Below are 288,358 nucleotides of genomic sequence, written 5' to 3' on the forward strand. Positions count from 1 at the left end.
TGTGAAAGTAGTATTTTTAGTATTTGAGCGTGCACGTATTATCTAAAATCTATTGTTTAGCGTGCGGGTTTTAGATAATGCATTGTTTAGCGATGCAGGTTTATATAATTTGGGCTATGAAGGGTAGTTCGCGAAAATAATGCACGGGAGAAGAATACATAACGATGAATAGAAACGGGCACTAGAAGTATATTTTCAAATAGCTGATCACTGTTTAAAATAGGTTGTATAAAACAGTCTTGGTATCATTTTCATGTTTTATGTATGCTTGTATTTAGTTTGTATGCTTGTATTTAGTTTGATAATGTATTAATTTTAGTGTTTTAATTTCTCTTCTTCTAAATATTATTGTTATTGAACGCACCGTTGGTTAAACAAGTGCCACTGATGTGAAAGTGTATGTTCAAATAAATAAATAAATAAATAAATAAATACAGTCAAAGAAGAATGAACTAATACACACAGCAGTTAGACATTTCATTGAATTACACCTTTATTGCATAAATTGATCATATATTTGTGCGAAACCATTTGTTAATAATCATGTACATCTTGATCTCTTAATAACATACATGATGAACCCCTAAGTGAGAAACGATAATCAAGAATAACCACCCCAATTAAAAATCAATTTTGTTACCTCATTATGTGTGTTACTAGATCCCTTGAACCTGAAAATTTACACCATATGTTGAACAGTTACGTTCATCAATCCCTTTTTAAAAATAATTTGAGAGCATTCTTCTGAAAACTTTGCCAGTAGCGCATGTATAAATTCAGAAAAGTACTGAAACCATTGTTTTAGTGTCATGTCCCTTTGGTCATGTTGCATCATCCAAAACAGCATGGTACCAAAAGCGGTGTTCATACTGAATGATTCAATATCCCTTTTCCAAATTTAGCCTAGGCATTGACAAATTGATAATAAATAAATAATTTTAATAAACCGGTAGGTACATATTTATTTATTACTTCTACTACTAACACTCTGTATTATCAACTTTATGTAATGGTGCTCATTCGATTTCATTACAATAATATTGCTGTGTTTACCAAAATGTTGCTTTTGTTAAATAGTCAATTCAAATGAATCTGTTACAAGTAGATGTGACAATGGTAACATAGATCTAGCTTTGCTCCTTGATTGCAGGTAACACCATGCAATATTGACCATGTTTACTGTTATGGTTCTGAAGTAACTCATCTGAATATTCCATACCAAACAATTACTTATTACATGGGAGATTAAAACCTAATCGGCCAAACTAAGGTGAAAGGGTATTTAACAACATAACAGCCGATGAGGTTTAACTATCTAACCCATCTGAACTGAAACTAGCAAACCTGGTCCAAACAAGGGTTGTCCAAACACATTCTGTCTCAACCAATATATCTCTGCTAAGTACAACTGTAAGTGGTTGACAGAAATGAAATTGTACACCTTTTTGGGATCAACTGAATTACGATTATGTTACTTTCTCATTATGCCATCATATTTTCAACTTCTAAGTGTAACATGGCACGGTAAACTTGCATTTGCATATTTAATTATGTCTCATATTACAATAAAAGTAACCTATGTATCCAATAATCATAATGATGATGTGTTAGTTTCAATCTACATCTAAATGATTACTGGCAACAAGGTGAAGAACAATAATTTAGCAAGTCTGAAATTTTGAACTATAACACATTTGTTATGATGACTTGATCCATATCTTGCCATTTACTGTTCAGCTTCTGATTTGTTATGGTTATTTCTACAACATGGTGCTTGTGCTGTGCAAAATTAACATTCATAATGCATATTTGGTACTCCAGTGTTAAAGAATTGTAATTATAAGCAGTGGAGCTCTAGGGTGTTCAAGTATACATAGCTTGTGCTAATAGTTTGGTTGGTTTTATCATATTTTATTCAATTGTGTCTTGACAAGAAGTCCAATATTTAATTAGTTCCATTTGAGTTGTGTTACATTTTCCCTTGCCTGTCAAACACTATGAACAGTATAACTTGTCACACTGTTGCCAACCAAATTTCACACTTAACAGCTTTTTATCTTTCTGAAACTTACACAGTAATTTCTTATGCCAACAGTACCTGTTAGGAGTTATGCCAGTTAAATCAATTCAAATCACTCTGCAATGACTGGTTTTCACTTAATTTACCTAGCATACACTATAAGCACGCATTGACATAAGAAATCACAACTTGTCTTCCAACTTCAATACTGCACACCTTTCAAAAACATTACTTTGCTGTTATCATGCAATGTCAATAGTGTACATATTCTGACTTTGCATATTACAAAAAATGTACAACTTATTCCTTAATTACAAAACATCAGCATATTACATTATATATCTAAGTGAATCACTTTAATTTAGTACACAAACACATTTTTCACAGATAATAGTCTAAAAATGTAACAAAACAACAAACTTGAAAACTTACTATTAAACACAAGAAGTCACAATTTTGTTCTTTCAGAATAAGGGCCCTGGTATAAATCAATGTTTGCCTGCATTTTGACACAGGTGCATGTAAACATACTACATTGTACTGGACTGTATAATTTACGATGCATTCATGCATTGCACATGCACTGGTAAAAAAATCCAAATAAACATTGAACTATTACACCTGATTATTGGTGTGATGATATGGGCAGTGATACTTACAAAAAATGTACACACAGTACATACATGTAGCAATTTCTAATCTCTTTCAATATTTTGATGCTTAACACAACTTTGAAAAGTATGTAATTCTTGAAGCAACCTAATTTTACATGTGTTAATGAACTGGTTCATGTGTTACATCTTGGGATGGATGGATGGCAATAGCAGGCATTCATTTAATTTTCCTTTTTTGAAAAATTCTGCAAATGCTTACTACAATGGATCCCATATGACTACACAAAACGTTCCATTTAAAACTGTACTAAATTTGATGAAAATTAACTGGTAGCTCACAAGTATTTTATTAACCAAGAAAACTACTGTTTTATTTTAAACAGGTCAAATATTGGGGGGAAATAACATACAGTACTGGGTAGGAACTGAGACCTGTTTTACAAAGACTTAAGACCGATTTGATAGGTTTTTATGTGTTATAAATCATTATAAAATCAAAGATTGATTTTAAATCTTTGTAACATAGCCCCAGATTAAACACGAAGAGTCAAACTGTTATACATGTAGATTCTTTTAACACCAGTTAAAAATTACACAGATTTGCATGCAAAATAGGAAAGTGAAATGTTATGCCTTAAAATTGAAACTTTATTGAATTGCAATCTATCTCTTGCAGTTTAAAATAAACTGAGACAAAAATTTAAAATTGACCATGCAGAATCTCAAGTAACCACCACCAGTACATTTGGAAAATATTATCATACCACATAATTACAAACCATACAAAATTGACAACAAATTCTTAATATACAAACAAAAAACATGAAACACACAAATTAACAATTGATATTATCCCGAAGCAGTCTGGCGTACGCGAGTTTCTCCCATCATCGATGAGGTTTGGATCCAGTCCATACATACAGTCAGGTGCTGTTTTCTGCATAGACCTTCATGAGTACATCCGATATGGGAAGAGAAAATGGCTAACGGCTGACTGGTCCAGGTAGTTAAGGGCACTGTGGAGATGTATTATACCTGAAAAAATGAATGAATAGAAAAATTGGTTGGATACTAGCCTTGTATTGTCTACATTATAAGTGTGATTCATGGAGGAAAAGGATCAACATTAAACACGACTTATCTGCTAGACTAAGAACATAACTAAATGTGGATTTGATCTTTGTTGAGCCATTTTGATCATAGGAAATAAATTGAGGGCTTAAGACCAGAACTAGCTATGTTCACTCAATGCTAGTACAACAACTTACAGCTACAACAAATTAAGTCAACAATTGAAAAAGAGAGTTTCTGTGCAAAAAATATCTACAGTATATCCTAATTTCAAAATTGACTCAAACAGAATTTCAAGAAAAAACATTTTCTCAAATTTCTGATTTTCCACAGAGATGTGCATATTCAGTTCTGGTTCTAAGCCAAAGATATGTATGTACCTGTTTTTATGTGCTCAAACACCATTGTGTTTTGTACAGGGTACAAGGTTCAGCTTTGCTGTAAACATTGAGATTGTAAAAATTAGACATTGAACTTCAGCATTGTATTGATACTGGCATATTTACATTGTAAATCATTTTTGAGACAGCCTGTATTTGATCAAACCTTTGAATTTAAAATTCCATTTCATTTGGTTTGATAAAAATTCTACTTAAAAACAAATATTAAACTTGGAGATGCTGTTAACAAATAATCTATTGTGATTCACTCAGAGAGAAAATCACCAGCATTACACAGCACAAATGAAGTACAAAAATAGGTGATAATCGATGATGTGACATCTTACATTGCCTTTGCATAGGAAGTGCTAATACAAAGGATTGATTGTTCACTGCATTATATTTATTAGTAAGGCATTGTAAGGCTAGTGCCATTCACAGATTTTTGAAATGTCATTGCTTTATATGGTGCTTTATATCAAGAGAAATTTTCAAAAAATTTTTTAAATTCTATTTTTGATCACACACAGATGACACTACAAACTATAGTTTGTAGAAAGATGTTATCAAAACAAAATTTAAATTTAAAAAAAAGAAGTAATTTTGTTGTTGAACATTTCTTTTGATATAAAGCAACATAATCAAATCAATGACATTCATATATTTAGTCAGAATACTCAGTTTTAATTTTGAGAAAAAGTTTCACACATCTATTGCACGAGTCGGCTGTCGCACAATACAAATTTGCATACATTTTTCTATTTTAAAATCATTTTGTCCATTTAACAGACTCAAGCAAATCTTCAATAAAACAATTAAAACTGAGAACAATTGAACAAATTATAGTTTGACTAAGTTGAGAAATAGGCATGTAAAAAATAATTTGAATTTAAATTTATTTGATTCGGTTGACTGGTTGAGAAGAAAAGAGCGATTACATAATGGGTATGTCAATGAAGTTTATTCCTTGTTTGATATACTGGCCCTTTTTTCACACTCGTCCATCCCTTCCTAAAGAGTATATCTCACTAAATTTAGTCCTCATATCCATTTTATAATCCACCGGTGTTTTGTTATTCATGCTGTGAAGGTGAACAACCTGAACAACAATGATCTAGTGCTTATAGCTTATGTGAAATCTTTTGACATTTCACAACATTTTGTCTAAAAGGATTTAAATTTTGCATTACTATTTCTTGGAAATATTCCAAAACATTAATATGTGAGAAAACTTTTCAGCAAGCTTGAATTCTTTATGTTGTGCAATATGTTAACATTTTCTAAATGAAGAAAGACAGACACAAATACTGAGCATCATCTTACATGCAAGCATTCATTTTTAACATAGTATTTTCATATATGAACCATATTTTAAATGTTTGCAAGAAACAAATTGTTTAAGAAGACCAAAAACAAAAACAATTTCAACAAAATATAAAGCCCATATGCAAGTTATGCATAAATGTACACTGTGTTGTGTGATCTTTCTTTCAAGCTTGGATTGAAGTGAATTGAACATCTGTTATGCAATCGCTCATTTCATCGCAACCTGTTAACTGATTCCAGTGAAATTAGCACATAAGATGCAAAATAAGATGGGCTACACGCTGGTTTTTAAATTTTTAGATTCTGATCCCTACATACCCAAAATAATTCACCTAGTAATTATTTCTGGGACACACAGTATATTTCAACAATTAATGTACAAGTACCACACTGAAGCAATTAGCAGCTGCATAAACAGCTACAAAGTATAATATTATACATGATAAAATGAAGCACATGGTAGTCTTTAGAATTGGAATCACACAATAGTTGGCAGGCTGAGATAAAGAACAATAGAATCGCATAGATGTAGTAGAAACTAGAGTCAATAGAATCTGGGTACACAGCGAATAGCTATCTGGCAACCATATTTTGACCTTTTGACCCCAAAGTAAACATTGACCTTTGGGGTCATAAATATTTTTAACATGTTTAGAATGTCGTAAGAATCGTTCCTGTTGAATTTGAGCTCGATTGGGCCAATTTTAAACATTTTTTTGCAAGTTTGACGTTTTGACCTCCTTAATGACCTTTGACCCCAATATAAAAAAAACCTCATATACACCGAGAAAATGCATTGTTACAGTTTAAATTTAAAAAATCTACTATGCTTATTTATGGAGATAAAAATTCTTGAAATTATTTAGCTTAAAACCGGAAATGACGTCTAAATGACATTTGACCAAAAAAATAAAAATACCGTGCATACATCGGGTAACACTAATGCATATATGAATTTTATGTCACTCTACGTTTTGAGATAAAAAAAATAAAAATATTTCATGATTTTTGGTTTTTGACCGGAAGCGACCCCTTAATGACCTTTGACCTCAAAACTGTAGACACCCCAAAGACCCTGGTTGGTAGCAATGCATGTGTGCTAATGACAACACTCTGCTATGTCATTTGTAAATACAGTGATTTTTTGAATATTTTTAGCTTTCAGACCGGAAATGACCCCCTTAATGACCTTTGACCCCTTATCTGTGAACACCCTATAGACACCGATCAAAGTCAAGTCACATGACCTAAGCATGTCACCATCACATGTTATTTGTGGAAGAAGATACATTTTATAGTAAAAATCGCATTTTAGCCATTGTGAGCAGGTCAAAGGTCAAATGGAGTTTAATGTCATGTCACATGTGGGGACATGGTCACTGGTGTTTGTGACCAAGTATGGTCAAAATCGGTCAAAGCAAAACAGAGCTAGGGCGAAACGTGGCAAGTCACGCAAAATGTCACGAGTTGCCAGAAAGAAGAAGAAGAAAGAAAGAATTGGCAAAAGACAGAACACAGCGAATTTGCAAATTCGCTGTGTAATGATAATCATTCACAAGCACAGCATTTTACATCAAGTGTGCATATCAATCAGGTATATGGCTCATTCTTGTATTATGGGGTCCAATGGTGTCCGGTTATGACCGACACATAATTTGCCCTGAATTTTGAAAACTGTAACAGGTATTTGGCCTATTTGTAATTTTTTATACAAAACAAGTGGGTTATTACTAAAAACTTTCAAAAAAGAAATTGTTAACAGCTATTTTTAATTTTTATTACATGTAAGGTATCGAAAATCATGGACACCACTTGTGACAAAAAAGATCATCTCATCTGGTTGCCTGTTAGTTTCATTTATATATGACCATTGCTTATTTTTTTTGGTCTTATTGAGTGAATAGGATGTATACTAAAATTGTATTATGAAAGAAATGTTAGCGACAAAACATCTGTTAACAAAGACAGCGCTTACATAAAGTACATATTTTGGTGTCCGCGTTATGCGCGACGTTATGACCGACATGTCAAAATGCAAAATGTGCTATATTTTTTGAAAATGGGGTAATTTGTAAACAACAAATACTTCAAATGATATATTATGACATGTTTAAATATATGACTGACAAATGGAAATTGCAAAATAAGTTGAATTAAAGTTAAAGCTGGATATTATACGACAAACTGGACACCGAGTTATGACCGACACATGAAAATGAATAATATGTCATAATTTTTAAAAATTGGGTATCTGATAAACAATGAATACTTAAAACAACAGTGTGATATGTTTAGATAAATTTGCAGGTCAAATACACTTTTCAAAGTATGACATAATTACAGATAGCTTGTTATTGTCAGTCATAACTGGACACCAAATATTTTGGTGTCCAGTTATCTTGACACCACTGGGCACCTTAAATTCTCTCATGTGCACAAAATTGATGTTATAGAAAGTCATCCACTTATCTATTATGCCACACTTGTGCTGGCCCCACATAAAAATGGCAACTTTTAATCTAAACTGACAGAAATTGAAGGTTACAGCAACTTCTTATAATGTTATTTTATTTTTACATTATAAAAGCTCCCAAACCACATTTAACTTGCAACTTTTTAGCCATTTTGGCATTTATATTTTTTGTTTAGCAGGGGTTAAAACATGTTTGGTGTCCGGTTATGCGCGACATTTTAGAGTGATTTCTCCACAGTTATGTGCTTCAGCCGTACAGATTTCTGGGCAATCATCGCTGAAAATATTTTGCAGATTTTGAAAGAGTATATAATTCCACTCAATTTAAGCTAACTTTTGACATTAATATTCAATTTTGAAAATTTGACTGTATGTCACACCATTGGACCCCATAATACAAGAATGAGCCATATACATGTACCACTAAATAGATTTGTTAATAATGGCAACTATAAAAACAAAACAAATAGTGATGTGTCATATTTCAATGTACCGGTGCTTAATATAATGAGGTACAATATTAACCCTTTGCACGGTCATCTCAAAATGAGGTTCTACTGCGAAGAGTATTTTGTGTGTTCGTACGCCGGTCAAAGCATGCTTTAATTACCGCGTACGCTTTGCAAAAGCCTTCTGGCACGTTACTAGAAAAGCGCAAGGAATAAAAATGCAATTTTTGCACATGTGTTTGTAGGGAGAACTTTCTTTTGGTAGCAAGATGGCAGATCCGTGCAAAGGGCGAATAGGAAGTTAACTATTTTTGCTATTATATATTTAATTCTCGGACATATGTGCCATGTTATATATTAAATGCGCGTACCTTGCAGAAATTCCTACCTTAGCGACTGGTTACTTGGTAACAACATTGCGTTGCATGATTGGTTTAATATTTTTTGATTCATGCATAGTATAGAATGTCATACATGTGTGGAATGCTTAGTGGATGCATTCGGTGCTTTCATATTGTACATACCAAAAAGGTAGCGGTTGATTCAAGCACTCTCCAAGGGCACATGTATACATTTGTACCGGGATTGAATATTCCTATCTTTGTTTTTTACTGCGCTATGAAATAGCAGATTCACGTACCTGTCTGTTGTTACTATGATGGTTGATAACTCATCTTCATGTTGTTCTCCAGAATTTGAATAAGCTCATTGATTCTTGGTACTTTACCAGATTCCAGCTTGGACCAAATTGGCATGTCTATTATAAAAAAATACAAATTGTAGTTTTGTTACTTTTAGTTTTTGAGTTTCTGGTTTTACATGAATTTTGGTTTGGTAAAATTTCACAACCTTTAACATTCCCCTGGTCCCTATTTGCCTTTCCAAGATTATATGATAATGATATTTCAGTTTTAACAAAATTGACTATGATCCTTTTTAAAACACAATTAATTATCCCTGTTTTTCCTTGAGGCCCAGGATTTTTTTACCCATTTGTCAAGTTTTTGTCCAATTATTATTTTTAAGGACACTTTACTCTTTGTCATCCCCATTTTATCCCTGAAATTTTCTGGGGGGAGGGGGGCAGTTAGCTCCCCAGCCAGCTCACCCCTGGCTATGCCCCTGGTTCTTGGAATAACTGAAAACAATTACAAGCTATTGAAAGTAAAATTTCTTACCATTTAATACTATTTCAAAAGCTCCTGTTGAAAGCAGCTGGGTCTCAATTGCATTACTGATAAAGAACAACATCAGACAGGCGTATACCTATAGAGTGAAAGAAAATGTGGACAAAAGTGAGTTTGATGTATTTAAATCGGTTTATGCCCAATAAAACTCACATAGATCTACTCAACGTTTTCCTGATGCCCAATTGCCCATTTTTGATAAATTTGCGATAAACATCAATCACTATGTAATGTACCCTGGGTTTGACATACGTCACTATGTAATGCACCCGACAAATTTACTAATTTACAAGTAGAAGAATCGTAGAACAATTTGAACATTCTAAAAATATAAATTATAATATGGTTTAAATCATGATACTATAAGATATATGTTTTATCTATTATCTGAGGTGGAAGGTATTGTGGAAGATGTACAAAATGTATATGACCTTGTCTGCTACTCATGGTTCTATGCTCCATGAACTTTCTGATAATGTGATGCAAATCCATATTACCCAATCCTATTGTCATATTCCTCTTCAGTGCACATCATTACCATAATGAGATTTCTTTACACACATGTTCAGAGATGTTTTAATACTATTATCTGGTCATTTCAGTGACATCTCATGCATAATTTTTATTGTCCTTTGTATGATTAGGCAGGCCTATATACTCACTGGAGGGGCATGAAACAACTGGCAACAGCTCTGTTTATATTGATTTTTCAAGTAAAATGCTAATACCCTTTTCAATACTAAAGGTCTGATCACAGGAGCTGGAATAGACAACAGCTAGATGGATTCAGTCAGGGAACCTCTATATTATCGGGAATTGCCTGTTACACATGATCGCACACAAGGTCGTAGGCAATTGGTCGGACCTCATCTGCCCAGAACATATTGACCCAGGTCAGCATACCGCCATATCCTTCCGACATGCTTAGTAGCCAAGTCCGTGAGAAGAGTGGATCCACACACTATGTACACAAATATACATTTGGCCACATTTTATTATACGATTAATACTGAATTTATTAAACATGGTAACAAATATTCTCTAGCAAATCGGTTATAGATGGAACTGGTAGGCATATTATAAATTTGGGATATTAAATATCTTCCTGACCAGCCAGATCTGCGCATGGTCAAAGGCGAGTATCAGACCGGCGCAAACTGGCTTAGTCTCCACATCAGCCAGTTTGGTTCCGCCCCTCCACAGGAGCGTAACCTGTGTAGGAGACTTCGGTCGGACCTGGTCGGACCTCATCTCTCCCCATCGATTGTGTCCTATAATCCCCGACATTGCCCTTATGAAGTCGCATCGCCCTGATTCAGTGTGGCATTTACAGGCTCTGTATGATGATCTAAAAAATATCCCAAGAATATTCAAGGGTCGTTACGGTTTGTGAACAGGGCTAGTTCTAGCATAAATTTACCTTTCTCCAAGGCCAAGTAACACCCAATAGAAATGATTAAATATTATATTCTGTGTTTTATAATATTGTTCTTCATTTACTGACAAGCAAACATATGTGTAATAATCTGCTCTCAATCGTTGAACCTGGGTTCGGGGAACCGATAGAAGGTTACCTGGTGAATGATGAAACTTACTGAATCCTGACACACACACACGAAGAGTATAATATTTATATTCGGTGATAATTCAGATCATTTATTAATACCAATACGGCCGGTCAGCCACCGTCCATCTTGCACATGGTCAAGCAGTCTTTGTACTCAGTTGTTCTAGAAAAAAGCCTTAGCATAAAAATGTACTAAATATGAATGAAAGATCTGGTTTTGTATCAATAATGCTATCTGAAAGGTAATCATCTAATTAGTAAATCAATCTAGCTAATATTTTGTATATCTAAGTATTTATGATTATATGATCAAACTGATTAGTAATTAGTATAAAATAAAAACACTCACAAACACACAAACACATGGACATTGGTCAGAGCCTCAGAGGTTGGTGAGTGATGGCGCTATAACACTACTGGGTGGCTCAGGAGGTAGTGGACGTGAGATCTCCATCAATTAGCCATTTATCACATATGTATTAAACTTAATTTTATCGTTTCTTTTGAGAGAAATTTAGTGATTCAAAGTCAATATACAATTACAATGTAGTACAGTATATATACACAACACAAACTTTACACATTCACACAAAGTGTGGATTCATCACTGTTTAACAACAGTTGGTTGCTGTAGAAAGATACATGTATACATGTTAACATGTAGGAGGAGTGGTTGAATTACAGTTCAATCACTTACCTTATTTTCAGTAGCCCATGACCAAATATTTGGTGTGTCCATGTTGAGTGCTATAAATGGATTGGTGCCTGTGACAATCATTCCTATTAAAACTAATTTAATAACCCCCAGAGCACTGGCAATGTAACTGTTTATTTGAGGAGGGGGGAAGTTTTCACCCGTGATTTGAAGATTCGGATAGCGGTGTCGAAGCCGGGTAGAATACTCTTCGAACACATTCCGGTAACCTCAGGAAATACTGCAATACAAGAAATCACAAATGGAAATAACATTTTGTTTGCCTTTAGTTTATGAATAAATACATTTTCAGACTGCACTGTGCTCAACTTCTTGCTTTATTCAGAGATCCATCAATCGCAAACAACACAATAAGGGGGTCAAATTCACAATCAATTGCGGGAATCTGTTTAGGTTCTCGCAAAGGGCTTTTGCCAGAACCTTCAATTCTAATCAAAACCAGGCTTTTAATTCCTGCAAAATATTGAGAAAAACAGGTGAAATCATAAGACTGTCACCACCTTCCTCTCATGTATTGGCCTTAATTTTTTGCAGTTTTTCCGATGTGACAATGCATGTCGCTTTCACTACCCGTTCACAACAATGTTCAAACTTAAAACTAGTTCTAAGTTCATCTGTAGGGCATTTTCTGAATTGATAATACATGTATACAATGTATGCAACCATTCAAGGTATCTACATGAATAATTTTAATCAAATGAAATATTTACCAACTCTAATGATGTAGTCACCTGATTAATTAAATTCATCAAAGGGTGATCTTTGCTTTTAGACCACACGATTTATAGAAGGTTAAAATTATGAATTTATCACATTAAACTTGCGCATGATCAAGGTATAAACATGTTTTTAGCTAAAACAAATATGTCGTCAAACAAGCTTTATTTTGTTCCAAAATCCATGTTTTTATCGCAATTTTTGACGTAAGAGCTGAATGCAAAACCGTTAAACCGGTGACGCAAACTCCAAAACTTTCGCTCAGCACAAGGGCTTGATGTACATATGGAGTCCAGGGGTTGATTTAGCCACTGGCCCTGGCCAGTTAGTTTTCTCTTTGGGCCAGGAGATTTTCTGTCTAGAAGGCCCAGTGGGCCAGTTGGGATTTTGGCATAAATATGATTATATGAATTTATGACATGTTAGAATATCTGGGCCATTGGATTTGCCAGTACACCCATCGAATGAGTGTAATCGGCCCTCAGACACACACATACAGGCATTCTGCAACAGCATGTTTTTTTGACATTTTTTTACTGTTTACTTCCATGACAGAAGTAATACTATAATTTGACAACTGAAATACAAAGGATATCAGTTGGCAATCTTAATGTTATGCAATCAAGTTTACAACACTAGTTTACCGTATTCAGTCTTACAATGAGCAGAAAGTCACTGAGTCATGCCATTCAAGTACCAGTATTGATTACCGGTACCTCAAGTGGCCTACCATGCATCTGCTATCATGCTATGACCAGATATGACATGTGTGATTTCCATGTTATTTTGCAATTTAACAAAACCATGTTTTCCTTGATTTTGGTATGAAATTGATATAATTCAATGTCATGTTAATTTGGAGTTATTAAGGGCTGGGGTATGAGCGTTTGGACAGTATTTATTGTGGGACATTGAGCACGTCAGACATATCGTATTGCATTCTGAATACGAAGAATGGCCTTCTGATATCAAATAATTTTCATTTTTTGAAATTCGCAATTTAATACACATTTTATGGCATATCATTAAAATTGATATTTTTGATATTTAACAGTACTTGAAGTAAACTTTATAAATCTGATGATTTATACTTAAAGTGCATGTAGGTGGGATGAAAAGCCTACGATCAATTGAAAATTTTGACCTTTTCGTATTGAAGATATGGATTTTTTTTCCCAAAACACCAAAAAAATTAGGTTTTTTGGAAAAAAAATCCATATCTTCAATATGAAAGGTCAAAATTTTCAATTGACCGTCGGCTTTAAATCCCTGCTACATACACTTTAAGAATATATCATTACATTTATATAATTTACTTGAGGACAGTTATATATCAAAAATTTGAAAAATATCAAATTTTTATAATTTGTCATAAAATTTGTATTATATTGTGATTTTCAAAAATGAAAATTATTTGATATCAGAAAGACATGCTTCAGTATTCAGAATGCAATTGATAGGTCTGAGGTGCTCTCATGTCCCACAAAAAATACTGTCGAAACGCAATAAACGCTCATTTTAGATCCCTTAAGGGCAACTAAAACTGATGAGGTAAGTTTTATCTGTTTGGAATCTGTATTGACTATTCTGAGGGAATTTAATGCAATGTGGCCATATGGACATGGTGTACCGGTACTGGTTTTCAGTACGGTCCCCTGTTTTCCATGGGTGACTGTAGGAACCCATGGATTCGATCCATGTAGGGTGACTACACTGGTACACTCATTTTGATGGCGATTTACACTCGTGTATCAAGCACTTTCAAGTGGTTTTGACAGTTGCGTTTTTGCTGCGCGATGCAATTGTAGTCCTGCCAGCAAGACTTCAGTCTTTATAATAATGACATCTATGGACCTGGTATGCCGAGTTACAGTTACTGGAACTAGATGCAATTGTGCATTTATTCATGATGACGAATTTCTTGAAAAAAGTGATGTATTTTTCTTTAAGGTGGAAACCCCCCCGGTTTGGGTGATCTGGAATCTAAAGCTTGTATGGGTAAACTTAGTGAATGAAACTTCCCAAAACTAGGTGGCATGTATACCTTAAGGATGCACACAGGAACACTGAAGTGGTACATACCCAAAATTGAGTTTTCATCACTAATGTCATCTTCAAACTATATTTTATCATGTCTTAATAGATTTTGAAGAAATCTTAAGATTTAAACCACAAGAAAAGCTATTATCAAGACCCTTTTTCATTAAAAAATCGTCAAAAATAGAAAAGCCAGTTAATCATTGTTTTCCCGCAATTTTCATTCAAATCCAATACTCTGATTGTTGGTCATATCACCCGTTGCCATGGTAACGGCCGCCATATTGGATTTGGTGAATTTCAAAGGTAGCTAGACCTTTGGAACATGATATCTCAAAAAGTATTTTAAATTTTGAAAATGTGTTCTTCATAGGCAGGACTCGAATCTGAACTAGAATTATGATAATCATGTGATGTCTTGAGGGTCTACCGGGATGTCAAAGGTCAAATTCAAAATTTAATAATTATTGCTGTATGCTATTTTGATGCTGCCATAGCAACATAGTTCCCAAGTTTGGAATTAAAAACTTCTAGTCTAATTTATACATTGTAGCCCTGCATATCAGCAACACTCAGTTAAAATTTGAAGTCCATACCTCAAATACTTTTTCAGATATTGCGCACCGTGTGGACATACGTTTGCGAAAAAAGTTTTCGAGATATCAGCAATTTAGTGAATTTTAGTCTAGAAACACTGTTTTTAGGATTTCTTATATTTTAGAAACACTTTTTTTACTTTTATTTTGATTTAGAAAAGACACAATTGAATTATCACAAATGATAGTGAAGATTAGAGGTCAAAATCTTGATTATTTTTTGAGATATGAATTTTTAAATGGAAAAACGTTAAATATCGCAGCTTGAGAAAACAATAAAATACATAAGAATTAATTTAAAAAATTTGCCTCACAAAGTTACATTTTTGAATATAACTTTTGAATGGAGGCTCCGATTATTGTCAAACAAAAAGCAAAAGAAAGGTATTTTTTTCCTTAATTCCAATTTGTAAAGTTAATTTTTTTGACCACAACCGGGGGGATTCCACCTTAAAAAATTCCCTCATTTCGAAATTTTTTTGCCACTTTCTGCTCATCTTTTTATGTAGACTACTCCGTAGTCCACTTGTCCATTGTGCATACTTGCATAAAACTAAGTTAAAACTCTGATTTAATTAATTTGTGCACTCGAACTGTACCGGCGCTATGTGCTTGTGTGTTTAATTATCGCGTGTAGACACACATGTACATGTACTATGTAGTAGGTATGCCAGGTGAATTTAAATTTGCCATCAAACTGCATCATTTTACATATCAAATTAAAGCCCTTGAGTAAACAAAGCCAAAACTGAAAACCTTTTTTGTCATAGCACTTTCCGTGGCAAAGTTACATCTTTTCAAAGATCGACATAAATCAAAAAGATTCTGCTAGCAAAATTCCCCAAAACAGCATTTAATAAGGGGGGTGTTTCTATCTTAGTCTCATGATGATACATGTAGCAGCTTTTTTTTAATGGAAATGCTATCAAAATCCCTCTAAAATTCCATGTGTGAGTGTCTCATCACCATAAAAAATCATATATTTGGGTCAAGTGAAGTGTAGAAAACATATTTATGTAGGTTTCCTTGACTAACCTCTTCTTGAAAAAAATTGAAATTTCTATGTAAATATGTATTGTGTTTGGTCCCGGGTCTAGGCGAATTTCGCTGACTAGCAAATGTGTTTTATGGCCTCTGGCTAAGGTTTGCCTGGCATACCTATATGTAGCCACTAGCATCATGAGCATTCTGTGTTCGAGGGACTTGAGCTTGGCCAAGAATGACCTAATTTACCTGTAGGGCCATGATGTTTCAGGCTACCCTCATTTATTTGCATTGTAGCCTATGCCACACAATATGACTCCACTAGCTTCAATCACCAGAGGCCATGGTTCCCGCTTTCAATATCCAGCGGTGTAGTTCGACAGCTTACTTAAACTCATACTTTCCACGCACCATGCGTGACTGGAACAACCTGTCAACTGACCGAGCTGCATCCTGTTCCCTCAACGCCTTCAAGACTGCGTTGAGGGCCTGCTAACAGTAATCATCTTGCTACCAGTTTTACTCGCACCTGTTTTAATAGTGTTTATTTTGCGCACAATTTGTTTTGTTTATGTCATGCTTGTACTACGCATGACCACCCTCGCAGTGCGTTTGATACTCATCTATATGAGGACTGCACAACCATGGAAGAGAAGAAGAAGAAGAAGACCACACACTTATCATGCTTAGTTATGACGCAACACTGCACAGGCTCAGGTGCCTGGTGAGCAAATTTGAAGCGCAACTTCTCGAGCAAAGTTTAAAACCAGAATTAACACATGTAAAATGATGTATGTTGTATTGTTTACTAGGTGGCACGGTATTTTAAAGGAATAGTGAGAGCCTTACCAGTAGAAAAATTTGAGTGTAGGACCTGCAAAATGGTGTGATGTCATTTTTCTTGCTGGTCTTTCATCCAGATTTGATGCTTCCGTCGGCCTGTAGTCATTGAAAGTTAAATAACCAAGACACAAGAATACGAGTCCATACACGGCAAACTGTAAGTTCGCCATTCTGAGTCTTTATATTGCTGCAATACGCAGCGTTTGTTTATATTAAAACGTTCTCTTTTATCCCACTTTCCGTCTTCATTCAACACAAAATGACGACTTTACGCCCGTAAAATTCAGGCAGTAGATCACGAGAAAATCACCGGCACAATATATTTTTTGTTATTTAATTTTCATCACATCCAAAATCACCGGGTAGTTGATGTAGCTCTTCTGTAAAGAAATAAAAGTATTATATTTTATAAATGACAGAAATATGTCAATAAAAACAAAAATTTTCTTTCATTTCTTGTTTTATTATTAACAGGGTAAGTAACATCAATAAACAGTCTCTTTATCAAATTTAAAAGCAAAATAGGAATATTTAACCTAGCTAAGTTTATTTTATCGCACATTGACAGATTGTTATATTTATACAATACAAGGCTGGTATCCTGAATGTTCCGTCGAGTCATCAGCAACTGGCCAAATAAGAAATATATCTTGTATGTCATGATGTACGAAACCAAATGTTGTCAAAAATTGATATTTTAAAACTTGTAAGGGGTGGTGCAATAATTATGTGTACCTGGGGGTGAATTATAGGGGGGCAAAGATTTTTGGCAGGCCAAAAGGGGGGGCAAGCATTTTTGGCAGGTCGAAAGGGGGGGGTCAAGCGATTTTGGCAGGTCGAAAGGGGGGGCAAGCAATTTTTGGCACAGATATTTTGGGCACCGTTTCTATATTATGCCCTAAAAAGGTGTAGGAAAACGCTACGAACACGTTCAAATATGCAAAATTTCCTGCTCGCTCCGCTCGCATTATATGTTAAGACACTTGGAGGCTTTAAACTCGGGCTCCCCAAAATCTTGCATGTGTAAGGGGGGGCAAAGATTTTTGGCACGTCAAAGGGGGGGCAAAGGTTTTTGGCACGTCGAAAGGGGGGGCAAAGATTTTTAGCACGACCAAAGGGGGGCAAGCGATTTTTGGCAGACCATTTTGAGAATTCACCCCCCCCGGGGGGACACAATAATTATTGCACCACCCCTAACACATGATGCAGTCATGTCTACAGTAGAATTCATCTAGCTTCATCTCGACCTTTGCAGGACTTAAACCCCATTAAAAGCTATTAAACCAAGATAACACTCATTGAAACAGCTCAACTGATTAAATCGGATCTTCTCTGGTTGTGCACATGTGTCTGTTTTTGCATGTGCGATATCGCAATAAAGCTAAAAAAAAAAAAAAAAAAAAAGCGCAGTGATTTATAGTGCGCTACGCACAGGCACAACGCCTAGACGTTGATCCACAAGCCTCAGCACACTTTACAGGTTGTCGCTGACCACTATGGCCCCACATCATTCCATAAACCATTAAACAACAATTCAGGGGCTTTGCTGCTTCAAGAGCGCACACCCTAGACATTCCACAAATAACCATCGCAACCAGGATCAGCTCCCCGATTTTCGTACGGGTTACAACGAGACAAATTAGCAGTGAGTTCCTTGTCCAAGGGAATTTCAAGCTAACTCAATTTTTCCACGAGAGCATACTAGGCACCACCAGGGTTCGAACTCGCAACCTCTCGCACCATAGTCGAACGCCTTATCGATTGAGCTAACTTGACTGCTAGGTATTATAGCTTCAGTTGGGTAACCGATTATAAAGGAAACGGAAGGACACAATGGTATGTGGACCTTTGTTCACGAAATGAGGCAATGACCTGCTTTTTGTTAACCAGCATTCTTGAAAATGAGCAACATAATGATTGTTGACTTGGAAATAATTTCTTCATATTTTTGGTGTTATTTATCGTTTTATACATATCCTTCCTAAAACACAAAAGTGCGACCCTCTCCAAACACCTAAATTAGCTACATGTTACAAAACTATATTTTCTAGAATTTCATAGAATAATTTAAATGTAGCTTGTACCGTTTTTTTGTGGCATCCTTCAGAACGGAGCGGTCCGTTACCAATATAGCTCAATATTTTCGGTCAAATCTCCATTCAATTAACACGGGGAGTTGGCTAGCTATGAGCTAGCTATGCTTTACCCTCACTCATATTCTACGAAAGTGCGACCCCTTCTGAACATCTAACCTAGCTGTAATTTTAGGTCATGTTAGAGAAATATATTTGCTAGAAGTTTGGAGAATAAATTAAATATTGGCTGGTTATTTTTCACACAGTGATGTAATGATGTTAACTAGTCAAGTGCCCATTCTTCCAACATAGGCCTACATCATTTGTAGAGGTCACGCGTCAATGGTGAGAGCACTGCAGGGTCGGATCCAGGAATTTTTGATAAAGGGGGCGCCTTTTGGTCGACGACGAAAGAAATGTGTTAAAGGGGGGTTACCCCCTCGAAAACTCAACGGTTTTGGCCCATTGTTTGCTGTTCATGGCCGAATTTGTTCCTTTTTTTTAAATTTCTTACAATTTTTGTATTTTTAAGTTACCGGCGCCCTTTGCTAGTCAAAAAATAGAGGGGGCGCGCGCCGGCTGCGCCCCCTAAATCCGCCCCTGCACTGTGTATTGTGTATAAAAAAACGGACAGTAACTGCAGTAGGCCTATGAATAAAAATTCCTTTAAAAGGAATAGGGCGAGCAAATGAAAAATTAACAAGAGAAATGAAAGAATGAGAGCTAATGAGTAAACCCTTCACAATTAAAAACGGGGAAAATATGACACAACATCGATTTCTAATGGGGGAATCGTGAACACAAAACGTAGGCCCTATAATCAACATGTTTACTCCAAGATAAATGTGGATCAAAGTAACACCCCGTATTTGAATTCATCTACTCTTTCAATAACGTTGTTTTTGTAAGTAAGAGAAGCTAAGAGAGATGGGTGGGCGTATCGTGTTTAAAATTAGAAAAAAGGTTAGCAAAATTGCAATTGCTAATACGCGGAAATGAAATTTAGGGTATGAAATTTGATGCAAGGCAAAATCCCTGTTTAGGGTGTGAAAACAGACACGTTTTTAGGGTATCGTTTTAGCCAAGGGTTAAATCCTTGTTTTAGTATGCTTTTCAAAAGTTGTTTATCGCGGATGGTGTACCGGCCATGGGAGTGACCCCAGGATAGTCACCCCAAAGTCACGTCCATCCCCCGGCCGGGCACACTGTCAGCACGAATATTAAATCAATTTCTGTTAGGGGTTGTGCAATAAACTTGCTCGTGTGCTCTTATCTGCTGATATCAGAACCCCAATTTGTGATTTAATGAATGCCCTCAACTGGAATAAACTGAATAAAAGGTGGACAAACCATCTCCTTCTCATGGTTTTTAAATGCCTCAAGCATGATGGACCATCATATCTGCATTCTCAGTTTTTTTTTTTTTTTTTTTTTATCTTTGGACAGCCATAGTGTCACTGTCTATGATCATATTTACCCATGATGTTCACTCTCAGAGAACTCGCAGTCAATCATGCAATACTCTTGCTATTCTTTGATTTTTGGAGTACCGGTATAAATCCTGGGAAGCGTAGGCCTACATTCCATTAATATAGAGGCGCTACAGTATGGAACAAGCTTTCATCTGATATACGCATTAGCCTATAGTTTGCCATAAGTTTATTATGAAATAGCAACGTGAATCATAATGTACAGTATTAAATATAATACTAGATTGCTTTGTAGCTCTTTGTAGTTACAGTAAAAATAATAATGTAAAAATAAAAAATCATATTTGTAAAATGTTATTTGTTAAATTTGTTTTGTATCAGGGTCTCATGCTTGCCCACACCCCTTTCGGCTCGCCAAAATTTCTTGCCCCCCATTTTACCCTCCCCAGGACTCATAATTATTGCACAGCCCCTAATAGAGGGCATATATGAATATTTTATATCTGTTAACAAATATGGCAAAACTCAGTGCCAAAAACGACCATTTTATGTTGACCTTCGATTTTCAAGAGGTCACAGGTCAAAAACGTTTGGTTTCAGGCATTTGTCATAATTATTTCAATATCTTAATTTTTTAATTCCATGTTTTTTACCATGTAGGCCTATAATAATTTACTTTTTTGGGTCAAAATTAAGCAAAATCATTAAAATAATGCATTTCCCCAAAAAATATTGCATCAAGATATAAAGATAAATTTGTGGGTTAACGAATATTGAAAATATATGTGACATGTATTTTCAACAGCAAATATAAAGAATGAAGTTCATACTTTATTTACTTTCAAAGTTATAGCTGTTTTTATATTGACATTTTTGGTAAAAAAGGTAAGCATAGGGGCCTAAGCAAAAGCAGGCCCATAAAAGTCTATGCACTGTCAGCCATCAGATCATTTCCTTTTTATTATCTTACTACAATAATTACTTGAGGGGGCGCAACACTAAATCACTACGCATTTTATGTAACAACGAAATTCGGCTAATATAGTGCATAGTGAATATGAGATTGTAGCGACCATATCTACCGACATGTTCACTTTAAATCACTCAAAATCAGCTCATATGAATTCGACAAGTGTCTTCAATGATAAGATGCAGTAAAAACCGGACATTTAATCTCAAAAGCAATTCTCTGTAGCGGATGAAGACAACTTCCGATTTTGAAATGTGAGTGGTGAATTTAGTAAATTTTTAGGCCATATTTTTGCACCGCGAAATAGCGAAAAAGTCAACGGTCATCGATATATGCCGACAAAAGTTTTGGAATCTACAGAAACAGAGCTTTAATTTGATACCAAATTTATTTTGCCAAGTATTGCAGGGACGCCAGGAATGGCGCTCGAAGTAGGCCGAAATCACACGTTATCCTATGGGACGCTTATTTACAGCCTGTCTCAAAAAAAATTGTGCAAGTGAAAAGCGCCCTCTCTGGCAATTTGAAAATACCGTTGTGACATAATGCTTACATCAACGTCAAGGGCGTCGTCTTAGCTCTCAAGTGCCGTTTGTTCTGTTCAATTTGCTTGTTTTAATCTCGAGATATGTTTAGTTAAAGACGAAAGGATAAAATCACAATTGTGCCACTTTTACTAGGGAAGAGGGCTTTACATGTAACAGTGATAGCATCAAGTTTATCAAGAGTTCCTTCGTGAAATCAAAAGAATGCATCAATTACACAAAACAAAATGTTTTTGACTACTGTTTTTACTGTTTTATCATGATGCAGGAATGATGATTCTCTTTTTCCACCGTTAAAAGAGATTAAGAGATAAATAAATATTTCACATTCTGCTGTAAAAATTAAATACATGTGCCTGTCAATGATTTTATTATGGTAAATACTGTTCTTTTTAGTCACTTATACATGTTATAAGACACATATTGCGCACTTATGCATGTTGTATGTTAATGAACGCGTATTACTTGTTGGGAGATATATTAGACAAAATAATGCACGCGTGCTGATGTTGATGCGTCTAATGCATGCGCCCCAAATGGGGGAGTGCATTAGACGCATCAACATCAGTTATCATTGATTTACATGTACAGCTCTCTTCCCTAGTAAAAGTGGCACAATTGTGATTTTACCCTTTCGTTGTTAAATAAACATATCTCGAAATTGAAACAAGCAAATTGAACAGAACAAACGGCATTTGAGAGCTAAGACTGCGCCCGTGACGTTGATGAATGCATTATGCCACAACGGTATTTTCTAATTGACAAAGAGGGCGCTTTTCACTTGCACAATTTTTTTTGAGACAGGCTGTAGTGTTGCGCCCCCTTGAAAAAAACACCCAATCAGTTAGAATCAATCAATTGTAATATGGCGTCGGGAATTTTACATATTGGTACGTACAAATACATAAAAATATATGTATAAGTAGGCCTATAAAGTAAAAGCAGGCACATAAAAGTTTAGCGCACTGTCGATTGCTTTTTGGGGCGCCCGCTACGGCGGGCCCCTATATTAGCCAGATTTTTTGCAAAATCTTTCAAATTTCGGTCTTGCCAGAATTACTTTTCATCTATTTTGTTAAAAGGTGCGTGCTTAGAATAAATAACACAACTAACTTGGTTTTGATTTTATTACTGTTAACTAACATGCATTGAATGCAAGTAAAGTAGTTCTATATACGGCGGGAAATAACGCTTGAAATACGAAATTAACGAAAATGCCTTTTAAGTATTCTAAACACGCGAGACGCAGATTCACGTTCCAGGTGAAGTGCGACAGTGCTGGAATTAATAGAGACGGCAAAGTCGTATGACACGTATTTTGGCTAATAAAAATATTTTAGGTGTTCCAATAAAAATATTTTAGGTGTATTTCCGTATGGAGAAATGTTATATTATCGGTGTATTTCCGCATGAGGAAATGCAATATTTTGGGGTGATGACCTATATAACACATTTGGACGTCGTGCATTCTGTAGGGTGGCTACTGAGACAAAAAATAATTTGCCAAACTACCTGAATAAAGGTGATGGAAGCCCTGCAGAGCTAGAGAGGGAGAGGCTTGAACAAAATCGATATTGTATGACTACTTTTGGCATTTAGTTCTGTTGTTTAGCACAAAACATTCTGGCTTAATAGCAATGATTATTAGCAATGATTATAATTTATGCATGCATACTATCACGTAAGTAAAACCCTGAACATGGTCCAGTATGTATTCAGTATTGAATATTGTGTGAAAAATAACTTAAATATTTATAAATCACCTTTGTAACAATTTATAGTTCTTATGATCTATTGCTATAACACGTTAAGTGATCTTATCTAGATAAGACCACTTAACATGTTATAGTCCTGGGACTAGTATGTCTCGTATAAAGCATTGTTATCTAAATAGTAATATTCATATCTCTTTCAGTGTTGATTTTTTTTTAAATCTCTTAATAGCACTTCTTCAGATTTTTTGTTCTTGTCTTGCCAAACTAATGCTCACTGGGTAATTTTTGCTTTTCTTATTTCATTTTACTTTATTTTTCAAACTTTGCAGCGATTGCTGGTTTTAATGCGGGTTCACAAAATCTGTAGACTAGAGCGGTGTATGTGTTCATATAAATTTAGAATAGACGCATGTCATTATTTTTTATGTCGTTTCAATCCTGAGTTTAAATCGGTTTTTTTTATAAATACCTGTCATAAAATTAATTTGCATATTGTTTTAAATGGCGATGTATATATATAGGCACCAGTTTTTATGCATTTAAAGCAAGCTTATAATTTATTCATAATGCCTTGCATATTCTGGGCTAATAGTTTGATCAGCTCGCAATAGGCGGGAAATGTTAGGCTTTTACCACTACACCAAAAAGTAGACCCACGTTAAGAGTGCTATTACTTGACCTGTCTGGTCTTTATTTTGTGTTAAAGAAAGTAGACACAGTGTATTACATGGATTACTACTTCGTGATGCTTCTGGCGAGATGTCACAAGAAAATTCTCAAAATTAAATATTTTGATATTAATCCGCGATATTATAAGGCCCGCCGATTACGAGCTAATCAAAGTATACCCTGGTGAAATATATAAGGGTGATCTATCTCATCGCGCTTCATCATTTCATCATACATTCATCATGGAGACCAGTCGTTATCTGTTGGTCCTTGTGTTTATGCTTGGCACTGTAAACTTCAGTGATGCAACTGCTGATATTGTCATGGGTAAGTCTTGAGATTGTTAATTAATTCAAATTCGTGCCCGTTCAGTAATTGTGCGCGTGACTAATTAAGGTTAGCAATTATTTTAAACTGTTGCGATTTGGTAGTTCACAGCATCTTTATAGAAAAAATTACATTGATCATTTCATAGCGTGTAGAAGAATTCAAATATCACATATCCTTTTTTTATAGGTCCTGTGGTTCTTGAGTTATGTTGCAAAGAGGGCTGAAACAACACTTTTGTAAAACGCAGGCCCCTACATAACTCATTAACAACAATAAATCAAGCAAGTTTTCAAAGTATGAACTTTTGCAAAACATCAAAGTGTTATTTTTCAACAATATAGTGATTTAGATAGCAGTGGCGTTATAGCCAGCACTTTTTTTTTCAGAGGGAGGGGGGGGCAAGACAAATTTAAAGGGGCACTTTTTGGCGACAATACCAGTTTATGGTACAAATGCGCGCGAAAAATTTTGCCATATTGAAGCTAAACTGGTGAAATATGGTAAAAAAAAGTGGAATAAATTCGCGCGAAGCGCGCAAAAATTGGCAATTTTTAGGTAAAAATGACAAAATATGAGGTTAATTTGTTCAGAAACACGAAAAGAATCTTACATATCGGGGCGGCCACCATCCCACGAGGGGGGGAGACTTTTCCACAGGGGGGAGCTGCCCCACTGGCTACACCACTGGGTGATACAATTTTGATCTACAGGGTGTCCCAGAATGATTTATACCGTGTTTGAACAAAATATCAAAAAAATATAGTCAACAGTGTATCTAATTTTAATAAGTGCAATACAATGCCAAACATGTCTCCTACTTATTCTGTGACTTTCATGGAAATAGCTTGATTCGTTTTGGCGTGACATTGCTATTACTGAAAATTGACGAAAACTGCATGTGTGTAATTTACAGTACAAAGGCATCATAACACATGGATCCTTTATCACCATCGTCCAGCCGCACTGTGCAATATTTTGGAGAAATCCTACATTCTTTGATAGGAAATACACCAAATTTGGCAAAGATGTAGAGCTTACATAATTCTAAATAATTCTTGATATGGGATTAAGTGAAACATTTCAATATGACATCAGATATTTAGGTTCAGGGCCATAACCCGGGGGGGGGGGGCACTTCAATATGAAATGGATATATAATAAAAGCTAACATTTTATGGCAAAGAAATACTTATCTATTTTGTGTCCTCTGCCTTTGCATTTTATGCTTGTAGTATCATGTTAAATCATGTAAATTGTGCTAATGTGTGATGTGGGGTTCTTCTCTCCCCTGTATGCATGAGAATGATCAACCATGAAAAAACCTGAAATGTTTGAAAAAACCTTAAAAAGTGCCTGAAATTAAACCTGCAAATTCTCATGTCTGCTGTATACACTCAAACGCTATAAAAAGGGCTTTGTTATTACACTATTTTGCACCTGATCAGCATGATCAGGGTGAATTTTTGAGGGAAGCGGGCTCCTTTCCCGATTTTCTCTTTCATACGCTACTGAGAGATAGGCCTACTTAGGATTTTTTTCGAATTCATTGCTGTGTTTCATACACGCCTTCATGAGCTTTTTGAATATGCTTCTTGCGTGGAGTGTGAATAAACAAGTTAGGTGTGAAGCATGCACGAAAGGATAACATCGATTCACGTCTGCGTCTCTTCATGCCCATAGGTGCTATAGTATGAACTTTCATTGGATATTCTACCATTCTGAACCAAGCATATGTACCTCAAATCCAACCTTTTCATTCTATCTCTTGTCAGACAAACATAGCTAAACATAGGCTTAGTCCAAGTGTCCCTTGAACGCAGGCCCTATATTATAATTACAATTAGTCTCACATCTCATTATGAGAAAATTGTCAGCTTTTATTTATCTCAAACGTTCAGCTTCTTCCCGCCCGCCATATTGGAATGGAATTTATTACCCTCATCATTACTCGAGGAATCATTTAGCCTACACCTGGTCTTAAAAGCAAAATTATTAATAAGTAGTGTAGTTATTTTTGTACGTTTAAGTAGATTGAACAAGTGTAATTATATTAGTTGTAAGGTTTTGATCCGTGTCTGATGACCGGCGTCAGTATTGTATTCTCAGTCAGATATTGCCTTTTGCCAACATCTTGGTAGATGTAGATACCAAAATCTGCATTTTCTGAGTATCTTGGTAGATGTAGATACCAAAATCTGCATTTTCTGAGTATCTTGGTAGATGTAGATACCAAAATCTGCATTTAGGCTGAACAAATAGGGAGAGGGCTTGGATTTCTGCTGAACTTTGCTAAATAACTAATACATGTCAATGTCGTTTTCTACACAGATTCTAAAGAGCTCGAAGGAAGATACGTGACCTTCTTTCTACCTTTTCGAGGCTTTTAGAACAGGAAGACACAGAACGGCTGAAAGACCTCTTTACTAAGGATGCGGTTCATATCAAGATAGGATCACAACCTTCTTTCGGCAAAGATGGTATGTATAAACTTGAAATGTCAATCGTGCTACATCATGTAGGCCTAGAAGCAAAAGCTAGCAAATTAGCATTGAGTATTAAGGTATTAGCCACTTCAGCTTCTCCTCAAAGTTTTCTGATAATTTCTTAAAAAGAAAACATCACAACTTAACAAAATAATAAGGTTTATAATTGGAGATTATTATCGTATCGTTATCGTCTAAATATTGTCAATTGCTTAAACTCAAAATATGATGGCGGTCATTGCAAAGTAACCAGTGGTTAAGCAAATGTCAAAATCTGTTATTATATGGTTTGTTGTGAAAATGTTTAGGAAAAGACACTTTTGTCCGAAAGTCATTTTAAGGTTAGCAACTATTTTAAACAGTTGCGATTTGGTAGTTCACAGCATCTTGCGAATGGTAATGAGCTTTGGCAAAAAATGCCAATCATTTGGTCATTTCATAGCGAGCAATTCACATATCACAGACATACTTTTGTAGGTCCTGTGGTTCTTGAGTTATGTTGTAAAGAGGGCTGAAACAACAACACTTTTGAAAAACGTAAAGAACTCATTAACAATAAATCAAGCACTTTTTTAAAGTATGTGATTTGTACTTGTAGACATTCATTCGTGCCTGATGCCCTGATGATATACATTTAAATAATGAAATAATAATTAAATAATGAAATCTTTTTTGCTGCTTCGACCAACAATACGTCGTGTAGCCTTAAGGTCAGATCAGAGGTCACGCCTGGACCGTAGCATATCTAGTTCGTTCTTTCTTTCTTTTGTATTTCTTTTGTTTTTATTGTAAGAACCTTTTTAAAACTTTTCTGACAGGCGTGAAGGCGAATTGCGACAAGCTTTTGGGGATCTTTGCAGAGAAGAATTTTGCTCGTCATAGCAATACGATCGATCAATTTGGCATTGTGGGTGACTTTGTGTATGTTTGGGGAATGGAGAAGCATTCGACTCTGATGGCGTCACAATATCCAAGGTTGCGTAAGTAGCAGACACTTAAATTAAATGGTCAGAAGTACCGGTATATAGGCAAATATTTCTTCTTCATCCACTACCACCAATTAATATTTATTATTTAGTTCCTTTATCAATTTTCTTTGTAGTCGAGTTGCATGATGAAGACTTTTGTCGAAATGTAGCCATTATCAACATCAATAAAGTTACTGCTACGTCTGATGATATCAAATTTCTCACTAGCCGCAGTCTGTGGCCCTCACGGACTAAGCGAGCTCGTAGCGCGAGACGTTCAATCGAGCGCGTTAGCGCGAGGTTGCTGATGCAACCTCTCTGGATAGTATACTAATACAGAGCCCGCGAAAGTAGTGCTAATTTCTCACGTGTACTACCAATTTTAATTGGAAAAATGTACTTAATAATTATTGTTCTTTTTCTGTCTTACTTTGTTCACAAAGTAGTGCTAATTTCTCACGTGCACTACCACCAATTTTAATTGGAAAAATGTACTTAATAATTATTGTTCTTTTTCTGTCTTACTTTGTTCACAGCGTCGAGCGAGTGCTGAAGTTCGATCAAGATGACAACTTGCTTATCTACATTCAAACGCTCTACAAACTCTTTTAATCAAATATATACCATCAAATAAACAAGTTAATAAATAAGTATATGAAATCGAACTCAATTCCAAAAGTGCCTATGTCCACTGTTTACAGTTATGAGATAAGGTTTTGTTAATTGTAATGTAAAACTTTTAAACAATTTGAATTTTTCTTATATTATATGGTAAAGGGCTGGCATAATACTTTATTGTTAACAAATAACCTTTTTCAGCGTGAAATTTTCGGTCACAAATTTGAGCTTCAACATAAATTGAGTGATAAAGAGTTCTTCACACCCCTGTCAAAGTATCTTGCGTCCTGGCCAAGGATTTGTGTCCAAATCAACTCGGTAGCCGGGGGATTCAATGTGGATGTGATGGGAGACTTTCAAGACGAGGTTTTAAATGATATTTCAGTGTCACCAATATCAGATTCCGAACACTGACATGGGGATGTAATAAAATACTTTTGGGTGAGACAAGTAGCTACCTCAGAGTTTGAGTGGGTTTGAAACAAAGTCTGATTACGTAACTGCTGTAAAAATTCTTTGTGGGGCTTTGGAGGTTAAGACAGAACTACAGTCCTTTTGTCTCAGAACTACTTGTCCTTTTGTCTCAACGTTTACGTTTATATTGTTCTTGTTGCTGTTTTTGGATTTAGCGTCCTTGGTTCTCGTAGCTTTGTCAAAATTCTTGAGTAATTTAGACAACTTGTTTTGTTGTTGTGTTAATGACGGTGAAACAACTCGTTAAAATGTATTTTTTTAAATAAATTTTAAGTCTGATTATGTACAATTAATTCAACTCGACTCCAAACAGAATTGGACTTAAATCCTCATGGAATTAAGCTCTTCGTAAGATATCTCTTTGGTAATGGCAATGATTCTATATAATAATGCTTGAGTAGCAATATTAATAAACAAGGTAGGCATTATATTGAATAAAAGAAGGAAAAACATCAGTAAGACCTAAAGTACGTGTGTTATTCAGCCGTATACAAGCATTTTAATGTTATATAAAGTCGTCCTAGTGCCCTGATGATTGTGGCATATTAAAGTATTGATATATAATATAACCTAGTAAATCAAGTGTGGTATATTCAGTGAGTGGGCACTCATTACGAAGTAACTTTATGCAGTTATAAAGTGTTCACAAGCTTAAGGTTTTCCCCTAAGACTTTCAAAATAAATCGAAAAGGACGAAAAATATAACAATAGTAGCCCATTTTGTTTTACGCACCTAGTATAGTCTAATTTTACGATGTCAATCAACGCGTTCGGTCACGATGGCTCATTTTTATGTAAAGATAGTTTTGAAAGTTGCGCCTTCAACTATCACAAAGCATGCAGAAACAACTGAACATTTGAACACGCCAGGCCTACTACATTTGAGAGTTGACTAGAACGCAGTGCAACTTTTAAATCTTCATGATAACCCAGCAAACACAAAACATTTTTTTTCCAGAAAATCGGGTTATGTAAAGGGTATAAAACGTTTTAATAACATTCAAAAACATTTTTGTCAACTTGACGCACATTAATATTTAAGTGTTGACAGAATATTTTGCAAAAAATGTTTGCCCAATATATTTTACAATACGCTTTAAATTTTTTTTATGACCCTTATATATATAACCCGATATTATGTTAATCCGAAATTTATTTTTGTTATTTCAAAGGGTAGGTTTTCATATGAATCAATTTATTTGCTTTGTAATTATATTTACTGCAGCTCAAAAGTACATTGTTATGTGCCCCCAAAATATTCCATAATATTTATTTAAAGTTATATAGTTTGTCATTTGTTCACTTGTTTTGATATTCATCTCCATTGGTTTATACATGGAATGTTCTGGAAATTCTAGAAAATGCTAGTAAAATGTCCTCTGCCTTTGCATTTTACGCTTGTAGTACTAGTATCATGTTAAATTGTGCTAGTGTGTGATGCGCTCACTGATGCGGGGTTCTTCTCTCCCCTATATGCATGATGAGAATGATGAGGCTTAAAAAACCGAATTCAGGTTTAAACCTGTAAATTCTCATGCCTGCTGTATACACTCAAAATGCTATAAAAAGGGCTTTGTTATTACACTATTTTGCACCTGATCAGGGTGAATTTTGGAGGGAAGCGGGCTCCTTCCCCCTTTCCTTTTCCTTCCCGATTTTCTCTTTCATGCGATACTGAGATAGGCCTCTTAAGGATTTTTTTCGAATTCGTTGCTGTGTTTCATACACGCATTCATGAGCCTTTCGAATATGCTTCTTGCGTGGAGTGTGAATAAACGAGGTAGGTGTGAAGCATGCACGAAAGGCAAACATCGATTCACGTCTGCGTCTCTTCGTGCTATAGTATGAATTTTAATTGGATATTCTAAATACCATTCTGAACCAAGCATATGTACCTCAAATCCAACCATCTACCTCTTGTCAGACAAACATAGCTAAACATAGTCCAAAGGTCCCTTGAACGACACACAGAGGACTTTTGAACTGAAATCCAACCTTCTACCTCTTGTCAGACAAACATAGCTAAACATAGTCCAAAGGTCCCTTGAACGACACACAGAGGACTTTTGAACTGAACTCCAACCTTCTACCTCTTGTCAGACAAACATAGCTAAACATAGTCCAAAGGTCCTTTGAACGACACACAGAGGACTTTTGAACTGAAATCCAACCTTCTACCTCTTGTCAGACAAACGTAGCTAAACATAGTCCGAAGGTCCCCTTGAACGACACACAGAGGACTTTTGAACTGAAATCCAACCTTCTACCTCTTGTCAGACAAACATAGCTAAACATAGTCCAAAGGTCCTTTGAATGACACACAGAGGACTTTTGAACTGAAATCCAACCTTCTACCTCTTGTCAGACAAACGTAGCTAAACATAGTCCAAAGGTCCTTTGAATGACACACAGAGGACTTTTGAACTGAAATCCAACCTTCTACCTCTTGTCAGACAAACATAGCTAAACATAGTCCAAAGGTCCCTTGAACGACAACCAGAGGACTTTTGAACTGAAATCCAACCTTCTACCTCTTGTCAGACAAACGTAGCTAAACATAGTCCGAAGGTCCCTTGAACGACACACAGAGGACTTTTGAACTGAAATCCAACCTTCTACCTCTTGTCAGACAAACATAGCTAAACATAGTCCAAAGGTCCCTTGAACGACACACAGAGGACTTTTGAACTGAAATCCAACCTTCTACCTCTTGTCAGACAAACATAGCTAAACATAGTCCAAAGGTCCCTTGAACGACACACAGAGGACTTTTGAACTGAAATCCAACCTTCTACCTCTTGTCAGACTAACATAGCTAAACATAGTCCAAAGGTCCCTTGAACGACACACAGAGGACTTTTGAACTGAAATCCAACCTTCTACCTCTTGTCAGACAAACGTAGCTAAACATAGTCCAAAGGTCCCTTGAACGACACACAGAGGACTTTTGAACTGAACTCCAACCTTCTACCTCTTGTCAGACAAACATAGCTAAACATAGTCCAAAGGTCCTTTGAATGACACACAGAGGACTTTTGAACTGAAATCCAACCTTCTACCTCTTGTCAGACAAACGTAGCTAAACATAGTCCGAAGGTCCCTTGAACGACACACAGAGGACTTTTGAACTGAAATCCAACCTTCTACCTCTTGTCAGACAAACGTAGCTAAACATAGTCCAAAGGTCCCTTGAACGACACACAGAGGACTTTTGAACTGAAATCCAACCTTCTACCTCTTGTCAGACAAACGTAGCTAAACATAGTTCAAAGGTCCTTTGAATGACACACAGAGGACTTTTGAACTGAAATCCAACCTTCTACCTCTTGTCAGACAAACATAGCTAAACATAGTCCAAAGGTCCTTTGAACGACAACCAGAGGACTTTTGAACTGAAATCCAACCTTCTACCTCTTGTCAGACAAACATAGCTAAACATAGTCCAAAGGCCCTTTGAACGACACACAGAGGACTTTTGAACTGAAATCCAACCTTCTACCTCTTGTCAGACAAACATAGCTAAACATAGTCCGAAGGTCCCTTGAACGACACACAGAGGACTTTTGAACTGAAATCCAACCTTCTACCTCTTGTCAGACAAACGTAGCTAAACATAGTCCAAAGGTCCTTTGAATGACACACAGAGGACTTTTGAACTGAAATCCAACCTTCTACCTCTTGTCAGACAAACATAGCTAAACATAGTCCAAAGGTCCTTTGAACGACACACAGAGGACTTTTGAACTGAACTGTTAACAGGTAACCAGACAAACGTAGCTAAACATAGTCCAAAGGTCCTTTGAATGACACACAGAGGACTTTTGAACTGAAATCCAACCTTCTACCTCTTGTCAGACAAACATAGCTAAACATAGTCCAAAGGTCCCTTGAACGACACACAGAGGACTTTTGAACTGAAATCCAACCTTCTACCTCTTGTCAGACAAACGTAGCTAAACATAGTCCAAAGGTCCTTTGAATGACACACAGAGGACTTTTGAACTGAAATCCAACCTTCTACCTCTTGTCAGACAAACGTAGCTAAACATAGTCCAAAGGTCCCTTGAACGACACACAGAGGACTTTTGAACTGAAATCCAACCTTCTACCTCTTGTCAGACAAACGTAGCTAAACATAGTCCAAAGGTCCTTTGAATGACACACAGAGGACTTTTGAACTGAAATCCAACCTTCTACCTCTTGTCAGACAAACATAGCTAAACATAGTCCAAAGGTCCTTTGAACGACAACCAGAGGACTTTTGAACTGAAATCCAACCTTCTACCTCTTGTCAGACAAACGTAGCTAAACATAGTCCAAAGGTCCCTTGAACGACAACCAGAGGACTTTTGAACTGAAATCCAACCTTCTACCTCTTGTCAGACAAACATAGCTAAACATAGTCCAAAGGTCCTTTGAATGACACACAGAGGACTTTTGAACTGAAATCCAACCTTCTACCTCTTGTCAGACAAACATAGCTAAACATAGTCCAAAGGTCCCTTGAACGACACACAGAGGACTTTTGAACTGAAATCCAACCTTCTACCTCTTGTCAGACAAACGTAGCTAAACATAGTCCAAAGGTCCCTTGAACGACACACAGAGGACTTTTGAACTGAAATCCAACCTTCTACCTCTTGTCAGACAAACATAGCTAAACATAGTCCAAAGGTCCCTTGAACGACACACAGAGGACTTTTGAACTGAACTCCAACCTTCTACCTCTTGTCAGACAAACATAGCTAAACATAGTCCAAAGGTCCTTTGAACGACACACAGAGGACTTTTGAACTGAAATCCAACCTTCTACCTCTTGTCAGACAAACGTAGCTAAACATAGTCCGAAGGTCCCTTGAACGACACACAGAGGACTTTTGAACTGAAATCCAACCTTCTACCTCTTGTCAGACAAACATAGCTAAACATAGTCCAAAGGTCCTTTGAATGACACACAGAGGACTTTTGAACTGAAATCCAACCTTCTACCTCTTGTCAGACAAACGTAGCTAAACATAGTCCAAAGGTCCTTTGAATGACACACAGAGGACTTTTGAACTGAAATCCAACCTTCTACCTCTTGTCAGACAAACATAGCTAAACATAGTCCAAAGGTCCCTTGAACGACAACCAGAGGACTTTTGAACTGAAATCCAACCTTCTACCTCTTGTCAGACAAACGTAGCTAAACATAGTCCGAAGGTCCCTTGAACGACACACAGAGGACTTTTGAACTGAAATCCAACCTTCTACCTCTTGTCAGACAAACATAGCTAAACATAGTCCAAAGGTCCCTTGAACGACACACAGAGGACTTTTGAACTGAAATCCAACCTTCTACCTCTTGTCAGACAAACATAGCTAAACATAGTCCAAAGGTCCCTTGAACGACACACAGAGGACTTTTGAACTGAAATCCAACCTTCTACCTCTTGTCAGACTAACATAGCTAAACATAGTCCAAAGGTCCCTTGAACGACACACAGAGGACTTTTGAACTGAAATCCAACCTTCTACCTCTTGTCAGACAAACGTAGCTAAACATAGTCCAAAGGTCCCTTGAACGACACACAGAGGACTTTTGAACTGAACTCCAACCTTCTACCTCTTGTCAGACAAACATAGCTAAACATAGTCCAAAGGTCCTTTGAATGACACACAGAGGACTTTTGAACTGAAATCCAACCTTCTACCTCTTGTCAGACAAACGTAGCTAAACATAGTCCGAAGGTCCCTTGAACGACACACAGAGGACTTTTGAACTGAAATCCAACCTTCTACCTCTTGTCAGACAAACGTAGCTAAACATAGTCCAAAGGTCCCTTGAACGACACACAGAGGACTTTTGAACTGAAATCCAACCTTCTACCTCTTGTCAGACAAACGTAGCTAAACATAGTTCAAAGGTCCTTTGAATGACACACAGAGGACTTTTGAACTGAAATCCAACCTTCTACCTCTTGTCAGACAAACATAGCTAAACATAGTCCAAAGGTCCTTTGAACGACAACCAGAGGACTTTTGAACTGAAATCCAACCTTCTACCTCTTGTCAGACAAACATAGCTAAACATAGTCCAAAGGTCCCTTGAACGACACACAGAGGACTTTTGAACTGAAATCCAACCTTCTACCTCTTGTCAGACAAACATAGCTAAACATAGTCCGAAGGTCCCTTGAACGACACACAGAGGACTTTTGAACTGAAATCCAACCTTCTACCTCTTGTCAGACAAACGTAGCTAAACATAGTCCAAAGGTCCTTTGAATGACACACAGAGGACTTTTGAACTGAAATCCAACCTTCTACCTCTTGTCAGACAAACATAGCTAAACATAGTCCAAAGGTCCTTTGAACGACACACAGAGGACTTTTGAACTGAACTGTTAACAGGTAACCAGACAAACGTAGCTAAACATAGTCCAAAGGTCCTTTGAATGACACACAGAGGACTTTTGAACTGAAATCCAACCTTCTACCTCTTGTCAGACAAACATAGCTAAACATAGTCCAAAGGTCCCTTGAACGACACACAGAGGACTTTTGAACTGAAATCCAACCTTCTACCTCTTGTCAGACAAACGTAGCTAAACATAGTCCAAAGGTCCTTTGAATGACACACAGAGGACTTTTGAACTGAAATCCAACCTTCTACCTCTTGTCAGACAAACGTAGCTAAACATAGTCCAAAGGTCCCTTGAACGACACACAGAGGACTTTTGAACTGAAATCCAACCTTCTACCTCTTGTCAGACAAACGTAGCTAAACATAGTCCAAAGGTCCTTTGAATGACACACAGAGGACTTTTGAACTGAAATCCAACCTTCTACCTCTTGTCAGACAAACATAGCTAAACATAGTCCAAAGGTCCTTTGAACGACAACCAGAGGACTTTTGAACTGAAATCCAACCTTCTACCTCTTGTCAGACAAACGTAGCTAAACATAGTCCAAAGGTCCCTTGAACGACAACCAGAGGACTTTTGAACTGAAATCCAACCTTCTACCTCTTGTCAGACAAACATAGCTAAACATAGTCCAAAGGTCCTTTGAATGACACACAGAGGACTTTTGAACTGAAATCCAACCTTCTACCTCTTGTCAGACAAACATAGCTAAACATAGTCCAAAGGTCCCTTGAACGACACACAGAGGACTTTTGAACTGAAATCCAACCTTCTACCTCTTGTCAGACAAACGTAGCTAAACATAGTCCAAAGGTCCCTTGAACGACACACAGAGGACTTTTGAACTGAAATCCAACCTTCTACCTCTTGTCAGACAAACATAGCTAAACATAGTCCAAAGGTCCTTTGAACGACACACAGAGGACTTTTGAACTGAAATCCAACCTTCTACCTCTTGTCAGACTAACATAGCTAAACATAGTCCAAAGGTCCCTTGAACGACACACAGAGGACTTTTGAACTGAAATCCAACCTTCTACCTCTTGTCAGACAAACGTAGCTAAACATAGTCCAAAGGTCCCTTGAACGACACACAGAGGACTTTTGAACTGAAATCCAACCTTCTACCTCTTGTCAGACAAACATAGCTAAACATAGTCCAAAGGTCCCTTGAACGACACACAGAGGACTTTTGAACTGAAATCCAACCTTCTACCTCTTGTCAGACTAACATAGCTAAACATAGTCCAAAGGTCCCTTGAACGACACACAGAGGACTTTTGAACTGAAATCCAACCTTCTACCTCTTGTCAGACAAACGTAGCTAAACATAGTCCAAAGGTCCCTTGAACGACACACAGAGGACTTTTGAACTGAAATCCAACCTTCTACCTCTTGTCAGACAAACATAGCTAAACATAGTCCAAAGGTCCCTTGAACGACACACAGAGGACTTTTGAACTGAAATCCAACCTTCTACCTCTTGTCAGACTAACATAGCTAAACATAGTCCAAAGGTCCCTTGAATGACACACAGAGGACTTTTGAACTGAAATCCAACCTTCTACCTCTTGTCAGACAAACGTAGCTAAACATAGTCCAAAGGTCCCTTGAACGACACACAGAGGACTTTTGAACTGAAATCCAACCTTCTACCTCTTGTCAGACAAACATAGCTAAACATAGTCCAAAGGTCCCTTGAACGACAACCAGAGGACTTTTGAACTGAAATCCAACCTTCTACCTCTTGTCAGACAAACATAGCTAAACATAGTCCGAAGGTCCTTTGAAGGAACACAGAGGACTTTTGAACTGAAATCCAACCTTCTACCTCTTGTCAGACAAACATAGCTAAACATAGTCCAAAGGTCCCTTGAACGACACACAGAGGACTTTTGAACTGAAATCCAACCTTCTACCTCTTGTCAGACAAACATAGCTAAACATAGTCCAAAGGTCCCTTGAGCGACACACAGAGGACTTTTGAACTGAACTCCAACCTTCTACCTCTTGTCAGACAAACATAGCTAAACATAGTCCAAAGGTCCCTTGAACGACACACAGAGGACTTTTGAACTGAAATCCAACCTTCTACCTCTTGTCAGACAAACATAGCTAAACATAGTCCAAAGGTCCCTTGAACGACACACAGAGGACTTTTGAACTGAACTGTTAACAGGTTATCAATTTGGTTCCCATCAAAGGAGGACTTAAATTGAATATAAAATGGAAATGTGGCTTGCCCATGCCTAATAACACATCCACTTTTGCATGCTTTTAAATGTAGTGTCCTTGTTTGACAAGTGCACCCCCACACCCCCATTTACATACAGAGATGTCTATTATATATTTCAAGTTTTCTGATGACTCTACTTTTATTTTTCTCATAAGGTCAATAACAAATACAAAACAGCACACATTTGACATAGATATATAAAATTTATGAATATTATTTTTTGCATTTAATGAAAAAATAAATTCATAGAAAATTGCTATACTTTACACAAGAAATTACATTAAATGCATTTCACAGATCATAATTACTTGTTTAAGGTTGGTGTCAACCCTAGAAACATAATGGAACCCTTTGGGCCTTATTACTGGTACATTGTTGGTCTGATGTATATAAAAGAAGTTAACATTATTTAGAATGGCAAATATTTGATGAATCCATCTGCGATATCAGATTTACATGAAAAAATGCTTAATTTTTGAGAAAATCATAACTAGATGAGCACGATATTAACCCAAAAATGTTTTGGACAACAAAAACAGTAAACAATCAATTTTCTTATTAGTTTTCAAAAACTTGATAAAAGATACAGGATTTTTTGTTGTTGAGATTTTTACCAAATTTGAGATAACCACCAAAAATGGTTGAAAAAAGCTCAATTTCTGAGCAAATCATAAAGGAAACATTTTCACCCAAATTTCAACCATTTTTTGGTGAAGTTGGTCCAATAAAAAAACAATCATTTCTAAATATCTGTGTTACTTTTTTATTAGGGTCAAAAAAACCCATTATTCTTGGGTTTATCCCAACCTTAATTTGCATACACTTAATATCAATAATCTCTATATAATTAGAATTCTAACTTTTCTATGTACAATCTTTAAAAGCACTTTGTGACTTTGTAGAACAGTATAAACATGTCAATTTTGCAAGGTAGAAGACAAAAGGCTTGTATTGAGGTTTTGCCAAGTTCCTTTTACAAATTAAGTGTACTCATAATGCTTTTGTCACATTTAAATTGAATGAGTTGTGACAAGTATGCAGGCCTTGCCGTTTGAGGTGAGCGATCGCTCTCGCTCGCCACCGCTCGCCCAAACTCGATTTATAGCGAGCGTTTTTTCACTCACCATGTACACTAAATATCACTCCCTGCGAATCTCCCAAAATCAGCCATCGAATCAGCCAATTCAGCATTTAATCGATTGTGTGCCCCTCAAAGCGGAGAAAGTCACAAATTCCGTTTTAAGACCGAAGCTCTACTTGGTATACCCAAATTAGTGGTGAAAATTCGACCACTCGCCTAGCATCATGCTAGCGAGTGATTTACCACTCGCCTTTAAAATCTAGACGGCAAGGCCTGAGTATGGGTCATTAAAGGTGGGTGATCAGATTTTTGTATTGTGTCTTGTACTTCAAATTGAGGCCTGTACCAAAATAATCTGATTCCCAACATTTGAGGGAAATTGCGCAAGCCATTTTGATATTAGAAGTAAAAACATGTTTACAAACGGCCCATAAAACAGTATGTGTTGTATACCACAATTGGGGATGAGACTATCACTTTTTCTTTCAAAACATCTAAATGGAATATATTTTAGGCCCAAAATTTCACCGGGATTATGAGAAAAATATGAGCTTTCTTCCGTTGTCAAAATCTCCATTTTGATAGGAAAAAGTGGGGGAATTATGCTGTCAATCAGGCCACCCATCTTTAAGTGTTTACTCTAGTAATGGTACAATCAAAATAAACCAATGCAAAATTTGGCACAACCATCCACCCACCCACCCACCCCCCAAAGCACCATATAATCTGATATAATCAGAACAGAATATCATAAACTATCCTGTTGTACAAATACATCATCTTCATGCGTGTGTCTTTGTAATGTCTCAGTAGTTCTCTGCTCTAGATCGTTCAAACGACTGTCAAGTAACTGCTCCAGTTGCTGACGTCTACGCTTGTCTTCTGCCACAAAGTTGGCAGTGATGGATGCTCTGGAATTAGGTCTCTGTGTACGAAACAAACAAGATATAAGTAGATTGCTTTAAAAAAGTTGCTCTCATACAGGGACTTTCATTCAAAGAAATTGGATCAGGCAGCATATACTATGATCAGCTCGTAAAGGTGAGAATTATTCATTTTTATTACTGCATGAGTCAATTACTGCATCAAGCAATACGCAAAGCGCGGCAGTTCGCATAGGTGGTGCGTCAAGCTATTTGTACGCTATTCAATATCAATCCACAATGTTATGAGTCCAGCCTATTACGAGCTGATCAGAACATAGTTATAATCATACCAATTTGTATGCAAATGAAATACAACACTACGAAAAAACTGCTGACCTCTATGGGTATATCTGATGGGAGATTGTGGACCAGTAAGACAAGCAACACAGCTGGTCATTGGATAATACATTCTTATGCTGCTTTGGATCATGAAACACACAAGTTCCTGTGCTTCAGCAGTTACACAGAGATCTAAATCATGGATAAGGTATGCATTTCATATATGCTTTAAAATGCAATTTTGGGTTATTTGCAATCATGCACCTAATTTTGGCCTGAAGGCGGCCCCTCGTACAACACACGTCTATTTGGTATGTCAGGTTTCATGTGTGTCCCCCAGTTGACATCAAACACATATTCGCACACATACATGTACATGTTACTATCAAAAATCTTGTGGTGTAATAATATGATCATTTTGGGTGTTAAAAATGCACATTCACCTCATTTTCAGATAGCATTGACTGTGCCGGTGACAGAAAAAGCTCAGGAAAACTGTGGCTTTGCCTGACTGCCGGATGCCCATTAACGGATGAGTTGAAGAGTTGCCTAGATGCTGGTGACCTTATGTTACCAAGAGACCTGCTGCTACTGAATGATGAGTTGACAGACTTTGAAGGTGGTGACTTGGCAATAGATTCAGCGCTGCTAACAAAACCACCCATTGCATCATTTTCAGCCTGTAATCCTAGATAAAACGGAAGCAAAAATTGTGCATGCAAATTCATGTCATCACCATTGTGCTTGGAATAGCATATTTAAAGATTTAGGAAAGTTATGATATATATACTACAGGGTATTCAAATCTCAAGGTTCTGACCAAATTGTCAAATTATCGTGGCATGACTTTACAGCTTCTTAAATTATTGCAGAGTTTAAAGTGTGGTTAGTGCTCAACACAGTGTCCATAGTGGGCAATTTATCAATGGCTGAAAACAATATAAAAAAAAGAACTTGAACACTGTTTTTGCCAATATCTCAAAAACAATATAAGTGACATCCGACTCATTCCCCTTGATCATGTCACAAATGCTCTTAATGCTAACCCAATAAGAAACCTAATATCTTGTGTAGGTGTCTAGTGTTTAAAGTCTGTCATAATGTAAATAATGTATTTGGATGTAAGTTTCGAAATTATAATTTTACAACCAAATAAGGATGTAAAAAGTTCAACAAAAGTATATGCTTGATAACTCAATTTGCAACATTGATACCTCTGGCCCAGGTAGATCAGATTATCTCAAAAGATACAATCCACTGACTTACTTTTGATTGCATGATATTTGTCCCTCAGATTTGTCCTTAGTCTGTCCTGTTCATCTATCAGTCGTCCTATTTCATTTTCATAACGCTTCACAGTTGAGTCCAGCCTCTCCTGTAATCTATCCATCTCTTTCCTGTGTGCGCTTTCCATCTCCTCAAATTTTCTAATGTGGTAAATTTAAAAGAAATTTATTACAATCTTTAAAGATTTGGATGTGATCAACAAAAATTAGTCATAACATTGATTTTTAATTATAACAAAAATATGATAAAATTCCTTTGCATTAATTGTTTTCAATTTTGTTGGTTTTCTGAGATGTTTTCAACCATCTGGTTCAATAAATGTGATCATTCATTGTGGATGGGTGAATAAAATACAGGAGTCCTGGGGGGGGTGAAATTCTTGAAAATAGATCTTGAAAAATTGCCTGGGTTTTTGCTATTTCCTTTCAACGCCATGTCTTTGTTAAATTTACATGTTGAAACATTTACATGTTCAAAGAAAAACAATCCTTCTAAACATGATCTTTTCACATCCCTAATAGATTTTTACACCAATTTTCAGAGTTTACTCATGTTCCTGGTGATTACACAAATTGCTAATGTTTTTTAATTTAAATTAAAAACAAAATCAAATCTTTTCTCAATCTGTGGCAAAAATGTCTGTAAGATGATATAAGCATTGAGCCCTGTTTTGTCATGACTGTACATCAACAATATAGGTAATGAAATACAATTAAATAATGAATGAAACAGTCACCTCATCAACAAAAAATGTGATGGGGAAACTTATCATCAACTTTCATTTGGCATTTCTCCAGCAATAAAAAGAAACAAAAGAAACATTCAAAATTTACTTTGGCTTATTTGATATCAAAGGGAGACTAAGTTTTGACTTGTTTGAATCTAATACCTGTCTCTAGCTGAGGATTGGCTGAGGATGCTATCCATGCTATGGTGTCCTTCCAATGATGCCCTGGGACTGGCCACCCTGGGACTCGCTGAGTGTTTAGTGGAACGCATCTGTTGTTGAATACCTGATAGATCACGCCGTAAATTCTCGTTTTCAGCCTAAGGGTAAAGAACAAAACCAAACAACATTTTCCATGTACGTAGTAGTCATAAAAAAGTTATGCAACATCACCAATATAATACACAAAAACTGAAAGACATCATGAAACTCAATCTGAATGTGCATTCTTATACTACCTGCTTTGGTGCAAACTAAAATATTGTCCATCATCAAAGATATTTTTGACCAAGGATTCATACAAAATTGTGTACATTTTGCATTACATGGAGTGGGATACATGATACCACAAAGACTGATAAAAGATGCAAAATGTGTGCATAACACTTTCTTTTATACTCTGTGTGTCAATTAACTTTTGAACACATAACCCATTCCTATAAATCCAGCAAAAATTGTAATTTTCTTTTTATTTTTCATATTTTGATTTTGTAGAAAAATGCTGAAAATGCTCAAAAGAAGCTGAAATATCGCATGGAATCATGAAAAGTAGCTTGAATTGGGCTGAAAATAAGCAAATTTGAGCAACAAAAAGAGAATCAGCTAAAAATTTTCAGGTCTGAAAGATAAGAAGAAAAAACAACTTGAAAATAGCATTAAATTTGCTTGTAAATTAAATTGACCCCAAAGATCGAATCAGCTCCTAAATTTATGCAAATGCCTCGGTTTTTAGGGCCTTTCTTATCTCAGAGGAAGGTATGCTGACATGTTTTGGATTGTGAAGGAACTGGTCACATACACATATACCAAGCAATTTCCATTACATGTATGTGTGCATAGTTTGCTTACCTCTAGCGTTTTAGATGATTGCACATGTTGCTTATGTAACTGATGTAATTCTTGGAGCTGAATCTCTGCCTGTTGTAAGTCCCTTGATGTAGATGACACATCTAAGGCCCTCATCTCACGAAGGTTTTGATGCTCTAGCTGAAGGGCTTCTAATTGTGCATTGGTTAACTACAAGAAGAAATCACATCATGTTACTTACTACAACAGCAATGACTTAACTGCTTACAAGCCCTGAGTAACTGGTTAACTAGGTAACTGGTTCACTAGGTGAATGGTTAATTAGGTAACTGGTTAACTAGGTAACCAGTTACAATGCGCAGAACAATGAATAAGAAAATTTGTTCTGTACATTTTGGTACCTTATTCATTTGATTTAAGCCCAAAATGAAATATTAAAAAATTGACAAATTGAGCTATTTGCTATTCCGGAGAGCACTTTCCCTGACCTGTTTGAAATGGACTCGGTGCAGCATGATGGTTGAAGAGGCTTTGACCCATGTTCAGCATTAATGTTTGGAGTTCTTCCTTTTGTCAATTAAATGGTACAAATTGAAGCAATTAAGGTGCATTGCAACAAGCAACAGGATATCAAATGTGCGGAACAAATTAAATTTATCTATCCACTGAACTCTTCAATTGTTTTATTGAGTGTTAGTTTCTTTAAATATTGCCTCTTATTTAAGTGTAACAATACTTTTTGAGAGCAATATACCCAAACGACAAAATCAATGTCTCACACTTTATCCTGTGCATATTAACACTAATCCTTAATCCTCACTTAACACTAACCCTTTCCCTTAATCATCCCTCTAACATTAAACCCTATCCCTAATCCTAACCCATTAACAGATTGGCAAGAATCTCCCATCACCATACATCTTTCAATCTCAGCTGAAAGATGACCGTTTCAAAATATTTTCTCACAGAATTGAAATCAGAGATTAAATTTTTATTACTTTTTTTTAACATTTAGAACTGATTTTATGATAAATGGTTGGTATTTGAAGGACATTTTGCCAAAACTCCTTGCACAAAAATACAATATACATGTAAAACACTTCCCACATCTTGGGTTTTGGAGCTCTCATATAAAAGTACAGGAAATTAACATGTGGAGTATCAGTTTTAGCCTTCTTCTCATACCTTGAGCTCATCTTCTTGTCTTTCCTTGTGTTTATTGACAAGATCCAACTCCCTCTCAACTGCTGACAACTCTTCGCTTAAAGATGCAATGGTACCATCTCGTTCATGTAGATCCGTTGTCAAAGCCGCTATTTCCTTCTTCATTCCTATCATCTCTGCTTGGTGGCGCTCTTCTACTTCCTGCTGTTGACCTCTGGCCTATGTATTATGAATTATTCAAAATGAATATTGAACATCATCAAGATTGGTTGTGGCATCAGTGCTTTTATGCAGTTGCAACCAAAAAGATATGCACCTATGTCACTACTAAACTCGACAAAACAGTTCATAGATGCACTACTCTTCTGAAGCTGAACGGAACAGAAGTATTCAAATCACCATGGGTTTGAGCATTTTTAAGATACGTGGAAGGCTCTAGTTGTAATCCACGAGTAATTTCAACACTTTTCATTTGGTTGAAAGGCCAGGCATGCTACACAGAAGTTTTGTTGTGAAATGTATTTTAAATCTTGTTTGTTGATATGATTTAACATCACTAAAATGTTCATATCAAAATCACTTAATTTCTGGGACAACTCTATGGAATCACTCACTTTGATCAGGTTTTCAGCCAGTTGTTGAAGCTCTGTGCCTTCCATATGTCTGAGTTCACTAATCTTATGAGCCAATTCAGTGTTCAAGCTAGCACACTCTATATGGGAATCATCCAATCTACAAAAGAAAACAATAGGTGAAATAACATTCAACAACTCTTCATATACTTTTGTACAGGAGCCAAGCGTTGTTAATCGGTGATGAATCCACATCTCCAGTAGCGTATAAGCGAACGCAAGGTTACGCGTACATGTTACGTGTGAGCCCGTAAAATTCGTCATGCCTGGAACGTAAACACTCTCTTATGTTGGAGGTAGCAGCTAAACATTACCCCTTTATTCTTTAGTTTTATTGCTGATATCAACAGAGAAATCACCTATCTTCTTGTAAGGTTGAGTGGCAATGACAAATGGACATTTCGAATGAAAGAATCATGTGAATTAGACGACCTTTAGCTTGTGTTCGTTGTTGAAAGGGATTCAATCATGTTTCACCATTATTCATCACCGATTAACAACTCATGTCCGGCATCGTTGTTAATTGGTGATGAACAACGGTGAAACATGATTGAATCCCTAAAGAACTGTCAATTTGAGCATTTTGACCACTCTAAATTACATATAGTATTTTCACTCTTGTCAGGTCAGTGACATCAATGTGCAGCTAGTCGTGGTAGCTCAAAGTGCTGTTATACATACCCATGCATTTGCAAAGATATGTGTGTGAAATGCATTGACCCAACTGACTCTCCAAAAAGTATAAAAAAAACTACAGCAAAAAACTTCTAAGACATTATTTTAGAAGCTAGCAGTATACTCAGTGTAATAGTTTAACAACGATCCCTGAGACTGCTTAAAATATGTTATAACATTTTGATACACCATCCATGTATCAGATAGGCCTCAGTGAGAAGCAGATATGGGCACAAAAAGTCATTTCCCAAGGGCCAAATGTCCATAATGTGCCCAAGACAAAATTGCTAAACAAACTCTGTGTGTGTCTGTCACTGCATATTTTATAACAGTGATATCTGTCCCATACAGGCAAACGGTGCAAAAAACACTGTGCATGAATGGTTAAATAGAGGTAATAGAATAAACAGAGAGGAGTATATGAAAAACATCAGCCCACTAGCTACAAACCATGTTTGCACCTGATCTGATTCACCTGTGCAAGCAACTAGCCAATTACCTTCTTTGCAATCTATCTACTTCGTCTTTCCAATGTAATTCATTCTGACGTAGCTGTAAAGCTTCTGATTGCAGATCCACAAGTTGCTGCTTCATTTGTGCTATCATCACTGCTTCACCTCCTCTATTAGATTCCTCAAGATTCCTACACAAACAGTGAAAAATATTCAACTAGTGGTTGTCCATTTCATACTAAAGACACAGCATGAAAGTACTATCACATCTTTAATTTAGTTCATTTATATATTTGTCTATCTATCTATCACTGGTTGCTGTTTACAGCAAGGAAGTCACCGCTGTAATGACAAAACCTCGTATCTATCTCACTTTTCTGTGAAATTGAGATTTTGTACTGATTCTGTAGCTAGCATGCCAGGCTTTATACTGGCAAAACATTGCTTGTCTATCTGCAACAATAAACCTAAAGCCACCTTATTTTCAAAATTGAAATGACAAACCTTGTATCTAATATAAAGGATAAGATAAGATAATAGATAAAAGACGTAGTTATGAGGTTTTGTCACTACACATTTTAGCCATTAGCAAAAGGGATGTTGTTAAAAGTATTGTGCAAAAACCTTGTATCTCCAAAACTTGAAACCATGAAACTCTATTTTTGTGTCTTTCTTTGTGTTTGGAGTTATTATAGTCATGACTGTGGCAAAGCACATACATTGATGCTAAAATTTCAACACAGCAATGTTTTTTTGCCCTCTTGAACATTGCCCTTTTTTGAGATACGAGGTTTTGTCATTACATCGACGATATCTGTTATTATTCTATATCAACCAAGGAGGTTAGACAGAAAGAGTCTAGACTTGTCCATACATGAGTGTCACTCTTGGAGGGGACAATAGAGGCGTCAGCCTTTCGCCATCTTGTGGGTACAAATGATACTGGCGTGTGCATGCGTGCCGGACACTACGCGCAGGGCTTAGCTTGCCACGCAGCTGTTATCGCGCAAGATCGACACGGTGATTTTGCTGTTCACGCATGGAGATCGAACGACCATCGCAGCGTGTACCCACAAGATGGCGGCATATGACGTCACACTGACGGCCTCTATACTATATACAGTGCCCTGGCTAGCCGCTCTCCTTGTATAACCTCTTTGGTCTGAATATAGAAATGTAATAAACAGACAGAACCCTCTATACCATGGTGAAATAATTGTAACAACTTATTTAAAAATTTTTAAAACATTTTTAAACTTGTTTGACGGGGACCCGCTGAAAACTTAAAAAACAAGAAATTTTAATCAATTAAGGTTCCAAAGTTGTTTACCTGATGATATTGTCTTTCATTGCCAGACTGTCCTCTAGATCAGAGATGGCCTGATTGTTCCTTCTAATATCTTGTTCAGTTGCAGCCACTAAATCATCACGAGATTGCAATTCAACCTGTAACTGTGATAACCGATCCTCTAAATCCTGCAAAGAACACAAACCAATAGAGTAATCCATTCCAATTGCTGGTGATGAGGGATTAGTTTTTTGACTAAAGATAATGATCTTTCAATAAACAATATACAACACAGCTTGTTGGCCAGTTATCAGTCCCATATTTCTAAGGATTGAAGTGTGACTCAAACACTGATGCATAATTTTACAAAACAAAGTGATATCAGATGATAATATCCATAAACAATCATTAATTAGTTTCACTGCAACACTTGTGCCACACTTAATAGCTTGTCACCAACAGAGATTCCACTTCTCAGGAAATTTCCTGATTTTAGGAAATTAAAAAAATTACCAATTTCAGGAAATTTTTGCTCTACCCTTCCTGTGCAACAAATTTCGACAACACCATGTGGCATCTCTGCACCATAAGATCCCAACTTTTAAAGCGCCTGAGTGAGGCACTTGTCACTGTCACTTGCAATGTAAGTCCCTATGACAGCTATAATGCAATTTCTTAATTGTTTAACTCACAATGAACAAAACACCAACATTTATATAGGTGTACTATCTCGAGGAGGGGGTTAAAAAGATATGTACGATTTGTACATGTACGCATATGATAACATTTAGAAAATATTGAACCCTTTACCTTCACAGTTTAAACTAACATTGGCAAAAACTACACCTAAAGCATTATTCAAAATGAAGTCAAGACAACATGTCCTTACTCTATTGGTCCTTTCCAAGATTTGCAATTGCTTGTCCTGTCGACTATACTCCTCTTCTGCTCTCATTTTTCCACTACTTGAATTCTGCAGTCTTTCCTCCAGATCTTGTATGGTGGCATTCTTCCCATTCAGTGTATCTTGCGCTCGGGCAAGTTGTCCCTCCACATGTGTCAGTCTGGACTTGTAGTTCAGCTCGCACTGCTCCAACATCTGGCGCCTTTTACTCAATTGTTCCTGATAACCAAGGGATTGTTGCTATGGTAACAAGGAATGCATACATTTAATTATTAGTAATGAATGTATTCTTTACGAAAACAGTAGCTACTTTAATTAGTAAAATATCCTTCCTTTGTCTCATGGATCAGATTGAATTAGTTTTGAAAAACTGTTTTTACGATTGAAATTTGATAGTTTCCTTGTTTCAAGCTATGAGTTATAAAATTCAAGTTCAAATCTGTTTGAAATTGGTCTGAGACTGTCATTTTGCCTCTTAACCCCACAGGAATGAAAAAAGAAAAAAGCGGAGAACGAAAAACATGATCTTCACCCTTCTTGACATTGCAACAGCGTGAACAGGTTCAGGTGCAAGTTATTACACTAGACAGCATATCAGCCACAGTAAAAAGCTCTGTAAAAGAAGCTGTGAGTCAAGGAATATTTAGGTATGTGTTTGTGTCATAGGACATGATTGTATTTGTATGCTCATGTTGTTGATCATAATGCTTGGTATAATGCTTGGAACTCCAATAATATTTTTATTTCTGTGTTTTATAGATGAGGCACTCACTGCTCAGAAAGAGCAGGTAATAGATGCTAGTAACGATTACAACATTGAACAAAGAGATAAGATTACTAAGGCGATAGGTAAATTCTGTAAAGGAAATGCCCGAGGGGGTTTAGCAGATCTGGAAGAAATGGTAGCCGAAATAATGATGGTTGGAAAGTCATCGATGAGTATCTGGCCGATGAGTTGGCATCAAACAGCGACGACGAGAAGAGAATTAGAGCAGCGCAAAGGTCAGCAGCTACAAAGCGTAAGAAGACCAGGTCATCCCGTAGGTCAGCTCCGTATCGCCGGGATCGGGGTCAAGCAGGACAAGGACATGTGGAGACGTTTCCTAACCCAGATTATTTTGGGAGTTCTTTTCGTGGCTATTATCAACAAAATAGACGAGCGGGTGGAGCATTTGGTAACTACTCCGTCAGGGACAGGTCTGCAGACTTCTGTTTTGCCTGTGGCAAGACTGGACACTGGAGACGCAACTGCACAGGTGTCAGTGGCTCATCATTCTCATTCAAACCAGTCAAAGAGAGTACCATGGATCAGTAAAGCAGTTAAGGCAAATGGAGGTATAGCGCAGGTACGCATGTAGACAATTCTGTGTTGAGCTGATATTAAGATAAATGATTGAAAGTTACAACTTTTTGATTACGAACAAGGCAGTTCATAACCAATTGTGCGAGGAAGAATGAAAGCTAACATTGATTTTTGGAAGGAGATTGGGGCTAATCAAGAAGTTCTGCAGGTTATACAAAAGGGATACAGAATACCTTTTGTGGGAACACCCCCATTCCATAACAACAAATCAGCAGTAAAACATTAAAAATTTGTGCTAGAAGCTATTATGGATCTTCTTGCAAAAGATCTTATTGTGGAAGTATCAAGTCCTCCTGACATTGTGAATCCCCTGTCTGTGTCGGTTCAAAGTTTGGGGAAATTGCGTTTAATTTTAGATTTGCGTTATGTAAATCAGTATTTATGGAAGGAAGGAGTTAAGTTCGAAGATTGGAGGGTAGCGTTGGAGTATTTTCATGATGGGGATTTTATGTTTTCCTTTGACCTTAAATCAGTGTACCATCACATCGATATATTTCCAGACCACCGGAAATTTCTAAGTTTTGCTTGGGAGATTAAAGGTGTAGTAAGATACTTTTCATTTCAAGTTTTAGCGTTTGGTTTATCAACCGCTTCTTATCTATTTACTAAATGCATAAGACCATTAGTGAAGTTCTGGAGAAACAAGGGTTGGTTTGTAGTAGTGTTTTTAGACGATGGGTGGTGTCGAGCATCATCATGGCAGGAGTGCTATAGTAATAGTATATCAGAATCAGTTAAAGCAGATTTATTACAGGCAGGCCTAGTACCGAATATACAGAAGTCTGTATGGACGCCGGTCCAAAATATTGAATGGCTGGGCCTAGGATGGAATGCAATACAAGGTACGTTACAGGTAGTAGACAGAAGAGTTCAGGACATTTTATGTTGTATTGAGAAATTGATAGCAACTTTGCCATAGATAACAGCCAGGCGGTTAGCAGCCTGGCTGTTAAGATTTTTAGTCTCCCTGTTCAGGGCTGAAATGCAAGAGAGAGACAATAAATAGGAGAGGCATGTGTCAGGTCACATGCAAGTCTACTAGTCTACTGCCAATCAGAATATAGCTGTCCTATGTTGAGACTACATTTAGAATAGGGGGAAGTGCATAAAGATAATTGACAACTCGCTTCCCCATCCATGGTAGCTATAGCTGACTGACTTAAACTTTTTGTGACCTATACTTTACATTCATACACTTATGATCTATCACAGGTGTGATATCTCTGTACAGCAGTGTTATCTTACAGTACAGTCAATACCATTCCTAGTTGGGCATATTATCTTTTATATACCTCATATATAGATTCCTGTCATCTGATTGGTTGAAGTGCAGTCATTGAATTAACTATGCCCGCAAAATGAACTGTGGACCGGTCATGGAAATGAACTATGGACCGGTCACGCGTGCGTCCCGATCAAACTGCTAATCGCAACATCCACGTATCCATTCGGTATATAAAACAAATATTGACTGCTTTATATTCGGGACATGGTTAAGATTATAGGCCCGCCGTGATCTCAAAACCATAGCATGGTTTTGAGATCATCTTGGGCCTATAATCTTAACCATGCCCCTCATAGCAGTCAATATTTGTATACTGGCACACTGAATTCATACAGTGCATGCATTTCATTCAAGATTGTTGCTGTTCACAAAGATCTAAATGCACCAGCCACCATACTAACAACAAGCAATGGAATACTCCGGTATTCTTCATCTTCAGCACCTTCAGCAGCCTAGATATAATTAATTACCCACCTGCATGAGTTCATATTTTTCAGCCATTGTGGTTCTCTGAGACTCCACTGCTTCAACCTGTTGCCTGTGCGCTCGACGCTGAACCTCCCAGTCTCGAACTTTACCTTCATATTCCTGAAAACAGAAACAACATACAATACAGTAATATCAAAAAGGTGTGAAAAGTTGGTATTCATGTATCCTGTTTTAATGCTCGGGCACGAAATCTGTTGATCATATGGAGTGACAGTAGTCAATACAATCATGACAATGCGCTATTCATACATCCCCTATATGAAGGCAAGACCTATATTTTCCACACAGGCAGTGCGAATTTCAAATGGGGTTACCTGAATGCATTTTCTTTAATTTACCTCATTAATTCGGCTCGAAATTAAAAGGGGACAATGTGATCAGTGATTGGAATCTATTCTTAAAATGCAAATCATACATTATTGCTTTAAGAACCTAGAATAGATAGGGCAAAAGGTTATCATTTAGAACTTCCTTGAGATGTCAACCACATCATTATAACTTCCTTGATACATTTTGCCTATCATTTCCTTAATACATTTCCTGTATGATCCACATACTATCTGTTGTGTTTTTATTCAGATTTTATGTCACAAAAGCAACAGCAGCATACCAAGATCCAACTGCTCTTTGCATGTCTGTGCATGGAGCCATTTTGTTACTCAAAGAATGCAACAGCTTGGTCCATGAAATAAATACTTGACAAATTCCTCATAGAGGTGAGTGCAAGAACTTTGTCTAACAAGCAAATATTTATAAGATGCTGCCAAAAAACTTAATTTCAATTCACATAGCGGGCCCAATATTGCATATATTCTATTACCCCCACGACCCATTATTCAAAATCGCGCACTGTGATTTGTTGAAACGCGTCACGTGAAAGACCATTAATTAGCAATAAAGTGGCCAGGGCAACAAACTTTATGTTCTTCTCGCATCACAGCGCACAGCAAAGCGCGATGCAGTATATTAGCGTCGTTACACATTGTACGCAAAGCATTACGCTTGGTTACACGTTCTGCAATAATCGCTATCACTTACGGCTTCACGTAGGCGCTCCACCTTGAGGTAAACAACTTTAAATATTTGGGCAAATATGTGATATTTTCTCTTTAAATGGCACTATTTTGTGGTAGTAGAATAGAAATAAAGGGGGCAGCAGTAGGCTTTACACGCAAATAGTGTGTCCTGGGCAGTAAAAGCGTTTAAATAATGGGTTCGCGCCGCCACCCATTATTATATTTTTACTGCCTCGACACATTATTTTCGATGTAAAGGATAATGCATTACCCTTTATTTCTTAATTTTATAGTATTGCATTTTGTACGTGAAAACAGCTTGCCATAATTTTATCGTTTGTTTAATATTATTATATTAATATTAAAGGGGCATTTCGTGATCCACAGTCTCATCCCCCACTTTTCTCAAAAAAAGTTGAGATTTTTATATCACTGGAAACCTCTGGCTACATAATGTTTATGTACAAAATATTTCTTGCAGATTAATTCGTTTAGCAAAGATATCGTGAAATTTGAATTTCGTTCTGGTGCACCAGAACGAAATTACAACGCATTGTCTATGGAGCAGTGTAATTACACATAATCATGCATAACTCGCGAACGCAAAATCGGAAGCAACTGAAATTTTGGGAATAGGTTTTTTCGTGGATATCTAATGAAAAATGACATAAATAGAGGATGCTAGAATCACGAAATACTCCTTTAATATCAATATTATATTTATATTAATATATTACAATCTATAAATACCATAAGTTGATTCCTTGCCATCTTCAGCTGTAACTGTGTTTCTTGTAGTTCCACCACTGTTTGGTCTCTTGCCTTCTCAGCATTGGATGCTTGTTTACTGTGCCGTTTCTGGACTCTCTCATAGTCTTTTTGAAGATTGCTCAGCTGTTATTAAATAAGACAAACATCCACAAGATGATGCACAAAAACACCTACATGGAGACCCACCCACACCCACCTCTTTCATCAATCCTCTAGCACACATACATTGTACATGTACACACCCCAACACACCCTGTAACACAAACAAAACTAAACAATGTGTGTTGCTAAAACATTTGGCAAGCAAAAATGCTATGTGCTATGCTTGTGTTTTAGAAAAACAAGCTAAGACTAGTAAGAGATACGCAGGATTTTTTGTGTGTTTTAGCCCATATTTTAAAATTAAAAAAAAAGCCTGTAGAAAGAGTCACGGTACATACATAGGGTTAGCGCTAGGATGGCTGTCACATTTATGTGTGCAGGTTTGAGAAACAAACCTTCTTATTTGGCATATTATGTATAATGATTTTTTTTTGTTTAACTCAATGGATACAAATTACTTTGCACCAGGGCAACCCAGTTAAAATGTATGTGAAAAAATATGCAATGATGAGGAAATTATAAAAAGACACCAAACTTGTGCGGAAACTTGACATGCCTGAATATAGTGTGAACATTGATACCTGTCATACCTGATTTCTGAGTTGAGACAGCTGTTGCTCATAATCAGTTACAAGTTGTCTCTGTGCTTTACTCGTTCCACCTATCTGATCATTTAGTTCAGCTACCTACAGGGAGAACAATGGAAAACAACATTGTAATTTTTCAAAAGTGATCTTCACTGATATTAGGGATATTGCAGTCAAGTTATCTCAATTGATAAGGTGTTCGACTATGGTGCAAGAGGTTGCTGGTTCGAACCCTGGCTATGGTTTAGTACGCTCTTGTGGAAAAATTGAGTTAGCTTGAAATTACCCTGGACAAGAAACTTACTGCTAATTGTCTTCTTGTAACCCGTTAAAAACTCGGGAGCTGATCCTGGTTGCAATGGTCATTTGTGGAATGTCAAGGGTGGACGCTTTGGAAGCTGTAAAGTCCCTATGTTTATGGTTTATGGAATGATGTGGGGCCATAGTGGTCAGCGACAACCTGTAAAGTGTGCTGAAGCTTGTGAATCAACGTTTAGGTGTTGTGCCTGTGAATAATGCACCATAAATCACTGTGCTTTTTTTTCCATTTTTTAACAAGTGATCTTCACTGATATTAGGAATATAAGCAAAATTTAAAAATCGAAAGGTCATCCATGTGAGGTCATTTACTCTGTTACTTGAACTGTAAAATTTGCATCACATCCAGATCACTGGTTTGAAGGCAATCATTATTATGTTTATCATAATCATTATCTAACCTGTTCCAAGCTCCTTCACAACACCTTCATTCCCGAGGAAAAACATACTTTCGTACTCAGTTAGAAAATGTGATGAAAAATAGAGTGATTAACATTTTGGTATAATATCAGATTCATCCTGGTTTGATTAAATTAACATGAGTAACATTTTAAGAATTAAGAACATTTTGCAACATTCATCAACGATGCCATGAGTGTAATGGCAAACTTGGAATGGGACAAATAGCACTTAGTGTTACATCATGGATTTGTTTTCAAAACCAGTGAACTAAATCCAATGAAATGTCAAGCAAATTTCATATTTTCTTCATATTTTGGTACTTTATCTCTCAGAGGGAAATTTTTATAGTACTTTTGAAGTGTTTGCATCGGTTTTTAGCGATCAAGTTGGTAACTAACATGTACATCATGAATGATGACATAGTGACAACTTTAACAAATTAAACAAATACAACATACTTGTCTTTGAGAAGCCTCTAATTTTGTCCTTTGAGACACCACTTGATGCTCTCTAGCCTGGCATTGTAGTTTCAATGTCTCCGTCTCTGTCTCCCACTCCTTATGCTTATTACTCATCATGATATCAATCTGATGAAGAAGTTCTTGTAGCTCTGTCTCACAACTAGACAATGGACCATCAAAGAGGCTGCAATTAAATGAGATAAATAATCGAGAGAAAAAGTTAAAAGTTCATGCAACATTACATGCTCTCATGTTAAAGTGCTGATCTCTCTCTCCCCTTGGCATTTGGCCAGTGGCTTCTTCATATAACTTCCAAAAAGAGGTTTCTCGCAATTTGAAGTAAGAATTTTGGAGACTAGTGTACTGTGCCATTGGATATTAGACCATTTTGTTTTTGGAAATATTGACTGTAATAAAAAAAATGCCTGTTTAAACTTTTTTTTAAAGAGTGTCCTGGTCCCGACTAAATTAAAGTTAATTTTCATGAGTAATACATGTGTTCAAAGGTCCTTGCTGAAGACACTGTTTTGTTTCAATAACAACTGAAACCCCAACCTTAATCATGATTTGAAGCCCTACCCTTGCATCACAAATGCCACCCTTCTGACAGAAACCTGGAGTCATTAATTCTATAGATCTTTTATGCCTTTTATAACTTGTGAATTTATCAAGTACGGATCAACTTTTGATGCAGGAAAGTATTTTAACTCTTTTTTTCATTAAAATCAATATTACACTAACTCAAGGAACCAGTACTCACCCTGCCTCTCGTGCTTCTTGCAATAGGTCCCCATTATCACTGCATTGGAAATCTGTTGGTCTGCAAAAAAATACATATCAGGTACAAATTTAATAATGGCCAATATAATATAACATGATTTTGCTTTTATGTGCCGGTACGTGTGTCTCAATGCAGAAGTTCTATTTTTAAAAAGGAACTGGCTCAATGTATTGAGCATGCTTGAAGTAAATGCAAGTAAGAGGCGGCCATCCTGACTTTTAGACCACCAGAGCTATTGCTAATATTATATCAAATTAAACTTTCTCAATAAGGTTAAACTTGTTTTCAACTGAACATACCTTTTATTACGTCGGACAAGCTTGATTTTGTTAAAAAATTTATGTTTTTGTAGCTATTTATTGACGTAAAAGAGCTTGATGCAAAACCGGTGATCCCAGCTCCGAAGCTTTCGCGTAGCATAGCACATGATGTACCGTACGTGCATTTTGACAGTAATTTACGCTAGCGATTCATGCATTTTCAAGTGCGATTGACATCTTTTTACTGCATGACGCAATTCTGCATTTATTCAAGATGGCGAATTTCTCAAAAAGTTGGTTAAAAAGTTGCCAAACACTTTGGAGTCAAGGTTTTTATTGGAAGGAGGGCAGGGCTTTGATAAATGAGGGAAATTTTTAGTACGGTAGGGGCCTACTGTACAAGGAACTTTAAAATACGCTGTCTCTGGACAACCTTTGAAATTGTGAAATTTTGAGTCATTGTCAGACTTTTGGACCCCTTATTTATGTAAGACCGTTACTGTACACTAGTACAGAATGTGCAGGGAATCGTTGAAGGAAATTATTTAGTATAAATATTTGTCTCAGATGGGGATGGAGTAAAAAATGAGCTCGAGATACTCTATCTATATTACAGGTTTACATTTTACTGTCTTCCATTATCTTGCTGTCAGAGTCTTAGCCAGAAATCAGAAACCACCCGTCCAAGCAGATATACCAAAATTTGACCCTCAAATATAAAACAACTTGTCTATACCCATGGAAGGGTCACTGGGGTCAAATATGTCCTGATTTGGCCTTTACATGTCACTCTGAATTAGTCTCAAGTTCATATAACCTTAAAATCATCTGTTTTAGAGCTATCACATCTGGAAAATCCATTAAATCCACCCGTCCAAAATTAGATTAGCCTGTCTTAAAGACGGGTGGACGCATGGCTGGCTAAGACCTTGCTTGCTGTAAATTTCAGCTAGAGCGCTAAACCCGGGGGTTTTCTGAGAATAATACAAACACATAATCTAGTGAGAAACATCGATCCCACCGTCATGTCATATATGGGTGTCATTCTCGCTATGGTGGGAATTTTTTGTGTACATTTCCCCGATCTAGTAAGTACCACCACACAAATCCAATTACTTCGGGTAAAAACCTTCCCGCAGATCGTCATGTCATGAGAATTTCCATAACCTGACCACCTTTTTCTGACCACCTTTTCTGACCAGCTTTCACAGTGAGCCCTGTGAATTACATGCCACCATAATAAGTGCTGGGTGATAATTTGCAAGCTTTTCTCTGGGACTTGTTAATACTTATAGATTTGACATGTGTTTTAACCTCGCAGACTTTTCGTCACACACTGATTTTTTAAATTTGCAACACTCTCTCACCTTCAAATGCCATATATTTATCATTAAACAAAACAAATGTACCCCCAGCATGATAAAAGTATACATTTTCTGAAAGGAAATTGAACAAGGAATTGAACAAGAGATTCAGAAACACTGTCAGATGTAAGGTTCTAATGCCACATTTATGTGAATGAGACAAACATCAACTGACAGTGGTACAGGGTATAATGTCACCAACATTTCTGTGTTACCCCTGCATCTTATTTTTGGCATGCAGGGGTGGTGGAGGTAGCAGGGGGCACTATGCACAAACTTGTAAGTTTTAAAGTTTTCATTTTAGGAGTCTCGTACAAAATGTGCCAATACAATGTATGTTGCTATTTTCCTTAACTAGAATTACGCGGTTCGTAATTAAGGTGGCCCCCCACACAAAGGTGTGCAAATATGCAAATAAGCTCATTAATATTCATAAATATGCAAATAACATGGCACAAAACTACACAGCATATCAGGCCACCATACATGTATACTATCACCATACCAAGTTTGATGTTGATCGGTTATTGTGTTTGAGCTGGACAGTGGATTAATGAATTTGCTTCCGCCCGGACAACCAGCCAAACAAACAACCAGGCAGAGAACCATTTGGATGATAACATATATATTTTGTACAAAGTTAAAATATAATTAAAGACACAGATAAAAAGAATTTATCGTGTCTGACGTCATCTGTCAATCAAATTCGAGCACGGTTTGTTTACAAGTGTTGTGATATTAGCATGAAAGTGTTGTGATGATGACTTGCTGAACGCGGATTTATAACCGGGCGCCTTATTGTTGATTTTGCACCTTTTCGACATGCAAACCATCTCAAAAGTTAGGTCTTTATAGTAGGAAACTTTCTTAACCGAAGGCACCATGTCCACAATGCCTAGAAAAGCTGCTTTTTGCCTTGCAAAACTACGGAATTTTTCGCCATTTGCTGCTATTCCTTTTCTCCGATCAGCACCAGATAGAGATCGGTGGTCCTTTTACGCCCTGATTAACCTGTGTTAACCAATCAAAGATCGTAATTGACAGTGACATCAGACGCGATAAATTCTTTTTATCCCTGTCTTTAATTATACAATGTAGTATAGATGCTTTAGGGCATATAATACTATTGATAGGCCAAATGTTCTCCAAGACAATGAGAAAAATTAATTCTATTTTAGTCACTTTTTGAAGGGTTGTATCATTTTACGAAAGTGATAACCCCCATCAATCAATCAAATCTTTATTTCATTCAAAATACAACAATACAATAACAGCAAAACAACACATTTGAATGAGGAGATGCTCAGAAGGCCAAAAAGGCCTGAACAAGCACCCCCTTAACCTTAGCCTAAGTTTCTTAATTTGTCTAATAAAATACAATTACATACATACAAACACCCCCACCCCCCACCCTCTTCCATACATTCATGTAGAACGAACTAAGCAGGAAAAAAAATGATGAATAAAGAACATGCAGAATATAAGTTTAAGACAAGATTTCATAACATATGCTCACGTATATCGCAAAAGAAAGCTGACATTTTGTGAATATAGTATAAATGCTAAGAGATCAGTTAATTTTAATCGATTTTTGTTTTAAAAGGTAGAAAAATAAAAATAAGTAAATCAAAACTAAGAGGTATTAAGTGTACATTTCCATAAGGTTTGTTTTAATTTGGGATCTAAAGAGTTTTACTGATGTAGCCGTTTTGGCGCATCTGTCGATCGAATGCCATTTTCTTGGTCCGGCGGTTCTTATTGTTTTGTTAGCAAACTCTGTTTTTGTAAGACAGATCTTGTAATCTTCAGCGTTTCTTGTGTGATACCTGAGGTGATTCCTCTGCTCAACTAAATAACTATTGAAGGCCTTTGGTAACAGATTGGTATTATACTTGTACATGAAAGTGCTTAGTTCGAGATCATAACTATCATAAACATTAAGCAAATTGTAATTCTTGAAAATAGGGGCTGAGTGACTTAAAAAGTGACTATTCGATATCATTCTAAGGGCTTTTTTTTGAAGTTTGAAAATCTTTTCCAAATATTTGTGACAAGTATTTCCCCATGCTAAGATACCGTAGTTTATGTAAGGAAGTATTAAAGTACAATATAGTGAATACATTATTCGTTCGGAAACAAAATGTTTCAGTTGGTTTATTACACCAACACCTCTAGATATATTCTTTGAGATGTTGGTAATATGAAATTTCCAAGTTAGATTCTCATCAATTGTCACTCCAAGAAATTTGGTCTTATTCAACCTTTCCAGGATTACATTATCTAATATAATATTATTAGTAACATTGTACAATACGCGTGATGTTTTGTGATTTGTACCAAGCACCATATAATTAGTCTTGCTTGCATTCACTGATAGCTTATTAGCCTTAAACCAATTATTAACTTCTTTTAATTCATTGTTGATAAGATCGTATTTGGACACAATGTCCTTATGTGAATAAGTTATAGTAGTATCATCGGCAAACAAGACAAATTTTAGAATGGTGGAAGTATTTATGATATCATTAACATACAAAATGAACAATAATGGGCCTAGGATGGAGCCTTGAGGTACTCCACATATTATATCTTTATATTCAGATTTACAAGAATTGTAATACACATACTGTTTTCTATTATGTAAGTAATCTTTAAACCATTTTAAAACGTTTCCTCTAAAACCATAATGTTCCAGTTTATGTAATAAAATACTATGGTCGATAGTGTCAAAGGCTTTTGACAAATCTAAGAAAATCCCAACAGTTGTCTCATTGTTTTCGACAGCATTACTAATTTTGTCAATAAATTCCAAGATAGCCATATAGGTAGAATGTTTAGATCTAAAGCCAAATTGCTTATCATTTAGAATTTCATATTTATCAATGTAATGTATGCATCTGTTGAATATATTTCAGGAAAGCCCTTACTCTGATCTATTACAGATGATGACAGTATAGTCCCACCCCGTTTTGGGTGAACATTTTTCAAAATTGGGGTGGGACTATACTCAATTAAAAAAAAAAAAGTTTTTATTTTTTCGGTTTTGTAGTGTCCCTGGACCTAGACCTAAATGCTAGGATCATTCATGGTTGACCTAAAAAAAAAAAAAAAAAAATTCCAAGATGTTTCGTATTTTTAATATGAAAATTGATAACTTGTATTCATGTCATATTCTATTAATGATTTCAAAATGCATTCAAATTCAATGGAGTGAAAAACAGGTACATTTCTTTAAAAGAGCATATCTTCAAAAGTTGTGAGCCGATTGATATAATTGTTTTGGTTTATTAGAGCTAACGACTCAAGGTTTCTTTACATACCAAAATATATTTGATCAACTTTTCAGAAATAGGAGAAAAAGAGGGCGCAATGAGGGGCCTCTTTTTTTTTGGGACACCCTGTAATGTATATTGTACCAATAATAACGTGCTTTCAATTAAAGACTTAGATTTTGTCAGCATAATCAAATAACTTGTGTTGTGCATTCGTGTGAGTTCGGGTAAAAGGTGATTTTGGCCTTGAGTCAAGTACGACTCGTAACACTTTTCAAAAAATATGTGTAGGAAGTATAGAGATACTTTTAGAAGGTTTTGTGATAGGTAGAGGGGGTCTATCTCTCAGAACAACAAATAAAAAGAGGCCCCCTCCTTTTTCCAGGCATTATTGTATACCGTACGCTAAAACAGCTCTAATTACATGGGTATTACACCTATTTTGTGATAAAAAATAAAAAGGCCCCTCTTCCTCCTTTTTTTCAAAACCCCGGACGTGAAACATATTTTTTATTTTACTTGGCCTTTAAAGTTTACTAATTTTTTTTTTTAGACTAAGACTTAGTCTTTGACTTTGCTGATGAATATGGCGATCCTGACTTATAGACCACCCGAGCTATATAAGGTACAAATTGTAAATTTATCATATTAAACTTTCGCAACAAGGTTAAACATGTTTTCAACTGTGCAAACATACCTTTTATTCCATCGAACAAGCTTTATTTTGTTCTAAAATTCACGTTTTTATAGCTATTTTTGACGTAAAAGAGCTGGTAACAAAACCGGTGATGCCAGCTCCGAAGTTTTTCGCAGAGCACAAGCGCTTGATGTACGCTTTCGTTTTTGACGGTAATTTACGCTTAGCGTATCATGCATTTCAAGCGCGTTTGACATCCTTTTACTGCGTGACGCAATTCTGCATCTCATTACTCAAAGCCCTGCCCTCTTTCACAATATTTTAGCTTCTTGGATATCATCAGAAACATAGATAGTAATATTAGGTAGGTCACTGTATTTTTAAAGATTTTTTAGATGATTTTTACGATGAAAAAATGGATGTTTTAAGCTTCTTTTCAAAAATTGGTTTTACTTAGCTTGTTGGATATTTTTGCTTAATAGTTTAAAGCTTGACTCCTTTGATGAAACTTTTAGTTTAAGCTTGTTAGAATATTAAACCTTGATGAAATAGTAATATTTGAGCCCTATATAGCGCGGGTGGTCTAAAAGTCAGGATCGCCATGAATATAGCGCGGTACCGTACAGAAGAAAGCATACAACGTAACACGCGCCTTACATTGGGTACACGCTTAGTACGCTACATGAACGCAATGCGCATGTTCCAGTTTGGCCAAGAAATACTTAATTTTACTGTACTAGAAATATTAAGAAAACCCACTGCACTATCACTGAGAATCACTCATGCACTTGACTTCGAGTCTTCGTCTTCGACTTCGGAATGGGCTCTTGTCTGGGATAGTCTAGATTTTTGGTTTTCCCTATAGCCGTGTACTCAATGCGCAGTCCCTAGCCGCCTAGTGAGTAGATTTTCTTGCAATATTTGGCCTATTTACCTTCAAATTTGATCCTTACATGTACTTTGATTCAAGAACAATATCCAGCGTAGTAAAAAAAAAATTTTTTGGCGTTTCTGATCGTCACGATGAAGCATTTTTCAGGACAAAAATGGTTGCTCAGTTCTTCGTCTCATTTGTTTTGTCGTAGGCAGGTGGTAGGTTAGTCTCGGCACACACTGTATGTGTCTATAGGAACGACGAACGTTAGGACCGACGCAAATTGGCTGTGCAGAGACTATCGTTTGATGGTGATCAATGACGTATTTTCACGTAACTTAATCAACCAGTCCTTCAACTGCTTACGCACGGTCATCGGGTTGTGCTTGTTCCGCCATGTTTATTGTTTTGAGATCGGGGCCTTGAGATTTAGGCTATTTTATTGGAACCAAAACAACAGCGGGAATCGTGTGTCAAATTGACATTGAAAAGAACAGGAGGGATCAGCAAAATTAACCTTTGTGCGCACGCGCAGTGAAATTTGTCATTTTTCATTCGTGATCATTTTTGTCGGACACGGGGAGAGAGGCGGCTTCTTAAAAGTTAAATCATCTTTATTCGCCGAAATTCCAAATGATATTGCGTTTCAAGAATTTGGTAAGAATCCTAGTTAAGTTTCTGATTCCTATATGAGTACAGTTTTACATGCATCGTCCAAATTTCAAAGAAATTTTTAAAATGCCACAGCGGCATAAAGTCTTAAGCGTGTAAATCACATTCACACACAAAATGGGAAAAACGAGTCTCAGTGGACGAACGGCGTCCATGACCATGAGACTCAGCGAGTCTAGTCTGGGAGTGGGATCGCCCAAGAGGCCATCATTAAAATTAAATAGCAATGCATGATGCGGAACTGCACGTCAACACCAACTTCTGGGCGAGTTGTGCAACATATCAAGATTTGATAGAAAAATGTGTAAGCTTACCTACCAGCTAGCAGCTTCGCTTGTTTCTGCATCTGGCTTTCTGCGATTTCCGGCCACAATTTTCGAAATCAAAAGAGGGCGGCATTTGAAATGGTAGCCTAAGTCATACGCCACCTTTCAGCTTCGGGGAAAATTAACCATTTATATGTTCAAGCGTATATACTATTGAATTAGTAGACTACAGCCACGCGGTCAAAGGTCAGCTGCAAAAAGTAAATAATAACAAAATACACCACCATGTGAAACCTGAGATGGCAATGTGAAGTTACATTTGACCTTGACCAACTGAGGTTAACATCTAAAGCAGGTGCATCTGCCACGAATGCATCGAGTGCGTTGTTTTGCTGATCATATGCTGTGATATGCCATGGTATGAAAATATTCAACTTCCTTGTTTAGACTTTAGTGTATTTAAAAATTGCAGTGCTGTAATTTAGACAATGTAGTGTTTTGTTTTTATTGCATTGATAGATAGTTGGTTGTTGGTGCAAGAAAAAATGCAGGATAGATTCTCAGGTTTAAATCAATAATAATTTGCATGTTCAACTTATTGTAAGCTTACATTTTACAGTTTGCAGTAGACGTTCGCTTTTCGTATCTCTTTCCTTGTTGGAAAGGTATAACGTTGAGGAGATAGGAACATGTACCGTCATCCGGGACCTACTCTGCCATGTTTGGCTGAGTAACGGTACATGAACACGGTCTTTTGTGCCTATGTAAATTAGTCATTGTGTAAAGCTGTGTTTATACCCATGGGTTGCTCATCATCAGACTGAATCCTTGTCGTTAACTGCACAAGTTATGTGTGCAATTCTAGAGAACGTTGACCGACAGAGTGTGTCAATAATAGCCTACGTGTCGCTGAAAAACAGCGAATCATGCGCATGCTCAGCAGGCAAATATGACGGCGATTTAGTACACTGATCATGCGTGCGATTCAGGTTTCTGCAAAAGCGATAAAGTATAAATGCATCTTTAGAAATGACCGGCGATTGTGTGTTCTCAAGTGGGTTTTATCATGTTAATTAGTGACCTGACACACATTTGTATTGGTTCGATCAAGCATTGATTTTTTGTACTGGATCGTTCAAGCATCTCCAACAAATTTTTCAATGTAAGTGCCTCTGGCCCTAGTGGAAGTAAAAAACGGATACTATGGCCAGAGTTCTAGGGCTAGTTTGCAGCAAATCATGTCATGGAATAGATTGGCACTAACTAATGGCAGTACCGGTAGGCCTACAGCCTACAGGGCTTGAAATAAGCAGGAGCAAGGGGCAAATTTACGAGGCCCTGCTATTATTTAAGGCAAAATGCCCCTGGTTCTGAAACAGAACTGGTCGCATGTTTTGATTTGATTGTTCGGTTTTGACAACCCTGGATAACCCAAGAAAGCCTCTATTGAAGCTTATTTCCATTGGGGTCCATTTGAACACCGGACGGGTTGGGAACAGTCAGGGGTTAACACCCTACTCTTTTCAAACTGGCTGCGAGATACATGTACAGGTATGACTCTCTGTACACGGGACCGACGGCTTAACGTCCCCTCCGAAGGATTTGAGTACTTTCATGATTCATTTACCCAATTCTAAATGAACCATGGGGAGCGGAAGTCTGAATTTAATCTACAGAAGGTGCCCATTAATTTCAGACTTTTTTTTTTTCCAAGTCAATATCCCAGCAAATCGCCACCTTGAATCGAACCGGGACCTCATGCACTAAAGGCAAGTACCCTAACCATTGCGCCACGCTCTCCCCTACCTACATGTTGTAAGTTGGGTATGCAAAAAGGGTGGAGGGATTACACTTTTCTGAAAATTGTGATACAAATTTGATTGGCTTTCCATAACCCCATATCCTACAGCAGTGGTTCATACCTCATTTTAAGCCTAATTTTATACTCTTTCAATCTACTGAAACATATAATTATACATTATTCAGTAAAAAAAATCACATCAGTTGAAATGAAAAATGCCAGGGGTGGAGGAGCAGGCGGATGTGGAGCAGGCGGATGCGGGAGTGTGCAATAGGGCCTTTGTGAAAATTCATATGTCAGCATGTCAAAACTACCGGTTACTTTTTCAAATCTAGTGAGGGTATGATGTATTGACAGTTTTGAATGTTGAATTTGTACAACTAAAACAATTACTGACTACTTAAGGTGGTACTACACCCCCTGATAAATTTTGTGACTAATTTTGCATTTTCTCAAAAAGTAACTACATTTTGTGTAAACACTGGTAACAAAAGTTATGTATATTATTGGGGCAAGGAATCCAATATACACAGAAATTTTAGTGATTCAAGACAAGGGGTTCATTATGTTAAGAACTTAGGTACATATGTATTCTAGCGGTACCTCTTTTCTTATCATAAATAAAGTAACGCTTGTCTTGAGTCACTGAAATTCCAGTGTACATGTAGTAACTTGATTCCTTACCCCTATAATATACATATAACTTTTGTTACCAATGTGTTATTATTTTTTGAGAAAAATGCAAAAATAGTCACAAATTTATCAAGGGGTGTAGTACCACCTTAAAGGGTTATATGTTCCATTTTTGTCATTTTTAATGAAATCCTGGTTGAATTTCAGTATTTTTAGCAACATGCTAATGTACATTTCTTTTCTTGATATTCATTTCCTCAATAATAGAATAACTGTCTTGCTAATTACTAGTAAAAAGGTCATTGACCTTCACAATGTAATTAACATACGTACAATTATTTTAAATAGTTCACTTGAAGCATTAATGTATTGAGAACATATCCTCCAAATCTGATGACATTCTTGCATAAAATAAAAAATTTACAGTCATTTTTGTAATTGAGGTCCGATTTGAGAAAACGCATTTGAAAATTGAGATTTACATAGACGCCTGTGTATTAATTAATTAGTAATTAAGCGTTATCTAAAAAATTAAGCATGTGATAAGGCTAAAAATAGTGTTAATTATTAGAGGTTGTCAACATGTACAACATATTAAAAAATACATTTTTTGTCATTTTTAACCATGTAATGGAAATTGTACCCAACTTATGACATGCGACCAACTGTGTGAATTTGTAGCTGATGTAGACCAGGGGCACCTGCTTGTTTGACCCCTTTCAGGGGCGTTAAAGCCTTAATATATATACGATCTTTTTAAATTTTTAGATTTTTCTTTTTTTCTTCTAAAATGATAATATGCAATCATTATGAAAGTTCCCAATACATTTGGACGCCTTGAAAAACATTGGGAATTTGCAAAGAAACAACATCATAAACTTCATCACTCGAAACATCTCGCACTATTTGGATTAGGACAGCGAGTGCGGCCTCAGAGTTAGTCTCCTACGCGGCCAGTTTGGTTACGCTCCCTCCACATGTGGCGGGAGCGTAACCAAGCTAGTTTTGTACGAGACTACGGTCTGCGACCGTGGCCGACATAACGTCATAATCTAAAAAATTCTGACTTTATGTCGGACCAACAGAAAATCGTCCCGTTTTGCTACAAATAGGACGAATTTGACAGTTTGCTCATAGATTTAAGTTAGAACATGTGTAAGTATTACAAATATGCCAAAAAATCGGTTTTGAAAAAAATAAAGGTAAATTCTGAAAAAAGATCGTACATTATGACTTTAACTTACCAAACCGGAACCAGAACCAATATTTACACAAAAACATTGCTCCTGGATCTGAAATCCTTATTTCAAGCCCTGTACCGGTACCATGATCTTGTACTACATGTATGATAGTTCTGGAGGACAGTAAATGTAATTAACTCATATACTGAGGTCCATCTATGTCATTATGTTTATGTCATAAAAGATTGAAGTCTTGCTTGCAGTTAGTGCTGTACTATTACGCTGCCTTTCGTATTCGCCGAGGAGGACAATTTCGACCTCCTCGTTTGTTTACAAACAGAGAGGTAGACAAAGGGCCTGTCAAAACTGTTCCGCTTGTCCAAATACTCGAGTATCAAAAGGATGGTCCACAATAGAATGATTCACGCAACATGAATAAGGGGATAAAAAAACTGTGAAGTAGGACCATATGCTTCTTTTGTCCAATTTGGCATCAAGATTTGAATGGAAACAGTTCAGACCCAGAACACGATCATGTCAGAAATTAATATTTTGTTCTGGGTCTGATTATTCGGACTAGCTTGCAGTATGCCTGGTCAAGCACCCTCTCAGACCCGAATGTAGTAAGGGTGCTTGGTATATTCACCATCTGGGGATGGCCAGCATCCTGGCCCGCAAATTTAAGCTTTATGAGAAGCCTATTTTAGTTGCAAAATGAGAACATAGAGTGACTTATCTTTAACCCACATTCTCAATCTCTCATGCCAGAGGTTAAAATAAAACCGATTCCTAACTAATTATCAAAAGATGGTAAATTTAATTTCTTGAAACGTGAAGGCGAAACGATATGTGTACAAGTAGTCGAATAATCAGACCCAGAACAAAATATTAATTTCTGACATGATCAGTTGTACTGGGTCTGAACTGTTTCCATATGAAATCTTGATGGCAAATTGGACAATAGAAGCACATGGTTCTACGTGACAGCTTTTTAATCCCTATTCAGGTTACGTGAATCACGCTATTGTGGACCATCCTTCTGATACTTGAGTGTTTGGACACGCTGAACGGTTTTTGTCTACCTCTCTGTTTGTAAACAAACCAGGAGGTCGAAATCGTCCTCCTCGCCGAATACGAAAGTCAGCGTAATAGTGCGGCACTAGTGTACAAGTAACAATAATAAATAAACACAAATCCTGACCGGCACACAACCCAAAAAGCAAGAGTATGTGTGCCAGCATGGGATTTGAATCCCCAACCTTCCAATCTCTAGATGAACGCCTTATCCATAGGGCTACCAGCTCCCACTGATTTACCTGGGTTTAATGTAAGCAGTCAAGATAAACAGAAACAAATATTACGCAAGTACACAAGTGAAGGAAATCATTACAGTATTTTTTTTTACTTTTGTTCACATCTTATTTTATTGTAATGTCTTGTTTTGTCCTGTTTGGGTAAATTTTGTACTGTTTGCTGGCAACCTGCACCCCACGAGCTTGCTCCGCGTGTGTTGCCCCACAACTTTTTTCAGGTTTTTCGTCGATGTCCCTCTTAATCTTGTCTCAGGCCCACTTTTGTCCTGTCTCTTGCCTTTCAATAGGTTGCTTGTTTTACCGTGATCGCATTTGACTGTCATCAGTGGGCTTGTGATTGGATACACTACATGTACTTAGTTTTGTATGTAATTGGTTTTCTAATTCTGGCATTTGTCATTAGGGGCTGTGCAATAATTATGAGCCCGGGGGGGGGGGGGTAAAATTTCCAAACGGCTTGCCAAAATCGCTTGCCCTCTCGCCCACCAAAAATTGCTTGCCCTCCCCCCCCCCCTTGAACATGCCAAATTTTTTGGATCCCAAATTGCAAACCTTAAATGGTCTAGATGTATGTTGCGAGCGCAGCGATCTGGAAAATTTGCATATTTAACCCTATTCTATTACCCCCTATCAAAGCACGAAATGGCTTAATATGCATGTAAAAATATTATTTACACAAATAAAGTCTTATGGAACAGTTTTGATAATTTATCGCTTCTCTATCCACAAAACACCTTTTTTCCTAATATAACAACCATTAACACATCATAAAGTGGTTTAAAATGTTGGAAACCTGCATATTTTAACCATTTTTAGGCCAAATTTTGCCCTAAAATTAGCCCAAAAATGCCCATAAACTTTTAAAATATAGTCCAAAGTAACTTGGATTTCTTTTTATTATATGTGACACGATCTGGTCCATGGGGCCAAAGTGCAAATTTGAAACTGAGATAAAGGTCAAAATATGGAGTAAAAAAACAATGAAATACATAAGAAAATGACATCAAAAAACTTCATAACTTTAGAACCAAGTATGCTAGACCTTTCGTGTTTTCAGTAAATGATAGCCTATTGTATGTATATTGTATGTATATTGTAATAATTACAGTAACTCAATTTTCAAAAATGCCTCCTTTGGCCCCCATGGACCAGATCGTGTCACATATGTAGAAACACGGCAGTGTATTTAAAACTGCATAAAAATGCCACATTGATGTACTCATACACTTCAAAAATGTAAATCAAAATAATTTTTTCATCATATTTGGCTATGAGCTCATTAATTATTCATGAGCTAATTTGCATAAAACTTACATAATTAAATATTAATCTTGTTTTTCTTAAAGCTTAAAGTCCAAGCTTGTCAATGGTATGCCACTTATTGGTTTTTACCCAACCAATAACACTGCAACACAGTTGTTAATATGATACCTCCACACCACTCAAATACCACTTTTGTGGGGGTAATAGAATAGGGTTTCAAAGCGTTTCCGTACTGTTTTCCTATGCCTTTTTAGAGCGTTTTGTTAAAAAGGCGCCCCAAAAATGCGTGTCAAAATTAAGCTTGCCCCCCCCCCTTGGCTTGCCAAAAATTGCTTGCCCCCCCTTTCGGCTCGCAAAAAATGTCAATTTTGCCCTCCCCCAGGGCTCATAATTATTGCACAGCCCCTTAAATCATGTATTATTGAAGCTGTGAAATAAATGTTTCTTGAATTAAATTACCAATGCTTCATCATTTTCCCAGCATAATACAAGTGAGGAAACTAAATATAATTAATAAGAATAAGAAGGCAAGAACAGTTTACCAAGCCAAAGTGTTACAATTAATTAAACAAGACAACAAATAAACACAAATTCTGACCAGCACACAACCCAACTTAAAAAAAAAAGCATGGGAATGTGCCGGCATGAGATTCGAACCCATGACCTTCCGATCTCTAGTGGGAACAGTTTACCAACCCAGAGTGTTACAACAAATAAACACAAATTCCGACCGGCACATAACCCAACTTGAAAAAAAACCACTTTTTAGGATGTGTTTATTTGCACCTCTTTTTGTGTGTGTTTTTAACATTTTGTGTACTTTTTATGCAGGACTTGCTGGAACTGTAAAGACTAGACAGTTGACCATTCTACACTTTGGGATACACCCAGTTGGATTTTATAACCAAGATGGCTAGACTTTGTGGGCGATGTAGTCGTATGCGAATCATAATACCAGTTGGCATCATATTTGCATGTCTAGGGTTTTACTATGTGCACAATAATCGGGCTGCAAATAACCCAGAGGTTCATGGTGATATCAGAAATCATGATAACATAAAAAGGATAGAGAAGCAGAAAAGCAAAGATGACTTAATGGACCTGTTAGATTTGAAAAGCAAAGAAGTGAAAGTAAATGCCCAGCAGAGGGATGCTCAGGTGAAACAGGATGATGTAAGAAGAACCTTGGATAAAAGGACAAATCAAAAAATACCATCTAAACAGAGGGCCCCATCTGACCGCCTGAAAATCGCAGATATTAGCCCAAAACAGAAGAAACCGCAATCAAATTCTAGGCCGAAAACAGGAGAGAAATTACCAGATGCTAAACCCAATCTAAATTCTAAACTCAAAAGTTACTCTAAAAAAGCCCCACAAGCCAATTCACGTGCAGGAGGTGGCAAACAAGAGCAGTACACTGCACTTAATACAGCTCAGCGAAGAGCGAATTTCTATGAAAGTAACAATAAGAAAGATCCAGAACTTGCTTGCACAATGCCAGAGTTGAAGCCATTTGATGATTCTATTAGACACCTGCTTGAGGTACCAGATAAACTTCAGTGCAATGGCTCAATGTTGACAACTTTAATAGGAGACCGGTATTATATTGATCAGACAGTGTCAAAAGGTACAAAATACAGTGCATGTTTTGTTTCTAAGTTGGAGCGCTATGATGATGACATCACCAGAATAACAGATCCAAAAAAAGTTAACCTAGTAAAGCAAGGCACACAGCTAAATTATAAAGTCAAGTCAGATTTTACCATTTTTGGCTGTCAAAAAGGTCCTCGACAAAATGAAGTGGATATGATCCGTGAGAGTGACCCAACTATGCATGTTGACCTGCATGCACATATTGTAGAAAGACCTGATGTGATAGAGGACAGGTTACATCGTAAGCAGCAGAAGAGAGGTATGGAGGGTTTGGGTGTCAATGTCATAATGCTTGGCATAGATTCCACATCCAGGATGAATTTCTTGCGGCAGATGCCAAAATCTTACAAAGCTTTGTACAAATTGGGAGCTGTGACTCTGACAGGATATAACATTGTTGGCGATGCTACAACTGGAGCGCTCATACCTATGCTGACTGGTAGGCATGAATCAGAGCTGCCGGATGTAAGACGAGATGCACCTAAGGGTGCCTATCTCGATTCTTACAACTTTATTTGGAATATGTATTCCGCCAATGGATATGTAACAATGTTTGCTGAAGATCAACCCAAGATTTCAGCTTTTAACCTGCGTCTGAATGGTTTCGATCACCAACCAACAGATCATTATATGAGGACTTTCTGGCAAGAAGCAAATGTCCGTGGCTTGTGCCTTGGTCCAAAACCAGTACATAAAATCATGCTTGACTATACAACAGAATTCATGACATCTTATCCGACTTTCCCCAAGTTTGGTCTGACTTTTTTCACAGGACTAACTCATTCAAACATAAATAAAATTCAACTTATGGATGATGATTTAGCAAACTTCCTAGAAACATCACAAAAAAATGGATTGCTCAATAATACAGTGTTCATTTTGTTTAGTGATCACGGATCGCGCTACACCAAGATTCGCACCACAATGCAAGGTAAACTGGAAGAACGCTTGCCATATATGTCTATTATCCTACCAAAATGGTTAAAAAATACCAAACCGAAGATGCATGCAAACTTGATGAAAAATCATGACAGACTGACTACGCCATTTGATATATTTGAGACCCTCCAGTCAGTTATACATCACTCCACAACACTGAAGAAAACGTCAAGACAAAGAGGGATCAGCCTATTCAATGAAGTGCCAAAGCAAAGAACTTGCAACGATGCAGATGTGGATCTGCATTGGTGTGCTTGCCTTCAGTGGAAACCTGTGAAATTTACCAATGTGAGTAGTACTTCCTCAGAACTTGATTAAACTTGTCACATCACAACAATGAAATAGTATGTATTAATAGACTTTTTAATCCCTGTCAAATTATGTGAAATGATTGCTGATTTGTTTTTGCAATAATGTAGGCCTATATTATCACTATTTTTTATCAGGGATCAATCAATCAATCAATCAATTTAATCAATCAATCAATTTATATAGATCTATTTTTCCATCATTAAAAACAAGCAAATACTAAATTTGATATGATATTATTTATCTCATGATAAAGGAAAACCACATTGTGCACACAATACACATGTTGACATTATTTATACTGTACAATATTTGGAAACATGCTGGATTTACTGTAATTGGCCCTGGCCTAGATTGCTAACTGCCCTTTTGTTGTCATAAAGCTTGTGTACCCTTTATGCAGTTTGGTAATTAAACGGACATTCAGAGTTTTGAGATGAACAAGTTTTCCACAAAGTTTGTTTTATGGAGACCATACATCACATTTTAAAAGTTTAGAGCAAGGAGAAATGATTTTGGCATGTCGCATGGGTCATGTTGTCATTTAGTGCTGGATTTGTACACCTTAAATATTGAAGTTGTTGTAACCATTGTATTATAATTAACTGTTTTTTTAGAAAATACTATCAAGCATCAGAAAAAGTGTTAACATATCCCGAACCTATCACAGACCATCAACATACAGGGTACAAGCTGATAAAAGCATTGACATCAGATGATTTTAACAACATATGTGTCAAAATAAACATGTTGTACGTTTTTTTTTTGCAACTTTTATTTGGTAAAATTATTATACCTGTGTATACCACATTAAATTTCAGCCAACAAAATCTGTGAATATGCTTTTTTTCAATAAACATTTGAATACAATGTTATGTAATTTATTTACTGATTTGATTTTGCAGATGACAGGTTTGGCTAAGAGTCTGATAGGTTCCATCAATGCATTAATAATATTTTTAAGTATTATCAACAGTGCCCAAGAGAATGACAAGAAATCGGACATCCACGTATGGAAATATGTCGACGACCTGACCATAGGTGAAAGCAGGGGCCATGGGAAACCTAGTAAGATCCAGAAAAGCCTGGACTCGTTGCACCAATGGACTGTTGATAATCAGATGATGCTCAATCCTACAAAATGTCAGGTCATGCAAGTCCATTTTGGTAGAAAACCTGCTCCCAACGTGGAAGTCCGTATTTCTAGTCAGAATCTTGTGGTTGTTGATAAGGTCAAACTACTTGGAGTTATCATTGATAAGGATTTGAAGTGGGAGGGTCAGGTAAATACAATGTACACTAAGGCCAACAGAAAGCTGTTCATGCTCAGAAAACTGAAAGGAGCCGGGCTTGACAAAGAAGATCTCCTTACCGTTTACAAAGGTTATGTCCGCCCATGTCTAGAGTATGCTGCACCACTCTGGAGTGCTGGCCTCACTCAGCAGCAGGTGAACCACCTTGAGAAGATTCAGAAGCGTGTATGCCGTTGCATCCTTTCATCAGATTATACAACCTACTCTGATGCATTGGAAGTCCTCAACCTTCAATCTCTTGTGGACCGCAGAATTCATATCTGCAAGGAATTTGCTATCAAAGCTAGCAGCTCTGAAAGATTCTCAAGGTGGTTCCCCTGCTCTAAGTTCAGATCAAGTATGCAACTCCGAAACAAGCAAAATTCAAACCATACCGATTCAAAACTGACCGATTCAAGAACAGCCCACTGCCCTATCTTACCAGTCTTTTAAATGAACTACCCTCCTATACTTCCTAAATTACTTATTTTTGTTGTGCTAGCTGCATTATTTTCATCCGTGTCCTTTAACTTTTATTAAAGTGCAGTTTAATAGCTTGTATATTCTCAGTAAAAACCTTTCACCAAAACAGTGTGCAATATTCATGTATCATTATAAAATTCAATCAATATGAAAGTTTTTTTTGTGCAATAATTGAGCTCCCTACCAGTGCACTACTCTTACCTCTTTGACTTTTTATGAATTTGATTTAAATTGTGTTTTTATAATTCCTTTTTCTTTTAAATATGTTTTTTGATGTAGTAATATATTACTTTGAAATTGTACATAGATATATATTTTTATGTTGTATTAATTAATGTGTTAATTTTGATGTTTATAAATTGTAAATTGTGTCGCAATTCAGTGTTTTAATACTGCTATGACATTTAATAAAATATACCTGAAATATACCTGAAATAAAATTAACTAAGCCACATAGACAGCAATGTGTAGATCTGAGCTTGCTACGGATTGTCAAGATAGACAGACTAGAACCAACTGATGAGGTGAGTAACAAACAGTGGCATTGCTATGATTTTTATCAGGATGTTAGTGCATGTTGAAGAGCTGGGGTATGACCTCAAACCTGACAAGCAATATTGCAGCCTTGCACGATTTTAATAATTTCTGGACATAATAAACAGGGCCCAAATGGTCAATTTCTGTCAGGGGGAAGTTTCTCCCTCCCCCAAATTATAACAAATGGTTTTCTGCTCATATATAGCATGGTAAGGACTTCTTCTCAATGTTTTGTCACTATTTTTTCTGCAACAGAGAAACTCGGCAGCAAAATTGCTCAATTCTGCATTTTATCTCAAATAATTGTGAAATAAAGGTCAATATTATTAAAGTTTAAATCTCAGATCTTAATGCTTTATTATGATTTCATCAAGAATTTAATTAGCCAAATTACATTTATAAAAGTGTAGTAAAGTAAGGTCTCTTAAAGTCATATAGGCGGAAATAAACCAGGGTGGATGGGGGAGCGAGGCTATTTATGTGTTATATAAATGCCTCAGGTACTTCTGAACTAAGGGTCTTTTGAGGAAAGGCTACATTGTAAAGATTGGGTCATTTGGTGACAGATTCTTAAAAAATGGTCTTTCATGGGCAGATGCTAAGCACTGGTCTTCTGGTTGCACTTCGTGAGCTTAACTGAGTCAAAATCACCAGCAGATTGGTCTAAATTGATATCCCTATGAAGTGTTATCTTGTATTGTAAATAGCTAGACCTGTTCTTCAGGAAGGTGAAATCATAGGGATATAGGTTTTACTAACAGGTGGTGTCATTGGGGTAACAAATTATAAAGAAATGGGATCTTTTCCAGAACTTGTAAAATGCTCAAATGTTCACAGTGACTCCAAAATTTATTTCATACAGCACTTCACATATATGGTATTATATTTATGAGGGGCTATTTACATGTACAGTCCTATCTCTCTTCCAGACCTCTTTTAAACGGATTTCTATGTTAGCTGTCTGTGCCATTTTCATAACAAAACCATGTTTTAATGTACAGGGGAAAGAAGAATTACGCATCGCACACTAGCACATTTAAACATGAATTTACAAATGGAAACATAACATGCATAGGCAGATATACCAGAGTAAAAACTCCAGATATACCTGCCTGTGCGGGTACTTGAACCCCAGACCTCTCGCTTATCGGTTGAGCGCTCTACCACTGATCTACACAGACTGTCCCTGATAAACAGGATTCAAGTCTGGTACTTATGGATATGAGCAGTCAAGGGTAAACAATACAAACAACGCATTACATACCAGTGTACGAGATCAATTAATGATGCTTAACCGCCAGCCTAATATAATCATACAAACAGAGGAAGAGGCTTACGCATCATACACTGGAACATGGAAACATTCAAACATTACAAACTAGCGCACGAGATCAAATTAATGATGCTTAATCGTTATTCTTAATATATCAATATACAGGGAAAGAAGAATTACGCATCGCACACTAGCACATTTAAACATGAATTTACAAATTCCAGATATACCTGCCTGTGCGGGGACTTGAACCCCAGACATGTTTTAATGCTTTAACACCTTAAGGTTGGCATCAACCCTGGAAGTTTTGGGCCTCATTTATTTCTATTTACACTTTTTTTTTTCTTTTTGTTATTTTATTTCCTGTCATTTCAGCTGATGAAATTTTTAGGTACTAAAGACAAAGACCAGAGAGAACCAGACTTTCATCATGAACACACAGTGGATGTACACTCAATTCCTCTGTACTTCCAGATAACAGTGGAGGCTATGCCAGGCAGAGCACTTTTTGAAGGTAAGTGATGGTGATGATGATGATGTCAAGGAACAAAACAGGGTAACAATGACGACAGGGAAACTGTGGTGATGGCTATGGTACAATGGTACATGTAGCTGTGGTGTTCATTTGATATGAATGATGATACCCTTAAATTTAGCTTCATATTTAGAGAGACAAAGATGTATATGAAATGATCACCCCTCGATCAGGGGTGTCTATTCTTCCAGAACACCTAAATTATTCTCGCACACTACCGTGCTGTGGCACGTCCTTCCCCAGATCTTCCCAACCAGAATCCCACAAAAATGGACCAAGGAGAGAAAAATATTATGCTGGTTGCTGTGTACATGTACCACACTTTTCCTTATTGTTTCTTGTTCCCTGATAATGATTGTAGGCGAGTATTTGTCAGACCTGCAAACTTTTCTTTTTGTGAGTAAGTTGTTTTTGTCTTCCTTACAAACCTCAAATTCTTCCCTAGATGGTACAGTCTGACCCATTGCATCTATATCAGAAGGACATCTGTGTTTCTCATTATTATCTAATGCCAAATTTCTTTTTGTTCACTTCTTTCTCAGCTACTTTGAAAGTTCATCCTGGTCTATCAGACACCTTCATAACATCAGAGCTAGCATCTCCTATAAGCCGCATTAACCCGTATGGTTTCACATCATCCTGCGTTGAGAAGATTAACCCTAGCTTAGCTAAGTACTGTTTCTGTAAGCAATATTCAGGTATGCCTGTAGCCTTTATGGGAGCCAGTGAGAAAGAAGATAAAGTGATATCACACTCAGTGTGACATGCTCTATATCCAGGACAAGGGCATAGCCATGATCTAGCTGTTATATGGTAACAATATCATATACTGATGATACTGCACAGTTGCTCTCTCAGGCCATATTAACAATTTATTGTTTGTCGCAAGGCCCTTCAGAGATTTAAAAAGTTAATACTGAAGATCCTTTTTGGCCATGAACTAAAGTATGTCATTGTGTTGGTTTTTTCTGTGTGTTTCAAAAGAAATAGCAAGAAAATGATACAAAAATGAAATCTGACGTTTCAGCCAAGTATAGTGCTTATGAGTATATTGTGTGCAAGGGCTTTATGATTTAATATCACTTACCGTATTTTGTCAAATAAACGCCCCCGGGGCATTACATTTTCCCAAGTGGGGGGGGGGTGTTTATTCAAGGTCAATTTTAGAACGATAAAAAACGCTAAAATGACGAAATATGAACTAGAAACACTGACTTCTGGCTCACTTCTGGGTTTCCAATCCAGATTTTCGCCAATTATTGACGCTATTATCGACCATGTGGGAAACTTGGTAAGCTTACTACACAAGATGGCATGGAAATATCTGCATTTTTGAAACATCTTGGTTGAAAATAGTGGTGGGGGGCGTTTATTTGAGGGGGGGGGGCGACTATTTGACGAAATACGGTATAATAGATGCAATTTCTTACAAAAAAAGACAGATGTCATGTAATTTCTGATTTATCAAAGTGTACATTACTCTCTTTGTACAGATATTGATAAGGGCGTGTAAAAGAACCTAGTGGAAAAATAGCTCAATGCAGTGTTTATACCAAATGTGGTAATATGCCCTTGGTCTTGGACAGAATCATAAAACTAAAGTTTGTTTGGCTTATATAAGGTGGAATAATAAGACTCGTAACACTGTTTATTGATATAGAATGGCGTGCACGCTGTTGAGCACAGTGCTTACGCTAGGTTTGCACTGCGTATTGTGTGACTAGTGCACACTTATGTGAAGTTGGGACTTTATTGAGGCGCGCAGTAACAAAAGCCAAATAATTTCCGCCTTATATAAACCGAACAAACTTGAGTAGTATTTGACCTAATTAATTAGTGCCTCTACCCCAATAATCGCCCCTACACAACTGTCTAAATGCCCCCTTTTTAATGCACCTGTATTTGACTAAATTCTGTCAAATGTCCAAATAAAATTGCCATGTAAACCTTCCAAAAATCTGGAAAAGTGTTTTCTGTTGTTTGTTGTAAAATGTGCCTAATTCCTGCAACTTTAAATTGGTTTTGAACTGAAATCATTTCAAAATGCGGACCATTAGCGTACCTTTGGAGCTTTTATTCAGTAAATTCCAATCCAAAGTCAAGGACCCTATGGTTGATATTTCCAGCAGTTGTATTTTTGACGTTGTTCTGCTACCATTTACAAACAATTACAAATACTGAAAATGTGTTTTTAAGCTCAAAATCATGAATATAAAAGACAGCAAAGTAGTTAAAAATCAGGAAAGTGACAAAATGTACACAAACAAAAATAACCGCTCTCCAGTCCAGTTGGATGGTGTGATCCTTATTCCTTAATATCTAGTCGGCTACTGATCTCCCGTGATGTTAGACTAGTTTCTTGTCCTTAAGGTATATTGAAATGTTTGCATAGTTCTCCACAACAACCCTTTCCATGTGCAGAGTTATAGAATAGATCTATATATCATACCCAGTCTCCAGTTACGTCTCCACTTTTTACCCAAATTACATGTATATGTTGAGTCGGAATTATTTAGATTGAATAGTGTAAGAGTGGTTTGAGAAAACTTAGTTTTATGTTTTGCAAACATTTTTCTTTAATGATTTCAAACTATTAACTAAAATTGAGATTTTTGTTGTATATATTTAAATATCAAAAGCAGTACTATAAAATGTGACTTAAAGCCATAATATACAATATTAGTCACATTTTAATTTTGTTATTCTTCACCAACTAATATGAAACAGTATTATATAGTAACAACTGTCAGGAAGGTAAAATTTAAGTAAACCCACTTACTATCATGGCTTCTTCATTGTGGTTTATTGGACTTCTAATGTCTTAATAAGACCAGAAATCAAAATAAAATGTAAGTTGGGACACATGTAAACATTACAAATTGCCAAAATATCAAGTTTGAAAAAATAATTAACCAGATTCATTTAAAAAGATTGTACATTATGGCTTTAACACTCAAGATTTTACTACATGTACAACTCCTATATGACAGATTTGGTGCTGTTAATTGATATATTCTTATTATTTTATGAAACAAGATTTCATGATTTTGACAGTACAATGTATAAATGTGAAATGAATGAATTCATTTTTTTTTTTCATTTTCAACTTATGACTCTTTTTATGTACTTAGTATTAAACCTGTTACATGTATAGATGTAGGTAGGGTTCATAAAAGACATAAAGGTTCTTTTAAGGTCTTTCTAGAACCTCTTTGTCTGTGAGTGTATTTTAAGATTTGTACCAACCAGTAGTTAATAACAGTGCTTATGTGACATGATCTGCTCCAATCAGAGCAAAGTCAGCATGAAATTCAGACAGGTAAAAATGAGGAGTAAAAAAGTTCAAGACATAAGAATGTGGTCATATTCACAACTGAATAAATTAAGCAGCAGTCAAGTATGCTATTGACTAAAGGTGTTCATTGTCAGTAAGCTGAGGTACTGACTACTGAGCATGTTAGTACTATTAGTAATTAAGAAATTGTCAAATTTCCTCCTTTGGTCTGAGTGGATCAGACTGTGGTCAAATAAAAATGAATGAAGCTGTATGTATGAAAGTGAAACAAACAAATTGATGAAGCCCTATGAACTCTGTAAAACTTACGGTTGTAAGGGAGGGGAGTAAATTTAGAATGTAAATGTATTCTCCACCCTGGTTTGGGGAGGAAGGGAAATTGTTTTATATGGCTTCATCAATCATTTGGTTTGTTCCCATAACAGTGGTGTGCTTGGCAGGGGCAGGGGTTCATTGCTCCCCTGACAACTCAATGAAAAATTAAATATAAATATTCCTTGTTATTTGTAGTGTTTAAATACACACATTCGGTAAACACCTTGATTTGGGTATAAAATAGTGTAAAATTGCAAATTTGTGCATGCGTCTTGTGAAATTAACCCAATATGTATCAGCTATGAAACCGAAAATATTTGTGCACAGGTATCTCGGTACAATTGGGCTGAATTAAGGTAGACTGAGCATATTTTTGCCTCCCCCTGAAAAGTCCAAGCATGCCACTGTCCCATGTAGCAGGTGAAAAATAATTTGATCAAGTACTATGTTTATAAAAAAATAGAATTTCTACAAATTGCCAGTGGAAACAGATTTTAATCTGTAATTAAAATTACTACAAATGTACTGGCTGGCAGCTACATGTACAATCACTAGCAATGGAAGAGGGTTTAATAGGCAGTCCTAATTGTAAATAGCAATGTAAATACATGTAGAATCAATAACTACATTAATAGTTTTATATCGCGGTGCTTATAGAGTACAACTCACTTCTTGTAGATACTTTTAACAGATTTAAATTATTCATGATGGTGCTATGAATATTCAAATAGTACAGGTTCTTGCCAAGTGTTCTTTTGAAATAAGCTCACAACATAATCCAGCTTTGAAAAAGTATGTGATACATCGATGAAAAATTTTAGAAAATGTTTAATTTGATTTCATTTTATATTATTTGTAATGGTGCTATGAAATGTCTAATACAGGCTTTTGAGTGTACTGTAATGATTGCTTAAGTGTGCTATATATTTTTTTGTAATGCTAAAAATGTTTTTGCTTTGGACCTTGATATTACTTACAGTTCATAATAGGTGACAATATTGTGCTTTTCTGATTCTGCATGCCAATGAAGTTCCAACATATTCTTGCATGAATTCAAAATTTCAAGTGCACGTCAAGTGAGTCTCATGCAGAACACACCTTTGCGTTATACCTGATAGTGTTACACTTGACTCAGAATCAGAGTGTGCTGGGAGTCAAATCATTCCAGTCAAATTTGACACCAGAAATAGGTGCTAAGCCCAAATGTTTAATTTTACACACCGTTCTATATCAATCCACAATGTTGCAATATATGAGTCTCTAGAGCTACATGTACTAAATGAATTAAAATAATATAATGGAAAATCGGGTCCATTTCACTTAACTTTACGAAGCCTGAAGATATATCTTGGATGAAGCGTGATACAACACTGGTTAAAGAATGTTTGGGGAAATTACATGAAATAGGATTAGTAGTCAAAGTCTGCCTTTGTGATCAAGGCACAAATAACAGAGGTGTATTTCAAGAACTCTCAATAACAACAGAGCAGCCATTTTATAGACTACCAATAAGTGAAGATGAGCATGAAAATGTATATTTTATGTACGACCCACCACATCTGCTAAAAAATATAAGAAATAATTTAAAGAATCATGATATCCAAATTGGATCAAAGACAATAAAATGGAAACACATAGAAAATGTGTATGAATATGAGAAATCTAGGAGTAACACCGGGTACAGGGGATGCTACAAATTAACTGACAAGCACATTTACTTGCCAGCTTTCACAAAAATGAGCGTAAAACGAGTACTCTGTGGCTGCTGGAATTCAAACTCAAGTTGCAATGGGGGAGCTTCCTGCAGAAGCCACATACACCGCTGAAATCTGTGACCAAATGGACCAGCTTTTCAATTCATTCAACTCAAAAAAACATGCCCAACTTATTATTTAATTTTACGAAGCTTCGAAAGTCTTGAAAACGTTCATTTTATGAGTCGTAAGTGTCATCTCACTTATCAATGGTACCCTATAAGTATAGGGATGTACTAGGACCCTTTGTAAAGATACGTCTGGTATTAGGTATTTGTAACTTTATGAACGGTTACTTGATTTATGAAGGGTTAACGGTTTTGTGAAATGGACCCCAGTTTACATAGAATAATAGTGTCTGGTTGGGGAAGATTGATTGCTTATTCTAGATACAGAAGATGGTGCTGAATTATTTGTGTGCTTCAATGGAGATATAAACTCCTCAACGAAAGTTTGGAAAGTTTTTTCAAGCATCTATATCTCAGATTATTTGTGACATGTTCATATCTTGTTTCATATCAATGGATAGCTACATTATTTCTCTTTACAATGACACCACATTTGAAACAAGCACTTTTGCCACGGCCAAGTACACGCCTTGTGAATGTAGTGGGATCTCAAACAGAATGTGCCAAATTGACCATTAGTGTGTGCTCAAACAACACTAGTCACTAACCTCAATAACGGGTAGAAAAACCATACGCAGCCACAACAGCCAGGCACCTCCTTCCATGCATGCTGCTCACCAACCTGGTCACATGTTGCTGTAGAATGGCATTCCATTTTTCAACCAGGATTTGTCGCAGGTACAGCACGACCAAGCTGGTCTTACAAGTACAGCACGACCAAGCTGGTCTTACAAGTGTTGAGATCTGTGCTGATGGCAGCCATTCCATTCTCTCTGCTCCCATATTCTGTAGGTATAGTCGTTGACTACCCTGGCTTTGTGGGGGCGAACATAATCATCTTGGAGGATTGCATTAGGTCCCAGATTGTGAAAATATGGGATTGCAACTTGCTGCACAGAATAATGGTCAATTTGGCACATTCAGTTTGAGACCCCACTACATTCACAAGACATGTACTCAGGCGTGAGAAGGGCGATTGTTTCAAATGGGGTGTCATTGTAATTTGCAAAGGGGAATAAAGTAGCTATCCATTGTTATGCAACATAACATGAACATGTCACAAATAATCTGAGATATAGATGCTCAAAAATTTTTTTAAAACTTTTGTTGAGGAGTTTACTTTAGACAAATATAAATTTAATCAAATAAGAGATAATGAATACTTATCAAGAAAATCAATGGTTCCATAGATGGAATGATTTGAACTGTACATTCTTGTTCGTACATGCACATGCTTCTTGAGATTTACGATAACAGATCTTTTTGACCTCTCTCCAGGATGTCACAAAGGTTATCAGATATTAAAACATGGAACCCTGTTATGAAATTGAACATGTATGTGTTTAACAAATCATGTAAGAAATCAAATCTTACAAACCTAAAAAAAATTCTTAAGTCTTTTAGTTACAACATGATTCAACGTTACCACAGTAACATTTGTGACATGCTGGAGAATGGCCCTTGTCACTGTAATATAATTATAAATGGTTATGATATAGGGTTTGTAGGTCTTTTTTAAATTGTATTTTTCTATAAACAGTAAACGTTGTTGAGAGAGATGTCAGATTTTAAAAGCAATTTTGATTGTCATTTGGATAATGACAGTATATCAAGTTTGGACGGTAAAGTATACACAAAATTTTAATGTGTGAATGTACTTCAGCTTGCAACTTTTACCTGTTCTGAAATAATAAACGGTCTTGAAATATAAAAAGCCTGCGTTTCCATTGTTTCAATGGTATGTATAGGTAACGAGGGGTGGTGGACAATTACTTGGTCTCTTTAATATTTTTGGAAGTTTTATAAAAAAGAAAGTAAGATAACCATGACCATGAATGAGCTTTACTGATATGACTAAAAACATTCCTTACTTTAAATTGAAAGCTGTACTATTTTAGCATTTTAGAGTTTGTTAGATTTTTCACATGAGAAAGCATAATATTATTTAAATGAACGCCCATATCAACTTCCCTTGATTTCCAATTAAGGGCCATATTTGAAGGAACAACAACATCAACAAGAACAGCAACCGCAATTAATAGTTTTGCTTTTGTTTTGTTTATTCAATAATTCTTAAATATGTTTATTATAACTGTACATGTATTCAGTGTATGCCAATGACCCTCTTCAATTCAGGTGTTTTATGTCTTTTTTGTCTCAATCAAACAAAGTATGAGACCAAAATACTTATAAACCATCCAATAAAATGTATGTACAATGTTGGTAAACATGATCACTAAGTTCCAGAAACATTAATTGTTTTGGATTAAAAAATATTATCATGTTTTGCGAAATGAAACAAAGCTAGAATCCTAATTTTGCAATTTCAAAGACATGGCACAAGTTAAAGCATTCAAAACTTTGAGTATAATGGTATGAGTTTACTCAGAAACTGACCTCAAAAAGTCAGTAACCAAGTTGTCCAACTGACACAACAGTAAAATGCACTGACACAAACAGCTTCCGGGACCACATTCACAGGCGAATAATTGGAACCCAGCAAATGAAACCTGTGATAATGCGTACAAGATCCTTACACAGAAGATTATTTCCAACAAGTAAGTGGAATAGTGTGGAACGGGGCTGCTTCTGCTTTTCACACACTTTCTTCAAGAAACATGTCTTATTCCACACTATTCCATTTACTCACAGATTTCTTGTGTTGGGTGCCATGCCAATTATTGGGCTGTGAATGTGGTCCAGGAAGCTGTTCCATGTTAGTGGATTTTGCTGTTGTGTCAGTTGGACAACTGTTTGGTTACTGACCAGTGTTTAGAGTAGAGTATTGAAGTAATCCTGTGTGCAATTTTTGTTCATTTTTATGGACAGGATTTTAAGATATGATCTTGTGAAAAATTATAAGTTTCGTTTTGAGGCCAGTTTAGTTTTAATATTCAATTTTGATAATTGGTTACTAGTGTAATACAGTGTATAAAAGATATTAGAATATGCGTTTTCCATTTAGGGTAGCAAATTAACCGGCACTGATTTCGCCACTTAGGATCCAATTTTGGGATTGATTAACAAGCATGAGTAGCTCCATTATAGTGACACCCCCGTCACAACATAGAAAAACACCTTAAAAACGTATGATTTTGGCCCTTGTTTCCAAATTTTTTTTTTATTGCCAGTTAGTAGGGAGATAGCTGTTTCATTTTGCAAATCAGGATAATATTTTTTTAATAATGATAAAATGACTGCTGTATTTGTCTGGAATCGGGAGTAATACACGTAAAATGGCAAAACAAAGCCAAAAGTTGGAACAAATTATGTCTGATGTGCTCTCATGTCCCATAAAAACTCCAAAACTCATACTCCACCCCTTAAAACATTAAGATATTTGAGATAAAAAGTAAAAAGAAGTACATCAATGTTTGCACCACAAAAGTCAACCGTAACAACTCCCTAAAACGAAAGACTTTTGAAATGTGACCTCTTGAACAAATCACACAAATAATAATGCATTTCCATCATCAATCGTACAAAGATAGTAGGATGCAACTTAGTTTGTTCATGGATTTTGGTATTCATTTGGTGTGACGGTATTCTCCACAACAAATTATGAAGTTCATAATCAATCAATTTACTCTCAAAAGTTGCGAAGTTTTACCAAGAAAAAAAAGTAAAATAAGTTCAAGTTCAAAATAAATACACAATGTATATATCACAATCAGTTACCCCTAAAGCATTAATTTTAGAAAACTAACCAATTTTGATTGAACTTGTTGAATCCCTCTTTAAAATGCATTTATCTGAAGTTGCTGGTTTTTAAAGAACGGGTCACATGGGGAGAGTGGGGTAAGTTGAGCCAGGGGGTAAGTTGAGCCACCCCCTCTAGAAAGAAAATTTAAAACTTATCTTACTTTGCAGTTCCACTTATTTGTATATGACATAACAGAGGCTTCTCAAGTGTAATATGGAATCATTTGCACATAGGGTAAGAAAGCTGCATTAGAAAGTTCATTTTTCGCACTTTTTTTGAACTTTTGGCAAAAACCAATTTTTGTCATGTTTCACCCAGAAAGAAAAAGGCTAAAATGATAGCATTCTGGGTATTGAGGATGTGATATATGAACACTATTGTAGAAAACTATTTACAACTGTAACAAGCTTTAGTCAGGCGGGAGGCTTGGTTGTTGACAAAAAGGGTCACATGGGGTAAGTTGAGCCACAGGCCATGGGGCAAGTTGAGCATAGGTAAAACCTGCAGAAATTTCCCTAATTTTTTTATTCAAAGTAGAATCTTGTCAGAAATTACTTGTATGCAATATTTAGATCAAACTACTTCTATATCAAACTATTTTTCGAAATAAATTCCTGAAAACAGCAATTTAAAAAAAGGCAAAATTGAATTGCACAGCTATGGCATATACTGTGCATTTCTATGGTGGCTCAACTTGCCCCCGCGACTGGCTCAACTTACCCCACCGTTGGGGTAAGTTGAGCCAATTTGCAAATGATTTTTGGCGTCTCACTGTGCGAAAGTGCAAAATATTGATTACAATTTTGTGGTATCATAACCAAGTAAACATACATATGTTTCATATGTAACACTGCATTTGGGTCCTGCTTTATTTATTTGAGCGTAGTGAAAGTAAATGTAAAAAGTGGCTCAACTTACCCCACTCTCCCCCTACGTTGAATTTTTCATGATCCAGCCAAAATGCGTCAACTGCATTAGGCCTATTAATATTATGCAACATATATTTATGTTTCAAAACGACAACATCAAACACAACAAAATAAGAAATTCACCTGAACGTCACAAAAAAAAGAAGAAAAGATCATTAACACGAATAACATACACCAAACGTTGAGCTTTGTTTTTACACGGAACCATAAATGAAAGTCGATTCAAAGTTTCCCGTTACCCTACTCCGCTCAAAACAAATTGTTGGCCAAATATTTCATTATTTTGAATAAATGTTTATTTCTAACAAACTTTTTAATATACAAATAAATAATTGTGTTTTTAAATATATCATAAATCTCTTTCTGTTGATTTTCAGGGATTTTCTTTGCAGTAGGAGCTTGGTATATGGCTAATAATGAATTAATAATGAATACCTACTCAATTTTCTGTCCCGCACTTTTTGATCTGCTCTGATCTCATCCCGTAAAAAATATTGTGAAACTTTTGATAATAGTTGTACTTGTACAATCACCTTCATGTGGTTGTAAACTACATCTGTAAACTACAAACTGTGATTTCTCATATGTATACTTGGGCAGTTATTGGTTTATGCCTGTAACAGATGCAATAATGAAATGGTATAAAATAATGAATAATTAAATGGTCACCCTACACAGTCATGAAAAATTATGTAACGGGAAACTGGGAATTGACTTTCATTAACCTAAACATCAACCAAAAAGTAATTACCACCTCTAAATGAATGACCATTATTCCAAAACGATTGATCGTATGGCAAATAAAGAATATGCATTTGAAGCAGAATTTATTTCTGCGCATTATGACACCTCAGTTTTTTTGCAATGGCCCCAATATCGATGTCGCACTCGCAGCGTACATTTAAATGAGAGTAGCCCAAGATTTGAAAGTTGCAGTAAAATTCTATTACCATGATTACCTTGTAAATTCACTCTTTCACTCTCCATGGAAGGAAATGTTTTCAGCTCTCTTTGGATTATCCTTACTTGTTTCATGCTCTTGGAGGTGATCAAATCAATAAAAAATATTTACTTAATCCCACATTAAAACATGACAAGGTCGATGTTTTTGTGGACCTAGAAGGTCGCAAGAAGTGGAAGACCAAGGGTTACATACAGGGAACAAAACTTACAAGTTCCCCCAATACTTTTTAAAATAAATCGCAAAATATTTTGCAAAATGTTGTGAAAATGTTTGTGCAGCCTCATTTGTTTGACCAATTTATAGCGTCACACATCACTGCGTTCAGTTACAATGGTTCATTATGTAAAAAAGAGGCCGTTTTAAAAGTTGCACCTGAGTCCATAAGGCTGCGTTCACATAGAAGTATACTATTCGGGTATACGGTGCACGTTTTGCAGGTGCACACGTATAGCTTAAATCGAGCAATGCAATTCCATAGTACCGGGTCACATAAGGCTACGATCACATAGAAGTATACTATTCGGGTATACGGTGCACGTTTTGCAGGTGCATGCGTATAGCCTAAATCGGGCAAGGTAGTTTCATAGTACCGGGTCACATAAGGCACTATTCGAAGCTATTCGAAAAGGCCGTATACCTACGTATAGATAGTATAGTGGGAATCGTGCGTGCTCGATTTTAGTGCAGCGTATACCGTCCTATTTTTAAAACTAAACCATATGTGGGTAAATTCATTTTTTTGTAATAGATCCACTATCTAATTCTGCACATTATGACACCTCATTCAATGCAATGTGACCTCAAGAAGTAAAGTTACAAGCATTTGATTAGACGAAGAAAATTGGTAAACTGACCTACAAATGTATACTCGTTATTAGCTATACGAAATACGCTCATTTGACCAGGCTGAGTTCACATAGTATACTCCTATATGAACTCAGCCTGATCGAATGAGCGTATTTCGTATAGCGAATACCGTATACCGTATACTTCTATGTGAACTCAGCCTAACAGTCAGGTTTCCCTTCAACGGGTACAATGTACTGAATACAATGCAATAGGATTTTACTGCAACTTTCACATCCAGGGTTACGTTCATTTATAAAATGTACGATGCTATAGGCTTACTTCAATATTGGTACCAATGCAACAAATGAGGTGTCATAATGTGCTGAAATAAATTTTGCTTCGAATGCATTTCTGAAATTTGGCATACTACAGACTTGACATTTAATATGGAATACTTTTTCGCAAAATTCCAAAACTGGTCTGGTAGAGGTCTGCATAAACGACACGGGCTAAATATTAACTAGGGTGTATCGGGTTATGGTGCAAAATAATTGTTTGACAGAAAATGTGCTTTCCATTAGTTTATATTATGGCGCTCATAATGTAGTAAATTAGCCTAAAATGGCGGATTTAAGGAGACTGATTTTGAATTTTGTGGGGGTAACATTTCTGAATTTGAGCAACATTATTCTAATGCACCTGTGATCTACTAGTTTTGAAAGTAGGAGGAGCTTTAAAAATATGGCTCTATAAAGTGGTACGCACTCAGAAAATTCGAATGGACCCTGGGGCCAAATGTTATAAACTTACTGTACACAAAGAAACAGTGTGAGTTCATTGGACAACCAGGAATCCGCACAGTTGTTTTTGTATGGTAAGTTTATAACATTTGACCCCAGAGGGCCATTCAAACTTTCTGAGTACGTACAGCTTTGAAGAGCCCTACTTTTAAGCTCCTCCCCTGTTCAAAAACTTGGTACATTGTAAGTGTATTTCAGCTGTGATGAATGCCAGTTGCTGACGACGTTTAAGAAATATCACCTCAAACTCCTATAAATTTGATAATAACAGAACCACGTTGCATAAAGTCCAAAACTGTGTCCCCCACAAAGCTCAAATTTAGCCTCCCTAAATCCGCCATTTTAAGCAAATTCGCTACATTATGAACACCATAATGTAAACATATCGAAAGCACATTTTCTATCACACAGATTATTTTACACCATATCCTGACACACCCCAATTAATATTTAGCCAGTGCGGTCTATGCAGACTCCATCCAGACCAGTCTCGGAACTTTGCGAAAAATATTCCATATTAAATGTCAAGTCTGTATCAACCGATTTGGAATAATGGTCATTCATTAAGGGGGGGGGGGAGGAGTAAATAGTTTTTGCTAGATATATATTTGATAGCTTAAATGTTCATGTTGCCGTTTTGATCAGATTTGAGATTATTTTCTGGGTCTTCTAATGCAACGCTGCCGACATCAACACCATTAATATGTCCATTTTTCTCTTGCATATCGAGATTGACTTTAGTAACATCTATACCATCTTCTTCTGTTAGTCCTTTCTTTTCTTCCGGATCAGGCTTCTTAATAAACCTCCTCCATACTTCATAAATAACTATTACGACAATACCTTCTAACATAGTGAGGATTGAGATTAGTGTTGGAACGCGACCAATAAGATCTGCTTCTGGAAGAGGATAGAAAAGATCAATCATGGTACGCGCCATTAGACTGTTCTGAGCACCCGTTTCTAAAGCCACAGTAACGGCCTGTCTGGTTGGTATGCAAGCAATCTTGGCAATGATGAAACCGAGGAGGGAGCCAATCACAGGGAATATTGCAGAAGCTATCCAGATTTGCCATGGTGACACAAAGACATGAAGGCTTGAAGGCAAACCGACAGCTAGGGCAATCAGAAGCGTAACCCCTGCGAATGGCTTGGCCAGAAAGTCCAGGATCTTCTTCACTTTTTCGAATTTCCACGTTACTACCATTCCAAATCCAACCGGAACAAGCAGGAGTAACATCTGGAAGAACAGTTCTACAAATGGTGTGTCTAGAGAGTCGTTATCATCTGTGTATGGGGTTGCGTAAATGAGAAGATTCAATGGCATCATGCCGAGGGCTAATACGGTGGACATGAAGGTCATGGTAAGACTGAGAACAACATCGAGATCCAACAGCAAACTGAAAATGTTACTGAACCAACCACCAGGGCAGGTGCCGTCAAGAATGAGTCCCACTGAAGTCTCGTCATCCAACACAAATAATTTGGCAATCCCAAACGCTAGAGCAGGCATGATAAAGAATTGGCATCCCATACCGATAAGGACAGCCCATGGTCGTCGCAATTTGCTCCAGATAAGGCCGACTTCCATCTTGGTTCCCATGGTGATGTAAGATATACATAACCATACCAAAAGAGCGTAAGTAAAAACATCACTTAATGCTCTGTTACTCTTGCCTACTTTAATAACATAAGTTCCTACTTGCTCAGTTACCCCGTCGTAGTAGTCTCGAAGATAAAGTTCTAAGTCAACAATTCCGAGGAATTTCCCTTTGAGTATCACTTCGACTGTGAGAGGAAACTTTGCGTCTGGTAGGATATCAAAGACACTTTGGTTGACAATGATGAAGACGGCCCGATCTTGGCTTTCCAAGCGAAGAGTTCCAGGTTTGGATGCTACAATCGTGAGATTAATGGCTCGGATCTCGTTATCCAAAAGATAGATGGCATTTTCTTTGCTTCCACTAAGAGTAAAATTGAAGGATGGGGTAAGATCATTCGTGGTTTCTGTTGCGATTGAAGGATGTGGGAGAAGTGTGACCACGCCCAGGAGGAATACGAACAGATACATCATGTTGCTTGCAAAATCTGTAAAATATGGATGAGAACAAAAAAAGATATGAGTTAAATGTACAGGCCTATGCATAAACTTAATCAGCATCCCGTCATCCCGTGGCTTAAGAAGCTGACCACTTGCCAAGCTTCGATAAATCCGACCCATATATGTCAAGCATCATTTCAGGGCATGGCAGACAATGGCTTTGGTTAATTTGCCCCAACTGAAATGTTATAAAAAGTTGGTGGGTAAAAACCAAAATGATCTGATTTTGATAAAAATGGTCTCAAATTATTCGTCTTGCAAAACCATTTCAAATCAATTTAAGTTTGCCATATCTTGGATGTTTTATTACCTAGGTAACAAGGTGGACGAGTTTGGACCTATGTGGAGCCTAAAACGTGATCATTTGACCTTTTTGCTTAAAATTCGAAGACCATGCATCGCAGATAGGGCAAACTATACTTTTTTCCTGAATCGCTATGACCAGTGGAATACCTTGGTGGGATAGGTTGTAGCAAAATTTGAACAAATCATTTAAAAGTTGGCTGCTGTATAAACTTTGATGACATTTTTCAATTACATGCTATTGTTTTTGGTTGGGCACTGCCATGACGATGACGGCAGGGGTATTCTATGAACTCTGCTGTTATGTTACCTTCGTACCCACCAACCTTTATACGGTATCACTTGAGCATCTCAATTTTTCACGGTCTTATTTTGATTGAGTTTTGGGGGCCGCATTCCACAGTATTTTAAAAAACTTTGCAAGCTTTGAGACACTGTTTTGTTGACCTAATTAAAATATTTTAAACGTTTTGCCTTTGACCTTTAGGGTAAAAGTTTATATACAATAAACGAGAGTAAAACTTGGTTTCTCGATCGAAAAACCAAGTTTGTTGAAAGAGAAACCAGGTTTATCGGAATTAAAATGCTAATATTTTTACATAATAAAGCTTTGAAATGAAAAACTGCATCATTGAATTGAACTGTTGTATTGAATTCGTGCATAGAATTCGAAATGAAGCCTCTCGTAAAGCCTGGTAATTTAAGGACGACGCAGTCCATTTTCAAAATTCATAAAGTGTTTGATGAAACCTAGTTATTATACAATTTCACAACTTAGTTTGGTTCAGGAAATACAAAAAAAAACAGTTTACAACGGAACGGCCCTTTCAAGCATTGGTATTATTTGTCAACTTCTTAATAATAGTCTTTACTGAACATTCAAATTTTGTGGGATAGGCTTTTACGACGGGAATTCATAACAATTAGTGGGTTTTTAGCGGGTTCGCCGTCGGACAACTGTCAAGCTTTCGTCAGGAGTAGCTCTGACTTCTTCAGGACAAAGTACCTAAGAATGAGACATGCAGACCGCCCCTTGTCTACTGATGACTCTCAAAAGAGTCGTTCACTGAAAACGGCTCCTTGTCAACAGAGAACAAGCAGATCTCGCCTATCTGCTAATATAAAGGTTTTGGTGGCTCTGAAAAGAGCCGTTCACTGAAGACTGCCCCTTGTCTACAGAGAACTAGCAGATCTCGCCTATCTGCTAATATAAAGTTTTTGGTGGCTCTGAAAAGAGCCGTTTGCTGAAGACTGCCCCTTGTCTACAGAAACAAGCAGATCTCGCCTATCCGCTGATTTTCAGAGCCACCAAAACTTACAATCACACGCAGAGATTGCCCATTGAAATGTGTGTGATACTTTGCGTTAAAAGAATTACATTGCGATTTCCCATTTTGGATTCCAACGTAGAATAAAAACGCAGATGCTACGTTGAAATATGCTGATTTTATGTCTAAGTCCATGCAACGCGCCCAATTTTCAGGACGAAAAAGTCTCATTTTGAAAGTAAAGTCATGCATGATGTATGTAGTGATCTTTAATCTACCAAAATATATGTTTTTGGGCAACTATAATATTTGGGGAGCACAAAAAACAATTAGGTTTAATCAGCATGTAGGTCACAATTTCAATCAAAATCAAAAGCGGTCTGTTTGAATTTAGGCAGAGCCTCAGCTCACTGTTATTTTTTTTCAATCACTATGCCCTCTATCGACCTAGGTTAGAAGCTGTTAGATTAGATCAAATATTATAGTCTTTAAGTCTAGCTGTCTTGTTCTCCTTCGTGACGAATGAGCACAATCCAGTCTAGAACCGAGACTAGCAATACTTAACACCGTATTAACGTTATTCATCTTCAGTGAAAGCATGAATAACATAACACCGTCGGATTATGTGGACTAAATTGAATGAGATATACACAAATTTTAGGAAGCGGTGAAGCGGGCTTCAGACTCCGAGTATTGTACGTACAATATTGTATGTACAATATGTACGTTATTTAATCTATTGCCGTTCTATTTCCAGTAATGTTTAAGTTCTAACGAATGTTTGATGACGAAAAATCGATAATATGTTACATACACTATCTAGCAGAAATATATTATCGATTTTACGTCATCAAACATTCGTTAGAACTTAAACATTACTGGAAATAGAATGGCACATGATGCAGTCATGTCTACAGTAGAATTCATCTCGACCTTTGCAGGACTTAACCCCATTAAAAGCTATTAAACCAAGATAACACTCATTGAAACAGCTCAACTGATTAAATCGGATCTTCTCTGGTTGTGCACAAGTGACTGTTTTCATGTGCGATATAGCAATAAAGCTGGTATTCATAGCTTCAGTTGGGTAACCGATTATAAAGGAAACGAAAGGAAACAATGTTATGTGTGGCTTTGTTCACGAAATCAGACAATGGCGTGCTTTTTGTAAACCAGCATTCTTGAAAATGAGCAACATAATGATTTTTGACTTAACACGGTTTGGAAATAATTTCTTCATATTTTTGGTGTTATCTGTCGTTTACATGTCCTTCCTAAAACACAAAAGTACGACCCTCTCCAAACACCTAAATTAGCTAAAAATTTAGGACATGTTACAAAACTATATTGTCTAGAATTTTAGAAGAGTACTTTTAATATTGGCCGGTTATTTTTCACACAGCGACGTTAACTAGGCAATGTACTATTACCTATAACATTAACTAAAACACCAAAGTACGAATATTTCCAAACATCTAAATTAGCTAAAAATTTAGGACATGTTAAAAACTATATTTTCTAGAACTTTAGAAGAGTACTTTTAATATTGGCCGGTTATTTTTCACACAGCGACGTTAACTAGTCATATCCCCATACTGTTAACGTAGGGCTATTTGTAAAGGTCACGCGTCAATGGGAAAGAGCACTGTGTATTGTGTATAGGAAAACGGACAGTAACTGCAGTATGAATAGATTAAATAACGTACATATTGTACATACAATATTGTACGTACAATAAAAAGTCTGTATACTGCTTAAGGGCTGGGGTATGAACGTTTGGACAGTATTTATTTTGGGACATTAGAGCACATCAGACGTATCGAATTGCATTCTGAATACGAAGAATGTCATTCTGATATCAAATAATTTTGAATTTTTGAAATTCGCAATTTAATACACATTTTATGGCAAATCATTAAAAATTGACATTTTTGATATTTAACAGTACTTGAAGTAAACTTTATAAATCTGATGATTTATACGTAAAGTGTATGTAGGTGGGTTGAAAAACCGACGATAAATTGAAAATTTTGACCTTTCGTATAAAACATATGGATAATTTTTCCCAAAACACCAAAAAAAATTAGGTCTTTTTGGGAAAAAATCCATATCTTCAATATGTAAGGTCAAAATTTTCAATTGACCGTCGGCTTTTCCTGCCTGCTACATACACTTTAAGAATATATCATTAGATTTATATAATTTACTTCGAGGACTGTTATATATCAAAAATTCGAAAAATATCAAATTTTTATAATTTGTCATAAAATTTGTATTATATTGTGATTTTCAAAAAATGAAAATTATTTGATATCAGAAAGACATGCTTCGTATTCAGAATACAATTCGATAGGTCTGAGGTGCTCTCATGTCCCACAAAAAATACTGTCGAAACGCAATAAACGCTCATTTTAGATCCCTTAAGCGAGTATGAAAAAAGCGCCTGTTGATCAAACTTGGAATGAACTGTATTGATGGGCACATTATGTAATCGTTAGTTTCTTCGCAACCAGTCAAGCGAATCAAATAATCTTTTCGTATGTGATGCACAATAAAATTGGCTATGCGCTATATTTTAAATACTTTGATTACGTTCAACTTTATTCACTTGGTAATTTTTTCTGTATGACGTTTTTTCATTAATAAAAACTACAAAAAGAAAATGTTTTCAGAACGCATTACAAACAATAGTAGGCGAAATATCATTTCCTTCTCCTTATTGATTTGACATGTTTGGAGCTATAATTGAATAAAACACGTTTTAAATACACAATGTCATGGCAAGGTGAAAAATAAAACCTTTCTTCATGATATCGTTATGAACACGGCAGAGTGCCGAATACGCAAAATTGCTGTTCTGAGTAAACGGGGTTTGAAAATATTGGTACTATTCCATTGATCCTTCTACTATGAAAAATTTAGAACAATCGTGAGCACTCATTTCGTCGCCAGAGTGCTACACTATCGTAAGTGACATTTTTGGCCAAAATGAGATTTTGACGAATTATGGAAGGCCATATAAAAACGCACATTTTAAACCAGGTTTTAAGTTTCAAAAATGCTTAATTATTTTTTAATTAATAAAATAAAATATCGTAAGTGCAATGCAATTTTAATTAATGCATGCAAGACTATCGTATGTGCCACTTACGATAGTCTTGCACGCCTATTTTGTTTTTCATTTGCTGCAAGACCATCGTATGTGCCACATACGCTACTTTATTGGGCCTAAACAACAAAATCACGGAACGCTACACCATCGTAAGTGCAAAACAGTCTCTAACACATCACTGGCTGTGACGCTGACGGCTGTATGCGTTGTCGCCATGCTGACTAAGTTCATAGCTCCCATGACTGGTAATAGAGACGATAAATCCAGTGTTTTTAGTTTTAGATTCAGTAATTAATCTTGAGAGATAACATTACGGCAAAAGGTGTCTTGCTATTGTAAATATTATGTGCCAAAATAAATTAACACTTGTTAACAAACATAAAATGACAAAATATTGGATATTTGAGCCGATATTATGCATATCTTAATTTAGCAATGCATGCTACACTATCGTATGTCGCACATACGATAGTGTTGCACTCTACACTTATTTATATTTGAGTGCAACACTATCGTATGTGGCACATACGATAGTGTTGCACTCTACACTCATTTCTATTTGAGTGTAACACTATCGTATGTGGCACTTACGACATCTAAATCAGTAAATAATTCATCGATTTATTAACTTTAACACCATTTATATAGTTTATATTATTAAAATCAAATTGCTTTACATTCCCATGTAATTTTATGGCTACTTGGAAACAAACGGCTACGCTAAACACAAAAATGCTCCTCCTGTAAAACTGTCCAAACTGCACTTACGATAGTGTAGCACTCTGCCGACGATTTGAAATGTATATTATAGAAGTTAATGTGCACGAATTATTTACAATACTTGCATGTTCTGAAACAATCGATATATCCCTCAAAACGCGTTTTAACAGCTATTCGGCTTTATGCTGTAGCCAAAATGTTTCTACCACTGCGCAGAGAGAGGTCGAATACGCATTCAACTACGTGTAAACCATAGCACCCGTTCCTGATTTGGGACTTTTGTGTATACATTACTGGTTGTCTTAATGCTATGTAGACTTAACTTGCTATAAAAGTTATAAATAGTCATCCCTGTAATATTTAGCAAAAACTCGAGGATTTTAAAGCGAAATAACAATATTGGCCTATATTTTGCGTATGATTTTCCAGGAGTTTCCAATTTCACAGGGGCGCACTCACCATGCTCACATTATTAAACCACAGCAATATCATGTACTTATTTTGGTATCACTGGATAGAAGATCCCTACAGCTATACGTTGGTATAGGATTATGTAATATAGAAAATTCGGGGTTTCCCGCTATACAATACTATAGATCAACCTGATTTGTACATCTAAGTATACGATTCGGCTCTCTGCCGAATTCATTTATCGCACTTAGGCGCGATTCGTCCAAATCAAAATTTCAATAACGACGTTGAGGAATAAGATTTACAAATTAATTTTTGGTGGAAATAAAAGACAGCCTGACACATAATCATAAGCATACAAAAACTCAATTTACTCAAAATTCTCGATTCGTCACTCTGCCGAATTCATAACGAAGGCCTCCAATGTAGGATGATATACAGGCTGTATCAAAATGATTGGTATCCATCAGTATAGATGGTTATTGAAAAGCATGTTTCTTCTCAATGCAACGCAGGATCTTCTTGAAACGACCGTAATTTATAGTTATAAAAAATATGACTGTTTATTACATAGATCCTATGTTGCATTTTGATGTAGCAATCATGTTCATATCACTGAACGCTGATGTGAACCAATCATTTTGATACAGCCTGTATAGGCCTATATAACCAATAATTAACGTTCTTACCTTTTGCCGACTTCGGAAAGCATCCACGCAACCAACTATTTTAGGTTTAGATGTGACACCACCAAAGTAATTTGATGTGCTGTTCCTCAAGAAAACAGTAATGAGAATTTTGCTGAATACACCGACCACGAGGTATAAATCGTAAGTTCCTTGTGTGATTTTTCCTCTTGAGATGCCAAATTCAGAATGAACTCAGTATACATCAGAAAACTTTTAAATACTGTCATTTCAACTTGCTTCGGTATTCTTTAAATATTGAGCTATTAATACCAGCCAATCAAAATCCGGTAGAGGGTGTGGTAAAAACTCTGGTATGTTACTGGTGCACGTGCTCACGTGGTAAAAATTCTAACATCATTTGGATATAGGCGTGGCTTACCTGAAATTATAGTGGTACGCCTTATACTCGTACATGCATACTATAGATATAGATATTAACAGCAATTATTTATGGTGTCTTTATCGCTTATCTTCCGATTTCTTTTTAATGATAGGGAAACTATTTTTATTATGGATAATTTCAAAGGAATTAAAATTTCAATTTGATGATTGACAAACGTTACATTTTGACTAATTGTGGACATATGGAATTTAACGTGTTACAGTTCAATTATATTTCTCTAATTTTGGTCAGTAATATCAAAAAAAGTTAAAAGTATTTAACCTAAACTGATAATTCACAAAATGTCTCATGTTAAATTAGTTTATGTATACTCACAAGCGTCCCCGAAATTCGCGTAATAGAGTATAACATGTACACTAATAAATGAAAATAAAAAATACTGATCGGAGCCGTCTCTAAATTCAACAAATTCGACAATCAGATGAAAACAAGGAAAAGACAGAAATATTATTAAAGAAAAAACAAATTGAAGGGAAAATGGTAGAAATAATTATATTTAGCATTAAGTAAAGTTAATTTTTGGCTTAAAGTCCCACGAACATGCAATTTTCACCAGACAAAATATGCAATAAAATGAATATTTTAACATATTGAAACATAACTACGTATCAAATTTACAGACCATATCCCTTAACAATAATTTCACCTGTTCACATGAAGGGCTCTGTCACCCACTTTTGCACAGTACCTTTTGTGGAACCTGAGAGCACATCAGACACACCAAATTGTATTCTGAATACGGTGAATGTCCTTCTGATATTAAATAATTTTGATATTTTGAAATTCGCGATATAATACAAATTTTATGTGAAATTATTTAAAAATTTATATTTTTGACATTTAACACTCCTCGAAGTAATCCTTATAAATTAAATGAAATATGCTTAAAGGGTATGTAGCCTGGATGAAAAGCCGATCATCAATTGAACATTTTGACCTTTGGTAATGAAGTGTCATAAAAAAACCTAAAAATGTTTATTCTTTGGGAAACTTCATGTATGTCTTCAATACGAAAGGTCAAACTTTTCATATAATGGTCCGCTTTTCATCCCAGCTACATACACTGTAAGTACATAGCATTCGATTTATAAAGTTTACTTAGGTTAATTCGAGGATTGCTAAATAGCAAAACTGTCAATTTGTAATAATATGCCATAAAATTTGTATTATATCGCGAATTTCAAAAAAATCTAAATTATTTGATATCAGAAGGATATTCCCAATCCTGGTATTAAGAATGCAATTTTGGTGTGTCTGATGTGGTCTCAGGTCCTATAAAAATACTGTGTAAATGTGGGTGATCGAGCCCTCAATAGCAAAACAAAAATAATGATTTTTTTTTAAATAGGATCTTTGATTTTACTGTACGCTATGTAGAGACCTTCACCCTACCCTATTTGTATGGTTAACTTTGATAGTGGCTTTCATGAATGTACTTTGTGTGCCTTACTTACCCCTGGGTAAGGTGGTGGGTTAATATTTGAATTACTAAATTGAGCGCAAAGTCCGGGCGCAAAGTATGGGTCTACTATTAGTTTAAGCCATTTGGGTGTATGAAGCACAAACGTATTCCACATGAGTAAGTCCTTCGTTGGATGGAACGGAGCCGGGAACGGAGCACACACAGAGGGATATCAGATGTGCGTACAATTACAGCAACAGAAGGCTAATTCAAAACGTTTGTCATGATTCAGAGGCATGAGCATCTGGGGCGAAATTGGCTCAAGTACGGAACTCAGGGTAGTGTGGGTTGGTGGTACCCAGTATGCAATCAGTATAGGATAGAGGAAGGTGTTTGTTCCATGAATTTATCCTTTCCAATGCCACTTACAATGTGTAAGCTTAAGGTTCATCAAACTTAAGATAATACATCCTTTTTATTTAAACATGTCCGTTCAACCTGTCATTAATCAAATTGGCGTGATCCTATTACCTTCTTATCGTGTTTGAATTCACAGTATAACCCATCATCAATTATGCAATTAAGGCACATTACATACTTTGAAGGTATTTTTATGAACAGCTTTTTGCTGATTACAAGATTTTAATAGGACTAATTGTTTGAACGTAATTTTGATCTATTTACAATAGGAGATAATGTATGTGTGTCAATCCGGGAACATGCATAGCAAAGGTTACGCTTACATTAGTGATTGCTTTCAACCAATCTTTATCTTCGTTTTTTCCTCGTCTACTTCTGTTCTTGGCTACAAATCAAAATTTTTTGATTAAAATGTGGTTTTTGGTTGTTAAGATGTGTTGGTTAAAGTGAATATATATTTTGTACCTCGGAAATGGTAAAAAGGTTGGCCATCACATCTATGGGGAAATCATTACAGATTTATTTCTGAAAATTATTAAATTGCTTTATTTTTGTTCAAATAATTTTATAAATATCTAAATATCTAATGCTTGCAGATAGACAGTTTTACTGGATATTGTATCTTTTGCACAGCAAAACCGATACATGTTCGAATAGCCTTCATATTTACCCTTTTCCATAGAATAGCCTTCATTTTACTTATTTACCCTTTTCTACCCTTTTCCATAGGTTGCTGACTTCGATCGGGTGAGCACTTGTTGGTTAAAGTCGTATTAATTGGCGCGTTCATAAGTTAAAATCTAAGAAGTAGTACAGTTTTTGTATTTTACTCAACTTCCGACTTCAGTTGTTAACCGTTTCCGACGTACCATTATCTGTATTCGCGTTACTAACATATCTAAAGAGCCAAAAATTACATTTTCATCAAATAACTTTTAATAACTCTTGAGCTTAGATTTCCGAGTATAATCGTGGCACGTGAGATAACAGAGATGTGATGATGGAGGTAGAACCTTTTGAATTTAGGGGACTGATAGTCCCAAGGTTTGCGAGTCCGAAAATAAGGTTCGCTAATCCTGAAAAGGGGTTTGTTAGTCTGAAAAGTAGGGTTAGTGTAGGTTTAGGGTTGGTTATTGGTACGTTTGTAGGTTACGGTTAGGGTACCAGCGAACCTTTTGGACTACCGACCCCCTTTTATTTTCGACTATAGCGACCCTTAGGAGCTCTTAGGACTAATGCACCTTAGGATGAACTTTACTTGATATCCACCTTGAAAATAGGGCGCGAGAACTGCTTCGATTGGGCCTTCAACTCTAAGCTCTTTGCAACTATAATTGTACGCAATAATAGTGTACAAAGTGTCCACTAAATAACTCATTTTGTAAAATTATTCTCTGGGACAATGTGCATGTGATGGATAAATTATTTTGACTTAGATAAACCATAAAGCTAGTATTGGATTAATTATTTAATGTCGCACTGAATGAAGTATTATTCGCACTGAATGAAGTATTAACTTTGCATTGGAAAATAATTATTCGAATTTGATAAATAAATTAATTGTGTGCACCTTACGGTAACCTTCAATCGTGTGTTTCGTTGCATGATCTTTTGAAGTGTCTAGAATTCATACGTGAACTCTATCATTTGGTAAAGTTAACAGAAATTGTGTGTATTATGATCAGTATTGATCACTATTATTATTATATTATATTATTATTATATCAAAGAAACCTTATTTCAATCGATACAATAAAGAAAAAAACTACATCGCAGGAACAGCGACTTCGAAATTTTCTTCGTGCAATTAACATGTATCTACACGTGAAGAATTTTTTGTTTGCTCTGTCAATCAATAAGACAATGCAATGCAAGTCTCTCTTCCTGTATAACATGATAAGTGGCATTTTTACAACTTTATAATGAAGATATTGGATGATTTTGATTAGTTTTATGATTCTTCTATCACGTTTTAATCACGGCAGTTCTATATTTAGAAGCTAAGATACTTTGCACAGTGAAAATTTACAGCTACCTGACCTTTTATAACAGTGAATGATGAATGAAACTATTCCAAACAAATTACTTCTCAAAATCATTTTGAACTAATCAGTTTAATTACATTTGTACTCAGGAAGTAAGTTTATATCTGTATCAGGTGGTATGTGCCGTGCATTCTCTAAATTCAGTAAATTCCCATCGTCAACCCGTGTAATTGAATGGGATTATTTTGAAATTTTAAAACGCTTGAAATATCACAAACAATAGGCCTATGTTAATAAATAATATAAATACAAGCTAAAACCGTTGGGGTTCGATAATGAACCCCACAAAACTAACCGAGTTTATGGAAAATGCCATACGGCCGAGCGGTTTTGCCGGCTCTTCCCGACCATCATGCCACTCGCCGCCTGATCTGTATTTTTATGTAATACATTTCAAATGCATACATTTTATTGTATAGAAAATGATAAAAGACGGTTTTTTTACTTTGTATTGTTTGTGTGTCTTGATTTCTTTTGTTGCGCTTTACACTTATCTAGTTGTTATATAATCGAGACACCTTACATTATATTCCGGATGTAGAATGTACATGGACAAAAAGAACTAGACTTAGCTGTGGTCTAAGACCACGAACACAGCCGTGTTGTGACCCCTTACTGACCTTTGACCCCAAAATCTACGAAACCCCCACAGGCATTGCCTTATGTCAATGCATGTGTGCACAGAGTATCAGTCTGCCATGTTATTTGTGACAGAAGGGACATTTTGAATGTTTTTTGTCTTGGACCGGAAGTGGTCCCTTAATGACCTTTGACCCCAAATATAAATACCACATATACATTAGGTAAACATAATTTATGTGTGCACATACCGTCACTCTCCTATGTTTTTCTTAGCTAATAAATTTTTTGAAGGAATTTGGTTTTATACCGGAAGTGACCCCTTAATGACCTTTGACCTCAAGCAAAAAAATACCATATATACATTAGGTAAACATAATTCTTTTGTGCACATACCGTCACTCTCCTATGTTTTTCTTAGCTTATAACATTTTTTGAAGCAATTTGGTTTTATACCGGAAGTGACCCCTTAATGACCTAGTGACCTCAAATCTGTGTATGATTCATAGACACTGGGTAATAGCAATGCATATGTGGGCAATTCCAAGCAAAAGTGGACATGACTCAAAAAAATGAAATTGCCAATATATATTTCTTTTAACTTTTATATTATTCCAAACAGATGTAAGGTTCAAGTTATAAACTTTTTTCGGCATTTTTCTAACATTTTGGGTTTTTTTAAAGTTTCTTTGGAGAGTGTATTTTAAGTGAAAAACTCCTGTTCAACTTAGATATTTTCCAAGTGGGCCTATTTTATTAAACATGGGCACTTTTCTTTTAAATTTGATACATTTTATATCTCTGAAATATGGTCTTCAAGAAACATCCAACACATTTTAAATAATCCCCCACTAATTTATTTCTTTCGTTGCGTTTTCATAGCACTAAATATGGCGTAGCACGAGTTACCGAAAGATGCATTTTTTTATGTATTTTCAAAATATTGGCAATGTAATTGATGCCACTTATTATTTTCCTTCTACTAGTAGTGCCTTGAGTAAAAATAAGAAATTAATATACAAAACACTATCCATCACATAATAATGACCCATTAAAAACTGTAGCACGAGTTACCAGTAGCACGAGTTACCGATGTAGCACGAGTCACCATAGCCCACTTCCCCCTGTACCAGCAAAGGTAATGCAAAATCTACCACTTGGCAGCAATAGAGGATCTCCCAACTACATGAATATGCATTTATATGTGACCATGGTATTGGTAACTAATTTTTTTCTTTCATTGTGTTTTCATAGCACTAAATATGGCATAGCACGAGTTACCGAAAGATGCATTTTTTTTATATATTTTCAAAATGTTGGGGGGGGGGAAGGGGGCAGCCTGCCCCATGACAAACTAGAATTATGCAGTTCGTAATTAAGGTGCCCATACACACACACACACACACCCCACACACACACAAGTGTGTAAATAACAAAGGTTTGTAAATAAAAAATAATATGCAATATGCAAATAAGCTCATTAATATTAATAAATATGCAAATAACATGACACAAAATTATACAGCACATCAGGCCACCATATCCAACCAAACCAAGTTTGAAGTTGATTGGTTATTGTGTTTATAATGCTGCAAAGTGGATTAATGAAAATGTAGGCAAAATTTGTAAATAAGCTCATTAATATTCATAAATATGCAAATAACATAAAACACAAAACTACACAGCACATCAAGCCACCATTATTCTATCACCATACCGGTACCAAGTTTGTAGTTATATTGTGTTGGAGCTGTACAGTGGATTAATGAATTTGCTTCCGCCCGGACAGCCAAACAAAGAAAGAAAGAAACAAACCAGGCAACCACACATGTGTGGGGGCCAAAAATTAAAGAGAAAAGTGACCTCCTGTCGTAGGAAAATTGAAGTAAAAATATGGAAGGCAAAGATAGAGAGAGATCAGATTCAAGGAGCCAGTTTCCACCCCGATCATGTGCCAAAATAGTGTAAATTTATTAATACCAAATTTTTGCACACACCAATAAAGTCCTTTTTTTTTAAGCTCAAAGACTTTATATTGTACAGTCTCTCTAAAAAAAACATGCTATTTAGCATATATCCCACTATCAATAAGTACTATGGTCAAAATGATGCAACCAAAATTTTTAGCCCTCCACCCCCTAGGATCTAGCCTAAGAACCAATCAATTAATATGGGCCTCATGGAAGAACAGAGGATACCTTAAACATCCACTGAATGAGTAACCGAGGCAAAAGAAGAAATAAAACAAACAAAATAGATACTGGAAATCCTGAGATTAACAGCCACAGTGACATTGTTGATACTGAGATTTGTATAGTTCTGAGATTTGTATTGAAATTGGTTTGTTGTTGAGTGTAATGAGGCTCATTTTCCAGCTTAGTGAAGTGATTGAAATCGGGCAAACTGTAGAGTATTTGCACCAAGCAGGAAATGGTCTCAACCAAAAGATGACCAAACATTCTTTAACTCAGAAAGCAATTTTTTAAAAACTTACAGAGCAAATAACCATGAACATTACAAGTTTTGTGAGGGAATTTAGAGTCAAATAACATGGAAGTAAAAGTTTTATCAATTGTTAACTGTTCAATTTAACTGTTTAAATTTAAGCCCTAGAATAAAATATCCAAACAGGATCAAGCAAGGCGTATGTAAGGCTGGGATGTTTGTATGTAATGTGTGTGGTACATTGTATGCTGGTACATACACTGAATAGTGTTATTTGTACATAGATGGGTTATTTGGGGGGTTATTTGTACATAGATTGAGTTATTTGACCATTACACTACTTGTTGAGGAATTGTTATCAAAAAAAAATTGACATTTAGATGAACAATACCATTTTATATATGGCCGGACAAACTGTAGCACGAGTTACCGTAGCACGAGTTACCATGTTTTTTGCCAGTCAATGTAAAACTATGAGGGGCACAACTTTTTAAGGTATACCAAAACAAACCTTATCATAGCAATTACTTATCATATAATCAATAAGGCTTTAGTGTTTTTTGTTTTAGCACACCATCAAAATAAAAATGAGTGATTTTTAAGCATGTCCTCTGCTCGTAGCACGAGTTACCGATTTTACAGCTGTCCCATACATACAAAAGTTGATATCCTGAATTAGCAATACTATGAGGATCTACCCTTGAATGTTGGGTATTAAAATACAAAAAATACAGATTCCAATCAAATCAATTTAAAAGCTGGAGCACAAAGTATGCAAAAGGACACCCAAAAGTGTAGCACGAGTTACCGTGGAATTGCCCATGTGCAAGTTGCGTCACCGTCCTATGTAATTTGTGGTAGAAGTAGCATTTTGAAGGTATTTAGTTTTATACCGGAAGTGACCCCTTAATGACCTTTGACCCCAAATAAAAAAATACCACATATACATTAGGAAAACATAATTCACCTGTGTACATACCGTTACTCTCCTATGCTTTTCTTAGCTAATAAAATTTTTTGAAGGAAATTGGTTTTATACCGGAAGTGAGCCCTTAATGACCTTTGACCTCAAATCTGTGTATGATTTATAGACACGGGGTAATAACAATGCATGTGTGCAAGTGGCGTTACTGTTCTACGTAATTTGTGGGAGAAGTAGCATTTTGAGCTGAAATCACGTTTTTGACCCCTGTGACCACTACGTGACGTTTGACCCCACGAAAATCATGTAACCTGTAGGGGCCTGGTCAGTGATGATAGTGACCAAGTTAGGTCAAAATCGATGAATGCATGTAAATGCTAGAGCAAATGTAATGGTCGGCAGAAGAAGAAAGAAAGAAGAAAGAAGAAGATCCTGTAAGAAAAAAGACACAGCCGTGACTAACGTCACGGCTGTGTAACTAGACTTAGCTGTGGTCTAAGGCCACAAACACAGCCGTGTTTTAACCCCTTAATGACCTTTGACCCCAAAATCTACGTAAACCCCACAGACATTGCCTTATGTCAATGCATGTGTGGACATAGTATCATTCTGCCATGTATTTGTGACAGAAGTGACATTTTGAATGTTTTTCGTCTTGGACCGGAAGTGACCCCTTAATGACCTTTGACCCCAAATAAAAAATACCACATATACATTAGGTAAGCATAATTCATGTGTGTAAATACCGTCAATCTCCTATGTTTTTCTTAGCTAATAATTTTTTTTGAAGGAATTTGGTTTTATACCGGAAGTGACCCCTTAATGACCTTTGACCTCAAATCTGTGTATGATTCATAGACACTGGGTAATAGCAATGCATGTGTGCAAGTTGCGTCACCGTCCTATGTAACTTGTGGGAGAAGTAGCATTTTGAAGGTATTTCGTTTTATACCGGAAGTGACCCCTTAATAACCTTTGACCTCAAACCAAAAAATACCACATATACATTAAGTTAACATAATTCATATGTGCACATACCGTCACTCTCCTATGTATTTCTTAGCTAATAAAATTTTTTGAAGGAATTTGGTTTTATACCGGAATTGACCCATTAATGACCTTTGACCTCAAATCTGTGTATGATTTATAGACACTGGGTGATAACAATGCATGTGTGCAAGTTGCGTTACTGTCCTGCGAAATTTGTGGGAGAAGTAGCATTTTGAGATGAAATCACGTTTTTGACCCCTGTGACCCCTGCGTGACCTTTGACCCCACAAGTTTCATGTGACATGTAGGGGCACGGGCAATGATCATTGTGACCAAGTTAGGTCAAATCGATGTAAGCATGTGAGTGCTAGAGCAAATGTAATGGTCGACAGAAGAAAGAAAGAAAGAAAGAAAGAAGAACCTGTAAGAAAAAAGACACAGCCGTGACTAACGTCAGGGCTGTGTAACTAGACTTAGCTGTGGTCTAACCCACGAACACAGCCGTGTTATAACCCCTATATGACCTTTGACCCCAAAATATATGAAAACGCCCATAGACATTGGCTAATGTCAATGCATGGGTGCACGTGGCACCACTTTGCTATGTTACTTGTGGCAGAAGAGGAATTTTGAAGGTTTTTCGTCTCAGACCGGAAGTGACCCCTTAATGACATTTGACCCCAAATAAAAAATACCACATATGAATTGGGTAACCACAATTCATGTGTGAACATACCGTTACTGTCCTATGTTTTTCTTAGCAAATAAAAAATGTTGAAGGTTTTTCGTTTTATACCGGAAGTGACCCCTTAATGACCTTTGACCTCAAACAAAAAATACCATATATACATAAGGTAAACATAATTTATGTGTGCACATACCGTCACTCGCCTATGTTTTTCTTAGCTTATAAAATTTTTTGAAGGAATTTGGTTTTATACCGGAAGTGACCCCTTAATGACCTTTGACCTCAAATCTGTGTATGATTCATAGCCACTGGGTAATAGCAATGCATGTGTGCAAGTTGCTTCACCGTCCTATGTAATTTGTGGGAGAAGTAGCATTTTGAAGGTATTTCGTTTTATACCGGAAGTGAACCCTTAATGACCTTTTACCCCAAATAAAAAGGTTTTTCGTCTCAGACCGGAAGTGACCCCTTAATGACATTTGACCCCAAATAAAAAATACCACATATGAATTGGGTAACCACAATTCATGTGTGAACATACCGTTACTGTCCTATGTTTTCTTAGCAAATAAAAAATGTTGAAGGTTTTTCGTTTTATACCGGAACTGACCCCTTAATGACCTTTGACCTCAAACAAAAAATACCATATATACATAAGGTAAACATAATTCATATGTACACATACCGTCATTCTCCTATGTTTTTCTTAGCTAATAAAATTTTTTGAAGGAATTTGGTTTTTTACAGGAAGTGACCCCTTAATGACCTTTGACCTCAAATCCGTGTATGATTTATAGACACTGGGTAATAACAATGCATGTGTGCAAGTGGCGTTACTGTCCTACGAAATTTGTGGGAAAAGTAGCATTTTGAGTTGAAATCACGTTTTTGACCCCTGTGACCCCTACGTGACCTTTGACCCCACGAAATTCATGTGACATGTAGGGGCCTGGTCAGTGAAGATAGTGACCAAGTTAGGTCAAAATCGATGAATGCATGTAAATGCTAGAGCAAATGTAATGGTCGGCAGAAGAAAGAAAAAAAGAAAGAAAGAAGAAGATCCTGTAAGAAAAAAGACACAGCCGTGACGTTAGTAAAGAAGAAGATCCTGTAAGAAAAAAGACACAGCCGTGACTAACGTCGCGGCTGTGTAAAGAAGATCCTGTAAGAAGATCCTGTAAGAAAAAAGACACAGCCGTGACTAACGTCACGGCTGTGTAAAGAAAGAAGAAGATCCTGTAAGAAAAAAGACACAGCCGTATGTCACGGCTGTGTAAAGAGGCATTTTTATTTTAGGGCCGTTTTTCTATAACTGGTGTTTACATAGTACATGGAGTTCTATGGAGAGCGCGACCGTTGAGAGCGCTATAAAAGGCCTTTCTATTTTTCTGAAATTTTTACAGTATGCAGTATGAACAAATATAATAGATGCCATACCTGCTCTTCTCCGACCAAAAAAACAAACAAACTTGATTGTAATCATTTTTACCACTGGCCCTCATCCCAAAGTCCATGATGTCCGGGTATTACTCTCCATGTAAAATCTAGACTGTCCCATATAGTCTTGATTCCGTTTCTAGGTAATGTTGCAAAATCCGACAATCTTATCAAAATGAATAGTTTCTGTTTTATTTTAATAAGTAACTATTCAAATTGACAAGATCTCCAAATATTTGATAAGAATACCCATTTCATTTTGATAAGATTTTTGTTAAGTCCCCATCTGACAAGACAAACTATTCAAATATGACTTTTGTTGGTCATTTGACAAGACGAACTACCCAAAAACTAGTCCAACTCATTATTTGATAAGATTACCCATTTCATTTTGACAAGATTCTATTAAGTCCCTCTCTGACAAGACAAACTATTCAAATATGACTTTTTGGTCAAATTTGACAAGACAAACAGAGGCTTTCATCATCATCAGTCGGCTGCGGGACAGGCGACTACAAGCTTTCTCCAACTGTTGCGATCTTGGGCAAGCGAAACAGTTTTGTTTGGCTGCAGCATCCCGGTTTCCTCTTCCCATGTGGTGGAATATAAAGGGCATATTCTTTCACAGGCTCGTCATCTTCAAGACGCAGTATATGGCCGAGAAATTTGAGTTGATGAATCTTGACTCTGGCAACCAGTGGAGTGGTGTTGGTCAGATTATAGATGGTTTCATTTGGGATCCGATCCACACGCTTGATGTTTAACATGACTCTGTAGCAAGATGTTGCAAAGGCATTGATCTTGTTTTCCATGTCCTTGGTGATTACCCATGACTCGCACCCGTACAGAAGGATAGTGACACAAGTTGTCTTAAACAGCTTGATTTTTGTTCCGATTGGCAGGAATGGGCTTCTCCAAAGGTGTTCCAGTTTCCAGAAAGCGGCCCAGGCTAGTGCTTTTCTTCTTTTTAGGTCTCCAACACTAGAGCCCATCTTGGAACCCAAGTACTTGAAGTCTGTGACATGGTTGATGGTACTACCATAGACTTCAAGTGCTGGCTGGGCGTTACAGTTTGCAGTGATATATTCTGTCTTAGGTGCGCTGATGACAAGGCCTAGATCTGCTGCTGCTGTTGCAGTCCTAGTAAGCTGTGACTGGGCCCGGGCTATAGAAGATTCCAACAGGGCAATATCATCAGCAAAATCCAGGTCATTCAGCATCCTAGCAGGATACCTGCTTGACCAACGTGGGTAGGTAACAATTCCAGCATCAATTCCAGAAGTTGATGTCTTCAGGTGGTAGTCTACCAGGATAATGAACAGGAATGGTGCCAACACATCACCCTGAAGCACTCCAGTTGTTACTTGGAAAGGCTCTGAGATACTTCCATCTACCATAACGGCACTATTGGAGTCCTTGTAGAGCACCTGGATGGCATTGACCACAACCTTTGGTATTCCATAATGCCGCAGCACTGAGAACATGACGGACCTGTTGATGGAGTCAAAGGCTTTTTGAAGTCCACAAAAGTGACTGTCAAGGGAAGTTGGTACTCCTTGAAGCCTTCCATGATCCTCCTCAAAATGTGTATTTGCTGAGCACAGCTTCGACCTGATCTAAAGCCAGCCTGGTTGCTTCTCAGTAAAGGATCAATGTGAGGTCGGATCCTGTTTAGAAGGATCTTGTTGTACACTTTTGCGGCAATGGACATAAGCGAAATACCACGGTAGTTTGTCATGAGAGAGAGGTCACCTTTCTTTGGTAGAGGAATGATGACATTTGTGACCCATTGACGTGGCGAGGCTTTACCATTGTGGTATGTTTTGATATCTGCCGACATCATAACCATTTACAGCTGACGATAATTGCGCAAATCATAAGTAGACGAAAGAAATGGGGGATGAATCAAGACGTTTCAGTTTGATATCAATTTATTTCAACCTTTGGTCATGAGGTATCAGGATATATCGAATATAAAAACAAAACAAAAAGAAAAATAACTACATATATTTGAAAACATACGAATATAGAAACATATAAAATTATAACGAAAATATATATACTTTCGAATATGCATGCATAAACACAAAAATACACCGAGGCCGAACAAAAGTCTTTTAGGGTGGGTTTTTCGAAGGCGGCTTTGCAGTTGGCGTGTCCGGGGGCTTGTCTATCCTCGAGGGTGTAAGACCGGCATAACGATTTCGCAGGAAATCGCAGGTTTTCTTTTCTGTATGTTTACAGCCCTTCCCTTCTGGGGCGGCTTAGTAAGCCCTAGCCTATAGCCGTATATAAGGCGACCTTGAGGCTACTAAGCCTCCTAGAATCCGTATTCTTGAACGTAAATTCGACCATAGCCTTAGTACTATAGTAGCCAAGTAGACTAAACGCTTGACAGCCGCGTCCCTTCCTACAAGCTAATTGTTTCTATAGGTAGTTGGATGTAGATTGAATGTGATGTCGTCTAACATGCGTTGCCAATAGCGGCTTACATATATAGTGAAGCGTTGGAACAACAGGCGATTGCTACGGCTCCACTCGATTGTAGACCGAAATCGTGGCTTCGTTACGTGATGTTCAGCAAGCTGAGTGACCCAACAATTGGGTTGACAATTCTTGATCCATCAAGTTTACGTTTGAGGAAGAAATGCAAGGAACTCTACCTTTTCTGGATACATTGATTGTGAGGAGAGAAGACGGTTCAGTCAAGCTTGTGGTCTACCGCAAACCAACGCACACTGACCAGTACCTAAATTACCAGTCTCATCACCCTCTTCATCAAAAAATTGGGGTAATACGATCGTTATACTATAGGCAATAGGAGGAATTTACGTTAAAAAATCTGAATTGAGTGAAGAATTGGGTTTCGGCTAGCCTTAGTAGCCTCAAGGTTTCCTTTAGCCCAAGGCTTAATATAATACGAAGCCGACTGTCGAGAAACTCACCCTTAAAAAGGCTTTAACAGCAGACTGTTGTTAAACAGATAGACATATCGCTTTTGAACAGCATTTCGCAAACTCTCTACCTCTAAACATCATAATATGTAATAAACTAGCTTCTACAAAGGGATGCGGTTGTCAGGCGTTAAGCCTGCAAGACTGCAAAATTAATACTAAATTAATTTAACGTTCAAGAAATCTGGTTAGAGTGAAAACTTAGGCTTCGAGAGCGGGCTAGGCTTAGTAGCATAAAGGTCGCCTAAGCCAGGCTCCTGATGCTTACTAAGCTGCCTGTCGAGAAACCCACGTTTAGTGACTTCCCGACTATCTCCGTATTAATGATTCGTAAAAACATAAATTAACAAAATCGATTGTCCCCTTAAAATGCGTATTTGGTATCAATATTTTCATAATTTTATCATTAGATTTTTAGCTTTCTGATCCCTGGATGGCGGGACCAAGATTTTGCCCATCATTTCGCCATCTTCAAGAGTCTCCGGTAAAGGCACGTTTCTGGTTTCGGGTAGCAAAAACGTCAGGCCACCTGCTACAATTGCAATGATACCGAATATGTTAAGTGGCAAGTATGGACTGACGTCATTCTGAAAAAAACACACCCAAAAACATAAATGACGATAAAGCTATATAAATACTAGTGATACTGGCTTCCAAGTACGGATACATCATACTCCCAAAAAATAGCTATTATGTCATATGTCTATACCATAGCAACCAGTTTTTCTTTACCTAGCTGGGGGGGTTTACACCCCCCAGCTAGGTATTGTAATCGTTCGGGTTCTTCCGCTGGCAACAAACCACTGTAATCTTCCCGTTTTCTTCCGCTGGCAACAAAGTGAAATTGCACATGTTTTTTACCTAGCTGGGGGGTTTACACCCCCAGCTAGGTATTGTAATCGTTCGGGTTCTTCCGCTGGAAACAAACCACTGTGAAACCCTGACTTGATGCTATGTAAGAATTATTTGACTTGTGAAGATATGGTTTGGCCTTTTTGAATCATTGTTTTTAGCTGCGGGTGTTAGCTGCGGGTAGCAGCTCTATTAATGAGTCACCATGTCTCTCCGTCTGTTAGTCCGTCCGTCCGTCCGTTAGTCCGTTAGTAACAAACGCTAAAAAATGCTGTTACGTCTACATTGTTTGTCGCATGGCTATGATACTTGGTGAGGGGGAGGGCCTATACCGGCCCCATACTGGAAAAGAGTTTCGTCCCGAAATTTGGGAAAATGAGGGGAAATTGAGGGAAGTTAAGGGAAATTGAAGAGAATTAAGGGAAATTGGGATTTTTTGAAGAGAATGAAGGGAAATAGAAATTTTTTGTTCTTTTTTTTCCGAAATTTTTGTTTTTTCCAAAATTTTTGTTTTGAAATTTTTTTTCCGAAAATTTTTTTTTTGTGAAATTTTTTTTTTTCCGAAATTTTTTTGTTTCCCGAATTTTTTTTTTTTCCGAAATTTTTTTTTTGAAATTTTTTTCCGAAATTTTTTTTTTTCCGAAAATTTTTTTTTTTTCCTAATTTTTTTTTCCGAAATTTTTTTTCAAATTTTTTTTTTTCCGAAATTTTTTTTTTCAAATTTTTTTTTTTCCGAAATTTTTTTTTTCCCGAATTTTTTTTTATCAAACTCAGTGACAATAAACTTGATGAGAAGAGTAACATTTTGGAATATTTTGCATGGATCAGGTCAAAGGTCAGCTGGGGTCAAATCTTCGAATTTCAATATCTGGACATCTGTAAGGGTACGGGGCTCAATCTCGGCGACAACCTCATGACCAGGGGAACATGTTGGAACATTTTGCAGGGGGGCAGGTCAAAGGTCAGCTGGGGTCAAATCTTCGAATTTCAATATCTGGACATCTGTAAGGGGTACGGGGCTCAATCTCGGTGACAACCTCATGACCTGTGGAACATATTGGAACATTTTGCACGGGTCAGCTCAAAAGACATCATTCTGGGGCCAAATCTTAGAATTGCGTTATCTGGACATCTGTAAGAGGTACAGGGCTCAAACTCGGTGACAACTCATGACCAGGGGTGAATTATGGAACATCTTGCAGGGGTCTGGTCAAAGGTCATCTGGGTCAAATCTTAGAATTGCATTTTCTGGACATCTGTGAGGAGTACCGGACTCAAAACTCGGTGACAACAAGCCTCATGACAGGGGAACATTTTTGGAACATTTTGCAGGGGTCAGATACCTCCACAACACCAACATGCCCCAGCTAGGTTTGTGGTCTATGACCACCATTTGCCTCTAGTTATTTTTATGTCTTTCAAATTTTATGGTGTTAAAAAAATTCTCTCGCCAGATTTTTTTGGATAAAAATCCCCTTTTGTTGAAAAATACTATTTTTGAATTTTTGATTTTAGGGAAATTTGAAAACATCTTTAACATCAAACAGAGACACTTGATTAAAAAGACCGACGAGAGACTTTTTTTTATTTAAGAATCTTTCATATGACACCTTATTTAATAAATATTGGACCTTTGGTTAGCCAAAAAAAAATGCTTGAATTTGGCATTCAGTGTTTCTAAAAAACATCAGAAAAATATAAGAAAGTACTATAGTTTTAAAAATCCATCTTATTCTGACCAAAATATCACTACCATTATTAAGTAGCCTATTTGAATTAAATTTTTATGCAAATGTTATAAAGATGAGAAAATTAAATTTAAAGAAATTGATCTGTTTATCATACTCATATCAATAGTCAACAACAGGCCAAAACAACTCCCTTTACGAGGGTCGGTCAGTATGAAATTAGAGTTGACTTGGAACGCCATATGGATTATTTTCGTGTCATTTCTCTATTTCTACATACACACTGTACCTTTGTCTTTCAAACAAGACATGTAAAATAATTATATCATACACTTCATTACGTAACAGCATTAGCATAATATCAGTGGTCTATAGTCACTGGCTGAAAATTAGTCGTTTTTGTTAAAAGAAATAAGAGGCTGAAATGAGGTATTGTTGTATATTTTAGATTTTCTCTGTATTAAAGTATGGAGAGTGCTGCCTTTTGGAATAGTAGTAGAGCACAAACTTTCAGCTCATAAGTCATCTTTGTCGTACTGGAAATATTTTAGTTGTTTATATAGAAAGTGTGGTGAAATGTGACGTGTCATGTCAAAAGCAGACACTTTTGGGCAGGTTATCAATTTTGAGGTTTTTACATATCTTAAATATAGAGATATTTCGCTCCACAACGCTGTTTCCCCAGTGAAATAGGACATTCCTAAGCGAAGATATTGAGATCGTAAGTTATGGTATTATAAAAATTGGAAATTGAGATATCGGCCTTTAAAAATATTATTGACAATGTTGAGAGTAGGATTTACCTTGAAACGTGTCTCAAAAAATACAAGATGCCAGTTATATTCTGGTCTGAAACTATCAGACAATATTTTTAACATCAATAATATCACAAATTCGCAACAAACTCATATTGTGAAAAATTCACCCCAGGCAGATTTTGGGCTATTTCTCCATTTACGATCCTGCCCAAAAGTGTCTGCTTTTGACATGACACGTCACAAATATGCGTCACTTTTGACAAAAATAAGGCTTTTCTTATTGCCAATAATAGCAAACGTGGAAATTTATTTTTCTTTGCCAGTTCTGTTGACTAATCCCCGAACATTAAAACGGAAGTTTCCCTAGAAAATACTTGAATCCGTGATTAAAATATAACTGTTGTGTTATTGTACTGTTATTACATTTACACATGAATTATTAAATTTCTATTTACATAGCATTTTGAAATATTTTAAGCCCTATTTACATGAAATTTGCAATTTTCATACATTTCCAGCATGTTGTATCGGCCATCCCACTAGTAGTACAGGGCACTATATAATTATTAGGTTTGGGATTGCTGTTGCTACATTAGTGGAAACAATGTTTTTTGGCATCTTTAATCATGAAATGATGCAAATTTGATTGGTTCCATTTTTCTATGCCCCTGTGACTCACACGAGGGGTCGAAGGTCACAGTGGACCAAAACTTAAAAATAGTCCCATCATGTTGTAATGTATCTCAAATTGTTACTCTCAGTTTTATCATTTGAGGTGTAAGGATGCCAAAAAACATTGGTTCCAGTAAAGTAGCAAAACTAGATGCTAACTCAAAAATCTCCCGATAGCGCCCTGTACTACAGTAAGCCAAAACATTAAGGTACCAGTTATGTTCACCCCTTGCGTATCCTAAACAAAGACAGATATGTCATAATTGGAACCAGCAGCCAATAGCTGCATCTTTTAGCTCGAATTTAAGACCTCGTTTGTTGAAATTGTTCAAGAAATAAAGATATGACGATCCAAAAACCCAAGGAAGATGCCAATGTAAAAGTTGCAGTTTGCTACATTGCGTGCCCTGTTGATTTGCAAACAATGCGTTCACGAACTAGGGAACCAGCGCCGTGCTTCCATTGATTAACACGTTAAAATTAGCATCGTGCTTTCATTGATTAGAACCTGAGACTAGTCAGATTAGAACACAAAAGTGCAACTTTTGATTTCGTTTCTTTATTAGGTTTTAGACCACCGTTTCTTTAATTTTCAACCAATTTCAACAAATGAGGTCTTAAATCAGAGCTAAAGAGTACAGTACGGCTTGTTTTAAGTTTGACATATTTCTCTTTATATATATATATAGGATATACAGGGGTGAACACAACTGGTACCTTAATTTTTTGGCTTACTGTATATGTATGCGCAGGTTTTTGTTGATTTGCATTAGTTATCATTGTACTAAGTACTAGCTTCCCTTAAGTTGTTGAAGTTCATATTCAAAGACGTCTCATTTCCACCCAAGTTTAATGCCCAAAACTAGCCATATGCACCATGTACCTTTGCTGCAATTTAATAGGGCCGCCTTTTTGCGTGATTTGGCAGTGTCCATATAGAGTATTGATTGTATTACATGTGTTGTTTAAAAGATAAAGAAAGGTACAGTATTTTTTATTGTGATCATAACGAAATTCTATGACAATAATCCATATGGGGTAACAATTCAACTCTCATTACATACTGACCGACCCTCGATACTTACCAAACGAACAATGAAAGGCGCGGCCATTGCACCAACCCGAGACAAGCCTGACAAAAGTCCGTTTGCTGCAGAACTGATGAAGAAATAGATATTTTAAGTTCGAGCATTATTGAGGCTGTAAGACCGCCCTCACTGTTAAAACGCTGTTTACATTATGCAGTTACTGTCCGTTTTTGGTTTTTCCTATTCAGTGCACACACAGCGCTCCAATTGATGATTGACCTCTAGCTCACTCACTGTACTGTACTGTATGTATAGGCAATGGGCTAGTTAGTGGGCTGGTGGGAAAACCCTTCACCCAATAATAACCATAGAAGCTCACATGTGAAATATACTTTTCATCCTTAAGGGGGTACTACACCCATGTGGTAAATTTGTGAACATTTTGCATTTTTCTCAAAAATAATAACACACTGGTAACAAAAGTTATGTATATTATTGGGGCAAGGAATCCAATTACTACACTGAAATTTCAATGACTCAAGACAAGCGGTTCAGTATATATGATAGGAAACGAGGTACATCCTAGCGGTACCTTATTTCTTATCATAAATAACAAACCGCTTGCCTTGGGTCACTGAAATTCCAGTGTAGTAATTCGATTCCTTGCCCCTATAATATACATAACTTTTGTTACCGCTTTGTTATTAGTTTTTGAGAAAAATGCAAAAATAGACACAAATTTATCGAGGGGTGTAGTACCCCTTAACATACTACTTTTGAAGTAGACAATGTCACGGGAAAGCTGTTGTCGAGCTGTTTTCCCGAAGAGAGTCTTCCAAAATTTCATAACAGTTGGACGTGTAATTTCAATGGCAAATTGTGCTCAACAGCTGACTCGCGATAGCTCCAACTTCGAACGAGCACCATCGTGTGATCGGTTTGATCAATTTTCGCCATAGAAGCTGTAAATAAACTTCAATTCTTTCCCTCTGTGGTCATCTAAAAATGATTAAAATGCGATTTTGGGAAGATTGTTGTCGAGCCCTACCAAATATGGAGTTCTGACTGCCCGATAGGGAGCTAAAAAATGGAAAAACTTTTTCCAAACCGTGTTAAGTCCAAAATCACATGTTTCTCATTTACTTGTGTGATACGATCACAATAACTGTGACATGTTTGACATGAGTTGTACCATCAACATGGCTGGATAACAATAAGCAGACTATTGTTCTCATTTCGGAAACAAATGCCACGCTCAGTATTGTTACTGTGCGTTTGCTTTGTAATGGTGCATCCAACTGAAATTATAATACCTATTTCATCACAGCACATTGAAATATCGCACAGGTAAATCAGAAACATATGTTTATGAATTTAACCAGTGCTATGAGACACATCCCTGATTTAACATAGTTAAGCTGTTTTCAATGAGGTTTATCTTGGTTTAATGGGGTTTAAGTCCTGCAAAGGTCGTGGTGAATTCGGCTGTAGACATGACTGCATAATGAACAGTTCAAATGGCGCTGATTGACGGGTGAACTGAACAGCCAGTTGATTTAAAATAATTAAACAACTGGTTTAAAATTCTTAAACAATATTTTAAGCATTTATGCTGTTCAATTCAGCGCTGTTAAAACTTTTAAACAGCGTATAACATATCAGTTTTAACCACCGTTTATAAGTGGGAGCTGGTGGCCTAATGAATAAGGCGTCCGTCTAGTGATTGGAAGGTCGTGGGTTCGAATCCCATACCCGGCACATTCCCTTGCCTTTTTTCAAGTTGGGTTGTATGCTGGGCGGGATTTGTGTTAATTTGTTGTCTTGTTTAATTGTAACACTTGGTAAACTGCTCTTACGTTTGAGAAAGGTTTTTTTAAAACAAGTCTCCACATACATAAATGACAGCCAGTGAAAAAATTTCACTGACCATCCAGGATTTGAACCTGGGACCTTGCTCTTACGTTCTTATCAATTATATCCAGTTTCCTCTTGTAGCGAGCAATCGTTCCCCATTGTGTTTATATGTTCTTGTGCAGGATGCGTAGCCCATTACCATCTGTCTTGTATTATACTGGGGAAACGATTAAGCATCAGTTATGATCTGCTGTACTTGTGTATTTGCGTAATATCTGTTTGTGTGTATTGTATAGCTCGACCAAGTTTGAACTACCGTTTAAGAGCTGTTGGTGAGATAAGGCGTCCATCTACATGGTCTAGTGACCGGAAGGGCGTGAATTTGAATCCCATACCCTACACATTCCCTTGCCTTTTTCAAGTTGGGTTGTATGCCGGGCGGGATTTGTCTTGTTTAATTGTAACACTTGGTAAACTGCTCTTTCGTTCTTATTAAATACATCCATGTCCAGTCCTTTTGTAGCGAGCAATCGTTCCCCGTTATGTTTATATATGTTCTTGTGCAGGATGCGTAGCCCATTACCTTCTGTCTTGTATTATACTGGGGAAACGATTAAGCATCAGTTATGATCTGCTGTACATCTGTATTTGCGTAATATCTGTTTGAGTGTATCGAATCTAATGCCAACATATTCCCTGGCTTTTTTTTTCAAGTTGGGTTGTATGCCGGGCGGGATTTGTTGTCTTGTTTAATTGTAACACTTTGGGTTAGTAAACTGTTCTTTCTTTCTAATTAATTATCATTTTAAAGTATTATACTTCCATCAGGTCTTTACTTATGCCATCAGTCCAATTCTATTGACTTCTTGTTTTTGACAATGTGGTTATTTTCTGATGTATCTTTCATCTAGCATACCCGTAATCAAACTTAGGTTCTATGTATTTTTATTTAATCGACAACAGGAAAATCATAATATTTACCGTACACCGGTGGGGAACACTTCAGGTGTATAGACAACGATACCTCCCCATGTGTAAGAAATACCAAATTTGCCAATCATTGCAAATGTTGTTATTGCTTTTGTCAGATCAGTACCATAAGCTGAAATACACAAGACATAAAAATACATATAGATATCAACAGCTCATTTTGTTTTGGCGCTTTTCCCCAGGTTTGATCATGGTCATTTAGTTAAATAAAGTACGATCTTTTAACATTTTCAAAGTTAATTTTTGGCATTATACAGGTTTAAATGTACTCCCCTAAAATTTCAAATCATTTCTTTGCATAACTTGACATGCAATTTATTGGTTTGAAAAAATAACCAATCTGTGAATAGAGGAACCGTTTTTGTACTCTCTAATTTCTTTGGTCAAAAATAATCACATTTTCAATATTGATGCTTTCAGAAAAAGTTGCACTTTCAACATCCCATACATGTACAAAACGTTATGATTAATTTAGTTTTTTTTCTTTATCTTGTTTTTTCTTTACCAGTTGTTTCAAATGATAAAATCACTGGGGAGAAGAAAATGAGTTCTCCATGTATGAAGTATGTTAAGACTGCGTATCTCTTATATTGCTATTTATTAACCTTCCCCTCCTTTAATGACCTATTTCCACCATCTTCATATAGATTTTACATGCATAATTGAAATGTTTTACAAATTAATAGTTGGGACTCTCTGTCAACCAGTGTGTCATCAGAGAATTTAACTAAACCACATTAATAAAAACATTTTTTTGGCCGAAGCTTACCAGTTGTGTTTGGTATCCAAGCTGTAAAGACACACGCAATACCAGCAACAAGAAGTGACAGAGCAGTTGTAAGTTTACGACCACCAAAACTGCAATATACATCAGTAAAGCATGATAAATAAAGACCGAATCTGATTCGTGATTGGTATAACACTCTTTCTGAAATAGTATTGCTTTTAATTAAAATTTACTATTTTGAGGCCTCATAATTAATATGAATGAATGTTTGATGCATCGTATTATTTACTCATGGGGCCCGTTTTTGTGTCTTGCATGAATGTCGTCTAATTTTGCTTTATTTTTCTGTCTCATATAAGGGGTCAATCAGTCAGTACCTTTAGCATGGCGTCCAAACATGTCTGACAAGTTTATCAGAAAACCGAAAAGAAACCCGAAACTTGGAATCCGAAATAATTTTGAGAGAAACCCGCAAGTTTCAAGTTGGTTTTTTATAGTAGCTATCATGTTTATTATGCGTTATTCCTCTTGTTTTATTTACCAGGCATGTATTAAATAAATAAAATAAACCAAACATCAGGAATAATTACCTGTAATTACGATCTAAACAGGCATGCAAAACAGTTAAAAAACGAGTCCAAACATTCGTTGTATTATTTTAAAGTCATGAAATGATGATAACATAATGATGATAATGAAACTTCGTGAAATGATTGAATTGAAAGGGCCTATATGTACAAATAAATATAAACTGAAACTGAATAGCTGCAGATCTGTTATCCACAGAAAACATTTCATGACAGCACTATCGATTTTCGTCACGCATTATGGATCACTCAATGCTATTACTTGAGTGGGTCTCGAGTCAGGAGGGTGAAAGTGCATACACTGCAAATAATGTTGGTCAAAAAAATGACCAACAGTTTGGTCTATATACAACACATGAAACAGTTGGTCAAAATTTGACCAACAAGAGTTATACAAAAATTATGACCAACAGTTGGTTTACAAAAACTTGCTCAAATATTGGGCAAAATATTTACCCAACACAGTTGGGCAATTTGTTTTACCAATTATTGTTCAAAATTTGAACAAACTGTTGGGCATTTTTACACGATATTGGTTCATATGTTGGTTTATTTTTGCATAACTGTTAAGCAAAATATTTGACCAACATAGTTGGGTAAATATTTTTCACTAAATGTTGGGCAATATTTAATAAAACTGTTGGGCAAATAGTTGATTGTACCAATTGTTGGACAAAATTTCATTAAACTGTTGGGCATTTTACACATTATTGGTTCATATGTTGGTTTATTTTTTGCTTAATTATTAAGCAAAATATTTGCCAAATTAGTTGGGCAAATATTTTTCAATTGTGAGGTGAGTTTTCTCTAAATTAATTATAAATACATACAATATTACACGGTGTTACTTGCCTCATTTCATTCTGACCACTGTGTATGAAAAAATACTGAGAAATTTGGTGAAGCTATTTTCAAATACTTGATTGATTAATAAAAAACTGATACGTAAGCTTATTAACTGCTCACTGCCATCATGCATGCATGGCTATGCGTGCATATCACGAGTGTCTGACTCGTACATGTCGTAAAACAACTTCACTAAATTTCTCAGTATTTTTTCATACACAGTGGTCAGAATTAAATGAGGCAAGTAACACCGTGTCATAATATATGTATTTATAATCAATTTAGAGAAAACTCACCTTTAAAGGTGTCAATTAGCTGTGCCAGCCCCCACTCTGCCAGCACCCATGTCATCCGCCATTTTACGATAAGATCGAAAATGTGCTTTCCAGAACCGAACCGCGCGTATGTTGACCAACTGTTGTTCAATGAAAAGACAACAGTGCGCATGATCGAAAACTTTGCTCAACATTTTACATCTTTTTGCCCAACAACTTGTATTTCACGCAATTTACTACAAAGTTGCCCAACTGATGTGATTTATTTTGCACAACAGTCGTATATAAATTACGTGGCCAAAAACTTAACCAACTTTACTCCTCTCGTAGTAAAATAAAGATAGATAAATGGTCAAAATGAGAGGTTGCCCAATAAGAATTTAGATTTAACTATTATTGGGCAAGCCGTGACCAACAAATAAGTAAAAGAGTTTGCCCAACCAAATAGGTAGAAAGATTTGACCAACTTTTTTGCAGTGTAGGAACAATGCCGGAAACTACGTCACGCTATTGTTCGACTTAAACTACATCATTTTTAACCCCTTCCGTTTCCGTTAATACAGCTTTAGTCTCCTCCACCTTCGCAACACGGTACGTGGAGTGACTGGAATCACAATGATAGCGGAGGAGAATACTAGCTGGTCAGACAATTTAATTCTATCAAGCATATAATACCTGAACAATCACCGTCATTTGATCGATTTACTACAGAATATATTGTATACACAAAATATAATTTTAAAATTGTAAACCTGTTAACTTATATACTTGTGTACTAAAGTATAAGGACACGTGAATAAAATCATGTAGAAGACAAAATGGCCGCTAATCCGCCTATTGTCTAGACTTAAACTACATCTTTCGGTTTGTTACGTAATACTAGGATGCCCATGGTTGCTCGAGTACTCTCGACGAGTGTAAATAATCAATTTCTCGCATGAAAGGGACACTTGAGTGGCAATACTGTACGATTGCGTGTTTGTTGGCCATACCCGAAGTTATCGGTCTTCAAATGAAACCTTAGTGCTAAATCGTCTTCTCATTATTGAAAGAATTATTACTCAAAACTGCAACACCTTTCGGGTATCTCTTTCGGTTTTCTGATAGACGTATCAGAAATGTTTGGACGCCACGCCTAATCAGCTGTGGTCAGTGCTTGCCTCATTGGCCTTTTGTTTGATTTAAGCTCATCTTCCTTTTATAGCAATGTAGGTTTATGTATTTTGTCTGCTTTTTGTTTCTTTGTTTGGGAAATAAAGGTGGCTTGACTTGAATTGAAATTAAATCTAAGAATCACATCGCAATTTCTGGGTAGTAGCAGAGCTGACCTGTCCAATAACGCACTATTCACGTACTTGTCCCTATCCCGGGACGTGGGAAAATGACGGGGCTTGTAATATTTGAGCTAATCACATTTAGGCACACTATTTTGACACTATCCAATCCCCAGGGTTTCGAAAGATAATTGTGCACGCCAATACCCCTGGAGCACACCAACCGGTTCATACATTTGAAATTCCCACATCAAATATCCACATGCACCAGTGGCCTTTCCCAGAGTCACTCTTTTAATCAAAACTGTAGTCCTAAGATTCTGTGACGCGTTATGTCATGAGGAATAAATGTCGAACACTTACTATTCCATTGTAATGTAAGCCATTACATATGCAGGTATTTCGACCAAACTCAGCAAAAAGAAATTCAAATACATATTCCCTGCCAAGTTTGCTGCGTTCAACGAGAGGCCATAGTAAGTCATAGAAGCAGCCAACCTGAAAGTGAGCAAGAAATCGATATTATTGCATTAACATTTGATGCTCTTTACGTGTATGAGAGATAATCACATTCGTCGAGGGTCTCGACCTAAACGCCCACTTAAACGCAAGAACTCCACAGTCAAGTGTAATTATCTTTACGTACTATGCACAGTGAATTATCACTATATCATAATGATTCTTAGATAATATATAATACAGTAAGCCAAAGAATTAAGGTACCAGTTGTTTTCACCTCTGTATATCATAAACAAAGACAAATATGTCAAAATTAAAACAAGCAGCCAATACATGTACTCTTAAGTTCTGATTTAAGACCATATTGGTTGAAATTGGTTGAGAATTAAAGAAACAATGATCTAAAACCTAATGAAGAAACTAAATCAAAAGTTGCACTTATGTGTTCTAATCAATGAAAGCACGACGCTAGTTTTAACATGCTAATCAATGGAAGCACGGCGCTACTTCTCTTGTTCACGAATGCTTTGTGTACAAATCAATAGGGTATGCAATCACAGATCCTGATGCAATGGAGCAAACTGCAAACTTTTAAATTGGCATCTTCCTTTGGGTTTTTTGATCGTCGTGTCTGTATTTCTTGAACAATTTCAACGAATGTGGTCTTACATTCGAGCTAAAAGATGCAGCTATTGGTTGCTGGTTCCAATTATGATATATTTGTTTTTGTTTAGGATATACACGGGTGGAACATAACTGGTACCTTAATTTTTTGGCTTACTGTGTGTCAATATGATTGGTATCCATCACGTTTTCTATTGATTATGGCTATATAACGGACACATCAAAATATGAAACTAGTCAAGTGGAAGAAGCTAGCTGCTTTTCAAAAACTTAAAACTAGAGTATCACCTGATGGACATAACAATATCATTTTGATAGAATGTTTCCTTTTTATGAGTTCGAGTTCGACAATGTTCGAGTTGGAGTTAGAGTTCATTTTAGAGTTCGATTTAGAGTTAGAGTTGCCAGTGGCAATTTAGAGTTTCCACCATAGACTGACCCACCTACTGGAAAAGTGATGTGCATATGCATGCAGATAGCCTAGGAAAACACTAATGATTCTAGTCATACATGAGGGCACACCATTACTATGATTATATACCTATCCATGTTTAACAGAAATCTACACAAGTTTGTTCAAGTTTCAACCCGTAGAATATATAATTCAATCTGACATCATGCAACAACTCTAACTCTAAATCGAACTCTAAAATGGGTTACTCTAAAACCAACTCGAACTCTAACTCTAACTCGAACTCATAAAATGCATTTACTCATTAGAGCCCGTTTCAATAGGTAAAGAAAAGAAGATATATTATTTTTTTAAACCACTTGTTATCATTTACCAATCTAACATAAGAATCAGCGTGTTTTTCGCTAGATTTGGTGTCTTAAACAGATCCAATGCTGTCAGACGTGTCCGTTGTTGGCTACCATTGTCCTCGTTTACTTTAGAATATTCCAACGTAGGCGTGTGGCCCAATTCTTCACTGGTACTTAGCGCTTTCTCTGGCTCCGTTGGACCGCTGATGTTGGTCTGTTGGGCTAACGCTTCTTTTTCTGATGCTTGCAGAAACTTGCTTGGTGCATCAATGCGATTGAATTTCGCTATTTTTTGCAATGTGCGCTCGGCGTCGTCATATCTTTTTTGTGATTGAAGCCATCTTACTGATTCATTGACAATACTGAAACAAAAGGAACATTTTAAAAGGTTACCAAATGTTATATCAAATGTTTGATTTTTATGAAGTTTTTGAATGGATAAGATTACTTTTCGTGAGCATAAAGTAAACTTCATTGCACCTTAGCAAGGTAAGTTAATAAGTACTTCAACAGTTCAATGGAGATTCTGTGAAAATGTGTTGGATCTTTATGGGTGTTTTAGTCCAAGAGTCTAGATGAGGTCTCTGTTTGCGTAACTTAAAGCAAAGACGTCGACTTTCGAACAAGATAATGATGTTGTTGTCGTTGCTGCATGACCAATCGATGTTGGTCTATTCTATATTATATTGATGTATTGCTTATGTTTACGCTATACATGATATGTGGTGTAGGTTTGTGAATTGTGAGACGTTTGTCTGTTTTTGTATGTTTGTTTAATGAATCTTACCACCAGAAGGGTAATGCAACCAAAATACCCACAGATAACACCAATTGCAGATGTCGCCAGTTACGTATCAGGAAAGCCAACAATGCAAGTGTCACAACTGCAAAACCCCATGTCATATTACATGCTGACCCACCAAGAGCTCGCCTTTCTGGTGGAAGCATCTCTATTAACAAAACAAAGCCGGCGATCATCGTACCCTTTGAAGAAATAAACATAAAGGAAAACTGAGTTACAGCAAGCAGGCAAGCACTTGAAGAACTAGCACCAGCAGCACTACTACTACCATCACCACAGTGGCGGTAACAAGGGGCATAGGGGTCAACTCCCCCCAGTCAGAACGCTTGCCCCAGTTGCACCACCCCAGTAAAACTATGCAACATTATGAAAAATTTCATTTTCTGCAGCAATTGTGTGCAACATGTGTTGATTTTGCTCCCCCTGAAATTCACTTCCCCGCCCCATGCCCCCGAAAAATTCCTGGCGCCGCCACTGCTACCGCCACCGTCATTAAAGCCACCGCCGTCATCATCATCATCATCAACAACAACAACAACAACAACAACAACAACAACAACAACAACAACAACAACAACAACAATAATTTCTTCAAAAACAAGACAACAAGAACAACTAGTGGCAAATGGTGGTCATAGACCACAAACCTAGCTGGGGCATGTTGGTGTTGTGGAGGTATCTGACCCCTACAAAATGTTACAAAAATGCTCCCCTGGTCATGGGGTTTGTTTTCACCGAGTTTGAGTCCTGTACTCCTAACAGATGTCCAAAAAATTCAATTCTAAGATTTGACCCCAGATGACCTTTGACCTGACCTATGCATGATGTTCCATAATGTTCCCCTGGTCTTGAGGTTTGTTGTCACCATGTTTGAGCCCCTGTACCTCTTACAGATATCCAGAAAATGAAATTCTATGATTTGACCCCAGATGACCTTTGACATGACCCTTGCACAGTGTTCCAAAATGTTCCCCAGGTCAGTAAGTTTGTTGTTGTGGAGTTTGAGCCCTGTACCCCTAACAGATGTCCAGAAAATGCATTTAGAAAATTTGACCTCTACATGACCTTTGACCTGACCCCTGCAAAATGTTCCCCTGGTCATGAGATATGTTGTCACTGAGTTTGAGCCCCATACCCCTTGCAGATATCCAGAAAATGAAGTTATAAAGATTTGACCCCAGATAACCTTTGACCTGACCCCTGCAAAGTGTTCCAACATGTTCCCCTGATCATTAAGTTTGTTGTCACCAAGTTTGAGCCCTGTACCCTTACAGATGTCCAGGAAATGCGTTTCTAAAATTTGACCTCTGCATGACCTTTGACCTGACCCCCGCAAAATGTTCCCCTGGTCATGAGATTTATTGTATCGAGTTTGAGCACCATACTCCTTACAGATGTCCAGATAATGCAATTGTAAGATTTTACCCCCTTAATGACCTTTGACCCCAATTATGTGTGCAAGGTATGGGCACTGGGTAAAGCCGATGCACATGTGTAAGTAACGTCATTGTAATATGTAATATGTGGCAGAAGAAGCATTTTGAAGATATTTGGTTATATACCGAAAATGCCCCTTTAATGACCTTTGATCCCAATTCTGTTTGCACCATATGGGCACTGGATATAGGCGATACATATGTGCAAGTTACGTAATTGTAGGGTGTAACATGTAGGAGGAGAAGCATTTTGAAGTTTGTTGCCAGAAGAAGAAAGAAGAATCGGAGAGCATTACAGTACCTAGCTGGGGGGTGTAAACCCCAGCTAGGTAAGAACAGCAAGACTATACCACCAGATATTTCCTCCTAGGGAATTGGGAAAGTAGTTGGATCGCAACGAAAGGGATCGAATATCAACATTCACATTCCGACATATCGAATTGCATTCTGAATACAAGGTATATCCTTCTGATATCAAATAATTTTGATTTTTTGAAATTCGCGATATGATACTAATTTTATGGCAAATTATTAAATTTACATACATTTACAAAACCACCTAAAGATGTTAGGTTTTTTGGGGAAAAAGCTATATCTTTCATACAAAATATCAATACAAACTACACCCATCGTTAGATTTATAAAGTTGACTTGTTAAATATCAAAAATTAGAAAAAATTATTATATCAATTTTTAATAATTTCCCCAAAATTTGTATTATAAATACTGTGCAAACGTTGCTATCCGTACCCTTAAGTTACAAAATGTTTACATTTAAGGCATGACATCAAAACTCGACCGGCGGGTGACCGCCGGTTCCGTCCGGTTTAGAGCAATAGAAACCAGATGCAACTGGTTAACCACCAGTCGAGTTTTGATTTCATCCCTAACATACCTGTCGAAACACACCAATCAGAAACCACATTACTACAAACAAGTAATAATTATGTGAAAATGCAAGACCAACTCCCGATGCACTAAGAAAGAGAATTGACAAGAACGTCATGATTTTTCTACCAAATCTGTCGCATAGCTGACCCATTGGGTAGGCACCTATAAATAAGCCTGTCATTAAAACAGTTGTAGCAGTATCTTTTAAAAGTCGCTGGTCGCACACAAGATCAAACTGAAAATAAAAGTACAGGAAATAATATATATGTCAAAAAATAAGATATTACTTGTTGTGTAAGTTGATTGTTGTGTAAGCCTGGGTTGATTGATTTTACTTGTCAAGGCGCTTTATAAGTTTACTTGCCCTCTGTCTCGGCCGCGTAATTTCTTTCTGCAACCATATTAATGGGTCGCAATACGATAAAACATAGTACATGAGTATATTATGCAAGATATAACATTATTATTTCCTCTTACCTGTCAAAATGAAAAACAAATAAATTAGAATTAAAATTCTAGCAGGGTTTACCTGGAGTTCGAACCCACAATCTATGGATTCATAGTCCAGAGCCTATACCATTGTGCTACGAGTCGTCCTGCCAGAGAGGCGTTTGTTTATCATACTTATTGATTACGGAATAATGTTATACGATATACTATACTAGTATATTTTCCAATGAATACGTATATAATTAACCCTAACCCCTGACCCTAACCCTAAGACCCTAATTCTAACCTAACGATAATGAACCTTGCCTCGGACTATGCGGTTATTGATATATTGCGGCCCATTATGGTTGCAGAAAGAAATAAAGCGTCCCGGTCCGGCCCTCTGTCCGGCCCTCTGTCCGGCCCTCTGTCAATCTTAAATCCAGCAATAGATCCAGTGCAACTTCGTTACTTCTTTTGTTCAACGGAAAAATATTAGCACTGTGTTACGTATATGAGTTAAGGGTATTTAAATAAATTAATACCAAAGCTGCCCTTACCTCTGATACGATGGTTGTTTCCCCATAAGTGTATACATATTCATATCCATGCTTGCAACTTGTCACATTTTGAGTAAGTATCCCGTCATGCACTTGGTACATATGACAACCGTTGTCAAAGTCATTGGTATTATTACCATCGCTGGTAGGGATTGTGTCATTCAAGGAGAATCCATCGGGTGGGGCGCAGTAGTAGGACTCTGGGTCAGAAATTATAAATACCAAGATCATTGTCATCGCTGCAGGAAAGGCGCTCGTAAAAATGAGCAGATGAGAAAAAACAACCCAGTTATACCGACCACGAAATCCAAGGTATCTCAAGGCATTGTCAAGGTCTTTCCCGAGGTCCATCTTTTCTGTTTCACTCCTAAAAACAGGAGGAAACCAGGTAAAACGTACATAAGTAATATGATAGTTTAGAAGAAAAAAACTGTTAAATCTAGAGCTTTCTATAAAGCAACAAGAAATATAAGATTGTAATGAAGAAATGGAATGAACTTTACAAGTTGAAAAATTAACACGAATTGAATACAGGTGCCACTCCATGTAATGGTGGCATTATGTGTAACACAAATTACTAAGTAAATGGCATCTGTTAAAGGGCAGGTCTATTGCAAAAACAAGTTTATCTCTATTCGAAGAGAATAATTATTACATTACAAGTTGACACTCGTTGCGATTTTTTTATTCGTATTTCTCCTGAAAAAAGAGAAATTGTGTGTGTAAAGTTCAGGCTCGTACGTGTTCTTCCCCCGTTTGAAGCGAAATCAATTTTCAAGGCAGCGGGCTGATGACGTAAGTAAATGAAGCGGACACTATATCATGCTCTCATTTACTTGTGTGACACAATCACAATCACTTTGACAAGTTTGACATTAGCAACAATGAGTTGTACTATTATTTACCATAACAATGCTGCATAACAATATGCAGACTATTGTTCTCATTTCGGAAACATTAAAGCCTCACACAGTTTTGTTACGATGCGTTTGCTTTGTAATATCGTAATATCGCACAGGGAAATCAGATAGGCCTACATGAGTTTGTGGACTTAACACGATTTATATGCTAGTCTCAGATCACGCTGAAATTCTAAGCTCAAATTATTTTTTTATTTTTTAGCCCAAATATTTCTCATGATATGAGTTGTAATATCACAATTCATATGAATTGTAATATCACAATTTACTAATATATAAAAAAGAAGCGGCTGATTTTATCCAAATGTTTAAAAACCATTAAATTTGTAATACTTAATTCAGAGTTTTTTCTGTGAACAACATTATACGTTCTGTGCATTGAGAATGTTTATATTTCCTTCTCGTAACATCCTATGACGTCATCCTGTCAATCATATGACGTCATCAGTGAGAGATATCCCGATTGTAGACAAGATATCATAACAGCATCACCATCTGCTGAAGACGCTAGTCGAACTAGTGAAAACGTTCCAGGTGAGCGAAAAATAGTGTAGTGTTGAAGTTAAACTCTTTAATCATTTTATCTACCACTACGTATGAATATCCACTCGTATATACAAAAGAAGTTTTTGAATTTTGCAGTGCAATTTTCACGATCAGAGAAGTCGAATAAGTCAATCCACATTTGAAAGTGTGATTTAGTTTTTGAAAAAGCCTAGGATTATTTCACTGTGAAAAAATATACACCATCAAAATATTTCCACCGAGATTACAAAAAAATACACAGGGAATAGACACCTAAGTGATATATATATTTTACACTACTCTATTTATGTGCATATCGCATGCAGGAGCATCGATATAATAGAAAGCTATATCATCATCATCATCATCATCATCATCAGTCGGTTGCGGAGCTTTCTCCAACTATTGCGATCTTGGGCAAGCGAAACAATTTTGTTTGGCTGCAGCATCCCTTCAGTATCTCCCAGGAGGTGCTGGGCATACTGTAAGTACAGTGTGCGCGGCCGTCCCGGTTTCCTCTTCCCATGTGGTGGAATATAAAGGGCATATTCATTCACAGGCCTGTCGTCTTCAAGACGCAGTATATGGCCGAGAAATTTGAGTTGATGAATCTTGACTCTGGCAACCACTGGAGTAGTTTTAGTCAGATTGTTAATCCGATCCACACGCTTGATGTTTAGCATGACTCTGTAGCAAGATGTTGCAAAGGCATTGATCTTGTTTTCCATGTCCTTGGTGATTACCCATGACTCGCACCCGTACAGAAAGACAGTAACACAAGTTGTCTCAAACAGCTTGATTTTTGTTTCGATTGGTGGTGATAGGCTTCTCCAAAGGCGCTCCAGTTTCCAGAAAGCTGCCCAGGCTAGTGCTGTTCTTCTTTTTAGGTCTTTCAGCACTAGAGCACATCTTGGAACCTAAGTATTTGAAGTCTGTGACATGGTTGATGGTACTACCACACACTTCAAGTGGTGGTTGGGCGTTAGAGGTTGCAGCCATATATTCTGTCTTCGGTGCGCTGATGACAATGCCTAGATCTATTGCTGCAGTTGCAGTCCTAGTAAGCTGCGACTGGGGCCGGGATATGGAAGATTCCAACAGGGCAATATCATCAGCAAAATCCAGGTCATTCAACATCCTAGCAGGATACCTGCTTGACCGACGTGGGTAGGTAACAATTCCAGCGTCAATTCCAGAAGTTGATTACTTCAGAAGGTAGTCTACCAGGACAATGAACAGGTATGGTGCCAACACAGCACCCTGAAGCACTCCAGTTGTTACTTGGAAAGACTCTGAGATACTTCCATCTACCATAACGGCACTATTGGAGTCCTTGTAGAGCACCTGGATGGCATTTACCACAACCTTTAGTATTCCATAATGCCGCAGCACTGAAAACATGACGGACCTGTTGATCAAGTCGAAGGCTTTCTTGAAGTCCACAAAAGTGACTGTCAAGGGAAGTTGGTACTTCTTGAAGTCTTCCATGATACTCCTCAAAATGTGTATTTGCTGAGCACAGCTGCGACCTGACCTAAAGCCATCCTGGTTGCTTTTCAGCAAAGGATCAATGTGAGGTCGGATCCTGTTCAAACGGATCTTGTTGTACACTTTTGCGGCATTGGATATAAGCGCGATGTTTGATTTCTTATCATTTACTCATATCATGTTCCCCTTCAAAATACCAAAAAAGCATCAACATATTCCAACATTTTATAAAGTAATGTCAAATTCTGTAAAATGTCTAACATTTGTCGAACATAATTTCTGTGTAGCGTTGAGAATCATCTACAAAGGATTTTGGAGAAAACATGTGATAATTTTATTGAGGTACAGAATGCTAGAACAAACAAACTTAACGCTTTCTGAAAGGAAAACGAGCAAGGTACACCAACTTGATGTGGGGAAACAAGTAAAATACAGACTAGACAATATGCAGGGGGGGGCAAAACCAGCAAATGTAGGCATAGGAAGTAAGCAAAGTTCGATAGCCAAAAATTACCAGTTCCAAGGCTCACAAAAGTGCTAAACCTGCAAAAACAACAAGGATCAATGGTAATACAAAACTGCACTAGAACATGTGATGAAAATCACTGTGCATATAAACAGACACGCTAAACCAAACATCCAGAGTAGGCACAAAATAAGCAAAGTTCGATGGCCAAAAATTGCCAATTCCAGAGCCCACAAAAGTGTCAGGAAAACAGTACACTGGAAGTGATGAAAATCACTGTGTACATAGCAGTCAAACACTAAACGGACAAAAAACAACCGACGTTTCGAGCAGATAAACTGCTCTTCTTCAGGGACAGACAACAAAATATAAAAGCAAACAACAAAAACTACATGCTGTAATTTAAAAACAAATTCAAGTCAAAAACTGAAGGCAAGTTCAAATAGAACTCAGTAGCAAACAAGATAAGCTCAGAGCAAAATAAGCATGTCTTACTTCAATGAAGCACAGTTTACTACAGTGAGAAACTGGAAAGCATTATGTAAATAAGCACGACCACAGGACAATAGGGTATTGTCCTAATTGACAGGAAGTAGATGTCAAGAGGGGCCGTAGTCAATAGAAGAGGAAGAGAATGAATAGAGGGAGATAAGTGGGCCAATGTCACTCAAATTTAAAAGAGAAGAGTCATGCATATTACAAAACAATTATTTTAAATACATATAATGTTAAAAAAGAGAGAAAAAAATACACAGCAAAAATTGCTGAATAAAACACAAGTTGAGGAAAGTCTCAAATATTAGAGTGTAGTATGCATACAGAAAGAGGGGGTGGGGGGGTAGAAAAAAGTAACTGCAGTTCATGTGGATAGGCCTGCAGTGAAGTGGTAAAGCCAAAAATCTAAAACCAAAGCACAGTAAAATACCGTTACAAATTAGCATGAAATATGCTAGAATAGGTAGTGATACAAGGTCTAGGGATGAAATCAAAACTCGACCGCCGGTTGCCCGCCGGTTCCGGGCGGTTCCGTCCGGTTGTAAATGTCTACGGGATTATACACAGTAATGAGGTCAGTCGTCACACCCTGGTTCACATGGCCGGTTGGTATCATATAGTCGCGCTCGCAAGTAATACAATTTTCAAGTGGAGTGATTTCAAGTGGTTTCTATTCAAATTTAGTACAATAGGGACTGATAAATCCTTCCCGGGGGTTCTTCTCAATCAATGTAGGCTAGATATCATTGTGGAAACTTTTAGTATCTTATTTTAATAAAAATATAACCAGAGACTTCATTTTCTTTATTTCTTATTATTTTTTGTAAAACTTTCATCGTGCCATGTTCGACAAGACCTATTTTAAAGTTGAATTTATGAGGGGATAATCGCGATCTCGGAATTCTGCATGTTAAACGCAAGGGTAATTACATTTTTCAAGGAAAAAGAAAGCAAGAAACAAAAAAAAAAAAATCAAAAAGCTAGAAAGGAAAGAATGAGTAAAAATTAATGAAGAAAGAAGGAAAGAACGAAGAAATAAAAAAAAAAATAAATAAAGAAAGAAAGAAAGAAAGAAAGAAAGAAAGAAAGAAAGAAAGAAAGAAAGAAAGAAAGAAAGAAAGAAAGAAAGAAAGAAAGAAAGAAAGAAAGAAAGAAAGAAAGAAGGAAAAGAAAAGAAAAGAAAAAGAACAAAAGAAAAAAAAGAAAGCCAAAGAATGAACGAAATCCTAAAGGAAAGAAAGAACAAGTGAATTAAGAAAGAACAAGTGAAGAAAGAAAGCAAAAAAAGATACAAAGAACAAAAACGGGAAACAAGAAATGAAACAAAGTAGGAAGGATAAAAGGAAAGAACGAAGAAAAGAAAAAAAGAAAAAGAGGGGAGAGGGAAGTCCGATTCAAACACCACATCACGGACGCGATGAAATGATCTGAGCTAGGTTTTTACGAGCTCGGTGATAGAAATTTGTGGGTGTATAGGCGTAGGCCTAATACCAATGAAGGGCCCTAATGTTTTTAATATTTAAACATGGTATAGCGCCGGGTCCCATTGAACACGTGTTATTCGAGGCACCCTCAGTGCTCATGGTCAGTGAGGTCTGAAACCATATCTAAAATCATTTTAATTATTATAATTGCATATTCCACTTACGATATTGCGTTTAAACATGTTAAATGACACATGCATTCATTCATAAATTTGGACAAAACTTTATTAACACGTACACACGTTCATTCACAAAATAATACCATAGAGTCAACACTTCACTGTTGTATGACGTTCAAAAATATTCATTATGCTTAATAGGCCTAATTGGTTTTATTCAGCATCGTAAACTTAATTTGCAAACAAACTACTTTGTTTAAAGCGACAAATCTTTATTGTTCTTTGTTTGTTTGAAGATTAAGTTGCGATACTGAAAAAATAACTAGGCCTTCATATAATTTGTCAAATGAAAACCAGCTTTGATATATTACTTTCATAAAAACATGGTATTATTTAGAAAATATGCTTACGCTGAAAATTAATTGTAAATATTTACATTTTTGCAACATAAAAGTTTTATCGTGTGATGCCAAAATTAGTGTGGTCCTGTTTGTTACATGCATTATAACCATGTAAAAAACATAAGAATATAGCATCACGTATAGAGCGCTTCAAACCAGCTATCTGTTGTGTGTGACAGTAATAACATAGTAAAAACGTAGAAAAAAGTATAGTTTTATAATATTTACTGTAGTATACTATTCTATTGTATCTGTTTGACATTTTATTCTAAAATTGACAGTAGTGAATGTAAAAATGGCATGGTATACGCAATTGTAGGTCCTATGGTATATCGGAGTGTTGAGACGCTTCCCACGAAGAACATTGCAACATATCTGCGCAAGTTAGATCTCGCTGTTGAAAAAGACAAATTTTAAACACAAAACGTTTTTCGACATTACTCGCAAAAGGTTGCCAGATAACGTTTAAATGACGTGTTATATAAGGGTTGTATACGTTTTCATAACATTTAAGGGTGATTCTCTGAAAAGAGTAACTTTTAAGTCCCGCGACTTCCGGCGCTCATAAAAGTTTTAAAAGCGGATTTTTTTTTCTTTTTTGGCTTAGTCATGGACTTTTGTATGTATAAAAATAGTTAAGAACATCCAAGTGGGGAAAAATTAATTTCTTGGAGTCAAAAAATTCTTCAATATCTGACGACCCCCCTGAAAACCCCATGTCCCGATGTCACGCACCGAATTTTAGTGATTTTGTAGTATTTTTGTGAGCAAGTGTGGGAAGTGAAAATTACCACTGACTGGGGTAAATATCATGTCTAAGAAGGTTTAAATGCTTAAAACCAGTTCTAAAGTCAATATTATGGAATAATTCAAAAATTTGTGTCAAAAAATTGCTGTCCCTTGGTTTTGCATCATTGCCATCACATTGGCATCAAAACGACTGGAGGTGAAGACCAAATATCAGAGGTCAATAATTTGACCCTGTACGCTGCCTTTTACAGACGACGAAAAACATCAATCCGGAATAGGTGCACATTGGCACTCTTTTCCTGCCAATTTTGAGTGTATCTTCAAGTATACACGCGCGTACCTTTATTCAACATCATCTCCAAACGTTTCTGATCAATTTGATATAAGTCTTATTGTTGAAATTTTCCGGAAAATAATGATGGTTGAATATGTCCCACAAGCTGTTGTGGTGATATGTAACACGTGGGTAAGATTAACCCTGCTATTAATCGTAAGCAATGTCTGAACCATCATCTCCGCTACATCAGTTGGCGTCACAATTTGAGGTGGCGGAGATGATTATCTCTAGGAATTTGTGTAGAAATATCATCTCCGTCACATCACCATCATCTCCATCACATCACCGGATCTTGAGATACAGCAAAGTCCAGTTTAGTTTATCAGAAAATGCTTACCAATTCTAGACCTTCTCATCTGTATGAATTTAATTTTCAAGTAGTGTGAAAACATTACTGAAATCAAATGTCTGTGACGGAGATGATTCTCTATAGGAATTTGTGTAGAAATATCATCTCCGTCACATCACTATCATCTCCATCACAGCATTGTCATCTCCATCACAATTGTTGTTGACCTTTATTTGACCTTTGACCCAGACAACATGGAATTTACTATTTGGAAATGTAATTGATATTGTATGTGTTTACTATGTCAATGGAAATTTATTTAGTTATTTCAAGCAAAATTATGAATATACTTAAGTTTGTATAAAAAAAATACTAACAGACATGACATTTTCCGTACAGCCTGCCTCTCATTGTCCCAACTAAATGACGAAAGTACAAAATCATATTTTTTTTAATGAAAAAAGCAAACATGAATCAAGCAACTTACAAGTTATCTATAAAACTCATAATTAAGAGTTTTAACAATTTTTTTGTCCTTATTTCTTTTTTTGGCCTAAATGTGACGGAGATGATGCTCATCTGGCACAACCTGCAGATTACGCCCTCTATAATATAGAGGGCGCCCTAAAGATTGCGCCAAATATTGTTTTCATGCACTAGAGACTTACATCCTTACAGATATGTAAAGGAAACATTTTTATAATCATTTTCAAATTCATATTTGCCTATCTTCAAATAGTACACCTTTTCAGAGAAATACCCTTAAACCCTTTTGTAAAAATTTACTTCTTAAAACCCGGCATTTGTGTTGGGGTGTGTGTGGGGGTGTATATTTTTTAAATAAAAGCTCGTGTTTTTTTTTTTTTAAATAAAAGTTTAAAGCGACTAACTAAAGGTGTCAAAGCGCAATAAACACTAATAGCGAATTTTAAATAAAACTTGCCAAACCTTGAGCTATTTGAGCCATTTCTTTATGACTTGAGAAACACAAACACATATTTTGTGAGAAGATTATCATCTACTTTTTACTTCATGGTGAAATAAAATGTATTGTTGGTGGCTAAGGTATATGTCCTAAGAATGACTACATTTGTCATTGATGGCATCAACAAGTTTTGCAAATTTGATGCGGTCTGTGGTAGACCCTGGAAATTGCAATTCCACTTGATCCAGCATGGTCAAGACAATTCTTCTGTCAAGCTTACGTTTTTGAGTTTGTCCTTGTGCTGTAACCACTTTATTCCCGTTAAAGTTTGACATTTTTCTTATCTCCTGATTAAAAAAATAAGTTAGCAGATTCCGCGTATAGTTTGTAGCAGTTGAGCATCTTGTCCTCAAGTCCTGGAATTTGGAAACTGGAATCCTTATAGGCTCATACACTTCGTTTTGCGGTCCTTCTATCTCATGTCTGATTGGGAAAAGTACTTCTTCGCGATCCTCAGAAAGTATGCGATGAACTGCAGGCTCTTGGTCTGGTACGGCAGGTGCTACAACAGCTGCTTCGAGCGCGGGGGGCATGGGCCTATTCTGGATATCAGCCGCGGGCCGTTGGTCTTCGCCACGGGTCGCTTCGCGCCGTTCACGAACACGAGCATCTTTTGCCCGGGTTCGCTGGTCCATTAAGCCGTAGATATTTTGCAACAAAGCAAGTGTGTCTTTTTGACGCTGGTCCCTCACCAACATTTCTACATTAAATGCATCCCAATGCTTAGCATTTTCCTCTTGCGCTGCCAGAATTTGTTGCTGAACTTGCTGCACCTTTGTCATCTCTTCCTGCAAAGCATCCAGTCTTTCGCTGATGTTCGTTACAACTGGTTCTGAATCCACCCTTGCCTTCTTGTGGAGGTTTGACACTACCAAAGGTTCATCATCCTCCGAATCAAAATCATAAATACGTGTATCACCTGCATAAAAAGATAATTATAGGCCTATTCATGTTTATTTTTGCACATATACTGCAGGTCTATCAGATGTTTATTAATTTTATAATTCATTCTAGTTTTTGTAATTCATTCATAAAATATTTGGTACATTTAACAGAACTAAAACTCACCGTAATTGGTTTCAGCCATGGCGATAGAATACTTGTATTGCAGAATGATTGAGATATTTGATTACCTGTAAATATAGGCGTAACATTTTATGACTACACTGCAAAAACAGTGTCCAGAGATTGGACACTTTTTGTCCTCGATTTGTAAACGTTTAAAACCTAAACACCAATGTCAAATTTCAAAACATCATAATTTTATGGTTAATATTAGCACACAAATCCCTGAACATGTTTAGCATTTAAACATGTTTTGTTTGGCCTACATATCGAGCACAATTGAAGGTGGTGTCTAATAATCTCTAAACACTGTTTTTACAGTATACAAAATGTTGCTGTGTTCAAAAAACGACCTTATTCTAGGCTGATGATACGCATAATGATCATGAATCGTAGCGTCTATAAACAAGTACTTCAGCTGGATGGTGGTAGGTCCAATTATTTCAAAACTGGCCAACTTTGATGCGCGCGCTTTTCAATTCACTGTTATGCTTGCATTCACAGCAAGTGTGGCAGATTTATTGTGCAGCCACTGTGACATGCAAGATGGCTGAGTTGTATGAAGACGACAGTTCCCGGGATACCTTTTTTGATTCTCTTTCTGACGACAGTCGGGATAGTGTGGATTCTATTCTTGATCCTGTAGATGGCGAGAGAGATTTTCAACCTGTCAGAATCCCTCCTTCACCTGAGCATGCTAGACATCATGTAGATGCACGTGGTGGTGGTCGACCAGCTCTCCATGAACAGTTCCCGGAAATAGTCCCAATAGCAACGCAATTTATTCAAAACAATACATTCGCTGCTGATCCTCGGAGAAGAACCACTACAGGACTCTCATGTGGAACAAGTATTCCTGCACTTAAGCGTCACCTTGAGAGCACGGTGAATGATTTGGATAGCGTAAGTAGATCGTCGTGTTCCCGTCTTCTGAAGATACCAAATAAGAGGAACAAGGCAAGTTCGTATTACAAAGAACTGATACCAGCGAAGATTCCGCCAAAATGTAACAACAAGAGAAAAGATAACATTGACGCACATTATTGCAACTCTCGCGTGAAGCTCCGTCGAGAATTTGCAGAAGACTTCGCGGAGGAAGTGTGCCTATTTTCGTGCGATTGTATGGCTAAACTGAAAGTTGGAACATTAGCTACATCACGATATCACCAAATAAGACGGGTACATGAATGTGGATCTGATGAAGATGAACCTCCTGTGAATTATGACGATCATGATTTTCCACATCCAGGATACCTTTTAACGGTTGCGGGTTATTTGCGTGTGTTGAAGAAAGAATCTGGAGGACAATTTACTTCAGATGAACATCATAGGCAACACATCGCGCTTGGATGTACGGGACCACTACATGTAGTGCTATCCCAACAGAAGTTTCGAGATGTCAACATCTGTGAACATGTGAACAATATGAAGCCTTTGCTTCAAAGTGCCGTGGAAGAAGGGAAGACATGCGCGGTGATTGTATCAGACGGCGGTCCAGATTGGACACCTAAGTCATGGCCTGGTCTTGTCTATCTGGTGAGGATGTGGAAGGATCTGGATTTGGATTTACTCACCCTGACCAATCATGCACCAAAGCAATCTGCATATAATATGATAGAACATATCTGGGCATACTTAAGTGGTCTGCTCTGTGGGGTCATTTTGGTTGCTTGTCTGATTGGAGAAGACAAGGCACCTGTTGAGCAGACACAGCTATCGTCAGAGGTACGAAGACAGAAAGAGGCTGTCGTGTTTGACAATGCAATGCATCAGGTCCTTCGCTACTGGGTCGGACAATCATATGATGGATATCCAATCACTGGAGACTTTCGGCCATGTATGGGACCTGAAGACAGGGCATATACTGACTATAAGCGCGTGCACACTGTTTTAGCAAATGGATCAGCTGCTACTTTCCAGAGAAACTTAGACCTGCATGAGGAACTTAAGTTCGCTGTGAAACACTCAGAGAGACGATTACGCGAGATAACAGTGAAAAAATGTGAAAACAATGACTGCGATTGGTGTGTTGGTCATCCCGTTCGCGCAACAAATGCAATGGCATTTGTTAGAAGACAGGGGAATATGCCATCTCCAATACCGAGTGAAAACCCGGTGGGAAGTTACCAGACTTATTTGGACGTTAAGGAATTACCCAATACTGGATCAGTTGATGCACATATGCCTGGATATCGCGAAAGACAACAGAAAGGTCTAGGAAAGTGTACAATATGTCATTGTTACACATTTGAATCCGCGCGAGACCAGCAACGCCACATGTCCATTCTTCATAGGAATTGAACTCAATGTGTTTTGGACATTACACCAGGGACATTTATATGTACACTGCAAAATCAGTGTCTGTGGATTAAACACTATTCAAGACACCACTTTTCCTCAATTTGTAAACATGTTTAAATGCTAAACATGTTTAGGAACTTGATGCCCTGTGTTTAGACATTAAACGATGTTTTGAGATGACATTGGTGTTCAGGTTTTACACATCTTTATAATCGAGGACAATCTATGGACACTGTTTTGGCAGTGTATTTAGTGTATTAAATATATGAACATTTTGAATGGTTTGTTTATATTTAGAATTTACGTTTACAGGAATATGGTATTATCAAAACAAAATAATACATATAAAAAAGAAAACAAAACTAAAACGAAATAATAATATTAATATATCTACTTCGTCCACGCACAATCTAAACGAATAGGTATATATAGAATATCCCAGAGTGGTTGTGTTTGATATTATTATACTTTGTTTTAATTCTTGTTTTTTCGGCGTGCTTACTGCTGTACACAATCATATGCCGAGGCATATATACATCATTTCGTTTACATGTTGGGTTCTATTGAACGTGGAAACAGCGTCAAATGGTAAATAGTTAAAGTATTAATAAAATTATTTCACTTTGGTTGTGCAAAGTGATCCTTGGCAGTGCAGAATATGACTGTAGGCCTAGTGAAAGGCCCATTATTGTTATTGTTTCTTTTAAAGGAGTATTTCGTGATCCTAGCATCCTCTATTTATGTCATTTTTCATTAGATATCCACGAAAAACCCTATTCCCAAAATTTCAGTTGATTCCGATTTTGCGTTCGCGAGTTATGCATGATTATGTGTATTACACTGCTCCATAGACAATGCGTTGTAATTTCGTTCTGGTGCACCAGAACGAAATTCAAATTTCACGATATCTTTGCTAAACGAATTAATCTGCAAGAAATATTTTGTACATAAACATTATGTAGCCAGAGGTTTCCAGTGATATAAAAATCTCAACTTTTTTGAGAAAAGTGGGGGATGAGGCTGTGGATCACGAAATGCCCTTTTAATATAAATACGTCTTAATCATAATTTATTTGAGTGAATATCGGATAAAATAAATACGCATTTAAAGAAAAATATCTATTTTGTCATTGGTCATTTATGTGAAAGACAGCTTTGATGTTTAATACAATATTACGGTTTATGTGGCTGCAAATTCAGTCAATCATGTTTGTAAACTTACAAAGTTGTCTTTCATGCATATGTATACGTTGTTCTATAGTTTCAGCTTAAACACTATTCATTTTTATATACTCTTAAATCTTATACGTCTTTAGTTTTTCCCCCTTTTGTAAAAATTGAGCAAAATCATAATTTTTTGTTCTAAATTTAATATACAAATTTCCTGAAATAAGAGAAATGGGAAGTTTCCCCATTATTTTCTGGAATTTTGATGATAAAAATGGGGTTTATTGATCTTACAAAAAGGGTATTATCGGGTTCCCGCCTTCTGAAGATACCAAAGTCAAGTGCCCCCACCCCCTACCCCTGCTCAACATCATGGCCTATGTGATTCACAAAATACTGAAATCATTGAAACACTATTCTGAACTGAAATTAACTGATCTAAACAATGGTAATATATATATTCAGGCAATTACAACCACTTACCCAAATTAATTTGCTTTCAACACTTAATTTCGGAAAGTTGTATGGATGTCAAAAATAATCATTATGCTATAGGCCTTATTTATTTTTCAGCATCGTAAACTTAATTTGCAAACAAAACTCTCTTTTTATAGCGACAAATCATCATAGTTTTTTGTTTGAAAATTAAGTTAAGATGCTGAAAAAAACCCAATTAGGCCTTCATAAAATTTGTCAAATTAAAACAAGCTTTGATTATATACTTTCATAAAAACATTATTTTAATTGATTTAGAAACGGAGTCTGTTAAAAGATAATGCCTCTCACTCCTATGAACTTAAATGCCCTACCCCCCTACAACACCCAGACTTATGATGTCGGTGTCGGTGAAGTGATTATTATATAGTAGTATAATAATTTGTCCATCACCAATACAGGGCTATATGTGATTCACAAACTAATAAACTCACAACTTCTAAATTACTTAACCTATAGAAATCATTGAAACACTGTTCTGAACTGAAATTAACTGATCAAAACAATGGTGATATATTCAAGCAATTTTAACCATAAACAAGAAAATCATTTCCAAAATTAATTTGCTTTGGTGACAAGCCTATAGACCACGACTAAAAAAGTCGATCATCGTGTAGTACTTTCAAGTATGGGCTATTGTGAGCGTGAAATTTCAAGTATGCGCTATTGTGATCGCGAAATAAACATATCGATATTTTGTTAATCTCTCCGGTTATGTGCTTAAACCAACCGGCGGTTGCTACTCATGCATTCTTGAATATTCATATACCAATGACCTCTGCCAACCGGACGGAACCGCCCGGAACCGGCGGGCAACCGGCGGTCGAGTTTTGATTTGATCCCCTACTAAAAGATGGAAAAACATAGGCAAGCAAGGAGGCCTACAGTGAGAATGCCAAATGTGAATTGACACATCAAGCATGTACAATACATGTAGATCCAGTAGTAAATGAAAAAGTAATTAGAAAAGATATGCGTGGTGCAATAAATATTATACATGTAGGCCTGCATAATACATGTGTTAAGAAAAGTGAAAAGCCAATAATTGCTGAATCAAAACACAAGTTGAGGAAGGTCATATAAAATAAAATGGCAGTATGCATGCAGAAAAGGGGGGTAGGTTTGGAAGTAGAAAAACAGATAAAGTAAATGCATATGAGCTCATGTGGACCGTGCATGATAAAACCAATTCACAGTGCATGTAAAGACCTTTAGATGACAGTGGAAAGCCAACAAATCACTAAAACCAAAGAACAGTGAAATACCGTAACAAATTGACATGAAATATGCCAAAATAGGTAGTGATAAAAGGTCTATACAAGCAAGCAAGGAGGGAGGCCTACAGTGGTGTGAAAGCCACATGTGAGTTGACCCATCAAACATGTAGGCCTACATGTACATGTATGTCAAATACATGTGTTGACGCAAGTAAGATCCATAGGCCAAATAAGGATACACTGGCACGTTAATCTTTAACATTTAAGCCAAGTGGTTGGGTTGTCTTAAGTTTAGAGATCCAGTCTTTCTCAAGTTTCTTTCGCATGAACGTGTCAGTCTTTGGGGTTTGTCAATACCCATGACAGATATGTGACTAGCAGAATGTCCTGGGAGGTTGAAATGTTTGGCTACTGGTGTATTTCTGTTAAGGCGAGCATCGGCGCAATGCTCACCCAGTCTGGTTGACAGGCTACGACCAGTCTCTCCCACATACTGAACTTGGCAATTAGCACAAGTGATGAGATAGATCACATTCTCACTCTGACAACTGATGTGTTTGTGGATGTCATGGCTTTCACCTGTGGAAGAACTAGTGAAAGACGATCCTTCCTTAGTATGTTTGACAGGTAGGCCCGGGTGGAGGTCATGTTCACATGACTTACAAGATCCACATGCAATAGAGCCTCTAGGAGGAGGTTGGTCTGGAGGCAGGGATGAACGTACAATCATGTCCTTGATGTTAGTACTTCTGCGATAAGCGACCATGGGTAGGTTGGGAATAGCCTTCTTACATCTATCAGAAGAATGCAAGATACGCAAGTGTTTGTGAAGTATCTGAGAAAGTTTAGGAAGCGATGGATGGTAAGTGATGACCAGAGGAATGCGTTCTGGATTATCAGAGTCTGGCGTACGAGGCACTAGAGCGTCAGATCTAGGAATCTCTAGAGCTTTGCTGATTTGCCTGTTGATAACAGAGCCAGGATAACCTCTGGCCTTAAGAAAGCCTTCAAGTTCATCTTTTCTCTTCTGAAGCGTCTCGGGAGAGGAGCAGATACGATTCAACCGGAAAGCCAAGCTGTACGGAAGACTTGACTTGGTATGCTTGGGATGACAGGAAGTCCAGTGAAGAAACTGGTGTGAGTCAGTGGGTTTAGAGTACAGGTCCGTATGGAGAGTATCATCTCTGATGGATACCAGTACATCCAAGAAGGGTATTTCCTTGATAGAGGATTCAGAGGTAAACTTAATTGTTGGATGGAAAGAATTGCACAAGGTTACAAAGTGCTGAAGTTCATCCGGACCATGTGTCCACAGAAAGAAAATATCATCGATATATCTCATCCACATGAGGGGTTTCTTGGATGTAGAGGAGAGCAGACGTTCTTCTAGACGGCCCATGAAAAGGCAAGCCATAGAGGGCGCCATTTTCGTACCCATACTGGTCCCAAATATCTGCTTGTAGTTTGTGCCGTCAAATGTGAAATTATTGCAAGTAAGAACAATATCCATGAGGTCACAAAAAGCATCAAGTTGGTCAGAAGAATATGCGGGTTCAAGAAAAGAACGGCATGCATCTATACCCTCTTGTGCCGGGATATTAGTGTAGAGGGCTGAAACATCCATAGTGCAAAGCATGGTGTTAGGCGCAAGGGGCCCTTGTGCATTAACAGCCTGTATCTTGCGTAGGAAGTCCATGTCATCCTGAACATAAGATGGCAAGGATGAGACATGTGGTTTGAGATGGTGGTCAATGAAAAGAGAAACCCTTTCTGTGACGCTGCCATTGGCACTAACTATAGGACGGCCAGGTGGTATAGTGTCAAAATGCTTGTGAATCTTAGGCAGTGTGTAAAATCTACCTGGTTTGGAACGTTTGGGAGTGAGAGCAACCTTGTGATCATGATCTATTAGGTCCACTTCCAAGGCTTTGTTAAGACCTTTACATACACGCTTGCTAAATTTAGTGGTGGGGTCATGATCAAGCTTTTGGTAGTGATCAGAGTTGTTGAGTTGTCTCAAACACTCATGAACATAACTTTCCCTGTCTTGGATGACTACAGCAGAACCTTTATCAGCCTCCTTGATAACAATACTCCGATTATTTTTGATATCATGCAGAGCCTTATTCTCATCACGCGAGATGTTCCGATATGTTTTAGGCTTTATCCCTTGGATAATGTCAGCCTTCACTTCAGTGATATAAGCATCAAGAAAAGGATCTTGACCAGCATTGGGTGTGAAAATACTTTCCCGTTTCAAGAGGGGATGATTAAGCAGACTTTCATTGGTCGTAGGAGTGGTGTTAGTGTTCTCCTCATCGTCTCTGTGAAAGTGAACTTTAAGACGAAGTCGACGGGCAAATTTATCCAAGTCTGTTCGAAGCTCAAGATCATCTAGAGAGGTACTTGTTGGACAAAATTTAAGCCCACGGGATAGAACAGAGACTTCATGTTCGTTAAGACTGTGGGAGGACAGGTTGACAACACTCTTGTTATCAGTGATAGGGGCTATTTTGGCACGATGCCGATAAGCTCGTTTCACCCAACGCCGTTTATGAGTTCTAGTTGGTGCCGGTGTGGGTCTGTGAATAGGTCTACAATCCTGGTGAACGTTGTTATTGATGGCATTAAGGATGGAACCTTGCACATTAGATTTGTCACCACTAATCATAGTAGGACGGTTAGACTCGTCGATATAGTGGTGAGCACCAGTGGATGAGTGTGCAATACTGATGTTATCATGAAGTTTGCGACATTTCTGAGTTAGGAGCTCGAGTTGTAGTTTAGAGCCCATTTCTTTGAGTTTCATAAGGATGGCTGAAAAGATACCGGGGTTAACCAGAGAAGATAAAACACGACAGAGAGATAAAAATTCAGTAGACTGTTGTTGAACAGCATTGAGAGAATCTATAATGAGAATATCGAGAAGCTTGCTGGATGTAGAAAGAAAAGCTTCATCAACCAGGTCAGAACAAAGTCCACTTGTGGTATTGATGTGGTTACTAATCAACAATCCTTTAGGGATGAGTTTCATAGATCTGAGGGTATTAAGAAAATCATGATTGGAAGTGTGACGCAGGATTTTTTCTTGCGTTTTTCGAAGCTGATTGAAGACAAGACGGATTTGGGGATGTAGACAAGAGACAAACGAGAGGGGTCCTAGGTCCGGAACCATGACGGCTGCAGGGGATCACCAGCAAAATCAGAAAAAGTGGGTAATGGTGAATCCAACGTTTCAGCCCTCTACACTAATATCCCGGCACAAGAGGGTATAGATGCATGCCGTTCTTTTCTTGAACCCGCATATTCTTCTGACCAACTTGATGCTTTTTGTGACCTCATGGATATTGTTCTTACTTGCAATAATTTCACATTTGACGGCACAAACTACAAGCAGATATTTGGGACCAGTATGGGTACGAAAATGGCGCCCTCTATGGCTTGCCTTTCATGGGCCGTCTAGAAGAACGTCTGCTCTCCTCTACATCCAAGAAACCCCTCATGTGGATGAGATATATCGATGATATTTTCTTTCTGTGGACACATGGTCCGGATGAACTTCAGCACTTTGTAACCTTGTGCAATTCTTTCCATCCAACAATTAAGTTTACCTCTGAATCCTCTATCAAGGAAATACCCTTCTTGGATGTACTGGTATCCATCAGAGATGATACTCTCCATACGGACCTGTACTCTAAACCCACTGACTCACACCAGTTTCTTCACTGGACTTCCTGTCATCCCAAGCATACCAAGTCAAGTCTTCCGTACAGCTTGGCTTTCCGGTTGAATCGTATCTGCTCCTCTCCCGAGACGCTTCAGAAGAGAAAAGATGAACTTGAAGGCTTTCTTAAGGCCAGAGGTTATCCTGGCTCTGTTATCAACAGGCAAATCAGCAAAGCTCTAGAGATTCCTAGATCTGACGCTCTAGTGCCTCGTACGCCAGACTCTGATAATCCAGAACGCATTCCTCTGGTCATCACTTACCATCCATCGCTTCCTAAACTTTCTCAGATACTTCACAAACACTTGCGTATCTTGCATTCTTCTGATAGATGTAAGAAGGCTATTCCCAACCTACCCATGGTCGCTTATCGCAGAAGTACTAACATCAAGGACATGATTGTACGTTCATCCCTGCCTCCAGACCAACCTCCTCCTAGAGGCTCTATTGCATGTGGATCTTGTAAGTCATGTGAACATGACCTCCACCCGGGCCTACCTGTCAAACATACTAAGGAAGGATCGTCTTTCACTAGTTCTTCCACAGGTGAAAGCCATGACATCCACAAACACATCAGTTGTCAGAGTGAGAATGTGATCTATCTCATCACTTGTGCTAATTGCCAAGTTCAGTATGTGGGAGAGACTGGTCGTAGCCTGTCAACCAGACTGGGTGAGCATTGCGCCGATGCTCGCCTTAACAGAAATACACCAGTAGCCAAACATTTCAACCTCCCAGGACATTCTGCTAGTCACATATCTGTCATGGGTATTGACAAACCCCAAAGACTGACACGTTCATGCGAAAGAAACTTGAGAAAGACTGGATCTCTAAACTTAAGACAACCCAACCACTTGGCTTAAATGTTAAAGATTAACGTGCCAGTGTATCCTTATTTGGCCTATGGATCTTACTTGCGTCAACACATGTATTTGACATACATGTACATGTAGGCCTACATGTTTGATGGGTCAACTCACATGTGGCTTTCACACCACTGTAGGCCTCCCTCCTTGCTTGCTTGTATAGACCTTTTATCACTACCTATTTTGGCATATTTCATGTCAATTTGTTACGGTATTTCACTGTTCTTTGGTTTTAGTGATTTGTTGGCTTTCCACTGTACTGTCATCTAAAGGTCTTTACATGCACTGTGAATTGGTTTTATCATGCACGGTCCACATGAGCTCATATGCATTTACTTTATCTGTTTTTCTACTTCCAAACCTACCCCCCCTTTTCTGCATGCATACTGCCATTTTATTTTATATGTGACCTTCCTCAACTCGTGTTTTGATTCAGCAATTATTGGCTTTTCACTTTTCTTAACACATGTATTATGCAGGCCTACATGTATAATATTTATTGCACCACGCATATCTTTTCTAATTACTTTTTCATTTACTACTGGATCTACATGTATTGTACATGCTTGATGTGTCAATTCACATTTGGCATTCTCACTGTAGGCCTCCTTGCTTGCCTATGTTTTTCCATCTTTTAGTAGACCTTGTATCACTACCTATTCTAGCATATTTCATGCTAATTTGTAACGGTATTTTACTGTGCTTTGGTTTTAGTGATTTTTGGCTTTACCACTTCACTGCAGGCCTATCCACATGAACTGCAGTTACTTTTTTTTTCTACCCCCCACCCCCTCTTTCTGTATGCATACTACACTCTAATATTTGAGACTTTCCTCAACTTGTGTTTTATTCAGCAATTTTTGCTGTGTATTTTTTTCTCTCTTTTTTTAATTTATATGTATTTAAAATAATTGTTTTGTAATATGCATGACTCTTCTCTTTTAAATTTGAGTGACATTGGCCCACTTATCTCCCTCTATTCATTCTCTTCCTCTTCTATTGACTACGGCCCCTCTTGACATCTACTTCCTGTCAATTAGGACAATACCCTATTGTCCTGTGGTCGTGCTTATTTACATAATGCTTTCCAGTTTCTCACTGTAGTAAACTGTGCTTCATTGAAGTAAGACATGCTTATTTTGCTCTGAGCTTATCTTGTTTGCTACTGAGTTCTATTTGAACTTGCCTTCAGTTTTTGACTTGAATTTGTTTTTAAATTACAGCATGTAGTTTTTGTTGTTTGCTTTTATATTTTGTTGTCTGTCCCTGAAGAAGAGCAGTTTATCTGCTCGAAACGTCGGTTGTTTTTGTCCGTTTAGTGTTTGACTGCTATGTACACAGTGATTTTCATCACTTCCAGTGTACTGTTTTCCTGACACTTTTGTGGGCTCTGGAATTGGCAATTTTGGCCATCGAACTTTGCTTATTTTGTGCCTACTCTGGATGTTTGGTTTAGCGTGTCTGTTTATATGCACAGTGATTTTCATCACATGTTCTAGTGCAGTTTTGTATTACCATTGATCCTTGTTGTTTTTGCAGGTTTAGCACTTTTGTGAGCCTTGGAACTGGTAATTTTTGGCTATCGAACTTTGCTTACTTCCTATGCCTACATTTGCTGGTTTGCCCCCCCCTCTGCGTATTGTCTAGTCTGTATTTTACTTGTTTCCCCACATCAAGTTGGTGTACCTTGCTCGTTTTCCTTTCTGTTGTTTATATTCAAGGTATCCTCTTGTATCATTTATTGATCCTTGATGTGTTTTGTGTCCTCGTCCGTTGGATTCACCATTACCCACTTTAACGCTTTCTGTTCCTACTGATTTCGATACTGAAATAATTCTTAAAATAAAGTTCTTTAATGATTTTATGTTGGCATTTTCAGACTCTATCATTCTAGAAAAACATGTAGGCTCGTTTCGCAATGTGCAAGACAAGCTACGCGCTGTGTTGTAACTGTGCTGGGAGTCGTACCAGGGTCTATCGATCAACGTATTATGCATGCTTGCTCAACTGAAGATAATTTGTAAACCAGCCACTCGCATGGAAGCCGTTTCAAGTCCCTTCATACAAGGTCCCTGATCTTAGCCTGGTTAAAATTAAAAGTTATTTATTACTCGAAAGAAAAGAGAAGAGAGAGAAATATAGGGGAAAGGGGAATGTAAGGCAAGGGCTATTTTAGGGAAAAAAGACACTGCACGTTGGCAAATGGAATGTTCTGGTTATACATGTACCTTTGTCTCAATGCCCAAGCAGGCTACATGTTAGCACTTGAGGGGGTGTCGGGGGCTCAAGGGATGTGTTCCACTCCAGTTTATGAGATTTCTTTCTTAATCACTCAATTTAATCACTCTTTTATCTAACCCAGTGGCGTAAAATATTTGACATGGGAACTGGAGGTCACCACGGGAACATTCTACAATATATTAGTAGGGGCAATTTTGGACCTCCAGTGACCATCATTTCTAAACAGCAATTTTTTGATGGATTCTTGTACTTTGGGGTATTTTAAACAAAATAAGCTCCTATGTCCCTCACCAAAGTGTGGGCATTAGCTGGGAGAGGCCAAAATCCAAAATGGCCGCCGGCGGCCATTTTGAAAAAGTGAATTTTCGGTATCTTCTGAACGCTTTGGTCGTTTGAAGTCATTAAGGTGTCATTTTCGACTAATTTTGTGGTGAGAAATCCATTAAAGGCATTATTTTACCCATTTTTGGCCATCTTCGTCATCAAATCCAAGATGGCCGCCTTTGGCTGTACTAGAAATACATTAAATTATACAGTACATTGAGAAACAACTCATAAAATGTATTACAAGTGCACTTAATTCAACGTTTGTATTATAAATTGAACACCGATTCAATGTTTGTAACATTTATTCACAAATGAGATCGTCTGCTACTGAAAACAATCCAAAATGGCCGCCCATAGCAACCAAAATCCTCATAGCAACGCATTAAAATAACAAAAAATCAACGTTTTTTGATATATATGTGCATTTATTATACCTATTCTTAGTAAATCAAGGTTGACTGATTGTAAGAAAGTGAAAGAATGATCATAGGGGATTGAGGTAAACAAAAAGTTCAAAATGGCTGCCCTTAGCAACCAAAAACATCACAGTAATGCAGTAAAAGTACTATAAAATAAGTGATTTTTGACCTTAATGTGTATGTAATTAGTCTTATCCTAGCAAATCGAGGCCTATTAATTAAATGAAGATACCAGTTTGATCAAAGGAGGTCAAACAAGTCCAAAATGTTCAAAATGGCCGACCAAAGGAGACCATAGCAACCACATTTTACCTAGCAACGCAATGAAATGTCTATAAATCATGCACTTTTTGACCTTAATTGTGTATGTAATTAGTCTTATCCTAGCAAATCGAGGCCTATTAATTAAATGAAGATACCAGTTTGATCAAAGGAGGTCAAACAAGTCCAAAATGTTCAAAATAGCCGACCAAGGGAGACCATAGCAACCACATTTTACCTAGCAACGCAATAAAATGTCTATAAATCATGCACTTTTTGACCTGGTTGAGTATTCAATGTGTCTTTTTCTAAGTAAATCATATCCTATTGATGGAATGAAGATAATAATTTGGTCAAAGGTGGTCAAACTACTGAAAAAATATCCAAAATGGCTGACTAAAGACGGCCATAGCAACCAAATTCCACATAGCAATGTAGTAAAATTACTATAAATCATGTACTTTTTGACCTGGTTGAGTATTTTGTGTCTTTCCTAATACATGAAAGCACATTGACGGAATGAAGATAGCAATTTGATCAAAGAAGGCCAAACATATCCAAAATATTCAAGATGGTCGAATAAAGGTGACCATAGCAAAGCCGAAATGATTTGCAGACAAGGGAGCACACCACTAATTCAGCGTCCCATTGAAACACAAGGGAAAACACTCCTTTTCTTTGCGCGATTTTAGGCCTTTTCGGCAACAAATTGACTATAAAAATACTACCAATCGATTGCAAATTTAATATATGGGCGTTTAAACAGCACCATGACCATTTTCGACCCGTTTTTACCCTGAAAACCTGTTTCTGGCCATTTTCTCATTCCGAGGGCCTATTTTTTTCAAAAATTAGGGATCCAAGTTCATGTACATGTCTCAAACTTTTATTTAAGCTATATCATGCTTTTCTTTTTGATTACAAGTTCACAGAAAGGCCAAAAATACCTCAAAAAAGATTTCGTTTTTACCGGAACTCATCAGGGTTACACAAATGGCGCATTGATTTAGAGGTGTGCGCCCACAATTTTGCAGCTACAGACAGCTTGCATTCCAGGTTTTACAAAGCTCGTATTCCATATTTCAACTACGGAAACCAATCAGTGCCAGAAGTTTTGATTTATATTTCATCCACTTAGGTTTGGCTTAACCCACTAAAAGGTAAAACTTTAAGGCTGATCATTTTAATTATAAATGTAGTGTGTGTGTAAAAGTATATTTTTTTTTTGTGTGGAGAATAAAATAATCTATTTTTAGTATCAAAATTCACTGAAAACGTTAAATTACATTAAAAAATGTAAAAAAACACACTTTTTGGCTCAGATTCTTCATAATGGGCTACAAGATTTACTTCTTAATTAGAAATTCTAAAATTTGGTAAAACTAATTTTGGGACAATTGTCAGGGCGTTCAAAAGATACAAAATTGTTTACAAATTTCAAAATTGCCGCCGGCAGCGATTTTGGATGAGGTAGCAGACGATCTTATTTGTGGATAAATATTGCAAGAATTGAATAGCTTTTGAATTAATAGTGAAAACAGTGAATAAGATGCACTCAAAACATGGTTTTATCGGTTTCATTTAAATACAATTCAGTGGATTTATAGTAGTGCAGCCGATGGCGGCCATCTTGGATTTAATGATGAAGATGGCCAGAAAACCTAACAATAGTACCTGGAATGGATTTTTATCACTAAATTAGTCAGAAACAACCCCTTATAGTTCAAAACGGCCAATGACTTTTAAAATATCAAAAATATATACATTTTCTAAATTTTACGAGGTATAGCAGACAATCTCATTAATTAATTTTACAGCGTTGCTATTTGAATTTTGGTTGCTATGGTCACCTTTATTCAACCATTTTGAATATTTTGGATATGTTTGGCCTTCTTTGATCAAATTGCTATCTTCATTCCATCAATGTGCTTTCATGTATTAGGAAAGACACATTTGATACTCAACCAGGTCAAAAGTACATGATTTATAGTAATTTTACTGCGTTGCTATGTGGTATTTGGTTGCTATGGCCGTCTTTAGTCAGCCATTTTGGATATTTTTTCAGTAGTTTGACCACCTTTGACCAAATTATTATCTTCATTCCATCAATAGGATATGATTTACTTAGAAAAAGACACATTGAATACTCAACCAGGTCAAATAGTGCCTGATTTATAGACATTTTATTGCGTTGCTAGGTAAAATGTGGTTGCTATGGTCTCCCTTGGTCGGCTATTTTGAACATTTTGGACTTGTTTGACCTCCTTTGATCAAACTGGTATCTTCATTTAATTAATAGGCCTCGATTTGCTAGGATAAGACTAATTACATACACATTAAGGTCAAAAATCACTTATTTTATAGTACTTTTACTGCATTACTGTGATGTTTTTGGTTGCTAAGGGCAGCCATTTTGAACTTTTTGTTTACCTCAACCCCCTATGATCATTCTTTCACTTTCTTACAATCAGTCAACCTTGATTTACTAAGAATAGGTATAATAAATGCACATATATATCAAAAAACGTTGATTTTTTTGTTATTTTAATGCGTTGCTATGAGGATTTTGGTTGCTATGGGCGGCCATTTTGGATTGTTTTCAGTAGCAGACGATCTCATTTGTGAATAAATGTTACAAACATTGAATCGGTGTTCAATTTATAATACAAACGATGAATTAAGTGCACTTGTAATACATTTTATGAGTTGTTTCTCAATGTACTGTATAATTGAATGGCTTTTAATTAAGCGAAGTCGAATTAAAGCTAAATTGTCAATGGGGAGAAATTTTTGGCCAGGTGTAAAGATGGGAGTTTTTTCCCCCTTGTGTATAATATGGGTTAAGCCGTTGATCCACTTGGAGTTATGCACACCAGTGATTTCAGATATGCGTTCACCCATGTTAAAACAGGTGCATGGTTATAATGCAATCATAATGGTTTTGTTAAATGTTTTTGTTGTTGCTATGATGCAACCAATCACTTGGCATTATGGTAGCTGGTCAAATGCAAATGGGTTTTTGACTCATATCATGTTTTATCATCGAGAGATCAACTTCTATTGAAAAATGGTTAAAGCATCTATGGCTAAATAGCTACATGTCAATATAAAACAGTGGCATGTTTAATGCTTGCATTCGCTCTATGGCAATGTATAGGAATCTCCCAACAGGATATTAACAAAATGACAACAGTAAAACAATCAGCAGAGTGATCAGGGTATCGAGTGCAAGTAGAATGTTACATAGATTGTGATTGTAAAGCAGGACGGGCGTCATCATGGTGGAATCTTTGTCTTTCGGCGGTATTGAAGAGACAGAGGACTTGAGTAGGCAAGTTATGATTAATCTGTTAATTATACTATGAAATAATAATGATAATAATAAATAACAGAAATGGCAATAAGGAGGATCACCACGAAGGACAGCGATTAAGTTATACGGGTAACATACATGTAGCAAAAGATTAAGCAACTATTATACTTATCTCGTATCGTTTGAAAATTATATTAAATGTAAGCCTACACGAATAACATCTATACGCGTATAACATCTAAGCAGTGCCAAGAAATGAGCGCGTAAAGGCATAAGATAGGAGGCGAGTTAATTAAAACATTAAATAGTGCCAGCGCTGGCATTTCAGTTGATCGAATAATTATGAATAATATGAATTAATATTATTATGTGGTTAAATAGATTAATTTCAAACATGCTCAAAATACACGCGAGCACATGGTATGTGTAAGACCTGAGACTATAATAGTCTCAGGTAAGACGGAGGGCAAGTAGTAGGACCTATGGTACCTTCTGTACTGGGGGATCAAATTATATACAAAAGCACGGTCAGATTCATCTTCGAGTTATTGCGAGTTGATAGAGTACGTAAAAAACCAGAAATAGTATCACACAAGTTCGAATTAATGTCGCTTCAGATTGACATGGTTTCGTCAAAAAATAATAGGCCTAAACACGAATATTTCAGGATATAAAAGTTGTATTAATTATGGTAGGCAATAAGTACAAGGATAACTAGCGGGGAACAAATTTAATTAAGCAACAAATGGTAGGGTCAAGGAGGTTATACTAAATTCATGCTTCTATTACTAATGCAAAACAGAATAACGAAAAAGGAAAACTATTGTTTATCAAGGGAGATAGACCAGCTCTATATAATGGCAGAGTCGAGATCTTATCAAGTAAATGAAAAAAAAAACCAAAAAAAAAACCTGACATCTGAATAATATAAGAAACTAGCCAGATTAACAATAGATGTGAACAATTGCTGTACAAACGGGAAGTAAAGAAGGCCAACAAGAAAAAAAAATAAAATCTTATTTTCTGGAGGTAAACAAATTGGGATGGTTGCTTAGGAAATAAAGAATAGGCCTAAAATAAATATAAAAATAATAAGCATACCAGATACAGTAATAGCATCTACGTGTATTTAGTGGATTGAAATAAAACACATTTGTATAGGTAATTATAGATATAATATAGATATGCAGTAAAATATATAAATAGTCCTTCAAATACGTATACATAGATTAGTAACAAGGTAGAAATGACCGATCAAAATTCGTGGATCTGCATTATACAATTTAATATAACAATATCAAATAATACATACAGGTAATATAATGGAAAAAAAAAAGTAATTAAATAAATGGAAGTGAGTATACTTATTAGGTTTAGGCCTAATATCAAAAATTTATAGTTTACATGCGTTTAAAGAGATTCTTTTGGGTGGTTGTCAATTAATACCAGTTATATTGAGTTAGTGCATTCACACAACTCCATCGATGGTTTAGGACGTTTGGAGTGCAAGTATAGGGTAGCGAGAGGCCTAGTTAAAAAGAATGAACAAAAACTGTCTTGTACAATGGTAAAATATGAGAACCTTTAAGCTTATTACAGTGTTAGCAGATACCTTATGTACTGGCTAAAATATGGAACATAGGCAGATCACATGACCAGGTTAGCAATATTGGAATATATTCGTATCATAGGCAAGAAATATAAATTTGAGTATAGGCCTATACTAAAAAATGTGAACTTATGTAGTTAGGCATTCATTTATATGTGGTATTAGGCCTATAAAATATGCTGACACATCAAATATGCAAAGGTATATAAATGTAGGCACGAGCAAGGAATACATGATTGTATAAAGTAGATGAGAAACAGGTTGATTTTAAAATAGAACAAAATAGGAGGAGCAGTAGATGAGGAAGCCATAAATTGCATAGTGCGTTCTGATGTTGACCCCCCCTTTACATGATAGTTAAACAACTAATGCAGTAAGAGAACAAAACAAGTAGAAAGGGCGAAGGTTACGTTTGCGAGTTCATATATGCATACAATGTTAAACAAATTGATAACAAATAGGCGTTTCAAAAATAAAAACAAAGAGTAGGCCTATATTTACAATTATAGGTGCAGCTAGATGCATATCAAAGAAACATGGCTGAACAGACACCAACAGACAAATCATATCTCCATAAATCATAAAACAGTAGTATAAGACATACAGTGTATAGCATCAGTCGTCTCTTGCTGTGTATTTTTGTTTCATTTCAGAAATTCATAGTGCTGAAGTTGTGGAATTAGCGTACTTGGTGGGATATGGCAAAATGTGTAGTGGACATCATGCATGGTATACAGTTCAGTCTATAACAAGCGACAATGGGCGGTACCTCACAAGGCAGAGCTCCTGAACTCAGGGAAATTAAAACAATTTCACGCATAACGCATGAACGCTTGGATCAAACTGCGGAGGATATCAGCATTCAAGTCTAAGGCCTACAAGAAGTTAATAATACCGAAGTTCTTGAATAACATACCACTGAAGATTATAATACGAACATGAATAATGATGAACAAGGTATGGCAAAACGAAGTTCCTAAGCTCATCGAAATTAAAAACAATTTCATGCATGAACACTTGGATCAAACAGGCATTAAGGCCTACAATGTACAGCTCATACTAGGCCTACTACTACAATATGGGCTTAAGGACAGACGCGGTATTGGGGTCGAAGCAGCCAAAATATTGATTTCGTTATCTAAATCAATATATCATGGAAAAATAACACGTTGATGTTTTGCAAAAGTACATTCTACAAATCATATACCGTGAAAACGTGCCGGATTATTGTATCGTTGTTAAGGAGTTGGGTACGTTTTACAAAAGTGTTGTTGTTTCAGCAATCTTTACAACATAACTCAAGAAGTGCACATGACCTACTAAAGTAGGCCCTATATCTGTGATAATTAAATTCTTCTACACACTCGCTATGAAATGATGAATGCTATTTTTGCAAAAAGCCCATCCACCAGTTGCAAGATGCTGTGAACTACCAAATCGGAACGGCCGGAGGTGCGAATGTGTCTCAAATGTGCAGCAATTATACGTGCTTAAGTGATGTTGTAAACCGTTAAAATCGAAGGACAGTCGATAAATGTATAATATTAATAGCCGCATCAACGCCGCATCATCAACATAATTGTCAGGGGTGTGTCAGCATGGAATTGGCATTTGATGAAAACTCAGATAACAAAACTTGAACCAATGCAAGTAGTTTGTAGTCACAAAACAAAATCAAGCAAACTTTATTCTGGAAATGGCATGATCATCACCAGAGTTAAACAATGTCCACAAAAGTACAATGAACTGCAAGTACACTACAGGGTTAAGCAGTCTTAAGATACATTTAATTGTTTTCCCTGGGGATACAAATTGAAACTTAATTTGTCAAATGCATAAAGCCAGTAGGTAACATAACACTCTTACTATGAACTTGACAGTTGGCAAAGGCGAAATGATAAACCAAGTTCATGAAAGAAAAATTGTATATAGATCCTGTATGGAAATCCTTGGTAAATATTGAAACGATACACGCTGCAATTGGAAGGTTTTCCTGCTTTTATCCCACGAAGGTTTTGATTAGGTTTTTCTACGTTCCAATTACATCTATTCGGTATCAGTGACAGTATTAAATCCAACGGATTGGTATGGGAATTTGTAATTGTATGAATTCAAAGTATGGGTTTAATTTAGTCAACAATTATTTGAAAAGCCGTTAAGAAAGATAAAATATACAGTAAAGCATTTAGCCACTCCAATGCTCAAAATCAGTTCTCGAGGTGCTAACCGCTTAACCCACAAGTAATTTGTAGGTATTATGTTGGGCAAACTTGTGGCAGTCTAAAGTCACAATCATCAACTTATGCTCCACAAGTTGAAAAAAAAAAAAAAAGTATCATCCTATATTAAACTGGATAGTGCCAGCTAACTTCAGGCTGCATGTTTCACATGGCATCCTGGAATATTGAATCATTGAAATTGAAAAAAAAGGGCGGGGGTTAAGCAACTTCCTTCTGAAATGAAGGAACTTGTTTGGCAGTTATTTTCGGCTTTCAATGATATTATGCATTAATTATATGCATTTATGACAAATCATGGCAAATGACATGATCATTATTTGAAATCTGCGTAAAGTTGGAATTGGGTGTTATAAAATACACTTTGAGGCTTTGGTAACTTGTGCCCTTAATTAGTGCAAATTATGGTCATGTTTGGCTTTGGGGCATTTACCATAGGGAATAATATGTGCCCTGAAATGGCTGCGGATTATGGTCTTGTCCGGGTCAAGGGTCAAGGGTCACTTTCCCATGGAATCTAGAAGTGTGCCAATTGGCGAATATTTATGGTGAACAATGGTAACTTGTGCCCTTAATTAGTGCAAATTATGGTCATGTTTGGCTTTGGGGCATTTACCATAGGGAATAATATGTGCCCTGAAATGGCTGCGGATTATGGTCTTGTCCGGGTCAAGGGTCACTTTCCCATGGAATCTAGAAGTTGTTAAATTAATAACGTCATAAGAAATAATGTGCCTTCAAATACGCGCAGATTATGGTCATGTCTGGTGTCGAGGCATTTTTCTTTGGTATGAGATACTTAAGAAATCCCATAGAGGATATTCTTTATATATTAAACCAAATGATCTCTCGGTTGGTATAGAACATGACCACCACAAAATTGTGTTGTCTCCCATGCTTGTTTTTGAGTCCAATGACAATGGCTTTTAATTAAGCGAAGTCGAATTAAAACTAAATTGTCAATGGGGAGAAATTTTTGGCCAGGTGTAAAGATGGGAGTTTCCCCCCCCCCTTGTGTATAATATGGGTTAAGCCGTTGATCCACTTGGAGTTATGCACACCAGTGATTTCAGATATGCGTTCACCCATGTTAAAACAGGTGCATGGTTATAATGCAATCATAATGGTTTTGTTAAATGTTTTTGTTGTTGCTATGATGCAACCAATCACTTGGCATAATGGTAGCTGGTCAAATGCAAATGGGTTTTTGACTCATATCATGTTTTATCATCGAGAGATCAACTTCTATTGAAAAAACCCACCCTCCACACCCAATAAATGTACATGTATTAAGTGCAAGTAAAGTAACAGCGAGTCACGTATAAGTTAACATGTTTTAGCGGAAAATTAGTAAGAATAATCAATTGGTCATAAGTTTTACACAACTGTCAAAACATGTTTAATGCTAAATTATGCAGCTTAAATTTACACAAGCATTAAATTAGTAAGAATAATCAATTGGTCATAAGTTTGACGTAACTGTGAAAACATGTTTAATGCTAATTTATGCGGCTTAAATTTTCACAAGCATTAAATGTTTTATCAGAGCGTTAAACGTTTCAAAGTTAATCATTTGAAACAAAAATACCTTAAGAAATGTCAAATATTCACAAAATGAGTTAAATTTGAAGTCATGCATAACAATATAAGAATTGAAGTAAATATTAACAAGCCGTGCAGGCTTAGTGGAAATTAAGTTAATGCCTTAACATGTTTAATAGAACATGTTTATCATAATAAGTGGGGACACGGATAAGAGAATAACTCGCAAGTCAGCAAGTTATTATAATTTTGAATTCAAGTTCAAGTCTTAAAGCTTCCACTTCTATATACTTGAGCCTTAAACACTGCATAATCGGTCGTGTTAAACTATGAATGTCTCCAAGCGCAAAACACTGGAGAAAAATGGTTCACAATGTAAATAGAGAACTAGCTGTATAGAAATAAGATAACAAGAGTCAACAAATTCAAAATAAGTGTGATATGACGTTGAATTCATAGCAAATTCTGAAGTCTGAGAATTTGTATGCTAAATAATTCCACAAAAGAATGTTTCTGTCGGCATCAAGGAGGCACTTTATCATAAAATCAAAAAGTAGAAGAAGAAACACTTTACCACATAATCAAAAAAAATAAATAAATAAAAACCAAAACAACCAAAAATGGTTGTTGACCACGTTGGCGTTAAAGACACAAGCCAAGTATGTGACTGTATGTCACCAGTTTCCTAGGCAGGGTGGTAAATACTTGCAATTAACTGTGCCAAAGATGGGAAATAAATATGTGAAATAAGTGAAGCAAAACTTTTCATGTCTATAAAAGAAGACGCATATGTGCAGTTATTTTTCGGCTTTCAATGATATTATGCATTAATTATATGCATTTATGACAAATCATGGCAAATGACATGATCATTATTTGAAATCTGCGTAAAGTTGGAATTGGGTGTTATAAAATACACTTTGAGGCTTTGGTAACTTGTGCCCTTAATTAGTGCAAATTATGGTCATGTTTGGCTTTGGGGCATTTACCATAGGGAATAATATGTGCCCTGAAATGGCTGCGGATTATGGTCTTGTCCGGGTCAAGGGTCAAGGGTCACTTTCCCATGGAATCTAGAAGTGTGCCAATTGGCGAATATTTATGGTGAACAATGGTAACTTGTGCCCTTAATTAGTGCAAATTATGGTCATGTTTGGCTTTGGGGCATTTACCATAGGGAATAATATGTGCCCTGAAATGGCTGCGGATTATGGTCTTGTCCGGGTCAAGGGTCACTTTCCCATGGAATCTAGAAGTTGTTAAATTAATAACGTCATAAGAAATAATGTGCCTTCAAATACGCGCAGATTATGGTCATGTCTGGGTCGAGGCATTTTCTTTGGTATGAGATACTTAAGAAATCCCATAGAGGATATTCTTTATATATAAATAAACCAAATGATCTCTCGGTTGGTATAGAACATGACCACCACAAAATTGTGTTGTCTCCCATGCTTGTTTTTGAGTCCAATGACAATGTATTTCTAGTACAGCCAAAGGCGGCCATCTTGGATTTGATGACGAAGATGGCCAAAAATGGGTAAAATAATGCCTTTAATTGATTTCTCACCAGAAAATTAGTCGAAAATGACACCTTAATAACTTCAAACGACCAAAGCGTTCAGAAGATACCGAAAATTCACTTTTTCAAAATGGCCGCCGGCGGCCATTTTGGATTTTGGCCTCTCCCAGCTAATGCCCACACTTTGGTGAGGGACATAGGAGCTTATTTTGTTTAAAATACCCCAAAGTACAAGAATCCATCAAAAAATTGCTGTTTAGAAATGATGGTCACTGGAGGTCCAAAATTGACCCTACTATATCTACCAACTGGTGGGGAGGCTGGTACCGTATTTATCAATGCACCCAAGCCCTTCCCTGGCAAATGTCCCTTCCTCTTTTTATGCCTATACAGTTTCCTCTTTTATCATTAAATTCGTCTCCAATGCGTTTGTTTGTTTGTTTTGGTTTGCTTTGCTTTGCGTAAATATATTTCCTATTTTAAACATGTATTTGTTACAGTGGTGATTAAGCATCACACAGTGTCTTCGACCCTATATCTTCATGGCAGGAATCGCCATGGTAGGTTAAATCCACAGCCACGATTAGCCATTTGGTTCAAACCTTTAAAGCTCTTTTAAACTAATAATTAGTCGAGGGACATAACTAAGGCTACTCACAATAGCCGGGTAATCGATCTTGGTTGTGCGTGATTAAGCTTGTATACCCCATTGAGGTCAATGGTCATCGACTTTTATACTGCCTACAGTGAGTGCAGCTGTACTACACGCTGCACGCTGTAGTCCATAACAGGACCAACGCAATATAAATGGTCAAATTTTGAGTTCAAAGCGCACGGCCAATTTTCAAAGCGCATTCTAGCGACTATCATATCTGTTCAACACGTATTTCCAAGTTTATGAGACCAAATCTGGTTTCTTGAGAAAAAAATCATGACGGGAGATATTCATCATTTTCTAACCCGGTATCAGAAGATTTTCGTCTGATATCAAAATCGTGCATAGCAATTCACGTGTATCGATCCCGTGTATTCATTTTAGTGTCCCTTCTGCACCAAATAATTATTAGCCAGGCGGTGTCGGTGTGCATCATTTGTTGATCTCCCGTTCCAGTGTTGTCTATTGGGTAATATCTTGTGCATATGTTGTATACCCTACTGCTTTAGCCGCGCGGAAGGTCGATTCCTATATCGGTGCATATCGATTGACTTATTTGGAGTTTACACTAACATTTGTTAACTCGTGTGTCTTAAGTTTTAATTGTACCTTACTAATGATATTTTTTATTGTTAAACCAATGTTATTATTATTTATATTATCATTTATATATACTAAAAAGGGGTCCAAGAATTTAACCTTGGTTAAAGTATTTATGAAACTTTAACTTTAAACGTTTAATATTATTTATATTATATGCATTTCTCATTTACAAATTTTTCAAAATGTTGACGTATCAGGATTTTTGTTATGAATATTTTACATAATTGGTCACACGATTAAGAATATTGCAAATAATAAGCATGTTAACCAAACGATTCGTTAGTCCACCATTCTCATTATTTTGTGATGTGGCGTTTTTCTGCCAAAAATAAATATCTTCAAAAATTTATAGACTTTTGAACCTACCTACAGCTCGATGAAAGTACACACCTGGTTCACTAATACCAAGTTAATACTATTATATAGCCTATGTTTTACAAAATGTGACGCGATCAAGCAAAATCAGTCGGAACTCGGGAATATTGATTTTGAGATATAGCCAAACAAAGGAAATATCCTTTTGTTTTCTGTTGTTTTGGAAACCCTTTAATTGCTCATATCTTTGGATCTGGTTGCTCAATTTCAATGGGGTTTTCTGTAAAATGCAGCGTTGTAAATGCCTTTTACTATCCTATAAGAAACTGAACATTTAATATTTCCGAGTTCCGACTGATTTTACTTGATCGCATCACAAATGTTAATCAGAAAATATATTACTGGGAGTTAGTTAAATAGGTAGAATTTCATTCAAAATGTAAATCCATTTTAATTGACTCGTTATTTTCACTTAGCTACAGCTTGATGAAAGTACATACCTGGCTCACCAATGTCAAGTTAACGATAAAGTATTTCATGAGAGATAAGAGAAAGGGGAAAACCAAGAACATTTAAAAGTGTTTGGAGAACGGCGCAAGGAGTTTAGTATTTGAAGAAAGCAGCACCATTTTTGTGTGAGGATTTAATACGCAAGGATATTATATATAAATGCAAGTGTACAATGGACTTTGTTGATTTTCGCAGGACAAGTGCACAACAGGATATATATCAACCGTCAAGAACATTGTAAATAAACAAGATAATCATCAAGAAGTAGACTGCTGATTAAGTAGTAGTAAAAATTGTGATTGTGTGATTATTTTTGTGTGTGCATTTGTTGTCATATATTGTACCAATTATACTTTCAATTAAAGACTTAAGATTTTGTTAGCTAATCAAACAGTGTATTTGTCTTGTACATTCGTCATGTGTTCGTGTGAATTTGGGTAAAAGGTGATTTTGGCCTTGAGTCAGTACGACTCGTAACAAAATTATTATTGTAGACAAGTTCTGCTCCTCTTTTTAATCCGCTGATTTGTTTAGTTTCTGAACAAAAGAGAACTAAAACTTACAATTTGAAACGAGGGAAGGAGTACAAACTATTTTAAACAAACACTGCACCAATAAACCTTGAGTGCGGCATGCAAAGTTCAATATTGCTTTGTTTGAATCTAAACATAATTGTTACTGTAAATTATGACATACATCCTACACTCAATCAATCAATCAATCAATCAATCAATCAATCTATTTTGTCTGACAACACTTGCACCCAAATTATTATTCTGTCCCTATAGACGAATCCAATTTCACGCATTCCTACTCCTCAATGGCAGCCATAGCCGCGACGGGGACCCAGCTATCTCACCTAAAATATGAAATGATGCGGCCTTGAAGGGTATTTTAAACTGCATTCTATCACCCGTGTTACACGTAGACAAAAGAATGATGACAGTTTACAACACAAAATAATCTAACATCGAATTTTAAGCGGGTTTAATCCACCCAATTGGGCACTCACAACACCTGTTTGGTGCATGCAGGGAACCAAATATGGCCGACCAAATCCTGACCATGACTTGGCTCGTTGGATTCGTCTATACGGTTGGTCGAATAATATTAACATCGTGAATCAATGATTGTCATGTCTATTGAACTAATGGTTCAATCCAGAAAAAAAGTCGGAAAAGTTTATGGTACCCGACGTTCTACAGATTTTTACAAAAAATATGACGGGAAACACCCACATTTGTAAAGAATTGAGTGTTTATCATCAAATTTGTCAAGTGCAACTTGAAAGCTTGTTGGGTCTGACCATATTTAGCAACATTTAATTCATTATTTTTCACATTTATGGCTACTTTAATTGGTCAAATATTGAATTAAAACAACAATCTAAGCTAATTGAACAGGCAGTAGTACAGCGCGAGGTTCCCAAACTGTGAATTGCGATCCTTTGGGGTCACGGTTATGGCAAGCTAAGCGGCTCAGAACGTGGGACTAGCTACGCGCAGCTTCTTTCTCGTTACGTGCAGCTTATTAACCAATCATATTCGCGGTTTTAAACACGTGGAGCTGATGTAAACATCCTCTCTCACAAATAGTACGTTGTTAATTTTTGTAAATGAAAATATCTGTAGTATATCAGCAAAAAATGGTATAGGTGCTATTAAAGTAATATCTGAACAGAATGATGATTGTTCTATATTTAGGGGCTATCATTTTCTTCGGAAGGGATCCCAAATATAGGGGTCATACTTTTTGAAAAGAAAGAAAAATAAGGGGGGGGGGGGGTCATAAATTGATAATGACAATATGTAGGGAGGCACAAGATGACTACAGATAGTGTGTTTATTGTATTCAAAAGACTAATTTCAATACAATTTTAGCCTGTCTAGGGGTAAGGTGTATCGGTGGTGGGAGTCGGGGGTCATAACATTTTGATGCCGAAATAGTGAGGGCCGCAATTTTATTGACGCCGACTTTTTGTTTTTTTTTTACCCCCCCCCCGTTCCGAAAAAAAATTATGACCCATTTTACTCTCTCCATATTTACACAGTGGCATGTGATATCGCTTTCCCTGCAATATCTTTACACAGCGCTTTACATCAGTAGTAGTTGTTGTTTGACCTTCATATCCCCTGCACCGCTAATACAGCCCGAGTATAAAGTTACTTGCTATTAAGGTGGTTCTGGACCCATTTTGGAAGTGCTCTATTTATGTTTTAAACATATTAATTGAGTAGGGCAGAGAACACTGATCCATATGCCTTTTGTTTGAAGCTAATCGGACATACGGTTTTCATAATACATACATTTTAAATGTCTTTGTATTGTATTGTTTTTATCAATAATCAATACAGTTAATGAGCTAATATGACTTGAAAGTGCTCATTAATATGTAATTTTTGCCAATATTTTGCTAAAATCCAATGCATAAAATAATGTTCATAACATTTTTATTTAACAGAATATTGGTTTCAAACTTGGTCAAAGTGTTCCTAATGACTTCCAGACAATTTATGCATAATTAATGAGCTAGCCGCCCTAATTTGCATAATTAATTAGCATTTATGCAAATTAGCTCATTAAATATGCAAATATGCAAATGAGGGGCGTCTTCACTATCTAATACCTAAAAACATATTAGAAACACTTTAACTAAGTTTCAGGGCAAAAGTATGCAAAATAAAAGTACCATGAACATTTATGCATTGATTTTTAGCAAAATATTGGCAAAAATTACATATTAATGAGCCTTTACAGTCCTTTTAGCTCATTAACTATATTGATTATTGATAAAAACAATAAGATACAAAGAAAATATAATTTGATGTAGTATAGAAACCGTATGTCCGAAAGGCATATTGATCAGTGTACTTTACCCTACTCAATTAATATGTTTAAAACATGCTCAAAGCATTTCCTTATTTCTAGAAAATGCATCCAATACCACCTTAAACACGGTGTAAACTTGGAAACACTAAATAAATATGCTTTGTGTCATTTTAGCCAGGCATTAGCAACATGTTCTCTTGACACGTGCTGTGATTTGGCCTCCTTTACCCGTTCGTTATCTATGCTTATTCCGTAAATTAATTACAAGATAATAATTGTGAAAGAGGATACCTATAACTATACTACGCGCAGCTAACGACCCAACCACGTGATTAAATTTGACTATTTTGATTGGTCAAACAGCTGCTCGTAACGAGAAATAAGCTACGCGTAGCTGTTCCACGCTTTTGGCCCCCTTGGCTTGCCATACACGGTCGGTCCATTTTTATTTATTTATTTATTTATTTATTTATTACACTTTATCACTGGTATATACAATAATTATAATATAACATCAAAATATGCAATAATTATAATATAACATCAAAATATATTGCACATGAATATTCAAAAGTACATACAAAAAAAAAAAAAAAAAGTATAGATAAAATTTTGCACCAGTGAAAGGCAAGGACTAACAGGTGCAAAGCACCTCTAGGACAGTCCCACCAAAGATCAAAACAATGAGGACATCCCTCCCCCCCAAAAAAAAAAACCCCTACACAAGCCTACAACCAGAGCAATGGCAACATGTAACCCAAGAGCATGTGTTGAAAGGATCAAAACTCTCCTCTAGTTTGTTCTTGTACCACTCAGGGAGCAGGCTCTTAAAAGAGGACATGTCGAAACCAGTATGAAAGAAAATCATGACGCTAAGGGATCAAATCAAAACTCGACCGCCGGTTGCCCGCCGGTTCCGGGCGGTTCCGTCCGGTTGGCAGAGGTCATTTGTATATGAATATTCAAGAATGCATGAGTAGCAACCGCCGGTTGGTTTAAGCACATAACCGGAGAGATTAACAAAATGTCGATATGTTTATTTCGCGATCACAATGCTCGAATAAATAAATTAAAAAATTTAAAAAATAGCGCATACTTGGAATTTCACGGTCACAATAGCCCATACTTGAAAATATTACACGATGATCGATTTTTCTTAGTCTTGTGTCTATTGGCTTGTCACCAAAGCAAATTAATTTTGGAAATGATTTCTTGTTTATGGTTAAAATTGCTTGAATATATCATCATTGTTTAGATCAGTTAATTTCAGTACAGAACAGTGTTTCAATGATTTCTATAGGTTAAGTAATTTAGAAGTTGTGAATTTATTATTTTATGAATCACATAGGCCTGTATTGGTGATGGACATATTTATATACGTCATTAGTTCAAATCTGCCTTCAGAAGGCTCTCATTTTTGATATTCGTGTTCAAGTTTGAGATTTAAGAAAAGGAATTTTCAAGGGGACTTCTCGCAGATCTACTCATAGAATGACATTACCGAGATAGAAGCGTCGGCGTCAATAAAATTACGATTCCATCTATTTCGGCAACAACAATTGTATGATCCCACCACCGACGCACCCCTAAACAGGCTAAAAATGTATTGAATCTATTTGAAGAAAACAAACATTACCTGTGGTCATCTTATGACTCCCTACATTTTGGTCATCAAAGTTTTTATGACCCCCCCATTTTTCTTTGCAAACATTTATGACCCTCTCCTCCCGGTATACTTGGGACACCTACCCTCCCCCCTCCGAAAAATGATAGCCCAAAATGGGGTTGACTTTGGGTCTAAAACCGAAAGAAAGATTTTGTCATTACATTTCTGACGACTGAGTATGGGAGGGGAATGACTTGTCACCCTGCCCCCTGGCTAATCTCCATTGGTTGATGAAGGGCTCGGTGCTGAGAGGTTATGGGATTCGCATATATTTTGTCGATCTTGCAAAATCATTAGTTCTTCTGGCACATCACCTCAACGAGCCTGGCCAACATCATTGTAGGCCAAATATACCGGCCTAATATGGCCTATATTACGAACTTAGTTTTTTATCCCCCCCCCTCTCTCTCATGTGATGTGAGAGACACATCTCATACTCTCACCCCTTTTCCACCTCTCCCCATCCTCCCTCTCCGTCTTCCTCTCACCCTCTCGCTTCCCCTTCTTTGGTCATCTTATGACTCTCTACGCTTTCTTTCTTTCTTTCTTTGATTCATTTTTGCTTTCTTTCTTTCGATTATAAACACAGTTTATGAAAAATTTATTACCCTTGCGTTTTAAAACATGCAGAATTACGTGATCGCGATTATCCCCTCGGAAATGAAACTTTAAAATAGGTTTTGTCTAACTTGTCACGATGTAAAATAATTAGAAATAAATAGACCAAGTCTCTGCTTATATTTCATCAAAACAAAATGCTTAAGGGGTACTACACCCATTGATTTTTTGCATTTTTTGCATTTTGTGAAGAAATTACAAAAAAAAATTGGACAAAGTGGTATGCAAAATGAAGGGGCAAATCTTCTCGTTTTATTGGTGGCATCGGTATCAATGTAGCTTACATGCTTTTGAAGATAGAAGCCAAAAGGAGGTACATCACTGACGATTTAAATTCACTTCATTTTGGAAAGCTTACTATCAACGGATTTCGTTAAAATTTTGGATATGTGTTGCTAACACATTAGGGAAATAATGTTGATATGTAAAATGGGAATAAGTGGTCCCTGATTTCTTTTATGAATTCATGAACTTGGTGCTCCACAACTATCAAAAAACGAACCGGTTAAAATGCTTCTATTTTCAATGTCGAGCTATATTTTGAATTTTGAACTTGCGACACTATGTCACTGAAACTTAATTAAGCCATAGGTAACAGGTTACCACAACCACACTACAGCAATGTTGAAAAAGATTGTATTTTTTGTCACCTATACCACCATATTAGGTAGTTTCCCGTAAGCTTCATTTTTGTGATTTTGGTAACTATTTTATATTTATTTGCCCAATCCAACTCAACTAGGCAATCTAAATTGTACTCACCATTTACATCCCAAGGTATTTTAGTATATCCACCTCACATATTTCCATTATATATCCAGTAACAGACAAAATATCAAAATTGATGCCTCATTATGACATGTATGATATCCACAGACTATCACATGTATTCAAAATGGATGCCTGAATTTGACCTGAACCAATTGACCTATAACCTGACCTTTGATGACCTTATAGCCTTTTTTAATCTCTTTTCCTAACAACATATTATAGGAGATACATACATGGTGTAGTATTGAATTATCTATGTGGAAGAGATTAGGGGGGATTTAATTTATTCAGTGTTATAATCAGTGAGTACATTTATATAGATAGTATAACAAAGGATTTAATGTATTCAATTCATGTATTCTACTTGGACATGTTCAATAGAATAAATTATCTCAGTTACCAGGATACAGTAAACAAAAACATTATATAGGGCAAAAATGATTTTCTAAAATGGTTTAAAACCACTTTGTATGTAGAGATATTTTATAAGTTCAGGACATGAGATGATGAACATATAAATATACTTCATAAATTTGCAACAAAAAAAAGAAGATGGGTACTGATGAAAATAAGGGTATTAAATCGCCTTAAAGTAGCTACATTGATTGAGAAGAACTCCGAGAAGGAAAATCGATTATTTCTATTCCCGTTCCTATTGTACACAATTTGAAAAGAAACCACTTGAAATCACTCCACTTATTCACTCGATGATACCAACCGGCCATATGAACCAGGGTGTGACGACTGACCTCATTACTGTGTATAATTTAGAACCGAACGGAACCGCCCGGAACCGCCCGGAACCGGCGGGCAACCGGCGGTCGAGTTTTGATTTGACCCCCAAGTATCATAAGCGTAAACATCAACGGAAATTTAACAACCGCAACTATAAATCGCGTTTCTAATTCGTAAAAAAGTTTCTCGTGCGACGCGCAAATTTAATAGCAACAATTAGGCCCTTTTTAAGAATGTTGAGCAATTGTTGAAACAGAGCTGTAATAATAAAATTAATTATATAGCAACGATTATATAATGGCTTGTTGGTCGGCCAATATTAAATTGAGCCATAAATCAATTTTTTTCTCATCGACATGAAGAATCATGATACGAACGCGATTGACCCCATACTAAAAACACGGCTTCAAATTCAAGAAAGAATTTTAATAATAGGAATTTTTCCAACTGAGACACAGCAGTACATAAAGGACAGTCACTTTATTAGTACAGTTATTTTAAAATGGTTATTCCTTAGCAATTTGCAAAATTGCTAAGGTCTGTTTCTGTCAAGTTCTTTGTTTCTTTGTTTCTTTCTTTCTTTAAGTTAGGCGGGCAGCCTAACTTATTTCTTTCTTGCCATTTCTTTCTTCTTTCTTCTTTCTTTCTTTCTTTCTTCTCACAATTTGCTACTACTTCCACATCCTTGATCGGATTTCGACTAAACTCAGTCACAAGCAGTATTGGGTAGCTGGCTACAAAAGTTATGGGTTGTTTAATGTCGGAGGTCATCCAAGGGGTCACAGAGGGCAAAAAAGGTCAGGTTAACCGAACATACTCCAATTGAGCTGAAATTTATATGCAATGATCCTTATGACATCCTAAACATGCTTAAAATATTTTAATATTCATTTAATGTCATTAAGGGTCATAAAGGGGTCAAAGGTCAAGTTTTGAAAATGCTCCAATTGAGCTGGAATTTAAATGCTATGATCCTTATGACATTCTAAACAATTTAAACATATTTTTAATTCATTTAAGGTCATTAAAGGGACAAAGGGGTCAAAGGTCAAGATTTTCAAAATGCTCCAATTGAGCTGAAATTTAAATGCAATGATCCTTATGACATTCTAAACATGTTTAAAATAGTTTAAGATTCATTTAAGGTCATTAGGGGGGGCAATAAAGGGGGCAAAGGTCAAGTTTTCAAAATGCTTCAATTGAGCTGAAATTTAAATGCAATGATCCTTATCTTATCCAGCACAGTATTGCTGCTTCATCAGATCATCACAATCATCCGCCTAACTTACCTCGTGCCCTTGCAAAGGGCACAGTTGCTCTAGTTCTTTAGTCTAGCCGAGCGGCGGCTAGACTCTTGAATCCCAGTAGTTTCTTTCTTCTTCTTAGTCTAGCCGAGCGGCGGCTAGACTCCTGTTTCTGGGCGATTTCTTTCTTCTTCTTCTTCTTCTTCTTCTTCTTCTTCTTCTTCTGTCAACATTTAACATAATTTGCTCTAGCTCCTTTATTATTTGACCGATTATGACCAAACTTGGGCATAAGCTCCACTACCCCAGCCTTTACATTTGACATGACCCATTTGGGGTCAAACGTCATGCATGAGTAATTTTGGGTAAAAATGTGATTTTTACCAAAAATGCTTCTTCTCCTACAGATTACATGGTACAGTAATGAGATTTATACATTGACCTTGGCTATAGCCGGTGCCTATGGGGTCCTCACAGATTTGGGGTCAAAGGTCATTAAGGTGGTAATTCCGGCACATAACCAAATACCTTCAAAATGCTTCTTTTCCTTCAGATTCTATGGTACAGAGATGCGACTGACACATATGCATTGACATTAGTTGGTGTCTATGGGGTCCTCACAGATTTTGAGTTCAAGGTCATACAGGGGACAAAAATGGTTGATCACTGAAAATCACTTTAAAATTCAATATTGTCTGCATATTACGTGCTGTGATCATCCGAATAATACCAAAAGGGCTCTAGCATTATGTTCATATACGATTGTAATCAGATTTGGCTTAAACATGGAGGAGGGTCTGTTTTGGGGTCAAAAGGGGTAAAATTCTAAAGTTTGTCCGATTGAAATGAAAATTAGTATATGTGATCTTGATATGATTCAAAATATATTGGAGGTCATGTCAAGGTCAGCAGAGGTCAACCAAAGGTCAAAAGGGGTCAAGTTCTAAAGTTTGTCCAAGTTAAATGAAAATTAGTGTATGTGATCTTGATATGATTCAAAATATAATGGATGTCATTTCAAGGTCACCAGAGGTCAACCAAAGGTCAAAAAGGGTCAAATTGCAAAGTTTGTTCAATTTGCATGGAAATTAGTATACGTTATGTGGATATGATGCAAAATATGTGGTGAAGGTCATTTTCAGGTCATCAGAGGTCATTTCAAGGTCACGGCTAGACTTCGCAGCCTTACTAAGGATGCAATATATCTAGTTCTTCTTCTTCTTCTTAGTCTAGCCGAGCGGCGGCTAGACTCCTGTTTCCCAGTAGTTTCTTAGTCTAGCCGAGCGGCGGCTAGACTCCGGTTTCCCAGTATGTTTCTTTCTTCTTCTTCTTCTTCTTCTTCTTCTTCTTCTTCTTCTTCTTCTTCTTTCTGTCAACATTTAACATAATTTGCTCTAGCTCCTTTATTATTTGACCGATTATGACCAAACTTGGGCACAAGCTCCACTACCCCAGCCTTTACATTTGACATGACCCATTTGGGGTCAAACGTCATGCATGAGTAATTTTGGCTAAAAATGTGATTTTTACCAAAAATGCTTCTTCTCCTACAGATTACGTGGTACAGTAATGAGATTTATACATTGACCTTGGCTATAGCCGGGGCCTATGGGGTCCTCACAGATTTGGGGTCAAATGTCATTAAGGGGGTATTTCCGGTACATAACCAAATACCTTCAAAATGCTTCTTTTCCTACAGATTATATGGTACGGAGATGCGACTGACACATATTCATTGGCATTAGCTGGTGTCTATGGGGTCCTCACAGATTTTGAGTTCAAGGTCAAACAGGGAAAAAAATGGTTGATTACTGAAAATCACTTTAAAATTCAATATTTTCTGCATATTAAGTGCTGTGATCATAAGAATAATGCCAAAAGGGCTCTAGCATTATGTTTATATACGATTGTAATCAGATTTGGCTTAAACATGGAGGAGGGTCTGTTTTGGGGTCAAAAGGGTAAAATTCTAAAGTTTGTCCAATTTAAATGAAAATTAGTATATGTGATCTTGATATGATTCAAAATATTGTGGAGGTCATTTCAAGGTCACCAGAGGTCAACCAAAGGTCAAAAGGGGTCAAATTACAAAGTTTGTTCAATTTGAATGAAAATTAGTATATGTTATGTGGATATGATGCAAAACGTGGTGATGGTCATTTCAAGGTCATTTCAAGGTCACGGCTAGACTTCGCAGCCTTACAGGGATGCAATATATCTAGTTTCTTCTTCTTCTTCTTCTTCTTCTTCTTTCTGTCAACATTTAACATAATTTGCTCTAGCTCCTTCATTATTTGACCGATTATGACCAAACTTGCGCACAAGCTCAACTACCCCAGCCTTTACATATGACATGACCCATTTGGGGTCAAACGTCACGCATGAGTAATTTTGGCTAAAATGTGATTTTTACCAAAAATGCTTCTTCTCCTACAGATTACATGGTAGAGTATCGAGATTTGGACATTTACCTTGGCTATAGCCGGGGCCTATGGGGTCCTCACAGATTTGGGGTCAAAGGTCATTAAGGGGGTATTTCCGGCACATAACGAAATACCTTCAAAATGCTTCTTTTCCTACAGATTCTATGGTACAGAGATGCGACTGACACATATGCATTGACATTAGTTGGTGTCTATGGGGTCCTCACAGATTTTGAGTTCAAGGTCAAACAGGGGACAAAATGGTTGATTACTGAAAATCACTTTAAAATTCAATATTTTCTGCATATTACGTGCTGTGATCATCCGAATAATGCCAAAAGGGCTCTAGCATTATGTTCATATACGATTGTAATCAGATTTGGCTTAAACATGGAGGAGTGGTCTGTTTTGGGGTCAAAAGGGGTAAAATTCTAAAGTTTGTCCGATTGAAATGAAAATTAGTATATGTGATCTTGATATGATTCAAAATATATTGGAGGTCATTTCAAGGTCACCAGAGGTCAACCAAAGGTCAAAAGGGTCAAGTTCTAAAGTTTGTCCAATTTAAATGAAAATTAGTGTATGTGATCTTGACATGATTCAAAATATAATGGATGTCATTTCAAGGTCACCAGAGGTCAACCAAAGGTCAAAAGGGGTCAAATTGCCAAGTTTGTTCAATTTGAATCGAAATTAGTATACGTTATGTGGATATGATGCAAAATATGTGGTGAAGGTCATTTCCAGGTCATCAGAGGTCATTTCAAGGTCACGGCTAGACTTCGCAGCCTTACTAAGGATGCAATATATCTAGTTCTTCTTCTTTCTGTCAACATTTGATATAATTTGCTCTAGCTCCTTTATTATTTGACCGATTATGACCAAACTTGGGCACAAGCTCCACTACCCCAGCCTTTACATTTGACATGACCCATTTGGGGTCAAACGTCATGCATGAGTAATTTTGGCTAAAAATGTGATTTTTACCAAAATGCTTCTTCTCCTACAGATTACGTGGTACAATAATGAGATTTATACATTGACCTTGGCTATAGCCGGGGCCTATGGGGTCCTCACAGATTTGGGGTCAAAGGCCATTAAGGTGATATTTCCGGCACATAACCAAATACCTTCAAAATGCTTCTTTTCCTACAGATTCTATGGTACAGAGATGCGACTGACACATATGCATTGACATTAGTTGGTGTCTATGGGGTCCTCACAGATTTTTAGTTCAAGGTCAAACAGGGGACAAAAATGGTTGATTACTGAAAATCACTTTAAAATTCAATATTTTCTGCATATTACGTGCTGTGATCATCAGAATAATGCCAAAAGGGCTCTAGCATTATGTCATATACGATTGTAATCAGATTTGGCTTAAACATGGAGGAGGGGTCTGTTTTGGGGTCAAAAGGGGTAAAATTCTAAAGTTTGTCCAATTTAAATGAAAATTAGTATATGTGATCTTGATATGATTCAAAATATATTGGATGTCATTTCAAGGTCACCAGAGGTCAACGAAAGGTCAAAAGGGTAAAATTCTAATATTTGTCCAATTTAGATGAAAATTAGTATATGTGATCTTGATATGATTCAAAATATATTGGAGGTCATTTCAAGGTCACCAGAGGTCAACTAAAGGTCAAAAAGGGGTCAAATTACAAAGTTTATTCAATTTGAATGAAAATTGGTATATGTTATGTGGATATGATGCAAAATGTGGTGAAGGTCATTTCAAGGTCATCAGATGTCATTTCAAGGTCACGGCTAGACTTCGCAGCCTTACTAAGGATGCAATATATCTAGTTCTTTCTTTCTTTCTGTCAATCTTATAATGAGCCACCGTAGCCATATGCTTTGAGCCATGTTGGCCATAGTTGGTCATTAGGACCATTGGGGGGGGGGACAAATGAAACATGATCAACTTCAGGTCAAAGGTCATCCACTTCCGGCCAATGGCCAAAAACGTGATTTCACTAAAATGCTACTCCTTCCACAAATTACACAGCACGATGATGGCACTTTGGTACATGCATCAGCTATACCCAGTGTCTAAAAGTTATTGTCCAGAATCGGGGTCAAAGGTCATTAAGGGGATACTTCCGGTATATGACCAAATACCATAAAATGCTGCTCCTGTCGCAAATATATATACCGTAGTACAACAATGTTACTTGGTCCTCAGGACTAATAGCTGGTGGCACAAATGTCACATGACCAACTCAAGGTCAAAGGTCATGGAAAGGTTATTATGGCCGAAATGTTATTTCCTATTATTTTTACTAAAACTGCTACTCCTTACTAAATTACACAGCAAGATGACGTCACTTGACACATGCATTAGCCTTGAGGTCAAAGGTCATACGAAGGTCATTATGGCTGATGTGATTTTCTGTTCTGTTACTAAAAATTCTACGTCAATCAAGCATGACATTACTTGCATACAACCATTGGGGTCAAAGGTCATTGGGTCAAAGGTCATTGGGGTCAAAGGTCATGTAGGTATTACTTACAGTATGTAGCAAATTACCTTAGGAAGTCGCACTATAATAGCGCATGACCAAAGTTGCACAGAAATATTTACATGAATATTGAATAATTTTTGGTTAGGCCAAATAAAAAATAATCATGTTTCGCGTCTTCTCCCGCTTCCTTTTTTGAGGTTTCTTCAATTATATTTTTATTTTTTGAAATTCAGTTATAACTCTTGGGAGTAAAGATGCTTTCTATTGCCTTGCCAATATACAAGAAACACTTTTGGAAGGTTTTGTGATAATTAGAGGAGGCCTATCTCTTTGAACAAGATATAATAAAATTCCCTCTAAAAGGAAAGCCAGCCTCAATGTAGAAGAGGTCTTGTAATTAGTTTTGGTCAATGTGAAAGGCATTTTAGGATCACGGCTTACTACATCCATGTTACATGACAGTCCACCAAACCATCAACGGTGAGAAGATGTACACTGAAACTGCAGAAAACATTAACTCCTAATCTCCTGTCAACTCTTTAATTCATTATTGTTCATTATTATTAATTCATTATTGTTCTCTAAATTGTTCTGTTCTGGTTTTATTTGTCTTTTCAGCTTTTTACCCACGATATTTCAATTTCCAATTTTTTAATACCATAACTTACGAACTCAATTTCTTCGCTTAGGAATGTCCGATTTTATTGGGGAAAACGGCGTTGTGGAGCAAAATAGCTCTTTATGTGAAAGCCTCCAAATTTATAAGATGTCCAAAAGATGTCTGTTTTTGACATGATACACCATATTTCTTAAAGACCCATTCAGTGATCCCAGTGCAAGAGTAAAAAATTAAAATTGTTTATAAATTGCTTAAAAGAGAAGGATAGGCCTAAGTCATTCAAATTGTCATTTGGTATTTTTGAAATGCCAAATTTGGCAAAAAATGAAGAAAACAGCAGTACTGACGAAGTTCAAGCCCCGCCATTCAAATACTTGTAGCTAATTTTAGATACTGTCAGTATCTAAAAATACAGATTCGTGTAAAATGTCTTATTTTGTCTTAAATAGGCCTACACGGCTTTTGGCTGAACCATTCGCAGACTTAGCACATCTATGTAATAACAAAGGTACGGTACCAAAATTTTGATGATTTTTACGATCGTCCGGATGAGCAAATCACTGAATGGGCCTTTAATATTAATAATAGATAAGCTGCCTTTAAAATATTATTGACAATGTTGAGAGTAGGAATTACCTTGAAAAATGTCTCAAAAATACAACATGCCAGTTATATTCCGGTCTGAAACGATCAGACAATATTTTAAACATTAATAACATCATAAACCCAAATCGTGAAAAAATCACCCCGGGTAGATTTTTGGCTATTTCTCCATTTACGATCCTGCCCAAAAGTGTCTGCTTTCGATATACCACGTCACAAATACTACACTGCACTGACTGCAGGTTTTAGTTAAAAAGGGCATTTCGTGATCCACAGCATCATCCCTAACTTTTCTCAAAAAAGTTGAGATTTTTATATCACTGGAAACCTCTGGCTACATAATGTTTATGTACAAAATATTTCTTGCAGATTAATTCGTTAGCAAAGTAATCGTGAAATTTGAATTTCGTTCTGGTATACCAGAACAAAATTGCAACACATTGTGTACACATAACCATGCATAACTCGTAAAGGCAAAATCGGAATCAACTGAAATTTTTTAGAATAAGCTTTTTTTGTGGATATCTACTGAAAAATGTCATAAAAAGAGGATGCTAGGATCACGAAATACTCCTTAAATTCGCCATATAACATAATATAAACTCACCTTACATGTACATTTTTTATTTTAAAATAATTTGATATTAATTCGCAATGTATAGTTTACTATATGATAGATGGTGGCAAGAACATTTATAAAGGACTGATTACTCACTGCAATCTTCACTCTTGTGTGTCTTGACTGTAAGTTTATGAATCAAATAAAAAAGATAGAAAGTAGCTTCACTTACGTTATGTGTCATTTTATTTATAACATAGAAGTTATTAAATTAATAAAGTAAAACAATTTATTTATATATAAGTGCATGTCAAATGGGTACATTGTTCAATACTATAGGCCTACATGCATAAATTATGCCCATATTATAGCTAGGCCCTAAAAACTTTATTTTGCATCGGATTTTTCCCGTTGAAAAGGCAAAACTGATGTTCATGATAGCAACTATTTCATCAATAGCATTTTGAGTCATTTTTATCCATAAAACGACACAGGATATGATAGATAATTACTTTGACATCAATATGGTCCATATGATGAAGATTTTGATTCTTAGATCTGTTATCAACATGATATCACGCTGTTCAGTGGTCAAGGACCCCGGGTCAAAGACACTGAAATGACATACTTTTCTTCTGCTGACCATATGATGCTGTATATTAACTATTATTGTTACATTTTAGGCCTATACCTAAAACTTTTAAAGTCATATTAATTCAAACATAACTTTGGTAATACTCACTCGTTTTCATTCGTTGAAACGGCAAAACATACTTACTTTTCCTTACACATCGAATTAAAATATTTTTAAAAAAATTCAACCACAAAAAGTTTTAACAAAAAGTCATTCCAATACCAATAAAAATTAATCTCTTGAGCAAACTGACCCCATCCCAGAAACAGGTACCAGCCCGATGGGCTGGCGAAAAGAGTAAGAGGCCTCCTCCTTTTTCCAGGCATTATTGTGTGCGCTAAAACAGTTCTAATTATGGGTATTTGCACAAATTTTACGATGAAAAATAAAAATCCCCTCTTCCTCCTTTTTTGAAACATGTTTTTTAATTTTACATGGCCTTATCAAAATGATTTCACATACTGTAATAGTATGGAAAATAATTATGTAATATAATTTATGATTATAATTATAATACTACAAACTCTGTTCATACATGTATATTCCAATGAATTATACATATGCTGGACCTTTTGAACTCGCATATGCTATAGGTGAGCTAACAAATTAACCTTGGTCTCTAGCCAAATTCCAAAGTTATAGTGCATTTCAAAAAAAGACCTCTCAGTAAAATCAGCATAATATACTACCTCTTACATGCATTCATGCTATATAGCTGGGCTAATTAGCTATTATGGCCTAGGTAATTAGCTATTGCTAAGGTCGCGTATATGTGTATGCGCAATTAGCTCTAGTTTCAACTTATTTGCAATAGTTGTAATTAGAGTGTTCTTTTGGTATTTGAAGACATATGAGTATAATCTATTCCAATTTGACAAATATGATTATTCCGAGGGGGATATAGCCTAACAGAATCTGATCAAAATAATAAGGCCAATTTATTCAAATATTTTAATCAAAATGAATCGGATAACATGGAAAAGAAAAAAATATATATGTACACATGTAGGCTTACATTGAAATGTTAATACCGGACAAGTATGTAATTTATATAATTTCTCAAATGTTCAGAACAAAAATAAGATTTGACACACCGGAAACAAAATAATTTGAAAACATTAAAAATAACGGAAAACTAATGAAACCCGTGAAATGTTTGTACCCCGTCCACGAGATTATTAACAATGCAGGTGTTATAGGCCCGACATATTAGCGCATATTATTATAACAAACCAATATTACCTTAATACCAGCAATATAAATGCATTTTAACTTCCACATTTATAATTGCACTTGAGAGAATACATAGCAACTTACCTCTTTGGACGAATTGTATGCTCAAAATCGTCGAGGACCTGAACAAAATATTGTACCAAATATAGACCTATATGGCAGCTAAAATAATCGGGTCTTTCTGAACGTTTAATCTTTATACTGAGTGTGCATATCAGATCAGCAATGACCTGTGCTTAAGTTCGAGGTAATGTGATCCCCAAAAGTTCTTTGTGTTAATTTAGTTTCATGTGTGTAACGATTTATTGTATTAATACTACACACTTGACATTTAGTATGGATTTTTTTCCGCAAAATTTCAAGACTGGTGTGGAAGTGATCTGCATAAACCACACGCGCTAAATATTAATTGGAGTGTGTCGGGAGATGCGTGGTGTAATAATTGTTTGATTGAAAATGTGCTTTCCATGAGTTTACATTATGGCGCTGATAATGAAGTGAATTAATAGCTTAAAATGGTGGATTTAAGGAAACTGAATTTGAGTTTTCTGGGGGTAAAATGTCCGATTATTCTGGTTTCATCAAATTTATTGAGGTTTGGGGCGATATTTACTGAAACTTAATACCAATAAGGTGTTCGTCAGAACTGAAATGCACTTGTAATCTACAAGATTTGAAAAATTATATGTCTCTTAAAGGTTGCGAACCTGGAAAAGGCTTGGAAAGTTTGGTTCCTGAGGCCAAATGTTATAAACTTACTGTGCACAAAGAAACAGCGTGAGTTTATTGGGAAAACCAGGAATCAGCCGGGGGGGGGGGGGGCTTCAAACTTTCTGAGTACGTATTACTTTTAAGAGCCATATTTTTAAGCTCCTCCCATTTTCCAAAATTTGGCATTGAAAGTGTATTTCAGCTGTGACGAATGCCAATTGCTGACGAAGTTTTGAAAAATCACCTCAAACCCCAATAAATTTGATAATAACAGAACAAAGTTGAATAAAGTCCGAAATTGTGTCCCCACGAAGCTCAAATTCTGCCTCCCTAAATCCGCCATTTTAGGTATATTGACTACATTATGAGCACCATAAACTACCGGGTAATGAAAAGCACATTCAAGCAATTATTTTACACCATCTCCCGACATGCACCAATTAATAAACTCAACCCAGAAAGTATCGAAACGATTATAGATGGTCAGATATATCGGGAACTGAAATATATAGCAAAACTTTATTTAATGTATATAAAGCACAGCTTTCTCCTGCGCATTTTGATACCTGTTATGTTGCTCTACGATATCATTTGGTCGAGTTATGGGCGCTTGAGTGGCTTCAAGTCGGTAAACAGAGCATATCGGTGTCCTTTGTCTTGATTTTGTGTGTCGTGGGTGTGTGTACACGACGAACGCATTTGGCTTGAATATAGGAGCTAAGTGCAACTTTCACAATCCGTCTTGAAGCCACTCAAGCGCCCATAAACTCGACCAAATGATATCGTAGAGCAACAAAAGAGGTATCAAAATGCGCAGGAGAAAGCTGCGCTTTATATACATTAAATAAGTTTTTGCTATATAGTTCAGTTCCCGATATATTTGACCATCTATAATCGTGACTTTCGATACTTTCTGGGTTGAGTTTATTTAGCCCGTTCGGTTATGCAGACCCCTTCCAGACCAATTGTGGAATTTTGCGAAAAAATAATCCATACTAAATATCAAGTCTGTATTATGTACACGCCTATGTGACCCGTTACAGCAAAGTAGTACAACCCCAACAGGGATTTATTTTCTGCAGGAAGGGCAAGAACAGAACATACGGTGGTACAATAATTATTTTGAGGTTTACAATTTTGGTTCCTCAAATTGAATAATTATTGACTATAAATTCGTCGGCTGTATTCGAGAAAATCGGGTTTGAAGAAATGCCAATTTAAAATCGAATTGTGTAATTCAGACATTCATTATATTTTGTAAATGATGTGAAATTTCTGTAGCAAACTAAATAGATTTTATTTTATATATTTTCCAAAAGAAATAAATACATTGAACACAATAAGTAAAATGCAATACCCTAACCTAACGTTAACCTTACGCCACCTCGATCGCCGTGTAATCCCTATGGCGTTACTTTTCGTCAGCTTCATTCCATAAATTAAGTGGCGTATAGGTCCCATATGTCACTATGACATGTACGCCACTATGACATGCAATGTTTTTCATTTTTGCTGATATTTCTTAATTATAAAATGTGTATAATAAAAATTCCTTTAAAAGGAATAGGGCGGGCAAATGAAAAATTGTCAAGAAAAATGAAAGAATGAGAACCCTTCACAATCAAAAACAGGGAAAATATGACACAACATCGATTTCCAATGGGGAATGACACAAAACGTATAAACAAAGTTAAAAGAGTTTTTAACTTTATACGTTTATGTTATTCCCCATTGATGTTGTTTCATATTTTCTCTGATTTTAATCTTATCCATTGCTAGTGTGACACTGTTGTATCCGTTTGGATCCATCATTTGGTTCCCTGCTGGTCAGTTGGAACAGATTTTCCCTGTTGTTATATTAACCCTTCACATCATAACAGAAAACGTTTTATATTATTATTAGCATTTTATATAAAACATTGTTATAAAAGTTTTGTAGATAATAGTTATTTAAAGATTTTTTTTATCATCAGATAGGAAGACTTCTGCTCATCTTCTCTGGTGAGACAACATGTCTGGGCTATCTTTCCATATCAAAATTTCTAAATCTGTCATATCTATTTCCTCAATATATTGTTTTGATACAACTTATGAGGGGAAAAGTTTGATTTTACAAGATTTTGATATTATTTTTTAACTTTCTAACTAATATCATGATTAACATAACTGTATTTCAAAGCGTCAAACTATATCATTATTTTGTCCCCACAAATATAATCCAGGGAATAAAATATTCATTCATAGGTTTATTTATTTTATTCAACCTGGGCCATTTCGACTGGTGCTACATACATTCTGGGCTGCACATGCATTCTAATAATTTGTCTAATACATTATACCAAGCATCAGCAAGCACGATTTGTCACAAGATTTGAAAAGTAAATAGCCTGTGTACACACTGAGCACATACATATGGCAAGCTAAGCGGCTCAGAACGTGGGCGTAGCTACGCGTAGCTTCTTTCTCGTTACGTGCAGCTTATTAACCAATCAGATTCGCGGTTTTAAACACGTGGAGCTGATGTAAACATCCTCTCTCACAAATATTACGTTGTTAATTTTTGTAAATGAAAATATCTGTAGTATATCAGCAAAAATGGTATAGGTGCTATTAAAGTAATATCTGAACAGAATGATGATTGTTCTATATTTAGGGGCTATCATTTTCTTCGGAAGGGATCCAAAATATAGGGGCCATACTTTTTGGAAAGAAAAATAAGGGGAGGGGGTCATAAATTGATAATGACAAAATGTAGGGAGTCACAAGATGACTACAGATAGTGTGTTTATTGTATTCAAAAGACTGATTTCAATACAATTTTAGCCTGTCTAGGGGTAAGGTGTATCGGTGGTGAAAGTCGGGGTCATAACATTTTGATGCCGAAATAGTGAGGGCCGCAATTTATTGACGCCGACTTTTTGTAAATTTAGGACCCCCCGTTCCGAAAAAAATGATGACCCATTTTACTCTCTCCATATTTACACAGTGACATGTGATATCGCTTTCGCTGCAATATCTTTACACAGCGCTTTACATCAGTAGTAGTTGTTGTTTGACCTTCATATCCCCTGCACCGCTAATACAGCCCGAGTATAAAGTTAATTGCTATTATAAACACGGTGTAAACTTGGAAGCACTAAATAAATATGCTTTGTGTCATTTTAGCCAGGCATTAGCAACATGTTCTCTTGACACGAGCTGTGATTTGGCCTCCTTTACCCGTTCGTTATCTATGCTAATTCCGTAAATTAATTACAAGATAATAATTGTGAAAGAGGATACCTATAACTATACTACGCGCAGCTAACGACCCAACCACGTGATTAAATTTGACTATTTTGATTGGACAAACAGCTGCTCGTAACCAGAAAGAAGCTACGCGTAGCTGTTCCACGCTTTTGGCCCCCTTGGCTTGCCATACATACAAGCTATAAAGTACATAGCGAAGCTGTCAGTGTAAAATTATGACCTTTATCATGCTATTAATTTAGCCCAAAGATTAGGAAAACTAGCAAAACTGGAGAACTGGTACTGTTCAAATACAGCTATGTCACGATTTAGGGGGCATTTAGTATGAGGTTTTCAGGCCTCACTCACATTCACAAAATAAGCATCTAGAAAAAGTTATTCTTATGTTTGACTTTGTTTTATTAGGATCTGTAAATCTATTTCTTTTGTTTTTCATTGTATTATGTGGACACTTATGTTATTTAAAAATAAGCATCTAAAAGTTATTTTTATGTTTGACTTTGTTATATTAGGGTTTGAAAATTGTATTATGAGGAATATTATGAGAATCGAAAATAAGCATCTAGAAAAAAGTTATTCTTATGTTTGACTTTGTTTTATTAGGGTTTGAAAATATATTTCTTTTGTTTTTCATTGTATTATGAGGAAAATTATGACAATTGAAAATAAGCATCTAGAAAAAAGTGATACTTATGTTTGACTTTATATTATTAGGGTTTGAAAATCTATTTCATTTGTTTTCATTGTATTATGAATAAAATTATGAGAATTTAGATTTACAACCCCTAATAAAACAAAGTCAAACATACGAATAACTTCTTTCTAGATGCTTATTTTCAATTTTCACAATTTTCCACATAATTCAATGAAAAACAAAAGCAATAGGTTTACAAACCCTAATAAAACAAAGTCAAACTATAAAAATAACTTTTTTTCTAGATGCTTATTTTCGATTCTCATAAGCTATTCTTATGTTTGACTTTATTTTATAAGGATTTGAAAATCTATTTCTTTTGTTTTTCATTGTATTATGAGGAATATTATGAGAATCGAAAATAAGCATCTAGAAAAAAAGTTATTCTTATAGTTTGACTTTGTTTTATTAGAGTTTGAAAATCTATTTCTTTTGTTTTTCATTTTATTATGAGGAATTTATATTTACAACCCCTACTAAAACAAAGTCAAACATAAAAATAAGCAGTAGAAAAGTCAAACATAAGAATAATTTAAAAAGAATAAAAATCTACTTGTTTTGTTTTCATTGTATTATGAGGGATTTATGAGAATTGAAAAGAAGCATCTACAAAAGTTTTTCTTATGTTTGACTTTATTTTATTAGGGTTTGAAAATCTATTTTTTTTAATTGTATTATGAGGAAAATTATGAGAATTGAAAATAAGCATCTAGAAAAAAGTGATTCTTATGTTTGACTTTGTTTTATTAGGATTTGTAAATATATTTCTTTTGTTTTCCATTGTATTATGAGGAAAATCACGAGAATTGAAAATAAGCATCTAGAAAAAATTTCTTACGTTTGACTTTGTTTTATTAGGATCTGTAGATATATTTCTTTTGTTTTTCATTGTATTAAGGGCTGGGGTATGAACGTTTGGACAGTATTTTTTGTGGGACATTAGAGCACATCAGACATATCGAATTGCATTCTGAATACGAAGAATGTCCTTCTGATATCAAATAATTTTGATTTTTGAAATTCGCAATGTAATACACATTTTATGGCAAATCATTAAAATTGATATTTTGATATTTAACACTACTTGAAGTAAACTTTATAAATCTGTTGATTTATACTTAAAGTGTATGTAGGTGGAATGAAAAGCCGACGATCAATTGAAAATTTTGACCTTTCGTATTGAAGATATGGATTTTTTTTCCCAAAACACCAAAAAAATTTAGGTCTTTTTGGGAAAAAAATCCATATCTTAAATATGAAAGGTCAAAATTTTCAATTGACCGTCGGCTTTTCCTCCCTGCTACATACACTTAAAAGAATATATCATTAGATTTATATTATTTACTTCGAGGACTGTTATATATCAAAAATTTGAAAAATATCAAATTTTTATAATTTGTCATAAAATTTGTATTATATTGTGATTTTCAAAAAATGAAAATTATTTGATATCAGAAAGACACGCTTCGTATTCAGAATGCAATTTGATAGGTCTGAGGTGCTCTCATGTCCCACAAAAAATACTGTCGAAACGCAATAAACGCTCATTTTAGATCCCTTAAGAAGACAATTATGAGAATTGAAAATAAGCATCTAAAAAGTTATTCTTATGCTTGACTTTGTTTTATTAGGCTTTGAAAATCTATTTCTTTTGTTTTTTCATTATATTATGAGGAAAATTATTAGAAATGAAAAAAGCATCTAGAAAAATCTGATTCTTATGTTTGACTTTGTTTTATATTATTAGGCTTTGTAAATCTAAAAGAAATTATGAGAATTGAAGATTTATTGAAAAGTTATCATATATATACGATATTATTGTTTAGTGTCTCAAATGAGTATGAGGTATTAGGGTTTCTTTTCAAAACATGTCCGGTTTTTTCCGACCCTAAATCGTGCCGTATCTATTCAAATAAAGACATCTGCAAATCTTGCTGCAATTTCTGAATAGTATTTCTATGACTTAAATAATTATTTTTGTTATTTCTTTTAAAACCAACACATTACTGCCTATGATGACTTTATCGTATTACTTAAATATCAAAATCAAGTAATAATTACAAAACTCGGTGTAAACTATCACCTCTGTGGGTTTTTGGGTATGTAACCAGCACGAATATTTTCTGCAAACACTGCATGTGAAAAAGTAGGTCAATAGTCAGACTAATATAGGGCCACGCCGCACCCGCCCAAAAAGCAGCGTATGGTCGAGATGCCACTATGGAAAACACAAGATTTCACTTTTTAATTATACGCCACATTTAATTAATTAGTACTAATTACGGTACTTAGCTAATTTTGACTGATGAGACTTAGATCAAATAAAAGAGAACATAAATAAAAACATATGTGCCAATTTTCAAAAAATGTCCAAAAATCACTATACACACTATTGTGTGCATGTCGCTATTCGTCGTACGTCTTGAGGTTTCGACAAAAAACCAATCATTGAGGCCTGTTTTCCAGCTAGAAACTCACACAGCTCTTACGATGCTATGCACTCAACCGCGTAATCAAAGACTGTGTAGAGACAATTCAATGCCTGCTTGAAAGCTCTTGGACAAAAATGTGTGCTCAGGTATATCGATGTGGAAACTGTGCTTAGCATCGATGCATAATGCACACCTTAGGTTTCTACTTTAAAATTCGTGAGTTTCACTTTGCTCGTGAAATTATATATATTAAGGGATATGAAGTTTAAATATGACAGTTAAACTCAAATTTGATATCGCGTTAAGAGTGTGGACGAACTTTTTTTGGGAACGGATCACCTAAATAGAACAAAATGTTCTCCCATTGCAGGGCCGTAGCAAGGTTGAAAAATGTGGGGCGGCCATCACAAATGTGGGGCCGCCCCGCTTGCTACGGCCCTGTTCCATTGGGCTCTTTGGCAAATGCCACTGAAATGCATCATATTACAGTTGACAGTTCAATGCAATGGGAAAATGGAGACATAAAATACGCATTTCTTTCATACGTGTTTTGAGTTCAGTTCATAGGTTTATCTATGATATTTAACGCAATTTAGAATGTTAAAACTGTTTCCCTGTTTGCCTCTCCCTTAGAATACATAACCAACTTTTCACAATCACAAATATGCATGTAATTTATGTATTTGTTCCAGAATGATATATAAAAAAAAAAAAGGAAGCTAACACAGTAACCATGGTAAACAATAAACATACGAAATTGAAAATGTATTTGATTGTGAAATACTTTTTGCATAATGTTTATTAGGGGCTGTACAATATAAATTATGAGCCCTGGTGGGAGGGTAAAATTGGCGAGCCGAAAGGTGTAGGAGCTCATTGCTATGGTAATGAATCAGGTAATTAATCCGGTTACGTAACTAAGCACCAATCTAACCAGAGAAACAGAAACAGAAATGCTAGAACTGTATAACTCTACTTTTGTATAAAAATGAGTAGTTTCAAAGTCACCAGTGTATGGTGGATGGGATTGTTTGCCTTAAAAATATTGGAAAATAATCGCAACGGACACTGTCTGCTCTTCAACTTGATATCATAAAACGCACTCTAGAGTTGCACAAAAATACGTCAAAATAAAAACCCAACACAAACGTAGTTAAAGTTGAACACCGAGAGGGGGTCCACACAAATGACTACAGCTAATCGTAGAGCTATTCGTTGTATTTTCAGTCACAATGGTTATTTGTGTAAGAAAATAACCGGTTTAAAAGTTGCACCTGAGTCCATAGCAGTCAGGTTTTCTTTAACAAACACATGAATAGACCTGGCCTACTGAATTGTTCAAGAGCTGATTCCTATGGACTCATATGCAACTTTTAACATATACTGCAGTTACTGTTAATTCATTTTCCTATACACAATACACTTGATACACAGTACTCTCACCATTGACGCGTGACCTCTACACACAGTGTACATGTTATAGGTATAGGGCATTGCCTAGTTAACGGTAGCTGTAAAAGACAGAAAACAGAAATGACAGAAATGACAGAAAAGACAGAAAAGTTTGGAGTTATGAATTAGAGAGTAGTTAATAGTTATTGATAGTAATGAATGCAAATGAGTGAGAATGAGTCGAAATGAATCAGTTTGACCATACACTATGTTGTCCTATATAAATGTAACACTGTCACAAGTCTGGACTGTGCCTCAAAGCATGTTTTAAATGGTCTATGCTCTAAGCCAGAAAACCTTGACCATCTGCAGGACCTGCTGATACACAGCAGGTTCGTTTTGCTTACCTGCATATTTTTAGAGTTTCTTAGTGGCGCAGTGAGTATAAGGGAGTGTTCATTAATACTTTGGTAGGGGGCTGGTCTACCTCAAATTTTTCACTCTAAAACTTTTTTGACCCCCCCCTCGATGGACCGCTAAACTTTTTGACCCCCTCTTTTGACAGACAAAACTTTTTTGACCCCCCCTCCATTATCGTATAACAAACATACTATAGTGTTGTTTCCAGTGGTGTGGTATCTGGGTCACATGTCATTGAGGGGGGCAAATGTTTGAAACATACAATTGCGCATGAAATACAAGCATAAGGAAATTTTCATTTTATACTTAATTTAGATTTGTCCCAAATCAGGGTGTTTATCTGATTTTACAGGGATAAATGAAATAGAGGATTTATTTGGAGGTTCATAGGTGCATAATTTGGATCCATGGCTATTATGATAGTACTGTACAAATGCGTGTGAACCGCACTTAAAAAAAAATTGGCCATATTGAAGCTTGAATGGTCAAATATTGTTAAAATTAGAACTAATTTTTGCAAAAAGCTTAATATGAGATTAATTTGGTCACGCAAATGCAGGTATCAGTTTTGGCCCCCAAAGACCGTGGTACCTGCCTATGGTAAATCTACCCACCCATGGGCCTTAGTGTACAAAATAATTTTGCAAGGAGAAATAGTAAACTGAACATGCTGAAGTGTGCAGTTTACGTGCAAAGAAATCCAATTTATTTACAATATTTTCTGGATTTAGATGTATTTGATCAGATTGGTACATAATCATACTGATTTGTAGCCTACTTTGAAGAGATATAAAATTTTATGATAAAAAGTGCCAGTGTTTCTAGACCAACCCTGATGTTGCATGGTGCTGATCATCTTTAATGTTATATTAATTAATAGATACAATGTATGTGTACACTATTAGTGCCATCATTTTTTCAAAAAAGCACTGAAAACGAAAACTTGCACATGTTAAAAGTGATATAGAGGGTCTCAATGCGCGCGAAGCGTGCAAAAATTTTGGGTTTTGAAGAGGAAAACTGTTTTGGCCCCCCTTTCCTACCACCTAAAACTTTTGGTCCCCCCCTCTTTTAAGGTCCAAAACTTTTTTGCCCCCCCCCTCCCTTTTTACCAGCCCCCCCACCAAAGTATTTCTGAACACTCCCTAAGCTACATTATTTGAAGTGCATGCGATGTTGGCGAGAACTTTGTGGTGGTGGAGTACATGGAGAGGGTGGATGCTGATCCCCACAAATCATCACAATGAGATTTTATTAGCTTTTACTATTTATATGGCATAACAAATTGTGATAAAGCAGGAGACACAATTGAAGACTCTATATCCATTCCAAAAATAAGCAAAGTTCACAAGTTACCCACAATTAGATGAAAACAATTCTAGGCCGGCTGAAAAGCTGCCCCTTTTCCCCTGACGCCCCTCCACTGTTGATCTGTGTGCATGAAATGATGAAAGTAATCCATGCACGGACATGGCACGGCACGTAAGGAGGCATTCATGAAGCTGAAAATAAGGGTGGCAAAAATTTGTTTAATTACAGAAACTAATTTTTGTCACATTCACCAAGTTTAATGGCAATCCAACAATCTATACTCGGATGACCTTGGCATGACCTTGACAATTTTCGGCACCCGATGGTAGTCACATCCACCAAGTTTGATGGCAATCCAGCAAACTATAAATTAATGGGAACATGCCCCTTTAAACATTAACTCCCAACATTTTAACTCCCACAGCTTCCTGACAACTCTCTACTTCATAACTCCAAACTTTTCTGTCTTTTCTGTCTTTTCTGTCATTTCTGTTTTCTGTCTTTTACAGCTACCGGCCTAGTTAACGTCACTGTGTGAAAAATAACCGGCCAATTAATATTTAAAGTACTCTCTGAAATTCTAGAAAATATAGTTTTGTAACACGACCTAAATATTTAGCTAATTTAGGTGTTTTGGAAATATTCGCACTTTGGTATTTTAGGAAGGAAGGGCACGGCACGTCTGCAAAATTTTCTGTGTAAATCGAATGCATCTTTTACTGACTATCACTCACTTGTGTACCGCTCTCTTGCGAAGGGCATTAAAGCTAAACCACTTGACGGATATTTTTTAAACTTGGATGTCAATAAAGAATAATGAAAACAATACATGTAGGCTAAAAACTGAGTAGGTTGGGCATCTGCAAATGGTCGTACCTCACTGATATGTGAATGACAGATAACACCAACAAAATTAAGAAATTATTTCCAAACCGTGTTAAGTCTACAACCATTATGTTTCTCATTTTCAAGAATGCTGGTTAACAATATGCAGACTATTGTCTCATTTGGGAAACAAAGGCTCACACAGTATTGTTACCTTGCGTTTGCTTTATAATCGTTCACCCAACTGAAACTATAATTCCACCTCATTGCAATATCGCACAGGTAAAACAGAAACATGTGTAGTGTGGATTTAACCAGAGAAGATCTGATTTAACATAGTTGAGCTGTTTTCAATAAGTGTTATCTTGGTTTAATAGCTTTTACTGGGGTTTAAGTCCTGCAAAGGTCATGGTGAATTCTACTGTAGACATAACTGCATCATGACTGTTTAAAACGGTATCTTTTTTAACATAATGAACCATTGTGACTGAACGCACTGACGTGTGACGCTATAATTTGGTCCATATGTGCAAAACAAATAAGGCTACCAATACCATTTTACACGTTTGCATTTCGTCAAATATTTTTCGATTTATTTTAAAAAGTATTTAGGGGAGGGGGAATTTATAAGTTGTGGACCCTATATTTAGTGATTAAAGTTAGGAGCAAATCTTTGTCGAATGAATTTCCAGTAGAAAGGATCGATTTTCATTGTTTTTCAATTTTTTGCCGTCCCAAATTAGGGACAAGTACTTTTCAATTAAAAAAAAATTGCAAATGTTCACTCTAAAACAGTTTGAAATTTCATTCCAAACATATGCAACACATGTCATTTGGCACTACATTAGGAGTAACACTTGATTAGATAGTGAAATCAGTCTACAAAGAGAGCTATTTAAATTCCTATCATCAATCGTCATATAGGGTGCACAACTTATAAGTTCCCCCTAATGCTTTTTGAAAGAAATCGAAAATTATTTAACGAAATGTAAAATTGTAAAAAAATAACTGATGAGTAACCTTAATTGTTTTAATCTGGACCAATTTGCAGTGTCACACATGATTGCGTTCGGTAACAATGGTTCATTATGTAAAAAAGAAGCAGTTTTAAAGGCTGCACCTGAGTCCATAGGAGTCAAATTTCAAACAATACAGTATGTCAGGCCTGTTCATGAGTTTGTAATGGAAATAAAACTTACAAAAGTACGGATCCGTTGCTGGTTTCAGCCAGATTTACTATTGACATCTTCTGATGAACAGACGTGACACGTCAACGAGGTGCTCTCGGTTGATTTTTCACTTCTCCTGTCATCTGAATTTTGTTTCAATTTTCGTCGAATTGCATTAGGCACAACCCCCATACGACGAGCAATTTCTTTGACTGGTACATTTTTATCCAGCAAACATATTGCTCGACCGCGAAGGAAATCGGGCAAACGTTGCATGATAAAAATTTGACTTTTCACATGTGATGAACTGGCGTATACCATACATGGTCTTTTCTCACATATCCTGCCCAATTCAGCCATATATCATTAAAATAAGAAAATATTTAAACACCTGCTTTGCTTTTGAAAATGAAGAATACCAAAGATTGCGTTTTACTGCACGTAACGGACATTTCACAAACACTTGTAATTGGTTGGGGGGGGGTGAAATTTTTTTATCTCTCTGAAGGGGGCCTTTAAAAAAATTAAAAATACCTTACTTTTGAACATGAGTTTACAAACATTTTTGACTTGGTATTTGTTTAGTTGAATAGACATTTCCTTCCATATTTAGCAGATACTTGCTACATTTTTACATGTTCATGATATTTGTGCTCTAGAATTTTAGCGACATTACGAGAAGAACAGATTTTCTGGGCCAAGATCCTCGTCGTTTCTTGCTCACTTTCACCAAATGAGGTGTGAAATTAAAGAACGTCTTCGCTTCGGCAAAATGTATATTTTGGATTTGTTCTTTTATTGAACGACCCACGAACAATGGCGGCTTAAAACTGAGTAGTATTGGGTGTATATTATTAACATAAACTTCAAATAAGCCAACGCTTATCATAATAGATAAAATGTTTGTGTATTTTGTCTTGTCTACTCAGATCATGCATAAAAACATATAATGTCATCTTATAGGAGACAAAGGGATGAATATTAAAAACGGTAGCATACAGAAGGCTAAATAAACATTTCTGCAGCCTTTATGATTTAAGATTCCTTACAGATTACCGTTAGTGCATCGACCAATTTATGTTTCATATTTAGTGTCATTAGGGAAATTTAGCATTAAATCTTGAAATGTGTTTTTAAAACACATGTTGAATATAACCAATGAAAAGCGTGGTAAATAGATACTGTTAAAAGCAAAAGAATCCCATGTGAAATATAAATACATTATCTTTTCTAACCTCTCTATCCACTTTATAAGGATAGCAAAAAGCGCGGGGAAAAGTGAAGAAACTAATCAATGATGCCTTTGAAGCTTCCTACACACGCACCTTGTGTATTGTATTGCCCTTGTCCAAGCGGACATCTAATAACACAGTTTCTTGTCACCCAATAAAGCGCGGGTTATATTTTTAGCCGATTAGCACGGATACTAAATAAATTACTGAAATTCTTAACACTTCTTCACATTCATTAATGTCAATTACACTAAATAAATTAACACAGTCTTTCGATGCAGATGTTTTTTATTTTCTTAGAAAAAAGGTTCAACAGCTTATCCGTATTTGCAACTTCACGTTGAGATAAAAAAAGATGGTTTCAGATTGAATATAGACTACTGAGATTGATGTCCGATACAAAATATAGATTACCTAGATTGATGTCCGATAGAGATTGATGTCAGATACAGCATCGAGAAAAATACATATTTCCTGTCTCATAAAGTATTTTCCCGCGAGCTAATGTTTAATGGACTTGAAATGTAAGCTCACATCTTTCACGTCTTTGCAGTAGGTTCAAAAGATGGACGTAAGATATACATTTCATCTCTCGCAAAAATTACACTACAATTAAAGGCGTGGTGAACAGTGACAGCAATCGCTAAATATATTCTTCTTCTTCTTCTTCTTCTTCTTCGTCGTCGTCGTCGTCGTCGTCGTCGTCTTCTTCTTCTTGTAAAAATTCAAAGCATGCCGTTTCTAATCAAATGAAGCAGCCTCAGGGCCATAGCCCCAGGGATACTCTATATATACAAGTATACATGAGCCCCATTTGTCATATATTATGGGCCCCAGGGCCCCAAATGTTAAAATAAGGGGCAACAGATTGACAGGGCTAGCACTAAAACTACAAGGGCCCCAGGGCCCATATGTGGTACACTTATGGGCCCTACCCCGTAGATTTATCCTTTGCACATCTTGGCCCAGAGGTCAAAGGTCACGGGCCCCAGGGGCCCAAATGTAAAAATACAAAGCATGCTGTTTCTCATTAAATGAATCAGCCTCAGGGCCCTGAGCTGGTACACTGATAGATCCAGGGGTACTCTATATATACAAGTATACATGTGCCCCATATGTCATATATTATGGGCCCCAGAGCCCCAAATGTTAAAATAAGGGGCAACAGATTGACAAGACTAGCTATAAAACTACAAGGGCACTAGAGCTCATATGTGGCACATGTATGGGCCCTAAGTTGTAAATTGACTTTTGCCCATTTTGGTCCCAGATGTTTAAGGCTAGGGGCCCCAGAGGCCCAAATGTTAAAACAAAGGGCCGGTCGTTTCTCAGCAAATAAAGGAGCTACAGGGTTTAGATTTGGTACACTAATAGGTCTACAGCATTATATTGTTATATGTATATATGAACCCCATGTGTCACATAATATGGGCCCCAGGGCCCCAAACGCTAAAACATAGGGCCGGTCATTACTCCGTAAAGAAAGCAGCTACAATGTCCAGCTTGAGTCTGCTGATAGCACTTGAGAATTATATTTCAACATATGCACATGAGCCCCATAAGTCAAATATTATGGGCCCCGGGGCCCCAAATGTTAAAGCAAAGGCCCGGCCGTTTTTCATCAAATAAAGCAACTTTAGAGCTCAGAGTTTGTACACAGATTGCACCTGAGAATTATATTCTTATATGTACATATGAGCCCCATATGTCACACCATTGGCCCCAAGGCCCAAAACGCTAAAACATAGGGCCAGCCGTTACTCAGTAAATAAAGCAGCTACAGTGCCCAGCTTGAGTCTACTGATAGCACTTGAGAATTATACTTCAACATATGTACATGAGCCTCATAAGTCAAATATTATGGGCCCCAGGGCCCCAAATGTTAACAAAGGGCCGTCCGTTTATCATCAAATAAAGCAGCTTCAGGGCTCAGAGTTTGTACACAGATTGCACCTGAGAATTATATTGTTAATAACACCCATCCCATCCCACCCCATACACGTAGGACTAAACAGATTCACAGACAATGGCGTAATTATAATATAGATAACATAAACGTTAAGGCTGTTCCAGTTAAATTACATACCCATTGGCTGTTCTATTTAATTTACATACTCCCTCTGGAATGGCCACAAAATAGGCTGTTCCATTTAATTTACACACTCCCTCTGAAATGGCTGTTCCATTTAATTTACATACTCCCTCTGTAATAGCTTTCCTCTAATCAAATTGCATATTGTGAATTTCAATAGCGTATTATAATAATTATAGATGATGATTGGAAATACTATGTGTGAAGCGTTAAGACTGTTCCATTTAAATTACATTCCATTTAATTTACATACTCCGTCTGAAATAGCTTTCCCCTAATCAAATTGAGTATTGTGAATTTCAATCCATCAAATTGCATAGCTTCACTGTGAATTAGAGAGACTGACAACAGCAACCTAAGTCCTCAGCAAATAAGGACTGTAAGTTTGTGTACACCGATAACATGCGGGTATAGCCGTATTTTTGTACAAATATAAAGCCTTCTAGTTCTTCTTCTTCTTTTCTTCTTCTTCTTCTTCTTCTTCTTCTTCTTCTTCTTCTTCTTCTTCTTCTTCTTCTTCTTCTTCTTCTTCTTCTTCTTCTTCTTCTTCTTCTTCTTCTTCTTCTTCTTCTTCTTCTTCTTCTGCATCGTTGCGATTGGCTTTGCCACGACTTTTATAGTGTTTATACGAATGTAAGACAACAGCCTTTATATGGAAACACACACTCTTTGCTCTTTTTAGCGTTTGCATTATATTTTTTGTTTTGTTTATTTTTGATTTACCTTTTATTTTGTCCTAAGTAACTTCTGTCTACCAGCGTGCTTAGCATACCAAACTTGTGGTGTAGGGGTAATGAGATGAAAATGAAAGATGTTGATCTGTGTTCGTTTGCTTCTATAGACTAGCAATTTCACAGTATTGTCTGCTTTAATTTCTAATGATATAGCTGTTAGGAATAGAATTGTTTCCATCCTCATTTCATTATGTGAACTTTATGCTCGCTGTTGGATCTACTTTGTTTAAATGTTAGGTAACACTGTACGTTGTTCCCTCTTCACCTTTCTTCATTATCTCGAGATTGCCATCAACGTATCTTTTTCACATTAAAAAAAAACCCAACGTGTACCCCATTTATTCATCTTATATGCCAATTTTGCTTAAATTGGTTGACTGATTGCGAAGAAATGAGCGATAACATAACGCATGCGTCAATTCACTTCATTTCAAGTTTGAAAGAAAGGTTATTCAAGTGCAACACAAATTATTCGCACTAGTGGTTAACTGTCAATGGGCTTTATATTTTGTTCGGTGAATCCTTTTTGTTCTTTTTAAACAACCTGTTTCTTGTAAACACTTAATTAGGTTTTGTTCAAATTTGAAAAACTGCACGATATTGAAAATGAAAGCTTGCAAGTCAGATGCTCAGTACCTTTTGTCGTTAATGTTGATATTATTGTATAAAGAATTATTGCATAAAGAATTGGAGCTGTCTAAAAAGCTTTCTCACACACATTAATGTTTTTAGAATATTTCCAAGAAATGTAATGCAAAGTTTAAATCTTTTAAATCTTCAATATAATGATGCATGATATCAAAAATCACACGTAAAGCAGTAAGCACTTGATTGGTATGAACTGCATTGATGGGTGCATTATGCTGATTATGCAATCTTTAATTTCTTCGCAACCAGTCAAACCAATCAAATACAATATGCGTATATGATGCACGATAACATGAGTTACGCGCTACATTTTAATTTTGTTGATTCCAATGTCTATTTCTTGACTTATGTCCAAATTCACTCACCCAGCAATTTTTTCTGGGACACCCTGTATAGTGTGTCTTTTGAACGAAATTCTTTAATGTCATTTGATTTTTTATCGTTTTTTTTATGTTTTTGTATGTGAATATTAAAATAGGTTTTTCCTTTTATTCTTTCCAGGAACTACATAATCATCTTTGACGGTTATCTCTTGATACATTAAGCATAATTTAAGCCAGTATATTAGTTGCAGGTGTGAGTTGCATTTGTTTTTCAATGTCATGAGGATTTCATTTCCAAGCTGTATTATTATATATTACTCTATATGTAAGTCTGGAATATCTATCACACACGTTTCAATATAGATTATCCCTATTGAAAACATAACCTTGATCTCTCACGCAGGGAGTGTGAATTTCAAATCCATATGAAATCTACATCCCATTTGTGGGCGATTAGTGTCATGTCTTTCATACGGGGTGTGTGGATTTCAACTGGAATAGCCCAATTTCACCGAGATGACAATCAGTAAAAAGGAGGGCAGCTGCCGAATAATCTGAATTATGATTCCCGATTGCAGACAACAAACTTATCTGTAAGAGAATAGAAACAGAAGAATGGAGAAGAAGGACAAGAAGACGATGCATAAAATACGGAATGAAGAGACGTATTATACGACGTATATCGAGGTAAAAGCGTTGTTTAACCCTAGAAGTACTAAGCCATATTTTGCAACGGTCAATGCAACCCTAATTTCCAATTATAAACGTCATATACCGTTATATTTATTACCAATGTATAGAGATTGGTCTCCTCTATCCATTGATACTAAAATAAGCACAACATGCCCCACATAATTTGCTATGACGTCATAATGTGAAAGCGCCCATGCACATTTTGGAAATTCTGGCTATGTACAAAAGTATAGGCAAAAATGAATTTCGGCTAACATTTTACGAACATGCGCCGAATTTTCTCCCAAATATAAAAGGAAATGACTAAATATCAGCAGCTGTTGGAATATTTTACAAGAGTGAAATGAAAATAATAGATCTTACTCTAGCAACCAATGATGGCCCTCACCCCCCTATGGTCATTTTTGATGGTTAGTCCTACCCCTGAAGGGGCTGGGGTTTTATCACATAAATAAGCGCAAATGATGGATCTACGATTAGCTTAGGTCATTTGACGGACAAAAATCGAATAAACCTTCGTAGTTCTAGGGTTAACCACCAAATTCAACCAAAGCAAAGGCGTCCAGAAATACCTCTGTGAAAATATAGCTCGCTCCTGAAATGAAAATTACAAATAAAGTCTAGAAAGGTACAAAAGCGTATCAATATTTACTCAACGAGAAAAATCAAGTCGGTTTCCATTTGTCTCGTTCAATGCGACAACCTTGCGGCAGTTACCGTCGTAGTTTAAAGGATGCGAATATAACATTCATCATGAGAATTGTATGTTGTTCCATGTGTTTTCAACGCGAATATAGCATTTTTATCAACATAATACTTTGGCATTAATGTTTGATAAGACATATTACGGATAAAAGCAATAAATAGGAATCTTGCAAATAAGCCTGAATGACGTTTTAGAACATTTTCAACTGCATTACCTACTACATTCACGTTTGGAATGTTTTTATTTTTTTGTATCAAATGCAGTTTTCAATCATATTAGGAACGGATTTATTGTTTTGGAGTAGTGCTCAGTTGAATTTAATTGAATATATTTTGATGTTTACATCACACCGTTTTGTCAATTAAAGAAAGAATTACATGAAGAAGCGCATTACAATAGAAGGATCACACAATCGCAATACTTTTTGGCGGTCTCTTTGTATCACAAAATGGGATTAAAGGCAAACTTTCTTGTTTAGACAAAATCTTAAATTCTCACTGTGACATGTTCAGATAAGTCTCTTGCTTGAGAAAAGATATCTCAATATTTGGTGTGTCCACCCCTTGCCAGCTCAAGGTCATTTACGCGACGTGACATTCCTTCGACCAGGTTTGTCAAGGTACCTTGTGGAATATCTCCCTGGACTCTAGGAAGGATACAATCCTCAAGCAGGGCTTGACCAACCTGTCTTCGGACCTTGAATCGGTTATCTTGTCTTTAGAGGAGGAACCGGGCCTCTTCACGGAATATCACATTACGCCAGTGGCCTACTGTCAAATTCCTATGTCTCTGTGACCAAAGAAAGCGCGCATGCCGATTGCTTAGCAGACGCATCGGCTTTCTTATTGGTCGTCTTGCGCGAAAACCTGCACTAACCAGTTCATTGTTCACAAGTTTCCTGGTAACAGGCGCGTTTATGGACCTCAGCCATTCGGTTCGTAGCCAAGATGCAGACTTTGTACGGCCATTGCGGCAAAGTCTCAGGAGAGATCGGTCTTCCCTGGCGGTTCTCTTTCGGGGCCGACCTGACCTTGGTCTAGGTGTAGTAGTTCCGGTCTCTCGACGTCTCTTCAAAATTTTAGAAACTGCACCTTATGTAAATCCTAAAGCAGCACCAATATCCTTCTGTTTGTAGCCGCGATTACGTAAGTCAACGACGCGGGCGTATAAATCTGCGCGCAAATCGTACCCCATGATCAGACATATTGTATACAACAGGCAGATGCAACAAAGTAAAGCTGGTTTCTTCACACCGTAAAGCAAAAGCCAATGTAACATTATGAATCATATCGCTAAAATAACTGAGAAAAGGATGCCCGATGGTTCATTGGTCAGGCATAAGAAGCCATTGTCCTACATTAGGTATTGTTTGATATGGTATGTTACCTAAGACCTTGCTGGACACCCATGATCTATTTTGCATTGCTGACGGGTCATTGATGGTAAGAAATCTGCACTTAATAACCCATACATGGGGAAAAACCCGAGTTCCCTATACTTTTGCCCTCAAAGACTTAAATTTCAAATCCCCCATGTTTTCAGTTGTAAAGCCTCTTTTTATTCCAGTTTTTTATCCACAGTATTCTCTCACAGTGACTTTGATGTTTATTTATGTAGCATACAGCCATACGCAATTTCTTATGTTGTGTGCTTTGATGTAAAATAAAATCATTTTCAAAGTTTATGGGTATTTTATCCGGTATTGTTGGTCGAAGCATATCGATTTTCATTATCAATATATTAATGAAAAATAACACTTTCATGTTTTACAAAAGTTCATTCTACAAATCATATATGTACTTTGAAAACTTGCTTGATGTATTGTTGTTAATGAGTTATGTACGTTTTACAAAGGTGTTGTTGTTTTAGCCCCTTTACATCATAACTCAAGAACCACAGGATCTACAAAAGTATATCTGTGATATTTGAATTCTTCTACACACTCGCTATGAAATGATAAATGCAATTTTTGCCAAAGACCACTACCATCCACAAGATGCTGTGAACTACCAAATCTCAACAGTTTAAAATAGTTGCTAACCTTAAATGCATGTTTAAATTGCAAATTACATGTACGACGTAATTTGGTCATTAGCCTAGATTATGTTAATTGACATGGTTGCAGGATGTATCAGATAGAGCAGCCCGTGATTTACTTAAGCAAATAGATAGGCGTTCCATGAATAAACAGGGTATGTATGTTCAACTCAAGAATACACTGGCCAAGAATTGAGCGCATAATCTTTGTAGATTTCTAGCAAAAAAGCTGATAATTCACTCTAAGGAAGCATGCATTATTTAAAGTACTTAGACCTTTTATAACGTACGCCATGCGGGTTGTCACCGTGAAATTGGAACATCTGGAGAATGGTTTGGGCATCTCTGGAAGTGCTAGAATTCGGCTTAATTCCCGTAAATTCCACAGTGTGCATTTATTTTAACGCAACACGCATTTACAGATATGATAGATTTACTTCGTGCCTCGTGGAGCTTATTTGATCACGTACATTTTTTATCCGATGAGACCGATCATTGCATCCTTCTTCTCAAGAATTCCACTGACTTTGATAGAAAGAGGTTTTACAGGTATTGATCAATAGAATGGTAAACATATACCCTCCGTCAAGAATCTAGGAGATAATTGTTATCTCACAACATCACAGAAATCATTTTTTAAAACATAAAGTGAAACTGGGATTATGAGATTTGCTGATTTACACATTAAAATCTGGGAAAAACATTAAAGGAGTATTTCGTGATCCTAGCATTCTCTTTTTATGACATTTTTCAGTACATATCCACGAAAATAGCCTATTCCCAAAATTTCAGTTGATTCCGATTTTGCGTTTGATTATTTGTATTACACTGCTCCATAGACAAAGCGTTGTAATTTCGTTCTGGGACACCAGAACGAAATTCAACTTATCTGCAAGAAATATTTTGTACATAAACATTATGTAGCCAGAGGTTTCAGTGATATAAAAATCTCAACTTTTTTTTGAGAAAAGTGGGGGGGATGAGGCTGTGGATCACGAAATACCGCTTTAAAGCCATATTATAACATTTGCTGAGAATAACGCCCTCAAAAAAAGATTCTCTGCAAATATCAAGACTTTAGGTGCTGTAGTTTTGTCAAAATCCGTGATTTTGAATACACCGCCGGAACCGTCGTTTTATTATTACGATAGAAATAATTAGTCGAACGCGTATGTGTTGTTCATAACACACCCCTACGTACACGGCGTGCGGGACACACACACACGCCAGAGGATCGTACTGTATTACAACCGCCAGAGTAACATGCATTGGCGCTATCAGTAAATTCCAATTTTCTTTGCTTTACCTCACTTGTTCGGCTCAAAATTAAAAGGGGATATATCTGGCAGTAAAAGCTGACATTTTATGGAAAATAAATACTAATCTATTTTTAAAGAAATGTTATAATATGGCTTTAAGTCAATAATAGTACATATAATTTTAAACTGCGGCACGTAAAGTAGCTCTCGTGTAATGATATCAGAATGAGAACGAACTTAAGAGTACTTTATCGTATGCTAATCGGGTTCTTAACAGATGAGAATGACTATATTTGTATAAACTGAGAGAATTGTTATGATTATGCAAGACATTTTAGATCATTTACAGCAATCATTAGCTGACATTTGTACTTACTTCAAGAGTACCATTAGCTCTTAATATTATACTATTGCAAAATGGGAGTTTTAGAGTAATTATAGTGTTAGTGCTGGTAATATCTTCTCAGTACATGTTTAAGGTGGTACGAAAGGCAAAATCAAGTTGCTCTGATTGAGATTAAAATAGACTTGTTGCAGACAGATATGCAAAATAATCTTAATTCCAAAATTTGAGCCAAATCGGACAAACGGTTTTTGAGATATTGCTGTTGAAAGATTCTTTGTATTCTATTGTTTTTTGCCAATATATTGATGAAGTTAATGAGGAAAATTGGCAAAAATGTGCTCATTAATATTAATTTTGCCAATATTTTCCCAATATTTTATGAATAAACCTTCATACTACTTTTACCTTTAAATTTTGACCTGAAACTTTGCCAATGTGTCTCTATGACCTAAACCTTTAACATGTGATTTTCCGCCCATCTAATTTGCATATTTGCATAATTAATTAGCCTTAAGTATAATGCTAATTAATTATGCAAATATGCAAATTAGATGGGCGGGAAAATCACATGTTAATGTTTTAGGCCATAGAAACACATTGGCAAAGTTTCATGTCAAAATCATATAAAATAAAATGAAGGTTTATTCATAAGATATTGGTATAATATTGGCAAACATGAATATTCATGAGCACATTATAGCCAATTTTCCTCATTAACTTCATCAATATATTGGCAAAAACAACAGAATACAAAGAAAATAAAAACATGTATATCTTGACAACCGTATGTCCGATTTCCTTCAAACAAAAACTATTTTGCTCAGTGTATTTAGCTTAACTTATTCAATCTATTCAAATGGTTCTAAATTCAGTTTCTGTTCTCCAGAAACATCGTTTCGAACCCCCTTAAAGCTAACCAATGCTAATTATAATTAACCTTATTTAATTACTGCGGTTCTTTTGATCACCTGCAGCGTACGCGCACATATACATATACCCAAGGGGAAAACTCTGGAAAAAACACCTGTAGTGATGAAATCAGAGTACCTGATATAAATAATAGAAGCGTTATCTATGGGTTTGAATGATTACTCAAGGGGATAAATAAGTCATCAAGGAAGAGAGGAATATAACATTCAATCGTGACTGAGGGACACCACTGCCACTTATAGAAATAACAACTTGGACAAGAATAGCACTAAGCCCGGACACAAAGTAAAGGCAAATGGGAGAGGAGGGCTTCAAACAGTGTGTTAATCATTGTAATGATTAATATAATGGCTATCGATCTCCACCATCAAGAAAAAATAATAACGCAATATCCATCACTGACCTTATGGATGCCCCCAATAATTTGTATTTCCCGGTCAGATTTACAGTAAACCAGCTAACACATTCGTATGTATGTATGCAAGAAAGTATCCTTACACTTGGAAAAATAATCACAATTTCAAAACTGAACCATATTGGGGTAAATTTGTTTTTGTAATATATGCACTATATAATCCTGCACATTATGACACCATATTGAATCCAATGTGACCTCAAGAAGTAAAGTTACAAGCAATAGAATAGACACATGTCCAGTTTTAAAAGTGACAAATTGGCCTATACAAGGCGCAAAAAGATGCCAACAAGCGAAACAAAGAGACTACACATCAGTTTCTTCAATGAAACTTTATTTAAAGCAGTATTTATTTCAGTTTTTTACTTTTCGGTAATTTTCATAACTTGCATTTTATTTGTCAGCTCTTTTGTTTCAGTTTTCTTTTGTTCCTTTTGTTTTAAATTAAAGGCACACACAAATTAGCCATTTTCCACTCTCAGGACCTTCGTCTAATCAAATGCTTGTAACTTTGCTTCTTGAAGTCACATTGGATTCAAACACATTTACCCCAATATGGTTTTGAAATTGTAATTATTTTCCAAGTGTAACGATACTTTCTAGGAGCAGTATACAATGGTGTTCACACAATGAATGCTTCATCTAAATAGAAGAGGATAATAAACGTATGATTGATTGATTCATTTCAGACTAACCGTAAGCCTTAATTAAGCCTTTCGTGTGTTTATCATATTGTGTCAGCCACGGACAGGATTTGGTTTTACCGAAAGACTTTAGGAGGGGATATCCATACTGATATGTTTTTTGATTAGCCATTCTGTTTTGGTAAGTTAGAGGCTTAAAGTCAGATTTTTGGCGTGTCAAACGTGTCTACTCTATCATGTCTGTATCAGGTCCAGGGTAGTACGGCTTACTTTCATGATATCAGTTTGTTGGATAATGTAACTTAATTCGCATAAGTGTGATACACAGTATACTACACAGGGACACTAGACAGTCACCAATTGGTACATACCCCGGGCACCATGGACTAAAGAGATACATAATGAGGGCCGATTGTTCCATGAAGTGCGACAGACGAAACTGCTACGCATATACTGCGTATATATTTTACGCGAAGATACGTAACGCTATACCACGTAAACGCGAAGGCACGCAACGCTGGTGTGATCAGGGTTAGACACGCACAATCGAATGATCTGCCCTCATGAATATGTGAGAATTCACAGCATACAATGTACGGGAACTTTGCTGAAAAATAGTCTGTATCTGTGCCGGGCACAGACTTCATACTTGACACCAAGATAATTATTTTTGACTGCCCGACATTTAATGGGAACATCAAACGGACTTCAGCATCCTTTCATCTCTTATTGTGTCCGATTTGAGTGCGGACATATTGAAACTGTTACCAATGAATATTCATGGCAGGGTACATTCAACGTCCAGTGTTCCAGGTTAAAGAAGAAATAAAATAAACAAACAATCTGTTAGCCTCATTGGTTCCCTTTCCATGTTCTCTGATGAGTGATGATATATTGATCATATAATATCTTGTCAGCCTCTGTTTAGGGAGTCTTATCAGTTATCACCTCCAAATCTTGGTCTATCATGGAGTTAAAAAAATAAAGTAGTATCTTACGATCAATTGCTGGGATCCCGAAGCGGACGCAATATCTCGCAAGGCGTCTACTTAAATGAGGGAGCTACTGTCCTTGCTTAACAAAACATATAGGTAAATAAAGATATCATCTTCATCCACATCTTTGAAAAGACCCGTCAAGAACTTTGCGGCTTCGTGTCTTTAATTAATTATTTGTTCTTTCTAAGTCCAGACATTTTCTAACTGCCTGTCCTCTGCACATTTCATTTAGTATCAGGTATCAGGTCTGCTCTAGTTCCTTGATTCCATTTCATCTGACTTGCTTTGCCTCTTTTGAAGACATCCTTTGGACAGAGCTTGAGTGCTTCTATCTATAGAGTGTTTGTTAGATGGTACTTGGTGACTTGCATGCACGTTACAGAAGTGCTGAGGCTCTTTAGTTGTAAGCAGCATCTTTATATTCCTACTTCGGTGCAGGGCGGTGTTGGTATAGTGCCCCGGCTTTCGTGCAGGTGGTCTTCAGATTATCAAGGAACGTAATTGGGAAGATGTAGATGGCAATCCCATGTCAGTTTGGGTATGATTGCGTTGTGATAGATCCACGGTTGAGTTGGTTCATGTCTGTTGTTTTTAGCATATACTGTAAACGTTCGCCTAATGGCGCTATGGAGTTCATGGAAATGAGAGAGCGCCATCCCTGTAAAAGCCGACTATTATCACTGATCATTAAGGATACGTGTTGTTAAAGGGTGAAACCTATCGACACATACAATTATGAACAAGATCAAACAAACTTGTTCGTGATAATGCGGTGATCATTCACCTGATACGTTGTGGCCTAGTGAGCAGAGCATTAGACTCTAGTGCGAGGATAAAGAGAACCATTTATGGAGAAGGTACTTGACAAATTGGTGAGGATTTTTCTAGAAATTCTATTGACCTGTGTTACTGGATGTGTTTTCTTGGTTTCTCAGCCCCAACTTCCAAACTTGGTTGTGTAGTCTTATGATCTTATGGAAGTCTTTCTCCAGCACTGGCTTAGTGTGGTTTTTACGCGTGAAAGTGTTAAATTAACATGTTAACACCAAACCAGAGGCAAATTAGAAGTTAGCACCCAGCAGTGTAAATCAAAACACGTGGGTGTGTTCCTCCCAGAACACTGTCCCGGTGTTAAAATGAACACCCTTGGTGTTACTTTTGACACCGGAGTTTTTGCAGTGATTCTTTTACCCTCAACTTTCTTTGTTGTCTTGACGTCTTGGGTTTTCTATCTGTTTTTCTTGATGATGCTGGTTTTACCTCGAATCTCTCCATTAATCTTTTGTAGACGTGATTCTGTAAGTTGAGTTATTCAGCCGGAGTTTATCCAATTTCTATAGGTAGTTCTTCATACAGGTTTACCATGCTTAGATGCTTTTGGCAGGTTAATGTACACGGTTGTTTGATGTATATAGAATTGGCTTCATTATTAACTAAATGCAAACTATAGATGGCGCTATTAATCCTAAATCATATTTCTTTATTTGCAAGGAGTAGGTCATTAATTCTGCCATTAAAACAGCTGGAATAGATGAAACAAGCAACAAGGACATTTTATAAACATATTTTATCGAACGGTACAAGGGATTATTTGTATTAAAAGCTTGAAAGAGTAATTTCCAGTAACTAAATAGCGCCACCAATTTTGTCATTAATAGACACATTTTATATCCGAAAAAGCTTTAAAAAATGCTATAGAAGTGAATAATTTTGTAAAACTAATAAATGATCCCATCAAACAACCGTGTGTATTCCTTGACATCGAGATTTACACATTGGGCACTCTCCCTGCAGCTCTTGCCTGTCGTGTTGGAAGCGCTGATACTTGGTACGCTGGGTCATTGAGGTACTTGGGTGTGCCGACTGGCTTGACTTACGTTTGCTTTCATTTGAAGAACTTGGCTGGCTCATTCCACATGTTGCTTTTGTCTGATAAATGTCACTTTCACAAGTTAAACATGTTGCACACGTATCTTGTATATATCTGATTAACTCCTCCGTCTGTTGTTAGAGTCCAGAGTTCGTTGCCATAATATCTGTCCGGTTGATCCGATCTTCCCCGCTTTCGCACGGACAAAGGGGCTGTGACATACCAGGGGGAGAGGGGGGCGGGGGTGGGGGTTAGTGTATGGAACAGAAATGTTCATAGAATGAAACGACAAATGAAAATTTGCCTTTGCCCGTACACACTGAAAAGCTATCTACGTTGCTGCCCAGGGGTAACATATTTTGTAGGACTTTTTTAAACAGATAAATCAGAGATCTGAAAGTTGCCAACCTGTCGCAAGATCAACTTGACTTTTTTTTGGCGCCATCGGTCTTTCCTAGCTGTCAACTTAAATATTAAATATCTTCTCTGAAGCCTTTTTTCTCTTCTCCTTACTATTATCTCTACAATCGCTTTCCCCTCTCTTGTTTTCTCTTTCGATTTTGCTCGATACTCTCATTATTTATCTTTTCACTCTTGCACTTTCACTGAAAGATACGTATATACATTTGTAATAGGAGTGTCATAGAAAATATTAAATTCAAAGAAAATATTAAATTCAAACAAAAGACCGTTAATAGTGCCACCGATGATATTGAACTTGCCTTGAAAATCAATAGAAACTATTTTAATAAAATGTTTTGAACTGCACTTTAGAGGTTGACATTCGTTTGCATGCGTTCATTTGGTAACGTTTCATTCATTTTCTAATTTTCTTTTTGTTTGCTATTGTCAATTTAAAATACATGTATTTCTGAATGTGACCCAGACCCTATATATTTAGCACGATATGCATTTTGTCAACCAACAGAAAAAATATTGTACACCCTCTTCACTGTTTAATGCAACATGCACTGTACCTTATAGTGTTATTGAGTTACTCCGTGACCAAGGATTTATTGGTGGATTAGTAACACTTTAACATGTTTATATCGGTACTGCACGTGTTGGAATGTTTATATTTTTTTAATAACAAATACCTCTATAAACGTGTTATGGTGTTAATCGTGTAAATATGAAAATAAACGTGTTTTAATGTTTATTAAATGTTATCAGTTGTTCCGCAAATATATTCATCAGGATTGTCCATTAAAAAAGAAAAAAAAGTTATCAGTTGTTATTTTACAGATTTGCGTGATTTAGATATCATAATGCTAAAAATACATATACCCTACATGACACGGTATATAATTTTATATTTTGACTTTTTTCTTCCAGTGTTTTATGTGTGTTTCATGTATTAAAAAAGGGGGGGGGGGAGGAAAATATTTTTGGCTCGTCAAAAGGGGGAAGGGGCAAAGGTTTTTTGGCACTGCCAAAGGGGGGAGGGGTTAGCGATTTTTGGCAGACCACTTTGAGAATTCAACACCCCGGGGGTACACATAATTATTGCACAACCCCGAACCTTTGACCCATGATTTCATCCGATTATGATGTTATACATTCCTAACTCGTTTACCGAGAGGAGCAATTTGAGACAAGATACGATTGAATCGGTGTTTATTTTTTTAATTGGCCTCTGGGCATGAGATATTTGACCTAATTTACTCTATAACTCCAGAACTAAACACCCAAGTGCAATATGTCAATAAATTCTTTTATTTCTACTGATGATAAGAACAACTGGAGCTTACAATATCGTTATGAATTCGGCAGAGTGACGAATCGAGAATTTTGAGCAAATTGAGTTTTTGTATATTCAGGTTATCTTTTATTTCCACCAAAATTAATGGTAAATCTTACTCACTGACGTAGTTATTGAAATTTTGATTTGGCCGAATCGCGCGTAAGTGCGATAAATGAATTCGGCAGAGAGACGAATCGTATACTTAACTGTACAAATCATGTTGATCTATAGTATTTTATAGCGGGAAACCCCTAATTTTCTATATTACATGTCCTATACTAATATATTTGATACCAACGTATAGCTGTAGGTATCTTCTATCCAGTGATATCAAAATAAGTACAAACATTCCCCACATGATATTGCTGTGGTTTAATAATGTGAGTGCGCGCCCGTGAAATTGGAAAATCCCGGAAAATCCTACTCAAAATATAGGTCAATATTGTTATTTTTGCTTTAAAATCTTCGAATTTTTGCCAAATATTACAGGGATGACTATTTATAAGTTAAATCTACATAGCCTTAGGACAACCAGTAATTTCTACACAAAAGCCTCAAATCAAGAATGCGTGCTATGATTTCCACGTAGTTGAATGCGTATTCGACCTCTCTCTGCGCAGTGGTAGAGACATTTTGAAATAAAGCCGAATAGCTGTTAAAATGCGTTTTGAGGGATATATCGATTATTTCAGAACATGCAAGTATTGCCAATAATTCGTGTACATTCACTTCTATAATATACATTTCAATTGAGTGCTCACGAATGTTCTAAATTTTTAGAAGGACCAATGGAATGGTACCAAGATTTTCAAACGCCGTTTACTCAGAACAGTAATTTTGCGTATTCGGCACTTTGCCGTGTTCATAACGATATGATGTGATAGATATTCCATTATGACCTTCGATCCCTCGTGGGAAGCATAAAGGTATAGAAAATATTGATCAATTCTAGTTTTATCATTAAGGATGCCAAAAACATTGCCAAGTTAGTGGTTTCAAAACGTCCCGGCCATTGCGTTGGTGTTCTTTGCCTCATGTTCAAGCCAGAAGTATGTATGTAACAAATGTATGTCCTTTGTGAATAGAGCACAATGAGCCATTTACGAACATGACGAAAGACATATTACTGACTTGTACAGGTGCGAGGCAAATAAATAACATCAACTAAGTCAACCAGGATGTCTCGAAACTACCAAATTGCGACTTTATACTCTTTTCGTTGTAGCAGCTAACTTAAATATCACCACAGAGCGTCATGTACTAAATGTGTAATATGTTTGCGTATATTGGTACATCACCTGATCACTTTAAAACAAGAGACAAATGAGAGAAATGTCTATTTTGAATTGCCATCCAAGGACTTCAATGATTAAAAAAATCCGCAAGTAAGGAATTAACAAGGAATTAAGGAGGAGAGAAAGAGAGAATGCAATCATGACCGAGGGACAACAACACCACTTACAGAAACAACATATTGGACAGGAATAGCACAAGGTAAACGCAAATTGAGTATGGGAGCTTTACACAGTGGGTTAATGGTCAAAGTAATGGCTGTCTCCACCATTAAAGACACAATAAACATGGTAATGAATAGTAACATTCCTTTTGTTCATGAAATAGATGCATTTGTAGGATTGTAGAAATTAAACTTGATTAGATTTTTGATTGACAAATCCAAAAATACTCACTAGTTTTAGACTTTCGCCATCTTGGCTGATGGCTTCTTCAGAATGACCATTGGGATCCACTTTTCCCGCGGGATTGACCGCTGCTTCCGGCGATTTTCTCATCCCTCGGTGGCTTAGTTCTTATTAGTGGATCGTATACATGGTCTAGAGAGTAACTCCCGATGTCCCTGTTGACTGTTTTGTCCCCCCGCCTTCTATTCCAAATAGCTTCTCTGATCAAACGAGTTTGTTGGTTTCCATCTTTTCTAGTAACTTAGGCTCATCCCAATTGATAACATGGTTCTCGATTGCAATGTGGTCAGTTATCGCGGATTGTTCTGTTTTTTTCTGGTGTATTTCCTGTTTGCAACTTTTTCCGCATCTTTCTGATGTTCCTTTAGCCTTACTCCGAAAGGACGGCCCGTCTCGCCAATGTATGACTTGTCGCACCCTTTGCAACCAATCTCGTAGACGACCCCGCTGGTCTTGATGGAGTCGACCTTGTCCTTTGGGTGGACTAATAGTCTGTTGAGAGTATTATGCGGTTTCATTGCGACGGATATTTTGTGTTTGCGAAAAATTCTCTGTAGTTTTTCCGACAACCCTTCCACGTATGGAATTACCACCATGCCCTTAGTTTCTGTCTCCTGAGTGGTGTTCTTTTGCTCTTTGTTCTGCTTCACTTCCGCTTTACCTTCAACCTGTTGTTTCGCCTTATCAAACGCCCACTTTGGATACCCGCAATTGGTGACTGCCTTTCTGATTCTACTCTCTTCTTCCTCCTTATCCTTGTCTTCTGTCACGATGGCATGCATTCTGTCGAGCAATGTCCTTATGACGCCGATCTTTTGATGAAGTGGGTGCTGTGAATCAAAATTTAAGTATTGATCCGTATGAGTTTTCTTTCTGTAGACCAAGAGCTTTACTGTTCCACCTTCCTTTCTCACAATCAGCGTATCTAAGAAGGGGATCTTGCCCTCGCACTCTTCCTCGAAGGTAAACTTTATGTTACCTGTGGTGTCAACAGTGTTCAAGTGCTCCGTCAGTTGTTCTGTAGTGCCTTTCTTAATAATCTCCAGAACATCATCGACGTAACGACGCCATAGCCGGGGTTTACATTCTAGCGGTGCGGTAGCGACGGCCTTCTTCTCCAACCACTCCATGAAAAGGTTAGCGATTATTGCGCTAACCGGACTACCCATTGCTGCGACGAATCTTTGTCGGTAGATCACCCCTCTGAATGTGAAGTATGTAGTTGTTAAGATGAACTCTAGTAAGTCCATGATGTCACTAACAGTAAGATTTGTCCTATTATTTAGCGTTGTGTCCTCTTCTAGTCTTTCTCTTATGATCGCCATTGTCTTTTGAATAGGTGTGTTTGTGAATAAGGCGACTACGTCATGGCTGTTGAAAATTTCGCCGTCCTCCTCGAGAACACCGGATGATCTACTAATAAGAACTAAGCCACCGAGGGATGAGAAAATCGCCGGAAGCAGCGGTCAATCCCGCGGAAAAAGTGGATCCCAATGGTCATTCTGAAGAATCTATCAGCCAAGATGGCGAAAGTCTAAAACTAGTGAGTATTTTTGGATTTGTCAATCAAAAATCTAATCAAGTTTAATTCCTCTTGTTTGTCAGCTTTATTTGTCTATATAAATATTTCAGTTTAAACACAGCTAGGTCACGTTCCACTCCGATCTATTAAAAAAAAGTTGCTTGAAGCAAGGCAATGTCAATTCCCAGTTCAGAGGAAAGCGGTTGTGATATGCTTGCCACTGTTATAGTACAGCGAAGCCTTTTACATTTCATTCATCAACATAAACCTTTCAGGGATTTGATAATGTAAAAATAATGGCGAAACTAATATTCTTGTTTTTACCATAATAATATAATAAATATAGTACATAAATTCACTAAAAAGTGGTTCTTTTAATTTTCTGTAGATATTATGATATCAAACGTATGGCCAAAAAGGCCCACTTTGGTGGCGTAGTGAGCTTTGTCCAAAAGTTTGGGGGAAATATCAAAAATACTGGCTGTGCCTTTGTTAGACAATGATGTTCTGTTCACAATAATAGATAAGTTGAAAAATCAAGCGTTATCCAGGAAATTGTCTGTATTATCGGCCCATTGTTCCTTGCCCGGTAATATTCGCGCGAATCATGTTATGTTCAGAGCTTTTAAAACTCGGTCGTATGCAGTTCGCTCAAGCACATCAGTAAGTCATGCAGTCCCTTTGTGCCTCATTATTTGTGTAGCCTTGATCAATAAGACAATGTAATGCACATCTCGCTTCCTGTATAACATGATAAGTGGCATTTTTACAACTTCATAATGAAGATATTGGATGATTTTGATTAGTTTTATGATTCTTCTATCACGTTTTAATCACGGAGGTTCTATAATTAGAAGTTAAGATACTTTGCACAGTGATGAATTTACAGCTACCTGACCCTTTGTTACAGTGAATGATGAATGAAACTATTCCAAACAAATTACTTCTCAAAATCATTTTGAACTAATCAGTTTAATTACGTTTGTGCTCAAGTAAGTTTATATCTGTATAAGCTGTATTTTAAGGGGGTACTACACCCCTCAATAAATTTCATGTGTCAATTTTTGCATTTTTCTCAAAAACTAATAACTCAGTGGTAAAAAAAGTTATGTATATTATAGAGGCATGGAATCCAATTTGTGACTATTTTTGCATTTTTCTCAAAAATTAATTTCACACTGGTAACAAAAGTTATGTATATTATTGGGGCAAGGAATCCAATTACTACACTGGAATTTCAGTGACCCGACCCAAGACAAACGGTTTGTTATTTATGATCAGAAATAAGGTACCGCTAGGATGTACCTCGGTTCTTAACGTATACTGAACCGCTTGTCTTGAGTCACTGAAATTTCAGTGTAGTAATTGGATTCCTTGCCCCAATAATATACATAACTTTTGTTACCAGTGTGAAATTAATTTTTGAGAAAAATGCAAAAATAGTCACAAATTTACCACATGGGTGTAGTACCCCCTTAATGTAATACATTTTTAAATGAATTTGGGTAAAAGGTGATTTTGGCCTTGAGTCAGTACGACTCGTAACAAACGTGACAAGATTTCCAACTCATTATTTGATCAAATTACCAATTTCATTTTGACAATATTCTGTTAAGTCCCCCTCTGACAAGACAAACTAATAAAATTTGACTTTTTGGGTCATATTTGACAAGTCAAACTACTCAAAAACTACTCCAACTCATTATTTGAAAAGATAATACCCATTTGATTTTGACAAGATTCTATTGAGTCCCCTCTGACAAGACAAACTATTCAAATTTGACTTTTTGGGTCATATTTGAAAAGACAAACAGAGGCAATATCGCAATGTTTTGATATCCGCCGACATCATGAACATTTATACCTGACGATAATTGCGTTGAATCGTAAGTAGACGAAATAAATGGGGGATGAGTCAACACGTTGCAGTTATCACTTTATTTCAACCTTTGGTCATGAAGTCTCACCAGGATATATCGAATATAAAAACAAAACCAAAAGAAAATTAACTACCTATATTTTGAAAACATAATGAATATAATTATTGAAACATATAAAATTATAACGAATATATATATATATATATATACTTTCGAACATGCAGAAACACAAAAACACATCGAGGTCGAACAAAAGTCTTTTAGGGTGGGTTTTTTGAAGGGCGGCTTTGGAGTTGTCTTGTCTAGCCTCGAAGGTGTCAGACCCGGCATAACGATTTCGCAAATCGCAGGTTTTATTTCTGTAAGTTTACAGTTTTTCCCTTATGTTTGGGGCGGCTTAGTAAGCCCTATGCGTATATAAGGCGACCTTGAGGCTACTAAGCCTCCTCTAGAATCCGTATTTCTTGAACGTAAATTCGATCATAGCCTTAGTAGCCAAGTAGACTAAACACTTGACAGTCGCGTCCCTTTTTACAAGCTAATTGTTTGTATAGGTAGTTGGATGTATATTTTGAATGTGTTGCCGTCTAACATGCGTTGCCAATAGCGGTTAACATATATAGGGAAGCGTTGGAACAGCAGGCGATTGCTACGGCTCCACTCGGTTGTAGACTGAAATCGTGGCTTCGTTACGTGGATGATTGTGTTAGAAGTTATAAACAAAGAAAACGTTCAGCAGCTGACTGACCCAACAATTGGGTTGACAATTCTTGATCCATCAAGTTTACGTTTAAGCAAGAATCGCAAGGAAATCTATCTTTTCTGGATACATTGATTGTGAGGAGAGAATACGGTTCAGTCAAGCTTGTGGTCTATACCGCAAACCAACGCACACTGACCAATACCTAAATTACCAGTCTCATCACCCTCTACATCAAAATCTTGGGGGTAATACGATCATTGTACTATAGGAGGGAATTTACGTTCAAAAAATCCGGATTGAGTGAAGAATTGGGTTTTGGCTAGGCCTAGTAGCCTCAAGGTTTCCTTTAGACTAAGGCTTACTATAATACGAAGCCGACTGTCGAGAAACTTACCCTTAAAAAGGCTTTAACAGCACCAGATAGACATATCGCTTTTGAACAGCATTTCGCAAACTCTCTATAATCTACCTCTAACATCATAATATGTAATAAACTAGCTTCTACAAAGGGATGCGGCTGTCAGGCGTTAAGCCTGCAAGACTGCAAAATTAATACTAAATTAAATTAACGTTCAAGAAATCTGGTTAGAGTGAAAACTTAGGCTTCGAGAGCGGGCTCGGCTTAGTAGCATAAAGGTCGCCTAAGCCCGGCGCATGATGCTTACTAAGCTGCCTGTCGAGAAACCCACGTTTAGTGACTTCCCGACTTTCTCCGTATTAATGATTCGTAAAACCATAATTAACAAAATCGATTGTCCCCCTTAAAATGCGTATTTGGTATAAATATTTTCATAATTTTTATCATTAGATTTTTTAGCTTTCTGATCCCTGGATGGCGGGATCAGGATTTTGCCCATCATTTCGCCATCTTCAAGAGTCTCCGGTAAAGGCACGTTTCTGGTTTCGGGTAGCAAAAACGTCAGGCCACCTGCTACAATTGCAATGATACCGAATATGTTAAGTGGCAAGTATGGACTGATGTCATTCTGAAAAAAAAACCCCAACAAAAACATAAATGAAGATAAAGCTATATAAATCCCAGCAAACACAAAACGTTTTCGACATCATTCGCAAAAGGCTATAAAAGGTTGTCAGAAAACGTTTAAATGTCGGGTTATATAAAGGGTATATTAAGAGTATAAAACGTTTTCATAACCTTAAAAAAACATTTTTGATAATCTACTGTTCAGCAAACAAAAATGTTTTACAGAAAACGTTTAAATGTCGGGTTATATAAAGGGTATAAAAACGTTTTAATAACATTCCAAAAACATTCTTGAAAACTTGATACAAAACATTCTAAACAGAATGTTATTTTGGGGTTGAAAAAATATTTTGCGAAAAATGTTTGCCTGAAATATTTTCAATAACGTTTTATAAACGTTTTCATGACCTTTTACCCGACATTTATATGTTATTAAGGGAACTGGAATGAGCGTTTATGGCGTTTCGACAGTATTTTTTATGGGACATGAGAGCACCTCAGACGTATCGAGTTGCATTCTGAATACGAAGCATGTCTTTCTAATATCAAATAATTTTCATTTTTTGAAAATCACGATATAATACAAATTTCATGACAAATTATAAAAATTTGATATTTTTCAAATTTTTGATATATAACAGTCCTCGAAGTAAATTTTATAAATCTAACGATATATTCTTAAAATGTGTATGTAGCTGGGAGGAAAAGCCGACGATCAATTGAAAATTTTGACCTTTCATATTCAAGATATGGATTTTTCCCCAAAAAGACCTAATTTTTTTTTTTTAGTGTTTTGGGGAAAAATTCATATCTTCAATACGAAAGGTCAAAATTTTCAATTGATCGTCGGCTTTTCATCCCACCTACATACACTTTTTAAAGTGTATCATCAGATTTGAAAAGTTTACTTCGAGTACTGTTAAATATTAAAAATATCAAATTTTAATGATTTGTCATAAAATGTGTATTACATTGCGAATTTCAAAAATCAAAATTATTTGATATCAGAAGGCCATTCTTCGTATTCAGAATGCAATTCGATATGTCTGATGTGCTCTAATGTCCCACAATAAATACTGTCCAAACGTTCATACCCCAGCCCTTAAAAGGTTTTGAAAAAAACATTTTAAGAACATTTCAGTGTTTGCTGGGTTCAAATATTGTAACATAATGTTATTTAAGTATTGACACAATATTTGGCAAAAATGTTTACAAAAATAGTTTACAATAATATTTTTTGAAAACATTTAAAAATATTGTTGCAGTGTGTTTTCATACAAAACGTTTTAAAACGTTTTCATGACCTTTATATAACCCGACATTTTAATGTTATTAAAACGTTTTTACCTAAACCAAAAGCCAAAATATAACCTATTTAAAACGTTTTTAAAACGTTTTTGTGTTTGCTGGGATACTGGTGATACTGGCTTCCAAGTACGGATACCTCATACTCCCAAAAATAGCTATTATGTCATATTAATTATGTCTATACCATAGCAAACAGTAATAATTCTTACGTTTTTCTTTATTTATATGGCTTTCAAATTTTATGGTGTTAAAAAAATTCACTCGCCAGATTTTTTTGATAAAGATCCCCTTTTGTTGAAAAATACTATTTTTGAATTTTTGATTTTAGGGAAATTTGAAAACATCTTTAACATCAAACAGAGACACTTGATTAAAAAGACCGACGAGAGACTCTTTTTTTTATATTTAAGAATCTTTCATATGACATCTTATTTAATAAATATTGGACCTTTGGTTAGCCAAACAAATGCTTGAATTTTGCAATTCAGTGTTTCTAAAAAACATCAGAAAAATATAAGAAAGTACTACAGTTTTAAAAATCCATCTCATTCTGACCAAAATATCACTACCATTATTAAGTAGCCTTTTTGAATTTAAAACAGTTTTATACAAATGTTATAAAGATGAGAAAATTAAATTTAAGAAATTTATCTGTTTATCATACTCATATCTATAGTCAACAACAGGCCAAAACAACTCCCTTTACGAGGGTCGGTCAGTATGAAATTAGAGTTGACTTGTAACGCCATATGGATTATTTTCGTGTCATTTCTTCATAAACACTGTACCTTTGTCTTTCAAGCAAGACATGTAAAATAATTATATCATACACTTCATTACGTAACAGCATTAGCATAATATCAGTGGTCTATAGTCACTGGCTGAAAATGAGTCGTTTTTGTTAAAAGAAATAAGAGGCTGAAATGAGGTATTGTTGTATATTTTAGATTTTCTCTGGAATTAAAGTATGGAGAGTGCTGCCTTTTGGAATAGTAGTAGAACATAAACTTTCAGCTCATAAGTCATCTTTGTCGTACTGGAAATATTTTAGTTGTTTATATATAAAGTGTGGTCAAATGTGACGTGTCATGTCAAAAATTTTGAGGTTTTTACATATCTTAAATATAGAGATATTTTGCTCCACAACGCTGTTTCCCCAATGAAATAGGACATTCCTAAGCGCAGATATTGAGATCGTAAGTTAAGGTATTATAAAATTGGAAATTGAGATATCGGCCTTTAAAAATATTATTGAGAATGTTGAGAGTAGGATTTACCTTGAAACGTGTCTCAAAAAATACAAGATGTCAGTTATATTCTGGTCTGAAACTATCAGACAATATTTTTAACATCAATAATATCACAAATTCGCAACAAACCCAAATTGTGAAAAATTCACCCGGGCAGATTTTTGGCTATTTCTCCATTTACGATCCTGCCCAAAAGTGTCTGCTTTTGACATGACACGTCACAAATATGCGTCACTTTTGACAAAAATAAGGCTTTTCTTATTGCCAACAATAGCAAACGTGGAAATGTATTTTCTTTGCCAGTTCTGTTGACTAATCCCCAAACATTAAAACGGAAGTTTCCCTAGAAAATAATTGAATCCGTGATTAAAATATAACTGTTATTGTACTGTTATTACATTTATACATGAATTATTAAATTTCTATTTACATAGCATTTTGAAATATTTTAAGCCCTATTTACATGAAATTTGCAATTTTCATACATTTCCAGCATGTTGTATCTGTCATCCCACTAGTAGTACAGGGCACTATATAATTAGGTTTGGGATTGCTGTTGCTACATTAGTGGAAACAATGTTTTTTGGCATCTTTAATCATGAAATGATGCAGATTTCCATTTTTCTATGCCCTGTGACTCACACGAGGGGTCGAAGGTCTGAGTGGACCAAAACTTAAAAATAGTCCCATCATGTTGTAATGTATCTCAAATTGTTACTCTCAGTTTTATCATTTGAGGTGTAAAGATGCCAAAAACATTGGTTCCACTAATGTAGCAAAACTAGATGCTAACTCAAAAATCTCCCGATAGCGCCCTGTACTACAGTAAGCCAAAAAATGAAGGTACCAGTTATGTTCACCCCTTGCGTATCCTAAACAAAGACAGATATGTCATAATTGGAACCAGCAGCCAATAGCTGCATCTTTTAGCTCGAATTTAAGACCTCGTTTGTTGAAATTGTTCAAGAAATAAAGATATGACGATCCAAAAACCCAAGGAAGATGCCAATGTAAAAGTTGCAGTTTGCTACATTGCGTGCCCTATTGATTTGCACACAATGCGTTCACGAACAAGGGAACCAGCGCCGTGCTTCCATTGATTAACACGTTAAAATTAGCGTCGTGCTTTCATTCATTAGAACCTGAGACTAGTCAGATTAGAACACAAAAGTGCAACTTTTGATTTCGCTTCTTTATTAGGTTTTAGACCACCGTTTCTTTAATTTTCAACCAATTTCAACAAATGAGGTCTTAAATCAGAGCTAAAGAGTACAGGTATTGGCTGCTTGTTTTAATTTTGACATATTTCTCTTTATATAGGATATACAGGGGTGAACACAACTGGTACCTTAATTTTTTGGCTTACTGTATATGTATGCGCAGGGTTTTGTTGATTTGCATCAGTTATCATTGTACTGAGTACTAGCTTCCCTTAAGTTGTTGAAGTTCATATTCAAAGACGTCTCATTTCCACCCAAATTTAATGCCCAAAACTAGCCATATGCACCATGTACCTTTGCTGTAATTTAAAAGGGCCGCCTTTTTTGCGTGATTTGGCAGTGTCCATATGGAGTATTGATTGTATTACATGTGTTGTTTGAAAGATATTTTTGATTGTGATCATAGAGAAATTCTATGACAATAATCCTCTCATCACATAGTGACCGACCCTCGTACAAAGACGATTGTGATTTTCCAATAATACAATTATGGCCGAAAGGGTTTTCTCATTAATTTGCGTGGCAATGATACTTACCAAACGAACAATGAAAGGCGCGGCCATTGCGCCAACTCGAGACAAGCCTGACAAAAGTCCGTTAGCTGCAGAACTGATGAAGAAATAGATATTTTAAGTTCGAGCATTATTGAGGCTGTAAGACCGCCCTCACGCTGTTTAACAGTTCAAACGGCGCTGATTGACGGGTGAACTGAACAGCCAGTTGATTTAAAATAATTAAGCAACTGGTTTAAAATTCTTAAACAATATTTTAATCATTTATGCTGTTCAATTCAGCGCTGTTAAAACTTTTAAACAGCGTATAACATATCAGTTTTAACCACCATTTATAAGTGGGAGGTGGTGGCCTAAATGAATAAGGCGTCCGTCTAGTGATTGGAAGGTCGTGGGTTCGAATCCCATACCCGGCACATTCCCTTGCCTTTTCTCAAGTTGGGTTGTATGCCGGGCGGGATTTGTGTTTATATGTTGTCTTGTTTAATTGTAACACTTTGGGTTGGTAAACTGCTCTTTCGTTCTTATCAATTATATCTTTATATTATTATGTTTATATGTTCTTGTGGAGGATGCGTAGCCCATTACCTTCTGTCTTGTATTATACTGGGAAAACGATTAAGCATCAGCAGTTCTGTATTTGCGTAATATCTGTTTGTGTGTATTGTATACCTCGACTGCCTACATTAGTAGCAAGTTTTAACCACCGTTTATCAGTGTGAGCTGTTGGTGAGATAAGGCGTCCATCTACCATACTGCAGTTACTGTCCGTTTTCCTATACACAATACACAGTGCTCTTTCCCATTGACGCGTGACCTTTACAAATAGCCCTACGTTAACAGTATGGGGATATGACTAGTTAACGTCGCTGTGTGAAAAATAACCGGCCAATATTAAAAGTACTCTTCTAAAGTTCTAGAAAATATAGTTTTTAACATGTCCTAAATTTTAGCTAATTTAGATGTTTGGAAATATTCGTACTTTGGTGTTTTAGTTAATGTTATAGGTAATAGTACATTGCCTAGTTAACGTCGCTGTGTGAAAAATAACCGGCCAATATTAAAAGTACTCTTCTAAAATTCTAGACAATATAGTTTTGTAACATGTCCTAAATTTTTAGCTAATTTAGGTGTTTGGAGAGGGTCGTACTTTTGTGTTTTAGGAAGGACATGTAAACGACAGATAACACCAAAAATATGAAGAAATTATTTCCAAACCGTGTTAAGTCAAAAATCATTATGTTGCTCATTTTCAAGAATGCTGGTTTACAAAAAGCACGCCATTGTCTGATTTCGTGAACAAAGCCACACATAACATTGTTTCCTTTCGTTTCCTTTATAATCGGTTACCCAACTGAAGCTATGAATACCAGCTTTATTGCGATATCGCACATGAAAACAGTCACTTGTGCACAACCAGAGAAGATCCGATTTAATCAGTTGAGCTGTTTCAATGAGTGTTATCTTGGTTTAATAGCTTTTAATGGGGTTAAGTCCTGCAAAGGTCGAGATGAATTCTACTGTAGACATGACTGCATCATGCATGGTCTAGTGATCGGAAGGGCGTGGGTTTGAATCCCATACCCGACGCATTCCCTTGCTTTTTTCAAGTTGGGTTGTATGCCAGGCGGGATTTGTATTAATTTGTTGTCTTGTTTAATTGTAACACTTGGTAAACTGCTCTTACGTTCTTATCAATTATATCCAGTTTCCTCTTGTAGCGAGCAATCGTTCCCCATTATGTTTATATGTTCTTGTGGAGGATGCGTAGCCCATTACCTTCTGTCTTGTATTATACTGGGGAAACGATTAAGCATCAGCAGTTATGATCTGCTGTACATCTGTATTTGCGTAATATCTGTTTGAGTGTATTGTATACCTCGACTGCCTACATAAGTTTTAACCACCGTTTATCAGTGTGAGCTGTTGACCTACAATCAAGTGCAAATTTCCCTGGGACACTTGTTCATATTTCGCGCCCTCTGTTCAATAAAACCGGTCATATGAAGTTCACCATGTGATATTTTATTTGTATAGTTTCCAACCTATTTCGAATCCCCTCCTCCCCACCAACCAATGTTGGAGCAAAAATATAGGCCATTTAAAAAATGAGGCGTTTGGTATACAACATTGAATAAGGGGTGCGGGGAGGGTCATTGAACTATGAAAGTGTCCCAGCAAATTTGCACTTGATTGTATAGGGGATGCGAAAAAATAATCTATTAATATCAATAAAATCGCCATAACTCTCGAACGCGTTGCTCGATTTTCATAATTTTTTCAGTGATGTCAAGTTAATTTCATTATGCATTACATGATTAGCCAATTTTTTAAAAAATTTATTAAAATAAACATTTTTTTGAATATCTAACCCTGCAATGCATGCATTTTTCAAGGAATATTTGACACATTGATTGCTTATATTAGAGTGGACATATACATTCTCCTTTGGTAGAATTTACAAACATAATAAAAGCAAACCAAATAAGAAATTAAGAAAATATAGAAATAAATAGAACAGAATCATGATGTTTGTCTCATCATTGATCTTTCAAACTCATTACCCTATTTCAAATGCTATTATCGGAATGCACGTTAAACTCTTTAATATAGGCCTTCAACTACCCATCACAGAAACGCTAATTCAACGTAACAATGCCATGCCAAAAGTGTATATACAATTATATACAATTACACATTTTAAATGTGCTTATTATTGGTATTCAAAAATAAAAAGAGATAAAGAGCAGGATTTAAAAGTAAACATATCGGCGACAATGAGCTTCGAACCGTAGCCCTCATGATCAGAAGGCAGTAAGCAAACCACTACACTATGGTTGAGCTGTTGTTATTCATGCGAATTTATTTATAACAAGGATAACAAGAATTAATGACGCAATAACGGTCTACCAGAATAATATAACTTAAAAAGTAATATATATTTATTTAACATTATGGTAGACCGTGCTCATTTGGCTTAAATGGAGGAATAATTACCAATAAACATATCAAAGTTAGGAAGGTATGTATAATGTGACCGTGTATATTCAAAATATACGTTAGATAAATGCTGAATACGACCAAAACATGAGTTTTAATGAATGATTCCATTGGATCGAAGCTCGATAACACAATACAGTAGCATTGCAATGATAGGATTAAATACGCTGAAATCGAGTGCAATTGTCATCAGTCTCCCGGTGGCATATAGTTACTGGCTTTGCTTCTCGACCCCGAGATCTCGAGTTCGAATCCATGTAATGCTATTTTTCTTTCTTTCTTTCTTTTTTATTCTTTTTTCTTTCTTTCTTTCTTTTTTTTTTTTTTTTCTTTTTTTCTTTCTTTCTTTCTTCTTTTTTTTTTTTTTTCTTTTTTCTTTTATGTTGCCAATTTACATTTACATTTATCAATGAACTAAAGGGAAACAATTGTTTTGTTTTATGATTTTTTTTGTTATTTCAGTAGGTATTTTTAACTGATTGTACTCTATATTTCCAATATGATTTAATTTTGATTAGTTTTGAATTGTTTTAAAAGTGAATTTTGAGATAATGCGCTTATAATAGCAATCATGTGTCAAATATGCCTTAAATAATGCATATATTACAGCGTTTTGATACCTAAAAATATTTAGTTTTACAAAAAATGACAATTAAAGTAACCAAAATATGCGCAATGTTATTTGTTTTAAATTAGTGAAAAAATCATGTCAATCGAGCAACGCGTTTGCGAGTTATGGTAATTTTACTGAAAGTAATAGATTATTTTTGTCTTCTTCAATACAATCAAGTGCAAATTTCCTGGGACACTTGTTCATATTTCGCGCCCTCTGTTCAATAAAACCGGTCATATGAAGTTCACCATGTGATATTTTATTTGTATAGTTTCCAACCTATTTCGAATCCTCCTCCCCCACCAACCAATGTTGGAGCAAAAATATAGGCCATTTAAAAAATGAGGCGTTTGGTATACAACATTGAATAAGGGGTGCGGGGAGGGTCATTGAACTATGAAAGTGTCCCAGCAAATTTGCACTTGATTGTATAGGGATGCGAAAAATAATCTATTAATATCAATAAAATCGCCATAACTCTCGAACGCGTTGCTCGATTTTCATAATTTTTTCAGTGATGTCAAGTTAATTTCATTATGCATTACATGATTAGCCAATAAAAAAAAAATTTATTAAAATAAACATTTTTTTTGAATATCTAACCCTGCAATGCATGCATTTTTCAAGGAATATTTGACACATTGATTGCTTATATTAGAGTGGACATATACATTCTCCTTTGGTAGAATTTACAAACATAATAAAAGCAAACCAAATAAGAAATTAAGAAAATATAGAAATAAATAGAACAGAATCATGATGTTTGTCTCATCATTGATCTTTCAAACTCATTACCCTATTTCAAATGCTATTATCGGAATGCACGTTAAACTCTTTAATATAGGCTTTCAACTACCCATCACAGAAACGCTAATTCAACGTAACAATGCCATGCCAAAAAGTGTATATACAATTATATACAATTACACATTTTAAATGTGCTTATTATTGGTATTCAAAAATAAAAAAGAGATAAAGAGCAGGATTTAAAAGTAAACATATCGGCGACAATGAGCTTCGAACCGTAGCCCTCATGATCAGAAGGCAGTAAGCAAACCACTACACTATGGTTGAGCTGTTGTTATTCATGCGAATTTATTTATAACAAGGATAACAAGAATTAATGACGCAATAACGGTCTACCAGAATAATATAACTTAAAAAGTAATATATATTTATTTAACATTATGGTAGACCGTGCTCATTTGGCTTAAATGGAGGAATAATTACCAATAAACATATCAAAGTTAGGAAGGTATGTATAATGTGACCGTGTATATTCAAAATATACGTTAGATAAATGCTGAATACGACCAAAACATGAGTTTTAATGAATGATTCCATTGGATCGAAGCTCGATAACACAATACAGTAGCATTGCAATGATAGGATTAAATACGCTGAAATCGAGTGCAATTGTCATCAGTCTCCCGGTGGCATATAGTTACTGGCTTCGCTTCTCGCACCAGAGATCTCGAGTTCGAATCCATGTAATGCTATTTTCTTTTTTATTTTTTATTATTTTTGTCTTTCTTTCTTTTTTTCTTTCTTTCTTTCTTTCTTTCTATCTTTCTTTTTTTCTTTCTTTTTTTTTTTTTTTTTTTTTTTTTTTTTTTACATTTACATTTATCAATGAACTAAAGGGAAACAATTGTTTTGTTTTATGATTTTTTTTTTGTTATTTCAGTAGGTATTTTTAACTGATTGTACTCTATATTTCCAATATGATTTAATTTTGATTAGTTTTGAATTGTTTTAAAAGTGAATTTTGAGATAATGCGCTTATAATAGCAATCATGTGTCAAATATGCCTTAAATAATGCATATATTACAGCGTTTTGATACCTAAAAATATTTAGTTTGACAAAAAATGACAATTAAAGTAACCAAAATATGCGCAATGTTATTTGTTTTAAATTAGTGAAAAAATCATGTCAATCGAGCAACGCCTTTGCGAGTTATGGTAATTTTACTGAAAGTAATAGATTATTTTTGTCTTCTTCAATACAATCAAGTGCAAATTTCCTGGGACACTTGTTCATATTTCGCGCCCTCTGTTCAATAAAACCGGTCATATGAAGTTCACCATGTGATATTTTATTTGTATAGTTTCCAACCTATTTCGAATCTCCTCCCTCCCCCCCCAACCAATGTTGGAGCAAAAATATAGGCCATTTAAAAAATGAGGCGTTTGGTATACAACATTGAATAAGGGGTGCGGGGAGGGTCATTGAACTATGAAAGTGTCCCAGCAAATTTGCACTTGATTGTAGTGATCGGAAGAGCGTGGGTTTGAATCTCATGCCGACATATTTCCTTGCTGTTTTGTTTTCAAGTTGGGTTGTATGCCGGGCGGGATTCGTTGTCTTGTTTAAGGGATCTAAAATGAGCGTTTATTGCGTTTCGACAGTATTTTTGTGGGTTATGAGCACCTCAGACCTATCGAATTGCATTCTGAATACGAAGCATGTCTTTCTGATATCAAATAATTTTAATTTTTTGAAAATCACAATATAATACAAATTTTATGACAAATTATAAAAAATTGATATTTTTCAAATTTTTGATATATAACAGTCCCCGAAGTAAATTATATAAATCTAATGACATATTCTTAAAGTGTATGTAGCAGGGAGGAAAAGCCGACGGTCAATTGAAAATTTTGACCTTTCATATTGAAGATATGGATTTTTTCCCAAAAAGACCTAATTTTTTTGGGTGTTTTGGGAAAAAAAATCCATATTTTCAATACGAAAGGTCAAATTTTTCAATTGATCATCGGCTTTTCATCCCACCTGCATACACTTTAAGTATAGATCATCAGATTTATAAAGTTTACTTCAAGTACTGTTAAATATCAATTTTAATGATTTGCCATAAAATGTGTATTAAATTGCGAATTTCAAAAATCAAAATTATTTGATATCAGAATGACATTCTTCGTATTCAGAATGCAATTCGATATGTCTGATGTGCTCTAATGTCCCAAAATAAATACTGTCCAAACGTTCATACCCCAGCCCTTAATTGTAACACTTTGGGTTAGTAAACTGTTCTTTCTTTCTAATTAATTATCATTTTAAAGTATTATACTTCCATCAGGTCTTTACTTATGGCATCAGTCCAATTCTATTGACTTCTTGTTTTTGACAATGTGGTTATTTTCTGATGTATCTTTCATCTAGCATACCCGTAATCAAACTTAGGTTCTATGTATTTTTATTTAATCGACAATAGGAAAATCATAATATTTACCGTACACCGGTGGGGAACACTTCAGGTGTATAGACAACGATACCTCCCCATGTGTAAGAAATACCAAATTTGCCAATCATTGCAAATGTTGCTATTGCTTTTGTCAGATCAGTACCATAAGCTGAAATACACAAGACATAAAAATACATATAGATATCAACAGCTCATTTTGTTTTGGCGCTTTTCCCCAGGTTTGATCATGGTCATTTAGTTAAATAAAGTACGATCTTTTAACATTTTCAAAGTTAATTTTTGGCATTATACAGGCTTAAAAGTACTCCCCTAAAATTTCAAATCATTTCTTTGCATAACTTGACATGCAATTTATTGGTTTGAAAAAATAACAAATCTGTGAATAGAGGAACCGTTTTTGTACCCTCTAATTTCTTTGGTCAAAAATAATCACATTTTCAATATTGATGCTTTCAGAAAAAGTTGCACTTTCAACATCCCATACATGTACAAAACGTTATGATTAATTTAATTGTTTTGTTTTTTCTTTATCTTGTTTTTTCTTTACCAGTTGTTTCAACTGATAAAATCACTGGGGAGAAGAAAATGAGTTCTCCATGTATAAAGTATGTTAAGACTGCGTATCTCTTATATTGCTATTTATTAACCTTCCCCTCCTTTAATGACCTATTTCCACTATCTTCATATAGATTTTACATGCATAATTGAAATGTTTTACAAATTAATAGCTGGGACTCTGTCAACCAGTGTGTCATCAGAGAATTTAACTAAACCACATTAATAAAAACATATTTTTGGCCGAAGCTTACCAGTTGTGTTTGGTATCCAAGCTGTAAAGACACATGCAATACCAGCAACAAGAAGTGACAGAGCAGTTGTAAGTTTACGACCACCAAAACTGCAATATACATCAGTAAAGCATGATAAATTAAGACCGAATCTGATTCGTGATTGGTATAACACTCTTTCTGAAATAGTATTGCTTTTAATTAACATTTACTATTTTGAGACCTCATAATTAATATGAATGAATGTTTGATGCATCGTATTATTTACTCATGGGGCCCGTTTTTGTGTCTTGCATGAATGTCGTCTAATTTTGCTTTATTTTTCTGTCTCATATAAGGGGTCAATCAGTCAGTACTTTTAGCATGGCGTCCAAACATTTCTGACAAGTTTATCAGAAAACCGAAAAGAAACCCGAAACTTGGAATCCGAAATAATTTTAGAGAAACCCGCAAGTTTCAAGTTGGTTTTTTATAGTAGCTATCATGTTTATTATGCGTTATTCCTCTTGTTTTATTTTCCAGGCATGTATTAAATAAATAAAATAAACCAAACATCAGGAATAATTACCTGTAATTACGATCTAAACAGGCATGCAAAACAGTTAAAAAACGAGTCCAAACATTCGTTGTACTATTTTAAAGTCATGAGATGATGATAACATAATGATGATAATAGCTGCAGATCTGTTATCCACAGAAAACATTTCAAGACAGCACTATCGATTTTCGTCACGCATTATGGGTCGGTCAATGCTATTACTTGAGTGGCTTTCGAGTACTCTCGACGAGTGTAAATAATCAATTTCTCGCATGAAAGGGACACTTGAGTGGTAATACTGTACGCGTGTTTGTTGGCCATACCCGAACAAGTTATCGGTCTTCAATCAAATGAAACCTTAGCGTAAAATCATCTTCTCATTACTGAAAGAATTATTACTCAAACCTGCAACACCTTTCGGGTATCTCTTTCGGTTTTCTGATAGACGTATCAGAAATGTTTGGACACCACGCCTAATCAGGTGTGGTCAGTGCTTGCCTCATTGGCCTTTTGTTTGATTTAAGCTCATCTTCCTTTTATAGCAATGTAGGTTTATGTATTTTGTCTGCTTTTTGTTTCTTTGTTTGGGAAATAAAGGTGGCTTGACTTGAATTGAAATTAAATCTAAGAAGCACATCGCAATTTCTGGCTAATAGCAGAGCTGACCTGTCCAATAACGCACTATTCACGTACTTGTCCCTATCCCGGGACGTGGGAAAATGACGGGGCTTATAATATTTGAGCTAATCACATTTAGGCACACTATGTTTGACACTATCCAATCCCCAGGGTTTCGAAAGATAATTGTGCACGCCAATACCCATGGAGAACACCAACCGGTTCATACATTTGAAATTCCCTCATCAAATCTCCACATGCACCAATGGCCTTTCCCAGAGTCACTCGTTTAATCAAAACTGTAGTCCTTCTAAGATTCTGTGACGCGTTATGTCATGAGGAATAAATGTCCAACACTTACTATTCCATTGTAATGTATGCAGGTATTTCGACCAAACTCAGGAAAAACTCAAATTAAAACTATTAAGAAGCACATCGCAATTTCGCCTATCCCCCTTGAACACACCAACTGGTTCATACATTTGAAATTCCCACATCAAATATCCACATGCACCAGTGGCCTTTCCCAGAGTCACTCTTTTAATCAAAACTGTAGTCCTAAGATTCTGTGACGCTTGATGTCATGAGGAATTAATGTCGAATACTTACTATTCCATTGTAATGTAAGCCATTATATATGCAGGTATTTCGACCAAACTCAGCAAAAAGAAATTCAAATACATATTCCTGCCAAGTTTGCTGCGTTCAACGAGAGGCCATAGTAAGTCATAGAAGCAGCCAACCTGAAAGTGAGCAAGAAATCGATATTATTGCATTAACATTTGATGCTCTTGAAGTGTATGAGAGATAATCACATTCGTCGAGAGTCTCGACCTAAACGCCCACTTAAACGCAAGAACTCCACAGTCAAGTGCAATTATCTTTACGTACTATGCACAGTGAATTATCACTATATCATAATGATTCTTAGATAATTATATAATACAGTAAGCCAAAGAATTAAGGTACCAGTTGTCTTCACCTCTGTATATCATAAATAAAGACAAATATGTCAAAATGAACAAGTAGCCAATACCGTACTCTTAAGTTCTGATTTAAGACCATATTTGTTGAAATTGGTTGAGAATTAAAGAAACAATGATCTAAAACCTAATGAAGAAACTAAATCAAAAGTTGCACTTATGTGTTCTAATCAATGAAAGCACCATGATGCAGTCATGTCTACAGTAGAATTCATCTCGACCTTTGCAGGACTTAACCCCATTAAAAGCTATTAAACCAAGATAACACTCATTGAAACAGCTCAACTGATTAAATCGGATCTTCTCTGGTTGTGCACAAGTGACTGTTTTCATGTGCGATATCGCAATAAAGCTGGTATTCATAGCTTCAGTTGGGTAACCGATTATAAAGGAAACGAAAGGAAACAATGTTATGTGTGGCTTTGTTCACGAAATCAGACAATGGCGTGCTTTTTGTAAACCAGCATTCTTGAAAATGAGCAACATAATGATTTTTGACTTAACACGGTTTGGAAATAATTTCTTCATATTTTTGGTGTTATCTGTCGTTTACATGTCCTTCCTAAAACACAAAAGTACGACCCTCTCCAAACACCTAAATTAGCTAAAAATTTAGGACATGTTACAAAACTATATTGTCTAGAATTTTAGAAGAGTACTTTTAATATTGGCCGGTTATTTTTCACACAGCGACGTTAACTAGGCAATGTACTATTACCTATAACATTAACTAAAACACCAAAGTACGAATATTTCCAAACATCTAAATTAGCTAAAAATTTAGGACATGTTAAAAAACTATATTTTCTAGAACTTTAGAAGAGTACTTTTAATATTGGCCGGTTATTTTTCACACAGCGACGTTAACTAGTCATATCCCCATACTGTTAACGTAGGGCTATTTGTAAAGGTCACGCGTCAATGGGAAAGAGCACTGTGTATTGTGTATAGGAAAACGGACAGTAACTGCAGTATGCGACGCTAGTTTTAACATGCTAATCAATGGAAGCACGGAGCTACTTCTCTTGTTCACGAATGCTTTGTGTACAAATCAATAGGGTATGCAATCACAGATCCTGATGCAATGGAGCAAACTGCAAACTTTTAAATTGGCATCTTCCTTTGGGTTTTTGGATCGTCGTGTCTGTATTTCTTGAACAATTTCAACGAATGTGGTCTTACATTCGAGCTAAAAGATGCAGCTATTGGTTGCTGGTTCCAATTATGATATATTTGTTTTTGTTTAGGATATACACGGGTGGAACATAACTGGTACCTTAATTTTTGGCTTACTGTGTGTCAATATGATTGGTATCCATCACGTTTTCTATTGATTATGGCTATATAACGGACACATCAAAATATGAAACTAGTCAAGTGGAAGAAGCTAGCTGCTTTTCAAAAACTTAAAACTAGAGTATCACCTGATGGACATAACAATATCATTTTGATAGAATGTTTCCTTTTTATGAGTTCGAGTTCGACAATGTTCGAGTTGGAGTTAGAATTACATTTTAGAGTTCGATTTAGAGTTAGAGTTGCCAGTGGCAATTTAGAGTTTCCACCATAGACTGACCCACCTACTGGAAAAGTGATGTGCATATGCATGCAGATAGCCTAGGAAAACACTAATGATTCTAGTCATACATGAGGGCACACCATTACTATGATTATATACCTATCCATGTTTAACAGAAATCTACACAAGTTTGTTCAAGTTTCAACCCGTAGAATATATAATTCAATCTGACATCATGCAACAACTCTAACTCTAAATCGAACTCTAAAATGGGTTACTCTAAAACCAACTCGAACTCGAACTCTAACTCGAACTCATAAAATACATTTACTCATTAGAGCCCGTTTCAATAGGTAAAGAAAAGAAGATATATTATTTTTTTTAAACCACGTGTTATCATTTACCAATCTAACATAAGAATCAGCGTGTTTTTCGCTAGATTTGGTGTCTTAAACAGATCCAATGCTGTCAGACGTGTCCGTTGTTGGCCACCATTGTCCTCGTTTACTTTAGAATATTCCAACGTAGGCGTGTGGCCCAATTCTTCACTGGTACTTAGCTCTTTCTCTGGCTCCGTTGGACCGCTGATGTTGGTCTGTTGGGCTAACGCTTCTTTTTCTGATGCTTGCAGAAACTTGCTTGGTGCAGCAATGCGATTGAATTTCGCTATTTTTTGCAATGTGCGCTCGGCGTCGTCATATCTTTTTTGTGATTGAAGCCATCTTACTGATTCATTGACAATACTGAAACAAAAGGAACATTTTAAAAGGTTACCAAATTTTATATCAAATGTTTGATTTTTAAGAAGTTTTTGAATGGATAAGATTACTTTTCGTGAGCATAAAGTAAACTTCATTGCACCTTAGCAAGGTAAGTTAATAAGTACTTGAACAGTTCAATGGAGATTCTGTGAAAATGTGTTGGATCTTTATGGGTGTTTCAGTCCAAGAGTCTAGATGAGGTCTCTGTTTGCGAAACTTAAAGCAAAGACGTCGACTTTCGAACAAGATAATGATGTTGTTGTCGTTGCTGCATGACCAATCGATGTTGGTCTATTCTATATTATATTGATGCATTGCTTATGTTTACGCTATACATGATATGTGGTGTAGGTTTGTGAATTGTGAGACGTTTGTCCGTTTTTGTATGTTTGTTTAATGAATCTTACCACCAGAAGGGTAATGCAACCAAAATACCCACAGATAACACCAATTGCAGATGTCGCCAGTTACGTATCAGGAAAGCCAACAATGCAAGTGTCACAACTGCAAAACCCCATGTCATATTACATGCTGACCCACCAAGAGCTCGCCTTTCTGGTGGAAGCATCTCTATTAACAAAACAAAGCCGGCGATCATCGTACCCTTTAAAGAAATAAACATAAAAGGAAAAGTTACAGCAAGCAGGCAAGCACTTGAAGAACTAGCACCAGCAGCACTACTACTACCATCACCACAGTGGCGGTAACAAGGGGCATAGGGGTCAACTGCCCCCAGTCAGAACGCTTGCCCCAGTTGCACCACCCCAGTAAAACTATGCAACATTATGAAAAATGTTTCTGCAGCAATTGTGTGCAACATATGTTGATTTTGCTCCCCTGAAATTCACTTCCCCGCCCCATGCCCTCGAAAAATTCCTGGCGCCGCCACTGCATCATTAACGCTACCGCCACCGTCATTAAAGCCACCGCCGTCATCATCATCATCATCAACAACAACAACAACAAGAACAACAACAATAATTTCTTCAAAAACAAGACAACAAGAACAAGAACAGCAAGACTATACCACCAGATATTTCCTCCTAGGGAATTGGGAAAGTAGTTGGATCGCAACGAAAGGGATCGAATATCAACGTTTGCACAGTATTTTTGTGGGACATGAGAGCACATTCCGACATATCGAATTGCATTCTGAATACAAGGTATATCCTTCTGATATCAAATAATTTTGATTTTTTGAAATTCGCGATATGATACTAATTTTATGGCAAATTATTAATTTTAGATACATTTACAAAACCACCTAAAGATGTTAGGTTTTTTGGGGAAAAAGCTATATCTTTCATACAAAATATCAATACAAACTACACCCATCGTTAGATTTATAAAGTTGACTTGTTAAATATCAAAAATTAGAAAAAATAATTATCAATTTTTAATAATTTCCCCAAAATTTGTATTATAAATACTGTGCAAACGTTGCTATCCGTACCCTTAAGTTACAAAATGTTTAAATTTAAGGCATGAAATCAAAACTCGACCGGCGGGTGACCGCCGGTTCCGTCCGGTTTAGAGCAATAGAAACCAGATGCAACAGTCGAGTTTTGATTTCATCCCTAACATACCTGTCGAAACACACCAATCAGAAACCACATTACTACAAACAAGTAATAATTATGTGAAAATGCAAGACCAACTCCCGATGCACTAAGAAAGAGAATTGACAAGAACGTCATGATTTTTCTACCAAATCTGTCGCATAGCTGACCCATTGGGTAGGCACCTATAAATAAGCCTGTCATTAAGATAGTTGTAGCAGTGTCTTTTAAAATTCGCTGGTCGCACACAAGATCAAACTGAAAAAAAAGTACAGGAAATAAATATATATGTCAAAAAATAAGATATTACTTGTTGTGTAAGTTGATTGCCTGGGTTGATTGATTTTACTTGTCAAGACGCTTTATAAGTTTACTTGCCCTCTGTCTCGGCCGCGTAATTTCTTTCTGCAAAGTACCATATTAATGGGCCACAATACGATAAAACATACATGTAGTACATGAGTATATTATGCTAGATATAACACGGAATTATTGTCAATATTATTTCCTCTTACCTATCAAACTGAAAAACAAATTAATTAGAATTAAAATTCCACCAGGGTTTACCTAGAGTTCGAACCCACAATCTATGGATTCATAGTCCAGAGCCTATACCACTGTGCTACGAGTCGTCCTGCCAGACAGGCGTTTGTTTATCATACTTATTGATCGGAATAATGTTCATATAATACGATATACTATACTAGTATATTTTCCAATGAATACGTATATAATTACCCCTAACCCCTGATCCTAATCCTAACCATGACCCTAACTCTAACCCTAACCCTAAGACCCTAATCCTAATCTAACAATAATGAACATTGCCTCGGAATATGCGGTTATTGATATATTGCGGCCCATTATGGTTGCAGAAAGAAATTAAGCGTCCCGGCCCAGCCATCTGTCAATCTTAAATCCAGCAATAGAACTAGTGCAACTTCGTGACTTCATTTGTTCGACGGAAAAATATTAGCACTGTGTTACGTATATGAGTTAAGGGTATTTAAATAAATTAATACGAAAGCTGTCCTTACTTCTGATACGATGCTTGTTTCCCCATAAGTGTATACATATTCATATCCATGCTTGCAACTTGTCACATTTTGAGTAAGTATCCCGTCATGCACTTGGTACATATGACAACCTTTGCCAAAGTCGTTGGTATTATTAGCATCGCCGGTAGGGATTGTGTCATTCCTGGAGAATCCATCAGGTGGGGCGCAGTAGTAGGACTCTGGGTCAGAAGTAATAAATACCAAGATCATTGTCATCGCTGCAGGAAACGCGCTCGTAAAAATGAGCAGATGAGAAAAAACAACCCAGTTATACCGACCACGAAATCCAAGGTATCTCAAGGCATTGTCAAGGTCTTTCCCGAGGTCCATCTTTTCTGTTTCACACCTAAAAAAGGAGGAAAACAAGCAAAACGTACATAAGTAATATAATAGTTTAGAAGAACAAATATTGTTAAATCTATAGGGCTTTTTATAAGGCAACAAGAAATATAAGATTGTAATGAAGAAATGGAATGAACTTTACAAGTTGAAAAATTGGTGCCACTCCATGTAATGGTGGCATTATGTGTAACACAAATTAAATGGCATCTGTTAAAGGACATGTCTATTGCAAAAACAAGTTTATCTCTATTCGAAGAGAATAATTATTACATTACAAGTTGCCCGTATTTCTCCTGAAAAAAGAGAAATTGTGTGGGTAAAGTTCGGGCTCGTAAGTGTTCTTCCCCCGTTTGAAGCGAAATCAATTTTCAAGGCAGCACTATATCATGCTCTCATTTACTTGTGTGACACAATCACAATCACTTTGACAAGTTTGACATTAGCAACAATGGGTTGTACTATTATTTACCATAACAATGCTGCATAACAATATGCAGACTATTGTTCTCATTTCGGAAACAAAGCCTCACACAGTTTTGTTACGATGCGTTTGCTTTGTAATATGTCATCCAACTGAAACTATAATAACTATAGCATTGCAATATCGCACAGGGAAATCAGATAGGCCTACATGAGTTTGTGGACTTAACACGGTTTATATGCTAGTCTCAGATTGATCACGCTGAAATTCTAAGCTCAAATTGTTTTTTTATTTTTTAGCCCAAATATTACTCATGATATTGATATACATATGAATTGTAATATCACAATTTACTAATATATAAAAAGAAACCGTTTAAAAAACCATTGAATTTGTAATACTTAATTCAGAGTTTTTTTCTGTGAACAACAACAGTATACGTTCTGTGCATTGTCGCAAAGCAGGCACAGTCATTTCATGACGTCAACTTATTTCTAGGTCAAATCTGTCTCGTTCGAAGGAACTCATCGCTTAAGTTGGTTTTTGCAGTCATTTTCATTGTCCTCATAATATTAGCTTGCCAATGATGTTGTCCGAGCAATATATATGACATTTAAAGAAATGTCCCGGGAGGAAATGTATTCTACAAGTGGTATTATGCACAAACCGAAATGTGGGAACAACCCATCGCATGCAGGAGCATCGATATAATATATAAAGATATATCATCATCAGTCGGTTGCGGAGCAGGCGACTACAAGCTTTCTCCAACTATTGCGATCTTGGGCAAGCGCAACTATTTTGTTTGGCTGCAGCATCCCTTCAATATCTCCCAGGAGGTGCTGGTCATACTGTAAGTACAGTGTGCGCGGCCGTCCCGGTTTCCTCTTCCCATGTGGTGGAATATAAAGGGCAGATTCTTTCACAGGCTTGTCGTCTTCAAGACGCAGTATATGGCCGAGAAATTTGAGTTGATGTATCTTGACTCTGGCAACCACTGGAGTAGTGTTAGTCAGATTGTAGATGGTTTCATTTGGAATCCGATCCACACGCTTGATGTTTAGCATGACTCTGTAGCAAGATGTTGCAAAGGCATTGCTCTTGTTTTCCATGTCCTTGGTGATTGACCATGACTCGCACCCGTACAGAAAGACAGTAACACAAGTTGTCTCAAACAGTTTGATTTTTGTTTCGATTGGTAGTGATAGGCTTCTCCAAAGGCGCTCCCAGTTTCCAGAAAGCTGCCCAAGCTAGTGCTTTTCTTCTTTTTTACGTCTTTCAGCACTAGAGCACATCTTGGAACCTAAGTATTTTAAGTCTGTGACATGGTTGACGGTACTACCACACAGCGTCTTCGAGCCATGTGTAAAGGTACTAATTGTGTTGGACTGGTTTGTTAGCACAAGTGCTAGATCAGACTTGCGGGAAAATTCTCTCAAAGCCCTTTTCCTGGTGGTGTCTAGGATTTCCTCTTAAGGTTGCATTGAGGTCGCCGCATATGATAACTGTGTGATGATTATATTTCATCAGTAGTTCGGCAATCGAATCTGTGCTAAGATTTCGTCGTAGTTAGAGGAAGAGGTTTTGTAGCCAGCACAGGGCATGTATGCATTTATAATACACATCACTGGCCTAGATCTGCTGCTGCAGTTGCAGTCCTAGTAATCTGCGACTGGGGCCGGGCTATGGAGGATTCCAACAGGGCAATATCATCAGCAAAATCCAGGTTATTCAACATCCTAGCTTGACCGACGTGGGTAGGTAACAATTCTAGCGTCAATTCCAGAAGTTGATTACTTCAGAAGGTAGTCTACCAGGATAATGAACAGGTATGGTGCCAACACATCACCCTGAAGCACTCCAGTTGTTACTTGGAAAGACTCTGAGATACTTCCATCTACCATAACGGCACTATTGGAGTCCTTGTAGAGCACCTGGATGGCATTAACATTTACCACAACCTTTGGTATTCCATAATGCCGCAGCACTGCAAACATGACGGACCTGTTGATGGAGTCGAAGGCTTTTTTGAAGTCCACAAAAGTGACTGTCAAGGGAAGTTGGTACTTCTTGAAGCCTTCCATGATTCTCCTCAAAATGTGTATTTGCTGAGCACAGCTGCGACCTGACCTAAAGCCATCCTGGTTGCTTTTCAGTAAAGGATCAATGTGAGGTCGGATCCTGTTCAAACGGATCTTGTTGTACACTTTTGCGGCAATGGATATAAGCGCGATGTTTGATTTCTTATCATTTACTCATATCATGTTCCCCTTCAAAATACCAAAAAAGCATCAACATATTCCAACATTTATTTAAAAGTAATGTCAAATTGTGTAAAATGTCTAACATTTGTCGAACATAATTTCTGTGTAGCGTTGACATGGTTGAGAATCATCTACAAAGGATTTTGGAGAAAACACGTGATAATTGTACAAACTTAACGCTTTCTGTTCCTACTGATTTCGATACTGAAATATTTCTTAAAATAAAGTTCTTTGATGATTTTATGTTGGCATTTTTAGACTCTATCATTCTAGGAAAGCACATTTCGATTTGGATTTGGAAGATACCTTCTCTTAAATAATAGTATTGCGAACCACCAGCATACATAACTCGATGTAGAGAGTCTTTCCTATTCAGAGGAAATATTGCAATTACACACCTTATTGCCTTTTAACAATAACCATTGACACTAGCACATATCAGAGAAGATGTAAGAAAAGGAGGAGAACAGAATTATATCCTTGAGATAATCCCGTAGGTAATCCTGTTGCACCTATTCATAGTCCTTTATTCTCAAGTGGTGGGTTAACCAACAATTAACAATGAGAGGACATTCCTGAACCTCGTTCAGTTGGGGATGATTTGAAGTGAACGCCACTTATGACCATTTGATATTTAATACCAGCAATGTGAAAAAAAGAAGAAATAATAATGTAGTGCCAAAATAATGTACCCTTTTACGGAAGGAGCAAAGTTTAACAAGTTATAACTCCGCTTCTGCAGTACGAATGTCAGCGGCGAATGTCAGGTTATTATTTCCCAGTCTTTAAAAAAAATTGCAGGCAGAGGTGGGAATCGATCTCGGTACCTCCCGGTTAAACAGCACTGTGCAAGACCACTAAGCCAACTAAATATCTGTTGTGAGCTGTGTGACATTAATCTTTGATATTGCTTAATGGAACAAATCGCGGAATTAAATCAGTAATAAAAGAAGTAGATTCTTATATAGCGGTCAAATTAGATAAAAGGGGAAATATTTGTCCCTGCTCTAAAGAAAATATAGGTTAGAAAATTATCAAATAAATTTAAATTACAAATTGAGATTTTATATTTATTTCTTTCACGAGGCGGCATTATCACAGACAAACACTGTATAAGCTAAAAACTCGACACTCATCACTAGATGCTGTCATAGCTCAATGGTAGAGCATCAGACTCCTGATATCAATATCGTTGGTTCGAGTCCTCCTGCCAGCAATGGTTATATTTATGATTTTAATGCTACGCTAAAATTTGTTCAATTTTTTTCGTTAATTAATTAATTAATTAATTAATTAATTAATTAATTAATTAATTGATTGATTGATTGATTGATTGATTGATTGATTGATTGATTTTTGTTTATTTATGTAAATAATTTGATATATTTGAAAGAGGTATTTGAGCAATTCGAAATTTTGATTTTATAATCCTATGGGGTCATTTTGAACCCCCATCCCCTCCCAAATTGCCAAACGCACAACACCTATGATTTTGCATCATGCATAATGATCAGTACGTCCATGTCATCATCATAAAAAAAACATTCTATATATACCTGACGCCGGCAACTAGACTATAAAAAATAGTATCACATCTTTCCTGCTCAATCAAAATAATACTTGCAAATAGATCATAGTTTACTAATCTAATCCTGTAAATATAGACATGTAATATCACCTGTAATATAGGTGATCATTGTTTACATGGTTTGTTATGGTTGGTATTAGTGTCCGATCTCTGTAATGTAATGTAAATGCAGGAAGAATCGATCAGGGCGCTAGCTTTATAGAGGTTATCCACTTTACTCATGTGTGACTTCTAACAAAAGGCGCTGATTCCCGTAGTATTCCTTATTCAAAACAAATCAATTCATGACCTCGGAGTTATCTGCATGACTCTTGGCGGGCTATTTTGAAACAGTCATGGTTGCACATGCAGGTACTTCTTTTGAAAGTCAAGGTATAGCAGGATATGCAGCTTATAGAACATGGATAATCCTATGAGATGTAGGGCCTAGTGCGAACTGTCCAAGCTGATTGTTCATTTAGTATCATAATCTATTAGGGAAAGATAAACACTATTCAAAATATCAATAGATAAGACGAAAGGGATTTAGAGATTTGTAATTGAGTCATGCATGATTTAACAGAAGGTTCTTTCCAAAACCAAAACGTAATGATGTAGGCTCGTTTCGCAATGTGCAAGACAAGCTACGCGCTGTGTTGTAACTGTGCTGGGAATCGTACCAGGGTCTATCGATCAACGTATTATGCATGCTTGCTCAACTGAAGATAATTTGTAAACCAGCCACTCGCATGGAAGCCGTTTCAAGTCCCTTCATACACGGTCCCTGATCTTAGCCTGGTTAAAATTAAAAGTTATTTATTACTCGAAAGAAAGAGAAGAGAGAGAAATATAGGGGAAAGGGAATGTAAGGCAAGGGCTATTTTAGGGAAAAAAGACACTGCACGTTGGAAATTGGAATGTTCTGGTTATACATGTACACTCATAGAAATGACTTGTTCGCCTTGTTGGCGCAATTCAAAAGGAGTAAGTTTGGACAACTCAAAAATAGTGTAAAAGTTGCCAAAACAAAATTCATTTTAGTTATCCGAACTTAAAAAATGCTGAAAAAGCTCAAAAAGTTCCGTCAACTAATCAACTTTGTTGGCATTACTTAAAAAGTTGATGTAAGTTGTTGCGTCAACTTTTTAAGTAATGCTTTTTTGGAGTTTACACTAACATTTGTTAACTCGTTTATCGTAAGTTTCAATTGTACCTTACTAATGATATTTTTATTGTTAAACCAATGTTATTATCATTTATATTATCATTTATATATACTAAAAAGGGGTCCAAGAATTTAACCTTGGTTAAACTAGTTATGAAACTTTAACTTTAAACGTTTAATATTATTTATATTATATGCATTTCTCATTTACAATTTTTTCAAAATGTTGACGTATCAGGATTTTTTTAATGAATATTTTACATAATTGGTCACACGATTCAGAATATTGCAAATAATAAGCATGTTATCCAAACGGTTCGTTAGTCCACCATTCTCATTATTTTGTGATGTGACGTTTTTTCTGCTAAAATAAATATCTTCAAAATTTATAGACTTTTGAACCTACCTACAGCTCGATGAAAGTACACACATGGTTCACTAATACCAAGTTAATACTATTATATAGCCTATGTTTTACAAAATGTGACGCGATCAAGCAAATTCAGTCGGAACTCGGGAATATTGATTTTGAGATATAGCCAAACAAAGGAAATATCCTTTTGTTTTCTGTTGTTTTGGAAACTGTTCAATTGCTCATGACAATTGCGTTGTAAATGCCTTTTACTATCCTATATAGAAACTGAACATTTAATATTTCCGAGTTCCGACTGATTTTACTTGATCGCATCAAAAATGTTAATCAGAAAATATATTACTGGGAGTTTAATAGTTAAATAGGTAGGATTTCATTCAAAATGTAAATCCATTTTAATTGACTCGTTATTTCCACTTAGCTACAGCTTGATAAAAGTACACACCTGGCTCACCAATGTCAAGTTAACGATAAAGTATTTCATGAGAGATAAGAAATAAAAGGGGAAAACCAAGATTTTGTGTGTTACAGCATGTTTTAGTGGAACCCCGCTTTGGTTACAGTAAACAAACTCAACAGTGTTATTAATAATCTGGGAAACCCTACTATTCCAGAACATTCCTGTATTGCTCAATCATAGTGCATTACTTAGTGTTAACTGGGGAATCCCCTAGATCCCCTGGGGAATCCTAAGTAGATGACATCACAGGGGAATCACCCACACAGAATGGTCTATGAATAGATCATGGGATTTTAGAAGTATAACAAGGTGGAAGCTTGAGTTTGTTCTTTGCAGAATATCATGAGAGATTGTAAACTCTCTACGTGTTGAATATAAATTATATAGTTGTGCTTCAAAAGGAGGTACATTTTAACCAGTTTATATAGCCACTAATGTGCTATTTTAATACTGCAACGAAGGAGATTTTGAGAGACTTGCTGGAATCTGGTTTATAAAGCAACACATCTGTCAAATGATGAGTTAAGTGTTTGGAGAACGGCGCAAGGAGTTAAGTGTTTGGAGAACGGCGCAAGGAGTTTTAACTCCTTAATCAGAAAATATATTACTGGGAGTTAGTTAAATAAGTAGGATTTCATTCAAAATGTAAATCCATTTTAATTGACTCATTATTTCCACTTAGCTACAGCTTGATTAAAGTACACACCTGGCTCACCAATGTCAAGTTAACGATAAAGTATTTCATGAGAGATAAGAGAAAGGGGAAAACCAAGAACACTTTTAAAAAAGTGTTTGGAGAACGGCGCAAGGAGTTTAGTATTTTGAAGAAAGCAGCACCATTTTTGTGTGAGGATTTAATACGCAAGAATATATATATATAAATGCAAGTGTACAATGGACTTTGTTGATTTTCGCAGGACAAGTGCACAACAGGATATATATCAAATGTCAAGAACATTGTAAATGAACAAGATAATCATCAAGAAGTAGACTGCTGATTAAGTAGTAGTTAAAATTGTGATTGTGATTAAAGTCTTAAGATTTTGTTAGCTAATCAAACAGTGTATTTGTGTTGTACATTCGTCATGTGTTCGTGTGAATTTGGGTAAAAGGTGATTTTGGCCTTGAGTCAGTACGAATCGTAACAAAATTATGATTGTAGACAAGTTCTGCTCCTCTTTTTAATCCGCTGATTTGTTTAGTTTCTGAACAAAAGAGAACTAAAACTTACAATTTGAAACGAGGGAAGAAGTACAAACTATTTTAAACAAACACTGCACCAATAAACCTTGAGTGCGGCATGCAAAGTTCAATATTGCTTTGTTTGAATCTAAACATAATTGTTACTGTAAATTATGACATACATCCTACACTCAATCAATCAATCAATCAATCAATCAATCAATCAATCAATCAATCAATCTATTTTGTCTGACAACACTTGCACCCAAATTATTATTCTGTCCCTATAGACGAATCCAATTTCACGCAATCCTACTCCTCAATGGCAGCCATAGCCGCGACGGGGACCCAGCTATCTCACCTAAAATGTGAAATGATGCGGCCTCGAAGGGTATTTTAAACTGCATTCTATCACCCGTGTTACACGTAGACAAAAGAATGATGACAGTTTACAACACAAAAGAATCTAACATCGAATTTTAAGCGGGTTTAATCCACCCAATTGGGCACTCACAACACCTGTTTGGTGCATGCAGGGAACCAAATATGGCCGACCAAATCCTGACCATGACTTGGCTCGTTGGATTCGTCTATACGGTTGGTCGAATAATATTAACATCGTGAACCAATGATTGTCATGTCTATTGAACTAATGGTTCAACAGATTTTTACAAAAATTTGACGGGAAACACCCACATTTGTAAAGAATTGAGAGTTTATCATCAAATTTGTCAAGTGCAACTTGAAAGCTTGTTGGGTCTGACCATATTTAGCAACATTTAATTCATTATTTTTCACATTTATGGCTACTTTAATTGGTCAAATATTGAATTAAAACAACAATCTAAGCTAATTGAACAGGCAGTAGTACAGCGCGAGGTTCCCAAACTGTGAATTGCGATCCTTTGGGGGTCATGGTCGGTCCATTTTTATTTATTTATTTATTTATTTATTTATTTATTACACTTTATCACTGGTATATACAATAATTATAATATAACATCAAAATATGCAATAATTATAATATAACATCAACATATATTACACATGAATATTCAAAAGTACATACAAAAAAAAAAGAAGTATAGATAAAATTTTGCAGCAGAGAAAGGCAAGGACTAACAGGTGCAAAGCACCTCTAGGACAGTCCCACCAAAGATCAAAACAATGAGGACATCCTCCCCCCAAAAAAACAACCCTACACAAGCCTACAACCAGACCAATGGCAACATAAACCAAGAGCATGTGTTGAAAGGATCAAAACTCTCCTCTAGTTTGTTCTTGTACCACTCAGGGAGCAGGCTCTTAAAAGAGGACATGTCGAAACCAGTATGAAAGAAAATCATGACGCTAAGTATCATAAGCGTAAACATCAACAGAAATTTAACAACCACGACTATAAATCGCGTTTCTAATTCGTAAAAAAGTTTCTCGTGCGACGCGCAAATTTAATAGCAACAATTAGGCCCTTTTTAAGAATGTTGAGCAATTGTTGAAACAGAGCTGTAATAATAAAATTAATTATATAGCAACAATTATATAATGGCTTGTTGGTCGGCCAATATTAAATTGAGCCATAAATCAATGTTTTTCTCATCGACATGAAGAATCATGATACGAACGCGATTGACCCCATACTAAAAACACGGCTTCAAATTCAAGAAAGAATTTTAATAATAGGAAGTTTTCCAACTGAGACACAGCAGTACATAATGGACAGTCACTTTATTAGTACAGTTATTTTAAAATGGTTATTTCAACTTATTTGCAATAGTTGTAATTAGAGTGTTCTTTTGGTATTTGAAGACATATGAGTATAATCTATTCCAATTTGACAAATATGATTATTCCGAGGGGGATATAGCCTAACAGAATCTGATCAAAATGATAAGGCCAATTTATTCAAATATTTTAATCAAAATGAATCGGATAACATGGAAAAGAAAAAAATATATTTCAATTTGTACACATGTAGGCTTACATTGAAATGTTAATACCGGACAAGTATGTAATTTATATAATTTCTGTAGGGGACCTCAAATGTTCAGAACAAAAATAAGATTTGACACACCGGAAACAAAATAATTTGAAAACATTAAAAATAACGGAAAACTAATGAAACCCGTGAAATGTTTGTACCCCGTCCACGAGATTATTAACAATGCAGGTGTTATAGGCCCGACATTAGCTCATATTATTATAACAAAACAATATTATATTATACCTTCAGCAATAGAAATACATTTTAACTTCCACATTTTTACAGTGATCATGAATGTATATAATTGCATTTGAGACAATACATAGCAACTTACCTCATTGGACGAATTGTATGCTCAAAATCGTCGAGGACCTGAACAAAATTTTGTACCAAATATAGACCTATATGGCAGCTAAAATAATCGGCTCTCTGAACGTTTAATCTTTATACTGAGTGTGCATATCAGATCAGCAATGACCTGTGCTTAAGTTCGAGGTAAAGTGATCCCCAAAAGTTCTTTGTGTTAATTTAGTTTCATGTGTGTAACGATTTATTGTATTAATACTACACACTTGACATTTAGTATGGATTTTTATTTCGCAAAATTTCAAGACTGGTGTGGAAGGGGTCTGCATAAACCACACGCGCTAAATATTAATTGGAGTGTGTCGGGAGATGCGTGGTGTAAAATAATTGTTTGATTGAAAATGTGCTTTCCATGAGTTTACATTATGGCGCTGATAATGAAGTGAATTAGCTTAAAATGGTGGATTTAAGGAGACTGAATTTGAGTTTTCTGGGGAGAAATGTCCGATTATTCTGATTTCATCAAATTTATTGAGGTTTGGGGCGATATTTACTGAAACTTAATACCAATAAGGTGTTCGTCAGAACTGAAATGCACTTGTAATCTACCAGATTTGAAAGCGGAAAGAGCTTTAAAAATTATATGTCTCTTAAAGGTTGCGAACCTGGAAAAGGCTTGGAAAGTTTGGCCCCTGAGGCCAAATGTTATAAACTTACTGTGCCCAAAGAAACAGCGTGAGTTTATTGGGAAAACCAGGAATCACCCCGGGGGCTGAGTACGTATTACTTTTAAGAGCCATATTTTTAAGCTCCTCCCATTTTCCAAAATTTGGCATTGAAAGTGTATTTCAGCTGTGACGAATGCCAATTGCTGACGAAGTTTTGGAAAATCACCTCAAACCCCAATAAATTTGATAATAACAGAACAACGTTGAATAAAGTCCGAAATTGTGTCCCCACGAAGCTCAATTCTGCCTCCCTAAATCCGCCATTTTAGGTATATTGACTACATTATGAGCACCATAAACTACCGGGTAATGAAAAGCACATTCAAGCAATTATTTTACACCATCTCCCGACATGCACCAATTAATAAACTCAACCCAGAAAGTATCGAAACGATTATAGATGGTCAGATATATCGGGAACTGAAATATATAGCAAAACTTTATTTAATGTATATAAAGCACAGCTTTCTCCTGCGCATTTTGATACCTGTTATGTTGCTTTACGATATCATTTGGTCGAGTTATGGGCGCTTGAGTGGCTTCAAGTCGGATTTTGACAGTTGCACTTAGCTCCTATTCAAGCCAAATACGTTCGTCGTGTACACCCCCCCCCCCACACACACACACACACACAAAATCAAGACAAAGGACACCAATGTGCTCTTTTACTTAACCATGAACTTTACTTTATTTTACTCCTTCGACTTCCAACTTCAATACTTGCTACCCTTTTCAAGCATGACACCATCTTCTCAGGAAATGGCGAGACATTGACCAAGGAAAGATAAGACATCTTGTTCAGAGCATGCGACGACGAATCCAGGCAGTGATAGAAAGTGATGGTGGGTACACCAAGAATTGAGATGTCAGCAGAAAGAGTTCATGAGATAAGTCAGAGATAAGTAAAGGGTAGCAAGTTTTGAAGTTGGAAGACGAAGGAGTGCAAAAGTTCATGGTTAAGTAAACAGAGCATATCGGTGTCCTTTGTCTTGATTTTGTGTGTCGTGGGTGTGTGTACACGACGAACGCATTTGGCTTGAATATAGGAGCTAAGTGCAACTTTCAAAATCCGTCTTGAAGCCACTCAAGCGCCCATAAACTCGACCAAATGATATCGTAGAGCAACAAAAGAGGTATCAAAATGCGCAGGAGAAAGCTGCGCTTTATATACATTAAATAAGTTTTTGCTATATAGTTCAGTTCCCGATATATCTGACCATCTATAATCGTGACTTTCGATACTTTCTGGGTTGAGTTTATTTAGCCCGTGCGGTTATGCAGACCCCTTCCAGACCAATTGTGGAATTTTGCGAAAAAATAATCCATACTAAATATGAAGTCTGTATTATGTACAAGCCTATGTGACCCGTTACAGCAAAGTAGTACAACCCCAACAGGGATTTATTTTCTGCAGGAAGGGCAAGAACAGAACATACGGTGGTACAATAATTATTTTGAGGTTTACAATTTTGGTTCCTCAAATTGAATTATTGACTATAAATTCGTCGGCTGTATTCCATAGTATTCGAGAAAATCGGGTTTGAAGAAATGCCAATTTAAAATCGAATTGTGTAATTCAGACATTCATTATATTTTGTAAATGATGTGAAATTTCTGTAGCAAACTAAATAGAATTTATTTTTATATATTTTCCAAAAGAAATAAATACATTGAACACAATAAGTAAAATGCAATACCCTAACCTAACGTTAACCTTACGCCACCTCGATCGCCGTGTAATCCCTATGGCGTTACTTTTCGCCAGCTTCATTCCATAAATTAAGTGGCGTAGGTCCCATATGTCACTATGACATGTACGCCACTATGACATGCTATGTTTTTCATTTTTGCTGATATTTCTTAATTATAAAATGTGTATAATAAAAATTCCTTTAAAAGGAATAGGGCAGGCAAATGAAAAATTGTCAAGAAAAATGAAAGATTGAGTAACCCTTCACAATCAAAAACAGGGAAAATATGACACAACATCGATTTCCAATGGGGGAATAACACACAACGTATAAACAAAGTTAAAAGAGTTTTTAACTTTATACGTTTATGTTATTCCCCCATTGGATGTTGTTTCATATTTTCTCTGATTTTAATCTTATCCATTGCTAGTGTGACACTGTTGTATCCGTTTGGATCCATCATTTGGTTCCCTGCTGGTCAGTTGGAACAGATTTTCCCTGTTGTTATATTAACCCTTCACATCATAACAGAAAACGTTTTATATTAGCATTTTATATAAAACATTGTTATAAAAGTTTTGTAGATAATAGTTATTTAAAACATTTTCGTAAGATTTTTTTTATCATCAGATAGGAAGACTTCTGCTCATCTTCTCTGGTGAGACAACATGTCTGGGCTATCTTTCCATATCAAAATTTCAAAATCTGTCATATCTATTTCCTCAATATATTGTTTTGATACAACTTATGAGGGGAAAAGTTTGATTTTACAAGATTTGATATTATTTTTTAACTTTCTAACTAATATCATGATTAACATCACTGTATTTCAAAGCGTCAAACTATATCATTATTTTGTCCCCACAAATATAATCCAGGGAATAAAATATTCATTCATAGGTTTATTTATTTCATTCAACCTGGGCCATTTCTACTGGTGCTACATACATGCAGGACATCTGGGCTGCACATGCATTCTTATAATTTGTCTAATACATTTATACCAAGCATCAGCAAGCACGATTTGTCACAAGATTTGAAAAGTAAATAGCCTGTGTACACACTGAGCACATACAAGCTATAAAGTACATAGCGAAGCTGTCAGTGTAAAATTATGACCTTCATCATGCTATTAATTTTTTCATTGTATTATGAGGCAAATTATGAGAATTGAAAATAAGCATCTAAAAAGTTATTCTTATGTTTGACTTTGTTATATTAGGGTTTGAAAATTGTATTATGAGGAATATTATGAGAAACGAAAATAAGCATCCAGAAAAAAAGTTATTCTTATGTTTGACTTTGTTTTATTAGGGTTTGAAAATATATTTCTTTTGTTTTTCATTGTATTATGAGGAATATTATGAGAATCGAAAATAAACATCTAGAAAAAAAGTTATTCTTATGTTTGACTTTGTTTTATTAGAGTTTGAAAATATATTTCTTTTGTTTTTCATTGTATTATGAGGAAAATTATGAGAATTGAAAATAAGCATCTAGAAAAAGTTATTCTTATGTTTGACTTTGTTTTATTAGGGTTTGAAAATATATTTCTTTTGTTTTTCATTGTATTATGAGGAAAATTATGAGAATTGAAAATAAGCATCTAGAAAAAAGTGATTCTTATGTTTGACTTTGTTTTATTAGGATTTGTAAATATATTTCTTTTGTTTTCCATTGTATTATGAGGAAAATCACGAGAATTGAAAATAAGCATCTAGAAAAAATTTCTTACGTTCACTTTGTTTTATTAGGATCTGTAGATATATTTCTTTTGTTTTTCATTGTATTAAGAAGACAATTATGAGAATTGAAAATAAGCATCTAAAAAGTTATTCTTATGCTTGACTTTGTTTTATTAGGGTTTGAAAATCTATTTCTTTTGTTTTTTCATTGTATTATGAGGAAAATTATTAGAAATGAAAAGAAGCATCTAGAAAAATCTGATTCTTATGTTTGACTTTGTTTTATTAGGCTTTGTAAATCTAAAAGAAATTATGAGAATTGAAGGTTTATTAAAAAGTTATCATATATATACGATATTATTGTTTAGTGTCTCAAATGAGTATGAGGTATTAGGGTTTCTTTTCAAAACATGTCCGGTTTTTTTTCGACCCTAAATCGTGCCGTATCTATTCAAATAAAGACATCTGCAAATCTTGCTGCAATTTCTGAATAGTATTTCTATGACTTAAATAATTATTTTTGTTATTTCTTTTAAAACCAACACATTACTGCCTATGATGACTTTATCGTATTACTTAAATATCAAAATCAAGTAATAATTACAAAACTCGGTGTAAACTATCACCTCTGTGGGTTTTTGGGTATATAACCAGCACGAATATTTTCTGCAAACACTGCATGTGAAAAAGTAGGTCAATAGTCAGACTAATATAGGGCGGGTGCGGCACGCCGCACCCGCCCAAAAAGCAGCGTATGGTCGAGATGCCACTATGGAAAACACAAGATTTTACTTTTTAATTATACGCCACATTTAATTAATTATTACTAATTACGGTACTTAGCTATTTTTGACTGATGAGACTTAGATCAAATAAAAGAGAACATCAATAAAAACATATGTGCCAATTTTCAAAAAATGTCCAAAAATCACTATACACACTACACTACAGCCGACAAATTGTGTGCATGTCGCTATTCGTCGTACGTCTTGAGGTTTCGACAAAAAACCAATCATTGAGGCCTGTTTTCCAGCTAGAAACTCACACAGCTCTTACGATGCTATGCACTCAAACGCGTAATCAAAGACTGTGTAGAGACAATTCAATGCCTGCTTGAAACCTCTTGGACGAAAATGTGTGCTCAGGTGTATCGAGGTGGAAACTGTGCTTAGCATCGATGCATAAGGCACACCTTAGGTTTCTACATTAAAATTCGAGAGTTTGATTTTGCTCGTGAAATTATATATATTAAGGGATATGAAGTTTAAATATGACAGTTAAACTCAAATTTGATATCGCGTTAAGAGTGTGGACGAACTTTTTTTGGGAACGGATCACTTAAATAGAACAAAATGTTCTCCCATTGGGCTCTTTGGCAAATGCCACTGAAATGCATCATATTACAGTTGACAGTTCAATGCAATGGCACAATGGAGACATAAAATACGCATTTCTTTCATACGTGTTTTGAGTTCAGTTCATAGGTTTATGTATGATAGAACATTTTACTAATACTAAAATATTTAACGCAATTTAGAATGTTAAAATTGTTTCCCTGTTTGCCTCTCCCTTAGAATACATAACCAACTTTTCACAATCACAAATATGCATGTAATTGATGTATTTGTTCCAGAATGATATGTATGCTGAAAAAAGGAAGCTAACACAGTAATCATGGTAAACAATAAACATACGAAATTGAAAATGTATTTGATTTGATTGTGAAATACTTTTTGCATTTTGTATATTAGGGGCTGTGCAATTAAACGTATGAGCTCTGGTGTGGGAGGGTAAAATTGGCGAGCCGAAAGGGGGAGAAGCCCGGCATGGTAATGAATCAGGTAATGAATCGGTTACGTAACTAAGCACTTATCTAACCCGAAAAACAGAAACAGAAATGCTAGAACTGAATAAGTCTACTTTTGTTAAAAATGAGTAGTTTCAAAGTCGCCAGTGTATGGTGCCCGGGTATCAGTGGACTTCGGTTGTATATATAAATGCGCATATATAAATGCGCACGTGACATCTACAAGTCGATCGCCATACCGTATTAAAAACGATATAAGGTACCCGGATGTACATAAATTCCCCGTGCAAAAGTATAGGGGAAAATGACAGGTCGCAAGGAAAATTGCTTTTGCAAATAAGTGGCATTGATTGCAAAGGGTAAAATAACTTGACCCGAAAGATAAACTCTTTATTAACGTTTTCCATCACGGAAAAAAAAAATTAACTACGGAAAAGCTAGATATAGCCGATTTACAAACTTATATTTCATAATTTCCGTGCTAAATGGGCGTGCCAATTGGCCATATCTATGACGTAGTGCTGGTTTCATACTATCATGCTGCTTGCCGCCGACCGGCGTGACACACGCGCATTGTAGACAAACAGACACAATCAAGACTTGTGAATGGCTGATAAGTCATGCCTCTTGTCGCAACGGCATGAAAGTATGAAAGGGACAAGGTCAGAACTGTGCAGGCGGCGGATGACATGATCGAGCCGGCAACTTGTGAAACCGCCCGGCCGTATGGCATTTTCCAATATAGAGGGTATCATTACTACGTCATTGGTGTGATTGCTCATGCATACAATTCCTCCACATAGGCTGTTTAGCTTATTCATGAAAGTGGCCTCTTGACATGAACAGTAACCTTTATGTCATTATTGAGGCCCACTTACAATGTTCAACACAAAGTGAACAATGCTATAACTTGGAGGACAAACAAACGAACACCGCCAAATTCGACTGACGTGTGTACAACGTGGGAAGCTATGGGGAAATTGAAGACTCGCTCTCTGATCATGCATGTGTTTATGGTTCGGTTAGCGGTTACTTAGCAACTCTCGTTCCGCTTGGGTTTATTGCATACACTCTATAGTCAGTTAATTTTGTGGGGTTCATTATCGAACCCCAACGGTTTTAGCTTGTATTTATATTATTTATCAACATAGGCCTATTTGTTTGTGATATTTCAAGCGTTTTAAAATTTCAAAATAATCCCATTCAATTACACGGTTGACGATGAAAATTTACTGAATTTAGAGAATGCAATGCGGCCACCACCTGGAACTGTGGTCGCAATTTCAGTGATTGACAGTGAGGTAACACGAACATGGCACTGGCCATCTGGTCACGTGCGCATTTATATATGCGCATTTATATATACAACCGAAGTCCACTGGGTATGGTGGCTGTGATTCTTTGCCTTAAAAATATTGGAAAATAATCGTAAACGGACACTGTCTGCTCTTCAACTTGATATCATAAAACGCACTCTAGAGTTGCGCAAAAATACGTCAAATTGAAAACCCAACACAAACGTAGAACACCGAGAGGGGGTTCACACAAATGACTACAGCTAATCGTAGAGTTATCCGTTGTATTCTTTTAGTATTAATTAAAATTAAAACCCAGCACCTTACAAGGCCGGGTTATAAGGGTGGGGATGGGGGTACCATGTAAGTCAACCATAGGGTAAGGGAGTGAGTGGCTGATGTCCATATGATACTCTCTTAAATTTCCCGATTGAATATTCAAGCAATCTCGCCGTCCCGGATCAGGGACAAATCGTTTTCGACTGATAAGTCGTGTGATTTGAATTTTTCCAACTTTGCTTTCAATCAAAAGGAAGGATTCTCAATCTTTTACAATCTTTTAGTGATTAAAGTTAGGGGCAAATCTTTTCGATTGAATTTTCCGTAAAAAGGATTGGATTGTCTTTTGCCTTTCAAGTTGAAAAAAAAAAAGATTGAAAATGTTCACTCTAAAACAGTTTGAAATCTCATTCCAAACATGTGCAATACATGTCATTTGGCAGTACATTAGGAGTAACACTTGATTAGATAGTGAAATCAGTCTACAAAGAAAGTTAGAGTGAAAAAACCCATTTCAATCTATTTTTCAATCTATTTAGATTCCTAACATCAATCGGTGAGGGCCCGTTCACAAACACTTGTAATGGGACGGGGGGCTGATGTAATGGGTAGGGGGCGTGTTGCAAATTTATATCTTTAAAAAATTGAAAATACCTTAAAGCCTTAATAAACGATCTTTTTTCAGAATATACCTTTATTTTTTTCAAAACCGATTTTTTGGCATATTTGTAATACTTACACATGTTCCAACTTAAATATATAAACGCATCCCAAAAAGAAAGTATCCAGTTTGATTTTGGTCCATAAATCAAAGATGGGGTCTTAAATCAAGACCTACCAAAAGTATGGTACAGATGAATTTATTCCGCACAGTTTGATACCTCATTTGTCCAAATCGATGCAGAATTGATGACACAGTGACCTTCTTAAATACAATCACCTCAATTTTAAAAGTTGCAGTAATCCCTATTGATGTGGTTTTCCTGCTTCTCAAGATTCTTCATAAAGGTACACAATAACAGAGACGGTATAAGACTGCTTCATGTGTTTTATTCAATACAGATGCTCTTTTACTCCTTCCTCAATGTTTTACCATTCACTCTTCACAGTCAATATCTGGTATGTCCTCCTGCTGCATCAATGACTGCCAGCCAGACATGCTTTTAGCGAGACGTCTGATGCGCCCTGGCCTTGATCTATCGCTGCCCATATTGAGCATGTTGAGTAGCAGGACCAAATCAATAGAAATTTACTGCAACTTTTAAAATTGAGGCGATTGCATTCAAAAGATCATTGTGTCATCAATTCTGCATCGATTTAGACAAATGAGGTATCAAAATGTGCGAAATAAATTTATCTGTAACATACTTTTGGTAGGTCTTGATTTAAGACCCCATCTTTGACTTATGGACCAAAATCAAACTGGATACTTTCTTTTTGGGATGCGTTTATATGGGCAAAACTGTCATATTCGCCCTATTTGTTGTAAAAAGGGATGATTTTCTGTTGGTCCGACATATTATCATAATTTTTCAGATTATGATAATATGTCGGAACGATTTCAAATCGTAGTTTTGGTTAAGCTCCCTCCACATGTGGGGGGAGCGTAAGGAGACTCTGATACCGCACTCGCCGTCCTAATCCAAAAAGTGCGAGATATTTCGAGTGATAGAGGTGAAGTTTATGATGTTGTTTCTTTGCAAATTCCCAATGTTATTCGCGTCCAAATGTATTGGGAACTTTCATAATGATTGCAAATTATCATTTTGGAAGGCAAAAAGAAAAATCTAAAAATTTAAAAAGATCGTACATTAAGGCTTTAGCTTTTCTCGTAGAACATGCGTTTACACAATATTCTATGGGATTGACATACATTTTTAATGGCCAAAAGGTGGACCCTGAATATTGTAGGTGCGAAAGGCTCTGGAAAATATATGTGACGAATTTTCGTCGATTGATTTTTTGAATCAGGCCCCAACTTCGTTATTTATGATAATAAATAAGGTACCGCTAGGATGTACCTCATTTTCTACCATTATAACTGAACCGCTTGTCTTGAGTCACTGAAATTTCAGTGTAGTAATGGGATTCCTTGCCCCAATAATATACATAACTTTTGTTACCAGTGTGTTATTATTTGAGAAAAATGCAAAAATAGTCACAAATTTAGCACAGGGGTGTAGTACCCCCTAAAGCGGCTTCAAGATCAAGGGTCCATTTCTTAAAATGCTTATTAAGTTTCCCCTTTCTTTCAGCAATTTTATATTCCGTGTTTCTCTCAATTTTAACCAAATTTTAAAAAAGCAACCAAATTCGGCTGAGTTTGTTGAAGTTTTCATCTGTGCAAACAAAATTTCAAATATAAAAAAGAAACAATTGATTTTTATTCGGGTTCACCGTCGGATATCGTGTAAACTACAGCCAGTCACTGTAGTTGCACCAGTACTGTAACTGCAGTACTTTCCACTTATAAAAAAGGAAATTGAAACACCATTCAAGTTTGGGCAAATTGGTGACACCAAACATTTTTGACTTGGTATTTGTTTAGTTGAATAGACATTTCCTTCCATATTTAGCAGATACTTGCTACATTTTTACATGTTCATGATATTTGTGCGCTAGAATTTTAGCGACATTACGAGAAGAACAGATTTTCTGGGCCAAGATCCCCGTCGTTTCTTGCTCACTTTCACCAAATGCGGTGTTAAATTAAAGAACACGTCTTCGTTTCCGTACAAAATGTATATTATGGATTTGTTCTTTTATTGAACGATTCACAAACAATGGCGTCTTAAAACTGAGTAGTATTGGGTGTATATTATTAACATAAACTTCAAATAAGCCAACGCTTATCATAATAGATAAAATGTTTGTGTATTTTGTCTTGTCTACTCAGATCATGCATAAAAACATATAATGTCATCTTATAGGAGACATAGGGATGAATATTAAAAACGGTAGCATACAGAAGGCTAAATAAACATTTCTGCAGCCTTTATGATTTAAGATTCCTTATCATAGATTACCGTTAGTGCATCGACCAATTTATGTTTTATTTTAGTGTCATTAGGGAAATTTAGCATTAAATCTTGGAAACACATGTTGAATATTACTGATGAAAAGCGTGGTAAACAGATACTGTTAAAAGCAAAAGAATCCCATGTGAAATATAAATACATTATCTTTTCTAACCTCTCTATCCACTTTATAAGGATAGCAAAAAGCGAGGGGGAAAGTGAAGAAAGTAATCAATTGATGCCTTTGAAGCTTCCTACACACGCACCTTGTGTGTTGCATTGCCCTTGTCCAAGAGGACATCTAATAACACAGTTTCTTGTCACCCAAAGCGCGGTTTGTTTGCTTTTTAAGCCGATTAGCTTGGATACTAAATAAATTACTGAAATTCTTAACACGTCTCCACATTAATTAATGTCAATTGCACTAAATAAATTAATACAGTCTTTCGATGCAGATGTTTTTTTAATTTTCTTAGAAGAAAGGTTCAACAGCTTATCCGTATTTGCAACTTCACGTTGAGATAAAAAAAATGGTTTCAGAATTGAATAATTGACTACAGAGATTGATGTCCGATACAAAATATAGACTACGGAGATTGATGTCCGATACAAAATATAGACCACAGAGATTGATGTCCGATACAAAATATAGACCACAGAGATTGATGTCCGATACAAAATATAGACCACAGAGATTGATGTCCGATACAAAATATAGACTACAGAGATTGATGTCCGATACAAAATATACACTACAGAGATTGATGTCCGATATAAAATATAGACCACAGAGATTGATGTCCGATACAAAATATAGACTACGGAGATTGATGTCCGATACAAAATATAGAATACAGAGATTGATGTCCGATACAAAATATAGACTACAGAGATTGATGTCCGATACAAAATATAGAATACAGAGATTGATGTCCGATACAAAATATAGACTACAGAGATTGATGTCCGATACAAAATATAGACAACAGAGATTGATGTCCGATACAAAATATAGACTACAGAGATTGATGTCCGATACAAAATATAGAATACAGAGATTGATGTCCGATACAAAATATAGACTACAGAGATTGATGTCCGATACAAAATATAGACTACAGAGATTGATGTCCGATACAAAATATAGACTACAGAGATTGATGTCCGATACAAAATATAGACAACAGAGATTGATGTCCGATACAAAATATAGACTACAGAGATTGATGTCCGATACAAAATATAGACTACAGAGATTGATGTCCGATACAGCATGGCGAAAAATACATACTTACTGTCTCATAAGATTTTTTCCTGCGAGCTAATGTTTACTGGACTTGAAATGTAAGATCACATCTTTGCAGTATGTTCAAAATATGGACGTAAGATGTAGATGTAGATGTTGCCATGGTTACGATTCTCATTTTAAAATTTCGTCTCTCACATCTATCATACTACAATTAAAGGCTTAATGTACGATTTCCTTCAAATTTTAAATTTGTCATTATATAATCAAAATGCTGAAATAATACTAGTAATAATTATCGAGAATGGTTTCTGTTAATTTTGAGCTGAAATAACGAGGTAAAGTGAAAGAAACACTGCTTGTTATTTTGGCCGTTTAACACGCAGTTCTATGGGAGGACATTTACCTACAAACACAAGAAATTTGGCTGGTTCCATTTAGGTGCAAGTTGTGACATGTGTAAACATTAGAAATATGCCAAAAAATCAGGTTTGAAAAAAACACACCAAATTCATATTATAAGATCGTACATTATGACTTTAAAGGCGTGGTGAACAGTGAAGGCGGTGAAGGCGTGATGATCATCACCATTTAACCATTCCATTCAAAAAGGTACCGAGTTGGTGTATCAGTTATCCCATCGCGACCCCAAACTTCTGCTTGTAAATGACGCCCCTGAAAATGCTGAATTGAAAGTCAGTTGATGTGAGGACGAAGCTCATTAAGTCCACGAAATTTATCAGTATGATCCATGACTGAAAATAAGCTCTGCAAAAATAAACATTTAAAATAAACCCGAGTCTTGCATATTGGCCCAACCAATTATCAGATTAGCTCGCCATTGGTACGAATGAATAGAATACATTATCTTTGCTCCAATGCAATTCTTTTGTATTGCATTTCAATATAAAACATGATTACCAAATCACCACTTGTACGCGCCTCATTGGGAGATATTTGACTATTTGAGACGCTCGTTTCATCGCCAATATGAAAGACTTTTGCTTATAACTTGGTAACATGGTTAGTATATATACTGCGCCAATAAAGTATCCTTACATTTGGAAAAATAATCACAATTTCAAAACTGAACCACATTGGGGTAAATTTGTTTTTTTAATAGATGCACTATCTAATCCTGCACATTATGACACCACATTGAATCCAATGTGACCTCCAGAAGTAAATTTACAAGCAATTGAATAGACAAAGGTCCCGTTTTAAAAGTGACAAACTGGCCTATACAAGGCGCAAAAAAGATTCCAACAAGCGCAACAAAGAGACAACACAGTTTCTTCAATGAAGCGTTATTTAAAGCAGTTTTTATTTCAGTTTTTACTTCTCTGTACTTTTCATAACTTTCATTTTATTTGTCAGTTCTTTTGTTTCAGTTTTCTTTTGTTCCTTTTGTTTTAAATTAAAGTCAAACGCATAAATTAGCCATTCACCACTCTCAAACCAGATGTCTAGTCTGTGGAGTTTTGAATAGGCCAGTTTGTCAATTTTTAAACTTGGACCTGCGTCTAATCAAATGCTTGTAACTGTGCTTCTTGAAGTCACATTGGATTCAAAGTGGTGTCATAATGTGCAGGAATTTACCTCAATATTGTTCAGTTTGGAAATTGTGATTATGTTTCCAAGTGTAAGGATACTTTATTGGCGCAGTATATTTCAATGCAAGACAATTTTTACGAGCCACTTACGTCTAGGCGTAAGTGCATATACACCAAACACAAGTCAATTGAAGCCGTACAATTTACCGCGAATTTAGGACCGTAAAATTTAGACTCTTCTTTTGTCTAGATTAGCACCCAACCGCACATCTCAAGGTTTTATGTAAAAAATCAATATAACTTACCAAAACGAAAACTGAAATTCACGAGCTTCAAATTTTCTGTAACTAAGAAAAGGCTAGAATAAAATATTGGTCACACCTGGGAGACTGCCACTTCAGAATAACAATGACTCACAAAAACGGATACGGAAACGGAAACAGAAACTGAAAAGATAAAACGACGGCTGGTGTGGGAGGGTAAAATTGGCGAGCCGAAAGGGGGAGAAGCCCATTGCTATGGTAATGAATCAGGTAATGAATCGGTTACGTAACTAAGCACTTATCTAACCCGAGAAACAGAAACAGAAATGCTAGAACTGTGTAAGTATACTTTTTTTATACAAATGAGTAGATTCAAAGTCACCAGTGTATGGTGCCCGGGTATGGTGGCTGTGATTCTTTGCCTTAAAAATATTGGAAAATAATCGTAAACGGACACTGTCTGCTCTTCAACTTGATATCATAAAACGCACTCTAGAGTTGCGCAAAAATACGTCAAAATGAAAACCCAACACAAACGTAGAACACCGAGAGGGGTTCACACAAATGACTACAGCTAATCGTAGAGTTATCCGTTGTATTCTTTTAGTATTAATTAACATTAAAACCCAGCACCTTACAAGGCCGGGTTACAAGGGTGGGGATGGGGGTACCATGTAAGTCAACCATGGGGTTAGGGAGCGAGTGGCTGATGCCCATGATACTCTCTTAAATTTCCCGATTGAATATTCAAGCAAAAAGAGTGAAATTTCAATCTCGCCGTCCCGAATTAGGGACAAATCGTTTTCGACTGATAAGTCGTGTGATTTGAATTTTTCCAGCTTTGTTTTCAATCAAAAGGAAGGATTCTCAATCTTTTACAATCTTTTAGTGATTAAAGTTAGGGGCAAATCTTTTCGATTGAATTTTCTTTTGCCGTTCCAAATTAGGGACAAGTCCTTTCAAGTTGAAAAAAAAAGATTGAAAATGTTCGCTCTAAAACAGTTTGAAATCTCATTCCAAACATGTGCAATGCATGTCATTTGGCAGTACATTAGGAGTAACACTTGATTAGATAGTGAAATCAGTCTACAAAGAAAGTTAGAGTGAAAAAAAAACCCCATTTCAATCTATTTTTCAACCGATTTAGATTCCTAACATCAATCGGTGAGGGCTCGTTCACAAACACTTGTAATGGGACAGGGGGGGCTGATGCAATGGGTGGGGGGGGGGTGCTAATTTATATCTCTCTGAAGGGGGCCTTTAAAATATTGAAAATACCTTAAAGCCTTAATGTACAATCTTTTTTCAGAATATACCTTTATTTTTTTCAAAACCGATTTTTTGGCATATTTGTAATACTTACACATGTTCCAACCTAAATATATCTATGGGCAAGACTGTCAAATTCGCCCTATTTGTAGTAAAACGCGATGATTTTCTGTTGGTCCGACATATTATCATAATTTTTCAGATTATGATAATATGTCGGAACGATTTCAAATCGTAATTTTGGTTAAGCTCCCTCCACATGTGGAGGGAGCGTAACCAAACTGGCTGCGTAGGAGACTAACTCTGATGCCGCACTCGCCGTCCTAATCCAAAAAGTGAGAGATATTTCGAGTGATAGAGGTGAAGTTTATGATGTTGTTTCTTTGCAAATTCCCAATGTTTTTCGCGTCCAAATATATTGGGAACTTTCATAATGATTGCAAATTATCATTTTGGAAGGAAAAAATTAAGGCTTTAGCTTTTCTCGTAGAACATGAGTTTACACAATATTCTATGGGATTGACATACATTTTAATGGCCAAAGGTGGACCCTGAATATTGTAGGTGCGAAAGGGGGGGGGGGCCTCTGGAAAATATATGTGACGATTTTTCGTCGATTGATTTTTTGAATCAGGCCCCAACTTCGTTATTTATGATAATAAATAAGGTACCGCTAGGATGTACCTCATTTTCTATCATATATACTGAACCGCTTGTCTTGAGTCACTGAAATTTCAGTGTAGTAATGGGATTCCTTGCCCCAATAATATACATAACTTTTGTTACCAGTGTGTTATTATCTTTTTGAGAAAAATGCAAAAATAGTCACAAATTTAGCACAGGGGTGTAGTACCCCCTAAAGCGGCTTCAAGATCAAGGGTCCATTTCTTAAAACGCTTATTAAGCTTCCCCTTGCTTTCAGCAATTTTATATTCCGTGTTTCTCTCAATTTTAACCAAATTTTAAAAAAGCAACCAAATTCGGCTGAGTTTTTATCTGTGCAAACAAAATTTCAAATATAAAAAAAGAAACAATTGATTTTTATTCGGGTGCGTCGTCGGATATCACATTACCGGTGCAGCCGGTAAATATGTGTAAACTACTAACAGTAGTGGTGCAGCCAGTCACTGTAGTTGCACCAGTACTGTAACTGCAGTACTATCCACTTATTAAAAAGAAACTTGATGCACCATTCAAGTTTGGGCAAATTGGTGACACCAAACATTTTTGACTTGGTATTTGTTTAGTTGAATAGACATTTCCTTCCATATTTAGCAGATAATTGCTACATTTTTACATGTTCATGATATTTGTGCGCTAGAATTTTCTTGCTCACTTTCACCAAATGAGGTGTGAAATTAAAGAACACGTCTTCGCTTCCGTAGCAAAATGTATATTTTGGATTTGTTCTTTTATTGAACGACTCACAAACAATGGCGACTTAAAACTGAGTAGTATTGGGTGTATATTATTAACATAAAATTCAAATAAGCCAACGCTTATCATAATAGATAAAATGTTTGTGTATTTGTCTTGTCTACTCAGATCATGCATAAAAACATATAATGTCATCTTATAGGAGACATAGGGATGAATATTAAAAACGGTAGCATATAGAAGGCTAAATAAACATTTCTGCAGCCTTTATGATTTAAGATTCCTTATAGATTACCGTTAGTGTATCGACCAATTTATGTTTTATTTTAGTGTCATTAGGGAAATTTAGCATTAAATCTTGAAAAGTGTTTTTAAAACACATGTTGAATATTACTGATGAAAAGCGTGGTAAATAGATACTGTTAAAAGCAAAAGAATCCCATGTGAAATATAAATACATTATCTTTTCTAACCTCTCTATCCACTTTATAAGGATAGCAAAAAGCGCGGGGAAAAGTGAAGAAACTAATCAATTGATGCCTTTGAAGCTTCCTACACCAGCACCTTGTGTATTGTATTGCCCTTGTCCAAGCGGACGTCTAATAACACAGTTTCTTGTCACCCAATAAAGCGCGGGTTATATTTTTAGCCGATTAGCACGGATACTAAATAAATTACTGAAATTCTTAACACTTCTTCACATTAATTAATGTCAATTACACTAAATAAATTAACACAGTCTTTCGATGCAGATGTTTTTTATTTTCTTAGAAAAAAGGTTCAACAGCTTATCCGTATTTGCAACTTCACGTTGAAATAAAAAAAGATGGTTTCAGATTGAATATAGACTACTGAGATTGATGTCCGATACAAAATATAGATTACATAGATTGATGTCCGATAGAGATTGATGTCCGATACAGCATCGCGAAAAATACATACTTACTGTCTCATAAGGTATTTTCCCGCGAGCTAATGTTTAATGGACTTGAAATGTAAGATCACATCTTTGCAGTAGGTTCAAAATATGGACGTAAGATGTATTATGTAGATGTTGCCATGGTTACGATTCTCAGTTTATAATTTCGTCTCTCACATTTGTCACACTACAATTAAAGGCGTGGTGAACAGTGATAGGCATTCGGTAATGCCAGCCAATTCTTCATCATCGCCATTATCGTTGTCATCATCATCATCATCACGCCTCTGAAAATGCTGAATTGAAAGTCATTTGATATACGGACGAAGCTAATTACGGGTACACGATGTATTGGTGGTCGAAGCCAGTGTCATAATCAATATATTATTGAAAATAACACTTTGATATTTTGCAAAAGTTCATTATACAAATCATATACTTTGTAAACTTGCTTGATTTATTGTTGCTAATGAGTTATGTACGTTTTACAAATGTATTGTTGTTCCAGCCCTCTTTACAACATAACTCATAACCACAGGGCCTACAAAAGTATATTTGTAATATTTGAATTCTTCTACACACTCGCTATGAAATGATCAATGCAAATTTTGCTAAAGTTCACTACCATTCGCAAGATAGCTCAAGATGCCGCAGTTTAAAATAGTTGCTATAAACCTGAAGTCAACAATGTCCTCGATTTCGAGCAATATTCTGTTTTTAAGATCTTGGTCGCGAGATAGGCGATCTCTGATTATTTCAAGCGTTTTGGTGACCGGGTGTTGTTGAACAAGGATACTACATCATGTGTAACAAAATTTAGCCATCTTCCAGAATCAATTCACCTAAATCTTGAGCCAATTGTTGGGAATTGTTGACATGGTAGATAGAAGTGCCAACAATTGGGGCCCAGCATATCTGCCAATGCTGCCAATCAACAGATCTAATGAATGAACCCAAGTACTGGCTAATCAAGTACTGGCTTAGTAGACAAAGATGTAAATATGCGCACCAGATTGTCAGCTTGGGAATTTAGCAGAAAGAGCACCATCTGGTCCAATGGTCACAATCAAGAAAGCGCTCATTCTTCCTTTTGGCACCTGTTGACCACTTGGTCAGTTGGTCAAAATAAGAAAGAAATACGGCCCAGACCCAACAAAGCAAAGACCAAAAAGCCAAAAAGTCTCCGCGACGAATGAAATGGTTTGAAGAACACCCTCGCAGCTACTCCAAATCGAAGCTTACTTTCCCATCCCAAGACAACCAACAAGAAATACCAAGTTAGGCAAGTCTCGGAAACGCTTCTGCAAGGGGAAAAACTCTATAATGCAGAGCTTACAGGCCGGAATTGAAGAAGATGAACCTACAGCAGGACAGTTTTCATATGCTATGTGATAAACAGTTCCGGAACGCTGTTCTTTTGCGGTTTTATCTTTCGGAGCAACGAGATTCTGACGGACCGAGTTCACCGGCGTATGTGTGAATGCCTTTGGTTTGAAATAGACGAGCAGCAGTCTCAGAAACCCCTGTATGTAGGGGATCACCACGCTACCTGTTTTGGTGCTTGGCTTTCTGTTTGTCCTTTTTATTGTTGTCTCTGACAGCAGAAACCCACTGATGAAGACATTGCTTAATGTAATTCATCTCATGTTGTATGCCCGGGGTTGTATGTCTTCCTAGCGGATGGTGTAAAATTAGATTCCTGATGACATCCAACTTGTGTTGCAAGTGGTGGTGAGCACCAAAGTTTTGGTATTGGTCTGTATGGGTAAATTTTCTGTTTACCAAAGTTCGTAGCATCTGATCCAAATAAATGCACTTACTGTGCACGTTTCAGCAACCACTGTTGCCTTTGTCAACACGTGAGGAGTGACTGCAATCTACTGACATCTAACGCTAGAGGTATTTCCAGCGTGATTGCCAGTTGGGTTTCCATCGGGGGGGGGCTGGGGATTTTTTTGATCCCTGTTGCAGGAAAGCATGAAAAATGTGAGAAAGCTGGTACTGCCCCTCGTCTCTGTTCATAGTTGTACACCCCTCTTTCTTATTTCCACAGCTTCTTTAATGCAGCGTTTGTATCTTGCTCTGTGTCAATGACCTCAGCTTTCCCCACCCAATTACATGGTTCTTGTCAACTACATGATCTGTTATGGTCGACTTGTGTTGTGGTAGTTAACGACTCTTTTCTCCCTACTCTAGTGACCACAGTGCTGCTGACCTTTTCCTCTTCACTTCACTTTTGTCACTTTTGTGTTCTTCTAATCGCGTACCGAATTTTCTACTTGTTTCTCCAATATACGATAAGTTACAGTTCATGCAGGGGATTTTATACACTGCCTGAGTGGTGTTTTGCGTGTCGCGCTTATCGTTTGGATGGACAAGTTGTTTTCGGAGTGTGTTGTGCGGTCTCATATTACCTGTAGAGGTATTATAGTTCGTCATTATTCTGGAGACTCTTTCAGCGACGCCCTTTTTGGTTTGACACTTTGCATTTGATCAAGGACTCATCTGGCCGTCTCCTAATTAGAGTATATAACATCTGAATGCAGTTGTTGACTTCCGACTCTGTGGTGAATTTGATGGTAACATGATACTGTTGATGTGATGCGTAAACTCATCCACATGCTTTTGATTTCGCGAAGGAACTCTTGAAAAACTTGATGCTATCATTGATTTACATGTACTGTCTTCCTTAGTAAAAGTGGCACAATTGTGATTTTACCCTTTCATTGTTAACTAAACATATCTCGAGATTAAAACAAGCAAATTGAACAAAACAAACGGCATTTGAGAGCTAAGACTACGTCCTTGACGTTGATGTAAGCATCATGTCACAATAGTATTTTCTTTGTGCCATAAAGGGCGCTTTTTACTTGCACAATTTGTTTTTGAGACAGGCTGTGTATGTGACATGGGAATACAAGAATGAGAACGAACTTAGGAGAAATTTAGGTATTATCGTACGATAATGGGGTTCTTAACAAATGCGAATGAATGACTATAATAGTATTAACTAAGAGAAGTGTTATGATTAAGCAAGACATTTTAGATCATTTACAGCAATCATTAGCTGACATTTGTACTTTCTTCAAGAGTACCATTAGCTCTTAATATTATACTATTGCAAAATGGGAGAGTAAATATAGTGTTAGTGCTGGTAATATCTTCTCAGTACATGTTTAAAGCTAAACAATACTAATTATAACTAATCGTATTTAATTACTGCGGTTCTTTTGATCACCTGCAACGTACGCGCACGTATAAATACATATACCCAAGGGGAAAACGCTGGAAAAAACACCTTTTTTTATATATACAAACCCAATGATAACACTATAAATGATTATTATTGACTACTGCTAATTGTGGAAGAACCCTTTGAAGTTAACTGTTTAACACTAATCATGTTCTTGAACTTTAATTATAAACATCTACCAAAAAGTAATTACCCCCATTATTCCAAAACGGTTAATTGTATGCAAAATTTGACATTTGAAGCACCTCATTTGTTGCAACGGTTCCAATGTTTATGTCGCAGAAGAGAAGTTATTCATTGGTAGAACACCAGCGCTGTCACCTTCGGAGCCTTATTTCACCATTTTGACGATGAGCACTCCATTGTGGTTTCCTTCTGTGAAGGTGGTTTGGGAATAGTTCCTTGAACTGTGTTTCTTATCTTTACTTACTTACAAACAAACAAAATCAGCTTATACTTCAGCCTATGAATAACAGGGCATAAGCTACACTATCAAGTGCCACACCGTCGTAACAGTCGACCCGGGTGATGTAAGGAAGCAGGCAGGACATCTGGTTGAATGCTTTAAACATAGCCAGATACACTTACACTTACACTTAGATTTGATGGGTTAAAATTATAGGTTCAAGCCTTTTAGTTCCCCATATCCATTCTTGTTCCAAAACTTGTCAATTTGGCCCTTAAATTGGTTCGTTGTCTTGACATTCACCACATCTTCAGGAAGATTATTCCAGGTGTCAATGACTCTCTGGTGCCTGTATTGTGTGACATGGTGAAGAGTTCCTCTGATTTGATATCTTCCATTCCATTCAAGATCTTTGAAAACATCTGTCAGGTCGCCTCTTAATCTTCGAACTTCTAGCGGGTAGAGATGTAGTTCTTGAAGCCTTTCCTGCACGGTTTTTCTCTTAAACTTGAAACAAGCTTAGTAGCTCTTCTTTGTATATTTTCAATTTCTTTGATGTCATGGTAAGGACTCCATGCCTGGACACATGTGGACGAACATAGGCTTTATACAGAATGGAGAAACTCTCTTATCGATGTACTTGAATGTTCTCTTCTTGATGATTCTCAGACTGGTCATGGCCTTGTTGGCTGCCTTTGTACATTGCGTTGCAGTCATCTGTGATGTAGCCACCCATATTCTTCTCTTCTTTGGCTACCATAATTTCATCTTCTCCTAGGACATAGGATCTCTCTGGGTTATCGTGTCCTAGATGCATGCATTTGCATTTTGATGCATTGAAACGAAGAAGCCAGGTATCTGAACAGTCCTTGAGTTGGTGAGATCAACCTGTTTATCATCGCTTCCTTCAGTGCTATCTTTCTTCACCCTGTTATCAGTTTGGTGTCGTCAGCGAACATTTTAGCTGTTGACGTAACTACCTCTGGCAAGTCGTTGACGTACAATACGAAGAGTATTGGCCCTAACACTGACCCTTGCGGTACTCCGCTCATCACATCAGCCCAGTCTGACAGTTCTTTCCTCACTCCAACCTGTTGTTTTCTATTCTGAAGAAAGTCCTTGATCCAATCTAAGATATTCCCAGAAATCCCATATGCTCGCAGTTTGGAGATTATGAGGGACTGTGTCGAAGGCCTTTGCGTAGTCAAGATATATAACATCAACTCCGAATCCTTCGTCCAAACTTTCTGTAATGTCTTCCAGAGTGGTGAGTAAGTTGGTCATGCATGACCTTCCACTTCTGAACCCATGATAACGAAGCTAGCTCTGAGTGAAGTCTTGGAGGCTGTATCTATGATGATGTTTCTCTTCTTAACTCCCAAACTACACCCCTGCCCAATTTTGTGCCTATTCTTGCATTTTTCTCAAAATTATAGCACATTGGTGACAAGTAAGATATGTATATTATAGGGGCAAGGACTACAACTACTGCACTGGAAATTTTAAGTCAGCACAGAAAACAGTTGTGGAGTTTCAGTCAAAAATGAGGGAAACCAATTTTTGATCAATAAATCAATAACTACTTGCCTTGAGTTGCTGAATTTTCAGGGCAGTATTTATAGTCCTTGCCCTATAATCATGATAATATACATATCTTACTAGTCACCAATGCGCTATAATTTTTGAGAAAAATGCAAAAATAGGCACAAAATTTGCCAGGGGTGTAGTATCACCTTAAATAATAGACATTGTAGTGATGAAATCAGAGTGCCTGGTATAAATAAAAGAAGTGCTATCTATGGGTTTGAATGATTAAAGATTACTCAAGGGGATCAAGAAGGAATTAAGGAAGAGAGGAATATAACATTCAATCGTGACTGAGGGACAACACTGCCACTTATAGAAATAACAACTTGGACAAGAATAACACAAAGTAAAGGCAAATGGGAGATGAGGGCTTCAAACAGTGTGTTAATCATTGTAATGATCAATGTAATGGCTATCGATCTCTACCATCAAGACAAAATAATTATGCAATATCCATCACTGACCTTGGATACACCCCTCCCTCCAATAATTATGATTACATCGGTATAAATTTGTTTATAAATACATGATTTCCCGGTCAGATTTACAGTAAAACAATTGGGTAACCCAACTAACACATTCGTATGTACAATGTCCACATAATAAATGCTTCATCTAAATAGAAGAGGATAATAAACGTATGATTGATTCATTTCAGACTAACCGTAAGCCTTAATTAAGCTATTCGTGTTTTTATCATATTGTGTCAGCCACGGACAGGATTTGGTTTTGCTGAAAGACTTTAGCAGGGGATATCCATACTCATATATTTTTTGATTAGCCAGTCTGTTTTGGTACGATAGAGGCTTAAAGTCAGATTGTTGGCGTGTCAAACATGTCTACTCTGTCATGTCTGTATCAGGTTCAGGGTAGTACGGCTTACTTTCATGATATCAGTTTGTTGTATGATGTAAATTAATCCGCATATGTGTGATTCACCACACCGGGACACTAGACTGTCACCAATTGGTACAGACCCCGGGCACCATGGACTAAAGAGACACATTGGCCGATTGTTCCATGAAGTGCGACAGACGAAACTGCTACGCATATACTGCGTATATATTTTACGGTCTTTCGGCTATACGCGAAGATACGTAACGCTAAACCACGTAAACGCGAAGGCACGCAACGCTGGTGTGATCAGGGTTAGACACTCACAATCGAATGATCTGCCCCCGGGGATCTGCCCTCATAAATATGTGAGAATTCACAGCATACAATGTACGGGAACTTTGCTGAAAAAAATAATAGTCTGTATCTGTGCCGGGCACAGACTTCATACTTGACACCAAGGTTATTAATTTTGACTACCCGACATTTAATGGGAACATCAAACGGACTTCAGCATCCTTTCATATCTTATTGTGTCCGATTTGAGTGCGGACATATTGAAACTGTTATTAATGAATATTCATGGCAGGGTACATTCAACGTCCAATTTCCCAGGTTAAAGAAGAAATAAAACAAACAAACATTTATCTGTTAGCCGCATCGGTTCCCTTTCCATGTTCTCTGATGAGTGATGATATTGATCATATAATCTTATCAGCCTCTGTTTAGGGAGTCTTATCAGTTGTCACCTCCAAATCGTGGTCTTTCATGGAATTAAAAATGTAGTATCAATTGCTGGGATTCCAAAGTGGACGCAATATCTCGCAAGGCGTCAACTTAAATGAGGGAGCTACTGTCCTTGCTTAACAAAACCATATAGGTAAATAAAGATATCATCTTCATCCACATCTTTGAAAAGACCGGTCAAGAACTTTCTGTGTTACTGCGGCTTCATGTCTTTGATTAGCCTTTTGTTCTTTCTAAGCCCAGACATGCTCTAACTGTCTGTCCTGGGCACATTTCATTTAGTATTAGGTATCAGGTCTGCTCTAGTTCCTTGATTCTATTCCATCTGACTTGCTTTTCCTCTTTTGAAGACATCCTTTGGACAGAGCTTTAGTGCTTCTACCTATAGATCTAGAGTGATGGTACTTGGTGACTTACATGCACTTTACAGTAGTGCTGAGGCTGCTCTTTAGCTGTAAGCAGCATCTTTATATTCCTATTTCGGTGCATGGCGGTGTTGGTAGGGTCCCGGCTTACTCCTGCCCCCACCTGTTCAAGTATTTCGTGCAGGTGGTCTTCAGATTATCAAGGAACGTAATTGGGAAGTTTTAGATGGTAATCCCATGTCAGTTTGGGTATGATTGCAATGTGATAGATCCACATCTTCATGATATCGTTGAGTTGATTCTTGTCTATTGTTTTTAGCATATATGCCAGTTATTCTTTTACGGATTGTCTGATGACATGGTCTTTCAAGCCATCAAGCTCAAGACTAACTTGCCAAGAAATGTCATTGGCTGACTGTGAATGCTGGCAATCTCACCTCCATCCATTGTTAACTTAAGGTTACCGGTTGTAAGTATGCTGCATAGCCTACTGCGTTGTTTGTCCTTTTCGTCTTTGTATAGTGTCTGGAACGAACTTTGTCATTGCATGCGACCGGCATTTATTGGTTTAGCTTTCATTGCGCGTGTCCATCTGATGAAGTCATTGACTATGTTGATCTACTTCTGGGAAACTTCTGGGTTTTTGGCAATTGGTACACACGGTTGTTCCCACCAGGGGCGGATTTAGAGGGGGGCGCACCCGGCGCGCGCCCCCTCTATTTTTTGCAAAGCGGCGCCCGACTTAATGTATTTTTGCAGAGCGGCGCCTGACTTTGTGTGGGCGCCGAGCCGCCGCGGCAGCGATGGTGGCTCGGCGCCCCCTCTATTGAAGATTCTTGGATCCGCCCCTGCACACGGTACCCGATGTGGCTGTGTTTCATCAAGAAGATCAAGAAATAAGTTGAAGACATTAAGTTGAAGAAATACGAGGATGCAGGATAGTGGGCACCCTTGGAACACATCAATAATACAGTGTATCAAGTCTATTGTCCAATCGTTTGTCTTAACACAAATGTATAGTTATCATAGTATCATCCTCTGGATGTTATTTGGGACATGGTATCATTCTAATGCGAACTGGAGTAAGCTGTGTGGTACATGTATTTTTGGAGATCAAGCCATATGTTGCCACAATAGGATTTCCATTTCTTATGTCATCCTGGAGCATCTCGGCTAATGCCTCTGTATGTTCTACACAGCAAGCTATTTTTTTCATGAAACCTTTCTGAATGGATTTTTTAATGTAGTTTTCTTCAGCCAGGTAGGTGTTGATCCTTTGACCTAGGATTCTCATTTCAAGATTACCGCTGGAGTTCTTCAGAGTCATTGGTTTGAATTGTCCAACTCAAAGGTTCATATAGTAAGGAATATTTTTTTCGAAAAATTCCACGACTGGTCTGGAATGGGTATGCATAAGCCACATGTACGAGTGGATATTCATACGTAGTGGTAGATAAAATGATTAAAGAGTTTAACTTCAACACTACACTATTTTTTAATCATATAAAATGATTAAAGAGTTTAACTTCAACACTACACTATTTTTCGCTCACCTGGAACGTTTTCGCTAGTTCGACTAGCGTCTTCAGCAGATGGTGATGCTGTGATGGTATCTTGTCTACGATCGGGATAACCTTCACTGATGACGTCATATGATTGACATAATGACGTCATAGGATGTTACGATGTAGCGCCCCCCGGGCATCAGCAGGTTGTCCCAAATTGGGTCTATTTCGAGTCCTTTGTCACGATTCAGTCTCGAGACTGAAAAAGACTACAAGTGCATTTAAGTTCTGACGAACACTTATCAATTAACACTTAAATAACACATCAAACCTCAATAAATTTGATGATATCACAATAATCTTGCTAAAATTCGGAAATTCCCCCCAAACCCAAATTCAATATCCTTAAATTAGCCATTTTAAGCTAATCCATTACATTATCAGCGCCATAATGTAAACTCTTGGAAAGCACATTTTCTATCAAACAAATATTTTACATCATCTCCCGACACACTCCAATTAATATTTAGCCCGTGCGGTTTATGCAGACCCCTTCCAGACCAGTCTTGGAATTTGCGAAAAAATATTCCATACTAAATGTCAAGTCTGTATATTTTCAGTCTTCCATTTACTGCATAATTACTCCATGTTGTTTTAGGGCAGTTTTTCCATACCAAGTAGGGTATGAGCTTAGTGCCCGGATTACTGGATTTTCTTCTTTTCAGTAAGTAATTGGTCAATTCGGCAAGACTTGGCGGTTTGCCAATTTGGTATTGAGTTGTTTCTTTGGTCGTGGTCATCTTCTCATCTCCTTTATTGGGTAGTATTTGTGTCCACGCTTCTTATCTTCGTATCATCGTTGACTGAGCTGACGTATTTTGCTGCTTCTGGTTTCTGGAAAGTTGCAGTTCTGTTTTCATCTTGATTAAGAAGGTACTCAACAAATTAGTGAGGATTGTTCAAGAAATTCTATTGAGCTGTGTTACTGCATGTTTTTTTTTTTTTTCGTTTCTCAGCCCCAACTTCCAAACTTGGTTGTGAAGCCTTATGATCTTATGGAGGTTTTTCTTCAGCATTGCAAAAACTCTGGTGTTACATTTGCAACACTGAGCTGGTGTCACGGCTTCTGGTGTTATATATTAACCATGCTAACACCACCAGGTGTCAAGGCAAACAACTGTTGTGTTAAAATCTAACACTGCACTTTGCTGGACTGCTTACAATTCAAAGTCATTTATAATCTGAAAAGTCATGCTGTTACAATATTTCAATGTTAACATGGTTACAGAGGATGATTTAAGGAAGCCCCATCATGCACTGCAAACGTGTTATCACCAGAGTTTCAACTGCCACTTTACTTTTCAAATCCCACTGAATTCTGTGCAAAAGATGTTGTTTAAGAATTGTGCGTGTGTCATTATTACTTAGTCGATTTCAGATCTAAAGTGATGTATGCACGAAGGATAATTCACACCTTCTGTAGGTAACATAAAATATGAAATCGACCAGCATTGTGAATGCGTTTTTATTGTAAATATATCAGTCCAAATTCAAATTTAACCATGTTCGTCAATGCAATGTGCGCGCAGTGGTGTCATGTTCACTCACACAGCTGTGCTAACCGCAAGTCAACACAGTGGCGTGGTGGGAAGTGCTTAAATCATCCTCTGACATGGTTACATCAATTAAGTCTGGTGTTAACACGACACCCATTGGTGTAATCTTTTCAGAACACTGGGAAAGTATCACATGAACACCAGCAGAATCAAATAAACACCCAGCAGTGTTAAAATAGGAACGTGAATCTGTGAAAGTGTTAAATTAACCTGTTAACACCAAACCAGAGGCAAATTAGAAGTTAGCACCCAGCATTGTAAATCAAAACACGTGGGTGTGTTCCGCCCAGAACACCTTCCCGGTGTTAAAATGAACACCCTTGGTGTTACTTTTGACACCGGAGTTTTTGCAGTGAGCTTTTTACCCTCAACTTTCTTTGTTGTCTTGACGTCTTGGGTTTTCCATCTGTTTTTCATGCTGGTGTCTGGTTTTACCTCGAATCTCTCCACTAATCTTTTGTAGACGTGATTCTGTAAATTGAGTTATTCAGCCGGAGTTCATCCAATTTCTGTAGGTAGTTGTTCATACAGGCTTACCATGCATAATTAGATGCTTTTGGCAGGTTAATGTATTCCTTGACATCGAGATTTACACATTGGGCACTTTCCATGCAGCTCTTGCCTGTCGTGTTGGAAGTGCTGGTACTTGGTACGCTGGTGCTTTGAGGTACTTGGGTGTGCCGATAGGCTTGACTTAACCATGTTAACGTTTGCTTTCATTTGAGGAACTTGGATGGCTCATTCCACATGTTGCTTTTGTCTGATAAATTTTGACATGTTGCACCCATATCATGTATATCTGAACAACTCCTCCGTCTGTTGTTAGAGTACAGAGTTTGTGGCCATAATATCCGTCCGGTTGATCCGATCTTCCCCGACTGTGGCGTTTTCAGGGGCAGCGGGGGAGTGGGGGTTGGTATATGGAACAGAATTTACTGATAAGCTGGCTACGTTGCTGCCCAGGGGTAACATTTTTGTACGACTTTTATCATAAGCAGATACATCACAGACCTGAAGGTCGCCAACCTGTCACAAGATCAACTCGGCTTTTTCTTAGCGTCATCGGTCTTTCCCAGCTGTCAACTTAAATATTAAATAACTTCTCTGAAGCCTTTTTCTTACTATTATCTCTACAATCGCTTTCCCCTCTCTTGTTTTTTCTTTCGGTTTTGCTCGATACTCTCATATTTATCTTTTCACTCTTGCACTCTTAGTGAAAGATACGTATATACATTTGTAATAGGAGTGTGATAGAAAATATTAAATTCAAACAAAAGACCGTTAATATAGTGCCAACGATGATATTGAACTTGCCTTGAAAATCAATAGGAACTATTTTAATAAAATGTTTTGAACTGCACTTTAGAGGTTGTCATTCGTTTGCATGCGTTCATTTGGTAACGTTTCATTCATTTTCTAATTTTCTTTTTGTTTGCTATTGTCAATTTAAAATACATGTATTTCCGAATGTGACCCAGACCCTATATATTTAGCACGATATGCATTTTGTCAACCAACAGAAAAAAATATTGTACACCCTCTTCACTGTTTAATGCAACATGCGCTGTACTTTATAGTGTTATTGTAAAAAGCTCCATCAATAAATATTTTATCCGCTAAATACTCTCTACCTTTAGTTCATGAAAACATATGAACAATTCAAAATCTTTCAACTAGTATATTTCAGGTATTTCAGGTATTTTATTAAATACTCAAATAGCAGCCAAAATGGCTGAATTGCTTGGTGAATTACAATCAAATTTAAAGATAGATAAATAATAATAAAACACATAAAAATATCATTATTGAATTATTGCATGATACATACTCAATTAAATAATCTTAAAAGAACAATCAAAGAATTAAAGGTCAAATTTAATATAGTTGTAGCTCATACTCAACCGCACTCAACCCAAAACCATATCTAAAACACACCACCTCCCATACCCTTACACCCCACCATCCACTGATGCACTCACACACTTACCATTGCACATTGCTCAACCTAAGTAATAAAATTAATACAATATGACAACATAATAAAAAAGATATGATAATATGAAGAGCTCTGTTCAAAAGCCCTCACATCCATTTCTGGCTGAAATTTAGTTATTGACATGATATTATAGTGTGGGTAAAAATACACATTTTGGTGGTTGTTTGATCTTCATACCACCTCCCTTCCGGAGATATCGTACATTTCCCGTTTGGGAAATCTTAGGGAATTTTCGGAAATCTGAACATAAAATGAATATAGAATTGTTTTGTTTTAATTTTTTGATGTATACTAGTATCATGGAATGCTCTTCACCTATCAAAACCAAAGGGAACTGTTTTTGGGTCACTATTTTTGAAAAAATCATTTTAATTAACAAAAGGTGCAGCTTCAGATATACTCAAAAAATGTGTCATTTTCCCGAATTTAATTACAAATTCATAATTAAAAAAGTAAATGAGATATATCAAATTTTCTTTTTGATTTTGAAAGCATTAGTCAAGTTACATAAAGTAGTGCACACAAATGGGCTCAATTTGGGCGCGATATAATTTAAATAAAAATTCCTTTAAAAAGGAACGGGGCGAACAAATGAGGAAGTGTCAAGATAAAGGTGTACTTATTTTATTGTTTGAACTGTTCTATAATTCGCATCGATCATAATGAGTATGTTTTTACGTACCTCAAATGACAAGGACTACGGTACTTAGCCTATGATCTTGCAATGAGACTGTGCTCAGTGTATGGACAGTGTAGCCTATTTGTCTAATCATTTTGGCTATTTAATTCTGACCATTGTGATTTAAACAGGCTTTCAGATTGGTGAGCTATTGTGTACCAAGTGATAAGACCGGGCACGTATAATAAATATACACTGGATAATTCATGACAGCCTATTTACTGGCAAAAGGTGGGCCAAATAAATCAAATAATAACAACCCAGCAAACACAAAACGTTTTCGACATCATTCGCAAAAGGTTATAAAAGGTTGTCAGAAAACGTTTAAATGTCGGGTTATATAAAAGGTATATTAAGAGTATAAAACGTTTTCATAACCTTAAAAAACATTTTTTGAATCTACTGCTCAGCAAACAAAATGTTTTACAGAAAACGTTTAAAATCGAGTTATATAAAGGGTATAAAAACGTTTTAATAACATTCCAAAAACATTCTTGAAAACTGGATACAAAACATTCTAAACAGAATGTTTTTTTGGGTTGAAAAAATATTTTGCGAAAAATGTTTGACCAAAATATTTTCAATAACGTTTTAAAAACGTTTTCATGACCTTTATATAACCCGACATTTAAATGTTATTAAAAGGTTTTGAAAAAAACATTTTAAGAACATTTCTGTGTTTGCTGGGTTCAAACATTTTAACATAATGTTATTTAAGTATTTACACAATATTTGGCAAAAATGTTTGCAAAAATAGTTTACAATAACATTTTTTGAAAACATTTAAAAATATTGTTGTAGTGTGTTTTCATACAAAACGTTTTAAGACGTTATCATGACCTTTATAACCCGACATTTTAATGTTATTAAAACGTTTTTACCTAAACCAAAAGCCAAAATATAACTTATTTAAAACGTTTTTAAAAAGTTTTTGTGTTTGCTGGGAAGTTGATTCTTGAACACAATTTAAGCAGAAACCTTGAGACAGAATTTGAATGCATATTATCCTGTAACGTTTACTTAGCCTAACAGTCAATGAACGTTCATTGTTAGCATAATAAGTAGCTTTGGGTATCCTATGTTTATGAAATAAAGTGTTTACAAACGAATAACATCTGTTATACATATATACATCTACTTGCTAATACACTGAAAGTCTAATAGAAATGAAGGATAAGGAACAATTACAGAACATTTATTGTTGATTAATGTAGCTATGGGTATATAATCTTTACAAAATAAGAGCGTTAATGTTTTGTACATGAAGTTAACGTCTTTGCTACATAGCTAGTTATGTGACTAGAGCTTTACAATTTGATGACATTCAAAATAATTTAGTATTGAAGAATTTCAACAAATTACAGAACTTTCATTTGTTGACTATACTAGCAATATTGTTAACAATGTTGAAAATCATGTTCATAAGCGTAACATCCTCTATACATCTATTTATTAATGTTCATAAACGTATAACAATTTATTACATCTATGTCTTAATGCTCATAAACGTAACATGCCCGATACATCTATTTATTAATGTTCATAAACGTCCTTGATACATCTATTTCTATTTCAATGCTATTTCATCTCCGTGTTCTGACAATACATTTGACCCGAATAACATTTGTAAGAGGTAGAAACCTATCAGGCGGCGAGTGGCATGATAGAGCCGGCAACTTGTGACACCGCCCGGCCGTATGGCATTTTCCAATATACTCAGTTAATTTTGTGGGGTTCATTATCGAACCCCAACGGTTTTAGCTTGTATTTATATTATTTATTAACATAGGCCTATTTGTTTGTGATATTTCAAGCGTTTTAAAATTTCAAAATAATCCCATTCAATTACACGGTTGACGGTGGAAATTTACTGAATTTAGAGAATGCACTGCGACCAACACCTTAGACTTATCAAAATAATATTATTAACTAATCCCATAACTGTTCAAATAACAGCCCTCACTTAAGGGATCCAAAATGAGCGTTTATTGCGTTTCGACAGTATTTTTGTGGGACATGAGAGCACCTCAGACCTATCGAATTGCATTCTGAATACGAAGCATGTCTTTCTGATATCAAATAATTTTCATTTTTTAAAATCACAATATAATACAAATTTTATGACAAATTATAAAAATTTGATATTTTTCAAATTTTGATATATAACAGTCCTCGAAGTAAATTATATAAATCTAATGATATATTCTTAAAGTGTATGTAGCAGGGAGGAAAAGCCGACGGTCAATTGAAAATTTTGACCTTTCATATTGAAGATATGGATTTTTTTCCAAAAAGACCTAATTTTTTTTTGGTGTTTTGGGAAAAAAATCCATATCTTCAATACGAAAGGTCAACATTTTCAATTGATCGTCGGCTTTTCATCCCACCTACATACACTTTAAGTATAAATCATCAGATTTATAAAGTTTACTTCAAGTACTGTTAAATATCAAAACATCAATTTTAATCATTTGCCATAAAATGTGTATTAAATTGCGAATTTCAAAAATCAAAATTATTTGATATCAGAATGACATTCTTCGTATTCAGAATGCAATTCGATATGTCTGATGCTCTAATGTCCCAAAATAAACTGTCCAAACGTTCATACCCCAGCCCTTAACAGACATTAAGTCTCAATTGACAGGGTCCATAAGTGCTAAAGTAAATATATTTTCTCTTTATCGCCTGCCTAAGTTTCCCCATTTAAGGGATGGGGTATGAACGTTTGGACAGTATTTATTGTGGGACATTAGAGCACATCAGACATGTTGCATTCTGAATACGAAGAATGTCCTTTTGATATAAAATAATTTTGATTTTTTGAAATTCGCAAATGATGATTTTTACTTAAAGTGTATGTAGGTGGGATGAAAAAGCCGACGATCAATTCTCGCTATTCGCAATAAGGGTGCCGCCAGCGGTTTGCGATGTAATCGTGATGTATCATGGGAAAATCGTGATGTATCATGGGAAAAGGTCGACATCAAGTCCGCGCAATACGAATATTACCATGCTATTACATAGGAACACGTGACAATATTTTTAGTTTGTCAATATAACGGTATTACACGCAAATCGATAGAAAAAATTAATTGTGCACATTTCAAATCACATTATTAAGTATTATTGAGTATCGATTAGCGTGTAACACCTTTATTTTGACAAACTAAAAAATATTGTCACGTGTTCCTATGTAATAGCATGGTAATATTCGTATTGCGCGGACTTGGATGTCGACCTTTTCCCATGATATACATGATTACATCGCAAACCGCTGGCGGCGCCCTTATTGCGAATAGCGAGAATTGAAAATTTTGACCTTTCGTATTGAAGATATGGATCTTTTTCCCAAAACACAAAAAAATTAGGTCATTTTGGGAAAAAAGTCCATATTTTCAATATGAAAGGTCAAATTTTTTCAATTGAACGGCTTTTCCTCCCAGCTACATACACTTTAAGAATATATGTCATTAGATTTATAAAATTTAATTCGAGGACTGTTATAGGCCTATATCAAAAATATGAAAAATATCAAATTTTAATAATTTGTCATAAAATTTGTCGGCCTATTAGATCGTGATTTTCAAAAATTAAAATTATTTGATATCAGAAAGACATTCTTCGTATTAGGAATGCAATTCCATATGTCTGATGTGCTCTCATGTCCCACAAAAACTCCTATCGAAACGCCCATTCCAGATCCCTTAAGTACTCTCTTTAATTTACTCAAGGTTGTGTTTGTATAAATGAATTCAGTTATATAAACACAGCCTCATGAAAAGGTCATGTTGACATAAATTAATTGACTGTATCATTAACAGATTCTATACGCTATAGCCGAACAACAAGCACATACAGGCAAGTATTTTGCCAGTATCAATAAAACTATAATGAGGCTATTAATGTAGCCCAACTGTACGTACAATCTGGCAATACCGCTAAATCTTAAAGAAATGAAAAATATCTGTTGCAATTTTCGGATTTGCATAAAAGTAATTCTAGTTCATCCAAGTTGTAAAACAATTATTTCTTTTAATACAAACACATTCCTTGGTAAGACAACTTTATAGCACTGTTTGAATATCAACATGAAGTAGTAATGACAAATTTAAATGTACACTATCGCCTCAGTAGTTTCCTGATTACATAGACAGCACGATTATTTTATTTTTATTCTGCAACGCTGTGAGGAAATAAGTAGGCCAAAACCCATCGCAATAAGGACGAAAAATGCTTCGCATTTTTCGCCCAAAAAGCTGTTTTTTCTCAAAATGTCGAAAAATGGATGTAAGGGGTTTTGCAACAAAGCTCTTCATATGACAAAATGACAGGAGAGGGAATTGCACTTGAGGACTAGAACTGCCAAATCACACCAGCCCCTCCCATCCATCCAATCGAACAAAAATTATTCAACCAAATCACTAGATGGACAGGAGAAAACTAAGCCTGATTCAGGAGTTCAGCCATGTATGGAACTGGGCTTTCCTTGAATCTTTTGGTTTATGTATAAAAAGAGCCCCCCCTCTTTTTGGCACGTCAAAAAAAAAAAAAAAAAAAAAAGGGGGGGGCAAAGGTTTCTTGGCACTGCCAAAGGAGGGGTTTTAGGCAGACCACTTTGAGAATTCAACACCCCGGGGGTACACATAGTTATTGCACAGCCCCTAACCTGTGAACCATGATTTCATCCGATTATGATGTTATACATTTCTCAAACAAATTCTTTCCTAACTCGTTTACCGAGAGGAGCAATTTGAGACAATATACGATTGAATCGGTGTTTATTTTTTTAATTGGCCTCTGGGCATGAGGTATTTGACCTAATTTCAGAACTAAACACCCGAGTGTAATATGTCAATTGAATTCTTTTATTTCTACTGATGATAAGAACAACTCGTGCTTACAATAATATTATGATGTGATAGATATTCAATTATGACCTTCGATCCCTCGTGGGAAGCATACAGGTATAGAAAATATTGATCAATTCTAGTGTTATCATTAAGGATGCCAAAAACATTGCCAAACAAAATGTGACCTGCTACCATGAAATGAGCATTAAGTCGCAAGTTGGTGGCATCAAAACGTCCTGGTCAGAATACCTAGTGTAAATATTTATAAATGTCTATTTTGAATTGCCATCCAAGGACTTCAATGATTAAAAAAATCCGCAAGTAAGGAATTAACAAGGAATCAAGGAGGAGAGAAAGAGAAAATGCAATCATGACCGAGGGACAACAACATCACTTACAGAAATAACATACTGGACAGGAATAGCACAAGGTAAACGCAAATTGAGTATGGGAGCTTTACACAGTGGGTTAATGGTCAAAGTAATGGTTCACTTCACCATTAAAGGCACAATAAACATGGTAATGAATAGTAACATTCCTCTTGTTTGTCAGCTTTATTTGTCTAAATATTAATTGGAAACACAGCTAGGGCATGCTCCACTCTGATCCATCTTAAATAAATGCAACTTGAATTAAGGCAATGTCAATTCCCAGTTCAGATAAAAAACCGTTGTGATATGTTTGCCACTGTTATAGTACAGCAAAGCCTTTTACATTTCATTCATCAACAAATAATAGCCTAACTAATTATTCTTGTTTTTACCATAATATTATAATAAATATAGTAACTTACTTAAATTCACTAAAAAGTGGTTCTTTTAATTTTCAAAAATAAATTAAATACTGTAGATATTATGATATGAAACAACATGGACATAGACACCTACATAATGGCCAAAAAGACCCACTTTGGTGGCGTATTGAGCTTTGTCCAAAAGTTTGGGGGGAAATATCAAAAATACTGGCTGCGCCTTTGTTAGACAATGATGTTCTGATCACAATAATAGACGAGTTGACAAGTCAAGCGTTAGCCAGGGAATTGTCTGTATTATGTCCATTGTTCCTTGCCCGGTAATATTCGTTCATCATGTTATGTTCAGGGCGCATGCTTTTAAAACTCTCGCCACAATAAAATAAGACCATTGAACAGTGTAGTGGTCGTATGCAGTTCGCTCAAGCGTATCAGTAGGTCATGCAGTCCCTTTGTGCCTCATTATTTATGTTGCATTATGTCACAGCCTGCCGGTAATTGAGAAGGCCTTAATCCCCTGTTGTTAAGCACATTTTAATTGGATTACGTAACAGATCTGCTCTAGTGACTGCAATGACGCTGAGCAGTGGAGTAAACAACATATTTTGGAGACTTAATTAAGATAAAAAGTTGAAACTTGAACCCCAACTTTAAATCATCTCAATCTGCCACACAACGGCCGAGATGCATGCGGATATGTTTTATACAAAAACCTATTCCATTTGGCACAGAAACAGTTTCGAAAAATAAACTCAAAAATCACTTTTTCTGGAAAATCGGGGCTCATTATAATCCGATCTTAATCCGCCACACAACGAGCGAGATGCATGCGAATACGTTGTGTTCAATTCGGGTCTATGATAATCCATAGCGATAGTAAAAAGTGCTTCTCTTTCCCTCCGAAATACCAATCGTGATGCAATTTTCTGTGAATGTCTAGAAAATATGTCTCAACTTAAATCTGAGGAGTATAATTAAAGAATAAGCGACTTTTGAGTGTTGTTTTCACCACTGTTTCTAAACATGTTCAATTCGGTCAAAAGCTACTTTCTCTTGAAGCGTAAGCTACTTACGCTTGAAAGCTACTTTCTCTTTAATTATACTCCTCCAGATTTCAGATTTAGGTTGAGACATATTTTCTAGACATTCAGAGTATATATTGTATCACGATCGATATTCTGAACGAAACAGAAGTATTTTTTTTACTATTGCCATGCCTTATCTAGACCCTGTTCAATTCGGACATAGAAAGTGGTGAGAGCAACGCTCAAAAGTCACTTTCTCTTTAATAAAACTCCGCCAAATTCCAGACGTAGGTTCAAACATATTTTCTAGGCGTTCACAGAAAATGCACGATGATCGGTATTTGTGAGCGAAACAGAAGCACTTTTTACTATCCTTTATATTAAGGGGGTACTACACCCCTGCCAAATTTTGTGCCTATTTTTGCATTTTTCTCAAAAATTATAGCGCATTGGTGATAAGTAAGATATGTATATTATAGGGGAAGGACTACAACTTCGATGATTAAACAGGATGGTTCGATCCCAAAGATGTCATTTCAACCGCTGTAACCAATCGCTCTCTTGAATCACCTGAATTGTACGTTACGCCTTAAAGACAGCGTAAATCCGTGTTAATGAGCATCAATTAATTCTTTCTACCATTAAATTGACTTTAATGATTCTACTAATTTTTAAAATGCCAATGTTTCATTCATGATTTATATTGAAAAAAAAATCGGAAAACTCAAAGGATATCTGCAAACGCCAGATAATGGGTTTCGATCGAAGGAAATATATCATCGTGCATTACATTAGTATAAGGCCAATGCCTATCAGCAGAGCTTCCATCTGGTAAAGATTTCTTGCCTTTTGCCAGTTATACTCGATTACTCAGTATTGAATATCATCTTTGATGCATACGCCTGCTCTTCATTAGCAACATTATTCACCTCTTCAATTCATCGCAGTATCTCAATCCTTTACCATGCGATCGAAAAATTAGGGTTTTCGACCGAGAAACCTGGTTTATGAAAAACTATGACAATCGAATCGGCGAAAAACTAGGTTTATCAAAAACTATGACAATCACATTCGAAAACCTGGTTTTCGATTAAAAAAAACCCAGGTTTTAAAATAAAATATAACAATCAAATTGAAAAACCAAGTTTATCGGCGAAAAACCAGATATCTAGGTCGATAAACTTGGTTTATCAAAAACTATGACAATCACATTCGAAAGGCCTGGTTTTTCGATCGAAAAGCCAAGTTTATCAAACAAAATAACACTATGACAATCAAAATGAAAAACCAAGTTTAGAGGCGAAAATCAGGTTTCTCGGTCAAAAACTTGACTTATCAAAAACTATGACGAAAAGCCTGTTTTTTCGATTGAAAAACCAGGTTTATCAAATTGAAAAACCAAGTTTATCGATTCGATTGTCATAGTTTTTGATAAACCTGGTTTATCAGCCGAAAAACCAAGTAAAAACTCCGGACAAATCCTGACTGTGCGGGGACTTGAACCCCAGACCCCTCGCTTGTCGGGCGAGCGCTCTACTATAGAGATACACAGACTATCCCTGATAAAAGTCCGGTACTTATGGATATGAGCAGTCAGAGTAAACAATAAACAACACATTACAACCAGTGTACGAGATCAATTAATGATAGTTACCCGCCAGCCTAATATAATCATAGAAACAAGGGAAGATGCTTCCACGTTTGTTATAACCACAAAGGTGGTTTGATGAGCTGGAGATTTGTGTTCTATTAATAATCCAAAAGGTAGCACTCTCCATACTTTAATTTCCGAGAAAATCAAGAACATACAACAATAATTCCTTTCAGCCTCTTATTTCCCTTAACAAAAACGACCCATTTCAGCCAGTGACTGTGCACCATTGATTTTATGCTAATGCTATTACGTAATCTTAGTGTGTGATATAATTTTTCCATGTATTGTTTGAAAGACAAAGGTACAGTGTATATGTGATCATAAAGAAATGCATATGGTCGAATCAGGTCAGGTGCTACCATCAGATTAGTAGAAAAGTATGAAATTACGGTATATGGCAATTATGATTTACTTTAATACTAGATTGTGAAGAAGAAGAAAAATATAATAGCAGTGCACACACGAGGTGATTTATGACTTGTGTACACGCATTGTGTAAGTATAATGCTATCTCTTCAATCATCAAGCGCTCGAAGGTAGAATACTATTAGTTACCCCTTGTTTGTTCACGAAATATGGGACAATATCTACGGTCTGGTGCCGTATTCCATGAAGCCGAATGAAAACGATTTTATCCTTTAATGAACATGGATTATGTTATCTTCAGACTTGTTCATAAACATTGTTGAAGGAATTTATTTTGATAATCTTACTGAAAAGTAGGTCAGTTTCTTCCTTGCTTTTCTTTTAAACAGGGCAGCCATGTCTATGGCAGCCATGCCGCGTGTGATATATGCGCGCGAGGTTTAGAATATCGCGAGAGTCATGTTACGCAAACTCGCGCGTGTTAGGACTACGCAAATAATACGGGAAATATTACCTGTGTATATTAATGAGGAGTACGCAGGTAATACATTGCAGAATTCATATCAACTCAAGGATAAAACGCTATGTTTTGATTCTTTAGCTATACCACAATGCTTTTGGAACGCTTTCCAGATGAAAAAATAAATACCCAAGAAAACAATGACATATGTGTACCTTTATATCCAAGAATACATCTACACGTACATTTTAAGCACAACAACGTATTTTCGTCGCTGGCCAGACTGTTTACACGACTGACTAATGTTTCAAATTCATTCAAATTCAATTTTTGTGCAATATATATGCCGCCATATTGGGTATTTGAATTCAGTAGCAGCTGGACTAAACGGTTAAAACCTTTAAGAGTGTTTATAAAATTTTGTAGTTTGGTATTACTCTTTTTCTAAATTCTTAAATGCATATATGTAAAATGTACGAATTGTATGAAATGAAACGGTCATTCAATGTTGTAATTTAAAATAATAGATTGATGGATTCCCCTTTGCCCCTTAACATTACTATTCTGACTTAATATAGTAAACACATATCTTTTCTTCTAATTTTGCATTATATTTTGGAAGTATATATAAAAAATGATATTACTCAGAAATACATTCAATATCACCACATAAGCACATAATGTGTTTTGGAACTTTCCTCCGACTTTTCCGCCGTTCAGAGTCGTCGACGGAGTCAAGAAATTTATGACTCTTCAGAGAGACAATTTATGACTCTTCAGAGAATCAGGCTCTGGAATAGTTTGGCTGTTGACACCATGGTATGTATATTATCCCATTCCTAAGGGATGATGGTTCAGACTAAATTTCTTCATCCTGTCGTCTGACGATCCATATATGGCGTGAAACTCAAAGTAAAGTCTCCTATCAACATGATCAAGAGTTTGGCGAGTTGACACATTTGATTTAAGTCGTGTTCACACGGTCGGACTTAAGTCACTTATTACCGGTAGTAAGTCACTATTACCGGTTATAAATCGCTTATTACCGGTAATAACTCACTTATGTCCGACCGTGTGAACACGACTATAGAGTTTCCTTTGCTTCCAATTGTTTATTGATTTTAGCCAAAAGCATTATTTACAGTAAAAACTAAATAAACATATCAAAAAAAGTAACTAACCCCCCTTAAATAATGGTCATTATTCAAAAACGGGCAATTGTATTACAAATCTGTAAAATGCATTGGAAGCAGAATTTATTTCTGCGTATTTTGACACCTCATTTGTAGCAATTGTCTAAATATTGACGCCGCAGCGTACATTTAAATCAATGTAACCCAAGATTTGAAAGTTGCAGTAAATTCTATTGATATGTATTCAGTATAATGGAAGGAAATCTGCTCGGCTCTCATGGGAATGTTCGTTTTGTTTCGTGCATTTGGGGGTCAAAATGTCAGGAAAATCAATATCAATTGTCATTATTCTTATTGTTGGTCAATATTCACTTAATCCCTAGTTGAAACATGAAGAGTTAACACATTTTAAATGCCCCGCCAAGTTGTCCATTTCAATGGTTAAGTTAGATCAGGTTAGGCTGGTCATCTTCGTAACATCCACCTTTTGAACATGCCAAGGTTACAAGAGACTTCATTTTGATGGACGATAATGCAACTCCACATAGGGCTAGGATAACCAACCAGTTTCTGGAACAAGTAGGCATCAATCGTATGTTATTGCCTGCCAAATCTCCAGACCTGAACCCGTTGGAGCATTTGTGGGGACATTTAAAGTACCGGTAGACAAGAGGATCAAGCCAACAACAACTTTCAATGGACTGGATGAAATTCTGAGACGGGAATGGGCAGCAATAGACCAGGGATGCATCAGACGTCTTGTAAACAGTATGAGGCGGAGGTGCTTGGCAGAAGGAAGCCACAACCGATATTAACTGATATGAAAGTGATCATTACAACAACAGTTACAAGAAACATTTGTAAAAACCATTAAATGACCAGTAAAAACCATTAAACTGAAAATGACAATATGTGTAATGATATCTAAGTGTTTTTGTAAGTGCAACTTTCAAATCTGGACTTCACTACATTAAATTGACCGGTGTTTTATTGTTTTCTGGGCTATCGTATCAAATGAGGTGTCAAAATGCGCAAAAATAATTATGCTTCCAACGCATTTTACTGATTTGTAATACAATAATCCGTTTTTGAATAATGGCCAATATTTATGGGGGGTTAGTTACTTTTTTTGATATGTTTATAACCGACACCGGACACATTTTACTTGAGTGTATTACATTATACCACAGCTGTGACATTATACTGCAACTTGTCCATCATGTTATCACCTTTTGTCATGTTCAATCATATGCGGCTTAAAGAATTAGGCCAGTACATCGATATATCAAACCTGATGCTCAAAGAGATACTGTAACAAGTATACACTGTAAAAATGGTATCTCGGCTTTTCACAATGATTGGCGATGTGTCGTATGTGGAGACAAGGCGTTGTATTTTGACAATTCACCGGGTAGATTTTGGCCCGGTATTTGGTGGCTTCTTTCCTTTTTTTCTTCCCCTTTTCACTTTCTTCTCTTTTCCCCTTTCCCTTTTCTGTCTTGCAATTTCTCTTCGGATATTTTCGATTTATTGTCAAAGGAGGGGGGTGGGGTGGGTGGAGCACTCTGACCCCCTCGAACACCGGCACCCTCCCCCGTTGGTTATGCCATTGTGTTAAAGGCGCCATTACACAGAAGCTTTTAGAGATGTCTGGTCATATCTAAATGGTGACTAAATATCTGTGAACGCAAACTTTTCTGACACGACATAATTATTCTATTTTTATTGTGAAGTTGATCTTCTTCTTTTTCAGTCACCGTCAGTACTGGCGATTAGCTACCATCTGACTGCATTTCATAATCTCCTTCTTCCAAGCTGTTCTGTTCTGAGCTAGACGCTTGGCTCCATTCCTGTCCATTCTTTGATATTGTCAAACCATTGTTTCTTCTGTCATCCTCTCTTCCTTTTCCCTTCAACTTTTCTTTCTCTATATTATCTGGAGTGTTAGTGCCCTGCCACTTCCTCTGAGAACCAAGGTAGGATATTAACTTTCATGTCACCATCTCTCCAAGCAGATGTCTCTTCACAAAAAATTTCCTCAAGAATGATTTTGTTTGTTCATGTTCTCTTCTCCTTCCAACTGATGCTCAGCATTCTTCTCCAGAACCACATTTCAGCATGCAAGCACCAAGTTTTCATCTGCTTTAGTCATTGTCCAGCCCCAAGCCATAAATGTTTCGATCATTCCACAGATCCTGAAGATCCTTTGGCCATTGCAATCCTAGCGTTGATGTCTGTCGTGCAATTGGCATTGGATGTTTTCACCGAGCCGAGATACTTGAAGTGGTTGACCTTCAACTTCTTCTCCATCTATTGTGATGTTGCACTCTTTTCCTTCTGCCTCTGCAACAGGAAGTTTTGTTTTCTTCACATTGAGTTTGAGATTCATAAGTGCAGTGCGGTGCTATCCGTATATCAGCTTGATCTTCTGGTAGTTCTTGCTCCAATTTTGCTTCCATGGGTTGCATGATGATCATCAAGAGAACTTTACTGGTATGGTTGATGAATGCGATGGTCCTGTAGTTGGAACATTGCTTGGGATTCCTGAATAACATCACAAACTCTTGTACCTTGCAATCTGCTGGCCATTCACAGCTTGAAGTTCATACATATCAATAATTGCAAAACACCATGCGTCGAATTTTTTACAGTGTAATATCTATGCTAAATTTGGTCATATGTAGTAAACAACAGATTTGTTTCGTTAGCTTCAATCT

At 36.3% G+C, this 288,358-nt stretch overlaps 6 protein-coding genes, 1 long non-coding RNA gene and 1 pseudogene across 7 annotated transcripts; 2 read left to right on the forward strand and 6 right to left on the reverse strand.

Annotated features, from left to right (window-relative positions):
- Window positions 1-468: 468 nt before the first annotated feature.
- LOC140156064 (thioredoxin reductase-like selenoprotein T) lies at window positions 469-17,319 on the reverse strand. The gene is made up of 5 exons (XM_072179182.1): window positions 16,986-17,319; window positions 11,785-12,022; window positions 9,512-9,599; window positions 8,974-9,090; window positions 469-3,669 (listed from the first exon to the last, which is right to left on the reverse strand). Exons 1-4 carry the CDS (start codon window positions 17,147-17,149, stop codon window positions 8,987-8,989), a joined length of 594 nt encoding a protein of 197 aa, XP_072035283.1. The 5' UTR covers window positions 17,150-17,319; the 3' UTR covers window positions 469-3,669; window positions 8,974-8,986.
- Window positions 17,320-24,576: 7,257 nt separating this feature from the next.
- On the forward strand, window positions 24,577-28,987 carry LOC140156065 (uncharacterized). Its single transcript, XR_011859453.1, has 4 exons — window positions 24,577-24,710; window positions 27,042-27,190; window positions 28,015-28,176; window positions 28,701-28,987. It is a non-coding gene; the product is annotated as an uncharacterized lncRNA (long non-coding RNA).
- Window positions 28,988-39,288: 10,301 nt separating this feature from the next.
- LOC140154115 (centrosomal protein of 63 kDa-like) lies at window positions 39,289-63,340 on the reverse strand. Its single transcript, XM_072176723.1, has 16 exons — window positions 63,309-63,340; window positions 55,895-55,954; window positions 55,132-55,318; window positions 53,957-54,052; window positions 53,244-53,387; window positions 51,463-51,576; window positions 48,326-48,580; window positions 47,479-47,624; window positions 46,196-46,339; window positions 45,004-45,121; window positions 44,411-44,608; window positions 43,268-43,435; window positions 42,362-42,519; window positions 41,452-41,612; window positions 40,629-40,873; window positions 39,289-39,905 (listed from the first exon to the last, which is right to left on the reverse strand). Exons 1-16 carry the CDS (start codon window positions 63,338-63,340, stop codon window positions 39,729-39,731), a joined length of 2,403 nt encoding a protein of 800 aa, XP_072032824.1. The 3' UTR covers window positions 39,289-39,728.
- Window positions 63,341-63,559: 219 nt separating this feature from the next.
- Window positions 63,560-77,551, forward strand: LOC140156066 (uncharacterized). Its single transcript, XM_072179183.1, has 6 exons — window positions 63,560-63,678; window positions 70,283-72,331; window positions 73,258-73,298; window positions 74,567-74,651; window positions 76,313-76,451; window positions 77,015-77,551. Exons 2-6 carry the CDS (start codon window positions 70,361-70,363, stop codon window positions 77,233-77,235), a joined length of 2,457 nt encoding a protein of 818 aa, XP_072035284.1. The 5' UTR covers window positions 63,560-63,678; window positions 70,283-70,360; the 3' UTR covers window positions 77,236-77,551.
- Window positions 77,552-89,765: 12,214 nt separating this feature from the next.
- On the reverse strand, window positions 89,766-91,223 carry LOC140154773 (ileal sodium/bile acid cotransporter-like). Its single transcript, XM_072177339.1, has one exon. It carries the CDS (start codon window positions 91,221-91,223, stop codon window positions 89,766-89,768), a length of 1,458 nt encoding a protein of 485 aa, XP_072033440.1.
- A 19,796-nt stretch (window positions 91,224-111,019) lies between these two features.
- LOC140156068 (solute carrier family 22 member 3-like) lies at window positions 111,020-180,774 on the reverse strand. The gene is made up of 10 exons (XM_072179185.1): window positions 180,687-180,774; window positions 129,553-129,919; window positions 128,568-128,798; window positions 126,222-126,418; window positions 125,458-125,796; window positions 123,953-124,087; window positions 120,650-120,738; window positions 119,872-119,992; window positions 117,094-117,166; window positions 111,020-112,625 (listed from the first exon to the last, which is right to left on the reverse strand). Exons 2-10 carry the CDS (start codon window positions 129,901-129,903, stop codon window positions 112,431-112,433), a joined length of 1,731 nt encoding a protein of 576 aa, XP_072035286.1. The 5' UTR covers window positions 129,904-129,919; window positions 180,687-180,774; the 3' UTR covers window positions 111,020-112,430.
- A 30,692-nt stretch (window positions 180,775-211,466) lies between these two features.
- Window positions 211,467-212,501, reverse strand: LOC140154774 (uncharacterized). Its single transcript, XM_072177340.1, has one exon. It carries the CDS (start codon window positions 212,499-212,501, stop codon window positions 211,467-211,469), a length of 1,035 nt encoding a protein of 344 aa, XP_072033441.1.
- Window positions 212,502-214,830: 2,329 nt separating this feature from the next.
- Window positions 214,831-245,378, reverse strand: LOC140156070 (solute carrier family 22 member 3-like; annotated as a pseudogene).
- Between the last annotated feature and the right edge of the window lie 42,980 nt (window positions 245,379-288,358).

Source organism: Amphiura filiformis, chromosome 6 (genome assembly GCF_039555335.1).
Source record: "Amphiura filiformis chromosome 6, Afil_fr2py, whole genome shotgun sequence".
NCBI lineage: Eukaryota > Metazoa > Echinodermata > Ophiuroidea > Amphilepidida > Amphiuridae > Amphiura > Amphiura filiformis.

What these genes read in the sequence shown, in the direction of transcription:
- LOC140154774 (XM_072177340.1), bottom strand. Translation starts at nt 212,501, where the DNA reads ATGGCGATCATAAGAGAAAGACTAGAAGAGGACACAACGCTAAATAAT.
- LOC140156066 (XM_072179183.1), top strand. Translation starts at nt 70,361, where the DNA reads ATGGCTAGACTTTGTGGGCGATGTAGTCGTATGCGAATCATAATACCA. An exon ending in AACCTGTGAAATTTACCAAT is followed by an intron (nt 72,332 to 73,257) that starts GTGAGTAGTACT and finishes TTGATTTTGCAG; the next exon opens with ATGACAGGTTTGGCTAAGAG. An exon ending in CTGATAGGTTCCATCAATGC is followed by an intron (nt 73,299 to 74,566) that starts ATTAATAATATT and finishes ACCTGAAATAAA; the next exon opens with ATTAACTAAGCCACATAGAC.
- LOC140154773 (XM_072177339.1), bottom strand. Translation starts at nt 91,223, where the DNA reads ATGATGTATCTGTTCGTATTCCTCCTGGGCGTGGTCACACTTCTCCCA.
- LOC140154115 (XM_072176723.1), bottom strand. Translation starts at nt 63,340, where the DNA reads ATGCAGAAACAAGCGAAGCTGCTAGCTGGTAG. An exon ending in CAAGAAGCACGAGAGGCAGG is followed by an intron (nt 55,319 to 55,894) that starts GTGAGTACTGGT and finishes ATTTAATTGCAG; the next exon opens with CCTCTTTGATGGTCCATTGT. An exon ending in ATGAAAGACAATATCATCAG is followed by an intron (nt 46,340 to 47,478) that starts GTAAACAACTTT and finishes CTGTTTGTGTAG; the next exon opens with GAATCTTGAGGAATCTAATA.
- LOC140156068 (XM_072179185.1), bottom strand. Translation starts at nt 129,903, where the DNA reads ATGGACCTCGGGAAAGACCTTGACAATGCCTTGAGATACCTTGGATTT. An exon ending in GTTGCATTACCCTTCTGGTG is followed by an intron (nt 125,797 to 126,221) that starts GTAAGATTCATT and finishes CTTTTGTTTCAG; the next exon opens with TATTGTCAATGAATCAGTAA. An exon ending in CGCCTTTCATTGTTCGTTTG is followed by an intron (nt 112,626 to 117,093) that starts GTAAGTATCGAG and finishes TGTTTTTTTCAG; the next exon opens with AATGACGTCAGTCCATACTT.